This window comes from Ciconia boyciana, chromosome 3 (assembly GCF_034638445.1).
Source record: "Ciconia boyciana chromosome 3, ASM3463844v1, whole genome shotgun sequence".
Lineage (NCBI taxonomy): Eukaryota > Metazoa > Chordata > Aves > Ciconiiformes > Ciconiidae > Ciconia > Ciconia boyciana.
Genome location: NC_132936.1, coordinates 79361016 through 79649373, shown reverse-complemented (window position 1 = coordinate 79649373; position 288358 = coordinate 79361016). Strand labels below are relative to the sequence as shown.

Below are 288358 nucleotides of genomic sequence, written 5' to 3'. Positions count from 1 at the left end.
ATAGAAGTAGCTGACTTTTTCATAGCTTTATTCTAATGTCTTTTTGTCAGAAAGAAGCTGTATAAAGAGAACAGTAAATTGTATATTGTCAGAGGGATTTTCATTCAGTATTATCCACGATCATGGCAATATTCTGGGAAACCTAGAGAGGACCTATGGGTTTCAGAGGGCATGATCAGATTAAGATCCTTGCCAGCTCTGTGGTGCTGTAGAGAGTTTGAATGCATGCTGTGCATAACAACTTGCATTCATGCATCTGCTTTCATCCAGAGGACAAGACGATAACTTTTCAAATAAAGGAAGCAAAGATGCTTATAGGCCAAGTTGTGCTCTTGGAGCTGACAACCTCAGTGCAGGTCGGTATTCTCTGATTGGGCTGTAGTTTGAGCTCACTTGGCCAGGGTAGGAGACTCCACAGACAAGACCAAAGAGCATGTGTCCCTGTTTCTCTTGTGTGGCTGGTCACATGTGGGATGAGTGGAGGGTCATCCGATAGCCTCAGGCAGGACTGGGGTTTTGCTTTACCAAATCCTATAGTCATTCAAGAAAGAACACTGTCCTCTCCCTAAGCTTGATGACCTGAAACAAATGTCTGACAACTTAATGTGGACTAAAAAAGCCAAAGCAGGTTTCCAAAAAAAAAAAGCAAGCTGCTTTTACCTTCCTCCGCCCTTACTTACTACTACCTTACTTCCTCCTCCTCCTCCTTGAGTCCTCCAGGTCAGAGAAGCTGCCCCAGAAATGGAGTATATTAAAACTTTCCAACCTGCTTGGAACTAATTGGTTCTCAGCTGCTGCTCCTCCTGCAACTATGGAATCTAATAATCTTGGATGATATTGACTTCCTATGGGACAAATAAGACTTTGAATAGAAATGGTCAAAAAGTGTGAGGAATTTGAGTGGCATTAACAGGGGGAAGCCTGGTGCCAGGTGGGGTAGGGATGCAGATTCTCCTGTAGAACTGAATGCTGGGGAACTGCTACAGTATCCTAGTGTAGTTTCACTTACTATTATATCATTTTGGCATGAAAGTCTTGAATGCTGTATTTCTTAGCAGGAAAGCAGCACTTTTCAGTGTGTTGGATAAACAATTTTTTTTTATTTCTTGTTTCCTTATTTATAGTGGTTATGTCAAGAATCAGTCATCTTATACCAAGAATCAGTGATAGTTTCCCCTTGGCAATATTTCGCTTCATACTCTTAATATCTTTGTATGCTCTGCTACTCAACATCATGTGCTTTCACTAAGAGTGGGACTGCCTTATCCAGGAACACTTTGTACTATCCAGAAGAGTTACAGCTGAAATGCTTAAAAACAAATGGAAATTGTTGTTTTCTTTTTTTAAAACATAAAACAACTATGAAGTGTTGGGGGGAAAGGGTTTGCCCTTCCCTTCTATATTGTGTTATGTAGAAGGCTTAAATATAGCTTGTAAATTAATTTTAAAAAAGGTTTCCTTTCACTATATTTGAACAGTACATTAAATAAGGTCCTGGTTACAATGGGAACTTAAGTCTTTGTTACGGATGTCACTATCCAGCTTTCAGAGAGAGTTGACATAACTTCCAAACCAAATGTCAGTGATCATTTCTTTTTGTGTTGTCTTAGAAGTACAGAGAAGTTTGGATATTATACTGCTGATAGCACTGTAGAAAAACAGAGAAGTGGAACAGAATAAAACATGATTAATAAAAAAAATCCCTGTTTGCAGATAATCTTTGGTTATTTGTGTTTTCTAAGTTAAATTTCCTACTTAAAAGCCAGTTTAGCTCAATATTTTCCCTAGTGAGTTTTTTCTCAGACTTTTCAAATCATAACTGAGTCAGAACTATCAAAAAGTTATGACAAATACCCACTACAATAATTTTGTAATAGCTGATGTACCTGACAAGCTAAAGACTGTCTATGGTAACTGTTGAGGATAATGAGGCATTTCTTCTCTTGTTCTTCAAAAGTTTTGGTATGGTTATTTTGGTGCAATACATGTTTCTCATTTGCTATCAGTTTTTGTTTGAAATTTATGAAATGCAAATCTCATTGTGTTGAACTTCTAGATCCATTTTCTCATTGGTGGTGATAAGTGTTTTTAAACTGAGTGGCAGTAGTGATACACACCTATGATAGTAAATGGTCTTTTTTATTAATGTGAGGTTTTCAAAGGTAGAGATGCAGCAACTGCCAAACAGCTACTAAAGTTCATGACATGGTTGACAGCTCTCAAGTACTGCTGTATCTGGTATCACTGGTGCTTTTTACAGCCTCCCTCTTCACAGGCCTCTTACTTTTGATAGCAGCATGCACACCTGGTGTTGAAAGATTCCAGGTTTCATGAACTTCTCCGCTGAGAGCTGTGTATATGTTTTGTGACACGGCATGTTCTGAAAGACCCTAAAATGAATGTACCCAAGTACACCTATAAGAACACTTAGCAGCACCCTTGGTAAACTAGTGTATGCCAAAGCTACTGCTGGTTTGGGCAATCAATTAACCACTTGTTATTAGAAGCTGGGAAGTTCTGCAGAGGCTGGGGGGAGAACGGCAGAAAGAGAGGAGACTCTACATACTTGCCCCGTTTGTTGTGCTGCTTCCCCAAGCATGTTGTACTAGCACCTCTGAGGCAGATGCTGGCCTAGTTGGTCTGACCCAGGATGTCCTCTTGCTCTTGTGCCTCCATTATATTTGATAATCACATGAGGCTCTCCTGACTCACTTGGATAGTTTTAAATACAAGCCTGAGGGAGACATAACTAATGCAGCCTTTTTGAATAGCTTTTCATTAAGGTCACTGCTGTTGCAATTTAAGTTCATTGCTGTTAGGCACAGCTTCTGTTCAATGTGTACTGTAGTGATCTGTTGCTTCAGAGTCGAGACTACCCTGAAGGGCAGAAAAGTTCTTTCTTCCCTATCCCCCGCCCCCCTCATTTTTCCTCAGCTTGATGTGGCTTTGTTCTGATTCAAAATGGCATAAGACTTCTGCTTCCGTGGCAGAAATGCACCCACAGAAGAGGTCTACATCCCCTATTTTCAAAAGTAACCATTATGCAGACTTTTTTGTTAATCTTTTTGCTGTAACAGCTGTGTTTGAAACCATAGCTATCTGTATCCCACAGTCCTCAAGGATGAGGAGTCTTTATTCTATTAGTTGTAAAATCATATCCATTATGAATTTTGGCTTAGTATTATCTGCTGTGAGATAACTAGAAATTAATCCCTTCTCGCTACTACTGGAATTGTTCTATTTGCTCTGTAATAGCTGCCTTTCAGACTAGTATTGATCTACATATTAAGATTGGCAGCATTTGCAAGTTTTAATTGGAAGTAATTGATATTTGTCATATGTTGTTTGATACTTTATTTCAGGCAAGCTATTTAAAAAAGCATTTCTGCCTGAGGATGCCATAGGAAGAAAGGAAAAGGTCAGCTTTCATCAGCTGTCCTCCTTGGTCATTGTGAATCTGTGGTGTTGTTCAATAGGCTATTCTGTACCAGAATTTTTTCAAATTGTTTTATGTATCACCATCTGAATTGTTTAGGTGAATTCAAGCAATCTATCAACACATGCAAGGAGTTTCCTTCAGAAAATAAAAGCACAAATCTTTCTGCCCTATTACTGTTGCAATGTCATATGATGTTTGACAGTAGAAGTCGCGCTGCTGTTTCATTGTTTTGACTTCAAAATGTAAGTTCAGTTCTGTGTTACATGAAGTCTTTGCTCTGAGAGGCCTCTGGGTTGGGTTCTCGCTGCACCCACCAAGGTGCTTGTGTGACCACTGGCATATTCCAGAACACCACCTGCAAGCCCATCACCCACGCAGGCAGCGTGCCCTCAGCCCATGCTGAGATCACCCGTACGCCCACCTGCCTTGTAGCAATGCCTTGGTCCTCCTGGGAAGCCTCCGACCAATGGTCCATGTCTCTGGGGCACCGGCTGCTGGCTGCCTGAGTGCAGGGCTCCTCCATCTTCAGAGTGGTCCGTAGGGAGGTGGGCCTGCAGCTAGTAGTGTTTTCCCTGGTGAATACCCCATCCAGCGCTGAGGGAGGTGGGTGTGACATACACGGGGACACTGCTTGAGGCTTGCAGGCACTGTAAGTTAATGTAGTTCTGAGATCTGTATGTTTAGGACCTGGGTCAAAGGGACTTTCTTTTGGAAGCAGTTTATCTTGTGTAAACCTACCTTGCAGGTGCCCAAGAACTGTTTATTCTGGATGAAGGTCTTGTGAGGAGTGGGGTGAGATGACCTTAAATTTGCATATCAGCTGTTTATACAATAGGCATCAAAGTTTCTACCTGTATGCTGAACTGTAACTGGTGAACAAGCTATTCAGTCTGTAGGTGTGAAAAACTGGCTTGTGTTTCTTTTAAATCAGCTTAACCTTTCCTCCAGCCTTGTTTTTCATACCTGTTGGTATGAGGGGCAGTGTGGCAGCCTCACACCAGAGCACCTTTGGCCAGATGAAGGAAAATGGATAACAACAAAGCTCCATCATTATTTCCTGTTACACTGAATTCGCCTGTCTCATTCTTCTGTCAGATCATTAAAACTCTATAGTGAAGCATGTCAGTAGTTGCATGATCTGTTTGGGTCCCTGGGAAATAAAAAATGTGAGCTGGTATTTCCAGACTTCCGCAGTATGACGTGCAGCTGACTTGCATTGCGATTCATGTATTGCTGACTGAGTGCTGCTGTGCAGCAGGAGCAGGATCTCTGCAGGGGGAGCAGGTGACAGTGAGGAGTGGGAAGGGATGGGATGGCTGGAAGTTCATAATACAAGTGTCCAAACAGGCAGCTAAGCATCTGGTGTTTATTAAGTGTCTCTTAGGTAAACGTATGCCAATGCTGACTGCTTGCAAAATGGGAAGAGGTACAATTTTAAAAACTCAATAGATTTGAAGGGTGATCAGACAAGAATTTATCATTAAAAAAAACCCAATGAACAACCCACCCTGAAACCAACAGTACTGTGCTGTAAATATTTAAATACACTGATTACAACCTCAGGTGCTAATTCAACACTCAAAGCAATTGAAATAAACAGAGGAGAATGGTTAATAAGTTTTAGGAACAAATGGAAATTAGTGCCTGCCTGCATACCTGAGGCTATAGAGTTTATCTGAGCAATTCTATAGAAGGACCAAAATTTTTTGATTGAACCAGAGCATATTTCTTTAGAAAGAAGGCTTATTTGCCACTTACAGGCTTTAAAGATAAAAGAATGCATGTGTGCAAGAATATGCAACCTTTGGCTTAGCTGGAAAGTGAAGCTGCATATAATATGCACATCCAGTTTGATGTATTGTTTCCCACCTTTTAATCTTTCTCCAGCTTTCTTAGGTCCTTTCTGTAATTCAAGAGACACTGGCTTCCTCAAAAATTATCTTTTATTTCACAAACCTACTGGTCTGCCCCATCAGATTTGTCACTACGAGGTTCAAGTCTTGTTCCTGGTACAACTTGGCACTTACTTGAATCCAGCACAGTTCCTCTGCGTGTCTCCAGAGCAAGCTATCTAGATCTTTGTGACTTGGCCCCACTGGCAACCCAAGTTTTACTTAGAGTAACTTTTCTGCTTCTACTAAGCTGTCGTGCCTACAAGTGACAAACGTGACTGTTGTGTGAAATAGGTGTGCTTACCTGGCACCCATCTGCAGAGTGCTTGGTGCCTTTCAAATACTAATTAAAACACTGACTGTATTTTCTCCGCTATTTTTTCAGTGAAGTAGAAGAAAGCAAACAAAGTTGGTTTAAAATCTTAAAGGGGGAAAAGTCCTGTTTCTCATCCACTTTTCCTGCTTTTCCTTTTACTTTAAATCACATTTTTGCCTGATCACACCACAGCAACAGTAAGAAGAAGAGAAAGATAGTCACAGCTGGAGGGAAGTTTCAATTCCTAACAGGAGGCTGGTTTTGGCCCATTGTTTAAAGGGCTTGAGATGTGGTGACCATTTCAGGATTGGTCTAATATCATCCCTGAGTTCATGAAGCTACTGTGTCATTTGAATGTCAGGCTTTCTTAGGAAGGAGGCTGACTTCCCCTCCCTGTAGTCAGCCTGTTGGGTAGCTGCCAGAGAGGCAGAGGTCGCCTCGTTCCTCACTGCCCTGCCAGGGTGCTCCCATAATCTCTTTAGTTTTGCTATTCTACAGGTTGTGGTACTTGCCAGACCTCTGTGTGGACTTATTCAGGATGCTAAACCAGAAAAACTTTACAAAAGTAAAATTAACAGGTTTTTCCAGTTTATCTCCCTGAAATGATTCTGTGTGGTGCTGGAGCCTGCACACACACACAAACCCCAGCCATATTGAGTAAACTGTTGTATATGCATACAGGCAAACTTACTTAGAAATGTAGCATATGATTTGTCAGTGTTTGTGTTGTATTAACAAACAATTAAAATCCATCTGTTCTTTCTCACTTTACATACCTGCAGAATTAGATCTCTTCAAGATACAGTAGTCAGGAGAATCGGGTCTTGTTTCATTTGGCTATCAGTGCTCTCTTGGGTTCATTTTTTGCAGTCACCAACACTTTGTCTAATGGATGCACTGAAGCCGGTATGATTCTAGATAGGTCATCTGGGTTTCTGAAATCGCTTAACAGAGTTTAAAACAAAACCAAACCACCTTGTGCCTGTTATCTGCCATGTGAATCAGTGTATTTTCTCCCCACATCTTCTTCCCTCTCTCTAGCCTTTTGTTTGTGGCTTTCATATTACAAGCTGTCTAGGGAATGAGTTAGTTATCTTTAATAAAAGGGTGTTCCTGCCAGGTACGTGTTTAACAGTGATGGTGTCAACAACAGGGTGACCTTAAGTGTAGTGATGTTTGCTTATTAGTGCTGGGAATCATTGTTCCGAATCTTACCTTACCCAGGTTTTGCTGGGCAGATGTTCAGAGCTCACAAACTCACTTGTACTGTTCAGCTTCTAAAGACAGTGGAGGAAAAAGATTTACAGTTTTGATTCAGAAACAGAGGAATTTAGCTCTTTACCTTAGTATTTATTGTTCATTGTCATGTTTTCTAGCATTATCTTTAAAACCTCAGCTGCTAGAATTGTGCTAATCCATTAGAAATGTGGCTTTAACTTATCTTTTTAAAGCAAAATGTCTACTTGCCCTTTTAGAAGAAGCCTTGAAAGCGTGAATCGGGTGTGGTATAGTCTGAAAAGCTGGAAGGCAAATAAAAAGAGCTCAACATTAATCGATTCCAGAAGACCTCACTCTTTTTGAGCCAGCCCCGCGCTTTCTGGCAGCCAAGCCAGCCTCCCCTTGTTGAACTCTTGCGTCGAGCAGGCTGGGGGCGGGGGGGGCTGGACGGGGCTTTCCCGTGTCCCTGCGAGGCGCAGGGGCTGTGGCAAGCCGCGGGCCCGTCGCCTCCTCCCCGCCGCCCGGCGCCGCGGGGGCCCGGCCCGGCGCTGCCGCAACGGGCCAGCACGGCTTGCCGCCGCGCCCCGAGCCGCCCGGCCCGGCTGGGCTGGGCTTGGGGCGGCTGCCGGGCGCGGCCCTGCCCCTGCCCCTGCCCCTTCCCCTGCCCGCTGCCGGAGGCTGCGTCCTCTCGCCTGCCTCCTCTGCGGGGGCCCCGGCAGCCGCGGCCGCGTCCCTGCTGCTCAGCCCTCGCAAGCCGGCAAGCGGCGGAGCGCAAGGAAGGAGGTCTAGCGAAATTAAAACATGAAACATCAATCAATCCCCCCCCCGCCCCGATTTTAAAAGAAATGTATTGAGAATATAAATCACAGAATACGGGCGATGAATAACGTCACAGAATATGACTGTTGCTTTAAAGACACGTGTAAGCAGCGTTGCTTTATAAACTTAATAGAGTCTTAATGCTAAAATTCTTACAAGCTGTTGAGAAACCCTAAAAGGTGGCCAGCTCGTTTGTTAGGTTGCAAGGTGGGAATTTTTGTACCTGTACAAGCTGAATGCAAGGAAGAGGTAGTTTCAGGAGAGACCTCTTTCTCCGATTCGGTACCATGAAGCGGTGTTATTGCAGACACGGTAGCTGTCATAATCGTAAAATCTTTGGCACAACAGAACACTGGCCCAGGACTGGCGTTTCCAGGTACTGCTGGCAGCCTATGTTGTTCCAAAGCCGTTGATACTAAATTCTTATTTTGCAATGGTTGAACAAAGGTGTATCTTTACTTGTGGGAGAGGTGGTATTTGCTCTTCTAAAATACTTTTTGCTAACATCAGTGTATTGCTAAACAAAATTTCATGTTAGAAAATAAAATGTTTTCATAGTCCTTTGTTTATGTCCTGTTTACACTTCATAGCTTTCACTGTGCTAAGAGGTATCTGATGCTGTTATGTTTTCAGTTGGGTGGTTTTTGGTTTTGTTTTTTTTTTTTTTTTTTTTAAAAACCATTGAGTTGCAGTATATTGTTTGACCACTGAATGTCTCTGAAAACCATATAAAGTTCCAGGAGCAGCAAGTACGTCACCAATAAAGAGTAGAAAAACCATAGAACCGTATTGAATTCCCCACTTGTCACTGATGACAGTCACTCAGCAAATTATCCCAAATTATATCTCCTGTGATTTGGCATATTCTGAGAATTGGCCCCTTTCTGAAAGTTATTCTGCTTTTTCCTCCTTTACGTATTCACAGAGCGTAAGCCTAGAATGAACTCCTGCACTGTGTAACTTGCTGGCCATCTGGTTATCTCTTGGTTATCCTGCACAGAGCCTGCAATTTGTACTCGCAAGAGAGTATCCAGAATGCAGCCAGGCTTCACTGAAAGACTTCAGGGGACAGATACATTCCTCACATCTTAGCAGTTTGTTCCTATGTCTAGTAACTCGCACTCAAAGTTTTTTGCCTTACTGAAAATATGCAAGTGGTAGGCTCTGGCTTCTGCTGTTGTTTCTCGGTGTATCCTCCTCAGCTCAGGTAAAAGCACATTGGAGGATCTAATATGTCTTATAGTCATGACACCTTCTTGAAGAGCTCATTCTACTGAGATTGTCAAAAAGGGAAAGAATGTCTGCTAGGATGTTCTCTAGCTGTTTTGTACTTTCTGTGACTTCTCTGACTGTTCCACATTCTTCTAAAGATGTGGACATCAGACCTGGACCAGTCCTGCTTGCAGAGGTAAAATTGTCACTGCAGAGCAGTAGCAGGAGCAAGAATATGGGTTTCTGAATTTCCCATGTAAATCATCTGAGTCACACTGTTTCTCTACATGGTGGTGACTCCTCTTCATGTAATCTGTTGTCTGTAGTAGTTTCTACCCACTTAATTTTTTTTGTACCACCTATTCTCTAAATTTCTTCCTAAACTTCTCCACAGAAGATCTAGAGCCTCTTGTTTCTTGCCTGAGATGTATTTGTAGTAACTTGAGTCTATTTTTTTTTTAATCTAGCAATTATTATTTTGCATCAGAAATAGTGTGGCCAGCAGGAGTAGGGAAGTGATTGTCCCCCTGTACTCGGCACTGGTGAGGCCACACCTCGAATACTGTGTTCAGTTTTGGGCCCCTCGCTACAAGAGAGACATTGAGGTGCTGGAGCGTGTCCAGAGAAGGGCAACGAAGCTGGTGAAGGGTCTAGAGCACAAGTCTGATGAGGAGTCGCTGAAGGAACTGGGGTTGTTTAGCCTGGAGAAAAGGAGGCTGAGGGGAGACCTTATTGCTCTCTACAACTGCCTGAAAGGAGGTTGTTGTGAGGTGGGGGTCAGTCTCTTCTCCCAGGTGACAAGGGGTAGGACAAGAGGAAATGGCCTCAAGTTGCACCAGGGGAGGTTTAGATCGGATATTAGCAAAAATTTCTTCACTGAAAGGGTTGTCAAGCGTTGGAAGAGGCTGCCCAGGGAAGTGGTTGAGTCTCCATCCCTGGAGGTATTTAAAAGATGTCTACGTGTGGTGCTCAGGGACATGGTCTAGTGGTGCAGTTGGCAGTGCTAGGTTAAGGGTTGGACTTGATGATCTTGAAGGTCTTTTCCAACCTAAATGATTCTATGATTAAGCACCTTGAAAGGTTTTTCATTAACATTTAATCCTAAACTGATCAGCTCCCAGCTTTTATTTAAATACCTAATCAAATGTAATCTGCTTGTTTCAAGTCTGAAAGCCCTTCATCATGGACAGATGACATTCAGTAGGGCACAGTAGGGAAACAGGGGTCAGGACTTTGGTTTGGAGAGTAATACTGATTTTACATATGGATCTAGGTTGCTTGTTGTCTTAAGGCTTCAGCTTATTTATGAGCACATGCATATCTGTTTCAGAAGGGTATTGAGATGTTTTAGACAATGGTTTTATAGTCTTTGGAATCCTGTGAGAATGTCTCCTATATATGTTTATTTCCGACTAACAAATTAGAAATAATTCTTCTCCATTATTTGAACTTTGGACATTATTGAGCTGTTCTGTGTGGATTATTTCACTGCTTGAAGAACAAACTATGAAGTAATGAATAAAAAAGGCAAAAATTATTCCTAACAAAAAAAAATCTAAATAAAATTGTTAAATGTTGATAAAAGGCATGACTCACTGTGCTTAAAACACAGTTGACACTTATTATTGAGTTTTAGAATAACAATTTCTAGCGGAGTTGAGTTTGTTACCAAATTTCCAACTCTTCATGCTTGTTGGGGGCAGAGAGGGGAGAGTATCTCTGTGTTTCTTGGTTTCAGTGAAAAATGTTGACTCCTCAGAACCAAAACTTTTCACACAAACGTTTTGTCAAAAAGCTTTCCTCAGGTCGAGGTAAGGAAGTGTTTCTGAGGGGGGTGTGGATGACAGAGCAGGTGCATATGGTGACACCCAAACCAGGGCCCTGGCAGAGAGGGAAAGGGTGTATGTGTGCTTACAGCAATTGCCTGTCCCCTTCGATCACGGCTGACCCAGCTGGCATTCGGGAGGCATGGGAAGGAGCTAAGGAGAGATGTGGGAGTATTGTAGGGTGTGGGGCTGGTGTGTGGTGTGGGAACTTGTTTAGTTAAAGCTGTGTTGAATGGGAGTTGCAGGGAAAAGGTTGTAGCAATGTAAGATACGTATCTGTAGAATGGACTTCTTCAGGTCCCTATGCACAGAACAGGCTTGCTAATTGGCCCTGTAGTTTGGCGAAGCACTACATGTGTACATGGTTTTCCAAGTTGTCTAACAAATTTTAGGGGAAAAGTTTGATGGCTAATAATATATCATTTCTGTGCAGACTGTCTTGGGTTGCCACTGATGGATGTTGCTGAGAAGCAGTGTCTGTAGCACGTATGTTTGGAATGGTTTCTAGGCACAGCGGTGTGCCTGACAGTATTTCACAGCAAAGTAACTGCAGTTTATATCCTACCCTATTTTTCTTATGTGTGCAGTCATTTGTATAAGAGGTCTGAATTGTTGGTTTCAACAGTGATGATAAGTGCTAATGCTGCTAGCAAAACATTCATTCTTAAATAAGTGGGGTGGTTTTTATGTAAATCACAACTGAATTTGACCCCAGTCCGTGGGTAGCAGTGGTAGAGTTTCCATGGCCATGTACGTGGAAAATATGTGGAAGTAATCACGTATGTAAGTGCATAGGAGGGTACTTGGGCAGGTACAACTGCTGGGTAAGACTTTCTGTCACTGCAGTGCATTTAAGGCTTGCATTTTTCCAATCCATCTAGGTTGCAAACACTTCAAAATACAGACTTGAGGAGTAACTACCACAACATGATGGTTCTTGATATCTGTTTGCAGTGCTTGATATACATAATTTGGCCTAGGATGCAAGTGTTTTTTTATCATCAAATAAAAGGATACTATTTCTCTAAAAGTTAATTTTTTTGTATTTGCCCTTTACATTAACAGCAAGATGACAACTTTCTTGCTCCCAGTCTCTGCAACAAAATCTACAGTAGGTGTTTCCTGGGGGGCAGAACATATTCCAGGGAAGCAAATGTCACATTGCAATCATTAAAATGAAATAAATCAACCTATCAAAACATTGTTTGTACTGTGGCAATGCCCAGAAGCTTTGGTCAGAGCTATGGAGTTGCTGTGTTAGGCACCAAACAAGTGTGGAGAAAGACTACTGTGGGAAGAAGATTCTTGAGCTGGGGGAGTTAACCAGCAATCTAGCACCTGTGTTAATGACAGTCAAGAGACTTCTTTGAATAGGCTCAAATTGTGTAAGGAACTCGGAGCTCTGGTGGCCTCCAGCAGACAACAGGTTAGGCACCTGGGCTGTGGTCCCACAGAGGTATAACAGAAGTGTCCACTTCATAAGGTGTGGGCTTTGAAGGATGATAATTATTTTATACCACACTGAAGGGATTTACAAAGTATGCTTATTCCGTACTGAGAGATGGGGTAATCTACTAGAGAGAAACAGGAAGGTGGTATTTACAGTTAAAGATCTGCAGGAATTGGAGGTTGAATGAGAAATAAAACTCTTACCTTGCTCTGGGTTAAGTTTTCCAAATGGTATAATTCCCACACACAAATCTAGTGAGGGAAAAGGATAGAGAACTATTGCTGCCCTAGGGCAGTTTTTTATTTTGTCTTGAGTATTTGGGGATTTTTATTTTGAGTTTTTGTTTGTGGTTGTGGTTTTTTTCCTTCTTGAGAAAAAAAAGCAGCCTGATCTCATTTGTCCCAAGACTGGACCAGAATTTGTGAGCTCAAGTACTATATAGCCCTTTTGAAGTTGTCACTGGCAAACACAGCTTGGTGTTTTCTTGATAAATTGTTTCTGTGCACCCACTGTTGGTAAAGAGCATCTGTTTTTGAAAATCTGTCCCTGGAAATAACATGCTCTCCCACGGCAGGGCATCGCAGCCTTTAGAAAACACTCCTTCATTGAGTCTGGAAGAGGCAATGTTTCTAGCCAGAGAATGAAAAGAAAATGATAAAGCAAAGAATGAAGGAATGAATTTGAATTTCTACACTTTTTTTAAATGAGCCTTTTAAAAGAAAGAAAAAAGCTAACCAGCTGCTAAGGTCTGTGTGGTTCTCACTGGCATCTCGGAGAACTTGTGAAGGTGTATGTGCAGGGGGCACTTCCCTGCTTGCCCCGCTTCAGCAAATCCTACATGCAGAGAGGCTGCCTGTGCTACCTGTTGCTGCTGAGCTGGCAGAAGTTTTGGCAGTTAGGTAATTTCTTTCAATTTCTTTCTTTTGGATGATTTGTACAACAGCTGCTATTTATCTACCCCACTCATTACGCAGGAGACTCTGGATAGAATATGCTGTTTAAAACCATTACCAAAATAAGAATTGTACAGAGTATTTAGTACTTGGTGTTGCATGAGTAATAGCACTGAACTAGACATGTGTAGAGCAATGCTCTCTGTAGCTCTTCTGATCCATTACAAATTATTTACAATTCTCTAAGACATATTTGCATGTATTTTTAATTTGGTAATTTATGGAGCAAGTCATAACTCTGACACAAGTTAAGATTGTAATGAGCTTAATTTTGATGCCTCCTCTTTCACAGTCCTTGCAATAAGCAGCTCACTGATGAAAATCATGTACCTGAGCCAAGAGATACATTTTTGTAGTTTTGAGGAAGGCACTTTAGATGCGATCTTGAGGTGGAAAAGGAAGACACTTTATTCACTATAAAGTTTCTAGCTTTACCTGTGATATGTTTCAAATTTGTAAATTCGTGAAGGCTTAAGGGAATAGCTTCAGCTAAAATTAAACATTTTGACTGTCATGTTGAAGTATTTTGCTCTTCCCCTCCAAACATTTCAAAAAATATTTTTATTTAGAAAGTACAGAAAATTACTTCATAAAATGATTTCTTTGGCTGTGATAATCACGGAATTAGGCTATACAGGTTTATATTATTTTAGATGTTCCCATTCCCCATTAATCAGGCAATTCTACACCCTTCTGAGATAAGGATGGGATGTTACCCTAGTTTTACAGACCAGTAAGGCACAGGCAAATGGTGGTTTCTCAGTGTTGCACAGGGAGCTGGTGACTGGGAGGGAATTGAATCCAGGCTTCAAGAAGCCTGGATTCAAATGCCTTTCTTCCTGCTGTGGTAGGGAGAGAGAGTCCTCAGCAAATTTAATATATCCTGCCAGGACTGGAGAGACAGGGTAGAGTTGTTCTATTTATATAAACTTCAGAGGGCTAGAGAACATCAGGGTTCAGTCCTTCTCTAGTGCTGGGCAGTTTATAAAAATCTTTCAGAGTCCTGGCTCTTGGTGGCTTTTCTGTTGCTGAGCAGAGCTGGATCTTTTCCAGGCATACTGGGGGCAGTTGGGCTGTATTTGTGTAGCCTCTTTTCCTTCATTTTTTCCTTTATATGAGAATATTTGAGATAAATCTACTGTTGCAGAACAAAGAGTGAGGATTTGGAAGAGTTTGGAGCCCGTCAACATGTAGAATTCCTGTTGCTTTTACTTCAGGGGTGATTTTTTTCTAAGCAGCACAAAAAGTTTTGCAGATACTAGTTATAAACACATGAAAAAAAATCAGAAATTTGGGACTCTGCACCAGTGCAGAGATCCATATTGGTTCAGAGATCTTAATCTTTGTCTTACCAAAATGTTAGATTTTGCTTTCATTCACTCTAGTGTCAATCATAACCTCACTGAAAGCCATTGATTTATTCCAGACTTATGCTTGCGTGACTGAGAGCAGAACTTGCTTCATTAGTTTTGTCCAAGAGCAAAGGCTTAGAGTACCCAGGTAACTGAGCGGTTGTACTTAGTGATTTATCTCCTGTATCATATTCTTCTTCTAACAAAAAATTTTGTAGGAGGTTTGGTTTTTGGCAGATTGTTTTTGGTTTTGGTGGGGTTTTTTTTGGAGGGGGTGTGTGTGTTGTTTGGTGGTTTTTTTAAGATTTGTAAGGCTTTGTAGTCAGCCTTGCCTGCCTGTAGCCAGCCTCTCTGTGTGAGCTGTGTGCCATTGCCTGTGGCTTGTACTGTGGAACTGATGCCCAAGTGGGTGATTCAGATGTCTAGACTTTGGCCCAGTTCCCTTTTTGTTCTGGTTGTCACTCTCTCCCTTATGCCAAGATTATCCTCTGCGTTGGGTATTGCCTCTTGTGTCTCTAGGAAGGGTCACCCTGAGGCACCTCCTTGCAAGCTGGTACCACGCGTGGCACATGCCAAGTACTGGAACAAGCCACAGAGAGGTTTGGGCACGAGGAATGAAGCAAGCCTGCGGCTGTTCTGCCCCTTCCTAGAGGTCTGATCACTTACAAGTTCGTAAGACCAGAGCCTGACTTTTTATGTGCACTGAGTTTGGATTTATCCCTGTGTATATAAATAAAGGCAGTTATTTACTGAGGGAAGTGAATTCTTGCAGTATGTTCCTATTACCTTTTTATAATAGCTGCTCTTGGCACTTTCCTGGCTCTCGTCACCCAAGAATTTTTGAATGGTTTATGTGTATAAATGTATTTAAACATCAGCGTGCTCCTGTGGTACTTGGAGCCAGAGTGAGAAATGCAGTTACACTGCATTACTACCTGTCTGTCTGTCTAGGTTTGGAAAATTACCTCTTGTTTTCACCTTCCAAAAGACAGCATAGCTAGGAGAGTGTAGGTAGCTTGACCGATATCATATGCTGAATCACAGGAAAAGAACAAGGATATCTGTGTCACTGGCTTTTCTTTTCTTTTCTTTAGTAATGACTGGATGAGTAGGAGCATTCCTTCCCCTGTTTAGGACTGAACTGAGTGGGTTAGGTGTGGGGGGAGGCAGTCAGCATTTCAGAGCTAGCTGTGTCACTAAGGTCCTTTTGCTGATCCAGTCCTCAAGAAGTAAACAGTAGTGTTCTCCTTGAGCAGAGAACTGTGCTTGCTGAGAAAAGGAGGTGCTTTGCAGGCTGGAGATACCTGTCTGTAACCAGTTAGAAATAATTCAGGAGGAAGATGCAGAGAATATCTCCCTTTTGCCCTACTTGTAAGGTACAAAGTTTTTTAACGTTATGGGGTTTTAAATGTGCTAGTCAAAGACATATCAAAAGATCTCACTATATTGTGGTTAAATTGTGTATATGAAGTGGAACAGTTTTACTGTTGGATGAAATTTGGGTGTATAGCCAGCTGTGCAATGCAGACAGGAACAAATCTAACAATCTCTTTCCAGGAACTCTGGGATGTTTCTATTTAGATGGATTTAGTTAGCTTATCAGCATGACTTGAAGTGCTTCTAGTGTATCTGTTACAATAGTATATTGTGCTAATTCCTACAAAAACTTTGTCTTAAAAGTTCAAAACACTTTGAAGAATCACAGGCAAACTACTTGTGCTAGAAAACTTCCAGGGTGATCAGTTCTGTGTTCATGATCACACGTACATCTCAGGAACAGATGAGTGTCCTCTATTCAGACTTACTGTAAATTTATGAGGACTAGAGGGACATAAAACACCTACACACAAAATCCTTGTCTTCACTATTTTCTATTTTACCAGTGAAACCTCTTCACCAAGCAAGTCATAAGCTTTCTTTCATTGATTATGCCCACTAAATATACTGTAGTCTGAGAGATACTGAAATTAGTAGAAAAATAATCCACTCTGAATACCATTTCAGTTTTCCTACCTGCTCCCAACATTAGCTATGGTGTGATGTCTCAACTTACTTATAAATCTATTCATGATATGTTAACCTTTCAGTGCTACAAATGAAGTTATTCAATGCTTTATTATAAATAAAAGTATTGATGCATTAACCATATGTGTTTATAGGCAGTATTCTAGGCAGCGGTTTTCCTCCTAGTTCTAGAACAATCTGTTTGGGTGGTTTGTTTTTTTTTTTCAAGCTTTTATTAGTTCTTGGTTAAAACCCCTTAAATTAACTCCCTTAACTAATTATAGAGGTAGTGTTTGTGTGTCTTAAAATGTGAGGCATCCATCAGGCTCCTTTCTAGCATGTGGGAAGGATAGGAGGCACAGCCCAGGTTTTCCGATGAAGGCAAATGAAATTAAGCTAAGAAAATTTGAAAATAAACATCAATGGTTGTGTAACAGTGGTGCCTATAAACTTATACAATTATGTCCCAAGAAAAGTGCTATAGGTCATGCTATTTGTTTCTTTTCAAAACAAGCAACAGGGAAGACAGATCTTCACTCTAGGAAACAAACTGCAGTTTAACGATGTGGTTTCTTCCATTCATCATTTTCTTTTAAGTCCTGACAGTGTACCTGGTGCTGTGTATGGTACAGCATGAATCTGATGGCAGAAAGAGAAGGCAGGCTTTAGAAAGACTATTTTTTTCCAGCCCCTAAAGATTTTTATTTCCTTTGGGGGAATAACTTGTTTCCTTCAGTATACTTCTATTTATATCTCTGACACTTCTCTTCCTCTTGCCTTTGAGGTGCTTTTACAAGATATATAATAATTGCTGAGTGTGAGGGCTAGGTGCTGCAACCAGCTGGATGTGGATGGTGGCAAGGAAAAGTAGTCTGGATGAATAACTGCTGTCTTGTTCTTTAGCCTTCTGTGCACATGTCGTGGAGTGCTAATGGGAAAGGAGATCTCCCTGCCCGATAAATCCTTACCTACGATTCTGCTGGGATGGAGGAGTTAGTGTTATGTCTCTCACTTTCCACAATAAGAAGTTTATTAAAATTGTAGCTTAAACCAGAAATCACTGAATGAACATATTTGGCTGGGGGAGGGTATCCTGAACAATTCCTATTTACCAGGGCAAGCAGGGGGACTTTATTTTCAAGTAAAAGAGGGAGTGCTTGTGAAATATTTTCATTTCTGAGAGTTCAGGCTCTTTTCCATCTGTGTGCTCTTCTAAGGGCTGATAAAGGAGCCCTTACCTGACAAGACTGAGCAAATGTATTTGCGTCGCCTTTCTGGTATGCAGGAGAGAAAATGACGTAGCTGCAGTCAGCTGAAAAATCAGTGCTGAGGAGTGTACAAGTCAGTTCTGATTGCCATGAGTAAGAATTAGGTATCTGACTGAAGTGCTTTTCAGGAAAAATGCTCAAAATACAATGCTTTTCCCTATAAAGAAGAGAAGGAATATAGCTGTCTTTAAAGATTTATTAATCTTACATCTCCTATTGTATCTTGGAGGAATTCAGTCACAGATTATCTTAACATATGTAGCTGTCATATTGAAAAGATATCTATGGGAAAATATGGGGATTTTTAATTTTATACTGTTTTTCTGATTACAGCCATTTACCAATATACTGTACTGTAAGTGAATAATTGAAAAGTATGGAAACAGGTATATCTTGTGGGTTTAAGTGAGGACTCTTACAACATTCTAACTATGATTTAATTGATGTGATTGTACAAATTGAAGTGTAACTCGTTGCATCTTATATTGAGAAAACATACTCAACTGTTTCTCAGCTTGGATAGCTTGAAGGAAGTTAAGTTTTTCCAAGTCCTGAATAAACAGCTGTCCTGAGTGTGCAAGTATTTGATGAAGCAAAGCCATATAAGATGGAGATAACAATGCCTTATTAGCTATTGTTTCAGTTTGTGATTCTCATTGCAGTCTGTTTCAGTTCACAAATTAGCATGCCACAGTAGCCTTTTACCACATTGATTTTAACTTTTTCAGGGAGCAACAGCTGACTGAGTGGGGGGTCTCAGACCAGATGGCAAGAAACTTGAAGATCTTGCTTACATGAGGAGAAAGAAGAAATAGTGGTTTTTACATCAGTGAAACTTAATGTAGAATAAAATTATTTCAGGGGGATCGGAATGAAACCCATAGTGTTTTCCCCACTCCCCAGAAAGTCTTACACAGTAAGACTTTCAAATGTATTCAATTTGAATTACATTCAAACTTATTTTAAATTTCTGAGCAATCTCAACCTTTGAATGCTTCAATTAATGTTCTTAGCCAAATCTGTCCTTGGTGCAGTTCCATTGAAGTTGGTAGACTTACACTCAGAAATAGTTGAATTTGTGTTAATTTTTCTGGAACAATATAAAACAAATTCCCACAGAACTGATATGTCACATGTATTTATATTTTCTTTTAAAGTGAACCTGAGTTGTAATGTAATATAATCTGGATTTTAAGTGTATTGGTTTTGTCTTGTCTTCTGCTTTTTGTTCTATTCCTTTGTATAGAGGTATTTGTCCTAGTGATAGTTACACTTTATGTGATTTCTCTGAAGGCACAGAGAGCTTCAAAAGCCATAATTAAGCTATGCAGCATCCTTATGAATCAGGCAAGTGTCATCACAACCTTTTGAGTGATCAGCATATCTGGTGAAAACAAAGATGGATTTTTTCATTGTTTTTAAGATCTGGGAACTTTAATCATTATCTCAGTGGTAGCTGGTGTTTCAGATATGAATTAAGAGGCTCCTCAAAGATATGCAGTAAAAATACTTTCTATGGATTATTTTTGCAACATCTGAGTATATTTTGTTCCTTTTAAGTGTGGAAATTGGTGAGAGATTAGCTGGTTAATTGTGTTTCCAGCATCTTGAGGGTGATTGCTGTGAAGTGTACAACAGCTATGGTGAGGGAAGCTCATATAATGTCTCAGTGTTGTTTCAGGTGCCCAACTGTAGAGACAGACAGAACTTGTGTACCCCACCTGAGTTACAGCCAGGGCAGTGCCTCTGGATAATGGCAATTTTTTGTGAATGCTCAATAAATCCCTCATGTTGGGGAGAAAGCTGTTGTCTGGTTGTTGAGAAGAGTACAGGGGGAGAAAAAAGGCAGATGAGAATTTTCATCCTACTGAGTAGCTTCCCCACTGAACAATTCCCTTGAAGGGCTTCTGTTGACCTGAACTTACCCTGTATATTTTTTTCTTTTTCATTTTACTTTTAGTAGGTAAGACAACAGTCTGGCCAGTAAGCTTCCTGTTTAAGAGTGACTTGGAAGATCATGGAGATGTTGTATTGTCACTGAGTCAGCAGTTGTCTTGCTGTACACGTGTCAGAATGACTGAGGCGCTGGCAGACAACCAAAAGCCAGTTGTAGCATATTTCTTCACAGAACTCTGCTGTAGCAAGGAAGAATTGATATTTAGTTGCCAGACTCCCAGTTTGTGAAACAAGTCTTCAGTATCTTTTAATTTTGGCCTTTCGTAGTAATTTTTGTTCAGCTTCGTCTACAAAATTCAATTATCGGTGATTTAATTAAATGATAAAGGGATAAAGCAACACTGAGAGACTTAGAACAAGGCTGATGAAGCCTTGAGTGGGTCTGCTCTGAGCAGATATAATTTGCAGTGTGTAAAGAGAGCTTGTATGTGCCATAGCCACGTGTATGTTAGGGCACCTGGCAGTATTCTTGGAGTGCAGGCAGAGCAGTTTTGCAGTGGGTCTTACCAGAAAACAAGTATTCTGCTCGTGCACATAGGCAGATTTTAACATTTTGGTTTGACCTACACTGGAAAGAGACAGAGATGTGCAGAAATGTTCACCAAAAGCACTCGGATGGAGAAGCCCTTGATGCAGAGCAAGCACCAAGCAAGAACCTTGCCCCTCCCACGGTCCAGGTAAGCGTCATGGCCTTCTACCTATTCTGGAAGAATTCACTTTATAAAAATGGTAGTTAGGAAAATTGCCCCCAAAATGAAATGGTCCTGGCAAATTGTGCTTAGAAGACTGAAGATATTCTGCCCCTGCTTTCAAACTGCAGAATTAGATTAACTTCAAATGAACTCAGAAATAATAAAACACAACTTAAGATGTTGTCGAATTCCATTTGAATTACAAAAAAACACCAGAAGGAAGTAATTTTATTGTTCTAAGCCAAAACATTCAAAAGGTTAGGGTTAAAAAGACAAACTTGTGATTTTTTGAATACTTTTGACTATGGTCTGATGCTATATTTAATTACATAGTCACATAAACACTTTTTTGGAAGTGCTTCATTTATTGAACAGAATTAAGAGTGTTCAATTAATTAGTGTATGTTGACTTTTCTTTCATCCTCTTTCAACACATGGCTGAAGGGTTGAACTTACTACGTGTTACTGTTACCTTTTCTGAAGACCACGTTCATTTCCTTCAGGTACTTTTATCTACTGTACATTGTTAGAATCTGGGGTGCTTTAGCAAAAACACTGTTATGAGATAAATGGGGCTGTTTTGCAGCTTGAAGATGGGGAAGCTATGGCATAGATATGAAAATGTAAGTATTCTGGAAAAAAAAATTAATAAATTAACTGAAGTGTTTTAATTGAAACTTCCCTACAAAAGTCCTGTGGCAGGAAGGTGACTGGAGGGAAACTTACCATGGCAGTGTTTGCTAAAGTTAAAAGTGGCTGAAAATAAGGTCGTGTAAATGAAGCATCATTCTTAATATTAAACAGTGCTGTAGCCCTGCCTTGTAACAGCAGCAGACCTGCTTGTTGATACTTTTAATGTACACCATATTTCATTCACCATTTTCTTCCCTAACAATTTATCTGTATATTTTGTCTGAGAAAAGTTAAAGTAACACAGGAATTGTATCTAAAGAAAAAAAAAAAACTTTTTAACAATGCCAGGGGTATGGCAGAGAACTCATGAGTCATATATGTCCACTTATGTAATACACAGCAAAGAGGAGACACTTTCAGGCCCCCTTCAATAATGTATCTTTACAATATGAGTCTGGTGAGTGATCAGTGTTGTATGCTGTACTAAGCTTTTAACATGAAGATGAGACATAAGTTGATTGCATGGTTATGCTATGCTGTTTGCAATATCTGTTGTATTTTGTCTCAAATCACATCAGACCTGTTGCTGTCATGCTTTTTAGGCTTTCAGCTTTGAAGAGCAGGGATACCAAAAATCTGTTGATTCTGTTGGCTGAATTAAAAATGTAATATGCACAAAAGTCAAACTAGTCCTAGCAACTACATCAAAACCTTTAATGTTCCTAGTCTTTTATGCTGGTGACATGAACATGGTAATGGGTCTAAGCAGATACCACTTGGTCTGTGATCTCATCACTTAAATTCTGATAAATCCCTCCCAAGAAATGCAGGAGGGGTGGTACTGAATAAGATATCTTAGTGTTGTTCCATGTCCCAGAATACTTCTGGATATTGCTGGAGGTGTTACTGTCAACGGTGTTTGCACAGCAGGGCTGAAGAATAAATGCTTCTATTCTCCCCACAGGAATAGGGGCTGTTTACAGTGGTGCCACAGCCGAGCCCTCATTGGCTGAATCATTAGGACTGCAGATAATTTTCTCCTGATTTACAAAGACTTGCAGTGGTTTGTTTTGTTAGGGTCTGTGGGGAGAAGGGTGTAAGCTGTTGGAATTAGCCCACATGGGCCCAAGTGACTTCCTTGATGGTTTACAAGGGAGCCTGTGGCACAGCAGCGAGTTGAACCTGGGCTTTCTGGGAAATAGGCTAGAGTCCTGTTCATAGAAACATCCTGGTTTTCCTCAGGCTAATCTGTAGAGCTGGAGGAGACTTCCTTCTAGGTATTTATTTTTGACTGCCAGTAGAAGAGAAATGCTAAAAATTAGAGCACGCCCCCCTAACAGGATCTCTTCAAGCATTCAGTGGCTCTATGGCATGTGCCGCTTCTGACTCACCAGCATCATTAGGAAAAAGCATTATCAGAAAGTATTCGAGCCTCTTTCCTGAGCAGCTGAATAAACTGCTTTCTTGAGACAAATATTGTTGTACTGTAGATGGAAATCTTTATCACAGCTTAGTCTGGGGCTAAAAGATATTTCTTGCCTTCCTTTCCTCTTCCCCCCCCCCCCCCCCCAATCTGCTGCTATTCAGCCTCTTGCTAAAAGGCTTCAGTATAACAAAAGACATGAGATAAGTTGTCCTTGGAAGCCAGAGTGTGCATGAGAGCAAAGGCAAATTTTTGCTGTTGGTCAGCATGCAGTAGACCACATTTGCAAATCATTGATGAAAGGGCAAGGTGTTTCGGACCCCTTGAAAATCTGGTTCCTATCCATAATCTATTTTTCCTCTGTTTAAAGAAGGTACTAGTTAATGGTAATTCTTCCTTTTTGGCACAATTATTTATTAATTGTTTCTTCGTGCAGCCTTTCTGTGGATTTGATGAGAGAGTAGAAAGGAATATGGGAGAGCATCGTTTAGCAGCTGTTAGTACAAGAGGATACAGGATAGCCAGAAAGGCTGGGGAAATATTAAGCAGCAGGATCAACTAACTTTGGCAGTCCTTCACACTCAGTGTGTTCTGAATATACCATCTAGCCTGTCTCTAGCCAGTTTATCTGTCTCAACCTCTTACCCTGACAACCCAAGCCTCCTTGAGTACACATCATGGCTCTGTAGAAGTGGACAGGGCGAGCAGCCTACTAGATTTGGTGCTGTCTTTTGCTCACAGTGAACTTGAATTTCACCAGTTCTGCTGCCCTGAGGTTGAAGATGAGCCTGGGTCTTCAGAGTTGGAAATGAATATCAACTCACTTTCCTGGAACAGTTGGAACTTCATTCAATAGGATGTCTCTTATTTCTCCAGAGACCCATATGCCTGAGAGCTCCATCTTCTCAATTAAACCACAGCCCTTCTCTTTTTTCAATTTCCTGCGACTGCTGAAAGGTGATTTTTCTTGTACTTGTTACCATTTCTTTAGGGTTTTTTCTTTCTTCCTTTCTCTGTCATTATCTGTATCCCTAGTGGAATTTAACTGCGTTAACAACTTGTTTGCAGGTATCTGGATAAGGATTTTCCAGGGCTGGAAGGGTGGTTGTTTTTAAATCAGTGCAAATTACCTGTGTTCCAGTTTATTCAATGATTGAGGTAGCAATGGAGAGGAAAGAAGAGGGAAAAACCAGAATGCAATAGCATGGAAGGTGGGGAAGATTCCCACACCTGCTGTCTTAGTTAGCACCAGAGTTACCCCTGCGATCTCCTGGATTTCCTCTACTCAGAAAAGGGGGAGTACAAAATTGTCAGCAAAAGAGGCTCCAGGCCAGGAACTGTGCTTAGGCAAAATCCCTTCTGCAAGGAAGATATTTGTCTCTCCTGTTCTGGTATCACATCTCAGCAGTCTTCAATAGCACAGTGTGAGTTTCTGTTATTTTCACTGTTCCTGTTAGGCTTTTCCTATTCTACAGAAAATACTGATTTATTGCTCATATTTTGGTCTTGTCTTACCAATTGATCTTTAATCTAGCAAATTTTTACTAGATTAGATTGCTTTATTTGAGCCTGTTATAATTCTTTAGCAAAAAAAACGGACGTAGTGTGGAGTCTCTGTTTATCACCCACCCCAATCCAAGCTCTTCAAGGTAGGTAGTGTCTGCTCATTTTGTTCAAAAGTCAGTCTTGCAGCCCTCCTCTCCACTCACCCACTTGTCTACGTCGGTGTGCCGGGGAGTAGATGTTTTAATTGGCAGACTGTATTTGAGAGTTTTCCTTGCAGAGGTCTTCACAACTCCATCCCCTGAGGAGTCTTTTGCAAAGGTTCTGCTGATGCTCAAGTAAAGCCGTTTGCCTTGTGGTCCTTCACAGGGATGTAGGAGTGAGTGCTGAGGAGCTGAGCAGGACTAGTTTGATTGCAAATGACAGCAAATCTGTGACAACAGAGGAGCAGAGGCAGGAATGGGAATTACCCTGTGACTGCTGAGAGGACTTGGGAGGAAAGAGGGAACTCATAAAAGTCTGAGAACTGCTTACCACAGTCTCAATGTTGCAGGAACCAAAATCATGTTGGCTGTTTCTTTTTCTTGTTCTGGGATAAATATGGACAGATATAGCTCCAGCTGTAGAATGAGGAACTACTCAGACAAATAAGAAATGCATGGCAGATAAAAGCAATTCAAAACGGTTATCTTCCCTTCGGAGGAATTGTGTAATGTGAGTCTTACTTGTTCAGGATTACTTGCCACTAAATAAGGCACAGGTAATGCAGGATAGCAAAACTTGATGAAGTTGCTTGCGTGATGTGTTATTAGAAAAGGGAGAACCAGACACTAAATTAGAATGGACATATAGTATTTGAAAAAATGATAGAGGAGCAGGCAAAGCCTTGAGCGGTTGAAAGGATCAGACAAGTAGTTTCTGAATGACTATTACAGCTATCAGGATCCAGCGAAGTCATGACCACACCAGATAACTCGTAAAACTTAATGGACTCTAAGTCAGGGAAACATTCTTTATTATTATGTTTACAGAGCTTCAGTAAAGATAAGTTGTTGACAATCTCTAAATATCAAATCCATGTTATTTGAGTCCTATTACTTTCATGTCTTTATTTTGTTAAGAGGCAGGACACAAATATTAATTTTATTGAGAAGGAGATAAGTGAAAGTGAAAACAGGTTCCAGCCAGGTAGATCAGTCTTGGGGTGGGAACATGCTGTGCTGAATTGCCCACACAGTCCTGCCAACGTATATGAGTCATGAGAACCAATGCCACTTCCATTTATAGATTCCTTAGGAACAGAAGCAGCTATATATGCCATTGAGTGGCATTTTTTTAAGAAGGTTTGGGCTGAAAATGTTGAGTTCCATAGAACCGATTAAACCAACACAAGGTGTCCAGAGTAATTCCCTTTGAGAAATTACTGAAGTGGTTGCCAAATGCAACTCCTGTCTTCTGGGGAAGTTCCAAAGCTTCAATAATTGCTTTTGTGCCCAGAACATTCAAGCCATCAGACATGTTCATATAAGACATTAAAAATGATATATTCTGCTTTAGAAGAATATCAATATTTTGAAGTACAAACTCCTTGAAAGAAAATGTTTGATTCTTATTTTCCTAAGGGAAAATTCAAAAATGTTAAGAGCAAATTGAATCAGATTCACATTCTGAAAATTTCCAGGCTAAAATGTTGCTCGGTTCCAGTTATTTCATCTATAAGGCATAAGCTGGTCATAGATGGAAAGTCTAGGGTACCTTGAACTATCTGTATATACTATATATGGAGTGAGCCATATAAGCTGTGAATAACCATATAGGGTAACAGACTTTAACAGGTTGAGAACACCATATATAGTGTGCATATATTAATTTAATACTCATGCACATACTTTGTATACGTATGCGCATATATACTAGGTAAATTAATTTACGTCTCCACACACCAAGTATTTATTGAGAAACCAATTGGGCACTCTATTGGGATATTTGTTGTTTCTATTGTTTCCATTTAAAAGAATATTTTTCTTCTATGCTATAAAAGAATTTACGGAATGTTACTGTTCATACATACATACACACGTGTGCATATTTATATGTATATTTTTATAGTTATAGCTACATCTAGGACAGTCTCTCAACATCAAAATTTATCACTTCTCAACAGAGGAAGTTTCTGGCGTCCAGATGGGAGCACCTACCCTGGCAGAGCACACACACAGTGTCACATATTTAAGTTCTATGAATGTAGTTCAGGTTGAAATTCACTTGTGTCCTATATGAATGCCTTAACCTTGAGGCAATTTTTGGGGTGTTACGATTTCAGTCTCTCTTGTGAAAACAGTTCTGCTTTATGTAAGTAATTAAAATACTAATTGAATCTGGATCTTTCACAACTTGAGATGAGTCCCATAACCAGTGGGCTTAGAAAAACAGCCTTGTTAGCCCTGTGAATGTGTAATTAGTTAGACAAGATGAGGTTACTCCAGTAGAATAATTGAGAGCAGCTCACCTGAGAATAGCAGAGGGGCTGGTAATTAGCACACTCACCTAGGCTGTAGGAGATCCACTCATTCCTGGTATGACTTAGCCTGAGCTGGGATTTGAATTACGGCATCTCAGATCTCCAGTGAGGCTGACTGGTTAGGTTGTGGATTGTTTCAGAGAAAGCTTGTCTAGATTTTCATAAGAACTTTTAGGTGGTTTGGGGTTTCTCTGGATGAACAAGAGAGGAATCCTTAAAATTTTTTGTAGCAGAAGTTTCCTCTTGCATAGCTCTATTAAGGATAACTGCACAAGAAATTCAGGAACTTAGGGGAAAAAAAAAAGGAAAATGTATTTACCAGTAATAAATGACTCCTGAAATCATTAATTTGTTAATATTATGATTTATGATAATACATAATAAAAGTCACTCCTGTTGCTGATAGGAAAAGTAGACAATGGGAAACATGATGTTTGCATTGGCCTGTATTTGTGTCTTGATTTCTCCAAGTGTTTACACGTTTTTCTTTCTCCTGACATCAGAGTTATGGAAAAGCCTTAGCACTGTGTTTATAATAGATTCTGCATACTTAACAGTAGTTCCTTTGGGAAAACAAAACTTGAATATCTAGGAAATGTTGCAACCTATCTGCCTTTCATAGGATATGACAAGCTTCCTCCTTGCACAGTACGTGGTGTCTGCCTGCGTGCCTGCTGGCACTCTCCGCAGACAGGTCCCAGACACTCCTGATAGGGGCTGTTCCCTTCCAGATGTTTTCTACCCACCAGGACGGATCAGTGAAGAATATTGGCGAGACAGTGGAATAGCTTGCGCTGCCCAAATTCTTGACTGTATTTGTTCCTTGGAATGAATGGAGAACTCCTCTCCAAAATAGGCTGGGACTATGCACAGCACACCCAGTAACAACCTGAGCTCCAAAATATATTAACCCCTTACAGTACTTTGAGCAGAACACAGCTTCACAGAAAAGCTTTTTGCCCTCTTTAAAGGCACAGTATTTGCACATGACCAAATAATCTGTGTCATGCCTTAGAAAAATAAGAGGGTAAGCTCTCTTGCAGTAATTGCGGGCTTTGGCATTTAGTAGATTATATAACCCTACTCACGCAAAATTGTGCTTTAGCAGTCCAGTACTTACTTTAAATTGCTGAATCTGTCTATAAAGTTGATTTGTTCCGTTACCTGCTTTGGTTGTCTGTGAGGAGTTTTGCTCCATAATTTGTATGAGGGAACAGGCACACTGAGGCTGAGTTAAGTTTCTGTCATAATGTGTTGCATATTGATTCTGCAAATCAAAATGGTTGCTGTCCTTAACTGCAAACTCTTGGCTTCTGTTTTTTTAATGAAAATTCCATCGTGTTGCCTGGTGTCAGTGAATCATCCTAAAATGCGCTCTGTTTCTCTCACCTAAGCAAGCCTGTGATGCTGAGCCAGACTTGACCGGAGCAGCGCTCTGACTACAATAGAGAAATAGTAGATGGCTCCTTCTGCAGCAGCCCCTTTTTATTCTTTTGGGTAGAGACAGATGTTACTGAAGAAGCCTCGTTTGGCTTAACTGCTCTATCTGATGTTTAGTAATTGGAAGCACTAAAGTGAAGCCTAGATATCCACTGCCATGGGTAGATTGATGTTCAGTGGTAAGGTAAATTATTCTCTTATTTTTATTTTAACTCTGAGTTGTCTGGTGCCCTGTGCGTCAACATCGTCATTTGAGATGTTTTGAAGTTTTGGATGGGAGCTGTTTCTACTCGTGCACCTTTGGGCCAGTCAGGGGACTGACTGGAGTTCTGTGACTCTGTTCTGGGCAAGGAGAACAGACCTAATAACACAACTGAAATTTGTATTTAATATAAATCTTGATTCATGCTTCTTTTTTATTCCCCTCCCTAAACTTCTACAGGTTTATAAAAGCCACTTCCTGCCTTGGTTTTCATTGCTTGAATTGTAGGAGAGTTTAATCATTATCATATATTCTACTTTCCTAAAAAGGTAAAATGATACAAATTTATTGATATTCCTCTGTCTGCTGTGGGGTTGGTTTGGAATAATTAATAGCCATGGCTTTTGTCTTCCCTGTCAATAAAGTGACCAATATGTCTTGCTGTGTCTGCTAATAACTGGTCTGTTTCTGCCACTTGGGAAGTGAAATGAAAATCATACAAATGTAACATTTGTCCCTGAAATTTCTCAGTTGCTCACTGCAGCTAATTTTGTTGCACCCCAGTCATGACCAGTATTAACAGGAGTATTATACATTCTGGTCTTATTCTAGTTATGATTACTAACAACTGGACTTTCTGACAGCGCAATTGCTATCAAAAACTTTTTGGAAATCTCTAATATTTTTCATGAATGGTGCTTGTCACTTCACATTAGTTCTATAAAATGAGAACAGCCACTTGACCCTGATGGTTTAAAATCTGCTTGGTGCTTTCTGGTCTGGAAACCTACTTGCTTCTTGACAGGTTGCAAAAGGAAATTGCTTTTGATTTTTATTTTCCCCCTCCCTAGTGTTGAGAATAATACAGGTCTTTGCTAGACGTTGAGGCTGACAATGCTACCAGCATCTGAAATGCCTGCTCTGAGTCTTTCTTCAATTGCGTTGGTGTCTTTTGTACTTTCCGTATTCTTTTCAAAAGCATGAGAGATGACTAACGGAGTATTTGTCACTTGTTTAACACGCGCTCTCTAACCATTTTCCCTTTTTGTATTTACTCACTTTTGTCATTTCTGACACTTTGAGGCTTTTTAAATCAATGTCAGACTGTCTGAAGGTCTTTATCACCAAATCTGGTTTATCTTTTAGGTTTGATCTGTTTAAGACAACGTAGGCATGTCTTGAACTTTGCTTTTTCTTTGTACTTGTTTTTTACTGAGAATCTTTCTGCTTGCATGTTGGACAAGACTGTTGATACGGCTTTACAAAACATCCATTGGTTGTTTAGTTGCCTTATACAAATAGGAAGACTGTCTCTCTTACCACTAGTTTTACTTCCAGATGTTTTGTGTCAAAGTGTATCCTCTGATCTCTTTTGGACTCATTTCGGCCTTTCAGTCTATCTCTAGACTTTTTCTCATTTGTTTTTCTCCTAGCTTCTTAGCATCTAGTCTTTTGCTTTCTTTTTCTTGCTGCTACCGAAGTAGCATCAAAAATCTATTCTTTCCTTTTTTTATTTAATTCTGTTTGGAAAAGTCTTTCTACTTTTCTAGCTGTACTTTCTCTGTCTTTCCTATGGAATAATTGAAGTTATCATAAGATAGCTAAGTCTTCAAGTTGAAAAATACTTTTTTACCTTTTGGGCTTTCAGTTAGGAACTAATAACTTGAAGCCATCTTTTGAGATTCTCATCTTTGATTTTGACTTTATCCATGTAAAAGTTATTGTTGTATCCTATATTTTCTCTTTTATATGTGTAAATATTTGCTGAAGAATTGCAAAAATTTATTTTAAATGAAGTAACTTATCTAGAAAGTTTTACATAAATTACAATATTACTTGCTGTTTTCCTGCAAGAAAATAGGGATAAACTTGTGGATTTTCCTTGTGGAAACCATATAGTTTTCTGTGAGAAAAATATTCTGATAACCAAATTAAAGACAGCTTGAACTTTAGAATACCTGTACCAACTCAGAGGTATCAGCTCTGTTGTCATGAGGTGAATAGACTTCATGTTTTGGCGATGGTTAAATGCATTTCAAGTATTTTATAAAGTTAATTCTTAAATATTCCACTGATAAGCATTTGGAAACAAAATCTGTTTCTTCAGTGGTGTGCTGGAAAGATTTTGTTCATGCTGTGTAACTGAATGTTAGTTTAAATTGTTGTGCCAGGGTGTGTGTTCATACTGCCGTTCTCATGTCATTAAAAAATTCAGTTCTTTGCTTTTCCTGGCAACATTACCAGTGAGTTAAGATGCTTAATATCACATTAAAGCAGCTGATTTCTGTGCTTCCCTGATACCCAGTATCCAATTTCTCTGGAAGGGATTTGCAAGGATAGACATTCCCGTTTTGGCTACAAGGCAAGGTCAGAGCATTCTTATGCTCCAGCACCCATTGAAGTCAATGCAAGGATGCTTAGTTATTTGAGACACCCCTGTTTGGGAAATCAATTAACTGCTGTCACCTCAGCTCACCAACCTACCAATGCTCCCCCTAGTTCACTGCCTGAGAGAAAAATAGTAAAAATTAACACTGTTTCTCTACTGGAAAACGTAGTAGTTTGTTCCTTTCGTATGTGCCTCTCTACTAGGCCTGAGCCTTGCCCGCATTACAATTTTTTTAATACAAAAGGTGTTCCACTGATACTAGCTGTTCACCTGCAGCGATGGTGGGATGCTGAGCATGCACAGCCCTCAAGTTTCTGCGGCCGCTCGCATTGATAGATCAGCTTAAGCCAGCTCAGGGCAATTCACTGGTTTTGGAAAACAGCTGCCAGAGCTAACAAGCCTCAACTGCTGCTCCTGACAGTCTGGATGCGTATAGTGCCGAGCTGCTGTTAGCTGCAGTGAGGATGCCTTTCTATAGATAAGGCTGTATGTGGGTCAGTTTTGAATAGTCAAAATCCATTTAAGACTGAGGGCTTTAAATTTGCCCTTCAGCTACCTTGAGGGCAAAATAATCTCATTTTTGCAAAGAAAACTGTCATTACAAATGTTTGTCCTGGCATTTTCTGCAAAAGAGGTTTTTCAGTACAGAAGCAAACTACATTCCTCTGTCCTGCTCACAAGCAAAAATCCATGTCAGTGCAACACTGGTGTTTGCATACTGTTTCTAGAAAACACACTTAGTGGCATTGTGAACAATTTAAAAAACAACAACAAACAAACAAACGCAAAAAAAAAAAAAAAACCACAAAAAAACCAAAAACACTCCACCAAAATTTGATGTTAAATATTTTGGTATGGATTTTGTCTATCCAGATTGCTCAGGTGGTCACAACACAGATTTAGTACACATACAGCAGGAAGCCAATTGAAAAACATGCATTTTCACTGTCTTACTGTATGTTTTATTACATGTCACCCCTAGTCCATTTAACTTTATTTTTCCATTACCTACGTGTCCACAGTGTGGAGAATGTAAATGCTTAGCAAATGGCCTTAGTAATACAGTGTACTCTGTCATTAATGTCCCTTTTGGCCTTTTGAAGGGCTGATACTGTTGGTTCTCATGCTACAAGAATTTCTCCATCAGAGACAAACTGGAGCAGCCAAGCAACATGAAAGCTTTCCCTTTATCTGTGGGTGAATATTGTTATAATCCATCAAGCTTAAGATTCAGTTTGCTCACATAAAAAGACACTTAAGGATTTCTCTGGCTTGCTGCTATTAATTGTTCATAACTGCATTCAGAAACCTGGTTTATCTAAAAGCCCATTATAGAAGGGGGAGTTAGATTTCAGTTTTGACTTTGTCCAAAAAAACTGCCTAACAAGTGTCCTGTGTGCCAGCTGCCATGGCCAATTGAAATGTGCTGGTTTTGAGTTCAATAAAGGGTATGACGGCTTTGGTATCTGCAGCATTTCCCACACTTCATGTTAGGTGAATGGCAAACATTACAGTAACATGGCTGGGTTCTCCAAGCCAAAGTGCTCACTGTATTGACTATGAGAGTTTATTTCCAGAGAGGCAGTGTTTCTTAGATGGCTTGTCTCTCTGATGCCTCTCCCCCATGCACAATGTCATCTTACAGTTTCACCAGTCGAGCATGTGTGCTGTTGATATTGCTCCAATTTCACACATTCAGGTCCCAGCAGTGTGAAGATTGGGGAGAGCCTCATCCTGAACAGGAGAGGAACTCTTCTTGACCTAGTTTAGATCAGCAAAGCTGGTTCTCTTGTCTGCTGTAGAGCACAGCACAGTAAAATCTTGATCCATGGTTAGGAATCCCAGGTGCTATGTAATACAAACAGTTAAGAATATTCTGGTTTCAGGCAGGTTTAAATCCCAATGGTACAGCTAACCGCTTTCCTTTCCATGCTGGAAGTTAATGCTAATCCAGTTCAACTGGTTATCAGTTGATGGCTAAAATGAGGAAAAACCTCTGATGAAACAAAATATTGGTAACAACTGAGAAATTGTATGGAACGCTGATTCTAAGATCCATTTGTTCTTTTTATTTTTCTTCTGCAGTTAGCAGAATTACTTTTTCCCCCACTTTAATAGCATGACCTTAAGATATGAAGCTAATGCAATTACCCCTTCAGGGTTAAATGATGTGAAAATCTTGCAAATCACTCTTAATGCTTCAGACACAGTATGACTAGAGGTTGTCCCTTGAGAGGGTAATGGTTTAAAATTGTGTTTGAAAGTTCTGCAGTGGGAGAATCTTATTTGGGTTAATGTATGGATAAGAGAAGAGCCACAGACAGTTTTTACGACTTAGGAATTGATTGTTATAGCCTGAAATCTGGGGCCACCTATGTTATATGTCTGTCAGAGGCTCCTAAGAAAGCTCACTAGCCATAGTAGCAATATGAGGATCCTCTCATTGAGGAAGAAACATCTGGAAAATGAGGAAAAGCAGCAAATTAAATGGTAAGCTTTTTCAGTATAAGGAAGTTACTAGTGGGACCTGTCCTATTTATAAAAAATCTGGAAAGGGAGAGACAAGGGAAGCAATGAGTTTAGTGGTACTGTGTCACTCAGCGTAGTTAAAGAGAAGGCTAATTATGAGAAAGTGCAGGACCATGCAACACTGCATGTGCAATAAAATCACAGATGGCATTCAGTACAGATAAATGTAAACTGATGTATGTGGGGAAAAATAATCCCAGCTTTATATACACAACAATTGGCTTGACTATTGCCGCTCAGTAAAAAAAAAAAGATGCTGGGGTTATTACCATTCCATTGAGATGTCAGCACAGTGCTTAGTAGCTATATAAAATACAACAGACTGCTACGAATTATTAAAGAAAAGCAGAGGACAAACTGAGTGGCATTATACCATTGTAGAATTGTATGGTGCACCCATGTCTTGAATACTGTGTGCATCTCTGGTCCTCCTGCATTTCAGAAAAGGATGGTACAGAAATGAGAACAGTACAAAGAGGAGCAATTAGGGTAATCAAAGATGTGGAAAAGCTTCTGTACGATGAACAACTAAATAATTAAGACCTCTTCAGCGTGAAAGGGAGACAGCTGAAGGAACTGTGGTAGAAAACCTACGGAATTGTGGTACTTGGAGAAGGTGAGCAGAGGCTGTCCAAATTTCCCTCCTAATGCAAGAGTGTGGGGCTACCAAATGAAACTAGTGAGGGCCATCTGTAAAGCAACGCAATGAGCTACTGCTTTATGGTCTGTGTAATTAAGCTGTGGAACTCCTTGCTACCAGGTGCTAATAGCATATATTGGTTCAAATGGGACTGGACAAACTAATGGCATAAGAAAACTGTAAGTGGCTACTGAGTGTAAAGACTACTTTTGGCTCAGGAATTTCCTGACTCACAGCCCAGCCAGGAGGATATTCAGGAAAAATCAGTATGTTCATGCCAAGTCCTTGTCTGTCTTTTTGGGCAACTGCTACAGGCTGCTGTTGGAGAGAAAGTACTGGTCCCCACGGGCCTTTGGTCTGAGCCAGTGTGCTTTGTTCCAAGGCTTGGTAAATTCTTTATTTCCATCTTCAGTGTCCCTTCCTTCAGATGTAGAAGACCTCTCCAAGACTCCTGATCGATTTCTAGATCTATACATTTACCAGGGAGACTTAATACCTGGCGTCATAGGACAGATTACCAAGGGTTCCTGGTTTTGGCTGCATTAAAAGCTTAACAAACCTAAGATGTTTCTGAGAAAATATTAGGAGGCAACAAATGGATGTTTTCTGACAAAACTTCAGTTCATCAGGAAATGTTTAGCCAGCTTCTAGTCTCCAGGAGTTTGGGATGCTCAGCAATGTGCATCCTAATGAAGGGTAGAAAAGTAAACCGGGTAGTAGTAAGGCTGCCACCTGTGCCTCTAGCTGAAGTAGAGCAGCAGTGCCATGTAGCTAGCAGTTCTGTTCTCTGCCCTGTTTGGTGAACACCTGCATCAGTGCTTCATCACATGAGTGGATGTTATCACATTTTAGGCAGTTTATCTTCATAACAATGCCCTCTAGTACAGCTGTAGAAAATCTCTGAAGTAGTAAATCAGCCTGTTCTGTACTGTTCAGAGTTACTCTATGGTAACTATTTCACCTAGTGTTTCTTTTCATTGTGAAAATCTGAGCATAATATTTGAAGCATAGACGAGGTGGAAGTCTAGTCAAAAGAGAAAAACAACAGGGTTTACAGGTCAAGGAGGGAAAGAGAACATTTTTCTAGTTCGCTAATTCTGGCCCATCAGTTTTCCACAGTTTTGCAATATGTAGTCAAGTTATTAGCACATGGTGTACCTGCAGCTGAAAGCCCTGACTGGGAGTACCTGATCTGTTGCACAGCCGTCCAGGTGGTTCTCTCTAGACGGATGGCATATTCCTTGTGACAGGTAATACCTGAAGCAACTGTCTGCATCCGGTTAATGTTACCACTAAAAATCTGTTGGTATCGATTAAAGCAGTGGATTTGGTATTTTGCAGCATTTCTCTGAAAACAGCTGTTATCTTACAGCATGTAAGAGCTGTAAAAATGTAATTGATAGCAGGTAATCACCTTTTGTGCATTCACGATCATTCATGTCAGCTCACAACAGACCTTCTTGAACAAGTTTTGCAAGGTTGTCTTTGGTGGAGCTACTTTTGATTTGCAGGAAGTGGAAACAGAATCATGCCCAAAATATTTACTTCTGTTTATGTGGAAATGACACAGAGCTTTTCTCTGGAAAACCTTTCCCCATTTTACTCATCTACAATCAATCTCAACTGTAGACACTTTACAACTTCTCCTCTATGGTGTAATACTCTTGCTTTGTTTTTTCCTTCCTTTTTGTAGCGCTGTCAGTTTTGTTCAGGGTATTTCTAAGCCTGATCAGGCAGAGTACAGTTGGGGTGGAAAATTACTTAAAATAATGTGCTGGTCTTTTATTCTTTCCCCAATCTGTGCTTAACCAGTGACCCATTGCATTGCTGCTGAATCCTCTATTTTTTGCATGCAAATATTAACTTGGTGTCTGACCCATTTGTTTCTGCAAAAGTAAAGCTGTGTTGACTCAGTATCCTGGCCACCTTTCAGCCTGGGTAATTACATGCTTGTCTACATAAGTTTCCCTCTGACTTTCATTTCAATAGATGACTGTATTCTGCCTGTTGCATTTCAGATCCTTCCACCTTCTATTTTGTTGTTCAGTTGTCCTGTGTTGCCTGAAAGTGCCTTCATTTTGAATTGTGTGGCAATCCATTGAAATATTTTCTCTTTTGACACACAGTGCATATTGAAACCTTCAGGGAGGTAATATACTTCTAGGTCTCACTGTATTATTAGCTCAATTACTATTATGTAAGAGAAAATGTGGGCATATTTTCAAGTTAAAATCAAGGTGAAGCAGCAGAGGACAAACATTAAGCAGAACAAAATGTTTTAACAAAAAAATGCAAGATTATAAGTTAACCATTGAAGTTTAAATCTTTTCAGAATGTCTTATACACAAAAGAGTAAAATAATTGCAGTAACAGCTTATTAAACAAAAAATTTACTTTGTATTCATTTTTTTGCTTTTTTTGACACTATTCCACTCTCATCCTTGTACTCCTGGCCCTGAGGAGAAGAATAGGTCCACAGAGAATTTTGCTAATTGCCAGTTAGTTAATTTCCTATTTGTCAGAAAGTCGTATATCTGCTTTAGCTTGTGCAATTACAAGAATGGGAAAGAGTATTTGCTTCCAAAACCCTTGTCATTAAACTTGTAATTTGTCTGCTTCCAAAGTGGATCCACTTCCTATCAGGTGATGGTCGTCATGGCAAGTCTGCACTCTGCTGTATTCAAGAGCCATTATCTCTTGGGTGGAATTAATGACTCTTACCTCTGACAATTTTTTTACAGTTGCAACATTATTAGCAGACTTTTTTTATCTCCATAGCAAAATGCCTTCCTACATTAGTGTGTGTGTGTATATATATCAATACATAAGTATAAAGATTAGTAAGTGATAATGTGATATCAGGTTTTCATTTTTACTTTGTCTTTAATCATCAGCTCAAAGTGAACTAAGACATTAAGCTGTAGGTCCATTTTGTACAAAGCTACTGTATCTTTCTACTGTATCCAAAGCTCCTCTATTTTTCTATTTCCTCTGCTGTTGATGCATATGGCACTTCCCTAATTCTGCAATTTGTTCTGGTCTTATGTTGATTCATTCATGCACCTTATGTCACTCATTCATGCTGATGGACTGGACCTCTTTTTTCATGGTGTATGTAAGGGATAACCTTTTATTCCAAGTACTAGCAGCTGATATGAATCTCTCTTTGGGGCAACCTGAGTTCTACTCTTCCGCAAAGAGCTTTGAGTTACTTGCCTCCCCGCATCTGGAGCTTTTTAGATACGGACAGTTACTTCATCTCTCGAGAGATGCCCTTTGAAGCCTAAGAAAGATGGGTCAACATTCACTTGTGAATATTTCACATTCCCTTAAAATACTATGCAGTGGTAGTAACAAGGCCTTTATTGCTACAAAATACGATACTGAGAAGGAAATATTGGCATCAGAGTCCTTGTAGTCTGCAGAGGCAGATTTCATGATTTAGAGCAACAAGCATAGAAGGTGCATGGGGAACATCTAGTGCCTGACAGGAGAAGAGAATAAATGAGATTCCTTTGTGCCATGCAGCATTTGTGATAACCTATGTATTTCTCCACTGATGAGCTCCCTTAAACGAGTCGCTCTGGTAATACGACCTCCAAGCTTTAACATCTTGTGCTGGTGTTCTTCAGGCTGTTCTCTACAAGCCTGAGTGTATCAATGCTGACCCTTAACTATAGCTTTTGCTGAATGTAGTACTAGGACTGCTCAGTCTGCCACCAAGCAAGTTTGGTTAGCTTTGTATGGTTCCCCTTAGGAACTGTTGACTATATAGAACAAAAGAGTAAGGCAATCATTCACATTCCTTTTGGCAGGTTAATTTATACGAAATGAATGTTGGATGGTACCTTGTGGGCACATTTTACGCAACTTGCTGGTAGTTCACATTCACTGCCTTGAGGCACTCATCATGACCTAGTATAAGCAAAGATGTATGACTCAAGGAATGTGGTGGCTGCTATCTGTCCTGGCTGGTGCACTCTTTCAGTTGTGTCCCTGAGGCTAAGCAAAAGAAAAAAGCAGCTGGGAAGATTTTGCCCAGTTTTAAAACACTTTCCTTTTGTTTAGGTATGACTTAATCTTTTAACCATTAATTTATTACGCAAAAACTATCAAACATCTGTGGTTAAAGTTCAGGGGAATTCATACATTGTCTATAAACTTGTTTGAAGTAGAAAAACACCTTAGTCCCAAGTTATAGTTCTTGGCAATTTTCTGTGAAGAAGAAATTGCCCAAGCTAATTCATTTAAAGTTGCGTGAGTCTTAGGACATCCATACAATTTTATCACTAGGGTCTTGAAACAAACCATCTGTTAGCACAGTTTTACAGCTACAGCTTCTCCTCGGGACTGGCCATATAGCAAGAGAACAATGCCGTTACTTCAGTGAGCTTTGTACTGTGTTCCAGTGTTTTACAATAGCTCACAGAAAATTTATCATATGTAACTGTGCCTGTTGTTTACCGGAACACTTTTCATAGTTCCCAGTGATTTCCACTGCCTTTCTTCCCTCTTGCTTACCTGTGATACCATATATTCAGCCTGTAGAGAATTTGACAGCCAAAAAAAGTCATGTATATACTGGATCGAGTGTAAGCTGAGCTCCTCAGCTTTCACAGAGACACGTAGTTATCTTACAGTTGTTTGTCAGCTTCAACACTTATGCACCAGTGACAGTTACAGTCTGAGGTACCAAATTATTTCCAGTTTCTTAAAATGGGAGCAAGTGTACAAATCTCTACGATACCACTTTGTGAATGCTGACATTTTATGGCAATTACTGTCTTCTCTGCAAAACTGATTTGGGCTGGTTCTTTTCTTTTTCTCTGAGAGCAAAATATTCATTTCCCTCCATTGTAGTTATTAATCCACAGCTGAGGCATCGCCATTTGGTTCTAACAAGACTAGTTAAGCACAAAATCATTTTGGGTCACTGCACTCACATATTTTTTTTTTCCCCCCCCCTCATAGATAATTTACTCTGTTTCTGAGGGGGAAAAAACGAGCCTGTTTGAGGATTTGTAAAAAGGGACTTCATGAGCCTTAGGTTACTGTAGCCTTGAATTCTATTTGTTCCTTGGCCCTCCCATTTCTCCTTTTCTGCTAATTAGTACTCTGTACAGAGAATAATCCACATTTCAGTAGAACTGGGTGTGGTTAAAGATGCTACCCATCTTTATATTTAGGGTGATGCTATCTATCCTTAAAAATTATGTAGCTGTCAGGGCTTTCGGGTGCTTAAGTGGAGTTCTGAGCTGTCTTCAGGGTCTTTGTTAAAATAGCTCTCTGTTGCCCTTGTTAGAACAGACATCCGGACATCAGTGAGGACTGCTGCTGTTTCAGTGCTCTTCCTCAGGTGGCTTTTTCTCACCAATAAGTATCTTTTTTTTTTAATTTTCTTTTTCCCCATGTAGTAGGTGTTTTATTTGCTTCTACGTGTTATGTACTGCAGGCTCTAAGGCAGTGCAGGAAAAATGTTTTGCAAGAGAAAAATTGAACTGTTACTTGTTTTGAGCTGTAACTTAATGATGAATGTATTCATGAGGGTTAAGCATTCTAAAATGTATTTCTAGGTTTTGCAAAAAGTCTTCAACTTTCATCCAGATTTATACAAATGGTTTGTCTTCCCCACCATCTATTTTTTTTAATTCTGGTTTAAGTTTTCCCATTCCTAAATACTGGAGGTAGTGGAATGACAGAATTAACTACAGGAAGAGCCATGAACAAATACTGCGATCTATGAATATTGCATTGACTCTGACATGCAAATTTAAAGAATCCCTTAAGATATTATTTTGGAAACAGTGTTAGTGTAAAGCAGGTGGTTTAGGAGCTAACTGCTGTTGCTTAATGGCTTTCCAGCAATGTTAAGTGCTGCTCCACCCAGAAAAACAAATGCATAACAACTGGAAATGAAACATGCCTCTTATTTCCATAATTTGTGTCTTAATCAAAGCAGGATTTTCCTAAATGTTTAAATGATCTAAGCAGGTATAATTTGATCTAAAATATTCCAAACCCATGCTATTAACATAATTTTTAAAGGTTTTGCCAGTCTTATTGTTGAAAAGTTTGTTCTGATATGCAGTCTAAATATTCCCTGATAATTTTATCATATTGCCTGTAGTTCTGATACATATGATCCTCCTTAATATTCCCTTGTTACCATCCCAATTAGTTTCTCCTTGATTTTGTACATTTTAATTATTTTCTTAGCTATTTCTTAGTTCTCTATAAATAAATAGAAAAGCAAAGGAAATTTCTTTCATCTCATTTGATTGTATGCTACCCTTTGCTCTTGGAATAGCAGGTGAGCATTGCCCTGGCTCGGAGGGAAGATGTGTGCATGGTCTTGCTGCCCTATGCATTTCTGTGGGGCTCCTTGGCAGCAGCAAGGCTGGGGAGAGGACAGCTGCGCTGCCTTGAATGCTGGGGCAGTTTTGGTGGGTAACAACAGTCAGAGGATGGTCAGAAATGAGAATGTTTTATAGTACCTCCCTGAGAATTTAACCCGGAGCAGCAGCAGCTTGTGCTGTAGTTGGAGATGCTTTTTCAAGGACTTGGGAAAGGGTGGCACATGCTCTTCTCCTCAGATGTTGCCTAGCGGCTGCTCAGCCGTGCTTCCACTAACACTTTGAGCTGCTCTCCAAGAGGTGGTGACCCAGCCCTCCTTAGATTGCATGATCTTATTATGTTGCTATGTATCATAACAATGGTGCAGAAAACGTACTGAATAAATAGTACTGTTTATTGAGGCTTGGATTTTTCAAACAATTTAATTAGCATAAGCATAGAATAATAATTGCAGTTGAAAAAAAAAAGCAGTCTAGACATCCCATGCTGAACCCATGTCACAGACTCTGCTAGCTGTGTCTATGGCTCCATCCCTGTGTGTAAAACTTCATTAGTCATTTTGCTTTTGAGGAAGCAATGATCAGGAGATACTATGTAAAGAACCAGCTATCTGTGATACAATTCTAACTGCAGAAACCTCCCTTATTAAAAAAAAAGTATTTAAAAATGCATATTAGCTAGCTATCTGGTAAATATGCATATGTGTGTCTAGGTACCTAGCATTTCTTTTAAAGAACACAGCAGTGCCAGAATGATTTTTGTCTTGTTAACAGCTGGAATTCCTTCTGCAGCTTGCGTGATAGCTGTGACTTTGCACACCAAAAGAAGCAATCTGCTGCTTCTGCTAATCCTCTCAGCCCCTCCTGAGTATTTCTGGGGCTATGTAGCCTGAGTTCATCAACGTTAACATGGAATCAAATAAATATTTTTCAGAGAGTATTAAAAATGTTGTTTATAATAAAAGTCCTGTAATTCCTATCTTAGTCTGTTTTGAACATGCTAGCAGATGGAAGGCTCTCCGTGCAGGCTGCACTGGGAGAACACCATCTGCTTAGCTGGGCCACCATCTCTGTGCCTCTCTTGCCAAGCTGGTTCTGAAGTGTGGCCTGAAATCACTTAGCTTTTGTCTCCCTTTTGTGGATGCTCTTCAGACTGCTATGTTTGGGTCTTTTCCTCTTACACCTCTGTGATTCAGCTTCTGCTGCTGCATGTCTACAGATCACAGCTCTCTGTGCTCCTGCTATGAATGACTTCCTCGTCTTTTTAGACGTTGTATGTCTTTTTAGCATATAACGACTTCCCCAGCAGGGATAGCAGCCTTGACACCCCAGTAGTTTTCAGGATATCCTTTTCCCAGGACACAGGGTAGTCCTTGGGTAGAGCAATGCAGTTTTGAGACTTTTCAAGCTAGTGTAGTCTATATAAATTTGAAAAATTATTACATTCCTAGTCAGGCTATTTGCTTTTCCAACCTGAGAAATTGAAGGAAGCAAAGAGTTGATAGCAGCAAAAGCTGAAGTATAAGTGCAAACAATTTGGTATTTTATTTCTAAAATTTAAAAATATAAACTGAACTAGCATGTTATCTTATCCCACTGGTGGCATAAGAAAACATGATAATGGATATTGCTTGGAAGAATGCTATGTTTTAAAAGCATTGTGCCATGTCCTAAGAAAATCTTTAGAGATACATTAGGTTTCTGTCTTAATCTACCAAATGGGATCTGAACATCAGTTTAATTTTCCAAGTAGTCCATTAAACAGCATAAATATTCAAAAGTATCAGGAAATTGAGTCATCCAGTTACACTCTTAGCATTGCATGTTTTCGCTTCCCTGCTCCAGAGCAAAGCAGGGCAGCAGTAAAACTGCAACAAGCTGCTGAGATTCAGTTTCTGGCAAATGACCTTGTGGGGATGCATATTCATTAATCTGCCAAGACTGTGACCCAGATCCCTGTTTCTCCTGTGTTGATTGGGTTCACCTAATTACATCAGCTGTCACCTGATTCCTGGTGATATCACAGGTTCACCTGACCTGAGCCCTGCGCTTGAAGCAGGTAATTAAGACGAGCAGCAACTTGGAAAGACAAACTGGAGGAGACTGTTCAGCTTCTGTCTTCTTTCAGGAATGTAGTTTCAGAATTATTATGGAGGGGAGACAACTCAACAAATTGCATTCTCTGTTTTTTGCTTGGGCTTTTTTGCAGACTAGTCATAAAGAAAAGTTGTCTTAATGATTTTAGAAAGCCAACAAGAAAACAATATCCACCTTCTCCTATTCAAATGGTCTTGTACATACACGGGCATCCACTACCTCCTTCCTAGGGCACCTGTCTAGCTTCCCTCAGTACCACCAGACATGGTGTATATGAGTTTGGTGGTGGTCTCTGCTGTAGCTAGCTGGTCTAGAGATTGCATCCTGATGTCCTGGAGACTTCCATCATGTGTATTCTTGTTGTTTTCCCCAGGTGTGAGGAAGGTTGCACAGGGTCTGCTGGGGGAGGCTGCAGCCTCAGGAAATGAGAAAGCCCCTACTTTCTCAGATGTTGCACTCAACAGATGTGTGCTTGGGTTAGATTAGAAGATTCTCATTTTAGTTATGTGAAAAGCCAGCTTGCATCTTCAGAAGTAGTCAAGGGAGTTGTAATTTTGACCTAAATTCAAAGTGTATCGTTCTCTTTTGCACGGTGTAGATAAGCTCCCAGAAAAGTTTCTTCCTTTCCGTGAAAAGTATGGAAAATGCTTCAAGCTTTCTACTCCATTTCAGCCAGTCCTGATCCTTTTCCTGCTTATCTCTGCTGGAGAAGAATAACAACAGCCACCATGAGCTGTGCTCTACCTTGCACTGACCCAGCCTGTAAGAAGCACATGCCAGAGAGTAAGTGCACACCTGGAGAGCTCTCTTTCCTTCTGTGTCAGTTTAATAGCAGGACAGTCCAAGTTGGTATTTGCAGTGTGTGAATTTCCATTTGCCATTCTCAGAGGTTTCCTTCCTTGCTCAGAAACAAACAACAATTTATAAATGAAGCTTAAACATTCCTATTAGAATAAAGCTTGTAACCACAAATGCACATTTACTCAAGCAAAGTTCTACCCGAAATAAATGACGGCTTGTCCATAATTTTAAAGTACTGCATTGATCTAGGAGATTGATTGGTTTTCAGTTCCATAACTTTCTAGCTGACATATTTTGTACTTAAATGCATAGTAGAAGCTTTAATTATTGGGATTGCTAGAGTTATCTATTCAAATTATTTTTTTAGTGGAAAGATGCATAACTGAATAGCAAATATTCCAGTAGGGAGAATATATGTTTTGATGGGGTAGGGGGACTGCAAGTAACCAAAGGTTTGCTGGTTTGGGGTGGGATTTTTTGTGTTATCTTTGCCTCTTTTGAAGAAAACTATTTTTGCCTGAAAATTGTCAAAATTCCCCTCCCAACTTTGTAAACCTTAGTCAACTGGAGCATGGGAGCTTGACTGTCTTTGCAAACTGCCTTTTCTTTATGAATGTCTTAGTGTTTAGTTCTGAAAATTATGACTCTTGTTCTCATATGTCAATTTAGAGTATAAATTCTTGAAAATCAGTTTTCCAGATAAACCCAGGAAGAACTATTTAACATGTTGTATTTAATCTGCACAGTGGATTTATAAATTGATTTCATGTACGTATGTCAGGGTTAGAGGGACAATAGCAAAACGTATGCATGTTTCAGCCCAGTGTACATCTAGATTACCAACTATGCAAGATCCATTTTGCAGTTTAAAACTGTAAAGCAAGTTTCAGAAAATATTTCATATCTTTTTCAGTCTGAGAAAACAATCATCGTTCAGTGGCAAAAATTATAAAAGTGCTCTTGTCAAAGTCACTTTTTGGCTTTCTAGAGCCACACTTTTAAAGGTAAGTCTTAATTCTGCTCTAAATGCTACTACTTTCATAAATAATGCATATCTAGTAGTGTGTTTACTGTATTAGTGCCTGTCTTCATTTACAGTTTCATGAATGAAGTAGCTGGTAGAGGGGCAGACACCACTTTTTCTTTTGTATTAAGTATCAAGCCACAACACTCTGTATTTACTTCTAAGCTCCATAAATTGTTCTGGGACTCTGCCAGTCAATTGCCATGCATTGGACCAGTCAGCTCTTGTTACTCTCAGCTGGGTCGGCCACTTCCATTAGCACTTGTTCTAATGCACACTGTGCACTCATCCGCGGGTCGCTATGGATAGGGCGATTGCTGTGAACCATGACATGACCCAGATAGAAAATTATTCTTCCCACTTCCCAAGCAGTAAATCTTCATTTTGACTGCAATGCACAATGTTGTTCACAACCTGAGCCCTCTAGACTGACTTTTTATATTTTTTAATTTGACTCTGTGTCAGAGGAGTCATGGAGAATATATGAAGAAATCACTTCATGCCATAATGCACAATGTGGAAGTCACTTGAAACTCTCCAGACAGGTGATTTTAAAATGCTTTTTCAGTATGTATTTAATAGGACTTAAGAGTTATTTCCTTCATTGCTTGATTTCTTTGAAGAAGAGATCAGAGTCCTTGAGGCAAATTTTGGTTTAAGCTATTATCTTCATCGTATTAGAAACGATGAGTGGACAAGCCTAAAATTGTCAAATTGTAGCTTGTCCTCGAATTTCCTCTCGCTGTGGAGAGGAGCTGGTTTGATTATGCCTCAGACTGAAATTTAAAGATGTCAGATGCTGTCTGCTAGCCTCATACTTTTTTCCATTTTGACCAGCTAAGAAGATGTTGTTATAGGTCCTGGCTGCGTATTACATTCTAGTATAGTATGTACTACATTTTAGTATAGGTCCTGGTTACATGTTATACAGTCTACTCTTGCTTTGTAGTCTTTGGCCCTTGAACTGCTCCATACAGATCGAAAATATTTCTAACAACAGTGTAAGGTCAGCTGGCCAGCACTGGGGCTGTGCTGGGTTTGCTGAGCAAGCTGAATCCATACAGTGGGAAGAAATGTCCCAAAATAAGTAATGTCAAAAGCTCCGATTTCCCTGGGACCCGTTACACTCTGTAGCTAGCCTTATCTCGAGTGAGGTTGTGGAGTCCCGAAGAGCCCAGCATCTCTGTCCTGTAAAATATTCCTGGAGCTCTGCCAGGCATGTAGTAGGTGCTGTCTGGACTTTGGCTGTCTGAAAATTTCTTGTACAAGTTATTAGGTCATATATATTGCCTGACCCAGCCAAGTTCTGGAATAACAGGTTTTTTCAGTAGAAACTTTTATGTTTTAAAGTTAGGAGGTCATTATTCTCTTTAAGTTGCATTGAAGAGGAAAGGCGACAGTGAGCAAACTGAAGCAGTTGCTGCAGTTTCAGGTCCTACCTCCTGGTTTGCGGAGAGGGTCATTGCTGTCATCCTCATGAGGTCATGAGTGTTTCCAACCAGTGCTGGTATTTGGGCAAACTTATTTTCACCTCTAAACATAGTTACTGTGTGGGGCAGCACAATCTCCCTCCTCCTCCTCATGTGGCTCTGCATTGCTGCCACTGCCACTTTAATTCACTGCCTCATTTCTTTCGCTGTCAAAATATCCAAACCGCTGTACTTTTCATTAGCTGACTAGTACTAAAGGAGCATGACTGAGTTGGGGTACAAATGAGAAATTTGAAGTTAGCATATTGTATACCACATATTGATGGATGTTAATGAGCTCCCTGTTCTCCCAGCCATGTCACCTCTGATTCAGTCATTAAATGACAAGGCTCCAAATAATAAAATATATCTGGAGTATCAGCAGTTTATTTCCTGCTATCAGAGAAGATTAATCTGTATCTATCTTTGGGAGAAAATAAACTCAGATTAAATGTTCCTTTGGCCTTATATGGTACCAAATGACAGCACATGGTGGTATTTTCAGCCTAAGGAGGGACAGATCCTCCTGCCTGGAGCTGATGGCTGGGAACAGAGCTCATGTGGGACCCAGTGTTCTGCAGAGGGACTGTGGCCATTGTGGTACTTTCCCCTCGCCCTGTGTATTTGCTGCTCCTTGCCTTTGTAGCCCTTGAGAAGGGGGGACTAGGCTGTGCGGCATGCTCTTTGAGGTCAAGCCAATGCATATATGTCCTGGTAATGGCAAAAGTGTGATCTGAGCCTTTTTTCTCCGTTTCATGTACGCTGGGGCTGTCTCTGCTTCGACACAATTTGCTGGAGTTCAGTGCCACTGAAAATGGGACCTGGAAGCAGAGGCTGGGGGGTCTGTCAGGAGCCTGGGCAGCTGTGAGCAGGGTTTAAAAACAGAGAAGCAGCTTCAGTGTCCTGGTACCCCTGCTGGGGTCTTCACACCTCATCATCTGCAGCTTGACAAGACAGGTGAGCATGAGCAGAGTCAAATGCAGACATCGTTCCACTAAACTCTTCTTTTTCCAGTTGCTGTTGACCTTGTGCCAAAGGCTTTGCCTTAGCCTGAAATGCAGTGTTTCTGGAAAGTCTGACCTCAGTCTAATTGTCACACAGCTGGTTAAAGTATTCTTTTTCTCTCTTTGGTTTGGTTTTGCCTGTGAGCCTTTTTGAATACGAAGTGTGTTAACAGCTCATACTAACACCATTTGTGACTGTATTACATTATTTCCTTGTTTTAAGAGTTTTCATTACTGTGAAACAATAATGATGCCATACTACTATAAATAAAACCTAGTAATATGCAAAATAAATTATACTAATTTTGTATCACTTTAACTTGGATAGATACTGGGCAGAATGTAGACCATAGCCCAAAGTGACAAATCTCATTCAGTGGTGGGAATTTCATTTCACATAATTTTTTCAAGATCACAATATCTCTGTCATCTGGGGTTTAAAAAAAAGGGTGAGGGTCAGCTAATAAAATAATAATGAATTCCTATATACAGGTTTTTAAATATACGGTGGATTAACATCTGAAGCCATTATGTTTTAGAGATGCTATCAGTCTTTAGCAGTATTCATCATCTGAATAGAGGATCTCTCCAAACTCTTGTGTTCAAAATCAAAATGCAGCCTTTATGGTGTGCCTGCTTTAGATTTGAATCTATTGATCCATAGCACCCACACATCTTTCTACTCTTTTAAAAAAGTCTGCAATTCATCAATAACTTAGGTTTTGGCTCTGTTGCATTTTTTTATACCTCTCCTTTCTTTGATATGATGAAATTTTTGAGACACACATTATGTAGCCTCTTGCACTCCTCAGAGAGGATCCTCCCTTAGATTTCTGAATAATTAGGGAAGATATTAAAATTAAGAAATTTTTCAAAGACTCTCTTGAAATTGTAACCCCTTGCTGTTGGTATTAACCAGTTGCTGCATTTTAAAACAGTATGTGCTCATATGAATACATACAAAAGTATCTGTGATAAAGACACTGTGTGGCATTTTCACAGGCACAGATGGCAGCTAAGCAGTTCAATCTTTTTTGGCCCAACACAGGACTAAATGTTCTGTCACAGCTGTGGGTATTAATAATGTAGCAGGAAAACTGACCAAATGTTATAAATGGGTAATTTTTCACTTCCAGGAGTCAAGTAGAGAAGAGAAATGTCTTTGTCCATGTGAGTGCTGGGACTACACCTATTTGCATTGTGGCCCCTTTCCTTCCTTCTGGTGATACGGAGGAGGAGGTACAAATTGATGCAAACTACAGTTTTACCCACTTTTAGGTCTCTTTCTGCTGACAGGGCAGGTCAAGGGAGGTTGTAGTTAAATGATGATGATTCTGTTAATTGTAACGTTCTGCCTTATGCTATTTTAATGAGGAAAGACTTCAGATGGGAGTGTGCATTTGCTCAGCTGTAGGTGATGTCATCTATTAGCCTTCCTTGAAGAATAACCATGGCTTATATCCGTAAAGCAGCTCTAATTAGGGAAGGGGCTAAACTTGGGAGGTGCTAAAAAGAGCTGTGATGGGTGTGGCAAGTGAGTTTTATGAAGGCACTTACAGACCAACTTCCCTGAACATCACACAGCTCATTGCCTTTGCATGTGAATTTCTTCTGCATTAAAATTGAGGTGCAAGGGGAATAAGTGCAATTCAGAACCATCTCCTAAATCTGCAAGCAGGGAAGCACATAAATCTGAGATCTGATGATAGGAGACTACTAACCCTGTTTTGATTCTGAATGTCTCTATGATAGCATCAGCTGTCATTTTGGATGACGTGTGTATAATTCTATGTCATCTGCTTACAGTTTTAGGGAATTAGAAATAAATTACAGCATTACAGGACTCAGCCCTACAAAGATTTATGTGGAACATTCTGTTCTCTTTCATAAGTGTTATGAGGTCATGTGTGTCATTCTGTAGGAACAAAATTTACATTTGTTTTCCTTACTAGGAAATTATTGCAGGAACAATAGTAAAGAGTATGATAAGAAAAATACTTAGTAACCAGTTCTCAGGGGGTTTTTTGTGTTTTTTTTGTTTTTGTTTTCAAAAAAAGACAGGATAAAGTATTATATTCTGACATTCTATGTAAACATGTTCGTACTCTTTGTTCTTTTTTTAATTTCTGTTTTAATCTTTTTAAAAATTAAAATGAAAATGTGCAGTTTCATTCTGGAGTAGAAATCAGTGGCACAAATTTTAATAATCCTGAAGTTACACGCCTGTCCAGTTAATTCTTCCTCTTTCTGTAATCCTTCCTACTCTTAGCTGTTCTCCTGTTCCCTCCCCAAGATGCCTGAAGCAAAACAGGACAATAAAATCAATAATGAAAATAAAAAACTACAATGCTTCATTAGTGGCTAATACAAAATCTGCTCTCCTGAATGCTTCTCTAACAGAAAGTCCAAGTGACTGAGCTGCTGGGTAGCTCCTGAAAGCTGTGGCATTGAGAAGAAATCAGTTTGACCTACTGAGTGGGTGCTAATCCTCGTTGGGATTAGTAATCTAACAAAATGAGACTGATAAATATTTGAGGATGGCTGAATTGTTTATAACTACCCTGTTGATGAGAAGTACCTAAATCATGGAGGAAAAACTTATGCTATTTGCTTTTTGTGATCTGTTTGGATTATTTGTTTTCATGGAAATACTTAAAACTGCAAGGAAGCTAGAGCCTTTGCACAGAGACTTGCTGGCTGCATTGGCTTCCAGGAGGACTCTTCGGAACACAAGCATAATTTACCCTGCACCTCTTCAGTCCCTGTAGCTTATGCCCTGTTTTATGAGCTGGGAATATGTTAATGCCTTCCTTCATGGTCATTTGTCAGGGTTAAGTCCAGTGATTAACATATGTCAAACTTCTCTGGTTTATAGGGGAGAGGGAAAAATGCTCCAAATACAAATTGTCATTCCAGTGGAGGGAATTTTCAGAGGAGGCTGTCGTTAGCACAGAATTAGAGCATTGCTTTAACTGAAAGTCTGATTTAATTTGAGAACAATGAAAACCTGAAACAGAAGTCACATTGCTTTAAGTCAAATTCTGGACGCAGCAGACCTTTTGTGATTGCAGGAGACAGAGGTGTATTGTGCGTCGCTTTCACGTAGCGACGATAACATTAACCTAAATGCGTTGATCATTCAGAAACAAAATGAGTAATGTTACTGCTCCCCTGCTCCCCTTACTGGTGTGCTGATTCATGTTCAGTGAATGGCCCTCCGCTGCACTAGCCGATTTTGACTTCAAGCAGACTGTTGACGACGTTATCTACTTAGCGTAACTGCGCGACTGGCAGTGTACTCAAAGTGCAGAATACAGAGCTAATTCTGCTCATGCATGCTTTTGATTCATTCAACCTCATAGATTTCAGTAGCCTTCTGATTTCTTTATAGCACCCATTAGTGTTAGTGAAAAATGAAAGCAGCAGCACTTAGGAATTTATCTTTGAAAAATGGTTCACGTTATGCTAATGCTTAACGGTATCACCCAAATAGCAAGTGTGGCAGCTGTACGCTGGTCTAATTAAGTTTTTCAGACCAGGTGTGTAAAAACAAAAACAAAACACCAAAAATGCACACATTTTAATGACTGTAACTTCCTTTAATTATGTGCTTACCAGTCATCTGGGCTGAAATTAAGAAGTAACCTTTCTTTATTCTGGATTCTGTTTGATTCCCTCCTTGTTTAATTTGGACATGTCTATTTTACACATTCAGCTGTTGCTGTTGGACCATATGTGGCTGCACATACTCAGTGTCTGCCATATCTATATCACTGGGCAGAAATTCCTGCTAAAGGAGGAGTCTTTAATATCAGGGATCCTTTACAACAACACAGAGACAATAGCAGTAAGGTCCTTCATATGATAGAGAATGAAGGCCCCACTGAAATCCAGCTTTCCCTTTAGAAAAGCACGATTATGCATGGGGAAAGGAGGGTGCTGATGGGTTGTGAAAATTTGTGCTTAGAAGCACAGAAAGTAATGAGTTGTTGATGTGTTTCATATTGTATGTTCTTTTACGATTGCTGTGGGAAGACCCATCACAAAGTATGTGAGCAGCATCCTACCTAGACCTGGGAAAGATTATGGAACAGGTAATATGGATAAAAGTAGGATAGGGTTTCTCAAAAAGGAATTTTAAACAAAATGCTAATCAAAATAAGCTTTCAAATTAAGTGTTACCATTCCATCTCATTTTCCAGATGTGAGAGATACTATGTAAAACTTAAAAAAGCAAGACAAAAGCCTTTGACCTTTTTCAAACCTAAACCCTTCTGAGTGCGCTATCTTTAGGGCCTGGATAAGAAAGTTCCCTAGGAACTGTCACAAGCTGTACGCTGGGATGGCATGAGGCTGGCATGTAAGCTAGAGTGATGCTGCATCTTCTCACATAAGACGGAGGTCACATGCGTGTGTATGGTATATGAGGAAGTCGTTACATGCTAGAAAGACAAGAAAAAAGTCCTGCAAAAAATAATTATTTCGGGAATTTATATTAGAGTCTCTTTGTCAGCTCACAGGTTTGTCAGGGCATGCTGAAGTAGTGACATAGGAAATACTAAGTACCATATCAAACAATAGAAGTATTTATGCATAATGAGCCTCTTATGCTAGAGTTACTCTTCTTCTTTCTTTTTTTGTCACATGAAGAGATTCGGGGAGAAAAAGTAACATTTTGGAATTTCATCTCTACTTTACTCAAGATTTTTATAGACTTACAATGTGAAGGTACTTATTGCTACTTATTTTCTAACATGCAAGCTTATTGCATCTGAAACAAACTGAGTGCTTTTGGAGGAAGGTTTGTAATGAAGCTGAATTGTCAGTTGCATTTTATATTAAAAACTTCTTTGTGGAAGCATTTATTGGAAAAAATGCTTTTTAAAGGCCAGTGCATAGAGATACAGTTGATTTGTGGGGTTTGGGGTTTTTTTTGGCACCTGAACTTTTCCCTGAAAAAGGAAAGTCTTCAGTTGAAAGTATAACACAAAGTTTCCTTGATAAATAAAAAATACAGTAATGATTTTGCTGTTTATTGAGCATCAGGTGTGCTTGAAAGCTGAATACAGCTTACATTCAAACAAGCTTGCTTTCTTTATCTTAGACTTCCCTGAATTATAATCAGTTGGCTGTAAACTTATGTTAAAGAGAGATTTTCTTTAATTTGATCTGGTAAAACTCAGATCAGTGAATAAGACAAAAAAGCATTTGAAAGCATAATCAACAGCTATTCTGGTGAGTGAAAAAAGGATAAGTTCATGCTGTTATATTTAACATCTTATTATTAGATATACAATGAAGTCAGCTATATGAAATGCAAATTGTTGGAGCATGTAGTTATTTAATAATCTGTTACTGTTTTCTTATATTTGAAATAATTAAGGGTTCTGATTTCTTTATCTGTGCTTTTCTGCATTGTCTTTGATTAGCTGTTTCATGTTTTACAAAATGTTTTAGTTCCTCAAATTAAGATGCAGTAATTATTGACTTTTGCACTGTTATTTTTGTATTAGTGAAGCACCTAATGTGCTTGATACTTATATAGTGAATATGCGTCCTCTCTGAAGAGCTGACTGTAAAAAAGGCCTTGATCCTGAGAACACTGAATGATGCAGGTAGCTTTTTGCAGATGAGTAATCCCTTCCTGACCAAAATACTGCTTGCGTATATTTCCCGCTATTGAATTAAATGGAAACATGCTTGTATATACTTGCCATGAGTCTTAAATGAGAAGTAAAAAGGCTAAATATGTGCATTTGTGTTATATGTACTCTTTTCTTTCTGCTTAATTTAATTTGAGACTTAAATCTGCAAGTGATTTTTTTTTTTTCTTTCTTTCCATACTCTATCTACTAGATGTAGAGACTGAGAGGGATTTGGTTTGGGGGTTTCTTTGTTTGGGTCTTTTATCAATTACAGTATTACTGTTTCCCTAATAATTCACAGTATTGAATCTTGCAAATCTGTTTAATGGCAAGAAGTCTTAGGGAATTTTATGGTGAACTTTCAGAAGGTATAATGCCATTGTTGGATGCAGGTTGTCCTTCTTCGTTCTCCCTTTTCAAAAAGAGGGGAAGAGGCACTGTATTGTTGCCTGTATCAATTAGTAAATTAATAGCATCTCATCAAGTGTTTTGAATGCAGTAATTAATGTCATTTTATGTCATGTTTCAAAGCTTGGCAACCCTGGAGTTCAGAGATGTTTTGAAGCTTCCCAGGCTCATGGGTAAAAATACACGGTGACAGAATGGATAAAAGAGCTTGCTGTTGGTCCTAGTCTGTATGTGTGTGTGCTCAAGCCTTGCTCTGGACCTCTACCCTGCGTAAGCACAGCACACCCACAGCAAATTGTACAAGTGATTTGAGCTCCGGTATGCACATGCTTGTACATAGGCACATGTATGTATTTACCATGGGGAATCCCAAACAGAAGTGTGGTAGCTGCAGCCTTCCTGCTCTAAGTCCGCCGTGGGATCATGAGGGCCGTGGAGCCACCAACAGCTAATGGCATTAGCCGCGTGGCTCCCCTGTATGCTGCTGGCTGCACAAGCTGGCTTGTCTTGCGCATAGAAAGCTCGGGATAGACCTTTGACAGCTCTAAAACAAAACACTATGTCCTCATCGGTGATCAGAGCAATTATTCTCAATTCAGTTTAAAGAGGGGATCTGGCTACAAGTAAAATATATTCTAAAAAAACCATGAAGGACATAAAGCTAAAGGTAGCTCAAGGTATGGAGGCTCTGTGCCAGGTAAGGTCAACTTACTGTACTAGGTAAGGTCCCGTTTGGCATTGCAGCTAAGCCCATCTCACGGCCAGCTGTCCTGAAAGGGCACAGATCTGCCTTTCTGCTCCTACATGCTCCCATCATTTCCCTTTGCCTAGCTACTGAAGCTTATGCAACCCCGAGGGGGCTGGTTCAGGAGCTAAACCAGCAGAAAATGTTTGTGTAGGGTACCTCCTCAGCTCCTTGCATCAATCCACTGCAGGCTCCCCAGCAAAAGGCAAGAGAAAGTGTTAAGGGAAAGGAAGAGAGAAGGTGACGGAGTATGGGAACCCCTCTGAGTAGCAATGGGGTGTTACAATGTCAAACTGTGCCGCTGTAATGATCACAAACTAAAGCAGTGGATGCCCATCAAGTGAAGCATATGGTGTTACGTGATGAGGCATGGAGTTATAAGGGGATGACCCTGTATTTAAGATGGACCCAGTTCTGTTCTTAACTCTATCACAGACTTGCTGAGAGTCCTTGAGCAAACAGTTTCCCACCTCATTGCCTGTTTCTCCATTTAAAGTGGCAATAATATCGTATTCTCATCGACAGTTGCTATTCAGGTGCTTAGATGTCCTCTGGTAAGGAACGTTATGAAAGCAAAACCATAAAGTCCAGAACTCTAAATATGGAAAATTAGTAAAAGACATGCTAATTTTCTGTACTTCAGTGTTGCTTGGACCTACAGGCTTAAAAAACGGAGCTTCCTTTTAATTAAAGTTAAAGCTTCATTACTCCTGAGTAGATAACAGCTCAATATGAAAATATCATTGCTATTCAGAACTACCAGAATCTATTGCAAGTCATCTGTGAATCATCTCTAATTAACAAGGTGCTCTATTACAGGGCTGTCTGAACAATGACAGGCTATTCTTTGCAACCCTCTAAGCTAAAGTCTAGTAGCTTTTCATTATCTCAGTTATTTTTAATATTCTGGAAAAGCTGTTTGTGGGTTTTGCCTGCCAAAGAACTCCAAAAAGCAAAGTTGCCATTGGAAAATAAGGGTATGGAGTTTGCCTCCAAAATCCCCAAGAAAGATATGCAGATTCCCTGAAATATCTGGAAATCGGAGCTGACACGGAGTTTCTGTGCAATCTGCTTGTATGAGCTTTAGACCCACTGTTCATTTTCAGCCAAGATAACATCAGAAAATGTGCTAGGTTTGAGAGGCAAGTAAAAGCAATGAAGAAGGCCAAATCTTCTATGTTTAAGTTGAGAGCAAAGATTTGCAACATGCCAGCGATTAGAAGACATTCAATGTGGCTTCGTGATCTCCCTAAAAGACAAGTTACTGAGTCTGATAATAAGCGAGGGAGAAAAGAAAAATAAATATGTATTTTCCACACCTAGAAATTGTAAATAGTAAATTTGAGCTGCTAATAGCAAGTTGTCTACATAGCCAGTGCACATTAGCTTCAGCAGCCAACTATCTCAGGGCATCTGATGAATTCAAACCCAGCTGGATATGAATTCAACAGTCAGCATTTAATATATATGAAAATAATGTATCGCATGCCTGCTGATTTAGAGATAATATAGTGGAAAGGATACTTATGGAAGTGTTTGTGAGAAATGTGTTTCCCACTAAGCATAAAGGGTCTGACCTGGTTAGGCAGTGACCCTTTGGTCATTGAAGACTTAGGGCAGCTGCATACCCAGTGTGACCCATTTGGTAGCTGCCAGCATCAGATATGTGTACATATGTTGCTCTTGTATTTTCCAACCTGTATTTGCTAAATCTCCATGCTACAGTTCACAAGTGTTTCTTCCTCTTTCCGGGGACATGTGAATTTTTCAGATACCTTTTCTTCCTTTTCCCTTCTTGTGTCTCTTAAAGGGGTTATTGTTTTCTGGTACCTTCCCATGCCTACAGAAGATAAGTCAGGCTGTTTTCACTGGAAAGGGGGGGCAGTGTGATTAGCAGCAGAAATTATTAGCATTACTTCACTGAGATTTGAGACACTAAGTGCCAGTAGTTTAGAAAATGTATTTTGGGTGATCAAGGTAATTAGAACAATGCTAATGTAGTACCGTAATTCAAAACAAAACAGAAGGATGTTTACAAAAAGGAAAACTGAAATAGGAGCATTCCATAAATTTCATATTCTCCTGTTAACTGGTTTGATATGTCATTTTGCTGAGGGGGAGGTCTGGTAAGTGCTTGAGAATAGGAACAGAGAAACTATGAGTGACACAGTGGCTGTATGTGCTCTGTGCACACCAACAGTTGAAAAGGTAGAGTGTTTGGGAAGGGGTTGCAGAAGGATGAAGAAATCACACAGTAATGCCCCTGTAGTATGAGAAGCCTAATATCTCATGTACATTATCTGAAAACATCATCACAGAGGAAATAAGAGAGTAAAGCAAATGTCTAGAGACATGCTAAGATTTAGTTAAAAGATGGGCATTATCCAACTTGAACAATAGTGTCTTCAAAATCACAACACAGAAAAAAAACTATCTTACCATATCATTCACATAACTGTAGGAAAATTCTCATTAAAGGACACTAAATTCAGATCTAATCCAAGGAAACACAGTGAGCTTGCTGTCAGAAGAGGTTAGCAGCAAGCGCCCATTGTGTTGAGAAATTACTGAGGGAAGGACAATTTATTTCAAAACTGTTTTCAAGTTGTACAGCCAAAACAAAGGTAATCCTATATTATCTGTCAGGATATACATGAATGCACACAAGTTTCACGAATCCTTGCTATCCCATCCAGTGGCTATTATGTAAGTGGCTAGGTCAATTGTGTCTTGTTGTCTTTTTTTTTTAAACATTAATTATTGGTCAATGAAAGATACTTCTTACTGAGTTGTAAGGAACTTTTATATGATCAGTACAAGAAATCCCATGTACCCTTGAAGACTACTTTAAATAATGCAGGTAGCATTTCCACAATTTATTGCTTATCATGAATGCATAAAGGTTAGCAACAATAATTTCTGGTTCAGGGGCAATTGCTTTTTTTTTCCCCTGTTTTGATACAGCAAAGTTGCATGGAGAAAGCAATGCTGCTATTGGTAGTAGTCATAGTTGTACGTTTCAGTTCTGATGCTGAGGTACTTGGAGATAAGAAAGATTTGGGCTTCTTCGCTTCTACAAGAATCAAGCAATCTGGTGAAAACCATATATTCAAATGAAAGTAATAGATACAACTAGTTAAATGCATTTGTAAAATAAATGGGCTTATTTACTTTTAAATGAGAAATGCTGAAGTAATTTAAATCTGAACTTTACTTCAATTTTGATGACAGTTCTTGCAGAGAAAAAAGTGCAATGACTTCACTTTGAAATTTTGAATTTAAATATGATTTAAACTTTTGAGGTTTGCATGTATTAAAGCAATTATCATTAAAATATATTTAATGGCATTTTGTTATTTCATGATACTGGTTACAACACATGCATCCCTGCTATTGATAAGTGTGTGAAAATATATATATTTCTAATTTAAGAATAACTGTGTGTTACGGTTGCTTCTTACTAATAAATGTATCTTATCTTATACTATCCATTCTGCGAAGACCTAAGTCAAGAGCGTTGTTGAAAAACTGGAAAGGGCTACTAAGATGGCCAGGTCCTACAGCACATTATTTATAAGGAGAAGTTGAGGGAGCTCGGTTTTGCATGCTTTACTAAAGATGATGCTAAGGGGTGATGTAAGAGCAATCTGCATCTACGTGAAAGATGGTCAGAAGATGAAGGTGCCAAACTGTTGTGGTTTAAGCCCAGCCAGCAACTAATCACCACACAGCCGCTTACTCACCCCCCACCCCCCCCCAGAAAAGGTCAGAATACTCCACTGGTGTGGTAATACAACTAACTACTTCAGTGCAGGATTATAAACTGGGTTTCTGTCCTGAGGGAGCCATGAAGGAAGGAAAGGGAGATGGCTTATCTGCTGTAATGCTTGCTTTCTGAATTTGAGAGAGTCCATCCTTCCTTCCTCCCTGTCCCTTGAAATCCTTCCCTTTCTAACCCACTCTCTGGAGGATCCACAGCTAGATAAAATTGGTTAAATGCTGTATGGTTAGAGTGATTCCGCAGCTCCACAGAACAAGAACTAGCGTTATCAAGCAACCTCATTTTTCTTAATGTGCATTCCAAATTGGCAGTATAACAAACTTTGCTTTGCTTTCCACTACTTCTTGTGTCCCATGTGTCTGAGAATGTAGGTTATTATTTGGAACTCTCTGATAAAGGGAATTGAGAGAGAGAGAGAGAAGTGTGTGAAAGGTCTATAGACAAAAAGGTTGACACATGCCTGATTTGCTTTTATTCTGTCAATACTTTTTCCAAAAGTTGGTCTCATCCTCCTATCTCTTATTTTCTAACTACTGCTTGACATTTTTGCCCATTGAACGAGCATTTCAAAAAGCAGATGTGCGTTCACACTGTGTACTTAAAGTAGCCTGAGAAATAAACATTCTTGGTCCCAAGTCAGGTCAGCGTATGAAGTAATTTATAGCAAGAAATGTTGCTTTAGAGTTGTAAAAAGCTTTCATAGGTCCAGTAGAATACCTCCCAGCCTGCATGAAGGAAAGGAAGGAGCCTTAGGTCCAGTTACAAGCTAGATGTATGCCATTAAAGTAGCAAATAATTAACAACACTGGTTATAGTGGTATTTGTAGCTCCAAATGCATTGAAGATTTTGTCAAAATCCAAAAATCTTAAGACTGTCTTCTAAAATGATACTATTAAAAAAAGAAAGTTACATTTTCGATGAGCTTAAGTACTTTTCAGCCTTTATGGTGTATGCCATGCAATCTTCAGCCTTTGCTGTCCCCCCACCTGAAAGAATACAAATCTTGTGAAATGAAAGGGCAGACAACATAGAGTACCCAGAGGAATGTCTTCAGCACCAGAAAGGCATTGCTGTGAGAGGTCCCAAAGGAGTCATCTTGAGACTGTTCTGGTTTAATAATTTTATAAATAGCATCAAAACCAAAGCTAAGAAAAAGAAGGTGAAATTTGCTGATAGCATAAAATTAGGAAATGCCAACAATACAGAAAACTGCATCGTTGCACAGGAAAAGTGGTTGATGCTCTTTTCTGTAGTATTAAAAATAGAATGAAGTCAGTAAATCACTGGGCCAACTCAGGTACTAAAGGAAGGAGTTTGTCTCACTCTAGCTGCCTAAAGTTAGGCATCTAATAAAAAATAATTGTCTAGGCTCCTTTTGCAGTCAATGTAAAGGCATTCTAGAAGATAAATAATCCCTCTTACCCTGTGCACTTCAGAGGATCTAAAGAGGGGATCTGAGAGCTTTCTGTCTCTCTCCATTGAGTACATAACAGGTGTAGAAATCCCAGTTAGAGTACACCACTGAGGAAGACTGGCTTTGTCTCCTGCTCAGTTACAGGGCAACAGTGAACCACAAATCTGAAATAGTCATGGAAAAATGGAGGAAAACCCTGAAATACTTCTTGTGATGAACAACTTCTAATTAATGCTAATACTGAGGCTCTGATAAAACCTCTTCTGTTCCTGGCATCTATAAGGAAGGTGAATATAGATATTAACAAGTCTAGGACAGGGCTGTCTATTGGGACACAAGCATGGAGAGATAGTTGAGCGAGGAGAGGCTAAAAGAGCCCACTCATTTATCACAGCCAAATCAAGACTAGGGGGAGACACGATTACCCTTTAAAAAAACAAAATCTGCTTATAGGTAGGGAAAAGAAATACTTTAACTAAAGAAAGGTGCTGGCTTATGGGCAAAGGATTTTAAATTGGCTATGGTGCATCTAGGCTAGGCAGTAGAGTGAATAGGAAGGTGAGTTTCTAGACAGCCTCCCAAGGGGACCAGCAAGTACTGGAAACTGTATGATGACTTTGTGATGGCATTAAACCAAGTTTATAAGAGTTCAAGCAATTTGTATGTGGATTGGCTGCCTGCAGTTACATCCATGTTGCATTTGATAGTGGTTCTCAAATTCACTGAGCAATGTGCATCGAACACACCCAAACTGTAGAGCTCAGGTCATGCCATTTGCATTCACACTGATGTCTGAGACCTGTAGCACCTAACCTGTACTCAAGTTCTGCATGTAGTAGTATAAATCCTGGTTACGTACAGAGATTTGTAAGAGGTGCATGTTTGCGCGTGTAGTTATATATATGTAACAGAATGTGGAATAGCCTGATAGGGAAAGTATTAGCAGCCACAGAAGATTAGATCAAACAAATGCCAGAAAATATTATTCAGAAAATCAATTAGTGTGGTGCCAGTTAACACTCCTGTAACTTGCAGTCTTAATTCTGCACTAGACTGCCAGTAGTTGAGCTTTGACACTAAAGGGGAGCCCAGTCAATTCCAGTAGCGTTCTTGGCTTTCCCAGTGGGTGGACTTGGCACCTCTGAGTCAAACAGCAGTGTAGTCTCCTGAATTTCTGCAACACAGCTATAGGTTACCCCCTCTCATCCTTTGGGATCTTTGTCCTTTTAAACAAGCTGAGAACCTTTTATAGATTCAATCTTTTGGAAAGCATATAATGGCAATGCACGATTCCAGTTTTTGTATGTTTTTAGCCAATTCACTTCTGCTAGTTTTACAATAGGGAAAAATACTTTAGGACGTTCTAAAATGCTCTTTCTATACCAGAGCTATTATCTTAACCTTCGCTGTGATCTAAAGGATATTTTGACGTGGCCTACTCAGTGATTCCAGTTCTGCTGGGCCAGGCAGCAGCAGCGTGACACTTTCGTATCTGGGAAGTGGGCAGTTTATGTTGGCATAACCCATCCCTGCCAATGGAGGAGGCAGAGCCACCTTGCAAGCACATCTTCCTGGCCCCACCGCAGGAAAAAATATGGAGTAGGCACAAATATTTGTATAGTGAATCAGATTAGGGAACTGAACTTGTTTAAAATTAACATTCTGGGATGTTTTTTTGCCCAGTTTTAACTCAGAACAGTTCTCCAGTTTGGTTCATCCTGTGGCTGTGTGAATACTTGTGCCAATAGAGAGGAAGAAGGAAATGGCGGCCTGGAGATGGCAGAGTGAGGCCACAAGTGATGGCTTATGCCAGGACTAATGATATCCCTTTTACGAGGCAAGATCTTTTTGTCTAAAATGCAACAAAACTCCACACAGCCTCCAAACCCACCACGAGCCGTGTGAGAAGCAGGTGGCATTAGCTCCACTCCTTCCCATGAAGAACTTGTTTCAGTTTTCTAGCATCTCTTACAGCTGCAGCCATCTTGCAGCATGTTAACTGGGCCAGGGGAACCAGTTGTATTTTCTTCTTCAGTGAAATCTGATGTTTCTCATGTATTGCCATGACTCCAGAAGCTAAGAGATTTTAAAGTCAGGTGTGCTAAGAGATGCCCAATAAAACTGCAAAAATCAGTCATGCTGCTAAAAGGATTTCTCTCCATCTTTCTTTTACCAGCCTAAGTACAGATAGATGACAGGTATATCCCCCTGAATGTCCTATTCTGATTCCTTCTCTCTTGTATTCCTTCTTGTGTGTTTTTGGACTTTCTGAATTCTAGACATGTGCTATAAAATAGTCCTTAAAAATCCAGTATCAGAAAGCAGTCCTCCTTCCTTCAAGCTAAAGTTTTGGGTGTTTTTATTATTATTTCAGCTTTCTTGATTTAAGACAAGAGCGATGAAGGTAAGCAACGAGTCACACATTTGAAGAGAAGATCTGAGGAATAGGAAGTGAGAGAGGAGATGAGGAGAGAATGAGGGAGCGAAGGAAGAGAGAAAAGAAGATATTGTAGATGTTAAGAATGTAGTAAAATCACAGCGATAAATAAAGCAGTTTTGAGTTCCTAAGATGTACAGCTGCAAGGCTCTGCTGTGCCTTTTGAAATGCTCCTTTGATGCCTTTGCTTGTGTCCTTTTTCTAGGGAGCTCAACCAGAGCAAGCTGGCCTTGAAAACCTCTTTGGAAGATGTAAAAAGTCTCTGTTGTCTGTAATGGAAGGAGAGGGAACCTTGTTACAAGTTTGTGTACTAATTGCATTATTTGTTCCTCATATCTGAGGTATATATCTGTTTTCTCCTTTGGGAGTTGAAGCAAAAGAGCAATCCCAGTCTTTGTTGGTCTCCTAACGGGTAGATGTTCTGTCCCACATAACTTTGCGGGGTAAGATTGCATATCAGACATCAAAGGAGGTATCCAAATACACAACCAGATCCTAGTAATGTATTAGGACAAAGGTGTTGCATTTCAGTGAACATATAATGTGTGAATCGCTATACGCAGCATGCTTTGTGAATTTGAGATGGCTGTTTTGTGATGTTAACATAAGTTTACTGTTCAGAGATAGGTGGTTTCTGTAGGAGTTTCCATTGGTTCAAAAAATGTTAAACATCAGATTGCTAGTGAAGTAACAAATTTAAGATTTGTGTTTTGCGTTAAAGCATGTTTCAATTTGTTTAAATACCAGTCACTGTATTTAGGTAGACAGTTTCACTTGGAAAGAGTTTTATGACATCTTGGCCACGAGTGTGCATTGTGCCACATAGCGTACTAAGGAGGACAGCAGAAGTTCTGTAGGATTTTAATCAATGTATCAAAGGGTGTGAATAAGTATTTGAACTTATATTAAATGGCATGGTTTACTTTATGATAAAATTAATTGTACATTTTAATCTCTAGTTGATGAAAAACAGACAAAGCAAACTGCCAATTTGGCATTGCGCAAACGTGAAATAGATTCTTGTTTCATGTGTGTATGTGTTATACGTAGTCAGTGTTGCTTATTTCTGTCTATACCTCATGCTGAATTATAGGGTTATTTCAGGATTTGAAAGGATATACTAAATTTACTGAAAGATGTCAAAGGCTTTAATTGACTTAATATGAAGAGTTGGCATTTCTTTGTCTGCTAGGTTGTCATTAGGTTAATCAAATATTTGGATGTTGTATATTCTGTAAGTGCTCTTTATAACTAATTTCACACACTTGTTGGATGAGTAGGAAGACATATACAAGATGTTGAAATTTCTTCCAGATATTTGTTGAAGCATCAGTCAAGAAGACGCATCTCCAGTGTGGGCAGGAACAGTTATGCAGAAAGAGCCTCACGTACTTCCTGCTGCCTGGTGGCTTAGGTGAGAGAAGTGGCACAACAATTAAGAGAAGGTGACACTTTATGTAGCTGAATTCAAATAAGGAAAAGATCATCTAACATACTGAAAATATCCAAATTATAGTGGGCTCTAGCCTTGTAACAGCAATCAGTCCTAAACCAGAGGAGGAGACGTTTTGTATGGCTTGTCTTTCTTGACTTTACCTAAGATGCTTTCACTGAACCGCAACACCTGCCTCTGGACCTACATAGTCCTTGTGGTAAGTGGAGCTCTGTTGTTCATCCCTGTGTCTTTGGATGGCTATTGGACAGAGGCCACTTTGCTTTGATCCCAAGTGAGCTACCTACGCATACATTTCTACAGTCAAGTACTGCTGTGAGGTTACACTCGTGGAGCCCAGGGCATGTGGATGTTTTCAAAGTAGCTCTAAAAACTCAGGTTTTATTGCTTCATAACGTCATCAAATCTTAGAGTGGATGCTAGCATAGTAATTTTGCTCGTACTATTCCCACATCCTTCTCAGTTTCTGGTGTTATGAAATCCTGATGCAAATTTCTTTAGCTTTACTATAGAAAATGGATGGAAGCCGAGTTTAATACTGGTTTCAATTTGTTAGCGGTAAAATGGGACATTGGGCTATATTGTTCTAGGTGAATTAAGAAATCATTACGTGGTTTGATAAATATCAGATGGAACCTAACTAACTTTTTTGAAGGTTAAAATGATTTTGCATGACTTTTTTCAGTTTCACACTTCCTATGTAGCTGTACTAGAGACAGAAAGAGGGGGTGTATCACAACACTCCAGACCTTTTTTTTTTTCTCTCTGCCTGTTTCTTCAGCTTCTATTTCAAAAATAGGCAGGGAGAGCTCTGCCTGTAATATGGAGTTGAGTACTGTTATTACAGTAATTTAAAACAGTCCTTCAAAACTTGTTGAAAAAGAAATAAAACAAGTCCAACAAAGGAGGAAGCTAATGCTCAAGATGTCAAGAGTGACTACTGATTTTTTATTTATGAATCTCACTTTTGTGGTGTCTAACACGGGGTAGGTGTTCATACAACCTTAAGCCTGATTTTCAGTGAGTGTTAGGTGTGTAATATATTTTGAAACTATCCTATATGTCATTTTCCCTGCTAGATGGAATGCCTACTAAAGTAAATTTGCATGTCTCATCGGTTTATTCTTTTTTGACATTACTCATGGTTAATCTGTTTCTGTAAACAAAACTAGCGAATATGTGCCAGGCTTAAACTGAAATTTTGGCTATGAGCACATGATAACGATCATTGTGTTTACTCTGAAAGAGCTCTCGTGCAGTGCCGGAGTGCTCCAGCCCCATTTTGTAAAAGGAGATTTGAAACAGGGATGTGACTAAAATGCAGTGCAGGTGCAAACCTTTAGGGTCCTGAGTTTACACAACCACTTGTCAAAATCAGGAACCTCACTGGAGTGCGCTCTGGCTCCTTTCTGGCTAAAAATACCTGGATTTTCTTCAGTGGGGACATGAGGTGCCAGTAGGAAAGAATAAGAGATAAATGGTGCAATCTGTGCCCCCATTCTAATAGGGGATCGGATGTGGCTGGGTTTTGTACATGCCCTGGAGCTAGGCATAGCCAGAGAGTTTAAGGTTCTTTAATGTCATACAACATAGTCTCAGATATAGAAGAAGGATATTAATTCAGGTCACTCAGCTCAACTAAATATGATGCTTTTTGTCTACCTAGTTTGCTTTTGTACCTTGGTGTGTAGTTTTGTTAGCTAATAGAAGGGCAAAATTTTACCTAAAAATATGTTCCTGAATAAAAGTTCTCAAGCCCCGTTCTACACTTGTCTCTCGGGATTTCAAGGGCAAACAGTGCTCTGGCTTTTCTGCTTAGTGCAGTGTCAGTTTGGTCTGTTGAATATTATGAAAATTAAAAAAGAGGGTTTCAGGAAACGTTCCATGCATTATTCCTCCTGTTAGATGTATGATATCCTTCAGAGCCTATCGAGGTAAATTTGCCTATTAGCAGATTTCTAGTGAATGCATTCCTTTTTAGTATTGTTTATGGCTGGTCTGAATAAGCGGTAAACATATGCTGTGCATAACAAAATTCTTCCATCCAATTTTGTATTGTATAATGTTCACTCAATGTGGATATTCATAAATATTCATGTGATGAGACTGTTCATACTTCAGTTACCAAGTAGCAGCATCCTTCTTTCTAGAAAACTTCTAGTCCATTATAGAACAGTATGATTTTCTGCTTATTATCCAAAGGCAAGAAAGCAGAATTGTATCTTCAGCAAACTCCTTCAACCGTGTTGGAGTGGAAGCTTACATAATATAAAGGAGATTGGGTTTTTGGGTTCTTTGCCTTATACTTCTGTCTAAACCACCAAAATCCAGCAAGACCAGTATACAGTATCAGCCAAGAAATCAAAACTCTTAGTGACAGCAATAAAAAGAAAAAAAGAAAATTGAAGCTGACGCTTCCTGGCCTGTTTTCAATGCAGATTGCTAGACGACCTGATCTCCATCCTAGAAGTAGTCCACAGCCAACTGACATGTATGTGGCCAGTGATGCTGTTGCACGTTCGTGTAAGTCTATAAGTAGCAAAGCACATATGGGAGCAGTCAATACAGCAGTTGTGACTCTTGCCAATCTGATGCTTAAGCACTAACACAAGATACTTTTGTGAGAGTTAAAACGTCTGTCATCTGCTGAAAACTCAATCAAATCTTGTTATCTTGTCCTGGAGCTATTATTTCTGCAGCAGTCCCAGTTCTCCCTGCACAAATAAGAACAAGCCATATGTCTTCATAGTGCTCCCCATTTGATATCTCTGGAAGTAACACTACTCTATCATCATGTGACTAGTGGGTGTTTAGGAGGGCTTGAGGAAGGAGACTTTCAAGGAAGGAGACTGCAGGAAGGAGACCTCTTCTGTACCAGCATGACACATACAGAGATGGTTCGCCCTCTCAGTGCCACTAATTTTTTTTAAATCTCATTTGCTATTAGAGAGAAAAGTACAGAAGACTTTCCATCTAAGCTACTTGCTTAGATGCAAAATACTGGTTTCAAATCTACCAGGAACTTATTTTGATGCCCAGTTTTAAGAGCATTTGAAGCTGTTGAATGGAATCCACTAATCAGAATGTCACCATATTGAGCAAAACTGGTCTTTTCAAAGCAAGTAATTTTCTCCTGTGATTGCTGCACTTGTATATATGCTTGTTACCTTTCGTATAATTGCCAATGTGTTGGACAACGCTTTTAGCAATTATGGAATTAAAGACATGTGGGTATAAGAGATCCTCTGTCTTTGCCCAGACTCCCAAGGCCTTGAGACTACAAGTACAAGACCAAACAGGTACTACAGGTCTGTTACATTGCTCCTTGCACCAGAGAATACTGTGGCCGAGGAGTCTGCGTCTTGCCAGTTCATTGGACACAGACAAGATGTATGATTTTGCTTTCTTCTTCCTTCTGAGCAGTGATTTTAATTCTCAAAATGGCTGAAGGGGCCTGCACCTCCATTGCAAACTTCTCATAGCTCATATATGGAAAAGGCTGAAAATTACTGAAGTTCATGATGCATCGATAGGAGCAAGAGGAGGTGAGAGGAGGGAGAATAAACACTTTCTTTCCCACCTATTCCCTTACATCCCTATCCAGCCAACATTGCTGATCACTTATCACTGCTGGTGAGAAACATGTTTGAGATGGCAAGCTGCTGCATGTATTCCACAATGCTGGCAGGACAGTATATCCTTTTTTGAGAGAGAGAAAACTCCAGTCAAGTAAGTGGCATGCTAAACTGCACGAGGCATTTAACTAGGTACGGCAGCTGGAAAGGCTGGGACCCACATTGGTACACTGATCTAATGAGATCAAAGCCCAGGCATTTCTTTGAGCAAAGCCCATCATGTTTTTTTAAAGAAACATCAACAAGAAAAATAATCACTTTACTTGTTCACTGAGGAAGCAAAAGCCATATGGAAATTTGTCCAGCATTCAAGATCAGGAAACAGCAATCACTGAAAGAGTCATATACCATCTAATCACCTGGGGGAAAGTGTTGGTTTTTATTCTGCTCATTGGTGTCTCTTAGAAACATCTGCTCTTGCTCCTGATTTTCTTTAATGAGAGCATAAATGGTACTGTGTAATTCACCTTTTCTGTAGCACTGCCTCTTGGGCCTCTATTGTGGGAGTCTCATTTTCCCTTTCTCTGCATGCCATGTTCTGCTAATCTTATTTGTTCTGTCTATGGTTTTTCTGCCTCTGATGTTTTCTTACTTCTCTCTGGATTTTTCATCTGTTTTTCTGATGAACTTACTGAGGAAGGATAGGTAATACTGATTGCATTTGCAAGGAAGATACTATTAACTCGTCTGTTTTACAGTGATCTCTAAATTTGCTCAAGTAGCAGAGTCATTCTGGTTTTGCTCATAAATTGTTGATTCACATATAAAAGTTAGAAGGTCCATTTTGAAAATAGGTCCGGACGTGCTGTGTGATATAGTAATACAAAATATCTTTCAGTAATTTTATCATCCAGCCCGTGGTTTGTGGTAGATGTTCTTGGACTTGTGCTTTCTTTCATGCAAACAATTAGCTCAAGTTATTTTGTTTCTTTAGAAATCGATGATTCATCCGGCATCGGCCACTGGCGTCGTTCTCACTTGGGTTCTGTGCAGGCTGCTTCACTGCCCCACGTGAATTTCCTAAGTCTGGGTCCTTCAGTCTGTTGCTACTCTTGGTATGGTCCATCTGTACAAGTGAGGAAAGGACCTTTGGCTTTCTTTGGATATTAATTGGGAATTCTCCATTTATCTTTTAAAACTGGAACCTGGGCTGTGTAATATCTAATTTCAAGTGGTTTCTGTTGGAGAGTGTCTTGAATCCTGGTTTGGGGCTTTTTTTTGTTTGCTTGTTTTTTTAAGCCCTTTTCCAGTTGAAGTAAACTTTATTTTGCTATTAACTTGACTGGGAGGAGGACCAGCCATGGTCTTGTATTTATTTATTTTGTGTTACAGCAAATACGATTCTAGTTCTAAAAAGTATAATTCAGAATACAGAGTATTTCTGGTAGATGCTAATGCATCATATGCCCCCTCCACCAGTTTTGTTGTTTATTCTTGTCTTAGAGACATTTTGTGGATTCCTTTTTCCATCAAGTTCCGCAGCAGTTAAAATTGCTCAGAGGGGTGCTAATAAATAATTTACAGCCATGAATTTCTAGGTGCAATGAATTTTTCACATTGTAGGTTGATCTGACAGTGGTATGTTATATAAATAAAACTATGAATGTTCCAATTTAATCTGATGTATTTTTTTGCTTGCACCTTTTTATTAGGGTCATTGGGAAAACTGGATGTTGTCTGAGTAGCTGAAAGTTTGAGTTAATATTTTTGAAGCTTCTTCTCCTTTGTTTTTCTGAAGCAAAGTTAAATTACATGTCTTGAAGCATACCACGTGAAAGCAACTGTAGTAGAATTTGCTCTTCAGGTATCTATCCCTATGCTTCAGTTTTACAGGTTTTCTGTATTGTTTTATGTCTGTATCTGTACTCTTTTTAATGTACGTTTTTGTAACTCAGTTGCTTTTGCTTTTTATAGTTGGGAGATACGCTCTGCAATATCTCTATTGCTCTGCTGCCCAATAGTTGAAGAGCTATGTCCTGGCACTGGTGGTTGGTTGTCCTTCTGTATTCAATCCACCTGGTTGAAAGGGGAGTAAGAAAGCAAGGACATCGTGCCTATTTCCATGCCTGTGTCTTGGCAGGGATGTAAGAAGAGACTTACCTCCTAGCCTGGGCATGCTCTTTGTGTTACAGTCTAACCTTTAACATCAAAGGCTAGCTTTTGCTCTGATGTTTACAATAAATTGCCAATGCATTGTAACTGATTTTTTTTTTCTTTTGTAGTAAAGAACAAAATTGTGAATGTAATAAGTGTACCTGATAATTAGATATTGAGTCATAGCCTGTGTAATCTTCTTGGAAGTTCATTCCAGAGCAGGTACATTTAATGGTGACTGGGTGTCCGTGTATGTTAAAATACTACGTGCATAATGGGATGGAAGGCTGTGATAAATCTACTCGTGTAAGTAGTAACAGTCTGTTATATACTGCTTATTACATAGAGCGGAATAGTGCCCTGTGTATTCAAAGCTGGGGAATTACCATCTCCTCCGCATAAAGAAAGATGTCAGTGTCCAGGTGGGACTTCGTTGTATTTGTGATGGGAAGGGTTCAGGGAGTTACCTTGATCTTGTCTGATTGCTATTTAAAGCTCAAGTGGCTTACAAAGGTAAGAATGTGTGTAGCTGCCAAAAGCCTTTGTCAGCATGAAGCCTAGCCTAACTCGTGTCAGGACACCTCTTTGCCAGACAGAGGGCAGGGCACAGGAAGAAGCAGTTTGACAGTTATACCAACCAAGCTGCTTTTTACCTGTTTATTGTTTTGCTTGTGAAATGGATTTTGGTGTACCTATAGATAACTCAGTTTTTGCTGGGACAGTTGCCTCCCCTCCAGGATCTTTTGCCAGGAACCGGCACAACTGTTGTGGCAAAGGGCTCCTAGGCTTGCCACGGCTTACACTGGGCAGCACCTTGAAAGCAACGCTAGAAGATACGCTTTTGTTGCAAACCAAGAGAATTAGAGAAACGATCAGAAGGAGGTGCTGCGAAAAGAAAGGGATGAAGCAAACTGCCACTGTGCTACAGTTATCTTAGGCAGGGGGAGACAGCAGTGGTCCAGGCACAGAAGAGTCAGAGGCTGTAGGAGATTATAGAGCCCCACACTGAAGGTAGCCACTCCAATCTCACCTCCTTCTTAATGAAACCATAAATGCCAAAATAGTCTTTTTTCTTTTTCCTCTTTTTTTTTTCTTTTCCAGGTACATATAGACTGTGGTGAGCTTTAGACAGAAGAGAGGGACAGAGAACCTGCAAACAAAGCAGGTAGTGACAGGCATGACCAGCCAACATAGTTCACGGCAGAGTCCAGACATGCAATTAGAGCAAAATGCATCTCTCTCTTTTAGAGCAGATTGACTGGAGTGGTATTGTCATTTAACCTCCGAGAGTCTTCTCAGGCTGTAGCGGTGTCCGCTCTCTCTGTGCTTATTTATCTGAGTCATTAATAAGTCATATCAGAGTCATTCACTTCCCATATGAGGTTACGGGAGAAAGGCATGTCTGGGTGCTCCTTGGTAGTCAGAAAGGAAAGGCTGCCAAGGACAAGGAGCCCGAGCTGTGTGCGGCAGGCGGAGAAAGCTCTTCGGTCTCTGGATCACACTGAGATTCATTAGTTTTTGAAGAAAAGCTGAAAAATGTGATTATGTTGGGGAGGTGGGGCTGCAGCTGTAAGTCTGCGTGCTTGCAGTATAGTGAGCAGCTCAAAATTACAGCCTGTAAATAGATGTACATATTTAACCTCTTAGAAGGGCTGTAGCTCCCTGCTGTAGTACATGAAGAATAGTAATACTTACCATTTAGATTGTGCTTTCTATTTTCAGAGCTGTGCCAGCATTAGGTATTTTAATGTAAAGAGGGCGGGTAATCTGTGAACAGGATTTTAAGCTTTTCGATTCAGGGGGGAGCAGGGCGGGGGGTGTCAATGTTATTTTGCACACTCCCCAGAATAAAAGGAGGTTCAGACCCTTCTGCTCTGGCAGTGGGGTCATGGCGTCTGTCAGCCTTCTCCCAGGAGAGACTCTCCTGCGGGAGCTGATTTCTTCTCGGATCTGACCACCATAGCCCTCAGTAATTATAGCAGCGTTGAAATTCCGAGCTAAAAACAGAAGTGCAGCATGTGCCTATGCCCCATGTGATTCAGAAGCCAGGAAATTGAAAGAGCCTGACTGAGGGGAGAGGGAGTGCCAGGCAATAGACACATCTAATATTTATCTCGAACCTGCTACGCCTGGGACGCAGGAGCTGTCATCCGCTGGGCTGATTATGCACGCAGCCACAGCACAGCCTGATTGGACGTAGTAGGACCTCAGGCGAGGGGGAGAGGGAGCGGAGAGCGAGTTCGGCTCGCCGCACCGAAATGTAAACACTGGGGAGCGAGAGGGAGCCTGACGCCTTTACGCTCCGAGCTGCCAGCAGCAGGCTCCCATGGCTCCGGCAACGCACCTCCCGCAGGTCCGGCTGTGCCCGGCCTGACGAGCAGAAGCAGCAGCGGAGCCTTCGCAGGCTCGCCCGCCCGCCCGCGGGCGTGAGGCGGGGGCGATGGGGCCGCGCTAGCTCTCTCCGGCGGCGCCGCGGCTCCTCCGTGCTCCGCGCCGCGGCTGGGACGGGGCGATGGACATGAACATGAAGAAGTTCACAGTGCGTCGGTTCTTCTCGGTCTATCTCCGCAAAAAATCCCGGTCAAAGAGCTCGAGCCTAAGCAGATTTGAGGTAAAATTCGCCTTGACTTTGTTACATGTAGCAAATCCCGTTAGGTGCTGGTAACAGAGATGCCAGAGAATGCCGGTGCTTCCTGACGGGATACGTAGTTAGAGGGGCTCTTTCCCTGGAGGTGGTCATGTTCGCACCTGAGGTTCTTTGTTTCAGTGTAATTCAGTGATTTTTCGCGGTAGTGTTCAATACATTGCATAATGTATTTAGTGTGTTGCTAAGGCTCCTGCTATCAGCCTGGCAGGGGAGGAGGAAGCTGGTTCAGGACATCGTGAAGTTGTAGGAAATAATTACAGACCCACTTAAATTACCACAAATGGCACTATACTTTGCAGTAGCCTCATATTTTAGTCTTCCTCCCCTGTGCACATACCGTTCTTTCTCAGTGCCAGATTTCCAAATAATTAATCAATTCGCTAGTGCCTTTTATATACATATCTGTTAGACAGGGATTTTCTTGCTTGTTTGTCTGTAGGTTCTCATGCTTGCACAGATTTGTGCATTTATCTTCTCTCCCATGCATCCTGGTATATTTATTTATTTATTTATTTATTTATTTTGTTGTAAGGAGAAGTTGTTCTTCAGGAGCAGGGGGACAATGTCAAGTTAAGCCTACAGCAATTTAGCAGTGTGGGAAGCCGAAGGCAGTTCAAGTCAGAGGTATTAGCAGATAGGAATGTGTGAATGGGGTAGAACCAGGATTTCTGCCTCCCTTCCTTGAGCCATTGTTCTTCAGCCCTATATTTGGAGCTGTGAATAGTCGGCAGGATGTGAGATCAATTGAATAGATGTCAGCTATATTTATGTTGTTCACTTTATCATTGCAGATGATCTGCAACCTCCGCATTAAAATAGAGGTAGATGGGGCCTGATTCCCCTCTGCCTCACATGTTTTTTATGCTGGTGTACTTCAATTGACCTCCGAGGAGTTACTCTGATTTGCACCGGTATTCCCAGGAGGAGGATTAGTCTCATGCTGTGTGAATACATTTTAATACGTTATTCCCTTAGTGTCCTATTTAAAGCACCAGGTAATTGTTCGAACATAAAGTTCTTCATGTGTCATTGCTTAACAGGACATCCAGAAAAGCAGAGGTTTTGGGCGGTATTTTTTGTTGGGTTTTTTTCTTTCTTAATGCTTTAAAATCAGCTTTCTTGAAAAATGATCATGTAAGGTACCTAATTTTATTTCACTCACTGAATAGTCATGCCATGCATTTAAAAAAACTAATAAATGAAAGTTGTTGAAGCTCCCTCCTTGCATCAGCCCTGTCCCTCTAGGACTGCGGGGAGAGGGGGGCAACCCTTCCTTTCCCTGTTGTGAACCCAGAATTGCAAAGGCTAATCTGAAATAGATGTTCTTTGTAACACACTGTAAATTCACGAAGCTCGTGTTCCACCAGAGCCAGCAGAAAGTAGCCCTGGAGTCACTGAGTTACACGAAGGAGTTCTGACACAGATGAGAGTCTTTGCAGGCTGCCAGTGTCAGGGTGCGATGTTAGGAGGGGAGGTGATGTTGAGACATCAGGGCTCCACCAGACCTCGTAACTATTCATTTGATAGTGCCATAGTTTGGGAGAAATAGATTCCACCACACTAATTATTTAATTTACTGGGTAATCTAGCGTGAATGACCAGTACGACTCAGCATTTGTAACAGGCCAGACCCTCGCTTCATTTAAATTAAAAAAAAAAAAGAAAGTTTTTACAGTCCCTTTGATCATCAGTATTACATTAGATTTACTGGACTTTTTCGATATCTATGAAATAGTTTTCCCTTATGTGAGTTGTCTTGTAATGATTTTTTTTTTTCTGATTTTAAATAATTTGCTTCAAGAAGCAGCCTGATACGTATCCTATCACACACGTACGTTCAGAGCATTTTGTCCCCTTCCCTCCTCTCTCCCTTGACTTGGCAGTAATGACCAACTTTATGTAAAGTGACTCAGTGTTATAATGCAACAGGGAATAGGGGTTGTTCCAACCAGGAAGAAAAAATGATTCATAAAATCTGTTCTGCTATTTAAGTGTGAAAATCATCAGAGATGTTCCTCTGTAGAGGGGAAAAACCCAACGTATGAACATCAAGCCCCCTCTGTGATTTCCATCCCTGAGTACTTCTGTGTATAAATTTGTAATTGTAGGCTAATGAGCGCTTGTCAGCCAAACAGAAAGTGCAAGGAAGCCTCTTGGTAGTTGAATTTTTAGAAGTCAGAATATTCTTCATCCCAATAAATAGGTATTTTTAAAGAGGCAGTAAAAAGGCACAGGTTATTACATCATTGAATAAGTAAAAGTAAAATAAAGAGAAGAAATTTGGAGAACACGCATGCGGCATTGCTTTGCTTAGTGTGCGTTAGCTAATGTACCTGGCAGAAGTTATGTGTTGCTAGATGACATCTGAAATTTGGAAGGGGATTGTTGTTCCTAGGTCGTGTGGGATTTTTGTTGCGGTGTTCTTTTGGCCAGACGGGAAAGAGGGTTGAAGGGTTTAAGACAGATACTCCTGGATTCAAGCCTTTGATATCTTTAAAACACCACTGTTAGAATAGATTCAAAATAATATAATATTAGTTATTAATGACTTAATTACTGAGTAATATGATTAATTACTTTTTCTGCTGTGGTATTCTGCTATGCTTTAAATTCACTTGCAGTGAGCTTCATAACTTACAGAGCAGGGATATAGATGCAGAAAATGACTTAGCAAATCACAGCTTGTAACTTGACCTTTACTTAATTGTTTCATATGCCAATATCATTGCTATATCTGAGACAACAAGATCATTGCCTTAGGTAGACAGGTAGGTTTCACACTTTGTCCTACTAAAGGAGGCAGAGCACACTTTGTAAATGAGATATTACAGGGGTTTTGTTTCATCTTGCCTAAAATGTGTGCCCTTTTTATTATTCTGGGAAAACCTGGCTGAAATTTGAACTTATTTGGCTACACTTTTGGGTTTTCAGTTTATATTATTTTTCAGTATGGCCTGCGTTGCCCTTCATTTATAAGGTATCTAGTGATGTAATTTCATTAAATGTGCAGAGCCAAGCTTTGCCCTTCTGCATGCACACTGAGTTCTTATTGAAGTCAGCTGAAAATCCAGCGAAGTCAATGGGAACTGCATGTGTGCATCCGAGAGAAGGGTTTTGTTTATGGTTCTTGCTGAGTGTTGATGAACATGAATGTGAAACCATGAGGAGAAAGTACGCACAGCGTGGATCTGCTAAAGACTTTGAGCCCCAGTGGAATGCATCTTACAGCAGTGAGCAATATCCCTTGATTTATAAATCAAAAGTTAAATATGCCGTTTGAATAAGTTAGGAAAGACCTAAGCATGCAAAGAATTTGATAATATTTATTCCAGTGACACAGAAGCCTTTCTTGGGTTTTTTTGAGAAAATGACCAGTTAAAACATTGCCATTGATTCTATTGGGAGATGCTTCTGACTTTTGCATTCCTGACGTATTTTTAATTCATTATTCTTATTCTTTAATTCTTTTAATTCTTGTTTTGTCTTACTGGTAGTGGTGAATCCAAATTCTGTTTAGTCTAGGTATGGGCCTTAGAGCCTACCAGAGTTCTTGAAAACTACTTCAAAATTAATTTGGAGCCCGCTGTGTCTCCGCATAATCAGTTGTGAGAGGCAGGACCTCCTGTGGGTGATTCAAGTCGGGGTCCTCCTTGGGTTCCAGCACTGGCATGTAGGAAATGGAAGCAAGCCTATGCAGTCTGGTAAGGAATAGTGCAGAAGGACTGGCACGGGCTTTATAATACTTTGTTATGAGAGATTTTTGGTTCTAATCTTCAGCTCTGATTCTGATTTTCTACAGGCTTAAGTTACAGCAACATTAGGAAAGCGGCCAGCAAATGCTGAGCTAGACTGCTCCTTTTGCACAGTGGAGTGGGGCAATGCTTCACTTGCAAACACCTGTGAACTCTTCTGCACTTGTATAAGGAACAATTCTGTTCTTTATCAGTAGCGTGTCCTTTATTCTGTCTTGGCTTTTTTATATTTATAGATAATTTTGTAGAAGAACGTATTCTTTCTGTCAAAAGTTAGACAGAAAGAGGCAAGTTAAAGAATGGAGATGGGGATTAGCAGCCCAAGATCAGCACTGCAAGGTGCAAGTCCTGAGGCAGCTTTAGGTTTTTTTTTTCCCTTGGTAATGAACATCTTTGCGATGTGTGTTCTTGTTACAGCAGAAGTTACCGACACTATTGTAGTCTGACTTCCCCCAGCTGCAGGCAAGACTTTTATGAGGAAATGCTGCAATTCTTGTAGTCTTGCATGGCTTGCTGGGGGGAAGGGAGGCAGGGCAAGGGAGGGAGAACAGGAGGAGCGTGTAGTCTATCAGATAGGTCACTTGAGGAGCCAGGAAATCCAATTTTCAGGTTCATTTTTATAACTTGCTGTGTCATTACAGATGGTTCAGACCTCTGTGCCCTGCATTCCCCATTTGTAAAATTAAAATGATGATGATTTTTCAAGTCCTTTGATACAATTCTACCTATTTACATTGGTTTTGGTGGTAAGAGAGCTTACTCACATGTGTACACATTCATAATAAAGAAATTGCTCCTCAACTCCCCAAATAGTTCTGACTTTATCCCAAATAAACAGTCTCTTGCGCCTCAGGCCTGCTATGTGCTCTTTCCCACAAGCCTCAAATTAACTGCTGAGCTACAGAAAGGGAAAATTAAGCAGGTAGATGTAGGGATAACTTGTCCACAGAAAAATCATAGAAAAATAGGGGTTGGAGGGGTCTAAAAAACTTTAATCTGGACTCTCCCTCCTCCTCCTCCTCCTCCTCCTCAGGCAGCATCAGCTGTATTGAAACTATTCCACCAAACAAAGATGTTGTTCTAACCTGTTCTTAAAGACCTCCAATGGTAAATGCCCATAACCTCCCTAGGAGGTATATTCTATAACATTATCCTTACTGACTGAGAGCTTTTCTAATGTCTAACACAAGTTTTTCTTATGGCAATTTAAGCCAGTGTTGTCTTGTCCTGCCCATTGTAACTCTGAAAAACAAATTGTTTCCTTTTCTTTGCTGTGGGATTTTTATGCATTTGAAAGCTTTTCAGGTCCTCTTTCTCAGTCTTTGCTGGGCGGGAAAAAAGGTTTTCCTCCTTCCTGAAAGTTAGGGACTCAGGAGCATGACCCTGTGCCAGTCACAGCAACATTGTCAGGGAGAAGCTCTTCCTATCTTTGGATGCTAATGGTCTGTTTGAAATAAAAGTGATTTTTACAAGGACCCTGCCTCGTCAGAGACCGGTCCAAATTGTCTTTGTATGCTCCATTTCCACCATCTAAATGCCTGCATGATGCCTTGATCCGATGGTATTTGGCATCCAGTCCAGAGCTGACAGACCCTATCTATCGGCTCTGATGCCAGATCAATTCTGACACACATCACACGATTAAACACAGACTCTGGTCACATAGCCAGGGTACATGCAGGGCATAGAGCAGGGGTCTGATATCCTCATACAACAGAAGAGGTCTTCATTTGGTTGTGGGATGCGTCCTGTCTGATCAGCTTGATAGGATGTGGGCATGCATACCTTATGTGACTGGTGGTGATACGGGGGTATGGTGAATACGTGTTCGGTCATGATCACAACCAAATGATGAAAGGAATGAAACTGAGAGGTGTCTGTGGGCCAAGTCATGGCCTGGTTCCCTGAGCCTCGGAGTACCCTGGGGGGGGGAGCTGAACCTGGTGGACTGGTTGGAACCTGTGGGCAGCTGAGCCCCTGCCTATTAGTAATTTGGAGTAACTTGGTTTATGAAGTGGAAAATGTGTAATTTTATTCTAGCTTTTAGCTCATAATGTTAGAACCTGTCTGACCCTGTGGCACAAAATGTCTGTTTTCAGAGAGCTGAGCTCTCCTGCACCTATTTTTATTATCAGCAGCATTCAATTCATCCATTTTTCTGCTAGTCTCAGGAGAGGACTTCTTTTGTGTGTGCTTTTTGCATTTCTGTCCTCACAGGTAGCGGGAAACATTTCTAACAGACAGAAATCAGAACAAAAATACTCCTTATGTTTACTTGCCAGTTACTCAAGTAGAAATACTTTTCATCTAAATATTTGCTAGTCAGTTTCCCTTTGGTCACTGAACAAGACTGACAGTCCTAGTTCTGCAATGATTCTGTCAGAGTATTTGCTGTTAAGAAAGACTCAAAGTACTGCAGGGAAGCAGCGGTTAGTTCTGCACTCAGGACGCGCTCGCTCTGTGTGTGTGTGTGTGTTTGTGTGTGATGCCACCAGCTCTTACAGGGTACAGTTTCGCTTCCTGGAGAACAAAGTCTCAGGAAATGGAAAAGAATGAGTGGACCACTGAATCTGCCTTGAAAATAGCTTCCTGGCTGAGGATGTGTAAGGAAGCAAGCAATACATCTATTCAAGGTCCTCGCAGCACAGCTACCATTCACACCCAGGGAAGTGCCTTCCAGGCAAAAAGTTTGGGATGCAGGTTCCCTGAGTGGGTGCATGCATGGTGACAGGGTGGTCGCAGCATGGCTTTGGAAGACTTTGAAGGGAGCAGCCACCCTTTAGCTGTGAGATCTCCCTCACTACTTTGAAATGTACTGCTGGTATCAGTATTTCAGCAGAGCTGCTTTTACTGTGGCATGTGGGAGAGCCTAGAGCTCTTTTCTAGCTGAGCACCAGGAGTTCAAGGATACTGGAAGTGCAAACCATTGAGAGTGCGGAAGACAAAACTGTAATGTTTCCAATGAGGAAAACCTTTTTCTCAGCTAATGGTGATATTATTAGGCATTGTGTAGCAGCGCACAGGCAAGAAGGGGAGACACAGGCTGCTAGTGTGCTTTCAGATGATAAGTAATGACAGTAATCGGCTAAATACCAGATATCTTATGAAACCTAAACAAATGAGCTCATATAAACTCCAGGTGTAATTAAAGGATGTCATGCCTCTTTCCTGCAGGGCCAAATTTGGACCTATGCATGACTGGTGTTGTGGTTTAATCCCAGCTGGCAAATGAGCAGCACCCAGCCACTTGCTCACTCCCCCCTTGGTGGGATGGGGCAGCGAATCAGAACAGTAAAAGTGAAAAAAACCTTCACGGGTTGAGATAAGAACAGTTTAGTAATTGAAATAAAATAAAATAGTAATAATAATGATAAAAGAATATACAAAGCAAGTGATGCACGATGCAACTGCTCACCACCTGCCAACCAATGCCCAGCCAGTCCCCGAGCAGCAATCACTGCTCCCCAGCCAACTCCCCCCAGTTTCTATACTGAGCATGGCGTCATATGGTATGGAATAGCCCTTTGGCCAGTTGGGGTCAGCTGTCCTGGCTGTGCCCCCTCCCAGCTTCTTGTGCACCTCCTCAATGGCCGAGTATGGGAAGCTGAAAAGTCCTTGACTTAGTGTAAGCACTGCTTAGCAACAACTAAAACATCAGTGTGTTGTCAACATTATTCTCATGCTAAATCCAAAACACAGCACTGTACCAGCTACTAGGAAGAAAATTAACTCTATCCCAGCCAAAACCAGGACACTGGCAGAAGGCAGTAAATGGTTCTCTTCAAGAGTTGTTATGAATAAACTGAAGGCTTTAAGAGGGGAGAAAATGGGTGTGTGGTTTTATCTATAAAAGTCACCTTTACTTGATGTTAAACAACAGAGGCTACCCAGTCCTGCTTGTTTGCAGAAGTACCATCCCCCAGACAAGTTTGTGGTACCCTCTTGTGATGCCCAACAGGACAATGTCAGCTCAGTGCTGCAACATGGGGCTTCTTTAGGGATATCTGAGGGCTGGGTAGTGTCAGTTCCTGCTATATGTTATAAGTAAAAAGTAGTGGTGAGCTGAGAGTGATGGTAAGCAGGAAAAGAGATTTTTTTTCTCATTTAGTGTAAACATGTGGAATATGTTTTATGTACATGTATATATGTTCAGGGTCTGGGATTTTATGTTGTGCTTTTTTTTTTTTGAAGTTCTGTAGAACTCAACAAGGAAAAAATGGGTATGATTAGATATTATTTAAAGTTTATATGGAAATTTAGTTTAAAAACTACAGAATTTAGTAGAGGCTGCTGTTTTTACTACAAATAATGAAATAATATGTAACACACAATAAAGAATGACATTGCTGTTCCAGAGGAATATTAGAGGTTGGCCTTAAAAACTACAAAGAAAACTTAACTCTGTGCTGAATTTGTGAGTCTTTTCTATCATTATTAACAAGACTGAGCCTTAGACATCTCCATATACAAATTAACGCAAAGATGTATTCCAGACTCAAAGCTTTACCATGTCCCTAGGAGAGAAGGAATCCAGTAATTCCTTCAGCTAGCAATATGGCATGGGCTGCTCTATGCCATAGAGAGTGAATGAACTAGGTGATGGTGACAACTGTTGTAAAACGCTCAAAAAAGTTTGACAAAGTTCAAACCTATTGATTTGAAAGATCTGAGTATTGTAGAACGTGCTTTGGGATTGAGCCTTTTTTGGGGTGGTAATGCTCTGGAGAAATAGGGTGTGTTCTTGGCATTTGTCAAGCCTGACCATCCTACAGGCCCATACTTTGGTCCCGGGTTCTGATGGAGGACTAGCTGTGCTATGTAATTTATATGCAAAGTGGCAAGCATTGATAAAAGGTACAAAAGAAAACCTCTATAATATATGCTTATACAAGCAATTTTCCTGACAAATAAGTAAAAAGGCTTGGGCAGATATTTGGTTTTTTGGTCAGGGGAGAGAGTTTTTTCTTTTAGTGGAAATTTCTGTTGTTTTGCTAGTGAGTAACAAAGAAAATCCTGCAGCAGTGCAACTTTGTCTTCTCCATTTCCATGTTGAGGGCAACTAGTGGACAGGTCCTGTGACTCTGGCAGATATTGTTGCTTTTAACTTCTGCATCTGCACATCTCCACACCAGTCTTTCCTGTATGAGACAATCTCCATCTGTGACTAGAAAATGCCTGGGACAGCATTTAAATGTTGTAATTGCATGCATTTTAAAGTCATCTGTCTAAATATCTTAAACCCTTCTGGATCTGCTATTAGTCTGCACAGTATCTACTTTATTCTTGTATGATTATGCATTGCAATTTTTACTAAACTGTAATGTGAAAGCAAGGCTTTATATTAGATTATTTCCATGGCAGTTCAAGACCATTTCATATCACTGAATTTGAATTTTTGATTACTAAATGTGTACAGAGGTTAAATACTACATACTTCAAAAGTTTTTTAATAACATTTCACTATGTTGAAAAGACTAGAAGCTTTTTCCTGGCAAGTAAAATGACTAATTTTTCTTCCGAAATGAACTCCTCAACATTTCATTAAATCAGTACTATCAAGATAGGTAAACCAAGACATTTTCAAAATGTGAATGGTTTTCATGTAACGGCAATACAAAGGAATTTTAAAGTGTTGGCATTTTATGGCTGACTTCAAACACATTGCAGAGACTTAATTTGAAAGAATATATGCCTCTCTGGAGAAGATGTTGTATCTGTCCTTGTTTTGCAGATATTCATACCCTTGGGAGTTACCTTCTCCTTTGTATGTGGCAACCAGTGAAATAGGCACAAAAGGAGGAAAGGAAAGTGTGGTAGTTAATCTTAGTTCTTCCTTCTGCATTCTGTCAACTTCTCTTCATCTCCTTCCAGAGGAGGACCACGTGTTTAGGCTCACTCAAGAAGTGCGTGGAAGTGTGTTATGTGAATCCACACAGAAAAAGCGCTGTGTGGTGTAAAGGCAGGAAAGCCCCCACTGAAGCAGACATCAGCTAATCCCTCTCAGTCTCTCCAGCGTTGCAAAGCTGTCTGGGTTTATGATGCCTGGCGCTCTGAGGTAACAAAACTGTTTCATTGTCGTTATTGAAGCCTCCTTTGTCCATGGAGAAGTTTTAGCAATTGTTAAGCAGAAAATACATAAAGCCACTAAAGCAGAAGTTGGGTCAAACTAAGCTGGGGGAGAGTGGGAAGAGACTTTGCTTCCTCCTTTAAAAACTTTTAATGTACATTATCCTTAGTTTGGTGGCTAACTCCAGCCTTTATGTCATAAGGATAAGCACTTGTGGGGCATTAGCTTAGGTCTAGAAAAAAAGACAGTTGCACGTACCATGTTAACTGCAAACTGATACAAGAAAAAAAAAATCACTGGTGTTAGCAGAGCTGGAGAGAAACCTCAGTTTCCCATGATGTGTAACTGAGAAATTTTTTTCACTGTGATTTCAATTTTTTTTGTATTTGCAGAATTGAAGAATCCTTACTAAAAGCATACTTCAAACACACCTGCATTTTTTCTTCCACATTTTTGTGAAAAAGTTAATGTCACATCATAATATATTGAGCGGCAATGCTGGTAAGGATGGTGGGCAGCAGAACTTACTATGCCTGCAGAGTAAGTGTAGACAATATTTACTTACCTACTTCCGTCTGTTCCACCAATGCAAATACGGCAACATCCAGATGTTCTCTTTTCCCTTCCTACAGCTGTTAATGCCATTGAGGCTCTAGCATCCCTTCTTGCACAGCAGAGAAATTCAATATGTATTTACTTTTTTCTGAAAGGCCATGTGCTGAAAAAAAAAAAGTCTAATGGCATCTTTTGCCTGATGGTATGAAATGAATTTCTAAAAGCCTCCTCAAAAATAGGGATTTTGTAATCTAGCAAAAAATTTCTCTTTTTTTCCCAGATGGGAAATCCTATATGGGGCATAAGAAGGAATACCATTAACGGTTCTGAGGACTGTCACTTCCAAAGCATACACTACCTATAGTGATCAGCTGCTGAAAGATACTAATTTTACCCTAATTGTCTTTTTGAAAATATTCTCTCCAAACATCAGGATGAAGTTTACATGCTAATTTACTTTTGAAAATTGGTATTGCTCTATTAAAGGGTGTAAGTTACCTATAATCTTATTGTTTGCTTAGGAAAAGATAATGTTGCCAACTACCTGTTCTTCCCTTGCTTGCTTTAAAAGTGTGTTCTCCTTCTGTAACAGGCTTATAAAAGAAGCCATAAAATTCATTTAAGTGGTGTTTGTATTGAAAGAAATGCTATAGCAGGCAGACATTTGTGATATTATGGGAGTTGTTCTAGGTCATCTTTCTCTGTATGGAAGGTTTTCCCTGGAGTTGTACGGAAAGTCTTAAGTTTTTGATGTAATGTTTCCATCTTTCTCATAATGCATGTCAACTGAGTGGATTAAAAATGTCATCTTTTCTAATGCAGACGATCTGGGTCATTTCAAAAACAGAGGTTTTTGAAGAGCCTTATTTATGAAAAATGGGTCAGTCCTTTGCTTCCCCTCTTGACCACTTGTTCTTTTCTTGATCAGTTTAGGTTTTTTTCTCTGCCTCTTCTTTTGTGCTCATCTGTTCCTCCCTGTTGTTTTCCACATGCACAACCATGGCAATTATAACCCATCCGCAGGGAAGTGGGGACTTACAAAATGTTTAACATACTGTACACACCACAGCCAAAAGAACGTTTGCCCTTTTTCTCTTGCTTTTTAAATCTTTTTGCTGGTGTGACCTTCATGGGACTGAGCCAGAAATAAGAATAGAGCTCTCTCCATGGAGTACCACTATGGTCTGCAAGCACTCATTTATCTTTCTGGTGATCAGAGAGCTGTCACTGTCTGGGATTTTGTATCATCTCTTCAGGGAGACACATCAACTCCCCATTTTCCAGTTACTGAGGAGAAGAAATTAAGTTGTTCTGCCCTTCTGGGATATGATTCTTTACACTTGTCTTCAGGCTTTTCTTCCCTCTCGTAAATAAAGGTTGAGGATTTGAACGCGCTGTGCGCTGGCATGTAGACTCCCACGGCTGGACCACGGAAATGCTGAGCTCTGCGCAGATGGAAACAGTGCCCCTGAGACCAGGCTCTTGGCTCCTGGTGTCTACCAAAACTCTCACTTTGCCTTCTCAGATGTTTCCCTTGTAAGGTAACAGTTCTGCTTTTTCCTTCTCCCTTGCCCTATCGTTCATCTGAATCAGCTTTTTTAATTCATGCTTTAGACTCAGACAATGGGAATCACATGTTTTTGCTTTTCTTGTACTGCCTCTGTTTTGGTACTTTCCACCCTCAGTTTACTGAGGTAACTCGAGAGTCATCAGTAAAAACAAAGCTCTGTTTGAGGAAGTGCTGATTCAGAGGAGACGCTCAGCCCGAGGCTGGGCAATGGCCAAATAGCTCCAAAGCATATCCCAGATACAGAGCTTACTACATAACTTAGAAATGTCCCCCCCTCATATACCATAGTCCTTACCTATTTCTCTTCAAATGGCTCTGCATCCTGGCTTTCCATAGTTCAAATGTCTTGTGATAGCTTCTCTTTCAGGGAGAGCGGAAACAAAACCTCCTGGAGTCCCCTTGCATCACAGGCTCCCAAATGTATTGTTGAGGGTTTCATACCTATGACTCAACTCTGCTTCCAACTGAGCGTGAACGTCTGTCTGGGATTTTAGCTCTATATAGTACCATTTTCATAGCACTGTACTCTGTTTTTAAAGCATGGTTACTATGGCATCTACAATATCTTGGAAAATAGTAAAATGTTACCATTTTGCTTTGCATGACAATTTTTGGTCCTGTTTTGCCTGTGTGTTTTCACTCTCTGGGTTTTCTTTTGAACTTTGAACAAAAAATCTCGAAGTGAAAATCAGCTGCCAAATTTGGTCTGTTGTCATTTCAGATATGTGAAGACCCACAAAACCTGATGGCTTTGCAGGGTTTCTGCTTGGTCATCATCCATTTCAATTTGCTGAAAGGAGTAAACTTGTGTAGTTGTTCATCTTGGGATTTTCATGACAAATTTCAAACTAGTCTGCATTAATTTAGGCATTTATGATAAAAAGATCTTCCATTCAAAGCACCTTACCCTGGCAGTTAAGGGCTACTTCTCCTTTTAAGTTTACGACGCTATAAAGCCTAAACCAGTGCAAACCTACGCAATTCAAAGCAAAAGGAAAAGCAAATCCAATTGCTCTTTTTTTCCTCCTGGAATTGTAATCAGATCTGAATCAGAAGAAAACTTGTATTGCTTTTGTTGTGACACTTAACACATTACCAGACTGGCATTGTTGTTGTTGATATAGCAGTATTCCTTCCTCCCTGCCAAAACGCAAGATGTAACAGAATGCATTAACAACCTACTTGAGGTAAACCTCCGTGGCTTCTGTCTGTCTCCTGGCTGGTGGCCTCAAGTTACCAACAAGGACTACACCAAACAAATGTTGCCTTCTATTTAAGTGCATCTTAAATTATTACCAACTTCTGGGCTAGCACAAAGCTGGTGTCCTCATAACTGGACACGTAAAGGAGAGCTATCCCCTGGCCAAGCCTGTGAACCTGGCAGGCTAAGTTTGCTTAAGCTGCAGGTTGAAGTGTAGGATGGCAATGCATCTGGATCTGAAATCACAATATTCTAGATATTTGGGCCTCTATAATTATATTGAGATTGTTAAATCTGGAATCTCCTTTTTTCTCAGTGTAATTCTAACTGTTGCCTAACTGGATCTTAGATAGTGTCTTGTTCTTTCCTCCTAAATTGAAAAATCTTCAAGGCATAGGAGAAAGAAACAGTCAAGTTGTAGGTGGCAGGCACTTTGATATGTGTGTGTGCACCAAGAGTGTTGTATTCATGGAAAATTTTTCTCTATCTATCTATCTATCTATCTATCTATCTATTTTCATTAAATAAAACCAAAGTAAGCGAATTTTGAGCTGCTGACGTTCCCAGCCAGCAGTGGATGGATGAGGTGTTCTGTTACTCCAGCAGAGGCCGGTTTCCTTGTACGCAAACCAAAAATGTCAGGTTCTTACATTGTTTCTCATTTACTTTTCTGAAACGGTGATCTGTCAGAGCGCTGTGTGCCTTTAGCGCAGTGATCTGACGGGGATTGTCTGTGTATGAACACAGGAAATCACTGACAAACTGAATTGTTGTTGATTTGGATTCATTTTTAGCCTAGTTTCCTAAAGAAATGAAGCTTTATACATCCACCCCCCCCTCCCCTTTCTGGCCATTTGCTTTGAAACCATTGTCAACTTCAACAGAGACAGACAGAAGAATAGCCTTCTTAAAGACGTAGTGTACATGTAAGACTCATTAAAATATGGGGCTAGACAAAGAGACCCCACTAGTACCACAGAATGAAGGAACAGGGGGAGCAAGAGTGGAAGCATACTCCTTAGCCACTAAAGAAGCCAAGCAGAGGGAGATGGCAGGAGCGAAGGGACAACTTGATAAGAAATGGATTCATCACTGTGCTGTTTACAGAACGGTTTCTATACTTGAACACCAGGAAGCAAGCTAGGATTTTTTTGTGAGGAGTATATTTAGATTTGCTGCAGAAACAAGTGGATCAGTCTATTTACCTGTATAAATATTTGGGCTTTGAAATACTGTAGTCCCCAATAATGAGATTATTTATCATAATAGTGCAATCTTTTACTAATATTTTTCCCATACTATGAAATAAGCTAGCTCTTTTGTTTTAGCAATTCCTGCTTCTAATCTAATGGATGAGGCAGAAGAAGTAACTAGTAGCAGTATTTTGTCAAGGTAACTGAGATGCTTTTGATACAAGGGAGAGGCAACATAGCGTGATGCTGGCTGTTTTTCTCTTTGGAATCCAGTGATCATCTTTGTGTTGAAATATATTAAAGATATCTGTTTGGAGCTACTTATGATATGGTGTACTGAGGGGGAAAAAGAGCTATTGTACTATAATTTATGGAGAAAAACTCAAAGAACTTAACATCAAATGACTGATTTATCAGTAGAGTTTTTTTAACAATCCTATAGATGTTAATGGAAAGTGTAGGCTGCCAAAGTAAGAATTCATCAGAAAAATTATCATAGTACAATAACTCACAAGGCTTTAGAATGCTTGTTACAGAATTATAATTAGAGCATCAGTGTTTGCTTGAAACATCCTGTCTTGCTAGCTGATATTGGCTTTGCTGACATGAATAATTAATTCCTCTGGATAAAAGTGGATATTTAGAATGCCTAGTGAGAGAGGCTTTGGAGTGTGCAGTGAGGAGTCCTCAGGCAGGAATCTTGGGAGCAAGCAAGTCTAGGAAGAATATTGTTTTTTACTTGTGCTCTCCTTGAAATAATGCATTATAATTACTACAAAATTCCATTGGATATGACCATCTTTATACACTATCAAATTACTTAAATAGTTTGATGTCTCTTTTTTGCATGCTGAATAGTCAAGTGGGTCAATATAGAACATTTTGACATTTTCTGATGATTGCAGGATGTATAAATAGCAAAGCAAGATTTCTGCATGGTGACACTGTGGACCTGCTAAATTTCTTAGCCAAGCTCTGCCTATATACCTGTGCCCCACAACCTGGAATTAAAACTGACCTGGTTTGTACAGCCTCCTTACCCTTTGCCTCTGAATTACAAATGAGACTTTAATGCATACAAGGGGAGTGAGGGACTTATGTGATCACATATAACAAATGTTTTACCCTAACCAGATTATACACATCTTTTTGTCAGATGGTTTGTTCTGTTGTTCGCAATAAAGGGAACATAAGCAAATAATGCCAAGTGGTATTTTTGCTCCATTTTAGGACAGTTTCTGAACTGGATTCAGAATATACAATATATAAGGAATATGTTGTAATTACAGCCACACTTTGTGTGTATGTATGTAACAATTATATGAATAATGCAGGTAGCAGTGAATACGTATAGTATGGCAGTTTTTCCATGGAAAATGCTACTAAGAGGATTAGAGTTTGATCTCATAATACCATATGCAACCTCTCATTGACTCAGAGTGGAGGTTTGTTTAGTTCTGCTGGACACCAGACAGATTAGCAGCTCAGGTTTTTGCTGCTGACATTCCTTCTGGACTAAAAATTACTACAAAGTGCACCTTTTTTTTAATTCATGGAACTCTCTCCTCAAAAATGGTACTGTGTAGCTTATTTCAAAAATTGTTTCTCCCTTTCAGGATCTTCACTCCTGTTAAAGTGATTTTCAGGGCATGACCAAACAATTTCTGACTGTGTTCCTTCCCTTTTGTTCTCATGATTGAGCCATTTTTCTAGATCATCTCCTGTCCCCACAGGTGTAGGCTTTTCCCTTTTGGTCCTTAAGAGGCTCTTCCTGCCCCTGAAAAGTGCTGCTAATGAAATAATCTTTTTCCCAGTTGCTTCAGATGCATCTTCTGTTCCACTGCACCTTGTATGAATAAAGGCCAGCTGAAGCCCATCCTGTAGACCAAGCCACTTCCCTCCCCTTGTTTAAATATCTTATAAACACCTATTCTTGCCACTAACTGAAGCAAACAAGCTCAATAGAGCATGTCATGCTGCAAGAGTCCTTTCCTTGAAACTCCTGTGATCCTCCTGTTGCCTTCATTTCCACGCTGTAGCGTTTCCCTTTGTCTTCCCTTCTGGTGTTGTAGCAAAGGCTGTGGACCCACTTTGGTCAGGAAATGTCTGCTAGTCATTGAGGGCAGATCCATGCTCATATTTAAGTCCTAAGTACTGAGAGGTGTTCTTACCATCACACAGGAGTTTTTCTAATCCACACTGTGCACCATCTGCTAGTGACACGCAGGTTTTCACCCAGCAAAATTAAATATGAAATCGCTAGTTGCATACCTGTTGTGGTTTAACCCCAGCCAGCTCGCTAAGCCCCACACAGCCACTTGCTCACTCCCCCCCTCCCCAGTGGGATGGGGGAGAGAATCAGAAGAGTAAAAGTGAGAAAACTCGTGGGTTGAGATAAAGACAGTTTAATAAGTAAAGCAAAAGCCGTGCACACAAGCAAAGCGAAACAAGGAATTTATTCACTACTACCCATGGGCAGGCAGGTGTTCAGCCATCCCCAGGAAAGAGCAGGGCTCCATCACGCATAACAGTTACTTGGGAAGACAAACGCCATCACTCTGAATGTCCCCCCTTCCTTCTTCTTCCCCCAGCTTTCTATGCTGAGCATGATGCCATATGGTATGGAATATCCCTTTGGTCAGTTGGGGTCAGCTGTCCCAGCTGTGTCCCCTCCCAGCTTCCTGTGCACCCCCAGCCTCCTCGCTGGTGGGGTGGGGTGAGAAGCAGAAAAGGCCTTGACTCTGTGTAAGCACTGCTCAGCAATGATGAAAACATCCCTGTATTATCAACACTGTTTCCAGGACAAATCCAAAACATAGCCCTATACTAGCTACTATGGAAAAAATTAACTCTATCACAGTCAAAACCAGCACAATACCTTTTTGGAGTTTTTCAAATATCTGTGATGTTTTACCAAGTCCTCCAGCTTTTGCTTTCATAGTTAGTGATACCAGGGAAACCAATGACTTGCACCCAATCATCCCTCTTAGCTTGTGCTGCCAATGCGTTTACTAGCATAATGTTAAAGACTATCAGAGTTATTGATTCTGTTTGCATGTTTATAATGGTAAAATGCCAAAGCAGAATTTCAGACATTTCTTTTGATCCAAATCATAGATTTCTGTGTTCCCCACTGAAGGGCTCCATTTCACGATGATAAAGAGCTCTTACTTATGGAGAATACCCGCGCTACCAAGCTTCCCCAGTATTAGTGTGTATGTGTTGTATTTCACAACCAATGCCTACCTCTACCCCCATTCACAAGCTACTTATTATTGGAAGAAGCTTGAAGATGGGAAATGCTCTGTTTATTTGCTGTGCAAGCGTCCCTCAGACCAGACAGACGCTCCCTGTGGCGTGGACACTGGATTGCTGTTCTTTACTGTCCCAGGATGGTGGGCCCATGCATTCTCATCTGTCCTGATTTCACTTGTGCTGCAGCCAACTTTTTGAGAACCAGCTTTGTGCTTACTACTCCTCTGCTGAAGACACTTTAAGTGTCCCTGGACCAACCAGTACTTAACTCCCCAGTAGTCTTCAAGTACACTTTTCCCAGAGTTTTTATCACGTATGCACTCTGGATTCACATTGAGGGGCTCCTGGTAGTTTGAGCAAAGGGAACACGGATATTGTAAGGTTTCCAAACCTAAATTGTTTTATCTTACTTACGAAAAAACAAAAAAACACAGTGTCAAAAAAAGAAAAAAGTTTGCATGCGTTTCCTTGCCTTTGTTTCTTCCCCTGTTTAGGTGTTCTTTGGCTTTGATCAGGCTACTCTAAGGGGTTTTATGGATTTATATTCAGATCTCTGTTTCTGATTAATCTTAGGAAAAAGTTTTATATCCTCCACAATCCTCTATGGCTTCTCATCCCAATTACTGTTCTGAAAGGATTTGTGCTCTAACCGCATTGTTTCTCTTCCTGACTGGTCACATTCAACAATACCCCTCTCTGGAGGGGTGTATAAACAGGAAAACAACTAAATATAGATCACAGACAGAGAAGGAATAGAATGCAACAGTGTGCATAAAAAGGAGTGCTTGGACAGATGGTGTAGGGCCTAGAGGAAACCTGGAAGGAGAGAGAAAGAGGCTTGAGAATGAACAACAGAGATGAAAAAAGAAGAGAGATTTACCCGTGGTGTTAATGGTATATGGGAGAAAGGAGGCGGACAGAACATCCCTCTATTCCCTAAAGCAGCCTGTGATGAACTGGGTTAGCGTGACCAGAGAACAGGGGCCAAACCAGACTTGAAACCCTGTTTACTTTGCAAGTATCTGCTGCCTTGATCACAGGCTGGTCAGCAGAACAGTCCTGGGTACCACAGTCACCTCTTCCTGCTTTGGCGGAGCAGAGGGCAGGGGAGGTTAGTCTTTGTATTAAACAGCACATAAGCATTATTTAATGGGATGCCAAACTATGAGAAATTCAGTGAGGTGCTATTTCAGACATCTTCCTGCCTTGGTCTCTGACTGGTTTTAGTTTTATTCTCTTCTGTATTAACACAAGTTGCTGACCCAGAGCAGTCAAACGGCCTCCAGTCAACAGTCTGGCTTAGAGGAGAAAGAGGGGCCTCACATCTCTCCTTCTCCTCACTGCAGCCCTTACCCAGCTCTTGCCCTTCCTGCCCGGGCCAGGTAGGATGTGACCGTGGCACATTACTGTGTGCTTACGCGCACGCACCAGGACCTGGCTGTGTTCCCAATTACCGCTCACCGCAACTCCTAGCAGGCGTGTGTTGCTACAAGTGCCTCCGTAAACTGGGAAGATGATGTGCTCCCGTGGTGGGTTACCTGCCTTGCAGCAACGGCAGCAGGAGGGAATGGGTAGCCGTGCTTCGGCAGCCTGCAGACAACTGCTTGGTGTGCTAGCTCAAATCGTGGAGGGAGCAGGGCTGGCACTAACGTACTGGGCCCCGAACTAGGGCAGCGATGGGCAGGTGCACTATCTGTTCTGCTGCCTCCAACGCAGGGGCAGTAAACTCCAAGGGAGATGGAGCAAATGGTGGGAAGCAAAACCATCTTTGATTGCTATTGCAAAATCTGCCAGACCCTGATGGTTGGAGCCTCAGGTCATTTATGGAAGGATACTCGGGGATCTGGGTAAATTAGGGCTGGATTCAAAACTTGCTGCTGCTTCTTTCTGTGCTCAAGTGTCTTCTCTACAAGAGCATGCTGTCTGTCGTTCTCTTCCCCAGCATCCTTCCAACAAATCTGCACAGGCTAGACTCTTAGTTGCTGATGACCTCTTTTTGGAACTGTGATGATTACCTGGGGCTTTTTATATTGCCAAGCAATTTTATACTGTTTTGCTTTCTCTTCTATGTTTAACTCTGAAATTGCTCATATTTCTTGTTTAGAAACACATTTGGAAAAAAAAATAGTGACAGAAAATAGCCATCCTGTGGCCCATTTAATGTTTAGAAACATTCTTCATCCTATCTTTTATTCTTGAAGTGAGACATATTCTTGAGGGAATTTTTTCTCGTTTGAGCAAGCATGAGAAAAAATAAGATCGTTATAGAAAAGCTTTAAGAGGTATAGTTTTCTGGAAATTACACAAGTAGCACAGGTAATAACATTTTAAAATGAGAAACAGTTTACATTATCTGTTCGAAAATGAGGAATAATTCAGTTGTTATTATTTTGGGTTTTTTAAAAGAATTTCACCAACTTGTTTAGAAGAATGTTGTTTTACAGTTAATGTATTTTTTATAAACCAAACATATCTGTATGAGTATTGTTGGATTTAAAGCACTGGAGAGCTAAGTCTGATATTCAGCTGATTATGGAAAGGTATGTCATCTTTGATGAGACTAGGTTATATGCACAAGTCTTCGCAGGATTGAAGCAAGGGTCTGTACTTTTTAACTGTTTCACCCAAGTACCTCAAGCTTCAGTTTCTCAGGAAGTGATCATAAGGATCTTATTAGTTTTGATATTTTGTGAGTTTTCAGTCTTAGAATATTTTAACATTGCCACAATCCATACAGGAGGACACAGAAGTTGGTAAAATTAAGTTCTCTGATGGCAGAAACATTTGTAAAGATCGTTATTAATATAGCCTGAAGTCTAAAACATTCTCCTGTGCTTGTAATTACTTGGGCTTTAAAATCAGATATGCATTGTCAGATATTTTGGATTGAGTTTAATTTTTTTTGATCTGACTGTCCTGAAATACTTTTTAATATTGAGGAAGAACCAGAAATTGCATTTATATTACAGCAGAAAATTACGAGGAGTAAAGGCAATGTACACCGTTTGTTCAATAGCCTTCAAAATACTGCAGACTGGCTCCTCTCCATATTCTCCTCAGTGGTAAAAGCTATGGGCATACCTGCAAGGTTTTGGTTTTATTTCTTTTTCCTGATTTCAGACTGTCAGAGCAGGTACTTTCCTGTTTGAAAAGATAAGACTGTTTAGAGCACAGTAATAAAAGACCACAAATCTTACCCCTTCTGTCCCCAGTAACACCGAGGTGCTCCTGGCAGGAGCACCAGTGCAGGGAAGGCTGCAGAGTGCTGTAGCCATCCAGTGTCAAATAGAAATATGCTGCTGATCCTTTAGAGCTGGGGGCCTGCTGCAGACTCCAAATTCTTCCATGACTCTTTTTTTTAATTAAGGAGGTTATCTAAGATAGAATTTGGGTTATTTTCGAACATGGTGTTAATTGGCATTATTTCTGATGTTGAAAGTCTTTAATGGCAGTGCTTGTTACTTATGTCTAGTCTGTTAGGTAAGTAACCACGAGTTAAGAAGGTAAATGGTCAAGAATCTGGTTTCTGTATGCCAAATAAAGCTTATTGCCATGTATTGCTAACGGAGCTCTGTATTTTTGGAGCTCTACACAGTAGCTCTTACTGTAAAAGTATATAATATCTTATGCAACTCTAAGTGTTATATATCTATGTGAGATTGTAATTCAAAGGGACAATGGGGTACTGATGAGTTTAAGCCTTCAGTTTCTTTACCCAACATACACACGTAACAGCACTGCAGATTTTCCATGGCCCCTGCTGCTTTCCCCAGTTCTGGCTCCTGACGCCATCACCAGTCTTGCTGCAGTCCCTGGATGCGCACCGGCGTGTGCACACAAATTCATGCACACAGGCATACACGCATCTGCCTCTCTTGCCTTGTCCATGCTCCAGACAGCTCATTTCACAGGCTTCCAAGCCTGTCCCCACCTGGGGACCAGCAGCCAGCACAGCCTGACTTCTTTGGTCCACACGCTGAGCCTTGGGCATGCCTGAGAAGAGGCTGGGATGTGAGGGAGGAATGAGGGATTACAAATACTTTTCTTTTTAAGACATTTTGCCACACCAGAGATGTAAGAGGAGCGGTGAGCTTTCAATTCAGTTGAGGAGCCATTACTATGACTACGGGTATTTTGTGTTGGTACCCACTAGCTAAGAACAGGACATGGCTGTGCTCAGTGCTTTGAGTGGGAAGACAGAAGAGCCCTAAGGACTTTGTCAGTAACGGATGTGATGGCGGGGCTGGAAGTGAGGGGCTATAGCAGAGAGAGGAAGTTCAACAGAACTCGGGCTGATGAAGATGCAGTGCTTCTGGAAGGGAGGAAGGCTCACTTAGAACTAAATCTAAAACGAGAGAAGAAGGGAGGAGAGAGGAACATGGCAGAGAGGAGGAAAGAGGAGGCGCAGTAAAAGGCAGAGAAACAAGGGTGTGGGGAGGGTTGGAGTGAACAAGCAGTCGACACAAGGCTGAGAAACTCTCATCAGAAGCATACAGAGTGCTGGATGTCTGGAAAAAAACCCCTGGTTTGACTGTTTCAGCAGCTGTTCCTGCCAGCTGGTTTTGTACTCTGCAAACCTTGCCCCCCCGCCCTCCCCGAGGTGCACTGTGGTGAATCACAACTGGCAATTCCTCCTGCTGTAGATGCAGAGTTTGAGCTGAGGAAAGCTAATATCCTCTGGTGTTTCCAGTTTTTGGCTGGAAATCCTGCGAGTGATAGATAATCCACAGGCTCCCACTTTTTCTAGCATAACAAAGTCCAGCAAAGAACATGGAGCTTGCACCCACAGCATTACAAGGGAATGCAATAAAACATATCCCTGAGAGATGGAAGCAAACCCAGCACAAGGACTGTGGCTGGTCAAAGTTACATCTGTGTACCAGGCAACAATTCTTTTTCATGTTCACAAATAACAAAGCTAGGCCAGCAAAAGCTTGATGTTGTAGATCAAACCTAAAACACTAGTGACATAAGCCCAGCAAACTTCATTTCCCATTTTCAATAACATCTTGTCCAAGTTAGATTTTGCTGTTTTGTAGCGCATTCAGTAGAGCATCACTGGCAATCTGCCATTTAAGATTTTGTTTAAGTGCTTTATTAAAAGAAGAATCTGCCCTTTACAACATCCACTGCCTGTGCATGGGGCTACAGTCATGATCTGGAAAATAGCACCAGCATGATATTACTAGGTTATTATCTATATGTATTTTCTAGATCATGTTTTTATTATTCTGTAATACAAAACTGCTAATAATTCTTAAAATTTCACTTGCAGTTTACTTTTTACATGGTTTATGTACTTTGCATTTCCCTAAGCTTGGACAATGAATCTAAGCCAACAGATTTGGGGTTTTTTTGTCTTTACAGTCAGAGTCCACTGTGTTAATTTTATTGGGAAAAAAATGGGCCCAAAGACTTAAATGTTCATTTGTCAAGGTCACTAGCTATTGAGAAAAAAATGGTCCATGCCAGTTTTTAAAAAAATGCTGTGTTAATTTCTGTAGAGTATATGGGACTAGAGAGAAAAACATTTGTGTGGCTCTATCACTATGAACATTTAGACATGTACAAAAAAAAGTCCCTTATTTAACTCTCCAATAATTATTTCATTTACTAAAATTACCACCATAACTCTGAAAAGTAATGCTATTCCTTTCAAAAACAGTTCTATTGACTTTAAAAATATATTTTAATATCACTTCATTTGATGATATGTTTAAGCAAGGCCTTCAACGTAAAATTTAGGTCCTGAATTTAAAATTATAACATACATTTTCAGGACCTAAGCCAAAGTTACTTGCTGAGATAAGGCTTCATTTAACATAGAATATAAAAGTAATACTTTAGAGTACAATGAAAGCTTAAGTCTTAGCTATAATAAATTCGCTCTGAGGCCTTGACTGAGGCTTGGACCAATGTGATGGCCTCTTCGATCAAGTTTTCATCTGAAGGGAACTTTTTCCTTGCTGTTGTGTCTGTGTAGTACTGCAAACTGTATAAAACAGCAATAGGAACCTACAAATGCATGTTCCCAGTCCTGCATTTATAATGAGTGTGCATTTCCAGTTGGATGCAAGTCAATAAGCATCTGATAGTAAACTGGACCGTGGTGCTGAGTAACATTTCCAACTACAAGTCAGAAGAATGAGTGATTTTCTGTGAGTACGAGGTGTACACAGACAATCAATTTTCTGTTGTGATTATATGTAACGGTGCAGTTGTTCAGTGGGTTGCCCAGGCAAGTGATTCAGGGCTGCTGGCGTGTGAGCTCGCTGCTGTAAGTAGCATGGGCTGGATTTTTCTAAACCTTCCCCAGTACATTTAGCAAACTGTGATTCTCTTCCTTTGAGCTCAAAGTCTGTAAGATCGTGGGATCTATAGTGTCATGTGAACTAAGCATTAATGTGGAAAAACAAATCAGTAATACACAGCACACTTGTGTCAGCAAGTGAATGTCCAGCTCTTAGGCTATCTTGGGCACTAGTTTTACCACCAGTTAATGTAAAAGCCTAACGCATCCTCTTCCTGGCAGTTTTGTCCCCTTACTGTTGACAGGATGTCGTAAAAATAATTTCCAGCCTATAGATATCTAAACAATGAAACTACTGACAACGTGGGGGGGGGGGGGGGGGGCTGCCCCCGAACTATTTATTAACACTAAGCAGCAGCAGGAGGCAAAACTAGTTTCAGTAGATTTAACTTAGTAAAAATCTCTCCTGAGGTTAGAATATAATTTCTTCCTCATTTTGTTTTCAGAGAATAGTTGAGATAGGGTAGAAATATACTTTCCCCTTGAGGAGCAGAGCAGTTTGTTTTAAATTTCCATGGTAATCTGTACACAGCTCAGAAATTTATCTAGCAAACCTGAAGGATAACTGAGCTCCAGCATGCAGAAATTAATGGAATTTCATGTTATGCTTGGGACAAATATGGCCGTTTCCAGTTATGGTGCCTGATTAAAAGGCTGTAAGTCTTAATGGGTATGAATAAGCTTATCTTAGAAATAGGTGAGTTGGTCCTGGTTCATCTTCTAAAATGGAGTGAGGTAGAGATGAATATCTGTACTCACCTTAAGGCAGAGTGAGATTCTGCCGCCTTAAATATGTTTCCTGTACCAGTCTCTGTTGAAGCAATTTATGCTCATTCCACTTGTATTTTTATTCCTTGCACTGAGCATAGTTAAGGCTTGCAACCTCTGTGCTAATGTCCCTAACAAGGGCTACAACTGGGGTCTTTGGCCTCTTCCCACCACTGCGGGTCCACAGGTATGTTGTGATAGGACATTATTAAGGAGCATTCAAGGGAAACTGTTTGCTCTGGGGGCACACGGGCGCCGAAGCTCAGTTCCCCCTAGACCTGCTGGAAGGATTTGAGGAGTCCAGGCAGGGCAGCGAAGGTATGGGTCCATGGCCATGGGCCAAATGCAACTCATATTGAGCAGTTTATGAGAAAGATAAACCCATTTCTTTCCCCATCATATTATAAAATTTGATATAACCTATGTTGGAACGTATAATCTGAACTGTATTTATGCTTTTTGGTAGGTGGGTGAGAGATAGGAAATATATTTTACTATAAAAAGCAATGTGTGACCTTGTAGTGCTATTTACATGCTTATTCTTAATGGTATAGCCTATTGCATACTAGGAAAAGAATGCAGATGTTACATCGCTGTATTTGTCATACAAATCATAATCACTAGGCAAGTCTGCTAAAATGCTTATGAATAATACAGCACTATGTGTTTTGGTTGTGACTGGCTCTTTGCAAAAATTTTTACTATTTCAGGAAAGTAAATGAGTTTCCTCTTAAATAACGCTTGCTGGCTCTCAGAAGGAAAAAGATTGTTGGTCTGCACATCCTGCAGCTCTTACTTCTCACCACCACCCACTACTTTGTCCCAGGGTTTTTTTTGTTAACCACAGGCTGTCTTCTCTGTTTTGTCTCCTTCCTCTGTTACCTTCTGCATGGTCCCCTGTGCATTCACCGCTGTTGATTTCTCTATTTCTAGTAGGTCAAAAACATTGTCCCTCTTGTATGGAGGCACACAGTGTTAAGTCAGGGAGGCTGCCTATGTGGCATGCAAGCTTCTTATCATCAATACCCGTGACTGCCAGGAAGGTCAGGCAAGGATGGATGAAAGCCATTTGAGAAGTTGTTGTAAGGACACAAGCAGATGCAAGCCAGCAGCCTCCCCTCACTAGTTCTACTCCCAAATCCTTTTATGTCACGAGGCTAAAGAGATACAGTGCGCTATGTGTCTCCCTCTGCCCCAAAGCCTATCTCTAGCCATGACTATGCACGGCTTCATGTCATGTCATGCAACTGTGGGAATACAGATGACAGGAAATTTCAGGAACTCTCCTTGATCAATGCATCCCAGGTTCCAGTAGGCATACGGGCTGTCCTTAAACCTCCTGAGATTTCTTTTCAGGGAAGATAGTAGAAAACTAGAGCAGAAGAGGTTTTTTTGGCAATAAAACAGTAATCTGAATGTAAAAGAGATTGAATTTTGGAAGCAGCTATAAAAAGGGAGATTGACAGAAGGGATTTACATGTCGATGTCGGATCCCAGTGTTCTTTCCCTCCTCCTTCTCTAGTTGTTCAAGGGGTTTCGTGCAGCATGTGTCAAAAGTGTGCCTCTAAGCACTTGATTGGTGAATTACGCCTTCATGATGAAGTGTGCCTGGAGCCTTCCCCTCTTCTGCTATCCTTAGATAGAGAGGCATTTCTGGGGAGCAGGTACAAATTGTGATGAAAAAAACTGCCTAAGAGAGTCTTATAGTGTGCCTTAGAGATGGTCTCATTCCACTTGACCTCATCCCCTCCAGCAATGCCTTTTGCAGCTCAGGCTTTTCATCCAGGAATACTTTACCTCCGGTTCTCATGTGCATTGTGTGGTCTCTGCGTTGACATGCAATGGTGGAGTTCCACTAGGTGATCACGAGGAATGAATACAAGTCATGAGCTACTTTATGCCTTCCAACCTAAGGAAAAGTAATCAATTCCTACATCAAGTGGCAAAAATTGCAATGAAAACAATGACTAATTCCTATTGACAGGTTCCTTTGGCAGATAAAATGATTCTCCACTTACCTTAAAGATGTATGTGTGACTGCAGGTATTAAAAATGAGATGAACTAACTTTAAAAATATGTTTGGGAACATCTGAGTTCTGAAATGGTCAGATACTACCTGCAAGCCTCTACTTTTTTCCCTGTCTTACTAGAAACAGATCTTTCCTCAGTAATAATTGTCATGAATCATTGAATACAGCTATTTGCTTGGCAAATATGCATTTATATTCTTTTCATCAATAATAAGGCCCATTGTTTTCTGCTGTGTGTTTTTTTCTCTTTTCCTCTTGTCCTTTTTTGAAGAACTGCAAGCAAAAAGAAACATTTTTTAATTGAATTTTCTGAGTGACATGTCACATCTGACTGCCTCCCAGCATGTTGGTTCCAACAGACATATGAGTAGTAGCACAATCCAAAACTGCCATGACAGAATGACATATTTTAATATATCGCTTGGGAAATGTGAAAAGGGCAGCGGTCAATCAAAGAACTTTGGTTTTCAAAGAAAGAATAACCTTTAGGCAACCATGCCTATTGTTCTTTGAAGGAGCGGGGTGCGAATGTAGCTATTAGAATTTGTTGGAAAGTGCAGGAGATTCCTACTCTTGCAATTTCCTTTCCGTTCTTCTTCTCTTTCTTGGTGTATTCTCTCAATCCCATCTTTGTAATGCCTTTTACAGCTGGAGTTGCCATCTGCCTGTTTAAAAAAAAAAAAGGCAAACCAACAAAAAAAACCCAAAAACCAAAAAAACACAAAAAACCCAGTGACCTCAGCATCTTCAGTAAATCCAGAACATAGGAGACCTAGCACAAACGTGTAAACTGACTTGCATGTGCCTGGGTTAGCAGGCTGAATCTTGTATGCTAACCGAAAACCAGTATGGCCAAGTGAAAAATGGAGAGGAGGCAGCCTATGTCTTGCCTATTAAAGTTTGCACAAGTCAATGGATTACTTGCACAGGAGCTGTTCTAATACACAGGTGTACGTGCAGTTTAGAAAACAAGCTTTTTTTGTGCTGGGGGCTTTTTCTCTGCCTTGCAAAATGTCTGGCATGTGAAGGGCATGGAAGAACTCTGCCAGCTACAGCAGAGATGGAAATGCCACTTGAGCTGTCCCAAATTTCTGGAAGTTGATGGGTGAATGTCAGGATGTTTTGAATTGACCTGAGCGTCCAGCACAGGAGAAGGAGGATGTTCAACTGCTGCAAGTTGCCTTAGCTCACATCAGCTGTTCCCAGAGGTTTACCAAAGCCTTATCAACAGTTACTATTTCCTTCAATTCTTGTAGGAACTTAGTGTGGGGAGGAAAACTGATGGGGTCACAGCTTTGGAAACCAGGTCTTTTTGTTTATGAACAGGAGAATCAAGCATCCCTTTGCTACTTTACCAATGCACTTCAGATCAAATAGAAACAAGACAAGATAGTAATTCAGCTTTTATACCCAGTCGTATTCCTGCCAATCATATGGCATGTGGTAGTAGTGTTTAAAAAACACATTTACGAGGAAGTAATTGCAGAGCATAAAAGTCATTTACACAACTTAGTTTGCTTCTGATAACTGCAGCCTGGCAGCATTTTAGTGAATGATAAAATTAATATCTCACCAGTCAATTTTGTAGCCTTCAGTTTTCAGTCTTGCTTTTCCCCCTAAATGCCCCCATTTCTGTATTCAGAAAGGTGGGTTTTGTTTTGAGTCTCACAAATAATCTGCAGCTGCAGCAGAAAAAAATCTCTTGCAAGCATTAGAACTGTTTTAGAGTTGTTTTCTGAATTTCTCATTTTCTTCTATTTCCCTTCTTGCCTGTTGTTACTGTCCCTCCTCACCATGGTCTGGTGAAAAAACAGCTGCTTATGGTAAGCTGTGTGAAAACTGCAAACAGAACACTTCACACCTTGAGGCAGCTGCCCATAAACATCTGCAAGTTTTCTTTTTTCTTTTTCTTCCTTTTTTTTACCCTTCCTGAGAGCTCGAAGGTATTGCAATTTTATTTCAGAGGGTCCAGGACAGATAGCAGCTCATTAACAGTCCTCTTTTGAAGGCATGTCATATGCTGATGGTGACCTCTGTCACAACACTTTTGTTCTTTGTGACTGCTGTCTGGGCTTGCAAATTAAATAAGGCCTTTGAAGGTTTATACTGCATTGCTAGCAGTGCATCTAAGGTGGCAGCAATTGCTCACAATCACAGACCAACAGTAGCCAGAATCAAAATCTGGACTTGTTTTTCATCCTTTGTTAGTGGCTCTTTAATGAAATGGTCAAGAGAGATTCCAGACAATGAATAAGATTGTTATCTTCAGCATCAGGAGCCAAATTAGACCAAAAAAAAAAAAAAAAAAAGTGGAAATACAGATCTTTCATGTGGGCGAGAGCAGTAAGATGAAACAACAAAAGCCAACTGTGAGCCATTGGACAAGCGTATTCATAAAACTGGAGAGAGAGGTGCCTTCAGTTTCCTCTTGCGTCACTGGAATTCTTTATCGGCTTCATGGCAATAAAAAATAGTAAAAGGTCAGGGAAGAAAAGTATCTCAGCTCTCTGCTGGTCTGTTCCATAGATGAGAAGGGCGAATGGGAGGTACCCCCTCGGAACTGATGACAGAATTTGACTCACTGTATTTACTTAATTTTTTAAAAAGTTGGTTTTAGTAATGATTTTTAGTAGTCTACTTAGAGCGTGCAGGGACTAGGGATATTCTTTGTCAGAATTGCTAAGCTATGCCTCGCCCACTCGGCCCTCATGAGATTTTGGTGTGCTGAACATTTCTGGTTCTCAAATATACCAAATTAGGTAGAATTGTGGAACTGTTTCTCTACTACATTTTCTTTCCATTTATCAAATTCATATTTTAAAATCTTGCTTCAAGACTGTAGCTACCATTTCCTTTTATAGGACAATATACTATCATACTCTTTTCCACCATTTGATTTGCAATTGATTGCTTTCTTCAGTGAGGCTGGAAAATTAATTTAGATACATATGAAAGTAACATTTAAAAGATAACACATTTTTGCTACGGTGGAAAAGAAAAAAGGCTTTCAGTGAAATAACATAGGGTACCTCTGAACATATCTTTTACTAAAGCCAAGGGCTTTGTTTTGTTGCAACAAGGATGCAAGTTTTACAATTTTTTGATCTCTTGTTAAGGCTGTGGATGAGGAATTGGGAGTTAGGCATTTTCTTGCAAGACTGTAATAAATATTTTCAGGCATGTATAGAAGAAAGCACAGTGTGTTGCCATGTTCTTATACTAGCTAGAGTCTCAAGAACACTATAAATCATCAGCACAGGGCTGCACAATCCTCTATAGAGACAGGATTAATGATTCTGGAAAAGTGTTTGCAATAATGTGGTTCATGCTTTTCAGGTCCCAAGCTGGAGTCTCTGTGTAGCTCCATGTTATGTGAGGTACTTATGTCCCTAATTGTCGTATAATTGTTCATAGAGTGATTTGGAAGTGTGGTGTGCTGTGAGTGACTGGAGTTATTATTTTTGTTCCAAAGTATGGATTGGAAATATGAGTGAATTGAAAGGAAACTGGGAATTAGGCCCATATCCTGCAGACACTTATGCAGATGTAGCAGATGAATAGGCATGCTTATATTTAATCATATGCATAAATGTTTACATGAATAGTGCTTCAGTTTCTATTTTTAAAGGGAGGAGGAACTTTTAAATTGTTGCCTTTTGTCAGTTCATTTCACATATTACAAATTTTTAATACCTTTTCTTTATAGCTTCTTGAAAAATCTGCTTGTAGAGCAAAAAGTCTGTTCAGATTTGTCACAGTAGCCAGGGAACTAGAATAGAGCAATGAACACTGTAGAGTTCTAAATAAGTAGTGCAGATACTAGAATTATCCATAATTTTGGTCAAATCAAAGTCAGAATTCAGATGCATTTCAAGAAAGAACTGTATAGAGCATATACTTTCTGACTTTTAAAATGGAAGCCCTCAGTGCTTGCAAATACTTCAGACACACAAGAAACTTTATGCAGATGAGTTGTCCCCTTGAACTTCAAATTATTGCAAATGGCTTCAAAATATTCAATTTGGAACATTTCAAATATGTGAATGTGGTGGGTTGACCCCGGCTGGAGTCCAGGTGCCCACCAAAGCCGCTCTCTCGCTCCCCCTCCTCAACTGGACAGGGGAGAGAAAATATATTGAAAAAAACTTGTGGGTCAAGATAAAGGCAGTTTAATAAGAGCAAAAGCCATGCGTGGAAGCAAAGGAAAACAAAAGGTTTATTCTCTACTTCCCGTCAGTAGGTCATGTCCATTCACTTCCAGGGAAGCAGGGCTTCAGTATGCGTAGCAGTTGCTCCGGAAGATAAAAGTTGTAATAACGAATGCCCCCCCTCCTATCCTCCTTTCTCTTAGCTTTTATTGCTGAGCAGACGTTACATGGTATGGAATATCCCTTTGGTCGGTTTGGGTCAGCTGTCCTGGCTATGTCCCCTCCCAAGATCTCACCTACCTCCAGCCTACTGGTTGGGGGAATGTTGGCGAGACAGCCTTGATGCTGTGCCAGCACTGCTCAGCAGTAGCCAAAACACTGGTGTGTTATCAACACCTTTCTAGCTACCTATACAAAGCGCAGCACTAGGAGGGCTGCAATGGGGAAAATTAACTCTGTCTCAGCCAGAACCTATACAGTGAAATTCCTGCTCTGCTCATGTTGGAGCTAAAGCACAGTGCAAGTAGGTATTAACACTTTCTTACCAAACTGCTCAGCCAGGGACATACGAGGACTCAGTCTACCAAAGACCCGATCTCCAGTGTGCAAATGCTTAGTCAACTGTAATGCAAGACAGACTGACTTTATTGTCCCTTCCCCAGGCAAGTAAATTGCAGCTATTCCTTCAGAATGCATAGGGTTAACCCCTCTAATTAACTGAAGCAAACACCACCTTACTGCAAAGAAGCAAATTTTTGTTGAAACATGATATGAAGTTAGGAATGCTAAAATTTCAGTTCATTTTTAGTGAGCGAGCAAAATTTGGCTGGAGGTTTGGGGGTTTGGCTGAGGGTTTGTGTCAGCTTTCAGTTGGCCTTAACTTTTCATAATATCTCAAAATGCAAATTGGAAATGTAGTTGTGCCCAGTGCTATGGCAGTGGAGCCACACCATGAAGATTTCAAGTGTGTGCTCAGTGAAGGCTTGGTAAAATCTTGCTGGGACTGGTTTAACACTTACTATTCATTTAGGGTAAAGGCAAGCAAAGAAGGTCCTTCACAGAGCTCATAGGTAAAATAGTAAGGACTACTAACATAACTACAGGCTACATGCAAAGCAAAGCAGTCTGAGATGATTTGCCTAAACTCAGGGGAATGAATAAAGCTTCATGAAACTGTGTGTGAGAAGAGGCGAACAACAAGGCGGCCCACAGAGGAGACACCTCAGAAGCTGGATTGCACTTTCTGCAGGGCCTCAGGAGAACATCTTGCTAGAGAGTACTTGCTGGCCAGGGTCTTGCGCCTGGGATCAAAGGCACAGTTTCTCCTCTTCTATGGCTGCCCTTGCTTTGTAGATAGAATTGCATAAAGTAAGCAGCTAATTCCATCAACTCCCTTCTTCCAGTAAAAGTGGTCATAAATATTAGCTATTCCTTGGATGAAAGAGGTCAACAGGTATTTTATTAAATAAACCTTCCAGTTTTTCATCATAGTGCGTTAAATTGAGGAAATTAGTGTAGTTTAAGCCTTTGCATCGAAGCGATTATGGGGATTCACTTACTCTGGTGGTTTGAATCAAATACGTATGTGTAAAATACTCTCTAAATTTCATTTGTGGGTTGATGGGCAGGCAAATATTTGTAAAATATATTTGGTTTTAGTTATTAGATTCTCAATAAATGAAGTTGATAGCATGGTTTATTTTGCTCCAAAGCATTTTTCAAAGATATGAAAGATAATGGAAACCAGCAGATTTGAAGCAGTAAAACCATGAGTTACAATAAGTAGAGACGTTGCTTGGAATTTACAGAGGACCCACAGGAATCGGCTAACTCTACTGAAAATCCTGGCCATTGTATTTATATAAGCTATTGTACTCTATATCTGATTTTTTTTTTTTCCAATGTGTCTTCTGTGACTCATCTTTCTTAAAATAGTTCATCTGGTAATTCAGCAAAGACAATACATCACATACACTTTTTCCTACAGGACTACAGGGTGATAATGAGAGTGTGGGGTTGGGTTGGGGGAAAGATGTAAATAAACAGATCTGTCTACAGAAGAGAGCAGAGCTGAGGCTGGCCGCAGGGAACAGTAAAAGTTCTGTCTCCTGGATGAAACACACAGAGAAAAAAATGTCTGTTTCAGTATTTAAAAAAAGAAAATTAAAGTATTTAACCAATAGGAGAGTGGCAGGCAAATGAATCAATATTTACTTCTGGTATCAGTCCATCTAAAAGAAGAATATAAGGCCAGAAAAAAGAAAGAGGACTTGGGCTGGTTTCTGGTTTGCATTTATCAAAATACTGCTGAAGAACATGCCCAAATTCCACTGTACTCTTAATGAACTTTGGAAGACAGCAGAAGCAGCAGGAGACAGAAAGAGAAAGCCAACAAGGGCAGAGAAGTTAGTTACAGGAATGAAAACTATTTTCAGTACCAGTCCAGTATCAACGGGAAAACTGTTTCCAGAATCAGATATCCAGTGAATGAGTTCTACTCATCCAGGGGATGGAAAAACAAAAGGATAAAGCCCCTTTTTTTGTTGTTGTTTTTTTGTCCTTTTGTGGTTTTTTTTTTTGTCCTATTACATGTTAGCAACTTAAATATTCTTCACAGTATCATCTTAAAACTACTATTTACCATTCACCCTTTCCTCCTCTTTGATAGGAATAAATATTTTCAATAATTCTCAGAATAGATGATGCAGGATTTTTTTGTTTGTTTGTTTTCCTTTTTTGATAGACTGTTTGTGAGGACTGTAGCAGAACATAGGCCAGTAAAACTAGCCTTGTAGTAAAACAGCTAAAATGGTCCAGCCTTCCTGAGGAGGGTTACAGCTACAGAGACTGCTTTGTGGGTGTCATTGCCAGGACACCTGTCCTTATGTTGTTGGAGGGGAGCTCAGCCATGAGGGACACTGAGCATGTAGCATACTGTGCAGTCAGAAGGAGCCATGAAGGAATATGCAGAATGTAAAAATTAACAAAAATTGCATGCAGATCCATGCCTCTTCCCTACATCTTCCAAGAGCTTTTCAGATTATTAGTTTTCAAAAAAATATTTTGTCCTACTCCTCCTGTCCCACCTCATTTTCTGATCTCTTTCTGTGTTTTTTTAAAAAGCTCTTGGGAGCACAACCTTTTAACAAAAAAATGTCAGTTTTGATTCTAACCTACCTATGACTCTTCTCTAAGGGCTTCAAGTTCTTCAGGTGATCAATCACCTGTACATATATCACCATATATTCATATCATATATTCACCAGGTTCATATATCTTTCCAGTGTTACACTTCAGGATGAGACACATATATGCATAAGCTGCTCGTTGATTTGTATTCCTGCTGTTAAGATGAAACAACAGCTCGGTTTCAGGAAGGCTGTCTCTCCACTCCTTTCCGTACTGATCACAGCCTCTTAAAGGAAAGAGCTGATGACCCAGGTGGACCTGCTGCTACAACCCACAGGTGCAGAACAGCACACAGTCCAGGAGGCAGCCAAGGAGGTGAAGAATCAGATTTGTCCCTCTGGAGGCCAAAGCCAGAGGGAATGTGATCGGAGAGAGCAGAATTATCCTTGCAACCAAAGTACTGTCTCTCCAAAATCCATCCACCTTACATGCCATGCACTCACCCCTTTGGCTGATGCAGTTAGTGCTCAGTTGTTCAAATCGGAATGGAGGAAAATTATCATCCTTCAGCTGGGGCTGGGACAGGGGAGGCATGGGTAAAATTCACTGTAGGCTCTAATTCTATTCAAATCTTGGAGGTTTTAAAGCATGCAATGTAACACATATGTCTGTCAGTGTGTGTAATTTTTACATTTTATTTTGGTGTTCTGACTTTACTTGGAAGTACTTTCAGGAATTTTTTTAAATGAAATCTCTATGGAGAAGGAAAACCCAGATTAGAAATTAGCGTCAGCTAAATGGGGGGGGTTAAGCAGATGGCCAGCTGCTACATGAAGCTTAGAGAAAACTAACTAGTGTGCAAGCTTGGAGTTGGGGGGTTGGCCTTTTGTTTGTCTTCAAGTTTAAAAGCTCAAGTGGAGTTTAATAAAAGTTACTTACTGTTACTTAAAATAGTTCTGTTCCTGCTGTGAAACTACTTTCAAAGGCTGTCTTTCCAACATTGAATTAAAATGGCCACAGTCTTTAAGACCAAAAGTCTTAAAATATATCAAATCCCATAACTGAAATTATTTTCCCCCTTTCCCTAAGCTATAGAATCTGTCAAAAAATCTCTGCTTTGAACTCAAATGCATGGCTATATTTAAAGTACGTGCTGTAGTTTTCTATGTTTTTTTAAACAGTATTATTTCTGCTGGATTAAAGTATGTACAGCCTTGTGAAAATTTTCAGTACAGCAGAAATCTAGGTATTAGTCAGTCAGTTTCAACATCACCTCTGAAGCCACAGTTCTGAAACCTTCTTTTTTTTTTTTTTTTTCTTTTTTTTTTCCCTTTTTCCCTTCACCTTTGCAGCTGCAGATTTCCACCTGGCCACATTTTGAGATACAATGAGTAATTTCAACATAACAGAAGGCACATGTTATTTAAAAACAGTTGAACTGTGGAAGTAATGAAATTTAAGGCTTAAACTGTGCCCTAGTCTACACGGTCTGTCGGACCTGTTGAAAAAGACTATGAGAATGTGTTTGTGTATCATCCATACTGTGAGGCTTTGCTGTGATTTGCATTTCTCCTGAGAACAATGCTGGTGCAGTGAGCAGATACATGTTAAGGACCAGTTTATAGTGGAGTATTGTAATTCGGTGAAATGTTCCTGCTTCTATTTCTTGTGTATTGAGCTTGAGTGCTCCTAGCAAGTAATAATAGAGTCCTATGGCCTTCAGCGAGCATTTGAAACAGACTCTAAATCCCTTATTTAGGTGCATGTTTAAAGATAGATTTGACAGTAGCAGCAGTATCTCTATGTAGTTAGTTGTCAAATGTATTTTACATTTGCTTGGCTACGAGTACTGCATTGCGCAACATATTGCTTCCTCTTTCCCCACCTCCCCACACTCACGAAAAGTGGTGAGCAAAGTTATCTATAAGCCTGTGAACATGTATGACATTTCTGTGAAAAGATTTTGCTTAGAGGATGAAGCTGCTACTTCACAAAATGAAGTATTTGAGGTCTTTGTCATCAAAACACTGGGTCATTTCATGGATTGACTTGCCAAATGCACTTGCAAGTATGTGTACCTCTCGTTAGTAACTCAAACTAGCTTGCTGACGTTACCCTACTCACCTGTGCTTCCAAGTGCACGGGGCAGGAAATATATACATATCCCTGCCAAGGAACTACTAGGTCTGGATAATGTTGTTGTCTTTTCTTTGTGTAGAAATGTTTCTGCGGGTACTATACACTTGTGTGGTTTATTCACTCTACATTAGTATCATATTTGCAGCTACAGTGTGCAAGCAAAAGTTGCCTGACAGCACTGTATGTGGCGTAAATTCCCAGTCCAAGGTGGAGGCCTGGAACCAAGTCAGTGTTAACTGTTGGAGCTCCCAAATTCAGGAGCTCTGTATGACCCCCTGATACAGATGAGGTTTTGTTTGTATACTGTGGGATTGCTTCACAACAGAGGACTCAGGTAGAATTTAACAGGTCTGCAGTATGTGTCTTCCATGGAAGCTGAAGGGAGCACACGTTGGAGACTTCCAATGTCTTCAAGGTTGTGAGGGTTTTGTTGCCTACTATGAGATGTAGTGCTTTACTTGGTGCTAGTTCTTAAATGTCATAGGGCTTGTTTGGCTTTTAGATCTAAATACAATATTGGTACCTTTTTATATATGCAAAATGGTTTGTGTATTAACTTCTTTATCATCATTTGGGAGTGAAAATAAGACTAATGTTCCAGCAAGTGATTGTACTTGCTCCTGGATTACCTTGGAGAAATGTGAAGCACTGATGTGTAAGTATATTTATCTGCGATTGTGGAGGAGGATCTAGAAGCTAACAGATGCATTATGCAATGTCAAAAGTTTTGGAGTGTTTTGCATGTGGTATTTGAATTGCTTAGATGGATTCCAGGAGTACCTAGTGAAGTACCTTGGTTAAGCTGTATGGCCAAAGCAGACAAAATTGCCAAATATGGTCTACCTTTCCTAATGTCTTTCAGGTGAAGATCAGCTCAACAGAAAGAACAGCAGAAGATTAAGGACTATTCTAAGTTAATCCAGTGATTTTGTTAATCACTGGAAAATTTTAGTTTGTAGTGTTTTAGCCTCTGAAAACTACTTTCACCTTTAAAGTATAGCTAGAGGAGAAAAATCCCATTAAAGGGAATGCAGGATGTCACTGTTTTTCTATTCTGATATTGAGGGTTTGTCCCATTAAGTCAGAACTAAAAGTAATGCTTGGATCTTGATTTAAGTCTGTATGTGGGATTGGGAGAAAGCAAGAAACAACAATAAAATGATATTTAGGTAATGTAAAGTTTGATGAAGACCATTTGGGTTTGGGACCATGAGGTTTTTATTTGGGGAAGGGGATGTGTAGGGTTGCGGGAGGAGGAAGAAATGGTAGTTGACCCAGCAATGACCGAAAATAAGCTTGATGGTGTCGGGTTAACTAAGTATATTAGGAACAGCTGCTTTTCATGTGTACCAAACAGCATCCCTGACTATCAGCTATTGACTTTTCTAACAGGCATCTGGAGTTCTGAATGTGATACGCAGCAGCCCATTACTATTTTGAACAAGACCTCATATTTCTTCTTCTGAAGATATATGAGAAACTGCAATTCTGGTGACCTCTAGCAGACCTGTATGACTTAAGCACCCAGGATCTCATTTCTTCCTTGATAATTGTTTTTCTGCTCCATATCTCCCTTGAAAATTGAAGGTATTAGCTTGTTTCAATCATGTGTGACAACAGTACTCTCTACGCTCTGCATTAGAAATCAGTAATGTGGAGCCAGCCTGGCCTGTCATACAGGAGGAGGTTCTGGAGGATGGAAAGTGAAGGGGTCCTTGCTCTAAGTCCCTCCCTGATAATCCCAATCTGTAATGAGGAACTTGCTGAAATGGAATTTGTGTATAAATTAGCTAAATTTTTTGGCATAGAGCATGTACCTCAGAGTAATACCAGAATACTTTTTAAAAAAGTAATTTACAGCAGCTACTTGTATAAATACCTTTCCTGTTCTGTGCTATGCTAATGAGTGAGGATGAAGGAGTCCCACCGAACAGGGAGACGTGAGTAGCTTTCTGGTGGTTGTCCCTCCTGAGGCAAGCTTCTTGGGCGCAGAACCCTACTCAGAAAAAAAAAAATTATGTTGACTTTCACACAGACGTGTGCCTGTAGCTCTGGGAATAACTTGTCCCTGACTGAGTGGCATAGAGGATTTGCATTCAATTTTTATGAACCCTCATAAGGCCATTGTTCTCCAATTTCTGATTGATTGTCTTTACGTAATGAGGACAACTAATATAGACTTGTCAGAGTGACTGAGGAAGGTCAGCTGTGACTGCTTCAGTTTAACACAAGCTGCTAAGGTTGCAGGATGAATTATGTTTTGTTGCATGCAGCAAAAAGCGCACATTATTTAAGTGGATTTTTTTTTAACTGATGCCTGAGGAATGTGCATTCTCCCTCTAAATCTTATTCTATCATACAATAGTCCTAATCGCAATTTAGCTCAGGTTGATTGATATCCTCTGGCCACAGTCCCTCTGTCAGTTTTGGGAGGTTGATATGGAGTAAATGTTTTCAAAAGTCCCTGATCTTGAGGAGGGGTGTCAATTTTTAGAGCAGGTAATCAGTCACAATTCAGACTGAACAGGATCCATAAGTATTCAGCATCTCAGAAAGTCAAGCCCAGGTGTTTTGGTGCGGGCGCCTGCTATTATTCATTACTTGTGCTGCCTTAGAGTAGGGGTAGGAAGGTGAGAGACTGCAGACTTTACAGTAAGATCTTCTTAAGGCCTGCAACTTAACTTTGTACAATCCCCAGCTCAGCTACAGTATATTCATTACAGGGTAATGCTGAAGGGTGTGTTGATGTGAGCGTGACAGTGGTGTCTGAATCACCTGTCTGGACTTCTGCAGTAAGAAATTCCTCACTTCTGCCAGACAGCCTCAGTCACAGACCCAGAGCCCTTTGCATCAGCCCTCCACAACACCAAAACACAAAGAGGTCAGTTCCGCTGAGAAGTAGGGTAGTCCTGTGTGCACACTTGCCTTCAAGCTGGAGTAGAAGAAGGAGGTACTGGCTGCAGTAAAGCTCAGATGAGATTCCCAAATGTCTTTTCCTGGAGTCCTTTCTGTCCCTCCCCCCACACAGCCCCCATACACAGTTTAGACAGAGGTCCCCACACCAGCCCCAGAGCCTCCCAACACTTCCACCCGTTCTGGAGTTCGCCATTGATCCTAGCACAAATCTATTCATAGTTCTTACTCTGCCCCAAATACCCTTCCATTTGAGCCACACACACCGCCAACCTCAACTGTCGTAGATCCCTCCCAGGTATTTCTACTCCCTATTTTCTCTCTGTCCTGGTTTCAGCTGGGATAGAGTTAATTTTCTTCCTAGTAGCTGGTACAGTGCTGTGTTTTGGGTTTAGCACGAGAATAATGTGACAACACACTGATGTTTTAGCTGCTGCTAAGCAGTGCTTACACTAAGTCAAGGACTTTTCAGCTTCCCATACTTGGCGAGCGAGAAGGTGCACAAGAAGCTGGGAGGGGGCACAGCCAGGACAGCTGACCCCAACTGGCCAAAGGGCTATTCCATACCATAAGATGCCATGCTCAGTATAGAAACTGGGGGAGTTGGCCGGGGGAGAGCGATCACTGCTCGGGGACTGGCTGGGCATTGGTCAGCTGGTGGTGAGCGGTTGCATCACTTGTTTTTTCCTAGGTTTTGTTTCTCTTTCTCTCTTTCTCTCTTTCTCTCTTTCTCTCTTTCTCTCTTTCTCTCTCTCGTTGTTTTCCTTTTCATTACAATTTATAATTATTATTAGATTTTATTTCAATTATTAAACTGTTCTTATCTCAAGCCACAACTTTTCTTACTTTTACTCTTCAGATTCTCTCCCCCATCCCACAGGGGAGGAGGGTGAGCAAGGGGCTGTGTGGTGCTTAGTTGCCGGCCGTGGTTAAACCAACACTCTCCCAGTCCCAAATCTCTGCCCACCTGCACCATCTTCCCAATGCCAAGCTTCCTCTTGGCATTCCTCTCCAATCTCACCTCTAGGTCCCTAGGGTCCTACACCCATCTCACCCCTCTGCTTTGCTGCTGCTACTGTCTTTTTGGTCGCTGCTGCTGCTGCCCTGTATGTCAGACCTGACCCCACTATGAACTCTCTGGAGGCCACCTCCATTCTGGGCTCCCCTTTCAGAAGAAAACTCTTGTCTCCTGTAAAAAGCCCAAGTACCAACTGCACCCACCAAAATCATACAAGACAGAAGGCAGAAGACTCGGAGGTTTGTTTCTCTTTCTGTTTGCTCTGCTCCCTGTTCATTGTCCATCTCAGAGAAGCTTGTGTGGTGGGCCAGTTGTCACCCTGGAACAGGTGGTTCAATTTTTGAGGCTCTACAGCCATCCCAGGTTTAGTTTGTCTCTATTTTGCTGCTGGATACTGGGACCCTGCACCTAAGCTGCCGGTCCTCATGACACAATGTCTCATCCTAGTCCACTAGTTATGTTGGTTGCTCAACATTGTCTCTCGTAGGGCTCTCCACTTTGTGGGTGTTCTTTATAGCCTAAGCTCCTCTACTTCAGTCTCAGTCTGCCTGTCCACTGGGCAAAACCACCCCTGGGACAGGATAAGAGCCACACAGTCCTCTTGTCTTAAAGGGAAGGGAGTCTTCTTAACTGAAGGGCATTTTCTTTCCCTTGAGAAAAGGGCTCTTGGAGCCAACTTTGCCTAGCAGTTCTTCACACCAATAGTGAAAAGAGCAGTTGTTCGACACTGGAGCACAGACACAGAAGGATTTGCCTTTTCTGAGTATGACTATAAATGTCATAGTTTTCTGGGCTTTACCACTCAGCTGGTTTTAGCAGAAAATGCCCCCAGATGTGGCAAAAAATACTGTCCCATTGCAAGCAGTTTTTGTTCTCCAACAGCGGCCAAATAAATTTGCTTCTCCCAGTGCATAGGAATGGATTGCATTGCCTTCTCTGGTGTCAGGCTGCTAGGCTCACAAAAATCATAATAGCTCTGTCTGTGCATATTTATATATATATAGTTCTGAGGGTATTTTTGGTGACCTGACTGACTTTCCAGCCCTCGAGGCAGAGAAACTGGAAAACCATTCATGGAAGTCTTGTCAGGGAAAGAGGGTTTCCTAAGTGGATGAAGAGAGAGTTCTTAATGAGAGATGTGTTATTGCCTCATTTTTGTAGCTGAACAGATTTTAATTCCGTTGTAGTGTGAATTACTATTATAACCTGAGAAGCATCTAACTTAGCATATTTGCAAGTACATTAGTACTGGTTGTATATTTTCTATATGCTATGCTATTAAAATAAATGGCCATTGTATGAAGCTGGATCAAACATTTTCCTGGTTATAAATTCTGATGCCTAGGTTGTGCTGTAAAAGCCTTGCTACCAATCTCCACAAATATGCTGAAAATATTGTCTGTGACTGAGGCTTTTACATCCAGACAGTGGCACTTTAACGTGGCGAGATTCACTAATTACAGCTCTTTGGTCAGACTTTTGTGTGCTGCATGGCTGGGGTCATGCTCTCAAAAGGGGGCAGAGCTTCAGTAAAGGTTCAGAAGGTTTCCCCAACATGTTGTTTGTGGGATAGGTGGGTGATAAGGTGGATATTTTGGAGGAAGGCAGTACTCAAACTGGCTTTGTCTTTTGGTCTGTTGCCAGAAGGATTTAGCTTTATTGCTGTGTTGGGTAGTAACCGGTGCCCCAGGGTTTGGTGGAAAGAGGTTCTGGGGACCTTTTTGGACTCTGCTTGTACAGCATGGCTACATCTTCTTGTGACACCTGGAGACCACGGCATTTCCATCTGGACTATTTCTCTGTCGCTATAGAAAGTTTTGGTGGCAGACCTTTTCACGTAGGTGAAATAAAAATATAAAGTTTAACTGTATAAAAATGAATCATGAAATAAGTATTGACTGTGAATTAAACTTCTATTAAAATAAGGGCATTGATAAATCCATGGATCGCTGCTTGCAAGCACAGCTCTGAAAAAAATCTGCCGGGATTTAAGTACTGTTGCATAATCCATGGGAGCGTTGTGTTAATTTTAGAATGAGAAGTGATGTTTTTTATGCTGTGCTCCTATACCCTGTAAATAATGTACAAAATTGTGAAGATAGATGTTAAGAACAAAACGCTCTTACCAATAGGTATGAGGTTATTGTATGGAAATTGGTGTAGTTTAGACAGTGGGTCTTGACTGCTGTGTTTGTTGCTGTTACAGTTTGAAGGGACCCATACTGAGAATATAAGTAATATATTCCTGCTACAAGGGCTTTTTACATTTCCAGAGTGACATGAAGGAAACAGTGGAATAGTAGTAACTGTGAACTAGAAACATCCTAGTAGATATTGGTTTTCATTTATACTCATATCCCCAAGAAAAAAAAAACAAAGTACCATCAAAAATGGCATTGAATGTAGTAGAGGAGTTGAGAAGCTGACACTGGGAAAGGGAGAGCAGAATTTATGAAAAAAGTCCCCTTGCCTACATCACTGCCCTCAACATCGTCTCCGTTCCAGTCTGCCACCCTGTCTGGCCTCAGAGCTGGCTTCAGTGGAAACACTGTATTTTCAGCAATATTCCACCACAGGCAGCTTTTTGTTTTGTCTTATTTTATATTTCTTCTGCCTAACAGCAAATTTAGCCATAAATCTGTATGAGAAATTTATTTTTAAGTTGTCTTTAAAAATGAATGTTCCTATTTGGTATTGTTGCGTTCCTCCATTCTGCCATCTGTAGCTTTTCTGTGCTGGCAGAGTAGAAGCTAGCTAGAAAATCTGATTTAGGATTAGGGTCAGTCTCTAGCTAAATTTGACCTGGATGGCACTGAACACTTAAGGATTCATTGGTTAGTAAATAATTTTATTAGTCATCTTCACAGAATCAGGATGAACATCGTCCATTAAAGGATTAATTTATTATTTTAGCTAAAGAATTTTGTGATACAAACTTTGAAACAAAAATTAAAGTATGTTTTATGCATTGTATATTTTTACAGAAATTTAAGAATTTTGCTGATAAAAATAGTAATAATATCATTCACAAAGAAAAAAGATTAATTATTGACAAGTTGATACGAAGTGTGATTATTTTTATAGCTTTGCATACCTACCTATAAAGATATTTATAAAGCTATGACTAATGTAATAGATTTAGTAAATGAATAAGAACTTTTTGTTGAAAAAAGGTGCATATAATTTATTTGGGCATTCTATACATCCCTGAATTTGTTGAATTTCTTGACTTGTCAACGCTACTGTTAAAGGTATATTAATGTAATGTTATTCAGGTTTGCATCTAATTTTTAATAATAGTTACCTGATTTCTTTCAATGTATTTAATCTTTGAATTCCCAGTAATTCCTGTAATAATCTGAATTTATATTTAAATTTCTTTTTAGAAGTCAAATTTGATAGAATTAAATCCGTGTTTCCTGCAAAAGTTTTGCAGGTGGTTTTCTCTGTCTTCTCTTAAAGGTCAGGCATTTCATTCCTCTAGTTTCTGTGTTGGAAAGCCAGAAATTCCAGTCCCTATGAAACACTTGAGACTTGTCCGTCACAGAGTCGGGTGCCTCAGTCTCAGCAGACGGGTGGGATGTAGGAAGCAATGGTGAGCATTGCATGTGTGCTCGAGGGCAGCGACGGGTCTGCAGTCTTCCCTGATACGTCTCTGAGGCTGAAATCCGGTATCCGTAACACGTGGCTACGTCGGGGGACAAGTTATTAGAGAAGTGGTTTGTGGCAAGTGAGTGCCCTGAGCTGCTGCCATACCAGGTGCTCACTGCAAAAAAGCAATTACTTACACCTAGTGTTACAGGTGCATCCCTTGAATGTGGAGATGTTTCACACTCAGCTGTTTAGAAACCCTTTGAACGCAAGGCACAGCAAGTACCCTGTCTAATGTTGTCTTCTCTCATCAAATAAAATCCAGGCATTTCAGAAAAGTGTTTTGCCATTTGATGTGACTGTTTGCTTTGCAGCAAGAAATGCAGTTTCTGCAGCGTAGGGTCTCTTCTGCATGCATGACTGTGTTGTGTTTGTAGGTGTACGTGCTGTTCACAGTCTTACCTCTAATAGAGTTAAGTGCCTTTGAAGCACAAGAGGAGTTTTTTAATGAGACTTAATCTCATTACATGCTTTTATCTGATCCTATCATTGCTTGTTGCCTACATCATAGGAAAAGAAAAGCTCCCTGAAATCTTGTTCTGAAGTGTGGAATTGGTGTGAAATCTTTCTTTCTTTTTAACAGGAGGCTGGTGGGGAGGGAACGGGGTGGATCACAGATCAGAAGCATGGTGCACCAGTCATAGAATCATAGAATTGCTTAGGTTGGAAAAGACCTTTAAGATCATCAAGTCCAACCCTTAACCTAGCACTGCCAAGTCCACCACTACACCATGTCCCTAAGCACCACATCTACACGTCTTTTAAATACCTCCAGGGATGGTGACTCAACCACTTCCCTGGGCAGCCTCTTCCAATGCTTTACAACCCTTTTGGTGAAGAAATTGTTGCTAATATCCAGTCTAAACCTCCCCTGGCACAACTTGAGGCCATTTCTTCTTGTCCTATGGCTTGTTACTTGGGAGAAGAGACCGACACCCACCTCGCTACATCCTCCTTTCAGGTGGTTGTAGAGAGCCATAAGGTCTCCCCTCAGCCTTCTTTTCTCCATAAAGTGGTTTAGACAACATTTGGCTTTGGTTTGGGGTTTATTTGTGTGCTTTTCCCAGAGCTGCATGGTTAGAGGTTTTCAGTGAGTTCTGTCCTTAGCTTTGTTATAATTCTCATTAATTACATTGCTAATCTCTGCACTGTAAATTAAAGCTCTGGTTCCTTTGAAGTTGTGACCCTCTTTTTGATTTATCCATAGTGCTTGTTAAGCATCTAACTATAGTGGGTTTTGTGTGTTATTACTTTCTGTAGTTGTGCTCAAGCCCACAGTGGAACCAGAGGTATTGCTCAGCAAATGTCTGTGGCAACAGTGGGTTGTAATTGCTAATTAGGCAAATGTATAGTAATTTAGCAAGTGAGATATTTTAGCCATCCTTGATTTAATTATGTGCTGTATGGGTTTGAATAGCACATGAAGAACTAGAGAGGGAAAATGCATCACAAATTGGTCAGATTGCTTCATTAAAGAGAGTTTGAATTTTCCTTGGGATACAGCTTTAATAAGCCAGTTTAAGTAGACTATGTCCTTTAGGAATTCAGGCATAAGTCACTGCCTGGAAAAATGTCATTAATTATTCACAGCAGGTCTCAGCCATTGCTGCACTTTGGTCCCTGCTTCACAGGGGAAGGTTAACTCCTGTCCAAGTGTTTGTATTGCTAAAATTCCTGCAGTTTTTCTATAGGCATGGAGCACTGCAGATTTGCTGAAATGATATATTATTTCCTCCTTACATGCATAATCTGTGAAATACTTAGAATCTGCTCAAGTAGTGGGTGTATTCTTTTCTTCCAAAATATATTCATGGTGTGTGGGGGGACAGGAGGAGGAAGGAGTGGAGAGAAGTGGCATGATCCATTTTCAATTTACCAGCATTTTTAAATATAGTGGGCTGGGATACTCCATTCCAGCAAGTTTATTTGCTTGATACAACATGGTATGTAGTGAATGTAGAAGACAAGTGGAAACACTCATGGAAAACTCTTCCTTATTAGGGTCATTTCCGTCTTCATAGTGGTCTCTTCTACAGAATATCCCCTTCTTTCCCTCTCCTGGAATAGAAGAGATGAGGCAGAACATGTGGTGGAAGGGGAGGATATTGCTCCTCTGCTGATGCTGCTCTCATTTTTGCCAAAAATGGTGCTTACAGCTCAGGAAGCCACAAGCAAACCTTTCTGCTTCTGAGTCTGCTGCTTGCTGTGTCAGAGTACAGATTGGGCAAAGGAGAACTGAGTGCGTTGTTACCTACGAGATATTTTAAAAGGCTCGAATGTTTTCCTAGCTGTAAGGCGGCATGCAGAGATGATGCAGCTGCACCTGCCAACACAGCTGCATTAGGGCAACTCACATCACAGTGATGTCCTCCTACTCTCCCAGCAGCATAGTACTGCTACCTGGATCCAGTGTATGAAACAGATGACGTTCTTATCTTCGCCACTTTTCTGAGCAAGAGGGAAGTCAAAGCAGAACTGAGACGGAGCCATGCCTCTTTCTCAGCACGATGCCCCACACTTCAGATGTCCTTTAGGGAGGTACCAAGAGCTGGGTTATGCATGGAGTGTGATCTCCGGGCAGGACAGAGGGAATTGAGAACAGCTTTTTGATCTTAAGTTGCCATAAGGTAACAATACTTTATGCTACTACTTTTATGTTCCATAAAATGTATGTTATAAATTTAATTTGTTATAAATTATTTATTGCAGAAATCAGTTATTCCAGAGTTATATTCCCTTCCCCTTTCAGAGAGTATCTACCCTTCTCTGCCTGACATTTCATCCTTATTTATGAGCAGCATTAATGAAGCAGGTGTATAATGTGATTCTATTTGCATAAGAAATATCTGACTATAGTATCCATAGTTCATTCCAGTGAAGGAAGAGACATTGAGGTAGACTGCTGAAAATGAAACCTGTTCTCTCTGCTTCTGGAGGCTGTAGATATGTTCAAATATTAAACAGAAGAACCTAACTTCTTCAGGTTGTAGCAGTAAATAGTGGCAGCAATCAACCCTGAGAAGCAATTAATTTACACGATAATTAACAGTTAGTTGTCTTTATATGGAAATCAAAGGTTGACAGCCTTTCTCAGGCACGGAATGATCTGAAACTTGGTTCCAAAGCCAACTGTGTCTTCCATGTCCCAGCTTCAGTCAGGTAAAATTTGCTGTAGTGGGTTTGCTGCCAGACGCTGAGGTTGAGCGACAGATCTTTAGTAGCACCAGGGCTGCAGATCTGCATCTTCTCTTTCACAGTGATTTCAATTGTACTTGTATTTATGCTTCAACTTTCTGCAGTCTGTTTATTACTGCCTGACAGCATTTGTTTGTCTTTCTGGTAGGTCACAGGTAGATGGCTGGGGTTAGTTCAGCGCATATACCAGGCCACTTGAGCGATACAACTTTAGGATTTTGAAAGGTGTTTCGGTACTTGGAGAATGGGAGCTGCACTTTTTCAAATATCAATGCACACATGTGAAATAAGCCACATTGAAATTGTGTTTAATGATTCATAATTGCCAGGAGGCTGAGATATTTAATATGTAGACAGTTATATATTGTTTAAACGTGTAATTTGGGGGGGGAAGCTAGGTGCCTAGTAACAAGGCTTCGTCCAACCTGTTCTGGATAAATTCAGGTCATATTTATTTTAGATTGACTTCCAGAATGATGTCTCTTGGAGTGTTTCCAAAAGATAATCAATATGTATGGTGTGATAAACAGACTATTTTTAAAATGTACATGACCATTTTCCAGTTTTAGATCGGTCATGATAGGCAGATTATCAGCTCCCAGTGAACTCCTAAGCAAGTTAAATCATTGAGCACAATGATGGGGTCAAATTCCTATGATCGGGGGCCTGGCAAAGCACCAACGGGTTGTCCAGGACGTTTGGTAGCAATAAGCAAGAAGTTCTCCAACCTCCCAGTTTCCTCGTAGGGACCTTCTCCCTTCCCGCTCCCCTCAGCTGCACTCTGACGGGTAGCACTGTGGAGTTTGGGCAGGGTTTTGCCTAGGGACAGAAGACAAATATAAACACAGAAGACTAATAGTCACTAGTTACATCAAATGCGAGTGGAATTTTCCAGCATTGTTATTGCTTATTGTACGTATCGCTGAAACAAACAGCATCCCTGGCCAGGAGCCATGGTCCTCCGCTCTGGTGCTCCACAGGGGACAGAAGATGACCCTGCCCAGGGATCTTGCCAGGCACATGCAAGATGGTGGAAAACAAGACAAGACAGACAGACGCAATGGCAGACAGGGGAGTACAAGGAAACAATGAGATAAAACTGAGCAAACTAAAAAGCAACGTGCTCAGCAGTCAGTAACCCTGATGATGGACAGTTTTGTTTTCCTTTTTTTCCATAAAGGAGGTGTTTGATATAGTCCTTATTTTTTACTAGTGAAATGTTAATCCTGTCAGTAATTCATTCTCTATGTCAGTTCCTACTAAGTAAATCCTGACACTTTTCCAGAACACAATGCACATGACACAAAAATGAAAATATTAGACCAGATGTGGGGAAAACTTGCATACTTGACCTTAAGAGAATGAATAAGAAGATGAAAACCTCAGTACAAAAGGACATCTGGCATGTTTGGGTAGTTTTCACAGGAAAGGGTAGGTGGTCAAGAATAGGGAAACAAATATTTTCATTTGCACCCTCCGCATCCTAACCCTGTTCTCATCAGTGGCTTGCTTGAACATTGCTCGACATGTTAAGGCTGTGTGTGATGCTATTGAGGGCTGACACAGTTGCAGAAGAGCTTGAGGACTGTTCTGCTTTGCAAGTGATGTTCTTTCAGTGTTGGCAACTTTTGAAAGTCACCCAGCATTTATGACAGCACGTAAGGAACGTCGGTAGTAAATATTAAGAACAAATTTTGGGGATATTTGAGGAATTTCCTCTGGGAAGGGTAGCTGCCTGCTGTGGAATGTTTTATGCCAATATTTGTGGGTGAAAAATTAGGCCAAGGATTGTAAATGGTTAAGAGGCATCATACAGGTCTAAAAAACAGAGTGTTCCCTTCTTCTTAATTTTATCCATGATGAAAATAAGATTCATATGTTAACATTTTTATTCTTATGCTGTGAGGAATCTAATAGATCTTTGAATTTCTTTAATATATTTCTGGAACATGCAGTAGAAATTTTCAGCAGTGAATTTCATTTCATGTTAGAAATGATAGTGACCCATATGAATGATCCCCAAATATAACACTGTGGATTTTGTATGTCAGATTCCATTTTGGAAATTTCAGTTGCAATTAGAAATTCTTATTCAATTTATATTTGAGATTGGATGTAATTTTAAATAAAAATATACTTTACAAGATCCTAAGAGCACTTGATATTGATCTAATAGATACTGTTAGGAAAATCATAGCCCCAGTTCTAAAGTCTGAGGGAGCGATCCAATAAGGTTATCGTCTTCTAAAAATGAGAAATAAAACTTGCTCATAGCTTTCAGCTTCTAACACTGATGGGTACTTAATGTGTAGGTGTGATTAGCGGCATAATAAAAGTCCATTTTCTCTTTAAGAGGAAAAAGAAAGTTACTTTGCCCTTGATGATAACGCTGCTAGACATAGTAATCTTTAGGGCTTTACTGAATTTAGGAGCAATCATCTGAAGTAACTGCATAGAGCTTTTAAAATTCAGTAGCAGTTTTTTAATTAGCCTTTTTTTTTTCTTTTGGTCTTAAAATCAATTCCCTATAGAGAAAACTAGTATGAAATTGGTATTGTGTGTTATTTAAATGTTACTTTAGTGAAAAGTTACCAAAATCTTTAATTCTGCTAGGAGTAAAGATGGATCAGTTTGCTAGTGATTGATTACAACAGATAAAACCACAGTATTACAGCATTGTGAACTTAATTTAACTATACTTGTAGCAAAATGTAGAAAATAATATTCTTCAGATGTGTGTTATGCCTTGCTATCTGCTTATATATTATTTTCTGCACGTTATATTACTCATAGGAAAAATAAAAAGCTCAATTAATACTTCAGGAGCTCTACTGCCTAGAAACCGGTGTTCTGCCAGATTCCTTCCTATAACAAAGTTTCCTAACTTTCCCCTTTTCTTAGAGGTTCTGAACCGCAGGTTGACTGACTGAGAGTTGAAGACTTCCACTGGGGAATGTACCATAGGTACGCTTGGTGCTGGCCTTGGCATCGGTTTTGGAAGATGGAGTTTTGCCTGGGAAAGCCATTGTGGGTGCTTCTGAAAATGGCAGTATTCCCACAGCTCTGCTGATTGACAGGTTAATTACCTGTAACTGGAGTTATCCTCAGTTGAGGGAGTGGGGGAATGACAGCGCTTTGGGAGTTGAAAGCTCTTCTTCATGGCAAACTGGAACAGGAGAGGTTTGGTTGCTGATGTGGAAGGTGCCGTAGCACCAAGGCACCAGCACCTGCTAAACTAGGCTGGACCACACGCTCCCCAGCACAGACTGCCGTAACAGTAACAGAGGCTGCACGTGGCCAACCAACTTACTTGAAGGGGAAAATTAAACAAGAATAGGCAAAAAAGATGAAAGAAGTATCTTCAAAAGTAATTTGTTTCAGTGGGTTTCAAGAGTTGGTGAATTCTGTGCATTACTTTTTGCATAAACCTTTGTTTCAAAGCACCTCCATGGCTGTGAGCTTCTTTGGTACTTTCCTCCATGACCGGATGCCCGCAGCACAGAACCCTCGGGACAGTAAGTGGCACTGTTACTAAGGCTGAGCAGCTCTACGTTGCAAAGTCAACAGGATAACTGTGGTCGCTGTATTTTGCGGTGAGCATAAGCAGCAGAACGTCTGCTTGCCATTTCCTCAATCTTCAGGATTGTTTGGAAAACACTGGGTGTGTGAAATGAATGAATGTGTTCATCTTTGGTTTCTGTAGTCCTTAAAAGTCGGGAACAGTGCAGGTTTACCTCCAGCTGAGGAACCAGAAGATGATGGTGGTGGTGGTGACCAGAGACACAGAGGTTTTAACCCCTGCAGAGAGTGCTACAATGGTCTGACTGAAAATGCATTGAAGTCATTGATTGACTTCAGCTGGCTTTAGTTCAGGCCTTAATTCCCTGGCAGTGCTGGGCTTTTCTTGTTGTGGTGAGCCTATGCTGTAAGGTGGACCGTGGAGGACCTGCCTCTCGAGGCCTGGCTAGAGGGGACAGGGGGTGGGAGGTCTGTGTGTGTCCCAGCACGCCTGCGCCTCATGGGGCTCCTGCGGCCGAGGTAGCCCCTGCGCATCTCCCACCCATCCCAGTTCACCATGACAATGGCGAGGAGCTCAGGGGTTTTACCCAGCAGTACAAGCTTTGTTTGGTTCACGTTGCTGTCAAAATGCAAGTCCTGACTTCATTTATTTTGGGCCTAATACAAGGCATTGCGTAACCTTAATTTTGTTCTTGTCACAGTGCTCAGCCAGAGGCACCTCAGGCTGGGAGAGATGGTGTCCTTAGCTGCCTTTATAACAGGGGTTTCATGGCACTGGTTTATATAAGCCACTTAACGCTTTTTTTTCCTTATATTGTTGCCAGATGGCACCCCTTGTATGTATTTGCCCTTTACAGCTCACTTAGCTTTTCTTGATTGGCGCTCTGCCTCTCTGCTGTGCTAGCAGGACTTGTCCCTGCCCAAGAGGGAGCAAACAGCTCAGAAAGGGATGTTCTGCTTGACCAAGGACAAGGGAGCACAGCATGGTCCCGCCATCCCCGGCAGTCATTCCACAGCTCCGACCGGCGCGTTCAGCTCCGAAGGAGGCTCCGAATCTGCTCCGCGCTCTCACGTTCGGTCCTGGGGAGAAAGGAGAGCGCCTGTACTTTCTGCAATGGCTATCGACCCCACATCAGTTCTGTGGGAAAACCCCTGTATATGAATTTATGAGCACAGCAGCTTTTGAAAGAAGTGTGTCGCATTGTGGTCGGTATATTTCATTTATTTTAAATTGGCGCATTGGCATTTCTAGGCTGCTGTCACAAAATTTTCCAAGAATTTGAAATTTACTGAGGTCTCTAAGATTTCCCCTTTTAAAGTCCATACAAGGTACCTGTCTCCCTGACTGTAGGGCTTTCGTCAGCTGGTAGGTGGCTGCATACAGGGTTGCACAGTGAACTCCTGCTTTCCCAGGACAAGCGTTCACTCACCAGCACGATCCAGATGACACTGTGAGACCTCAAGTGTCTCCAGCAGCATGACCAGTCTGGTCTCTGGCAGGGCAAGTGGTTTGGTCCAGGCTTATTTTTCTAATTTAGGAATGAATTGGTCTGTCCTGTGCTGTTCCCCATGTAGAGAGAGGTGCTATGAAATTACGTCATTTGAGGTAACAACAGGTCTGGAAGATTTTGTGTGCATGTGTGCCTTCCATCTCAGCCTTACCTTTGTCTTCTCCTGTTACTCTGGTATGTTTACTGCTACTATACCTAATTTAAATTACAGCTACCTACCCAATATGATTTTCCATGCAGACCTTTTTTATTTACCTAGGGGTTTTTCTTTTAAGTCACCAAGTCATAATGTTTATAACAGTTTTCAAAAGTTGCTTTAATTTTATAAACCCTTCCCCAGAATTCATGCTTGAAAACTGTATCATGCTTTTTGTATATAATTCTTCAATTTTTGTCTTGAGATTTTCTTGAAAAGCAACATGTTAATTTTTTTAAACTTACCTTCAAACTAAGATGAAAATAGAATTTTAAAAAAATGAGGGAAAACACGTTTTTGCAGCATCTTTGAAAGATCTATAATAAAACCCCAGCTCAAAAACTGTTCTCAAAACACGCTCAGTTAAAAAAAAAAATCTAATTCTAGTTTTATATATATAGATCAAGTGAACTTTGTAACAAAAACCAAGATAGTTAAATAAAATTTCCAACAGATTCTAAGTTAAGTACAATATTCTTTCCAATAAGTAGATTCTTCAAATTAAAAACAAAACAAGAGGTTAAAAAAGTGTTCTTACATTACAGTTGAGCTGAAGTTCTTTAAGAAAGCATGTCTTTATTTTAGCGTTATCCAAGTAACCGGGATAACTGGATGCCTCTGGCTCCGATATTAAACACATGTATGCTATTGTACGTGCAAGTAGTCCCAGAAGTTCATGCAGAGGTGATTGTCAGTGGGAGCTGAAGCTGTTACTGGCTAAATGTTTCTGGTTTTCTTTCCCTCATGTTAAGTAGTCCCTTATTCTAGAATTGGTTAATCACTAGAAGCATGACACAATCTACATTTAGTGTCACTGCAAGCACCAATTCCACTGTTTATTTCCTGAAATACTGCCGTTTACATTTCTGGAAATAGAAAAACCTATTTCACTGTGGGTTCTACTTATAAGAGTAAAATACTCTTTCTATGCAAATACTGTCTACCTCTAGGAATACTGCAATTGATGATTCTGTCTGTTGGATTTGTGGAGATGGCTGTTTTCAGAATGTCTGCAGGTAATGACTGACTTGTTAATCTCTGACTTGTTAATCTCTTCTCTTCTAATTATAAGAGCAGATGTGGCTTAACCCATGAAATGGCTAGGACCAGTAAGATCTGAAAGACCAATAAAGCATGCAAGTCAATTGAGGAAGGGACAGTCAGTTAGCAAGAGACATGAAGGCACAATGAAGACAGCGAAGCTAAAAATAAATTTTGAAATTGTATTTTGCGTGTGCAAAACTTTCTGGAATGGCAGACTTCGGTTTTGGGTGCATACTGGTGGTAGTTTCGGGACACAGAGAGGATTGTCCACCTGTATGGTGGTCTGAAGCATGCGTGCTTCTCCATGCTTCTTCTGCCACCTGTGCAAACGATGAATTTCCAAAGGTTGAGTACCTGCAGCTTGTCTTGGCTCTCCACATTTAGGGGCTCTCGGGACCTCTGAAAAAAGAGAATCTGGGGTTGCTCCAGAGAGACGTGTTCGGCACACGCTTGTATCAGCAGAAATGGGACTGGGGAACAGGCAGTTGAATGCTGTAACGGCTCCTCTAATGAGCTGCTGCTCAATCTTTTGGAAACCAGAATATCCTTTGAGTGTAGGGTAGGGAACCCCCCACCGACACACATTTGGTACTTATCCCACCTAGTGAACATACGCTGAAGATCTATAAAATCTAATGGGACTGACCTCTCATTGTGGCATTTCAAGGGAGCTGGGCCTGCAAGGGCAGGGTCAAGGTTACGCCTGCCTTACGTAAAGAGGAGCTGTATGGAAACGTCCCAGGCAGCCCTGTGCAAGCCGATCCGAGCTCTGCATTGCCAGCTCTGATGACATGAGTAATCAAACCCGAGAGCTAACTTTTCCATACAGTTCTGTAAGCATTAGCATGCTCTAAGCAGCACGGTGTTTTGAGATGGGCCATTTCATTTCCATTGAACTAAAACCAGCTTTTAGTGTACTTCGTACTTTTGAACCTGAAGTAAAACATTAATACCTGCTGTTACAAACTCTGGAGATTTAGAAATATGGAATTGTACAGACCATTAAATTAAAACTTAGCAATTACATCAGTGTTGTCTTGTGAATAGGGCTGGGGAATCGGGGAATTTGGGCTTTGTTCCTGGTCCTGTCAAATTCACTGTGTGACCATAGGCAAGCAGCATAATCTCACAGCATCCGAGGTTAATACTTACCCAACTTGCAGGGTTTTCTGAGACTAGATTAACGTTTCTGTCGTTACTTTGACATCCTGCAATGGATGATGTTCACAGTGCATATGCTGTTGATAATAACAATACAGAAAAATGAAATGTAGATTACTCTCTTTTATTTGTTATAGATGAAGAAATGCAGACGTTACAGCCTGTGTGTTTTAATGTTTTGAAGAATGCTGCATAATATTTGATGGAAATAGTTACAGATAATCAAGCAAGTAAATTTATGTAACAATTAATTTTTTGTTTGTTTTTAGACATGTGATTAATCCTAGGGTTTTCATGACCCAAAGTAGGTCAGCATTGCAGTGACTTCAGCAATGCAGGAATACAGAAATTCTCCAATGGAAAATTATAGCAATGGATTCCCCGAGGAAAGAAATGTACAAAGCAGTCCTTTCTATGGCAGTCAAAAGGAAATCATCAATTTTTCATTGCTTTATAGATGCAGCTACAAATTGCAAAACTCATCTTCTTTCAGAGTAAGTGGTTTTGGGGCCTTTGGCATTAGTGGTCAGTGGAGTAAATCCTGTATTTGGATTGTTGAGATTTTTTTCAATGGCAGCAGAAACTCTGAAGAGAATTTAATTTCCCCCTAACAGAGAGGGAAAGCAAATATGAAGGGACATTGCAGTACTAATGCAATGCTGGGCTGTTCCTCAGGCAGTTACCTTATGCGTTTATAAGCAAAGGTTGTGTATTCACCTTCTGTAGTCAAGTAGTTTTGTTTAGCAAATCATTTTAGCTGGATTACTGAAGGTTCCGAGTCTTTTGTAAACCAGGTGAACCATGCAGCTTCTGATTTGGCTTTCAGTTTAATTAGTTTTTAATTATTGGATTTGATAAAACTATGTTATAGAAAGATTTTTGTAAAGGCTGCAAAGTCTACTGGCATCCTGTGCAAGGAGCTTTCAAATCTGGATGAAAACCTGGATTTTCACAGACATTTTCTATATATCTGGGGGTTTTTTTTGTTTAATTGACCATGTGTTCAGACCTGTATCACTTTAGGAAAACTTTCTTTAAATATCTAGGACACTTTCAGGGATCATTTTTAATCCAGTTTGTTTATGGTTGCTCTTTGTGTAGCATTATACTCTGGAACTGAGCTCTTTCACACTGAGGAGTGCAAAAACATAAATGGGTACGGTGCTGGAGCTCTTCTGGCTGGGACGGTGTATCAGGAGCACTGGGAATTCCCCCCGCAGACGTTCACATCAGGAGTACATGGTCCAGGTGCTATCTTCTAAATACAAAAAGAGTCAGTGGCACTTATCTTTTTCAGAGAAGACTTGCATTCTGAAGGGAGATAAGCTGGTGGAATTCTGGGTTTTCCTTCTACTCCCTTTTACAACAAGAGGTGAAATAACACAACATTATCTGGTTGTTGTCTAGACTGATGCAGCCAAGCAGCAAGTAAAATAAAGGCCTTTATGCTTTCATCAATATGGTGTAGTCCTACTGTTGGAAATCCACAATCAGGATCTAGTAATTTATTCTTTTCTCAAATAACTTTTAAAAACCCAAGTGATGAATCTGCTCTTCATCCTTGACTTTCCTTTATGGAGTGATGTTATTTATGTATTTTGATCCTGATCTAAAGTCTGCAGAAAGTCCTTTGATGGTCTTTGAATTGAGCCAGTAATTTGTTAACAGGATGTTTCCATCTTCTTTTACTGCTTCAAACTTATCAAAAACAAATTTAGAAACTCTCCCTGTTTACAAAAGATATGACAGTGCTAGTTGATTAAAAGGGGCATAATTTGTTGCCCCACTTATCTCATTTTGTTGATTAGCTGCAACAGACGGTGATGCCCAATTCACTTTTTAAACGGGTAAATTTGGCACATATGCATGACAGTTCCTCCTCTTCTTGTACCGTCATCAGCAGGCTCTAACTAACTGGCATTCTGCCACCGTGGAAAGCGAGAGTTGTTTTCACTCAGTGTGCATCTTATGTTCACCATCTGTATCCTCCGTTTTTAGGGCCTGATCCTGCAAAACCATTACAAGAGCAGTTTCTTCTCAAACATCTACTACATTGCTGGTAATGGAGCTAAAAGCATAAATCAGAATTATGCCTATTAATAAAGTGAGGGGTTTTTTTAGACCTGGGCCCTGTATTCGTAAGGTGGATCCTGAATATCTGCTATAAATCTTGTAATAGCCACCATTTGTTAATAGTATTTATTGTATTTACAGCCATGTGCACACACTGTAGGCACTTGAAAAACACAAAAGAAGAGTGTAATATCAGATAGGGTAAGACAAAAAAGAGGCAGTTGAAGGGACATAGGATACAAGCTAGTGACACGTTAAGTGGCATCTGTTCTGGAGTTTCTCTGCCCTTGCCAGGGAAGGATTTTCCTGAATATTACCTGAGTATTTCATGCTGTGATTAGGTTTATTGCTCCTGACTTTATCCATAATATAATTTAGGTTTGGTGCATGTCTCTAGTCTCGCATAATCAGCTAATTAGTGTAGGTAGACATTATAACGGGCTTGGTTTAGGGCTTGCAGTTTCCATGAGCAGATTAGAAGGTGGGGAATGGCCCCCGTTTAGACCAGCAGTGTTACTGGTTTTCTCCAAGTCCCAGAGCGGGCTGGGATGTGGTTGTGAGACCAAGTCTGAGAGCTCCCCTGGTACCTGTCTGCAGTGTTCACATGGGTTACAAACCTGTTTGTTGCCTTTGCTCAGGATTTCTGTGGCATTTATAATAGCCAAGGGATCACCCTGCAGTGTTAAACAGTTGTGCGGCTGCAGCGGGCTGGGAGATTATGTCAACTTCATTTAGTGTGACTCTTCACAACCCAAACCCTTCCATCACCTCTTTGAGGCCACGCTACTGGAACGTGCCCCATGAGTTCTGCCTTACGTCTCCCCCAGAGCTGACCGCGATTACAACACGTCCTGGCTCCTTTCATTAATGCCGCTTCTCCGGGGTGGTATATGTTATGTGAGCTGCAACCTCACTCACCTGCGACTCAGTGTCAAGTCAGGATTTAAGAGACTGGTTACAACTTCCCTAGCGCAGAGCAGCTGCAGACTTATTTGAGGCGATGCCTCTCCGGGGTCGGGGAGCTGCCGAGGGGCAGCTGCTCCGCTCATCTCCCCATCACACCCTTCATGATGCTGGCATGGCTCCCAGGGACCTGCAGCTGCATCCCACCCCAGCTCCCGCCCAGCCCAGACCTGCTGTTCCTCTTCGCACTCTCCCAGGCTCAGCTTATGACCCAAATTTTTGAGATGGGATGACTGGAAGGAGGGCAGGAGGTTTTCAGGTAGGGTGGGGAGGAACCTGGTTTGCTTGTTTGTTGGTGAAGAAAATACTGCAAGGGATTATGTGCCTTTCATTGGTGACTGCTGAGGGAGAGGTGTTCAGTAGCTGACTTGGCTGATAGGCACTGTTTAGTATATGATGGACTCTTTAGGTCTTCAGAGGAACTTTTATAAAAAATAAAAATAATTTTCTTCTCATTTTGCTCCAGATAAAACCCAGTATATGCATGTATACATACATGACGTATTTTTTTTCTTGTTAATAATATATATTGGATTTAATAACATATTGGAAATAATGCTGTGCGTTTCCTATAATACTTATGTGTTTGGTGTACGTCGCCCTGGGTCAGCTTGCAGCCTGTGTACCAAAGGCTGGCTCTATTTTCGGTACACTTAACTGTGAGACAAATAGCTTAGATTGCTCTTCTGCTCTCTGCAGTTCCAGGAATCTTCGTTATAAATGCACCTAATCAGCCTTCAGTATCCTTAAAATTTACAGTTACAGCTTGTTGGCATAAAAGTGGTTACAGAAATGAGAAGCTGATGTGAATTTTTACTTCTCTTTACTCTTACGGCCAAATAAAGACTATTTACACAGTGGTGTTATATGTCACCCAGCTTTACTTACTACTTCATATAACTGGAAGTTCAGATATTGCAACTGTGCAAGGCTGTAATTCTTATGTTACTTTACTTTTCAGATGGATCCAGTAACATAGCTTAATGCAAACTCACTGATGACATCCATGTGTATCTTCACAAGCATGAGGAGTTTTATGAGGACTAAAGATTTTGATATTGCCCTGTACAAAAAGTTTCAGTTATAAGGTCTGGATAAAGTTCGAGGATAGCAGATGTCAATTTACTCAGCCTTTGTGGGTAAAGAAACATTTCAAACATTGAAAACCAATCAGAAAAAACACAGTCCAAAAATAATGTTTTTGAGAAAACTGAGCATTTAACAAAGCAAACTGGAGCTCTGCTTTGGCACAGCGGGACCCTGCTGTGTAGTCAGCAATGAAAAACAACAGTTTTAAATGTAAATAACTTTAAGACTACAAACAATGCAAAATTTGTGGCAAATTTGTAATCAGCTTTTCACTGTGTTTTACATTAAAGATTTTTTTTTTTTTTTCCCCTTACAGTATTGGCTTAAATTACAGAAACTTGACCTCCCATGGCTTCTTGGAAAAACTGTGGCATTGCTCATTGTTTATGACAGGGCAAATGGGGAAAACAAATGAGCACTGGACTTGTGTGTTTGATTAAACACTTCTTTGAAGTAAAACTTTTGTGTGGTTTAAGCTTTCCTCTTTGGCTTTCACTTGTCATCTTCTGATAGTATTGTCTAGTTTTCCTTTGTCCATAAAATTAATTTTAGCTTCCTGTTGTTACTGATTGATTGAATTAATTCACTTACCATTCAGTTGTCTTTATGCTATTATTTATAAAACATTAATATAGTTAACAAGTGGTGCAGATATGGTTAGTTGGCTAGGGTTATAAAATAAGACTCAGTCTAAAGGCTATAATCCACTGAAGACATAATTGCCTACGATTCACTGAGGAGTTCAATAAATGCCTTATCTGTAAAGGAACAGGAGTAGCTGTTGCTTGGTGTCCTGTTTTCGTTCAGGATTACTGAGTTCAAGTGGGCTTCCGATTTTTATGTGGCTGTCGTGGTTTAACCCCAGATGGCAACTAAGCCCCACACAGCTGCTCACTCACCCTCCCCTCTTGGTGGGATGGGGGAGAGAATCTGAAAGCAAAGGTAAGAAAAGTCGTGGCTTGAGGTAAGAACAGTTTAATAATTGAAATAAAATAAAATAGTAATAATAATAGAATATACAAAGCAAGTGATGCATGATGCAGTTGCTCACCACCCTCCAACCGATGCCCAGCCAGTCCCCAGGCAGCCACCCCCCAGCCAGCTTTCCCCCAGTTTCTATACTGAGCATGGCGCCATATGGTATGGAATAGCCCTTTGGCCAGTTGGGGTCAGCTGTCCTGGCTGTGCCCCCTCCCAGCTTCTTGTGCATCACCAACCTTCTCAGTCGGTAGAGCATGGGAAGCTGAAAAGTCCTTGATTTAGTGTAAGCACCACTTAGCAACAGCTAAAACATCAGTGTGTTGTCAACATTATTCTCATGCTAAATCCAAAACACAGCACTATACCAGCTACTAGGAAGAAAATTAACGCTATCCCAGCTGAAACCAGGATAGTGGCAAAAAAACCTCAGGGATTATACTGTTGCATCAGTTTCTTCTTCAGAATTTTGTCTCCCAGCTGCATTAAGGATTTCACTGGCATCACAGCCCAGTGGAGCCAGCTGGTGATTTTGACTATCTGTGTGATAGCATCCACCATATAGAGTATCAAAAAGCATTTTTCTTTTATTAGCTTGATATTAAAAAATCGGATTATGCATGTGTGAAGTGTACCATTGTATTTTGCTGTTCATTTGCCTTTGTTCAGGTTACTAACTGAAGCTATATTTGAAATGAACTTTAAAAGTAGAATAGGAAGAACTCCTTTAGTCTGTGCCCATTCAGTTTTCTCTGAATGGAAAGTTAGCCTCTTCCAGGAGTCCCAAACAGCTTTGTGACTGCTCTGAGCATAGGAACAATCTTGCATAGTTTATTGTACAGCAGCCCTTAACTGCTGCAGCTCGTTGGGGATACACTTGTGGGAGAGGTCATGAAGTTGCACTATGCACCTTTCTGTTGATGGCTCAAAGATGATAAAGATTTTTATCTGTGCTCTGGTCTTTCTGTAGGTGTAATCACACCTTTCTGTAATCACTTATGAGCAAATCTGTCTGTTCAGTGGGATGGTAGATACGGGTTGGTCTTCTCTCCCCACGTTGTCCATTTACAGTGTGCAGCAAAGGGGACTGCAGAGTCCCCTTATCCTTTGGGACTGGATTGCCGCAGTGGGCCAGAAGGAGACTGTCCCACACATCTGCCGAGACTGGCAGGCCTGAACAGATCAGGGCTCTGGGTTTGCTGCTTCCAACACAGAACCATTGAGTTTCACAGTAAATCTCTTTGTGTCATGATTTCACCCTGAAGATGTGCCGTATGTTGTCAGGAAAATGTTTATGAGTCTAGGCCGATCATGACTTTTGGTAAAGCCATTTGGATCATCTTTTACTTTTTAAAAAACTGTCTATCTATTAAGATGCCACGTGGATTTGTTATAACAGTTTTCAGCCAGAACAGGAAAATGTTGAAATAGCCACAGGTCCATTAAAAATACCTGGCAGGAACTTGGTAATCTCAGTTTGACCTTTTGCATGTTTGCAGGTATGTTAAAAAAAAAACAACTTGTAAAATGGAGGGTGGAGCAGTGAGTTTGCTCTAGAACTGGTATCCTCAATACTTTAAAACCCTGGAGGCTTCTGCACAGAAATGGATTAAACCGAAAGAGCTCGTTTCCACTGCCTTCCTTCGTCATCAGGTAGCTTTGCTTTCAATAGGGCTTTTGTGAATAAAGTGGCTGAAGATGAGAACCAAAAGCACTTGATGTAAATGTCCCTTTACATAGCTGTGACAGTAAAAAAGCTGCAGGGCAGCTGAAAGCCACATCTCGCAGCCTGCAGGCACGTGGTGGTGAACACTGCGTTTTAAGTTGTCTTGGCAGTCTTCTAACTGATGTCAGGGGATCTAATGGGCCAAATACTGCAAGGATTGCACTAAAGAGTAAAGTGTATTTTGAATTAAGAGACTGAAGAAACTGGTGTTTTCTCATATTTGTTGAAGCTTCCCCCAGTGTGAAAGTTTGGCATGATGTCTGACACAGAGTTGTGGTTTTGCTTCCAGCTTCATGTCCAAGAAGAGCCTTGATTTCTCTGATTCATGGTGGCAAATCATGGCAGTAGCCAGGCAGGGTAAGAATGTCCCTGCAGAAGGATGTTGCAATAGTTGGTACAGGTAGACATCGGGCTAGAAAGATGAAACGATGAGAGCATCTCACATTGTCTGTTGGAGACTGTAGAAAATCCATAGTGAAAAAGGTGGGTCGATCAAAGGCTGGCCTGGAAATATCCAGTATAATGCAGCGTACATCTTTTGAAAAGCACATATGCTCCATCCAATGCTGAAGGAGTCACTGAGGGACGTGGGAAGGGAGAATTAATCTGTATCTGAACTCATCAGCGTAGCCTTCCTTTACAGTCAGCAGAGAGAAAGGGGCACATTTACTAAGTCCTGTTTCAGAGGCCTGCTTTTGTCTGATACAAATCAAAGCCTAAAAGCACCCATTTCTCTGTCAGCTGTACGGAAGTTTAGACAGCTACCTCAGATAGAGACATAAGTTTGGATGAATCCTACTCTGGAAATCCTTCCAGGCTTCATTAGATTGTGGATCAGCTTTGGCTGAACTGTCGTTGATCCATTTCTGTATTTGAGCATATTCATTTAATGGCTCTTTTCCACACTTATATATATCATTGTTTTATAAATAATAATTAAAATTTAAAAAAATTGTCTGGTGGTATTTAGGAATTTGGCATTACAATGTTTTATGCAAAGCTTTTGATTTTTGCACCTGTGAAGCTGTAATGATAAGCTCATCAAGATCCTAATCAGCTGAGAACCATCAAACTTACCACACACGCACTTTTGTTATACAAAAGCACATTATATGCTGGAAATCTCTGCAAAAAGGCAAGACTGGTACAGCAGTTTGACCTCTTTGAAATGAGGGAGTCTTTCCAACAGTGTTGCAAAGGTGTTTCTTTGCATCCAGATGGATTTTCTGCATTTTGTTTATTCTCATTCTTAAAATACACATCTTTTCAGTGCGGCGTAATAATAATAACTAAACATAATATATGCTTCTGTTTAGTACTACATAACATTGTAATTGTAAACAGTTTTTACCTTCACAGAAAAGAGGATGTGTGATAATCAGTTAGCAGCTCGTTCCTTGGAGATCCACCGTGTGAATCTTTGAGGGACATGAACTAAACTAGAGGCTTCTTAGTAGTTCACAAAACCACAAAATGTAATGGGCCTTTTCCTGGGTCAGATTTCCAGTAGACTGCTGAAAATCTGTTTAGACAAGTACTTGTGCGTGGTAACAGTCCTTAGGCACTAAAATACGTGCTTCTGCAAATAATGACCTGGGTCTTAGCCATGGACGTAATAAAAGTACACAGCTGAAGAGATAAATATGCAGTTCTAGTATCCCTTGTTAAATATTTGTCTGTGAAACTGGAGCCCAACATGAGATGAGGTATTGTCAGGTACTTTGTGTAACTTTTTTTTATTTTATCTGTGCAGTTTTTGTATAAGTTAAAGAATTAAAGCAGAGCCTGGATCCACAGCATCCATTTGTGTTTTGGTAGCCCAGTTGAGTTACTGGGTAAGGCTGGGCGCCCAGGGCGTTTAGCTAGCTGTGCAGCAAAGCCTGATCCCTGTCGTGCTCTCACCCTTTCTTCTGGGAGCAGTTCTGGGCGTACCAGGGCTGCTTACCAGCTTCCCCCTTGGATCGCTCCAGTATGTACATGCATGCCTGCACTCTCTCTCCTCAGCCCAGGTAGATGACTAGGTATTTAAATGGGATTAAGCTGCTGCATAAAAGGGATAGAAGTTGCATTTCAAGTTGTGTAATATTACAGTTATGGTAGTTTGCAAAGTCAAAACAATTTTCTCCTAGTCTTCTCTCAATTTACTTCTCTATTGGCATAGGCACAAACCACAGTTGCTCTTGTCCTGTAAGTCCGGTGTCCTTTTTGATACTGCCTTTTCTCTCTGCCCTCCACGTCTTATTCCTCTGTCCATGTTGTTGCTAAATCTTGTCACATTTTCTCTGTAGAATTTCCCTTTTGCCATCTTCTCTCTGCCTGATTCAGCTCCATCACCCTCTCTCCTTCAGTGCCTTCACTGACGCTCCAAGCTGTGAACAGTAGCATTAAAACTAATTTGTATTTGCCTTGATTCCATAAGGACCTCACATTAGTCCATTTCCCTATTAATACTCTGCCTGTAAAATGCCACTGAGATAATGAACCCCATTACAACACGTTTTTTCATAACATAATAGCAACAGCATTCCAGTTTGTGAAGTACAAGCTGGTTGAACCCTTAGCTGATGCTGCATTTAATTAATGGGAGGACACAAAATGTGCTAGCAGGCTAGTATTCCTCTCCAAGAGAAAATGATAATTACCAAACCCTACAAGCGATTTGTAAACAGCAGACTGGTATTTTTCCTAAACTGACTAATCCAACACTTCGGTAATGTGATTATCTCTTATTACAGCCTTTTGTCCACTCTGCCTCACATTTCGAAATGAAACCTGGTATTTTTGCTTTAATATGCATATTAAAGATGATTCAGTTCTTTAAAATCAACATGCAAATGCACCAGGGCTTTGTTACAGTATTTTCTACTTACTGTGCTGTGGTGCCTTTTACACTGCTATGGTGAGCAGTGTTTTATTTGGATCACTTGAGAAACAGTGAGGAAATGGTTGCAAATATGTTTTGCTTATGCAGTTCATCTTCCTAGTGCAGCTGGAGTTTTTATTTCACACTCAAATGTACTAGTAAAACATCAGGCACTTTTTTTTCTAGTCTGTGAAGCAGCTGAGTACAGCAATAAGGGAACTGGAGCCCTTTAGTAAGTATTTATATTTCTTGAATAGTATCCTGAACAGATACATCTTTTTGTCTGCCTGCCTTCTTCTCTGAGCCTAATATCATAGTATCTGAGCATTTCATAGTCTTTCCAGTGCCCTTGTACTCCAGCAACCCCATGAAAAAGGAAGACAGCCTCACTTGCACTTTACAGATGGAAAGCTGGGACACAGAGGCATATGGGGGCTATCTGTACCCTGTAACAGAAGTGCCTGAGTGATGGGTTGCCATCACATTAGGACTGTCATCAGGGCTTCCCCGTGAGGGCTGGCACACTGCAGCAGCTGCCAGGCAGCTCTGGTGAGCAGGCTGCAGTGGTGGGAGGTGGTGACACCCCTGGGAGGGTCTCCAGTGGGAGCCACCCAAGCCCCTCACAGAGAGTTTACGAGTGGTTCAGACCAGATGACCTGGGAGCAGGACTTGAGCTGTAGCAGAGGGTAAAAAATGAAAGCCTTCTCTATAAAGTGAATATTTTTCTTTTTTTTTAAATGTGGTGATGTATACTGTCCCCTATTGTTGCACGTAGTTTTCATAACCCTGTTTAGTGGTTGGCATAGCATCATCCTAAGGAAACAAGAATGCTTGTCCTTATAGGAGTAACAACAGTTTCTTCTAGGCACTGGATCCAGACTTACTTGCAGTTAGTTCCTTGCTGAATGAGCAGCAAGTGTTCTTCTTTTGCCTGTTCACCAGCAGGAACAATCAGTAGTGGACCTTACAACTCTTCTGAGATGCAAAGACCAAAGGCACACCTGTAAATCATGCCAAGTAGGATGTTGATGAAAATGTTCCTGCTCTTATTTATTGTAGCTTAGAGCTATATAGCTGAGTTCTTTGTCCTTTAATGGTGTGACTCATTTTGAGACTGTTTCTGTTAAAGTTCACAAATGTATTTGAGTATTTGTAGAGCGCTGCTGTATGAGTAAGGCTGGCCAACTGTTTGTATTTTTTGTGACCAGATGGTTCTGCTTTTGTTCTGCTTTTTTTAACCCCTTGCTTCAGTAGGGTTTTTTATGAGCTCTTTCTACTCACCACTGCACATAAACCTTTGCAGTTTGCACCAGAATTAACACAAAAATTAGAATTACCCTGGCTAATGGTTTGAGTCCAGAGTTAGAAATTAGATCAAGAAATAGTGTCTCCCCCTACTTCATGTATATCTGCACTCTGAATAGGAAGATGGTTCTCCTCATGCATCTTCACAGCCATTGTGTTGTATATATTTGTCCTAGTCAGGAACTGAGTCTGTAAAGATGCTATAGTCATCAGATAAAGAGCACCAACCTTCAAGACCAGGATGTCTCAATCTGAGCTAAAGGAGAATCTGATTCTAGCCCATCTGAATTATGTATTGCTAGATACGTTTCAGATGGTTTGTCTATCCATTACTGCAGTATGAGATAATTTCACATTTTGTTCTGTGTTAATTATCACAGTACTCCCACAAGATAATAAAAAGCAACTATTCCTATTTTTCAGGTTGGGGAGGAAGTAGAAATAATGCCTAATTTACCAGAGCTGCAAAATCCTAATACCTAGATTACTCCAAACACCTTAGAGTATTTTTTAAGTGCCTGGATGTTTCAAGTATCTAAGTTCTTTTGAAAAATATTTAATTTCAGTAGAAGTTCTGTTAAAATTCCCAGGGCATGTATCTGCATCTGATTAAAAATCTGGCCACAATGCTACTTTATTTAAGTATTTTTCAAAATTTTACAGTAAACGTATTCATCTCATGCAATTGCAGAAGCCCCCATCCCAGCAAGTTGTCTTAGGCTTTATTCAGAGTCAGGAGAGAAAAACGTGCACTTTTAGGATGTGACTTTATCTGATCTCTTTTAATTACGAAGTGCCTGCTTCTCTCTATTGACTGCAAAGTAAGGCTAGACGATTAGATCAAAACATTGTCTCCTGTACTATAAACTTATTTAGCTGAGTCCAACCCTAAGTGATTTATCAAAGATACAGAGGAAATCTGGTAGCACAAAAGACTGAACCCAAATCTCCCAAATACTCAAACCTCCAACTCACAGACTTCACCAATTTATCCAGTAGATTGTATCCGCTGCTTTTGCTCTCTGTGATTCCTTTCTCCACATTTAGTTTGTTTGATTTCAGCTGAACCTCAACTGTAGAGACATGCATTAGGGAGAAGAAAGAAAAAAATGTAGTATAAAAAGTTAGAGCTGGAGAGGGGTGCTAAAGAGAGTGTAATAGGTTTTCTCTTTGGAAAAAGGTCTGCTGGATTTAACAGGGACTGATGGTGTTGCACTCCACAGAAATTGCTCTTAAGGTTTTTGTTTTCCACTAGGTTTTGACCTGCTTGGTGGAATTCCATATGCAAGATAACACTTTCTGTTCACATTTGTGAAAGGTCCGGGAAAGAAATCCCAACCTCTCCAAAAATTATTGTGTATTATTTAACTCTATATGACCTTTTGAGGTGGTAGGTGACCTTATGCTTAAAGGCCAAATATGGACCTGGCACAATGTGCAGTGAATTCACTGTGAGTTCCACGTACTTCTCTAAGGGCTCAATAAGTCCAATCCATTGTTGCTAAAGCAAATGTTAATTTGACAGTAGAGGACAAAACAACCAGACCCAGTTACGGTATTATTGCTCAGTTTACATCTATCCAGACCACAACAGAAGCCAGAACTTGGATTACAAACCATTTAAAATGAAAGATTTCTTTTTCAAATTTTACTCCAGCTGCTGGAGACTGGCTTGGGAAGAGGCTAATGAAAATGCTCCTATATGTTTTTTTTTTAATGTGGATACTTGTTCTCAAAGAACTGAACACAGGCCAGCAATTCATTTCCTGCACTAGGCAGCATTTGAATAGCCTATTATGTCTTGACAAAAATTACTCTCCTATGGGTTGAACCAGATTAGAACCTGTGAAAGAGAGGTGGAAACCTGGCCTCATCTCTATCAGATATATCCTGTCCTAACTATTCCCACATTAGAGTTTTAAACATGCTTTCCTAATGAACAGTATTATTTTGGAATGTTGTGTTGCTTGTGATACTTTGAAAGTTAAATAGTTGTGATTTGGGTTTATATTAGGTGGTAACCTGCCAAATGGCAAGACTGGTAACAAAATAAAGTCTGTATTTTGAGCATATGCTATAGATCAATAACGATTCTCTCAAACCGTAGAGTCTCTTTAGAGTTGCAATTATTTCTTATTTCCTCTTGCCACATTTTCATTTATTTCTTCGTTGACCTCAATCCCTAAAGCATGAAAGCCCAACGTGTCTGAAGACTGGAGAACTTGCACATCAAAACTGCACATATTTTTACTGGAACATGAAGCTTACCCTTCCTTAAGGCCATACCTGCACGGCAGTCTTGATCCTGTGCTAGTGGGGATATAGCCAGGCAAGGAATAAAAATAAGAATCCTGTCTCACTGATTTTGCAAAACAATAGTCACCTTACATTAGCACCATAACTTTTTCCCATGTGATATGGTTGCATAAAATTGTCTGTTGCTAAAAGTAGTTGATTCTGGAATGACCCCCCTCTCCAGATGTTTCAGACCATTTCAGCAAGTCTTGGTGAGGAAAGGTTTGCATGTGGTTGAAATACATTGGGCATAATTAAGGTGGTCTCTGGATTTGAGGATGACCTTAGCTCTGCTCCTTCAGAAACCTCTTGGGGAACAGCCAGACAAGGCTCCAAAAGGGGTTAAACCTCTCAGTTTTCTAGGAAGCATTCCTTCCACAATGTTTGCTGAGAAGCTGTGGAGCGGAAGAGAAAAGAGCTACTCTCCGGGAAGGCCTGCCCTTTTGCATGACTTCTTGTACCCCATTCCTAGGTCTATACCTCTATGCTTCCCAATCCTACTCAGCCACATGAGAGTGAGTCAGGAAGTATTGTTGCAGTTGGAAGAGTTGTCTGTGGTTGCTCTCTGGCAGCCACCGAGCATTAGTGCATCTCTTTCTCCAAAATCTGCATGAGGAAATCTTGGAAGTGAGCTGAGATCAGTACTACAGGGAGCAGCTGCCTCTGGGAAGCACCAAAACAGATGTGTCTGTGCCATCCACAGTCACAGGGCAAGAACAGAGGCTGCGTTCTCCTATGTTCCAAAGGAAAGGAGAGGAAAATGGCCTTTCCATTCAAATACTGGGTTACTTCTGTGTCCACAACTTCTGCCAACTTGGGGGGCTTGCAGGAAAGCCTTTAAGTGAATAATGCAATATAGAACCAGGCCCTGAACAGGTCTTTCTTTTATTAGCACAGAGAAGCACTCTCTATTCTTCTTTCATCATGTATTCCAGTTCATTGCCCTCCCTCCCTTTGCCTGTGCTGCTCGAGTATGTGGTTTCTTCAAGCTGCCAAGAACATGCATCTCACTTTTGTCACAGGATGATGCTTTTTGTGCAAACATAAATATTTAGAGAAGTTTACAAAAGATGAGGCTTCATCAAGTCAAGCATTCCTGCTAATGCAGTGTCGGGACAAGTCAGCAGGGAGCAAGAGCCTGGGCTGCTGTGCACAGCTGTTGCAAGACCAAACTATGGAACATTCATTTTTGACTCCACCAACTTCACTGATCAAAACCATTTTGGAAGTTGGCTCATGGTTTTTTCCAGAGTGAAATCCTCTCCATCAAAACAGCTTCTTCAGTGTGCAGGCTTCATCTCTGTTGTGAATCTCTTGCCTCAGTTTTATTGTTGTTATACAAATTTCTAATGCAGATATGCTGCACTTGCTGGACCAGTGAAAAAAAATCCATGTTAGAGAAGTCCCTAAGATGCAACTCAGAGCAAAAATAGTTGGGAGATCTGCCCACAATGCTTGCACCCTGATAGTTTGGGTTTCACTCTGATCTTCAGTACCTAAGAAAAATTATGCCACATTCCATATTAGTTTAATATAGGGAGACTTCAACAGACATAAATGATAGGGGAAAATCCCAAGTAAGTAAGAATATTAAAAGGGAACTGTAAAACTGTTGGGTTGTTTGGTTGTTTTTTTCTAGTAACGTAAAGCAAACAAACAGAAGTAATTCCAGAATTCATGCAGCAAAATAAGTAATAAGAGTATAGAAATACATGCAAGGGAAATGACTGCATGTGTGCAAACACGTCAGCATATATTTCCTTTAAGGGGCTGCGTCCATCTTCAGTCTCAAGTACTGACAATTTGGCTTTTTGCTCCAGTGGGAATTGGATTTGTCATACCAGCTAAAATACTATCTACGTCTTGGACAGCTCACAAGTAACACCACTGTAGTGATGATCAGTGGAAAAAAAAGCTGTCTGGCATGCTTTTCTTCAGTCCTGCTTTGCTGCCCAGTTCTAGTGAGGAGACGACAGGAAATCCACAGGAAATCCTACCTTCCTAGAAAAATATCCTGCTTCCTCCTAAGGACCTGTGGAGCAGGCAGCTCGGCATGGCTGGGGGCATTTCTGAGCTAGGCAAATCGGAAGAGAATAATCTTTCGTAGGAAGTGGCTCAAGCTTCATTGTTTGAGACACTGAGAACCACAGTGGACAAAAAACAGCTGGCCTGATCAAGTGTTGATGATATTTTGGGCAGGAGTGTTGGGTTAGATGACCCCCAGAAGCCCCTTCTAACCAATGTTTTTATATTTCTATGAAGTTATATAATCTAAACAGGTTTTTTTTTTTTTTTTCTATCTTTAAGATCTGTGCTTCTCTGATAAACACTCCTAGGTCCTATTCTTTTTAAATAATCTTTTTTCTGAGATTTTAATTAAAGATGCAGGTAATTAAAGTGTTGTTTTTATTGCAACTTATGAATTAATTATGCTGTTCTCTGGGAATGCTAGAATTTTTTAAGCATTCTTCCAGCAAGCTGAATTATCATCACTTTAATACTTCCAATATATTCCTGTAACTGAACACATTTCATGAACCTAAAGAGGTTATATTAAATTTAATAACACAATAAGAAATATGCTTGAGGTTGTAGGCCTGTGACTTTGATGACTAATATGAATGGATAAATTGAAACTCACGCATCATCTAAACTTGCGAATATAGCTGAAATGACTCCATGGTTCAGGCTGAAATACAATCTAACTGAATTAAAAAGGGTTTTGCTGTTCCCTTAAGGTGGTAGATCTCATCCACAGTTTTCGAGATCGAGGTGTCAGCTCAAAGGGGAAGTAAATCTGAGGAAGATATCTGCTGTACATAAAATTGGGGTTAGTTTCTTTTTTCAGAGCTTTGTCTCCCGAATATATTGCAAAATTTGGATCTACCTCCTGCTTCACCTGGTTCTAATGGATGGTCCTTGCTGTGCTGTGCTTCTGTGCAAAACGGAGATGGGCAAAATTGTGAAATGGTGACTGGGTGCCCTCAAGCTGCACTGACTTGAGAAAACATCGTGCAATATTTTCATCATACGGTAGTTGTCAGGGGGGCATCCACACGCAGAGACTGGCTTGCAGAAGCCAATCCTCCCAAACTCTGCCTGTGCTCAATGGAGAGCAAAGTGCCAAGGACACGAGGTCTGGTGTAGAGAGTAAGGGGTGATTCAGGGCAGGGGGCTGACTCCAAGGAGAGTCATTTTTAGTCTTAGTAATTAACTGCTGAGCAGGATGAGTTGTGAGCCCTGCAGTCCACATACTTCACCTAAGCTGTAGTGTGGCAGGGTGGGCTAAGCTCGAAATAATGTTCTGACCAGTGTGCAAGTCTCTCAGCTGCAGGCAGTTTACATAAAGATGCATGTCCCTCAGTATGAAAGCTCATCACTTCAGAACTTGGTGGAGCCTTTGATAACAGCACATGGGTTATTCCTGGTTTCCTTAGGAAACAGCTAATGCAGTGTATCGAATTTGTATCAGTCACGTTGTTTCTGTCACGAAGAAAAAATTGAAAAAATGAATGTTTTTAATATCAAAAAGATACTCTGTCTCCCACAGCAATTAAAGCCAGAAAAACAAGAGGAGAGATCCTGGCAGTTATGTGCTTAGAAAACCCTTAAATCTCTCTGTGAAAACTGGTCATTGGTTTCAAGCATTGCCTTTCAGGCAAACATTAAACTAGAGGAATTAGGATCAGAAAAATGAGTTGCTGTCAGATGATGATCATTTTCCGTGACTCTGGTAGCACGCACAAAGTAGAGGAAGCTTTCCAAACGAAGAGGATATAGTCCCTGTTCTAAAGTACATGAGTGTAAAGAGGCAGGGTAGGGAAGAGGAGGGAGGGAGGGAGCTACAGATAGAGAGCAGTATGGGTAATGCTAGCCATGCATCGGATGAATTACAGATGGTAGAAAGTGATAGCAATTTTTCTGGAGGAGAAGGGAATCAGATTTATTCTTGGTTAGTAAATGAATGTGGTTTGGCCAAATGTTTTTGTGAATGCATTTTCATTTTAGGACATTATTCCTATTCTCCTCACATGCATTTTTAAGAATGGGAAACAAATATTATACTTCTAGGTTTTATCAAGATCTTTTCTTGGGGAAAAAAGATAATTGCAGCAAAATTCCATTTAAAAATAATGCTTATGAGATTCCAATTATTTCTGTTGGGTGCAAAAATATTCAAACCTATTCTTCAGTAAGCAATTCCATTAGTCCTGGGTATGAAACAAAAAGGTTTTGTACTCAAAATCCACATTTTAGTTGTAGAGAAGTTAGAACAAGTAGTTTTAATAGAAAAAAAGCTAAAATTCAGGTGTACAAAACACTACAGAAATAAAAAGGCGTGCAAATATTATATTCCCTCATCCCTATGTCCTTGAAGAGCAGGTCCTTTCTTCCAGGTTTCTTTTCAGCCTAATGACTTTCTGGGTTGCTGCAAACTCTACGTAGTCCCTCTGGGTCTCACATGACCCAGTCGCTCTCTTTGTAGAGGAACATGCCATAATAACATAAAACAAACAACTGAACCAAATGCCATATGTCACTGCTTGTGAGATAAAAGTCCTAGTTCAACTGGTGTCTTTGAACAATGTGCAATAGAAATATTTTAACAAAAGAACCTGGAAAATACAAAGTGTTTAAAGCTAATTCGTGCAAGCAATGAAGTGTGTGTCATTCTTCCTTCCACCACCACCCCATTTTCACATCTAAATCATTAATTTGTTTTCTATTTAGAAGGTTACTGGTAGCAACTTTCCATTGTTCAAGGTAAACAGGGAGAGCCACTTTTAGCAATGCCTTTTGCTTATTTTCTAGTGATAAGAAGAATTGCTGCTTAAGATTAAGGGAGCTCTTTAAGATGAATTTAAATGATGCTTTGAGGGAGAATGAGAAAGTATGTGGAGGGAAGTGTGCTGGAGCCCCTATAGTACAGATTTGAGTATATGCCACTCTGCCAGCAAGGTCTGTGATGGGCACGCCAAGTTCTGCTGTGTATTTCTGTGTTTCAGCTTGCATATTCTATCTTTAACTAGTCATATCTTGAGGCTCAATAAACAGAAGCAGCAGGCCTGGATGTCCTGACACTACCCTCCCCAGCCAGTAACCGGCACATGGAATATTTGGACAAACATTTGTTTCTATTTTCAAAATTTCATACATGATTGTAGCATCTCAGAAGATGAGATTTTAATAAACAATATGTTTCCTTAGGATAACAGCTCTGATTTGGGCATTTTGTTTTTTATTGTTTCCTTTGCAGGAAGAAGGTATTGTGAAGGAAATAGACATCAGTCATCATGTGAAGGAAGGTTTTGAAAAAGCAGATCCTTCTCAGTTTGAGCTGCTGAAAGTATTAGGACAAGGTTCATATGGAAAGGTAATTTTTAATGCCATCTAATCACCTAGAGCAACATTGAAAATGCCATGTCCTTTCTCTGAGTTCATGTACACTGATACCATTGCCCCTATATAAATTATATCATAAAGGTAGGTAAGCAAGCCCAAACCCCTTCTATCTTAATTTTAAGAACGCTTTTGTCTTTTAGCTGGATTCCCGTATATAAAACAATTTAGGAAACAGTGCTTATGGCTCTGGACCTGGACTAATGAGCACAAGTGAGCCTTAGTAAGCATCACTGTTTATAAAATTAGACCCCTCCTCCCTCTTTCTGACCTACCCACCAGGGAGGTGAATATGCCACTGCTGCTTAGTTGGAGGATGTAAATAGGAACAAAGGCCTAAAGAAGTTAGCTGCCCAATTCCCACTGAGAGCAAATGGGATCTCAAGCACATTTCAAAGTCCCAGACTGCTCTTTAGCTCACACTCAGAGGCCCATACGCTTTGCTGAGAGGATCCTGGAGTTAAACCCCAGGATTGATGAAGAGAGCAATCATTGTGGTGAGAGTATGGGGGAAAAAAACCTACCTGTATGACCACACAAGCTAATTTGTGGGGAAACATTTTTATCTTAAATCCAAGGCTTTTCTTAATACCAGAGACAATCCTTCTTCAGCAGGATGTGTCAGCTGGAAATGAGAACAGGAAGGAAAGATGGAGAGGAAAGAGGGAGGAGTCAATTCAGTCTTAAACTCTTTCCATGGTTTAAATAAATAAGACTTTGAAACCTGTGGAACAGCGAGCCTAATTTAAAGCAGGCATGGAAGTCCTTAATATTTTAAGTATAATATTTTGTGGAGTTTTAAAAAAATATTTCCCATCCTTCAGTTCAATGGTGGATCATTCTGGATAACTTGAAGAACTGACTTATACCTAAAAGTCGCTGAGGTACCTAGTACAAAGCTGAGCACCCTGACGATGAATCAGAGCCTTTAGTTTTATTCCTGAAATAATATTGACAGTATTTATCAACTTCCTGACTATCCCAGAATTATATTGATAAGCAAGACTGTTAGAAGCTCCCTGAGATGAGAGATACCAGGAAACTTAGCGTTCACTACCAAGTTTTGATCTAGACAATTTCTTGAGAGCACAGTAATGATATTTGAGTTTTAAATATTAAAGAAATGTGAAAAGTCAAACAACTCAAAATTAGATTTACTGTATGACTCAAGACAAGAAGAAGAACAAGAGAAGCAAATCTCTTTTGCAATAGTAACAGAGGCAGAATAGCCAGTTTTCAAATTCAGGCAGTAAAGACTTTAGAAATGGTTTACTGGCTATCTTAGATTGTACTGATGTATTTCATTATTAACTGTCCAAGTTGGCCTTCTAGCTCTAGGCATTTTATAAGCAAAATGCCTAGTCCCTGCTACCGCTTCCCAAAAGGAGATCTGATTTCTGGGACATACTCCACCCAATTCACTGGGGGATCACAGTGTGAGTGTGGACATCATACCTATTTGGAGCTGTGTGTGTTACAAATCGGTTTCTGTATCTTATGTGAAACAGGTCAGTAAACTCCTCAGAGCAGCAAAGACACAGGGGAGCGAAGTCTGCTCTGTGTTTCTTATGCAGTCCCCAACCACCTAAATTTTCATCACCTTGGTATTTGGCTAATGGTTCAAATCCATAAGTCTCTGGGGATGCAAACTGGTTGGTTTTCAAGTTGTTCACCTGAGGCCTAAATAATTTCTTTCAGGATTAGAGAAGGTGCCTTTGGTGTCAGAGGGAGTGCTCTCACCACTCTGGAAGGTCACAGCATTTGCTTAGCTTTCTAGGTTGGGATTTGGGTGATATACCCATTGCTCCAGCTAAGGGAGTTTTGCTAGTTCAGGTATTAATAACCTGTGGGATTTGTATGCATATCAAACTAGAAAATTGAAAGTCATGCTCAGCCACTTGCTTGTGCTATTCCAGCAAACTAGTATGGTATAGCTAATAGAACCAGTCAAGTCAGCACTCCAGGGCCACTTGGTGGTTTCAGGAACAATGTGACTTTAAGAACAATCAGAAGGACGACATCATTTTGCAATACAATGCATGTTCATTTGTTCTGTTTCCTTTTTGGTTTGACGATTATTTTGATGTCCTCTGAAATAGCACACAGTGTTCTTGACTCATCTGTTTTGGATGGAATGCAGGCAAGTGCCCTATCCTGTGCTACAGGGAACAGCTGTCTCGTGACTAGTAACATAAATTGATAATTTGCTTATTACAGCAATATGGGTATTACAAGCTTTGCAAGATTACGTGGTAGATAAGATATTTCTAGAACTGTAGCCTAATATTTCTGCAGATGCAGCATGCTGTGCTGTTTTTCGTGCAGTACAGCTTAAAATCATTATCTTAAGGGTTTGGGATTTTGTTTTCTGGATAAAGATTCCATAACCATTTTTACAGAATAATAATACAGCTGAAAATCTACTGTTTGGGCAAACGTCTACTCTTTAGACTTTCTTCTCCCTTTCAGTATAATGCAGAAATTAAATCTTTTGCTTGGGCCGAATAGAAAAATATCCCAACATTTCTCTGTCTATCTGAACTTCTAAGTGAATTGACTTCCTGTTAATGCTGGAACAGCTGAGCTTAATTTATCCTGAATGTTAATGAAAAACACTTCAGAAAGTCTTATGTGTTCCTGTTGCATCCAGATTTCATCATTTGTTCCTACAGTTGTGAGCACCGGAGGTATTTGTATGTTCATTGAGCTAGGAAACAGGAGATAGGAACAAGCAACATATGCCCAAGCTCAGCTAGTTAGGGCAGCTCAGCTGAGGAACTGTGCATATCTCATATGCACAGGAAACATCTTGAGAAGGAAAGTCTCACCAAAACCTTATCAGATTGTATTGTAGAAGTGTTGTAGCTGTGATGCTGTACAGATGTAAGAGCCCTGGTTAAGGTGTTCAGAGAGAATTTAGCCTTTTTTTTTCCCAGCTTCTCTAGCTGGTTGTTAAAAGTTGTTCTCTCTCCCCACAAAACTTTCCGCAAAGGGTGTTTCAGAAAATCATAATCTGTTTACAGATATTATTTTTTGCAGGAGGAAGAGTCTTTCAACTTGCAAATAATGTGCTAGAAACAGACTTCCTCCGTTCTTTTTTTGGCTTTTTATGTTTTGGGTGGAGGCTGTTAAGAAAGCTGCATGGTTCCTGAACAGGCAAGGAATAAAATAATTGCCACAGATTTTTGTAACCCAACTGGACATTCATTAGTTATGTAATTTCACCTAGCCTTTGATAATTTCTATCATTACAAGTATATGCTATGTATGTGACTTTATATTTCTTTTTGTACTTGGCGTTACTTCCTGCTTCTGTCCAGTAACAGAAGTGCTGAAATAAAAGACAGAGACTGTTGTCTGGTATTTCTGACCTCAGCAGACAGAGTGAGTCCTAGGAATCCAGCTAAAAGATTTCTTTATTTTATTTCCAATTATTAAAACACTGAAAGTCTTACAAAGACCAAACTAAATTACTGATTTTTTTGGTTCATTACTCCTTCAGTGTTCAGATGCACTCAGGGACAGGTAAGAAATAGTTGCATGGAGGAAAACAAAAAAGGTCAGAATTTTAGCTACAATTTTATTTTATTTCAATGGCAAATTTACACTTTCAGAAGATGTAACATAGGTAACTATAACAGGGGAAACTGTCTTTATTATAATAAGCTATTTGTTAATCAAAATAGTCCTACTTTTTGTTAAGTATGCACAACCAGATTTTCAGCTCTATGAACTTTTTGCTTCAGTTACAGCTTAGCCTAGTCACCATCCATGGCTTACAGCATAAAGCAAACCAAATTGTTTTTTCTCCTTAATTTAATTGATGGCAATAATTTTAAGACACTGCACGTTCCTAAGCATAAATGAGACAGAACTTTTTCTCATGTAAAACTGGTCAGAATATGAAGAGATGTGCACATACTGATTGTAACTATTCACCCATCTTTAATTGAATGCGTAAGTTAATCAATAATGTTCAATGTATTTTCTTTGTGAGGGAGTAAAGGCTTAAGAATGAAGTTTTCCAGAGCTAGCTCAACCAATTGCAGGTGAAATAGACAGGAAGTACTTTCAGCTAATAGTTTCATTTTTCACTTTCATTATTATTACTGAATGTATTCCTCTATCAAATGCAGCAAGCCTTGTAACTGGAAGTTCAGTACTCACCTACATAAGACGTCTGCTTTTTACAGGTATTTCTAGTGAGGAAGATCAAAGGATCTGATGCAGGTCAGCTTTATGCCATGAAGGTACTTAAGAAAGCAACTCTGAAAGGTAAGGATTGGGACAGTAGCTGCAGTTTCTATTTCTGTGCTACTTTGTCATTTACTTACCTTGTCATCTTTCGCACTGCTGCTGTCTTACAGTATATAAGAGTACACAAATATGTTTCTGCCACCCTCCAAAATTCTGCCTCACTGTAGTGAATGTTCTAAAAAAGCGTACACAAAAAATGTTACCTATATACAGTGTGGGAGCAGGAAAACAGGGCTTCAGAGTTTTCTAGCTCCATGCTTTCTTCACTTTCTTGGTGTTATTTACAGGACTTCTGTTGGGTATATATTAATTTGTATCACAGTGGTAGTATCTGTCTGTTGCTGAAATAAACTGAAATATTTTTAAATAAGGATATTGCTGAAGTAAAACATGACTCCTACTGGGCAGAAAGGCCTTCCGGCTGGTGCTTCTCACTATATGCCTGAAAATTCATGGGAGCGTGAATTTTCAAGTGTGACGAGTCATTCTGAGGTTGTTGAGATCATGCTGCTTCCTAGCTCAGGACCAGTCAGCACGTGGTCTCCAGTAAGCTGGCGCCAAATGACTGATATTTGAAGCTGGTCATCCTCTTCTGGGGCCATTGACTGTTACAGCCTCACTCAGACCAAAAAGAGATTTCTAGTAAAGCACAGGACTGAAAAGCAAAGTAAGTTCGGTCTCAGCTGAAGTCCTTGCTGTTTGTTCCTCCGCAGAGTTAGGAAGATCCAGTCGTTTTCTGGTTTCCCTGACATAGCACCGTTCTCTGTTTTTTCCCCTCAAAAGCCTGATGCTTTTTGCAGATAAGGTGGACAGCGTTCATTTTGCCCAGAGCAGCTCTTTCGCTCTTTCTTGGGCAATGTGGTCTTTCACAATGCAGTATAGTGCATAAGTTTCTATCCTAATGTGAAGAGAGATCATTCTGAGATAGTTCTGATGACTTAAAAATCCAAATTGCTTTAGCATGCCTCAATGTGGGGAACCAAAAGAAGAATGAGGCTCTGGGTAATTGCAAGGTAGTTACAGCAGGTAGTGGCAGGCAGACAAAGCACCTCTTCTGACTACTAGTCAAAATGGGGAAGTGGCAAACCAGGTATTTACACAGCCCTTTTCCCTAAGAAAGCCTTTTCAAAGAAACGCCAGTTTGAAGCGATGCTGGCGTGCTGATCTTTTTGTTTGGAATGTAGATGGGAAAGTTTATTCTGGCAGGACAGCATGGTGTAAATAACCACTTAAATAGTACTGGGCATAATACGTAAAAAGTAAAAGGTCAGGCCTGTGTACGCAATATGTATAATAGAGTGATTCTCTGACTTCTCAACCAAGAGCAGGACCGTGAAGTGCCCAAACTGAGCTGAACTCAACTCTCAGAGCCTTCCCCACTGGGGAAAGCCATCTCCTCCTGGGCACGGCATCTGAGGAAGGACTGTGTGACCTCTCTGATGTCAACACGTACCGGAGACTTATTTCTGTTTCTTTTGACAACCCAGAACTTTTCACCCAAGGTGAAAATTGGGTATTCCCTCTTTTTCTATATAACTCTGAGGTGTGCTGAGCAGAAAGAGCTTTGAAGAGGGGGAGGGTTTATTCTGCATCCCCAAACACGATTGTTACTTAATATTTGATAGCTAAATCTGTAATGTTAGATTCTACTGAGAGAAAAAAATCTGTATTACGGCAGTGTTTTAGGAAATCTCAAAATTCACATGGTGATTTTAAACTTGCTAAAGTGTTCCATCAAATTTCTGTTCTGTCAAGAACAGGCACCTCTGTGTTTACAGTTCCTCAGTTTGTTATTCCACAGAACTACTGCTTCTCTCCTCCCTTGGCGGTTGCAACAGTCTATTTATTTTTTTCTCAAGCATGGGTCACAAGATCCAAAAGTTGAGGCTGCTTTGTGGTTTTGCTGGATTGCATTTCTCTCCCATTCAGACTACGTACCCCTCTGACTGGTATCTCTGGATTTCCCATTAATCTCAAGATAACTAGCACATTGGTAGGAACTAATTTGTCCACGCTAGTTTCTACAAATAAGTTAAGCTCGACGGCTATTTAACTCGAAGTACAAAAATGAAGGCAAAACCCCATTGGCACGGGGCAAGACTGAAGAGCAACAATGAGGATTGCTGTCAGTGAGCTTCCATGTAACTTTTGGCACAGAGATCATATTTCTGACAGCTTAATTTCACCTTTTAAGTGAGAGTGCTGAATTGTTGCTGCCTACCTACACTTATAAAGGCTGGAAGTCACTCCAGTGTGAAGTATTTATTACCATGTCAAGTAACGGGAGCAAAGCTGTAAGTACTTGTTAGCACGGCATTCAGTATTTACTGGCAAAAGGCATGCTACGAGACAAATTTCTGAATGATTTTGCTTCCTAACCTGTACTGCACAGTACAGCATGGAGCAGGAAAGTCAAAGCTCTTGGTGCCAGTGCTATTGACATGGCCACACGGTCCTAAATATCATAGAAGTAATTTTCTTTAGCAAAACAAATTTGCAAAACACATAAAATGGAGAAATGAGAAAGAAAAGAGGAGGGGGTAGCAAAATTGTTTTTTTCTTTTCTGGATCAGTCTGAAGAATTAAAACCCGGATAAATAAAAATGTGAGGAAGTTAAATGCCTTCAGGAGCGATGGGTTAAAACTAGCTTTGTACCTTGCTCCAAAGAACAACCATAGTGGGTCCTGCCGAAGGGTTTCCTATCCCAGGAGCCTGACCCTGGCCATGGCTGGCTGGTGATATTTGGGAAGAAGCAGAAGTACAAAACGGTGCTTCCGCCAGCAAGTCTGCTGCCTCCTGCCTCTTTCCAGGGTAGTTGTCCCTTGTTAGCATGATCCCAACTTCACCAACAGCAAAGGCTAGCATAAGAAGAGTGCAGCAACCAGCAGCAGCACTCTTCAAGCATTTACAGCTCAAAAAAGTTGTTTGGTACAAAAGAGGCTTTGTAGATCAATTACATTTGTAGATTTAAGCTTGAAAAAGATCTGCTAAACAGCAGAATCACCCCTGCTGTGAAGGGAGAATTAGACTCCAAAATATTCTGGTTTAGATTGTAAAAGTTTGCAGAGGCTCATGCTGTACACACAAACATTTGTGAAAATGAAATTAATCTTTACCTCGTGAAGTTTTGTATTAAATGTAGAGTATATCTGAATAAGCACCTACAACAGCATGGATCATTGAAACCGAGAAAGCCACTGCTGCTCTTGGTTGTAAATGAGAGGATCACACACAAGTGTCTTTCTTTCATGCCTCCTTTCCTTTTGCAGGAGCTTGTGGGTATCTGGTTTTTAAAGCAGAGAATTTCCTGAAGAAACTAGATAAGCGTTTCATTCTAATTATTAATTTTAGGAAAACCTTGTCCAATGTTTGAAAATGTATGTCTGTTAGGTGCCAGACTGCAAATACATCAGATTCAAGGCTGTTCATGTATGTATAACTCTAAGTCATCTGACTTTGAAACACTATTTATTAAATTACAATACCCTAATAGCTACCTTTGCAAATATAAACCCTTTTTGAGGGGTCCAGGTGCTCAGAAACATTTAGGCACTTAAATACGTTCCAAGAGTGAGATTTTTGCCTTTCAGAATGTCATTAGATAACACTATTAAATACCATCTTAAAATGTTGCTTTCGTGTCTTCATTGCACTCTACTTTTTTTTCCTTGAAAATCAGATTTTTAGATAAAAAATTGCAAGAGAATAAAGTTCATCTATGTATTTAAAAACTTACAGATATATATATCAGTGATTCTTGAGTGCCCAGCCTGAATGTACTATGAGACTGAGGAAACAGAAAGAAAACAGGGACTGTTTATTCTGTGTATATGTGTGCCTTGTATTCACTAGCAAAGATGGGACAGAAGGAAAGGGCAGGCTGATTATTTTATTCACTCAGTATTTCTCTCAAGGTGTCTCGGGCTCCATCAACTTTACTGGATGTGCTTCAGGATTCCGTGAACAAGAGCTGTTTAGATTGCTTACAGTGTAAGCCTCATTAAACACCAGTGAAGTTCCCATAAATCCCCAACAGGTTGCTGTGCTGGAATGTAAGGGTTACCTCTGGAGCCTGAAAATCAAAGACCCATCCCTCCAGGAGACATGCAATCTTAGAGAAAGTGGCATGAAGCCATAATTCACTGATACAATGCTTATAAACTTTGTAAATATTACAGTGATGACCTAGCGAAGGTTATGTGATGGGTCACGAGGAAGTAGTTTGCATCTGCCCATCTTGATGGTAATGGGCTGTGTAAATCTCGGCACGGGAAGCTATTTGACCCTGAGAACTGCGAGAGTCTACCTGTTTCTGCTTATGGGGTTTAGAAATGATAATCTGTTTTGTCAAAAGCTCTGAAGTGCTTTGCAGTTTATGATCGCCTCAGTCTAAGCCAGTAGGCTTATGGGTTTACAGTTGTGCTGAGTGCATGTGATGGTTATAGATGCAGTAAGTGGTGAGAGCAGCTTTACTGACTCACAGAGAGCTTGTGGTGTTCTTGGGGATGGTAGATTGATGATATTCATTATAATTAATTATAAACTGAACAACTACCTTAGATGTCACCAGCTGGACAGTGATTTCTATCTAAACCATTGATAAAATTGTAGTAGTGGCTTTCCAGTTTGAACACCAACTGAAGCAGCTTCTTCAGTTTTCCCCTGTATGCGATTCAGTTTCCCTGCGATGACTGTGGTACTTAGATCTAAGACATTGAACTCCAGTGGTTTCCCTCAGGTCTGAAGGGAACAGAAATCCAACAAAACAAAAATCTAAGGACAATTTAACCTTATAAGGCAGGACTTGGAAAGACCCTTCACCTCAGATAAACATAGTTCTTTGGTGCCCAGGTTTTCAAGGTGTCTTGTTCTATTCCTTTTGGCCCCTGTGCTTGGTGAGCGGCCCTGTTATTCACCCAGGTTCAGCCCTTAGTTTTTGGTTTGTTACCTTTTCTTGAAGTGTTCTTCAATCTTTTTAATATCCTCCTGGGCCTCTTATTACCCTCTTCTAAACAATTCACCAGGGAAATCCTGACAACACATCCAGTTTCCTCAGAGTCCAGACCCTGCAGCAGAAGTCCCCTTGCCCTGCTGTTCACAGGAAAGGCTACATGCTTGTCCTGGTTTCGGCTGGGATAGAGTTAATTTTCTTCCTAGTAGCTGATGTAGTGCTGTGTTTTGGATTTAGCATGAGAATAATGTTGATAACACGCTGATGTTTTAGTTGTTGCTAAGCGGTGTTTACACTAGCCAAAGACTTTTCAGCTTCCCATGCTCTGCCGGGTGCACAAGAAGCTGGGAGGGGGCACAGCCAGGACAGCTGACCCCAACTGGCCAAAGGGCTATTCCATACCATATGGCGTCATGCTTGGTATAGAAACTGGGGGGGAGTTGGCTGGGGGGCAGCGATCACTGCTCGGGGACAAGCTGGGCATCGGTCAGCGGGTGGTGAGCGGTTGCATCACTTCCCCCACCTGCCCCGGGTTTTGTTCCTCTTTCTCTCGTTGTTCTCCTTTTCATTACATTATTATTATTATTGTTGTTGTTGTTGTTGTTTCAATTAATAAATTGTTCTTATCTCAGCCCATGAGTTTTCTTACTTATGCTTTTCCAATTCTCTCCCGCATCCTGCGGGGAGGGGGGAAGGTGAGCGAGTGGCTGTGTGGTGCTTAGTTGCCGACTGGGGCTAAACCACGACAATGCTCTGCGTCCTCGGGAACTGCTGCCTTCATATGGCTTCTTTACGCTAAGAATTGTAACTGTCCAAACGTCATGGCTCTGAGCTCCCTTCATATGGCTTCTTTACGCTAAGAATTGTAACTGTCCAAACGTCACGGCTCTGAGCTCAAAAAAAACATTGCTGGACCTGGAAGTGCCCTTAAAGATCTAGCTGAGACATAGACTCATCCCTCTCCACAAATAGCCATACACTAAATTTTCAATGAGGAGAGGAAAATCTGGGAAGGAAATAGTAACTTCTGTGTGCACAAACACAACGACGTTTGATTCCTCTGTATATTTCATAAGTGGCTCTAAAATGTAAAGATCAGCCTAGTCGGTATGAGCTCAGCCACACAGCAATGCTCTTGGGTCACCATCTGGACCTTGCCCATTCGCATGCAAGCTCTGTGGGCCAGGAGTCAAGGAGAAGATCTCCAGCTTTGTGCTGAGCTGCAAACATGCCAACCTTGCCCATCACAATTTAGGAGCAAGCTGGAATTAGTAGCCGTCATCCAAGGAAGAACTTTCTTTCATCCCATGGGAGTTTTGAAAATGAAACCTGGAAGATCTTCAACTCTCAGTGCTTAGAGGTCACTATCAGGCTGTGGCTTTACTGTGCCTTTGCAAGGCTTCTTGCATCAGACCACCTCTTTCTTCCTCCACTAAAAAGCTTATCTAGGGCTTGCTTTCTGAAGGAGGAAAGGGTACAGTACATCTGAGAGAGCTTACTTAGGTTCAGTGGAGGATAATGTGTTCATACATTACAAGGAAAATGAACCGTGGTTAGGAAACTAGCTCATTGTACGTCAGCAAATATTATAGAGCATCGCAGCCTGAATATACAGCAAACTGGACAGGTCAAAAATGGCAAAGAGCATTGCTGGAAGTTTACTTTCATAACGTTTGCTACAGAGCATTGACTTGTGTTCATCGAGATTGTAGCTTCTGGGTTAGATACTTAATATTCTTTAGTGATTCTGTGCAGTGTTTGAATTCATGTTTGGATGAGAAGGGAAAACTTTTGCCTATAAATATAAACTGAGCATGCATCACTTAAAGATTTTATTATCTGTTTCTATTCAAGACATGTGGGACTTCTCATTGTATGAAGTCCTGATCAAATTATAGCCTCTTCACAATGCCAAGTGCATCATGAAGATCCTGTTATCAAGCAAAAATTCCCACCGTTAAGACATTTAAGAAATGAACTCTGGATATTAAAAACGCTCTCTGCTTTGTAGCAAGGGACCATTTTGGCTAGTTTGTTTTTACACAAAAACCTGTTGTTCCTCATGGAGCTTTTCCTAAGTGCCAAAAAAAATTCAGCTTTCTCGTCATGAAAATTTCGACTATTGAGTTCTGTATAGGGTCACCTGGTTAAAAGCATTGTTCAGGTTGCTAGATGGCAAGTTCTTCCTATTTTCCTAAGGAGGACAGAATTATTAAGTCTTTGCCTAAATACTGGTAAAAATTGTAATCAGTCTCCCTATCTTTCTCCCTGTCATTCAGCCAGACTGATTTGCATAGGAGCACATACTTCTGCACTTGTCATACACACTGTGGATAAATGCAGCGATATTGCCCAGTCCTTTCCTGTCCACACGTTTGTTTCCAGTACAGCTCTGCTATTACAGTAATATCAAAATATAGCTCACTGCATTGTTGTATGTTCATTTGGAACACAACTTCTGTAGTATGTTGCTGTCTGAAATAGCATTGTTTTATTCTCCCCAAAGAGAGCACAGGACAGGACTCACAAGCAAACCCCACCTTTCTCCATGAGAAGTTCAGTGGTGTAGCAGAAACTGTGATGGGAGTCCTAGCATCCAACAGCATTGGTGCTTTGGCTCAAAATGGGCTTTTGAAGCAATTATTTGAGTCGTCCCTATTTGCTGTGCCTTGGTTTGCCAGGCATAGCAGTTTCAGAGCACACAACCTGGGTTCCCTCCTGATGACACTAAACCAGGAGCACACTCAATGACTTCCAGCCTCTCGTGGGCATTCAGGCCATGGGACCAAAGGGTGACATCAACCCCCCAGAATGCGTATAGTGCGGGGGGCACCTCAGGTCCCAGCACCCACTGTTATTTTCCATAGGCTGCTGGCTGCACCACACTGCTTGCTAGTGTAGTCATAGGTTTAAGCTAAAGTTTCAGATGTTGCTATGAAGACATTAAGTGCACCAGTGTTTCCATTTTTCACTAGGTATTGCACAAAGCTGTCTTAATTTTTTCCGTCTTTTTGCTAAATTAACATGCCCACGCCCTTAGCTTCTAATCCTTGAGTAGTTCCATGGGCCCCATTAGCAGCAGCTGAAAGTGTTGCGTTCTTCAGGTATTCATATGATGATTCCCTAGAGAGCACAAAGGAGATTCGAATCTGAAGTTAGAAGAAGAGAGCACTGAAAAGTCTGCTGATTTCTTTGGCAGAAAGGATATGTTCTTCACCTGTGATCAAATTATACAAGTTTGTTCTAAACGTTTGTTGAGTCACACTCTTCTGTCAGTGAAATATGGAAAGAATGACTTATTTAAAGTTTCTAAAAAAGCAGCAGCTCTGGCAGGTTGCATTTGAATGTGTCCCCCAGCTATACCAGCCAGTCAAGGAATGGTGGCTGTTTTTTTTTCAAGAATGAGTAGTCCATCATACCCATTTCATTTTTTATAGTAAAAAGCAATTTTCCAAATCCCCTTGTAATTTTCAGTCAATTTGCTATCTACCTCTTTAAAGTTTCAATTGATCCTGCTGTGCTTGACACAGTGAATAAGTAGCAACGGACACACTTGAAACTGCAGCTCCTGTAGAGGCCATCAGTAAAAGGCTTTCAGACCCAAACTCATTCTTCAAAGTCCCCATAGTAGACTTGATAAAGGGCTTTCACTACTGCTTGCTTTCCCCTGGATTATTCTTTTTGTCATATTCATTGCACTGTCTATGTAATGACAGCTATTTGCAGTTATTCCCAAATTGGTTTTCGCTTTAAGGAAAAGACCACTTTTGATATTTTTTATTGTCAAGTAGCAGATTGCTGTTAGTTACTTTTGGTGTAGTTTCAGGAATTGAGAGACTACACAGACAGTTGTCCTGAAGCCACGAGTGAAATGTTTATCTGGTTTGACAAATGTGGTGCAACTTCATTTTATCTGTAGAAAACCCACTTTTACCAGGAAAGGACTGGGAGGTGCAATGGCCTTTTGTCAGCCCTCACACCGCTCACCAGCAATAGCTGGAAAGCACAGAGAGAGGAGAGAAAAGCACAGCTTAGTTTAATTGGAACAGGTCTATGAAGAGTGATGTGAAGCTCCAGCTGAATGACCGAGTCTGGAGTGAGACAGGCACCGCTGGCTGTGCGCAGTGCTCTGCCTGGGCCAAGTACCTGGGAGCGAGGACTGGCCGATGTCTGGGACAACCGCAGGGGCTCAGTGGTTCTGCTTTGGGAGCCTAAGTCATGTCCCTGCCCAGGTCTGAGCCAAGTAAACCCACCGGTGTTGGGCTCTGGGAGAGCACCCCCTGCCTTGCACTGCTACTAAAGCATCAGCTGGAAAGCCCCTGAAGAAGTCCCACAGCCCACCTCTGACCTAGGGTGGCACAGCTATGCCTTTGTCATTCCTGACAGATGTTTGCCTAACTCGTACTTAGACTGTCTCTATTCCTACTATTACAAAGTGCTTCCTAACATCTGTCCCATATCTGCCTTGCCACAGCTGAGGCCATTAGTTCACATCCTCTCCACCAAGAACAGTTTCCTCTCTGCAGTTTTCTTCCACATCTTGTAGACTGTTACCGTGTTTAGTCTCCATCGTCTGTAGGCTGAGAATCCTTCATCTTCCCTTCCTTCCTCCCTCAGGGCTCATTTATTCTAGATGTCTGGGTTAGAAGAAGATTTAGTTTTGCTTGTGCTAGGTAAGTCGGAGGTGACTGTTAAACAAAGTGTGATCTGCTCTGGCTGTATGCTCCAGACCTCAGGTGCCCTGTGAATGCTGTGTTACTACAGTAGTAGCAATGCCCCTGCCCTGCCAAGTAGATTGTTGAAAATTCAGGTTTTTTTAATTAAACAGATAAAAATGTCCTGCTGCAAAGACAGCAGAGTGGTCATATCGTTGAGGTATTAAATATTTGTTCCTTTGGGGAGTCCCATTCAGAGCAAGTTCCTAGGAAAAGCCAGCCCTCAGGTAGAAGGATTTGTAATACGGCTTTTCTTTGCATTGCTGCTTGAGACAGCAGCATTTCTGGAGGGTGTTTTGAGTTTGTCATGGTTGCCCACAGCTGTCAACCTCCATTTCCCTTCTCTCATGTGTTTAGCTTCAGAATTAAGCAGAACGTCAGTGGGCAGGATGTACCCAGGCCAATCTGGCCTTACCAGTGTTAACGTAACACTGGTCACTGTTTTATCTTGCCTGCTGCCCTTCTCCTTTTGCCTCTCTGGCTGGTGTCCTGTAGGCCAAACGGGAATCTTCATGTGAAAGTCTGTTTTTGTGGTTTTCTTTTGGCTTGGTCTTGGGGCTCGGATTTCATGTCTTGTTTATCTTGCACTGTCTTTAAGGAGCTTTTTAAGCTTTCTGTTTGCTTGTAATGCTTCTGATTTTAAGAAACTTACTGCTGAAAAAGCAGTAAAAAAACTTACTGCTGGCAACCCATTGAGTCAGCTGCACAGCACGTGAATGAACCACTGGGAGCCTTTTAGTCCTGCCCAACGTCCAAGAGCTTGCTGTTGGTACCACGAGGCTGCATGAATTACAGGAAGAGAAGAATTACTCTTTTGGCAAATACAGGCTCAAATGCTTTTAGTCTTCATCTCCTTTGAATTTATGTCATGTAGTCTGATCTTTCATGGCAGGCTGTGTTTGGTATAGGAGCTGGTACCTCAGTTTAGGAGTTACAAGACTTTGGCTCTGCTCGCATCTCTGCCGCCAGCCTGCTGCATGAACGTAAACCAGCTGCTATTACTGCTGCTCCTCTTCTCAATCTCCATGTCTGTAACGTTAACCTAATTATGCCAGCCTCCTCTTCACAGTGCTCAATGTCCTTATGAAAAGTAATAGTCAGATATTAATGGAGATGTTATTAATGCTCCTCCCCACTTCAGTGCAATCTGCTGCATTATGGAATTTAATGGCTAAAGAATCCAAAAAAAGAAATTGTTAGGAAATGTCTCTTCTGTATAATGCGTTGACTATTTGAAATAATCAGAGCTATGAATCAACTGTACTTTTGCATAAATTTGTAGCTGTGGTGGAAAGCTAAACTGGAAACACAATAGCTAAATATCACTGGGATTTTTAGCCTCCCTGATGGACTCTGCGAGTCTTTGGCTGTGGTACAAATCCATTATCTATATGAAAAGCATTTGTTTGTTCTGTTCACTGAATAAGTTGCACCAGTTGGAGCATCCAACATAATTGCCATTTAACCAATTTCAGCTGCCTGCAACTGCAGTGCATTTATAGTTGGTTGGAAACCAAATTTGTAAGTATCCCCTGGGAGTTGCATCTCACTGCTTTTTTACTGGTTCCTGTAATACAACAGAAAAATGTTATTTCCTTTCAAGCACGAGGACAGATTAACAGAGAGGTCAACACTGCCTCTTGATGCCATTTTAAGTCAGAGTGACGGCGGAGGGTAGCGGGTCAGTTGCACTGGCGACGGTTTGCCTGACAGCATTGCAGTTGGATCGCTTGTAGACCTTCACCAAACAGCTGGCTAGGTGTTCGGTTCCCAACTGCTGCTGGAGGTGTGCTAGCACTCAGCTGGCTCTCCATAAAAGTTAGATGGCACAGTGTGGGAGACTATCATCTGGGATTTGTTTCAACGGAAATAAAATTATTCTCTGTGTTTTTATACTCTTCATGTGGGTTACACATGTCAGTTATGGCTTCCTCATGACTGTGGCATTTGCTCCAAGTTGGAGGTTTTGATGATGTTCAAAGAGAGACCAGCAGTCAGCGTCGACGACAGCCTTTCCTTTCTATTTTGTCCACAGTGTTTTCTATCTGAATGGGACTGTAATTGACACACTCGAGAGGTTTCCGTGGTGCAGTAATTTAACTGACATTTTCTCAGCAGCGGTAGGTTATTTTTGTAAATTTGGGCAGAGCCTGAATTGCTCAGATAATTGCGCTGTGTCTCTGGTCATCTTTCAGACCTCGTTTGTGCTATGACATAGTTGCCATTTCCTGGGCAATTGTCATCATCAACACTGTTAAGTCAGAGCTGCCTTTCATGTTCAAAGGGAGTTTCAGGTTTATGGGATTTTACTGCTATATAGCTTTTGTCAATGCTGATCGATTCAATTTTGTTTTCATTATGGATACAGTAAGCTATACAATGTAAAATGTTAATGTCATACATCTAGGTAGGATGTAAACAGAGGCAGGTGCTAACTTGACCCTTGCATGTTATCATAAGAAATATTTTCAAATGTACATTTAGAAAGACTATTTTATGTTTTTGGTTTTATATGGTGTTCCCCACGTTTGGGTCGCCTTTACCACCTACCTCTGTCTCCTAGAATACTTCCCCGTAAAGGGGAAAGGATGGGCCTCTAGCTTGTGCCCCCTCTCTCTTGCTTTGTTAGGAAAATAGCCAGCGGCTTTGCTCTGCAGCTCCAGCGAGCCCCCAGGGGCAGCCTTTTACGCAGAAGACAGCTTCTTAAACAGCGCGCTTTGACCTCAGTGCCAAGAAAACCAAGAGGCTCTTCCTAGACAGTCACACTAAATGCACAGCTTTCATTAGCTGACTTTCCAACCTACTGAAATCTGGATACCCTCATTTTCCAGAAGCCCCTCAGCTGTCCCCTGGTGGGCTGGTGCCCTCCAGATTCCCGAAGGCAGCTTTCTGGGGCAGTGGAAAGCTACCACCCCCCGAGCCAAGCATCAGGGGTAGCGGTGGGCTTGGAAACGTGATCTGGTGTGTGGAGCTGAGAGAAAGGCAATAGGAAGGGCAAAACTGCAAGTGGAGAAGTGGAGGGCTAGGAAGAGAGAGGGTCGTGGATCGTGGGCAGCGCTTGCTCCAGGTGTCATTTCAAGGGGAAGACTGAGCTTGCTCCAGGTGTCTTTTCAAGGTGAAGGCTGAGCTTTGTGGCGGGAGTGAGACAGGGCCAGAGCTAGTCTTCTCTGCAACTTCGGGAAGGAGGCAATAGCTGACTGCCAGCTTCTCCAGAGCATCCCCCCTCCTCCTGCCCCTTTCTGCTTTGGACCTGAGAGGGGGCTACGAGGGAAGAGGGCTGCTCAGCTCCAGCACTGGCAGAGCAGGTGCTTGGTGGCTTGCCTTGGAAGAAATGGGAAATGGCAGGAGCAAGGCTGTTCAGCCCTGCTGCCAGGGTGGGGATGGAAGGGATTTGAAGCGTGGTTTACAGCTAAGACTGATGGAGCAAAAAGGAGATGCTCATGAGGTATAAGAGCTGACTTTGCTGCATGAGATTGGCCAGTGTCAGAGGACTCCTTCATGCATCTTCATTAGAAATATGCAGAAATCCTGCCATGCTGTTATGACACGCTTGTTTTTTAGTTTGCTTTAGAGAGTTTATCACGTGAGAGGGTTTGAGAGCACTTTTTCACAAGCAGAACAAAGCAAGCAACTTCCAAAGCAAAGCTTTGAGGAAGCCTGAAAGTTTGCAGTCTGCGTGGGAGGAGTATGATTTGCTGAGCAGTCACTGGCAGGGCTGCCATAGGGCTGGTGGCCGCTGTGCTGGGTGGCCCCGGAGGAGGTGCATTACCCCTCTCACCTCCAGCTATCACCTACAGGGTAAGAGCTGTAGTGATCCGAGGCTCTTGGTAAGGCTGTTTGAGATCTCAGAATTAAAAGCAGTGTGTGGAAGCTAAACTGCGTATGGTTATTCTTCACAGGGTTTTAAAGTCCCTTCCCAACACAAATTTTTAGTTTCTGATGTTCTTTTTCACTTTGCTGGAATATTCTAACGTAATGTTACAAGCATTAATCCTGGTACAAATGACTGCTCTGTTTCAGTCAGTCTCCCAAACACTTGTGCATAGCAGTGAAATCTAGATGTTTTTTTAAAAAGTGTGCTTTATTGAGGTGGAGTTACTGCAGCACAGTAGCACATAGTGAAAGATGCAGTCTCATTCCCCTGCAGCCAGGGCAGGCTGGTTTCTTACTAAATCATTATTTAACTTTTCCTGTTCAGTTTTGTTTTAAAATGTGTCAAGTAATGAGGCTCCAATCCCAACCCTTCACTCTGCTCCATAGGGGTTCGGTGTGCCTGACACAGCCTACATTTCCTCTTTTTCTGTTTCACTTACCTCCCCCTATTTATATTCCTTTCTTTCCTTTTATTTTGATAAATAATTCTTCCCTGTCCTTCATGTTTATATCCTTTAAATATTTATCTGCTCTCCTCCTGTCTCCCTTTAGTCATTGCTTAGTACAGTTTATGTTTAGCTCTTGGCAGTTACCCAGTGACATAGGAAAAAGGAAGATTTCCTCTTCAGTTAGGTATTCTTTTAGAGTTCAAGCAGCTATGTATATTTTCAGAACTGTATACAGGGACCAAGATGTAGATGGTGAGATCCTATTAATGTCAACAGCGGTTTTACTACTGACTGCTTTAGGGCCATGATTTCACCCAGAGACTCTCTGAACTTAGTCATATCTTCCATGAGGCTCCCTATATGGTAGTGGAGTCCAGGCTGAAAAATAATTTGCAATTGTTTGAGCACTGTGTTTCTCTCCTCGCAGGAGAAAATGCTAGGTCAGCCTTTTTTTCTTGTTTGTGTGGCCAAGGCTTGCTGGTTGCAAAGCTTTAGTCAGTGTGTCGGTAACGACACGAGACCAGGCTTTCCCTTATGCGCTAATTTAGGAAATAACCTTGCCTTGACTTCACACCCTACTTGCTGATGGGACTGGAGGCTTCTTCAGTGACAGACAGCCGTCTCGCAGATGCTCATTTATTTTTATGAGGCACACATATCAACGGAGCTATATTAAGCATGCTTGCGTAGCATGTCAGGGCCTGGGCAAAGCAAAGGTTTGGTTTGCCTGAATGTTCATATTAAATGCCGCAATTGTCTTGTAAATTTGAGTTGTAAATTCCAGTCTATTTTACGTGCAAGTAGCTCAGAGGGCTGGGTTGCAGGCAACCTGATAAACCATGCAGGACGAGGTTTACAAATAGAAGCTGTCTCAGGGCTTAATATCTCCTAAAACTGCGTGTCCTTGGTTTTGGATGATAAGCCACTATCCCAGCTTCCTCAGTGATGCCTTAAATATACTAGTTACTCATTATACAAACCAAAATATTTGGAATTTAGTAACTAAAATGGTCACCCAAAACAATTTGTTAGAGCAAGTCAGATTGGATTTGCTCTGTGTTTACCACATCCAAGCAGCCTAATGGAAGAAGTGTTTAGAGTGAGAAGTCAGCCTAGTGCAGTCGTGTCCAGGTCTCCTGCGTAGCTCGGGGTGAATGTTAACATTTGCCTCATGCTCCATGATCGATCCATGCAAACCCTCCCTTCTCAGAAATGCACCTCTCACTGTCCAGCCACAGCCTTGCGTTACCCAATAATTAAGGTGTCAAACCGCTCTCCAATTAGGCCAATCACAAAAACATTACTTCATAGTTTTGTATGATTCCCCTACGTTGGGAAGATATGGGGTTGGGCTTTTTGTTTTAAAATTCCTGGTGGGCTCAGTGAACATATTTTTCCTGAAGCACCCATAAATCCTCTTTTTTATTATTCCATCTTCTTCTGAATGTGCATTATGATTGATAAAGAAAAGATTCAGCGTACCTTTTCTGGTAGAGTGTCTATCCACGTGTTCCTGTGGACTGTTGAGTGAAATTTCACTTGAAAAAACATTGATAGTAAGCATTTCAGCAGAATACTTTGGTTTGATTGTATATATTTTTAAAATTTATTTTATAGTTGTACATTACAATTAGTGTTTAAGAAATAATAGATCAAAAATAAATTAAAGCCCTTAACAAAACAGTACTTTGATGCACCCAAAACAATTTTTTGCAATTTAATTTTGACAAAACTTGCTGAATTTAGGCTTTTTGTTCCAATTCAGAACAAAAGCCACAGCAAAAGCATCTTTGAAAATGTCCAAAATTACAAGTTTCAAGCAGCTCTACAGAAAATATTTACCAGGATTAGTTCCGCTTATGAGCAAAACTGCCCTGGTGGCAAATGACAGCATCCCAGTACATACATTCTCCACAGAGGGATAATACCACATTTCCACTCCTTCCAGGAATTCTCACTTAATATTATATAAAAGATTGTTGGTCTTGTCCATAAACATCCCAACTGGGCCAGGCAGAACATTCCATACCGTGCCATTAGACAAAATACTAGGGGCTCATATAACAAAATAGAAGGGACTTGGGTGGACTTTAAATTACTCTCATGCAGGGGCACTTTGCCCTGAATTAGTGTCCCAAGGAGCTCCCTGGGGAGCTCCAGCACCATCCTCACCCCCTTCCAGCTCTGCCAGGCTTTGCAAGTGAATTAGTAGTTGCTCAAAGATCCTGAAGGAGAAGAAACTTCCCTTTCAGTACAACTGGCTTTTTAGGCCCAGAGAGATTAAATAAAGGGGGCAATATTTTTTCTGTAGAAGACTGGCACAAGAGGGAATGTCTTTGCATTTTCACCGCTGAGCCAGTGGTCACTCCCAATACTTTTCAGTTATAAAAGCCGTATTTTTGCCTTTGATGATACACTGCAGAACATATTTGTGGTGAATACCAAGGCACAGACAGTTTTCACACTTCCAGAGTAAAGTAATTGTGTTGATAATACAGAGATGTTTTAGTTGTTGCTGCACTAGTCAAGGACTTTTCAGCTTCCCGTTCTCTGCCAGGTGCAGAAGAAGCTGGGAGGGGACACAGCCAGGAGAGTTGATCCAAACTGACCAAAGGGCTATTCCATACCATGTGATGTCATGCTCAGTATATAAAGCTGGGGAAGAAGAAGGAAAGGGGGGACATTAGGAGTGATGGCGTTTGTCTTCCCAAGTAACCGTTACGCGTGATGGAGCCCTGCTTTCCTGGAGATGGCTGAACACCTGCCTGCCCATGGGAAGGAGTGAATGAATTCCTTGCTTTGCTTTGTTTGCGTGCGCGGCTTTTGCTTTACCTATTAAACTGTCTTTATCTCAACCCACGAGTTTTCTTACTTTTGCTCTTCCGATTCTCTCCCCCATCCCACCAGGAGGGAGTGAGCGAGCGGCTGTGTGGGGCTTAGTTGCCAGCTGGGGCTAAACCACGACAGTAATCCACAAACTTTATTCAGCCCTGCCTCTAAAACCCACAAAGCAGGTGTGTCTTAAGAGCAAAGAGCAACAACAGTTGATTAAACCACGCTGGGCTTCAAGCTTAAAAGGCAAGCAGTAGAACCTGTTGCCCTGAGAGACCCAGCAGTTCCTGGATGTCTGGATCCTTGCCATCTCAAGAAGGACAAGAGAAAAGCAATTTCTTCTCTGTGCCTGTTGACTCGGTAACATCGCAATAGCAAACACAAGGCGAATGCTCATTTAATATTGAAATGCCCCACGGGTAGGAAACATGAGGCTTGGTGCTGCTTCTCCTGTGCAGCTGCATGCAGGTTTGCCAGCGCCGCAGCAGGGCAATGGCTACGAGGGAATTAGAGTCTGACAGGAGATACCAGAGAAGTTTGATGGAGAAAATTCAACCCTCTTTGGACTGTATTTAACAGTAGCATTGAGGACTATATGTGCCTATATATCTTCTCTCTGTTGGATTCTTGTAGGTTGGAACTAAATTTTAAATATCTATTTTGTGAGGGGGAAAAAAAGCCAACTCTGTCATAACTGGTTTAAGCAACTTTTCTTTATTGCAAAACTATATGAAACAGCCACCAGTTTCTCCCTTCAAAGAGAAGGGAGCTACCAGTTTCTCCCTTCAGAAAGAGGAAAGCATAATTTCCAGAGCTACTGATGGATGGTGTTTACTGGAACCTGTGAATTCTAAGGCCAGTCCTCTTATTTGTGTGTCATTTTGAAATTATGCCTATTCCTAGAGCATAGGTAATTCTTGCCTGTCAGTAAGAGTTAATATTGAAATTGTTGCTATTGCCTACAATAGTAATAATGATAATAATAATAATAATTATACATCTGTTTAACTGAAGCAAATATAATAAAAAATAGCAGTATGTTACAGTAGAATTCAAGAAACAAATATATCACTTCATGGATCATTTGACAGGATATCGCATCCACTAAGATAAATAAATTTAAATAAAAGATCTGCTTTACATTAAAAAAAAAAGATGGCCCAGGTGCAGCTATGCATAGGTGTTGAAGGCTTTCAGTTTTGCACAAGTCGTGGACAGATGTATTTCCAGATGCAGGTTTTGGCTTTTTAGAGGAAGTTCCATGCTAGCAAATGGCAGCTTTCTCCGCTCTTCATCAAGCTGTTTATTCAGTTTGTTTTTAATTATGTTAGTTAGAACTGATTTATGCGATTGTAAGGGGTGTAATTCTGATTTTGTTGGTGTCGTACATCACCACAGCATTTGGCTTATTGGATATCATTGCACGTCTGCAGCTCACAGACCTTGGGGGGGAAATGGATTCACCTGGGAGCTATGCACAAGAACATCTGTGTATATTCAGTTGGTCCGGTTCTGTTTAAAAACACACAAAAATTGAAATTTCACGTCTGCATAAGGACATGAGGTTTATATGATCATCCGACTGGCCTGTCGGTCAGTACTTCTCTAATGATGGGGTTGAAGCCACTGGCTAATTTGAGCCAAAAATCTGAAACACACTTAAGCTCCTGCAGCATCTGTGGGATTTTTTGACGAGGGAGAGAGATCCAAGTTGGTGTCCCAGTGGGGAAAAAGCGGGAGGTTGCAGCCGCCAGAGGCTCTACCGGGCCAGAGGGAGCCCACTGAGCAGCACCCGCAGAGCTCAGACCTGCTGCAGCCTCTGCAGGCTGCTCCTCGCCCAGCAAGGCTGTCAGGAAAACATGGGGGATTCATTTCCAGCAGAGTTAGTACGTCCTAGAAACCTGTGCTTGCTCCTGGCAACTCCCATGTGATTTTTTTTTTTTTTGGTAGCATTAGGCTTCACCAATCTGGCCTTTCATTCTCCTTGCTGGAAAATTGAGCAGAGGTACTTCAGAAGGATATTGTGAGATTTAATTAACTTTTCCAAACATTTTGAGAGAATAATGAATAGGTGATAAATAATATAAATGGAAGCTCGATATTAAAAGTTTAGGATCAATTGAGAGACATCTGTCATTCCAGATCTCAACATTGAAGCATCCAAGCTACTTTAAAAAAGAAAAAGCAAACCAAAGGAAAGTCTTTGATTTCTTTAAAGCCAAATGTGTTGTTTCATGTAAAAGGGGAAAAAAAAGGAGGGGAGAGGGAGATAAAATGACCTCCTCCAGACTCTGGGCTCCTAAAAACCAGTCTGTGTTCGTATTGATTTTTCAGAGTGCCCTTCTACAAAGGAGTGTCTCCTGCTCTGTAAATCTGTTTTTTCTGTTGCCGCAGCAGCGCCAGGGCTGAGTGGTAAAGCTATGTTTTTAATGGCTCTTTCCCCATCTCTAAAAGGTTCCATATTTGGGGGCACAGAGGATCTTTCTTCCAGAAAAATAACCTTCATGAAATTACATGCATTTCAAAACAAACGCGCATAAAATCCCTACATGACATTATTGGTATACTTCTATATTCAGGTGTCAACAGGACACTTTTCTGTTTTTCTTTGTGTTGTAATAATGCTCCGCTGATAAGGTGCAACATGAAAGGCTGCTCTTTAGAAGATTTGAGTATAATACTGTGTGGAGCAGAAACACAGAAATGCAAGTAGTATTTCCAAGCAGAGCTATTGAAGCTAGATTATGATCTTTTTTGGAAAGCCTGTATTTCTCCATATCTCGGGTAATTAGTAACCACACGTACTTTGTCTTCCAGACATACGCAGTGTGGATTTGAAATTAGAATCTAGCTCTCTGTTTTTGTCTACAATAGCCAGCATTAAAAACAGATGAAAATAACAGAAATAGAATTGAAAAGGATGTTACACATAGTTTTATGTATATATTCCATTTTCTATATCACTCGTATGTTCCAGTGCTATGTGAAGAATTTGAAATTGAGTTGTGTGTTCCTGAGTCCGAGTTATATTTTGCTTTTGTTCCACATGAGGCACGGTGCTGAGTTTTAGGGAAGTGAGGAGTATAATGGATGAAATTTAAATCCATCCTTCTATTCACTGATTTATTTCTCCAGCTACCAATATTTTTTGATGGTGATTTAATTAAGTTAACTTAGTTTCTAACTCCCTCTGTTCTTGCTTTGTTGATTAATTAGTGCTCCGCTCCTGGCTGAGCAGGGATATTTCTTACTGAAAGGTCATTTTGAAAGGTAGGGACAGGCAAATCATTTATAATCAATAATGCTTTTTGCCAAACATCTCTGCGCAGATTGTGAAACCATTCACGTTATTCGTGTATTTTCTGTGTGTATCTTCCTGCAAGAACAGCTTTCTGTAAGGGGCAGTTGCTGGTGTCAGACACGCAGGGGGGTTTCTCTCCCTGGTGTTGCAAGTCCAAGGGATTAAGCAGCACTTCAGGTAAAATTGTCAAAAAGGACAAAAGGCCATAAGGACAAGTCACTGAGGCACCAAACCCATTGTCTGACAATGCATTCCTATTTAAAAAAATAAAAAATAAGCTTTCAAATGCCAGTTTCAGCCTGGTGACACCGAGAAGGTTGCCTCCAAAATCAGTGGAGAGAGACTGGCCCACTCAGAGAGGCAACCAGAGCACCAGGTCCTGCCTTGAGCCACCTCTAGAGGACTCTGGGGAGGAACCAGGCTCCTATGCCTCAAGGCAGCCAGCAGGTATTCACACTGGGACTAGAGTTATAAAAGGATCTATGCACCTAATACCAACTTACAAAAAATAAGTTATCACTCTAGTGCCTTTGAAGAGTGGTAGAACCGTCTTCAGCTTTAGATGCTTTGCAGAGCTCACAAAATCTATCTCCATCCCCCTTTTAAAACAGGATTTAGGCTAGAAGTCATTTAATTATTTCTAGAAGTGTATTGGAGCATCCGTTCACAACACATGAACATGCAAATGACTGTGGTCATGAGCAAAGCAGAATTGTGCTGGACCTCAGCTAACGTGTACAGAAAACATTTCACCCATGAGACTCTGGATCCCTGTGCTGTTGACCGACACAGGTGAGAGCAACACCCAAGTTCAGCAGCTGTGGAGGAAGTCGGAATTTATCTATCTCATACATCTCCACACCACCTGCAGGGGCAGCCAAAGCCCGGCTCCCTGCACTGTTGCTGATCCCCAGAACAGGCAAGGTAGAGGCAGGCGCACTCCCTTGCTCCACACTGGTCTTCCTCGTAGACATACGTATCGGTTCCTGTCTCTTAGCCCTGATGCACCACGCCATGGTTCTTCCCGTGGGTGAACCCAGGACAGGTTTCACTGCATTGAGGATTTTGCTGTTTATCAAGTCTGACTTGCAGCTCAGTGCCCTCAGCTAAGGCAGTCCATTAAGATGTCTGTAATACACCCTCCCTTGCTGGATTTTGCTTTACAAAAACCTTTTAAAGAGGAAAGCCCTAAGTGGAAAATGGTATCAGTCACGGGAGCACTAACTTAAAGTGTCCGTGCCCTGCCAGGATCCATCTGGCACCAAGGGAAGCGTGGTGTGGGACGCATGCGGGGCACCAGGGGGGTTTCAGCCCAGGGAGGAGGGCAGAAGGAAAAGCTATTTCATTTTTATTTGACACGTGAAAATTTAATTAATACCAATTTAAATTTGATGCATGTGTTAGCTTGCACAAGGCTGTAGGTAAAACCGTCATGCCTTGTAACACCAAATCTATATGCAAAAACAAAAACTGCACTGCAAGTTAAATTGAAAATTACTTCTCTTGAAGTAAAAACATCAAATTTTACTCCAGGTAAGTCTGAAGACAGAGAAAACACCAGCAAAGTATTACACACAAATTTAGAAGATAGCTTACACAAATTTAGAAGATAGCTTCAGGATAATTTTCTTCTAGTAGAACTAAAAATTACTTTGGGCAGCAGTGAGAAGGGTAGTATTAAATAAAAATGGTTGGAAGTTATTCTTTGGCTAAAGACATGCCAGAAGCAATACTCGGGCTCCACTGAAACCAGTGGCTGAACGGTGTTTAACTTCACAGAGCTGTGACTTCAGCTCAGCTATCCAGTCACTAGATATACAACAAGTTATTTTCCCCTTATGGTGAATTAGCTATAAATTTTAATCAGTATTACATTGAATAAATTAGTGTCTCTTTTACAAACTTCCCCATTACAGCTCCTGTAGGCCATGGTTTCACTAATTAAAGTTCTCATTGCGTTGTCTCAACATCCTGCTGAACCAATACGATGTCATTGCATGTACATCAAGGGATGTCCCTAGATCATCATTACTTGACAGTGTACATAAATTACAGATGCACTGACTCTTAGTTTTTAAGTGTGATATATGGACAAGAAGTTCATTGGCTGAAATTTAATTTATATTTCTATATTTAAATCTCAACCAAAGTTGATATCATGAGAGCTTCAGAGAGGGAAGCAGGATTACGGTTTTATTTTCTTATTCAGAAACAGCTAGTCCGTTATTGAGAAGGAACTTTTTTTCCTCTCCTTGGAAGATGCTCTGAATACTTCTCCCTTTTTCCCTTTCCCTTCTGTAATTCATGGTTATTAAAATTAAAACAACCCAAGAAGTAAAATTCGTACCTTAAATAAAACCCTCTCCTTAAGCATTCCGTGTTAAATAAAGTAAGCAGTAACATCCTTCTCTTTGATGTTCAGAGCTAGACAGACAGAAGTGGATAAGCTCTATTTATTTGCATGTATCCTCAGATGCCTCCACTTCTCTTTCATACCACATTAATACCTGGAAATGGGAACTGGTTTTATTTCAGGGTAGCAGGTGCTTCCTCTGCTGTTACAGGCTCCACCAGCCTGGTCCCTTCTGTCTCGTGACACCAGGGATTATTTCAGGGATAGCTAATTTGTCCAAGATCATGCAAACAATCTTCATGACTTTGTGCTCATTGCTCCAGGTTATGTTCTCTGCCTCCGACTGACGTATAATTTAAAGATAAGTGGCAAACCCTACCTTTCAAACCAAATTCAATGCTGGGTAGAAGGGGCAAGAGTTTAGCAGATGAGCACTATTTCCAGTGAGCATTTTAATGACAGAGGTAAATCTGCGGTAAGCATTACCTGCCCAAGCCGCCTGCGCTCCCTGCTCTGTGTGCTGCACTGAGACCCCTGCAAGTGGTCAGAATGAGTGAGGATGGGGAGCTGAGTTATTTGCACTTTTCTCCGTGCCTTTGGTGTACACCCCTTGTCATTACCAAGGGATGGGCAGAAGGAGAGGCTGTTCTGCAGCACCAGGCAGGTACCTGTGTGGAGAGAGCCCAGCCCTGTGCTGAGCAGTGCTGAACTGAGCTGCTCAGTCGTCTTCCCTGAGGCTACTGAGCTCCAGTGCTGGTTTTGCAGCTCTTTGATAAGACCATCAGAGAAAAGGGATTCACTCAGAAAGGAAACCATAGAAACAGGACCTTGTCAGAGATCCAGTCATTTTGGACAGGAGCGGAGGAATTCATGGTGGTACATGTTCCCTGATCCCCAAATGAGACTAAGCAAAGACACACATGTTTGCTTGGTCACCTGCGTAGAAGAAAATATCTTTAATGTTCAGTCCTCATCCTCCCTGGCACTGCAGCAGCTATTCAGACTCCGTCCATCTCTCCCCGTACTGCTGGAGGAGTCCCTCGGTAGCCAGGATCTAGCAGGCTGGATAAGCAGCCAGGACTAATTCAGGTCATGCTTGAGCAAATTAATCTAATTATCTGACTGCCAGGATATAAGAACTAGAAGGGAGACTCCCTCAGCAGAGCAGACTGGGACCACTGAATACTGGAAAAAATTTCCAAAGTGCAGAAGAAAGGCACTTTCCAACTCACCGTACCCAGAAGATGACAGAGGAGTCAGACTGAGCCAGAGCCTCATGCTGTTGAAATGTTATGTCAAACTGCCGTCTCTTCTTAAGCTACTTCCTTATGCATATCAAACCCATGTTGCCCCAGTCCCAAAAATACAAGAAGGTGGAAGAGCAGGGGAATTCCTAGGTGTAACTGGGATAAGAGAAAATAAATCTTCCCTCCTGCTATAACAGAATTGATAATAAACCACAAAGGAGAAGGGATTTAACCTTGCATTAAATATTATGACAGTGGATGTGCAGCATATGGTACAGTAACTAACTCTGACAGTGCCCTGTGGTACGTAAGCTGGTGCAAGCAGGTAGATGTCTCTAGGATGCTACTTTGGAGGTTAAAATCAGGCATGGCCCAGGCGTACGGAAGTAATAGCGTAAGAAAAATAAAGTGGGAGAAAGCAAGTGGATTTGCCTTTCTAGAGAATATTATTAATAGGTTCTTTGGTAGTAGGACTGCATAAAAATCTGGGCCTATGTACCTCCTACCCTCAGAGCGTTTAAATCAGGCAGTAATTTGGTGCTGGAAGATAGGCAGGGCAGGTCACCAACTCATGTGCAAGGCTGTAATCCCGATTACAGGTTCCAGTTATCTTTTTTGGCAGCCACTGTGAAGGCGGTGATTAGAGCAGCTTTGGAGGAGACTAGGTTCGGAGCGGTTACGGGGCCACGGCTCCAGAGAATGAGGTGTTTTCTGTGATGGACATAGCCTTTTCTTTAATGTCCCTGTGTCTCCAGGCATGCTGTATACGTGTGGGGAGGAAGGTGACGTGGCAGCCTGACAGGTCCACAGCCTGTAAGCACCGCAGCAGTGCCACCACGGCAGCGAGCAGGGCACAGCGCAGGGGGCTTCGGCAAAGCGCCTGGCCGCACAGCCGTGTCTTTACCTGTTCAGAGGTTGAAACGATGGGGACAGGAGGGTGCACTGCCGTTCTGCCAGCCTGTTCTCATGCCTGTGCAGCGTGAGTGCAGAGAGACACTTTATTAGGCTATCTAACCAAGCTTAATGAGAAATTAATGGGAAATACCCCACGTAGAGTGTTCAGCAATGCCTACCTGTCCAACAAGAACTCCTGCCTGGGAGCATCACTGATCTACAGCATGAGAAATACTCTGCCTTCACGTAGGCTAAACATTTTGTGTGTGTATGGTGTGTGATTTTTACTCATGCGATAAGATTAAGATTCTGAGATTCCCTTTGTTTTGATTTTTAGCTGCAAGGTAGCTTAGGTTGAGTGAGCTACTGAAGCTTACATTGTTATTGACCTAAGTAAAGCATAAAAATCGCAAGAAATCTAAGTGTTCCTCCACTCCTATTTAAGGTTTTCAGATCAGCCATTTTGGACCTGGTTCTGTGCATCAATTTCTGAAGTACAGCAACAGAACACTTGGTTTCATTATGGCATGTTCATTACTTGGGTGCTGAGAATACTCAGCTTCTCAGCAGATCCACGACACATGCAGGTGATGACAGAATCTCACTGAGATCTCGGGCTTTACCACCTAAAATAGTCTCATAACATTCCCTGTAGATGCTTTCAGCTGAAAAGCATATTAGCATTGTGTTACACAGAGAAAGAAGAAAATTTCAATGATTTCATTATGGAATTAGTAAAACTGTGATTGACTGAAAAATGAATCTGTAAGATCAAGAACTGATAATGTGGGGACTTGAATCCTCCTCAATGTCTGAACATTCTGCTAAATGTTTTTGCTATGAAATCTTCAACGTCAGTTTTGATTAGTTTGAACCCAGTTCACCTCTGTAACTATTTTTTCTCTTACTCTCTATTCATCTCAACCACAAAAAGTATTTTTCTCACTGCTATCACACAATAATTTATCTCTACACATAAAAATAGTTTTTTACTATTTTTAATCAGCCTTTTTTCTTTATTACCGATTGTTTGGGTGGTTTATTGGAAGCTAAAAATATTTTATATAAATCACTTTCAGAGAGTACTATTCAGTGATGTCTCATAAACGCTGCTAGCATCAGCACAATACAAAAAGTTAATTTGCACAAGGTTAACCCGACAAGCTCTGGGGCTGGTACATTCCGTTTAATCTTAAATGAGACAGAGCTATTAATTTTATATAGTTTTAATTTTCACATTAGCATTCTCTTTTGCAAAGCATAATCAAATTCCTGTTGTTTGTAATACTGTAGTCCTTTTAGTTAGGGCAGTTCTCTACAGAGGAAGACAGGGTGCCTTCCTGAAGAGCTTACTCTTTGCATAGCCAAGACGGGCAGAAAAAGGGGACACCAGAGAGTGGCGTGATTTGCCAAAGGTCACACCACAAGCCATCAGCAGAGTGAGAAACAGAATCCAAATTGCCTGAACCTCATTCCAGTACTGTATCCAGTGACCATGCTGCCTCTTAATATGTCGCTGTTCTTATTGTTCTTTCTTTATAGTTCGGGATCGGGTGCGATCAAAAATGGAGAGAGATATTTTGGCAGAAGTGAATCATCCTTTCATAGTCAAGCTTCATTATGGTAACTATAATAAAATATAATTCATGTTTGTCCTTAAATTGGTTGGGGAATTGTAACTAGATGTGTTATAATTTCGTACAGATACCCCCTGCCTACTTACGATTCTGTCTGTAACAAAATCGTAGAGGCTACCTGTGTGAAATTCTTCATTTATGCTAAAGGAGAATATCCTTATAAGTAGGTTTTAGTCATTTCTCTATCAAAATACATTTGTCATAAAGTCTAATGTGATAGATTTTGCTGGTGGGGTAGCTGGTGAGTATACATCTGCCAACCCCCTCACCTGCTGTCAGGTATCATTTAGAAAACCAGAGAATCTAAATAAAAACTATTTTTAATAGTCAGAACCAGTCCAAATTTGTGTATGTATGTATATGAATGTGGTGTCTTGCTGGAGCTGCCTTCTTCTGCCTCACCAGCTCCCTGAGGAGCCCCATTATTACTGTAAAGGGTCTTCTGAGGACATTTGGGATAGTGCAGGCTCTTCCTTCACACAAACCTGGGGGCTTCTCTCTATGCCTAGCCCTCAGTGACTCCTGGTGTCTTGTGCAATGGAAAGCAATATTAATTCATAGGTGCTTAGCATGGAAAAGAATATATTAGTAATGCATCGTTGTCTCTCAGCTGATACCATTTTTTCACATATTCTAAGCTTGATTGCTTAGTTCTATAGAGAAATTAAATTTTTCTGTTCTCAAAGTGCTGAAATGACAGGGAAGCTAATGGCATGAATGATACACTGCTAGTCAACAAGATAAATTATTCGGAGACTTTACCTTGATTCAGACTTCCAACATCTCCATCCTTTTCCAATGCAGCATTTCAAACAGAGGGAAAGTTGTATCTAATACTAGATTTCCTGCGGGGAGGGGACCTTTTCACAAGACTCTCCAAAGAGGTAAGCTGATAGATTTTAACTTTAGAAATGAAAGACTGTCCCAATTTCCAGAACTCAGATGAAGTTGGTGGGAATGAAAAATGGCATTGGGAATAGTCCTGCTATATATATGTAATAGAGCTGTATCATCTTGCATCTTTAAGTGTGTTCTTAATAATTATATTTGAATTATGCCATAGGTACTGCAACCAATAGCACGTAAGCATCACTGTTGGAGAAAACTGCACCACTGCTAAGCTATTCCCATAGCAAAATAGCCCCAGACTCGTTGCTCACAAAATACATCTTGGATGTGATGAGAAGCAATCTGAGAAATAAACCCTCAATACATTTTGCCCAGGACATGGGCAGAGAACTGCTGGAAAATCACAACCTCTGCCAGCAGACAGAAGAGATGGCCGTAGGTCAGGGGCCGACCCCTGCAGCAAGCGTGCAGGCAGAGGGGCATCAGCCGGCGAGCGGGGAAAGAGCCGTCTGCTGGGAGCAGGTTGGAGGCCACGTGCCGCCCCAGGGCTGGGAGGCTGGCTGTCACCCCCCTCACTGGCTCTCCTCCTGCCTGCCTGGGGACACCTGCTGCTTCCATCACCTCCCTGGGCTCCCATCCCTCCACAGCTTCTGCCCTGGGCAGGTGCTGCTGCTGGATAAAAAGGCAGCCAGGAAACGGTCCAAACTTGAGTCTCGCTAATGGCCGTAGAGAGCAGCAGCGGCAGGTTTTCTAGGTTCATTTAGCACTTGCCTGCATCTCCAAATGCCTCTTCAAGCCAGCCGTCTGCATTGCTTGAAGCAGTGTATCCTGCATTTAGCCTCAGAGAGCCCTGCAGGCAGTATGGGAGGCTCCAGCGAGGCAGCCCTGCCACCCACGGGGGCTTGTCTGTGCCCCGGCGTTCTCTGCCACCAACAAGATGTCCCCAGCCCCTGGTCTCTTTCCAGGCTGTGGGGACAAGGGTGTCAGCAATCACCTAACACACGACCTTTAAAGATAAAATAGGGACCTTTCAAATGCCATCTAGAGAGGAAGCCGTGTTCGCTCTTCTTGATTTGGGGAGTTACTGGTGGACTAAAAAAGCTGTGAAAACAGTACTTTCATTCAAAAGTTCTCTAGCTTTTTTTTTCCTGATTCCTGGTTCAGTGACATGCTGCAGGCTGCCGTGTGCGCCACAGCTTGGGAGCCCAGGTATTTGCTCTCAAGGCTTGTTTGCTAATGGGAGAAGACATTAGCAACAGGTTAATTACACTGTCGAGTAATGATACTTGTAGAAGTACTTAGTACATGGCAGCAGTTATTTTTTACGTGAGGAAAAAGATTAAAGAAAATAAAAATATCCTTCTGCTGTTCATCGTGAAATCAGGCTTTGTCAGTGACACAGCACGCTGTCTTAGCAAGGGCCTCTCCAGTTTCATGGGAGAAGAGAGAAAAAGTGATTCTTGCCTACAGAGGGCAGCTATAGGTTCTGCAGTTAGGGAACTCGAAAGTGAAAGAGAACAGCTCCGATTTTGTACTCCTTTAAAACTTCACATTTTCCCCAAAGCTTTTCCAATGCAATCTGTTGATTTCTCTGCTTTATACTATCAAGAATGAGTCCTCTTAACTTGACAGTCCTTTTATGCGTACTTCTTTTTTCAGTGTTTGCAGCTCATCTTGTCTACTTATACTTTGCAGCTGTTTAGTAGTGGTAAGGTGTCGCAAGGGAAGACCTTATGGGAAAGCTTGTACTGCTTGCAATTTGTTAATTACGGACTTGGTCCAACGGTATTGATGTCAGTGGACTTTCAATCAGACCCTGTATACTACAGCATGTGTGCATGCAAAGCTTGTCTCTCTCTTGCTCTTTCTGAGATGTCTGACTTTAGCTGAGTGTATCTCTATAGATTAGATTTTCTCTGATTCTAATGATCTCATCTCTTGCCTACATTATTTATTTTAAACCTTATAAATAATTTAAATTTATTTTGATAATTAATGCAATTTTTATGTTCAGACCAATTAAATTTTTAGTCAGAGTTTTTGCTTGTGTATCCTTTTTCTTTCTAGCCTTTGCAGTGGTATTCTTAATTAAATTATGTGACATCTGTTCTGTGAATCCTCTATTTTTGCTCTCAGCCTTCTGCAGCTTCTCAGAGCACTCAAGAATTGTGGCTGCCTCTTTCCAAGAGCAGAGGCTTAATTTTAAAAATAAGCTCAGCAACTTCTATTGTAGATATTTACATTTACATATGACTTGTAAATTTTTATTGAGCTGACTCATTTTACTTCTGTCATACATAGTATTCACAATTGTGTATGCAATATATCAGCCTCTCTTTCTGCATTATTATTGCTGTACATATTGAAATTTAATTAAAGAGAAGTTAATATCATCTGGGATATAATGAAAGTTGAACCACAGAGGTTTCTTGCCATTCTAGCTCAATTTTTGTGAGCTTAATGTTTTTTCAGTTGCAGGAGTTTCTTTTCCCACCTAAAACAGAGCTTTCAGTTTGAGTAGTAGCCGTATCAGCTATAGAAAGGAAACTGCCCTCAGTTTAGACTTCATCAGGCCCCAGATCTCAGACACCATACCATTGCTTAGGGCATCTGCACTGAGATTCCTTGAACCCTCAATGCACGGGGCTTTAAATCCATCTCTGAGTCTCTTCGTGCTGTGTATTCTGCTCATGTTTGGGAACTACATGTGTTATGGTTTCTAAAATAAGAAGCATTTCACTTCCCCAAAGAGGTTTCCCCATGTTATTTTGTGGGAATTTGGTAACCAAATGCCAAAATGTTAGCAAATTAAGAGATATGAAAGCAATAAGGGCTGTACTGAACACATTGAATTTTGCCATTCATTTCCAAAGGCTAAGGAGTTAGAACCTTATTCCTATTATTGCAACATGCTGTCATCTAAACAGATCAAACAGACAAATGACAGCAGCATGTTTTAAGGAACAGAAGTACTCGAGAGATCAAGTTTTGTTTTATGAGGAGAATCTGGTAAGAATTGTTACTGTGAGCTCAGACAAATTATGGAAAATTGAACCTGATATGATGGTCCTTCCAGCATTCCCAAGTTAGGCACTTCCTTCCCCATGTCTGTTTAATGCAAGCCAGCCCACCACTGTCCAGTAAATAGATATGTTCTTCTCTTCCTTCTCTCTAGGTGATGTTTACAGAAGAGGATGTCAAGTTCTACTTAGCTGAGCTGGCCTTGGCATTAGACCACCTCCATGGTCTTGGAATTATTTACAGGGACCTAAAACCAGAAAAGTAAGTTAATGAGAAAGAGCAAACCGAAACACAAATACGTGAGCTTTTAGGTTGTTTCTGCTCCTTGTCAGGCTAGTAAGTCAAAGGTGACGGAGGCTCTGCCTTCTTTCTTGCATGTGAGACTCCATACATGAGACCCTCACCATCAGGAGTAGGGTCTTCCTATTATATCATTTTAGCATGAGGCCAAATACTTTGACTCTGTTCCAGTATGATGTGGCCTCTGTGTGCCTGGCCTTCAGTTTAGTGAATGATCTCAGTGCGGGATTCAGATCTCTGTGCCTTTGACTTCAGTAGCACTGTTCTCCATTTGCAGCATTTAATCTGGCCTTCCCCTTGGTGTGGTATAAACTGCTGAAAGCAACTCCACTTCCAGCTCATATGAAATATGTCATGGCACCGTTCAGTTTTATTGTAGCTATTGTTCAAAGTAAATGAGCATCTCTGAAAGCTAGTGTGCATGTTAGCTCATGAGAGGCATGATAATCAGGATTTTAAAAACAATTTTATTGATGATCCAAAATATTTTCCCAAGAATTATTCCCGCCTATATTTGCAGCTATTTTCTATTCCTAATGTGATGCTATGGAGGTTTTTCCTTTCTCTTTTTTCTTTGCAGTACATCAATAGACTAAATTACACCCTCAGTGTTATCACTGGGAGTGATGTGATACTGTTTTTATTTCGTGCCCCTCGCCTGGTGCTTTGCCTGCATCCTCTGTGCTGGCTCCAATAAAACAGGCTGCAACGTTTCAAAGTTACCAGCCTTTTTAATGTAATGGTCACCATCATTTAAAAAAGATGACCGCTGCGAGCAGTCTGTTTGGCTGTTGTTTACAGTCCCAAAGTATAACAGCAGAGCAGCCTTTTCCTTCTGTGACGTGAAGTTCAAAAATATGCAGCTCTTTCTTCAAAATGGAGTGCTATTGCATTCACACTCATGGACAAAATAAGAGACCAAGAGTAATGGAAGGTGAATTTTGTGCGTAAGAAGTTGAAGGGGAGGAGACTATCATCTACAACATAGTACTATGTGATTTAAACTTTAAATTCAATTTTATGTTTTGGTTACAACAGTAATAGTAGTAGTGCTATATGAATTCATACAGATGTATGTAACCAGAGCTCTCAGTTCTTTGGGCTAGAGACCCCTTCACAGGTGACCAAAATTTCCAGTCTTGCCTGTTTATGCAACCAAAACTGAAAACCAGAATCTTTGGCAAATACAGGAAGCCATCCTCCAAATCAAAGCACTGGAGGGATAAAGGTACCAGTTTGTCACACAAAATGAAATGCAGGTAGGCGGTGGTCACACCATAGCTGCCACTGCCACATGCTGCTGCATCGTCTGCCAGCAGCTCTTGGGTTTCAACTTCATTCTGAATTGCTGTTTTATTCATTCAGCATCAACAAACATGTACTTAATAGAATAACTCCAATTACAGGTTTTCAGTTTTAAACTTTGTTTCTAGCGAGCATTAGTATGAATCACACGCTACTTTTCTTTCTGGTGTTAGATGAAGCTGTTTTTCAAGCTAATACATGATATGTGAAACTGTTATTAGAAGGTATCCAAATATGAGCCTGTATATTCAAATACAAATCATGGTGCTGTTACATTTGTAGGCACATGCCGTAATTTTTTGCTTTAGGAGAAGTTAGAAACCGAGAGGAAAATTAAGTGCATGTCAAAACTATTCACTGTATTTGAGATACTGAGAGCCTGATTTTTCAGAGTTCTCAGCATTATGTGTCACTTTGCGTTTCAAAGCACATCTCTCACTGACTTCAGTTGCAAGTGAGAGCACTTAAAATTTCTGCAGACCAAACTGCAGTGTCTCAAATCAGGGATCAGTGAACTGAGAAATCAGAGCTCACCTAAGAAAGGAAGGTGTCACTAATTTGTCATTGTCACATAGAAACACGTCAAAAAGACTAAGAGGGAACCCAGTTCTCTGTGCATTTTCAGCTGAGCTGAGACCAGCCAGCCGTCCCCTTCACTGTACCACTCTGCTAAAATCCCTGAGTATATTATCTGTTCTGCTGAGGCAAGAGCTCTCTGGAAGAAAACAAAAAGTATCATCATGTAATTAGAGACCTTTATACAGTGAGATCACTGGGTAAAGTTAAGGTGGCAGCCCTCGTTCTGGTATTTCCTAACTTTTGAATGTATGGTTTATGGTCTTTGATGTATAGTTAAATAGATACCAGGGGTACAGTTGAATCTGGATACAACTGTCGTAGTATAAAATTACTTTCTCTGAATGTAACTATTGTTGTACAGTGTCGTGGTTTAACCCCAGCTGGCAACTAAGCCCCACACAGCCGCTCGCTTACTCCCACCCCGGTGGGATGGGGGAGAGAATCAGAAGAGTAAAAGGGAGAAAACTTGTGGGTTGAGATAAAGACAGTTCAATAGGGAAAGCAAAAGCTGCACATGCAAGCAAAGCGAAACAAGGAATTTATTCACTCCTTCCCATGGGCAGGCAGGTGTTCAGCCATCTCCAGGAAAGCAGGGCTCCATCACACGGAATGGTTACTTGGGAAGACAAACGCCATCACTCCGAATGTCCCTTCCCTTCCTTCTTCTTCTATATTTTTCTTCTCCTTCCTTCTTCTTCCTTCTATATTTTTAAGTTACACCTGGGAAAGGATAGCTCTCTAAATAAGATGATAAAATAAATTTAGGGCCATCCCAGGATGTTCTCATCCTCCTGTTGCCTCTGAGAAGGGTCAAATATATCAAGGTCATTATAGATGTGTTGCTAATCTATTCTTAAAATAGCTGGTGGAGACTCCATGGGCTCCATAGGAGGCCTCTTGGCAGTGCTCCACCAGTTGTACATCTAGAAAGTTGCTCCTAATAGCTAATTTGAAATTTCTTTCCTGCAGTTGCAGGCCATTGCTCCTTGGCCTGTCCTCCTAGACTCCCCAGCCAGCTCATTCTGCTCTCAGCATCAGCCTCAGGGGATTGCAAGCACGTCTGTGTCCTCAGACCTCTCTTCTGTACCCTAAACAGTCCAGCTACCCAACTCTTCTTCACCAGTCAGTCTTTATGGGTGTTCAGTCATTCTCATTCCCCCCCTTTAGTTTCTTTTGATCCATATCTCCTTTGAAGTGCAATGTGCAGAATTACATCCACGTCTTCAGGAGAAGAATTACCAGTCTGATTAGAGCACAAGGTTTACCCTATCAGATTTGCAGAATTGGAGATAAATGTAATTTCCCAATTCTCTCTCCCCTGCTTTGTTAAAAGATAGGCACTGCATTTGACCTTCTTTCATTGTTCAGTGCTTTTGCTGTCCTCCAGAAGCTCCCAAAAGTAACTGTTAATTGAAGCAATTGAGATTGCTTCAGTCAGGTCTGTAAGTATCCTAAAAGGAAGTTCATTGGAATTGTTTATGTCAAAGAAGACTAGTTAGAAAATAGCACTGTTCAGACCACTTGAAAGAACCCTCAATACGTTAAAATTTAAGGTTCAGCATTTTTTTAAGATTCCCTGAGCAAAAATCCATATTAACAATTCAAAGCTATGAATTCATTTTAAGTTCAAGCAGAATATATACTCTGGGAGTTGCTATAAAGTTATCTGTACTTACTTCAAGAAAGCAAGCAATTGAGTTTTCCAGTTAAAGTCTTGTTTAGAACAAGCACATGCTTCTTCCCTTAAATTGTTGCAGCCAGATTCTTCTCCTTGAGTTGTCTTGGTGGCTTCAGTGGCATCCCTTGTGGAACAAGGTACCGTTCAGTCACATTGAAACCAGCGGAGTTACTTACACGGTGAGGCATGTTTCTGTTTAGGAACTGCAGGATCAAGCTATTAAATATGGCTATGCTGAACTAGAAAAATGGGAACTTATTATAAAGTAGTATATGACACATATGTTGTTTCTTATGCTGTGGTTTTAGGGTATGAGTGACTTAGAAGTAACTCTCCCTTCTAAGAATGCACAGATTTTTATATTTATTTTTGCCTTTTCTAACTCCAGGTACCCAGATGCACCTTGATACAGTTCTGTCGTAGGGGCTTTGATTAACAAGGAGTGGTTTACGTTGTAATGCCCTCAGCTGTCTGTACAAGGGACAGCTCATACAACTGCTCATATAACAACTCCGGAATTGTTGAACTATATTAAGAAAAAACAAACCACCGCTGCTTAATGCAGCATGTTGTAAACCGTGGCAATTCATTCATGAACATAGCTGCTCTGTGTAGAGAGGGGAGATCTGAGAATCAGTAAAGGACAAAGACTTTGGGTGGAAAATCACCATCATCTTCCATTGAAGTAAGCAGTCAATGAAGGTACAGCAGCGATGAGTTTGGCGTAAGACTATTCAGCATAGTGAGATAGTATGGGGTCCTGCAAACACTGAAATGTCACAAAAGGTGGACAGTTTGTGAGAATCTTCATCTCTTTGGGAGATATTCGAATACTTCACTCTATTTGGTACTTTCATAACAAAGCCTGCAATCAAATTAAACACTTTTTATGAAGTTTCAGGTTTTCTTTCCAACCTGAAATTTTGGCTACAATTTCTGAAAAACATAAGGTGTGGATTGAATTTTCAGCACAACTGAGCTGACCTGGAAAGAAACTTAAATCGTCAAAAAAAACCCCCAGAGTTCTAGCTTTAATAGATTTGGCAGAATTTCACGATGATTTGGGTGTATTGGAGTTCAAAATGAAGCCTAAAAGACATGACTCAAAACTAAAAATAGAGAGAGAAATGGGAGAGAATTGTTATGGCCTTGATTTAAGAGTCACTATAAAATAATGTCAACAACTACTAACAAAGGCTTTTTATTCCTCTGCTAAAGTTGCATCAAAAAAACTACGAAGGAGTTTGCAGTCCTAGCTCTACTATGAGCTTCTCCTGTAACTTGGAGTATGTCATTCCCCTGCTACTAGTTCAGTTTCCCAGCCTCTAAAGTGGAGACTTTCAGACTTTATTTTCTCAAGGCATACTTTTAAACTGAGGTCAATGAAAGCAGTTTGAATGTTTGTGGGATGATCCTGAGGCTAAAATGTTGTTATTGTTTTGAAATAACGAACAGGTTGACAATGACAGTATCCTGTAAACACACTCAAACCTTAAACTGAACAAATAAAATGGAAAAATCTCATAGTGAAAGGTTATCACTCAATGGGATTATAGCCTACTTTAGCATTTAAAAGTAGTCTACTTCTTGTGTTTTTTATCATTTCAAAACAGTGATTTAGAGGAAAGATTTTTCTCAATCCTGAATCACATTAACAACTTCTTGTTCTTTTTTCCCTTCCACAAAATGATACTAGCTTATTTCAGATTAGCTGATCCTGCAAACCATAGTTAAAGTACTTTTGATTGTCACAATAGAATTTCTACTACGGACAGTGTGGGATAAAAAGGAACTGTAAAGCAATAAAGATAAAAAGAGAAGACAGAAAGTACGATCAGGTAGTCAGGTTGCTTCTACAGTCAAAGGACAAGTATTTGTTGTGATTCAGATGTTTAGAAGCAGGTACATTGTTCTTTGCTTCTTAATGTCACTCTAAGCTAATTCAGTGCAACAGTTATCTTTTTTTCTTACTGATAGCATATTATTTTCTTTTTACATCAACTGTAATTTCCAGTTCATAACCGTAGCGTTATATGTGTTGGCAGATGGCAAATGTGGAAACACCCAGCTGTCCAAAGGGTGCTGCCAGGGGCCATGGGGGAAGCTGCAGGCAGCTGAGGGCACTGTGTGAGGGTGATTAGGGAACACGAGACAGAGGAGGGAACTGTAGATCAAGTTTTAGGGGATATATGATGCACATCCATAGGAAACCAGGATCCGTTCATTTCGCTGCTCATGCAACCATTCGGTGTGAGAAAGTCTGTTGTACGCTTCTGGCTCACTTACTTAACCTAAGACAGTATTGTCAGTCTGATAGCTGCGTTGGTATTGCCTCCGTCCCTTTAATGAGGATGAGGTATGAACCCTCTAATGAGGGCAAAGGTATGAAAAACATATATTGTATACATAGAAACGCAGCATAGATTTTCAATAGGGAATCTATGAAATATAAAATCGATGTTTCTGGGGAAAATCCCACAACCTTTGAATTGCATGGTTATTCACAGGGGCTTCCTGGGTGTGGGGCAAAATTTTGGGTGATTTCTGTGAGCTGCACTCCCCCTTGCCGTTTTTCCAGAGCCAGGGCTGTGGCATTCATAGGTTCACACTCACTTCTACACTGGCAGGTGTTTTATTCTGTTCTCTTCTGAAGCACAAACCTCTCGTTTAGGGATTGCAGTCACAAAAATACATTTTAACATGCCTGTTAGAGGCTAGTTCTTAAAAATTATGCCTCTTCAAGAAATCTGGGGAGAAGGAATAGAGGTAAAGATGCTTTTATTGAGCAGAAAAAGCTTTAATTATTGAACACATAGTAGTGACTCAGCTGCTGGCCTTTGTTTGATGAATTACACAATAACAGTCTGTTGTAAACATACAAACGAATGACAGAAGATCATCTCTTTTCTATTACGTTTCAGTACAGAGACAACCTTTCACAAAAGTATAGCCCAATGTGGTTGTTTCACTGCTCTTATTTTCTTCCTGAATAATTGGATTAAAGTGACTGTCTAAGAGAAGGGGAATATAAAAATAGCTGACACCTTGCTAGATCATTTTGAAAAGAGAAATATACTAAATCTAGCTAAAACTGAAGAAACACCACCCTCATTACTGTGTCAGTATTTATAGGCAGAAAAGTTACCAAAAATAATTATTTTTCAGTTTCAGTGTTCCTTTTTGTTGCCATAAAAACTATCAATGCTTTTTGTGAACTACGGTCATTTTTCTCACAGTAATGTTGGAGTGCCTTTGTGAGAATAAAATATGTTGGCAGGTGGCAAACATGAGAACACTTGAACTTGGCTTCCAGGCTGAATTTTCATTTATGCTTCTGGACAGAATAAATTAGCAGGGGCTGAGATCTATGCAGTTAGGCTGTGACTAGTCATTATGCTCTACGATCACTTCTATTACTTCAGCATGAACATATCTACCTTTGGAGTTAATTTTAGGTCCAGTGAGTCCAAGCCCTGATTATTTGTGTGCTTGCCTTTATTATTATGAGAAGAGCAGAAAACGTGTAGTTCCTTCTCCTGCTGGAAGCAGATATTCTGCAGTTGTTGGCTTTGAACACCCTGTTCTTTCTGAGCTCAGTTTGCATGCCCACCCTGAGCACGCTATGGGGTAAGGAGGAGGCTCCCCATGCAACTGCCGCAGGCCATGTGTGCTTCAGACATGAGATTAGACAGACCTTTGAGGATCGTTTTTCTTTCTGGAGGCATATAATCCACTGGGGGATTGTTTATACATGTATTTGAGTCTTGCATATCTCCTTACCTGGCTTAAACATGTTTTATTCATGTTTGTTAATAGCACTAAGTGCCTGCCTAATGAATGAATGTTTCCTTTTTGCTTTACAGCATTCTTCTTGATGAAGAGGGCCACATTAAGATAACAGGTATGTGAGGAATGGAAAACTTAATGTCTACAAGCTGTTTTTTTTTCTGCAGTATGTTCCATGCATCTTGATCTTTGCGTGGAAAGAGTTTGCTTACAAAAACTCAGAAGCCAGAAGAGTTTGAGTGTTGGGGCTCTCTTCTCTGGCAATTCACCAAGCACCCATGCTGCACAGCAGATGGAGAACATAGAGTTTTCTTGGTAAAATTGTACTCCTGACTGATGTGAAGCATGCAGGCTTGGCTGCCTACCACCATGGATGGAAGAGTGCTTCCAGTATGACTGCTTACTCCAGATTAAATTCTCTGAATTATCACTGTGCAGAGGACACCCGGAAAGACATCCCTTTGCCACCCTGGAGGTGCTGTCTGGCCATCCTTTTCACTGTTGTCCATCTGGCATTATTATTCCTAATGCTTTGGTTATCTGAGCAAGAATCCTTACCAGCATTGTCTTGACCAAACCTGAACTATGTATTTCTGTCTATTTAAACTCTCTCTTCTGCTTTGGGCCAGAACCTCAGTCTGAACAGCGAAAATGATACACCTACTTTCAGGATATATTAACAAATGCCAGCCAGACACTCCATGTAGGCAGGGCTTCAGCGCATGCATGCCTGTAGCCTTTCTGCATGCAGACAGAAGGGTGCTTCATTGGCTGGTGGGTGTGTTTTGTTTGAACAGTTTCAGTGATCAAAAATGTAAATAAGATCTGACAAGTCTTTTTTGTTTCAATTTATTTAGATTTTGGTCTGAGTAAAGAAGCCATCGACCATGACAAGAGAGCATATTCGTTCTGTGGGACAATAGAGTATATGGCCCCAGAGGTGGTCAACCGCCGGGGACACACGCAGAGTGCCGACTGGTGGTCTTTCGGTGTACTCATGGTAATGGAAAAGTTGTGTGTGTTTGTTGGAGGGGTGGCTATAGGAGTGATCAGACCCCTCAGATAAAAAATACCGCTTTCAGCAATTAAGGATGGATAGGAAAGTAGATGTGTAATGATTGCTTGATTGTTTTCATTGCATCAGCGGTAGGGAACCAGCTGCTCCTGGCAGTATATGAGGCAGCATTTGGCTCCAGATTCTCTCTCTTCCTTCTCACAGTCCTTTGCTGTCTCGGTTACTGTGAACCATGAATATTTCTGTTCCACAGAAACAGGGCAGGGCAAGCTCAGAACAGCTCAAGCGTTTCAGAAGAAACATCTGCCTAGCTGCTAACATGGTTCCTGTTAGGAAACAATTCCCAAGGCAGCAATTTTTAGAGGTTAGGGATATCCTCTTAGAGAAACTCAGAAGTTTACTCTTTCTTTCTGCAAAATGTAGATTAAAAACGACATATTTTAGAGGGCACTCTGAATGGTTTCACAGGACCTCAGTGGTTCTTTTACCATCCATCTATCTCCTTCACATCAATATCGCTGACCTTTGTTCCACTAATGAGAATTAGGTAGTTTTGGACTATCTGGCAGTGGATTTCAGGTCAGTCTTATTAGCTGGTGGGAGACTGTCACTCAAGAACCTCTCTTTTCTCCTGGTGGGAAAAGAAAACAAATACATATGGGAACCATGTCATCCTCCTTTCTTCTTCTGTACCATTTTGCTGTGTCTTGATTATGACTAGTTTGGGATGTTTGCTTTGTCCTGAGTGTATGCTGAAGCTGGTTTTAAACTGACATATGTGAAACAGTTTTAAAATTACTTATCTTTACAGGGAGAAAATCACCAGAAACAGACACAAATCTAACAATTGGCACAAATCTAACAATTGGCACAGAGGAATAGTTAGCAATTCATCTTTTTCTTACATGTCTTTGCATTGGATCAGCTATTGAAGGGGAAATTCTAATTGTAAATGCTCAGCAGTGGTAATTTGTGACCAAGGAATATCTGGCACAGAGGGCAAGAAGTCCCGATCCTCAACACTATACAAAAGTAGCAATTTTTCCTCACCGTTTCTTAACTTTTAAGAGTCCTGCAAGCTATTCTGGAGGTAGTTTAAACAGAATCAATATTTGAAACTGTGCTAATTCATTTTTTATACATGGAAATCAATGGAAAGTTAGTGAAAACACAACATGAATTTACCAAAAATCAGTCACGCTAGATTAATCTGATATTTTACTTGATGAGATAGCCATCTTTTTCTAAACAAAGTAAATGAACTGGATCTCATGTGCCTGCATTATAATAAAGTATTTGATACAGTGTTGCGGGGGAAATTCATTAATTGAAGATGCTTATTAGTCCAATAATGGTCCAAAGATGGTATAGGACCTATACCATATATGAATACATCACAGGGAAAAACACCACAGAGAGAAAAGAGCTATTTCAGCTAAAGAGTAATGCTTCCCCAAGAGCAGATAAGAATAAACTCATTGTGAAATATAGTTAGCCTGGAAAGTAGAAGAAAGCTCCTCACTGCTTAAGAAGTGAGGCCCTGGAAAACACTTTCCAAGAAGAGCGCTGAGAGCGCTATCTAATAATTACAGTGGATCTGCTTGGCTTATGAGAAGGACGCAGTAACATCCTTCTGAGTGCTGCAGTATTTGGCACTGGGATGCAGTGTCAGGAAGGTTTTTCAGAGAGGTATTGAACCCTCCACACGCCAGCCATCTAAAATTAGGTCTTCGGGCGCTAACCTGCTCCCTCCTGCACCCGTCCAGCCTCTTCAATCTGTGGTGCCATTGCTGCTGAGGAGGTTGAAAGGAAGATCAAGAAGAAGTTGTTTTGTGACGCTGTGATTTTTTAAAAGTTATGTGAACGCTGTAGGTTTTTTGAAGCAGTTATTCCTAGCGTCGTTTTATCAAGCACAGTGCTGTCCCTCGAGCACTTATTACTCTCATAGGGATATGTTCAGATAACAAAGGTGATGCTGCTCTCTCCTGAAGTGTGCAGGCGGCAGGTCTACCCAAGCGCTCAGTGCACGGCCACTAACAGGCAGCGCAACGCAGCACAGTGCTGCAGCCGTGGCTCACGTTGCACCTCACTGTGGTTATCATGGCTCGCCTGCAGAACCAGGGCAGAAGCATAAATTAACATAGCAACCTGCTCTTCTAATACAGCTCCATTTCCTGTGGTGTGGAAGCTATTTTAAGTAGCTATATATTACACTACAGCCCACAAACTATAGAGTGTGTTTAAATGTTTTTTACCCTAAGCAGACAACTGGTGTCACCAAAGGAAGTAAGGATAGGAAGCAATGTGAAAACTAGTGAAAATTTGGTGTGGGGAGGGCCTACAGCACTGAACTAGCTGGTTGACAGCAGTTAATCTAAGTAAATAATGTAATTTATAACCTGAATTTGAGTGGAACATCCTTATCTTTATGGCCACAAATCCATTTGTGGATGCTCAGCACTTCTGAACCACATATGTTTATGCAGGAAAATCAATAGGTTATGTCTCATATAATAAATATATCCCAACCCTTTAAATTTTTTTTATTATATGTTTAGTTTTGGAGGATAGCTATGCCTTCTCACTGTCTGTCTCCAGTTAAAAAGACATGATGGTGTATTTGGTGCATAGATTGCTTTTCTTTCACCTGCTAATGAACTTGGCTCCTTCCCGCCTGTTTTTTGCTAGGCTGTCATTTTTTTTCCCCTCCATCTCTCTTTTCATCCCCTCCCCCAGGGATTCAATGTATTAGAATTAGAAAAGATAAGAATCCATATAAAAGAAGAGGAGTTAAAGAGAGTAAAATAATTTTAAATGTAAACTAATGCTTTAAGCCTTTGAGTGCTACCAGACATCTTGGAGAAAAATAGCTTTAATCAGTTCAATCTTTTTTCCTTTTTAACGATTAACAGGTTGAGGCAGAAAAAGGGTATTTCCATACACTAAAAGTGCAGGAGGATTTTCTGGTGCTGTCTTTCTCTCTGCTCATCTCTTCTTGTTTTCCTTGGTCTGTCACTTGTGTGTTCTCTTAGGGAAGCTGTTCTTCTGCCAGTCTGAAAAACTGAAGAGAATGAAACAGCATCCAAATGATTTATTAGCATTTCTCTCTAAGTAATTTGCAGTATGATGCAAATATACAAAGAAAATATACCAGTTGGTGGCATATCCACAGGCTGAAAGGAAGTGAATGTGATAGTGTAATTTTCATACCTAAAATTTTGACCAATAGAGAGAACATATGAAGCAGATAGTGATACAGTGGCCTGTAACCTAGCCAGAAGAGCAACCAAACATCCTCTTGTCTGTTTCATTCTGTGAAGAGGGATTAATGCTACAGTTTGAAGAGTCAGGTTGTGCTACAGCTCCTTGCCAACCTGCATTGACCAGGGCACAGGCTAGAATCAAACTGAATGATCCCTGAAGGCAACATTAAATGTGGCATGTTGTGATTATTAATATCAAAACAAACTTATCTGAAGAAGACTAAATTCTGGTCTTGTCTTACTAATTAATTATTAATTATGTTAATTATTAATTATGTTATTAATTATTACACAGTAGAAGTTTTACTATCAACAACAGTAGAACTTCATTTACCACCCGCTAAGTCTTTGACACAGGCCACGAAACCAAAACCATTATCCGCTCTGTTTGTGTGCTGTTCAGTTTGTTTGAATTGTTTTATGGTAGCTTATGGTACCTGTCAACAGGTACAGTTATACAAATCTTGAAATTCAGCCTTTCCAAGCATTCCAGAGGACAGTACCTGCCTCTCAGTTAGTATGTGATGATGATGACTGCTGGGACCCAATTAAAAGTTTGTGCTGGTGAATTTATGTGGTTTATCAGTACCGGACAGATTTTGTTTTCTGCCTTCCTGCATCTTACTCATTGCATTGGAGATTTTGGATAGGACATATTCTACAAAAGCTTTGCATCAAGAGATCTACATTAACAAGCGACTGACTTAAAAGGTTAAAAAGTCGTGTATCTGACTAACACCTTTTCAGCTGCCTTGCAAGAGCCTAGATGCCCACACTGCCATCTCTGAAGCCCAGATAAACTGATCCGCACGATATAACATGCACAAATCTCTTGGAAGACCTCTCAAAGCAGTGGTTTTGTAGTTCATTGTACCAGCTGATTTACAAGGCCATAGACCTCATGGAAGTTGTATCTGTTTCAGTTCAGGAAAAAAACACTGCACACCTTTGAGAGTCATGTGAGCAGAGAGGGGAATATAATTAGGGAAAGAAGGGGTGTGACGACTCAGTAGGCAGTCCCAAATAAAAAGAAATGTGTTTATATTTGTCATCAATGTAGTGAATGTGTAACTAGTGAAGTCTTCACAAGAAAAGAAAATATCCTTTTGGTATCCAGACAAAGTAGTCAGCTCTGCAGTAATTTTGTAGTAACTGTACAGTGGCATTGGAAAAATCAGTACGAGACATCAAAGCAATACGATCTTTTTTTACAAAATCTCATCATAACATTTGTTTTATTCCCAGTGAAGGGATGGTCTTCATGAACAGTGTTTTGAATGTTTATGCTAGCTGCTATATGAACGTATTCAAACCCTTTGCAAACACTAACTCATTATGCTTCATACCTGGCTAATAATGAAAAAACAATAATGCATTTTACAAATGGTAAAACTGAGTGGCTGACCGGCTCCCAGCTACCTGGAAAATGACTGGAAGTGTTGAGAGGGGAACCCGGCTGTCCTGACAAGAGTGTCTCTCTCTGCTCTCCCTAACTGAGTGGTATCAAGTTTCTTTGTAACCCTGAATTTTATCCTAGGCTCACAATACTTTAGCAGACTTGAGCTGAAGTAATTTGCACAATCTGCTCTCCTTCCATCTGCTAGGAAGATTCATCTGGCAATTACCCTAGGCTGTGGATTTTTTCTCATTCATTATCTTCCTCAACGACCTACCACGGTCGCTTCTTGAATCCATTCCCTCAGGAAATGTGTCCCTCTTTTCCCAAGGTCTTCCCACATATGTATCTTTTGGGGTCTCCAGTGCTGGTGTTTTGCCTACTGAAATTGGCAATTGCCCTGAAAACTAGAGAAAGGGAGCACTGCAGAGTACATCAAGACCTAAGCAGGGGCTGCATTAGGTGACTCCAGAAGCCCCTTCCCATCAAGCTTTAATTTTGTGGTTCTCTTAATAGGCAGCTGAACTCAAACAGGGCATATTTGCCTTTCTTGCTGAATATTGGTACAGAAAGGAGGCTGAAGGGAGGCAAAGCCTTCTGAAGTACTGGCTAACAGAAAGTGACCCTCCAGAATACCCAAGAAGCAAATCATTGGGAGGCAAGGAGCAAACAGATGGTTTATACAGATGGGAAGTGGGGAGAGTGAAAACTGAGTCTCCTGGGAAAACTATAGGGTCTGCTTTAATAGCCAAAAATACTACAGAGTTTCTTCACGCCTAGGCTCAGCTCCTTGTCAACCTGCTGTGACCCATACAACCCTGTATTTACGTGGAAGGATGTTAGCAGCAAGTGCTCACTTCTGTTTGCATGTTTAGGTTTAGCAAGATTCTTGATTTTTTGAAAAAATAAGCAGGAAAACAGGTTGTTGTGCGGTAAAGCAGTAGCTTTAACTAATGAGATGAACTGTTTCTTTTTTTTTTTTTTTCAGTCTTGTTATTTCATTTTTAACCTTCAACAGATGTAATCAGGACTGCAATTGAGAAACCAGTGCTTTCTTCCAGCTGCTGCTTACTTGAGTTCATTGAAGTAAAAAGCTCTGGTACATTTAACTCATTGTTAAATTGTAGCTACCTTTCACTTTAAATATTGATGTTAAGTGCATTTCTTATGAATCTGAATTAATCATAACATTAGACCTGCGTAATTGGAGACATGTGGTAACAAAGCACTAGCCATTAGTGCAGTGCAGTAAATATTCCCTGCAGCCTCCAGGACAGTCATTTCCCCTGCTCCCTCCTGCAACTTAAATTTCTTTTTTCTTTCCTTCCTCCCCTCTTGGACACTGCATCTGAATTTCTTGACTTCAGGTTTCTTGTCCCCTTGCACCCACGGTGCATTTGCAGATCTTTCTGTGATATCATGGTGGCTGGGAGCTACAGTCGTCTTCTTCCCACCTAGTCACTCACCAAGCAGTTGCTTATGTCTGTATCATCTGCATCAGCAGTGTCAAGCCCATTTCTGCCAAAATAAAGGAGCTGTAGCAGTCATGGCTAGCACTGTTAAATTAGATTTATTACAACCACAAAGTAACATGAGCAAGTGTAAGTGAACATTAGGTGCTTACCCTGAATGTAAACTCTTTCAAAATCGTGAGGAGGGTTTGGTACAGTATGTGCCACTTCTGCTGCTGCCCTGGGAAGCAATGTTCTCTGCCCTTCATCCCCAGTATATCTGAACACTTTCATGAGGACTAAGGCTCTAACAGGTCAGAATTACTTTGAAAATGGTACTTGACGTCCAGTGTCATTTAGGCAGTTTTAAAAATTCTCCCCCATCATGTTTCTCTCTAGAAGGCAAGCTCCTTTCCTCCAGCGCTACCAGGCAGCTCTTCCCTTGACTCTCCTAGACCAAGCAGGAGTTAACACATTTATGTTTTCCAAATCTCGTTTATATGTCAGCCATAGACCCTTTTTAAAAGTGTTTTTTTCTTGTTTCTACTATGTGTTTTATTGCCTAGAGGTAATTTGTTACTAATGCAGATTAATCCTTCAATTAATTTTAGTCAATTAGTTATCTGGCTTCTAAACCTCTCCTCTGCCCTCCTCCCAAAACTAGCATAACAGTTTCATAGTTACAGTTTTCTTATGTTTTCTTATATTTTTCTTATTGTATAGCTATATTTAATCTGGGAAAAGGGAAGGGTCAGGCTGTGGGGCAGTCTGACACAGGTTTTGGTAATGAAAGGATCCTTTTTTGCACAAATGTGTTTCCTAAGAGCAGTGAAGCTGCTAGTGTGATAAGGTACAAAAACTACATAAGGGTTGCAGAGTCTGTCCTGCCTTAACAGGTATTTAATTATAGCAATGAATATTAATTAGTAGGTAGTTATTATAGTAGAAGAGACCCAAAGCCTGAGTCACAGACATAAGCAAGTAACAGTTCTCCTTACCCTCAGTGGACGTTGTCCTCCTTTGTGCCCGGGCTGAATTATGTTCTTGGTGTCTTTGTGTTTGGTGATGCATAACCTTCATCATGCCTTAGTCAGAGGAACCAGCTGCCACTCATACCTCCGTGAAACACTGCAGTGAGAGCTGCGTGAAAGACCTGGTATTGAATCCATATTAGGCGAGCTTCTTTGGCTGATGGTTTGGTTTTTTTTTTTTACAAATGTGAAATTCCTGTCAAATTTACTGAAAGCACTAATCTGTTTCAAAGGAACTATAACTGATTGATGTTTTCATGTGTGAGTCAGGCAAATAATTGATGATGATTGCTGAGTTTTGCTTTGAGATTTGGGTTCAGTTAAATGTGACACTTGCAAAATTCATCACTGAATACAGCCAAGGGAACCAAAGCAGGAGGAAAAGAGCACACTCAAATGCCTTGAGAATGTGGGGTTTGTGCATGTTTGTCCTGTGAAGTATAGCAGTGGCATCTCTAAGTGGTGCAAATATACAATCGAAAAGGTGGTTCAACTCAAGCTAAAAAGATGGGAAAGGCATGTTGAACCCCTTCTCCTTGCACCACAGTCCATGCCAAACACCGAAGAACAGCCATACCCATTCAGACTAAGGGTCCCTCCAGCCAAATACCTCATCTCCAGCACTGGCCATCAAATGGGTCCTGGAGGAAACAGCATATATGATACTTCTTCCCAAACATACCAAAACTTGACCCCAAGTATCAGTGTAAACAGTTTGTAACAAGACTCTTGAACAAAACAGTCATGTTGGTCCTTCATGTTCTGCATAATCCAGGCTTGCTGTGTCATTTTTTCCTGAAGTAGAGTTTGTTGGACCATTTTTTTTCCTCAAGTTTTCAGTTGTGTTGGAAATAGAAGGTGGGTGGGGTGTCTATCGGCTATGCAGACTATCTCAATGCTCATTTGAGTTATCATTTGGTTGTTACTCCACAGTTTGAGATGCTGACAGGATCATTACCCTTCCAGGGAAAAGACAGAAAGGAGACAATGGCACTCATTCTCAAGTGAGTACCGAAACTGCTTTCGTTCCTCTAACTATGAGTTAACTGTACCCTATGGGCAGCCTGTAGGTCCTAAGTATATGAAGGGTAGAGAATAATAATGTGCATAATGCATTTTTCAAAGCTATGTAAGGCATGAATTTGGTAAGGCATGCACAGCTGGTGCCTGCATGTGGCTCTAAAATTGCCTTCAAAATAAATAGTAGGAAGTGAATTACTGAGGGGGCCTTACAAAAGAAATGTATCTTACTTTCTGTAATTACTTTCTGTAATAAAGAATGTCATTATCCACACTAAAGTAGGAACAGTCAGATTTCTGCAGAACAGCTTATGTTTTGTTGTTGCCAAGTTTCAAATCTTTTCCTTTGCAAATTTCCTATTCATTTAATGTCAAGTGCAGACATGAGTATTTGAAGCTTATCTTTGCTCAATATTAAATTTTTTTCTCTGTAGCAGTGAATAGCCAAGGGAAAGGTTTTATTCTCTTTAATCAATATATGGTTTAGTATAATTAGTTTCATGAAGTTTTGTTTGTTTGTTTAAATTCCTCTTGATTCCCAAATTTATTCTAGCAAGCTAAAAAAGTGAAAAAAATTCTGTATGAAAATGACCCAGTTAGTTAGGTTGCAAAAGTTGTTATGAGATTCATTAGATCTACTCTACCTCTAACAAAGCCATTGGTAAAACCTTCTTTAACTTCAACAGAACAAGATCAGGTCCCGACTCTGTATTGCATTAAGCTTGGTAGCCTTTGGTCAACCAATTCATGTGTCTGCCCATCCTGACTACTACAATTCCACTTTTTAAACCACAGTGTGATGGAGAAAAGTTTTGAAAAATCTATTTTCTTTTCAAGTGTTGTGTTCTTTCAGAGCCAAGCTGGGAATGCCGCAGTTCTTGAGCATAGAAGCCCAGAGCCTGCTGCGAGCCCTCTTCAAAAGAAACCCTTCCAACAGATTAGGTATGTGCGTGCATTTGATCGGGCCATTTGTTACGTGCACTCTGCCTTGTCAGGCGGTGATGCTTTCTCTCGGTGCATCTTCCCTGATAGTTATCCTCTTCATTATGTGGCATTTTGCATTCCTTCCCAGAGCATAGTGAACCTTGAGCGTTACTAGAGAAATTTGCAAAGAGTACAGGCAAACCGCTGGAATCTCAAACATGATATTAGCTTGTATTTTATTTTTTCAATGAAAAGGGAGAGTAAACCGCCAGCATTTATGGAGGGTTTAAGATACCTGCTGCATATGATAATATAGGGAACTGAGAAACAGGTATCTTTTTAATTCTGTATAATTTAGCTGCAAATCTGAGGTGGGGAGCAAAAGGGAGTAGAATTTGTCTCTTCCATTCTCAAATACATTTTGATGCTGTCTCATTCTGTTTGCTGGGAACATTTTCACAGTAGGATTTCTTCTTTATTACCCTAAAAGTATCATCTCCTTTCTTATGAATGTCTTTTCACCCTTTGTCAGTTATCCTATTCAAATAGTGATAAACTAGAAGGATGTATTGGATCATGTATCTTATGTCATCTGTACCTTTGTTTGGGAGTTCTATTAAGAAATTCATTGCATTTGGCAAGGTCATGGACAATGCCTGGTGTGCATTATTTTCATTGCAAATTTGGTCCTTGGTTTTTACGTGGAAAAATAAGAATAGTCATATCAAGTGAATGATATGAAGAGAACAGCACTGTATTGTTTTTAATTTAAAAATCATATCTAGTTCTGTGAAAAATTTTGAAGGTTTCTTTTTTCCTCACAGCTCTCATATTCTGCATTGCAGGTGAACAAGGGAAGAACTTGCTTCTAAAGGAAAGGGACAAACCTTTCCTTCATACCTCTGTTGGGTCTTTTTGTGACCTTAGAAGCAGGAATTGACCTTAGGAGCAGGAATTTAATCCTTCAGTTCTGTAAACTGTAGCACAAGAAGAGAGCTGATGGGTCATATTTAAATATGTGGTTGACTGTCATTGCCATCCATGGGAGTTTTGACAGCTAATAAATGACTTGTCTTTTAGAGAATGGCATAGACTGGTTAAATATTGACAATTGTGAAAAGCAATTTGCTGTTCTCTTTTCCAACTGTTTACGCTCGTAAGATTATTTCAGATTGGAGACATAAAGTTAGAAGCAAAATCCAAATTACTAAATGGCTCATTCTGAGATGTGGAAAGAGCAAGAGGTGCAAGTGAGTTCCTCTCTTTCCTTCTTGCAGTACCCACACTCACTTCTCAAATGCTGGAGGTGGTGCTGCGGAAGGTCTGCTGCGTAGTGCTTTTGGTCCTCTGCACAGCAGTCACAGCATTAGCGGCCAGACAGGCGGCAGAGCGCCAACGCTTGACCCCCACTTCCATTACCATCTGCCCTAGCGATGGCTCCTGCAGTTTCTAATAGGCACACGTGGGTGTGCACGCACGCATGTGGAAGATGGACGCTCTGCTCTGTGCCTTTGAGCTTCTGCTTGACCTTTTCATGCTGTGGTAGCTCTGTCCCTTGCTTCAGGTGGGGCAGTATGAGGGTTACTCCAGCCCCCTGTTTTATACTGAGCACCATCAGACTGTCATGTTTTAGGCGAATGGATGTTTTCTGCCTGGCTGCAGCAACTTAGCCGGAGCCCCCGCCTCATGCAGAGGTCAAACACGGTGGCTCAGCTGTTTTCCGAGACAGCCTGGCTCCTGCGGACAAGGGGACTATGGAGCAGGCTGCCTCTCGCTGTGACCGCTGGGGAGAGCAGGAGCCGAGAGCCCTTGCTCCACACAGGGACCAGGGGACAACCCGACCTCCCACAGGGCTGGGCATGAATGGGGAGCCAGTCCCTCAGCATGCTGCTGTGGCCCCTCTCCTCCTGGGGGGATGCCCGCACAGCCCACGGAGGAAATGCCCTCCCATAGGTTTTACCTCTTGACCTAAATGGTAGCTCTTGCAGCCTGATATGCTGTAGAGATGATAGTGCAAAAACACATTTTCTCAGCAGGTTTCAATTGCTCTCAAGCAATTTGCTTGACATTAGAGAAAATTAGAGTCTTGGGATTTCTAGGTTTAATCTACGTTCAGAAAAATAAGATGCTGCAGGAAATATAAACTTTTCCCCACTCCACCCCTCTGTTCCTTTCTGCTGTTTCCTCCCTGTCTCCGTTTCTTGGTTTTGTTCTGCTCTGCTTGTTTTGTGGCTTCCCACAAGCTGCTATCCATCCAAAATGGGGCTCCAGTGAAGTCAGTGGGAGTTTCTGGATACTGATCCTTAAATAAAAAGCTACTCACTAAAATAAGCAATGTTGCTTAGTTTTAGTCATGACAGTTCTAGCCCCCATATCGTCTCCCTTTTAATAATGGGGAATTGCTAAGGGTCAAGGTTTTAAACCTGAGGTTTATTGAAATACTGGGAAGGCTGGGAGAAAGGAAGAGATTATTTATAACACAAACATCCAAGGAAATAAAATCTAAAAGAGTAAGAGAAAAATAGATCTTAACACTTCAGGGGTAGTGGTGGAAAGCTTCTGAAGGCTCTTTCTGTTTTAACTGATTGAGAATCAGCACAAAGGACGATGAAAACAGACTTGTTGGTAATGAAAGAAGGAATACTTAAATGGTTGGCCTAAATACTGAACAGAAGTCAGTAGATAAAAGGACTGCTTCAACTTTGTGGATTTTAGCTTTTTCTGGGAAAGGAATAACAGTCTGAAGTTAAAAGAAAAGTAGGCTTAGACATCCTGTTTGGCAAATTAATGAAGCGTGCTAAAATAAATGAACCATATTATGGATCAAACACTTGTTTTCATCCATTGTTTCAGAAGTTCACAAATCTGGAAAGTGTTTGTATTTAGTTCCAAAGTGTTTTTAACATTGGCTTTGAAAATGATTTTATTCTGACTGCCATCTTGCTTTTGCTATTTGGTTTTGATACCTTAACAAATAAGAAGTAAAGCTTGATGATGTATTCTAAAATTTTGCTTTGAAGTGAGATACTCAGACAAGGCAGAGGAGGAATTTAGTAATCCAGTCTGGTGCCTGTATGGCAGGCAAACAAGGAGTAAACATCTCGGAAAGGAAATTGTACGATGAAGGTGTTAGTTCATTACATTGCCAGGAACTTAGGCTAGGGGCTAATTCTTACTTGCTCTAAGGCCTGGATCTACTCAGGTAGGTAAATGAATGTCAAGAGCATTTCAGGAACTCCCTACACTGCTGAGCAGTATAAAGGTTCCAGAGTCCTTATAATTGAGAAGCTTGGCCAAGTAAGTATAGAGTAAAAGCATGTGCCAGTAGATTCAGAGTAAAAGCCAAAGAAATAGTTATTATATCCTTAATCTCATGTTCTCAGAGAAGATACATTCTGCTTTGGCACATAGAAAACTTTGGTTTTCAATTTTATAAGATGAATTTTAAAAAACAAGTTTCACCTTTGTCAGAGTGACTGTACATCTGAAGCTGTGGAGACACTACAATTTTATTATCTGAGACTAAAAATCCAGAAACTCTTTCTGCTCATTTTGAATATCCAAAAATCAACTTTCAAATTTCATATGTCTCCCTTTTTCCCCTTAATAAGTTTCCAGGCTCACATTGTCCATAATGATTCAACAATCAAAACCAATTACAAATAAAACATTCTACTGTTACTGCTTGCAGACACTTTTATTACAGGCATAAAACAATCTTAGATAATCAAGTTCTCGCTTATTAACATGAGGCTGCTTTTATATAAATCCTTGCACTCTATAATGTGTTTAAACTGGCAATTTGATCTGAAAGCATTATTTATCTTCTTGGACCCTCATGGGACTGGATGGCACATAGGAATATTTGCAGGCAGTAGGTTTGATTGTGCTGATTATTCTTTACAGATCGGTTTGATTACTAAACTGAAGTTAAAGTGAAGTTAAAAAAACAACCAGAAACCTAGAGGAAGGTGAAAGGTTTGCGGTCATGTGGTGTGCCATCGTGTGCTGCACTTCAGCAGCCTGCTAAATACCCACCTCTATGCCAAGAAATGTCCACGCCCATGAAACAGGACTTTCCAGTTACTCCTGCGCTTCTCTTTTCTCAATGAAAGCACATGTCTTTCCAGTACCACTATAGATTTGCAGATGGTAGATGAATGGATGAAACATGCTGAGCAAATCCAGAGAGACTCCACAAGCACCGGTGTCTGGCCCCCCGCAGCAGGGTCACAGTTGGCCCCCCAGGCTCCCAGAGCTGTCCCCAGTTGAGGAGGGGACCAGGCCACATGCCACTGTCTGCGGCCACAGCACACAGCCTGAGAGGGAGCCGTGGGCTACACCAGCAGGTCTCATGGCAGGGAAGACCAGGAAATAAAAACTGCAGGAAGCGCTGAATCTTCTCCATGGTGTAAAATCAGCTGCGGGGAACTGGAAGTCCTTCACTCTTTGCAAAATTAGGCTGTTACTGTCCTAAATCTCTGTACGACACTAAACTAACCAGAGATGGAGTCAAGCCCTGGCACTCCTAACAATGTATGCTCTCTGTGCCAGAGCTCTGAGGTGGCCCCAAGTGGGAAATGCTAATTTTTCAAATGCCTGTGTCAACTGCCTGCTGCATTCCTTAATGCACACTGCAGTCCTCCACTGATAGAAGTAGCTACGGGTGGGCTTTTTCCTTGGTTCTGATTTCTGTGTTTTGAGGAAAAAAGAACACCAACAGTAGCAAAAAGTGTGGCTTTCAAATGGATCATCTGAAAAAGGTGGGTCATTCCCATCATACAATGATTTATCCATAAGCCTACAAAAGAGGGAAAAGGGAAACAGTGGGGAAGGGACAGAGCAGAGAAGATTGAATGCATCAGCAGTTATCCTTGGTCTAGGGAATGCTACCAGGAGCTTACAATGTCTGCATAGCATTTATCCCAGTCCTTCAAAATCAGTTTGGTACTTGGGTTTCATCCTTATGTAGTAAAGAGCAACTACTGCACATTACAAAGTTTCCAGTCACCACCACTGAACGCAAGACATTTTTCATAGATATTTCTTCTCTGAAGAGTTGCTTAATGTAATTCTCTTCAGAGTAACTGTGTTGGTTTCATGTTTCTGTTGGCATTGCTAAAATCAGAATGAGTCTGCCAAGGGTATCTAGTGCAGACTTTAAACTGTGCATTGAAAAAACATGCTGAGGAAGACATAGAACAAGTCTTATTACTATCTAAGTCTTAGTATTTTCTTGTTCAGTACCCAGGGGCCATAAACAACTGCCCAGGGAAGAGTAAAAATAGGGTAAGCATATGTGATACTTCACCCAAATTCTCTCCCAGTCTACACCTGCTTTAAGCTCAAGTAAGGAGTTTCCTGGAGTAATCTTCAACAGATTTCATCTCAACATACTTTTCTGGTCTCCCCCTGAACCCATGTAAATATTTTGCATCCACATCATCTTTTCCAAGGAATTCCATGTCATGCAACTATCTTTCGCTTGAGGAAACTTCTCCAGATTGTTCTGAACCTGATTCCTGCTAGTGTCATTTAATGACCAGTGACTGGTACTTTCTTGTACTGGAAAAGATGTGGAAGAGTGAATCCCTATCCCCCTGTTCCAAATAATCATGACTTTTGAGTTCTCAATCGTATACCCCCTCAGTCATCTGTTTCCAGGTTGAAAAGTCAGTCATTCCATACCATTCCTTGTTGCTCTTCTTTGATTTTTCCTACCTCTAATAAACATACCCTTTTATAGGTGAGGGTGCCAACTACATTCCATACTCAAGCTGTAGGTGTACAACAGACTTATACAGTGACAGTATAATGATCATGTCATTTATAATTGACATATAATTTATAAATTTATTGACATTTATAAAATGACATATAATTTATGTCATTTTGTCCTCTTTTCTCTTTCTAAGATTTGATTTCATGTTGTGTTTCCCTAGAACTATCCATCACAACCCAAAGACCTCACTCCTGAGGGGGGATGATCACCTCCAAGCACATAATTTTGTATGGTGGGCTAGGATTCTTTACCCTCATGTGCATCACTTACCTTTGTCTATACTGTAAGATTACCAGGATGGGGGAAGTAATCAGAACATTCCTCTTGCGTTATTATCCAGCATGCCTGACAGACAATCCTGCATGTTACGTTCACAAAGTGTTTGCTTTTTGTATCCATTCATCAGTGAATGTTAATCAGGCTGTAGGAAGCTGTTCCTGATCAGTGCATTTCAGCAAACATTGGTAATGTCTTGTACACAGGGAGACCAGATGTCACATTTTACAAAAGCTTGAGTTATCAAGACCTTTCTAAAGCTGCTTGTAATGTTGATCCTCAGAAAGTACAAATACTGCATATAAAAAGCTGAGTCCTCTGAGGTGCTGAGTGCCTTTTGCAAGGTGCTTATGAATCCCAAGTCCTTTTTGGAGTCAAGGATTCTCAGCATCCTTGTGAAGAAGTGCTGGGTACCTTTCAGGAACTGATTCCAAAATTATAATGCAAAGCCTTTGCTTCCAGATGTTATTTCTCCTACTGGAAAATGAAAGGTGCTATTAATAAAGTCAAATCAACCCCAAAAATGGTATGCTAACTCATCTCTGACAGTGTTTAATTATTACTGAGCACCTGTTGGTTTTTGTGGTGGCACTGAAGCAAATAAATTCAACTAAAGGAATAAAAAAGACAATCTTCAGTGAAGACAAAAGGCAAAAGTAATTAAAGAATTAGATTAATTACCAGATCTTAGAAGAGTTTTCCTAAATTTCCTATGGAGTACTGTAACACAAAATTTAACAATATTATCAGTGAAGGAAACACACCACAGAGAGTGATGATTTTGGTACTCATGCAAATTTGAAGATGGTATTTGAAAAGGGGGAACCTAAAACCCTGGCTTACCTCAAATCATTTGGAGCATTTTGGTATTTTGAGTATGAACTTACTTGTAGTGCAGCTTTCCCCATCTGTGGAGAATGGGTAACTAGACAAGATTTGAAAGTCAGTGTGGGTAGAAGAACTGCTGCTGGCAGCAGGGAGCAGCAGGAGCCTTGCCGTAGTACTAGGACATCTTGCTGGTGCGTGCGCTCCGCTGCGGCTGAAATCCCAGGTCTCGTCTGAAGCCTGAAGAGAGCACCTATTCAGCCTTGGCACCAGCCTCAACTAGAGAAAAGTAAAAAACCCTCAGCCATCAGATGTTCGTTAATGAAGTGACATTGTATTTATGGTTGTTTGTACTGTTACGGCAAATGTACTGTTCAGGGTTTCTTGACTAGAAGAAATGTTTAGATGGTGACTCTGGCTTTGTCAGGAGAAAAGAGGGGACAGGGAGGAAGGCTGGAGAAGAGATGTCATGCAGCACTCTTCTAAGCGTGACTTCATCTGATTCTTTCGTTCTCTTGTCAGGTGCTGGATTCGATGGAGTGGAAGAAATTAAACGTCACCCTTTCTTTGTTACTATAGACTGGAACGTAAGTGGAGCAGCTTTTTTTTTTTTTCCTTAGCTAAATTTTTGAAGACAAACTGCCATGCTTAGAAAAAAGATGAAGTGAACTCTAACATAACCCAGGAGACAGAGCCTTTTAAGTGAGTGCCTATGTCTCTTGCATACATATATACATTTGTTCACATACCCACAAATGAAAGAAATAGAAAGCTGCTTTTGGCATTGCCAGTTTTTTCTAACTGCTTGTCTCTGTTTTGTCTGATGGTCTGGCATACTACCTGAGGTTATTTGTATGTTCTGCAGAATAATTTCCACATTCATCTCTAATAAACATGATGCATTGATTGTGGGAGCTGGACTGGAGTGAAAATGAGCAGCTTTAAATGAAGGAATTCCTGTAATATTTCAATCGCCAAGGAAACCAGAGCCAAAGGACTGGGCTTGAAAGAGATACTCCAGAGGAAAGTGATCTGATGTTCTAGGTCCCTCCATCTTTCTGCTTTTATGTTGCATTTTGAAATACTTGTCTCTTCTCACTGGGTCAGGCAAGATGAACTAAATGCTAGTTTTATTCTTTCTGATATCAGGGACCTGCAGGAAACCTTTTCTCTCTAGCAATTATTCGGAGCAGCCCCAGGTCTGCTCTTACATATATCTGCCGACTGTAGCTCCAAGGGGCTCCCAGACCTCCAGATGCACCCTTTTCCCAAACACCGTGTGGTGCTACTGGGACTGGCTGGGTCTTGGTAGAGCTGGTACAGCAGGCTGTACAGCAGGTTGTGCTACTTTATGCTGGGGGAATCATAAATCTTCCAACAGGATAGCTTTGTTGACCCCTCCTTGTCACTTTTGGCCTAAGTGATCATAGGACAGGATCTGGCCATTCCACTATACTGCAATGTGGGCTACAGAAAAGCACAATATAGGTGGATTTTCAGAAGAGTGATTTTACATCGCTAAGTATACAAGTCAACAAGCCAGAACAGGAAACAGCAACTCCTCTTACAAGTGGTTGATGTTTTATTGAGGTGAGTCATTAATTTAACATCAGCACGCAAAATTGGAACAGCAAACATTTGATCAAATGTAACATGGTTCAAATAAGACATGTCAGACATGATTCACAGAATGGTAAACAAGGATTTATTTTTATTGCTATCAGCTACAGCTCATAAAGCTGGCGGTAGAGATTAGCTAAGTATTCAATTTAGACTTGCAACAGGTTAAACCTTCTCACATTTTCAGCGTCATATTTGTTCAAATACACTTATTTTTAGACAAACCTGAAGGCAAACACTTTTCATTCATGATCTGGACATCTGCCAGTGCATCAGAGCTCCTGTTTGCCACATCCTCTAGAATTTTCTAGTTTAATTTTATCTGACCTGTGTTACGGTACTGTTATGTCTCTTTAATATTCGATCTGAATTTGCTCATGAATGCTAGTGTAACAGGTCACATTGATGCAGTTCTCACTATAAATTCTGGTAAAACCGCATGAATGTATGTGACAGAGCCATTCTCAAACTGCTGCCCAGGGCTTTACAGTAAAGCTAATTCCTCTGTGAAAGCACATTTTGTGGTGCTCAGGTGGCCTTTGAAAGGCCCACAGAATCATTTATTTTGGAAAAACTCATGAATCTAATTTGAATTGCATGTTGAAGAGTTGGCATGACTCATAAGCATGTTAAGAGATGATCAATGAAAGTGGAGTTTGAGATTTTCCTTTATGGTCCAGCTGACCTTTAGTCCCATTACATATGTTCTGGAGTCTAGATTCTCTTTCTTCTTCTGTTTCTTACTAATCATGAGATTCTGTATAAAGACTCTACATTTATGAAAACATAAGTGAAAAGAAAAAATAGAGAATCCTGAAGAGTTGGGTTCTTTATTATTATTATTTTCTATATTCCTCTGATATCTCCACAGTCCTCAGCTGTGTAATCAAAATATAGGTCAGGGGCACATGTCTTAACATAATAAGGAGCACTGGAGCAGCGAGAGCGTGCCTCTTTCTTCTGTGTTTGCTAGTGGAGCAGCCCAGTAACTCATCACAGAGAAATGAGGCTCTGCATCTTGGAAAGGTTTTCTGCAAAGTCAGGTCTGGACTGTGAGACTCCTCAAGAGCACCTTCTCTCATGATGATTGGTGATTGTTTCAAGCTCAGCTCTTTAGGGAACGATTTCATGCCTGTCCTAAGGAAATTGTACAGTCCTCCATCATTTGAAAAAGTTCTTATGGATGGGTTAGGGAAATATCTGCCATGAAAAGGCTAGGTATGCTTGAACACGACTTGGAGCTAGAGAGGAAGGTGGATTTAATTGCCCTTTGATGCCTTATCTAGCCCTCAAACTTTGCGCTAAAATGTAGCTGTAAAGACCCATTTGAATCCAACATAATTAGTGCTTATTGTACTCTCTTGGAGACAGATGGATCATTATTACACAGATCAGCTATCAACTTTGTAATATATTTTCGCATTTAATCCTAATTTTACTATAATTTATGGAGATCTTGGGAGGCTTATCTAGTTACAGCAGCAGTATAGTATGCATTTCAGAGCGGTGTGAACCAGCCTGGCCCTAAGCTGAAGCCAGGACTTTGCCTTATGATGATCATCCAACTGTTACATGTTCTCCATGGACAGAAACAGAGAAGGGTCAGACAACAGAAATGGACCAGGCATAGATGTTTAGTGCTGATCTCTGTACTGTTGCAGGAAAAAGAGTCCCTGATGCCCTCATTTTGTTCTTCCATCACATATACAGAATCTCTTGCATTGATTTGCAGGTAGTCAGCAAACAACATTGTAGAGGCGGGACATGAGTGCTGATGTATTTTATACCTTCGTAATATAAAGACCTCAGAGAGCAAGAGGCAAGCTCTCTTGGAGAGCTTCTGAACTACCTTGGCAGCTATGATAGACAGAACCGCTGCAACGGACAGCACAGAAACTTTCAGTGACTGTAGGAAAATGATCCTCCATCAAGAGGCCCCTTATCATGAAGGGTCAGAATGGGTTAGTGTCTTCTAGAAACCCAGTGCGAAACAGGTCTTTTTTAAGCAATATTTTTCCTACAAGAGTGACATGATAACCAAGAACAAACCGCTAAGTTGCTTCATCTCATTTTAAAAGAGATTCAAAGCAGAAATGAGTTAGCTGCTTCCTTCCAAGCTGTGTGTCAAGTCTAGATATTGCAGTGATGAAGTCATTGGAATCGCAGACAGAAATGTATAAATTGCATCTTCACGTCAGAGTACTGTCAGAGCTGTTCCCTTGGGGTTTGGATTGGGGCTTGGTTATTGTCTCTACCACTGAAGTGTTTATCTGTTGGAGCAGTCATTTCCCACTTGTTTCCCATCTTTCACTATCTTCACACAGACACAACCAGACAGTGTCTGGTTTGGATGAAAGGCAGCAAACACAGTGGAAGCAACATACGCAGTGTAAAAAAGCCCCCTGTTATGATGCTGCAGATGCTCATGCCAAGCACAGCAGTGCTGGTAGGGTGTGACCATTGCAATAGCTGCAGTCCTGGAAAACACGAGTGTGGCCAGAGAATGACCGTCCTCCTCCTGTCCTTTCCCACAGCTGCTTTATGTCATTCCCATGTTCCAGGGTGCCATTCTTCAGTACAAATCTCCAGCCACCCTAAGTTTATCTTCTGGTGTATAAGTAGCACTAAATGAACAATCTGACACAGAGTTTTTATGCCCAAACTTAAATTGTGGCATGAGCTAATCTCTGTAAGAGCCTCGTTTTTACAGCTATTGTCACCCAGTAACAAAACCCTAAATTCCCACTTCCCAGGGTGAAAAATAGATGGTTTCTGCAAATATCAGTCTTACTGCTCTAAGGCATTTAGTAGGCACTGTGACAAATTTAGTAGGCAAATTCAATAGATCCTTTGTTAAATGATCAAGGCTGGGATTCACAGGAAGGAGATTTGATGTCGAGCTCCCTCTGAGTTTTACCTGCTTACTACCCTTGCACCCCTTTTTCTCCTAAGACAAGCAGACCCAAACCGAGTTGACCTCAGATAATTTCAGTCATTGGCTCTGAGAAAGCACAGTCTGGTTCCTGATTTTTTTATTACTGTTTCTTCTTTCCAGGTCATGCATAAAGAATTTCTGGCTTTTCACTGAAAATGAAAAATGAAATCTCTTTTTGCAGACTGCAGTCGGAGGAGTGGGCTATAAACAGTAGTTTTCATTTAGATGACAGACTAAATTGGAACTAGAGCAAATGACATGCTAGAAAATGAACTGTCAAATACAGCTGAGGGAAGGAATAGGAAGAAAGTGGACTCAAGTTCTATTTCCTCTGTTTCCTTCAATATTAAGCAGAGATCAAACTAAACTGAAAATGTGAATTATTTAATTGCAGATTTTACCAACAGCAAAAATTGATCCCAAGGTCTGAATTCTGCTAGCTTTTCTATCATTTGCAAACAATAACATTGAGCCATTAATCTAGGAGAGGACGAACATTTTAGAAGGTAGTTCATCCTTTTGTCTGCTTATTAGATTTTCCATGACAGGTATATGTATCAAGGGAGCTTATTCTCACACTATAAGTGCGTCACTGTGGAGGGTTGCATCTTTCTATTTCTAGAAGGTGTCTAAGGAATAATTCAATTCTTCATCAAAGAAACTCAGTTGAGGAAATAACTAAATATTATTTAATTAAATTAAACCATTTTATTTTTCTTGGTATTTGCCAGGCACATGTACAGGGCATTTACATCTCTGGGGGTTTTTTTTAGGAGTACATTTTTTTAAAGATGATGAAAAATGAACTGCTTATAAATAACAAGAGACAAACCATGTCACAGCATTTTGTTTCTAGTGTCCCTGGTGCATTACTTGAGTCCCAGCTGAGGAGGTGTTCAGATGAAGCTCATATCAGGGATCTGGCAACATACATTAAGAAAAGGTCATTGGGACCTCGGGGAAAATTAGTTATTTCAAAAAAAAGGGGTTTGTCCCCAATCAGAAAGGAAATTGATAGAAGCTCATAGTTTCTCAAACTGTTACAGAACTGTGTTCTAGTTAATTCATAGGTACTTATTAATCTGAAGGTACTGATTATCAAAGTCTCAGAAGGATGTGAGGGGTTGATAAGCAGATAGAAGCACAGATATGTATCCAGCTGTGAATATCTAAATCAGTACTTTCACACCTTGAAGTTCATCGCCCTCATTCTGTGGATTATGCACTCCCTCCGCACAGCCTCTGGATCCGACAGTCGTGCGTGATGCACAGTGATTCCTGATACCTGTCAGGCACATTTTTCTGTGATAAGTCAACGCTGTGGCCAGTTTAAAAAAATAGGGGTGGGATGTGGGGGATTATTATTTACTGGGAAAGAGAGAGAAATTACATTCTCAATAAAACAGTAAGGGCTAAGGAATAAATTTCTCCTTTATGGATGTGGAAGCAATATGGAAGAAAAAAAAAATCTTCAGCTTCTTATACCTGTGCAAAATAATACACATATAATTATCTCAAGCACCCAACCTGAAATTTAAATGCTCCAGTTAACACTAACATATCCAAAGTCTCTTTTGAAAGCCTAATAAGATGCCCCAAAATAATAATTTGGATATGAAAACTGGGATTTAAACTGGGACAACTGGGACCCTGTTCCCATTAAAACAGGTGGTGGAACTCCCAGTGACTTCTGCATAAAGAGCCAGGATTACCATGACGTGGGATGTAGATAACTGTTTAAACTTTACCAGAAGTTTATGTGACAGCCTGATAGAAATGGTCAAACACAAGATTTGAAACTTAACTTGCCATGTCATTTGCCACTCTGGTTGGTTTCTGTTGGAAGAGATCAAGGTGATCCATCAGCCCCAAATAATTTTGGGACCATGGTAAGACATAACAGGTTAATACGTTTCACCTAAAATTAGAAATATTCTTGGAAAATCCAGAAGGATCTCAAATCCTCCAAGAGATTTGTTCTCTGTGTGTATAGAAAACAACGGCTGTGATTCTTACTGTTTTCTTAGATCAGCTTGTGTCATGTTGTGTTTTGCAGTCTACAGGATGCGGGTTTTTAAAGGAAGAAGTGTTCTGCCAGCAGCAAGCCTTCATGTTTAACTGTGTTGGGCTGCCCTGTGGTTTAGTTTGCTTCAATGAATTGGCTTTGGTTGTAGTGGCTCACTCGGAGAACTGGAGCCAGTGTGGGATGGGAAAGCCTGCAGATGCCACTGCTCTGCTTGTTCTTGTTCCTCAAAGATTTCATGTAGTTACCCGATTCAAGAGCTTGGGGGAAAAAAAAAGTTTTACGCAGTTTACCTTTTGCTGTTCCTAGTTGTCTAGTCAGAAACACTAGAAATAATTTTTATCACAAGTGGAAAAGGAAATGGAAAAGGGAGTCATCCGCATTGCGCTCAGAGGAGGTGTCTTTCACTCACACAAGCAACTTCTTTGTTTCCATCCCCTCCCAGCAAGCGAATTTGTGATTACACATCTTTAGGTGGCGTGTGACTCACGATGAATCTTAAATCCCTCCCTAGTAGTGGAGGATGTGGGTTAGGGATTCAAAAGACAAATGTAGCTCCAACAGCACTTAAGAAACTGCAGATGGGGGGAGGAATTAAGAGGCCAGGGAGAATATGGTTACGATAATCAAAAGAGAGTGCAGTTCCCAAATGATGTACGACTCTAAAACGTGTTCCAATTTTTGGACCTCACAGGATGAGGGGTGCATTTAATTCAAGGAGGAAGCATGTGTGTGTGACCATATTGCTTTCTGCACTAGAAGGACTGCACTTGTGAATTAAGACAAATAAAGGGAAGCTGGAAGCAAATAGCTTTCTCAAGGTGAAATCCTAGCAACAGAAAAACCTTCAGTAGGTGCTGAGTTCTCTTTTAAAGTTCTGTGCAGACAGAAAAAGATATATGTTAATTACTAGGTTGGTACTTTTCAGTTGATGAGTGACATTTCCTGCTTAAGATTGCAATTGGCTTTTAATTATTTGGAAGACTGGCTTTCCATTGTGGCTCACAGCAATTATTCATCTCTTTTTCTCTCAGAAGATATGGAGCAGTTTTACGCAAGCAGGAACTTTTTATGGTGAAATGGCCATTAATTATTGCAGAGTCATTTCCAGCTTCACCATTCCACTTTTCCAAGGAATCATAATTCAACCACAAACATATGCTTTATGCTAATGCTAATACTATGCTACAGAATGTCCTGCCTCAAGAACCTTTATTTATCTATGCAAAATCAAGTTCAAATTATGTTGCTGTGTATATATATCTTAGGTTTGACCACATGCTTTATATTACAGAAGTTAATTCACCACAAAACCCACAGTTAAAAAGAATCTTCCTGCATGCAAAGAGCTGGACAAGCATGTATTAATCTCCATTAAATACTTTGAAAAATCAGCTCATTATGAAGTTGTTTTAAGAGCTAACCTGAAAATACATATTACAGTCATAAAATTGAACTCTCCAGCTCTTATCATGACTTGAAAGTTTGAATGAAATGTTATATTTATGCTCAGGCATGTTAATTATTGGGCGCTGTCTGTGGCAACTAATTCAGCCCTTTGAAACCTGAGAACCAAAGCATCGCTAGAAAGGGAACGCAGTCTAGGGACTGAAACATGGGGCACGAGTCAAACTGGACCTCTGTGCCGCCGTCAGTATGATGTTTGGTTTTGGCCAGTGCAAGCAGAGATGATGCAAAGATCGCTGAAAGCAATAGGACTCTTTACATTAACCTCTGTAAGCTTTGGATCAGATCCAGACATGCTGCACCTCAGTTTGTTCATCTCCCAGAGTGTGCGTGCGTGTGTGTGTATGACTGCTTGCAAAGGAGCACAGTGAAGCAATTTCTTAAAGATCGCTAAGCATGAGTAAAGCAGCCACGAAGTCCCTGGTAATCAAGGCAGTGTATTAGCATGCATTTATGGTGACTGTTACTTATGTGATCCCCTACATGCCCCCTCACTCGCCAACACAGACTCACACACCTAGCAGTGCTTACCTGTTATATACCTTCCTCTCTTCCTTATGTTTTTCCTTGGTTTTGCTCCTCTGCTCAAGCCACATTTAGGCCTTCAACAGGATTCCCCACCCATCCGCCATGCTTTCTTCCTAACATCTTTTGATGGGAATTTCATCTAATCCTCAGCTGTCAGCCCCTTCCCTTTTACCAGATATGCCAAAAGAACAAGTCTCCTGTTTAGGTTGTGAGCAACAGGCAGCCAGGCCTGTTGCTCAGCTCAGTCTGGCAGAGTGACAAACATATTGCTAGTCCTTGACAAATAATAAATGCTAAAACAGCCACCGCTTCCTAGCGGTTCTTTGTGCTCATTGCCATTGCTGTGCTGCTGAAATCACCCATGCATAGTTTCCTGGAGTTGCCATTGCATGTTCCAGTCCTGCCCTTAAGACCAGTGAATTTCCAGATGCCTCAGCTGGAATATTGTGCCAGCCCACGGGCTAAATTTTTACCAGAAACATCTGTGTTTATATTCTGGATTCCAGTAACTAAAAAGTGCAGGAACCATCCAGGGCACAGGTTTTAAGCCAACCAGTCAAGCAGGAGCCAGAGCTATGGATATGTCACCTTTTTGTGTCAGTCCTGCAAGGATGGCACGGAGCTGAAAGAGGACACCCTAAACAAAGCAGGGGAGCCTGGCTGCAGGTGCTGAAGGTGTACAGATTGTTGTTGATTGTGATCTGTTCTTTTCCTTGTAGAAGCTATACAGGAAAGAAATCAAGCCACCTTTCAAGCCCGCAGTGGGACGGCCAGAAGACACCTTTCATTTTGATCCAGAGTTCACATCTCGGACCCCCACAGGTTAGTAAGGTGGCACATGGGTAATGCATCTTTTCAGTGAGTAAATTCATTCTTCCTTCCCCTCCCCATTCCAACAGGGTCTAAAAGTCTGATCACCTGTGGGATTACTGGGCTTTGCAATATCCAGTAGGAAGCAAAGACTGTTTTGCATTTCCAAGAAAAGAAGCTCCTAAGCATTTCACCAACTTCACATTAATTTGTCTTCAGGAAGGACAGATTTCACATTTTTAATAGGAAAAATAAGTATTGATTTGCTATTTATTACTCTTATTGTTGCTTACCTTAGCTGGATTTAACTATTTTAAATTACCTCAGCTTCAAAGAACTTTGCATCTCTGCAAATTAGTATATAATTATATATTCCATAGAAGTTTACTTTAATTATGAAATCCCATAGACTATGGACTGTTGGAAGTTAATACATCATTGACAGTAATGAAGAATCATCAAGTTCTCAGATCAGTGAAGTTATGCCAACAGGAAATTAGGCCCACAATATTTAGAAAATCCTTGCAGTGAGAATGTTGTTCCTATAATTTCTGTTTCTTAACAGGAATATCACACTTTGTGGACTATATATATGAAGGTGATTGTTGCACAAAACACCATCTTTCCACTCTTTTAGTTGAAAGCAAGAATATCAGTAACCTCAGAGTTGTAATGCCCGTTATAACGCTGCCTGTTGCTAGACATGGATAAGCTACATTTCTGCCTGTGATATTCCTGTGTAAAGAAGTACCTATTTATATGTTCTAAAATGTAAAAATTTAATTAGCTGCTGTTTGTAAAACACTTTGAAGATCGTAAGCACTGTAAATATCACATAGTATTGTTCTAATAACCAAGTATAAGGTCTCAAGCTGCAACCCTCAAATTGCCCCAGAACTGTTGCAGTGAGAATACAAGATCTGAGCTTTCATTACAAAAACGCCTGCATTATAGCACATGAATCAGAGCTGAGATTTCCTGTAGTTTTCATTCAGGCTCATCATGACTTTCAGCCTTTTCTTAAAACTAGTCCAAACCTCTATTCAAAGCCTGGCTCAAACCTCCTTTCATGGGGTACAAAATAGTGGTATCCACTCAAAATCTTTTATCAGTCTTGATTCCTAGTTTTTTTGGCAAGGATGTGCCGACTTTCACAAGCTATAAAAATATTACACTCTGGTTATTTGGGTCCTACTGGAACATCCACCTGTCTCCAGTATATGTTAGTCATGTTGTGATATTCCTATCCCACTGCATGGAAGCAAATGATCTTTGGATACCAGACATTTCAAACCTTTGATTTTAGCTTTAATTGAGATTTCAGAGGAACTCATTTCTCTGAAATATTGGAGACTGCAAGTTAGTCTGATCTTGAGACAAGTGCAGGCTGGCGCTGCCCTGGAAAAGTGTCAGAGAAGCACTGAGAGTTTGGATTGCTTTGGAAGTTCACACTTCATTGGTTGTACTGGCATGAAAACCCTCGTACTTCATGCATGTGCTGATACTCAGGATTATATTTTACACTCTACATGTTACTACTGTTGCCTAATTCAATTTGATATCTCATGCAGGACACCGACTTGGAAGGTTTTTCTTGGGGTGGTGGCTGGGGTGGGGAGATGGCCTGCCTCAATTCTGCTTCATGCTATTATGGAAAGTGGCCTGAGAATCAAACCCTGTCATTTCAAAATAGGTGTAATTGGAAGTGTGAATCCCTTTACAGTTCCAGAGTGATATAAAAGCCCTTGCAGAGTAGCAGCATATTTTGCAGCCCCTGACTGTTGACTGGTTGAGTCAACCAGAAGGGGAGAGCATCACAAGTGTTTAATACTGGTTCATACTGCCAGTGGAAGCAAACAAGAATCTTTTTTATTTTGTGTTTTTTCTGTCATGACATAGGCCTCATACAAACTTACCCTGTTACTGAGAATGTACCCCGACAGAAAGCACTCTAATAATTCCTGTTTCATGATGATAATGCAGTCGTGTTTTAATGAAGCTGTCAGCAAGGTATTACCAAGGGGAGGGCACAGGTACATACAGTCATTTTGTACTCTTTCCTTATGAAGGAGTTCTCTTGCATGGAAACAGGTTTACGTCAAAGTTTTGGATCCAGTAACTTGCCAGTCCAGTAATTTGCTGTATCTCAGAAAGTTTATTTAGCCTGGAGGTTGAAACAGCTTTCTATGGATTCCTAACCTCAGCTCTGAGTGTGCAAAAGATGTGGTTTCTGACATTGACAGTTCATCTCTATGGGTATAGTTTCACATCACTTTTTCTCAGGGATTCACCTGAGTTGGAGTCGCTTTTTCTGGCCACTTGTTTCCTAAGTCCACCACTGTGGACCCACATCTCATTTGTGCTGACTCAGCTCCTCAGAGGGAGCAGGAGACTGAAGCACTCCAGGTTATAAATGGTGATTTGAACAAGGACCAAACCAAGATCATCCTGGTCATCCAACTTAGATTTCAGTCCACAAATGTTTGTACTGTTTTAAGTGATGGGGCAGCATGCTGTAACCAGCAGGGATGCCTTAGGCTGGCTTTACTGCTGAGAAAAAGTATGTAAAATTGCACCTGAAGCATCTAAATTTCCTCCTCTGCAAGTAAGATAATAATGTTTGCTAACCCCAGTGAAGCATACTGAAGTAAATTACTTAAGATTTATGAAGCCTTTGAAAATCCTGTGAAGATGTTCTAGTGGGACAAAGCATTATGAATTTCACAGGGAGAAAGATAGCCATTATACAAGACTGGTGTTTGCAGGTGGGTCTAATTCAGACATATGAAATTATTCCGGATTTATCAAGACTAGGAAAATGATTTAGCTTTCATAGCTATCAGTTAATTAACATGATTTAAACATAATTTTGCACTTAACACAGGTGTTTTAACATATAATTCATATGATGGGCATATCGGTTGGTGGTGATGAATATTTAATATTGAACACCAAATAATCAGTAGTTCTTCTATAGTGTTTGATAAAGAGATTGGCAGTGAATTATGAAGGAACAGTTATTTTTAAATAGAGATGACCTAGTACTTATGTTTTAGAGCCAGATCACAGCTTTTCTGAAGTTCAGGAGTGTTCAGATTTGAGTTATTGTCATTCCTTTTTTAAAACAACCATTCTTTCCTCTTAATTAATCCCTTAATTAATCCCCTTAATTAATCCTCTTAATAATCAGTGTTGTATATATGCCACTGTAAGAAGTATCCAGTGATGCAAGAGGTCGGTGTGATTCATCCAAGTATTTGCAAGGAGAGTGCCCATCAATACACTGAGATAAACAAATAGCCCATATCATTTTACCAAAAGACGAGCTTCTCCATGTACTTTGCAGTGAGGTCTGACTTGCTGTGCTTATTTCTGACTCCTGTCAAAGCTGAGGCGGCTTTGTAACGAGATACAGAATTAGCTGCAGTCTCAGTTTTGTTTGTTTCTGAGCAGATAATTTGTTTTCACCATATTCTGACTTCAGATCCTCTGTTCAGTTGACCAGTAGATTTATACAGGGAATGTGCCCACAAGGAAATACATTCTCACATATTTTCAGGACCTCAAGCAGTACTCAGTCTTCCACACCATTGCCCTTCACACTAATGGGTGGTGCTGATAGTGTAGGTAGGTGAGTCAGATATAAGGTCCAGTGGGGATGCATTTTCTTTACTCTAGTGAAACTGGGTATTGACACACTCGTCCAAGGAGATAGCTTTCTAAAGGAAGTTTAGCTTTGTAACCTTGCCATGGTAAATCACATGTTGCACTGCAAGAAAGGTGAGGGGGGAGGGGACAATAAAAAAGAAGAAATAAAAGGTGAGCAAATTTGAGTACTATAGGTTCTATAATACCCAGCCAGCTACCCAGGAATGGTTTGCAATGTGACTCTGACTTGCTTATGAAAATACCTGGGACAAAACATAACTGGGGAGAAAGATCTCTTTCAAGCTTGTCAGAATTTTAAGTGAAGTGCAACTCTTCTCAGTTTGTCAGGCTGTTTCTCTCACTCAGCGGTGGCGTAAGTACCAGGAACTGCTCTCTAGTTATTTCATTCCAAAGGTAGAATAATTCCGGGCTCTTTTATCTCTAGCCGTTCCTCCCCTGGATTTGCCCTGTCAGGGGAAGGAGTGGGGAGAAAATCTCCACGAATGTTAGTTAAAACACTCCTAGCCATTTTGTTCACCTGAGGACAAGTCAACCAGCATCTTCCCTGGAATAGGTCCCAGCTCCTAAAGCTGCTGCAGAAAGATCCTCATGAGGCTGCAAACCACCACTACTGGAGCATCATGCTTTTACACCTGCTTCAGGTCCTGTCTCCTCTACATTATCCTGACTCACACAACATACCACATTACCCAGAAAGCACTTTAGCCTTTGTAATTTCTGGAGTCAAGGTGTGCTGCAAAGGACAGATATAGCATCTTGCAGCTTTTTTCCAATCCCTAGAGAACCGCTGCTAAGCCAAAGGGGTGCCCTGCCTTGAGCCATCCGTCTTTCTCCTAGCCTCGCCATCCTGTGCCTTCTCTCTCTATGCGGACTCCTGGCACAGGCAGTGCTTTGCTTAAGAATGAACACGCACTGTGAAAAAAAAAAACCTCTGTATCCAAGAGGAGAGATCCTTGCAAAAAATACCCCTGCACTGTTCAGATCCAGAGTAAAGGGATGGAGAAGGCACACCAAAGCCTTGATATGGAGGTGGATTATATTCATGTGTGTCTGCCAGTTTAGCAGGATCTGCTGTTGACTGGCAGGAGTGACTTAGTCTGTTGTGGGTGCTGTGCTATTACTTTCTGATCTTTTGTGCAGCTCATGATGCCATTTTCTTCTTTCTCCTACAGATTCCCCAGGTGTTCCTCCAAGTGCCAATGCTCATCATCTTTTCAGAGGGTTCAGCTTCGTTGCCTCTAACTTGGTGCAGGAGCCTGCACAGCAAGATGTGCACAAAATCACTGTCCATCCAATCGTGCAGGTACTGATGCTGATGTTACAATTCACATTTCATGGGCAGATAAATATGTGCATAGTGTATTTAAACTGCCTCAGCATTCTCACTGGTATTTCACAACTTCCCAGTGTAGGTAGGAGGTGTTTACATGCAGCATGTAGAAGGTGGAAAATGAGAATTTTTTCCCAAAGGCTTTCATCTTTAAGTTCACATTCTCTACAACCTTTACAAAGGAAATAGGAATCACACCTTATCACAACTGAAATGAAAAGTACTTCTGAATACCTGAAACACTATTCCAGTTGTGCATACAGGGCAGGTGACAAAGTGTTGTTTCTTCAGTGAATGCATGTCATTCTCAACAGTTTTGTCTTGGGTTATATGATACAGTCTATGTTGGCAAGGCGGCTCAATGAACTACTGATGTAGGCTCCCACAGACACGGAGCCCAAGGTCCTGGGTGTAAGAGGCCACTGTGTTCCTGTTGCTATTGCACAAGAGCCTGGGTGTACTCACATAGCCCAGAGCGGCTTGACGGGGAAGGACACTTGCCAGACACTTGGTTCTTTGCTGCCATTCCCCTACAACATGCTCTCCAGTTATTGTAATTTAAACCAGAAATAAATTGCTACAAATAGCTCAATACGTCAGAGGAACAGTGTATCAGGAGAAAGAACTGGGCTGCTCAAAGATGCAGCAAATTTTCCCACAAGGAAAAAGTTCTCCTACGCAGAGCCAGAGGTATACATGCCTCAAGGGGAGAGCCCCTGCCTGTGGTTTTCATAGGTTTTCATAGTTTTCATCCCTATTTTAATAATTTACAGTGGAATATGTCATATTCTTGAAGATTCTCTTATACAACAGTAAGTGAAATGTTACCAAGCAATTACATCCCAGAAATGTTATATATATTCCTGTGGTTTGCTTTGTAAAAAACTACTGAATGTTAACACATGCACATCTTATAATTTAGAAGGTTCTGTGTGGACTTTGCTAGTGAGGTTACATTTTTAGACAGAGGATCCTAGAGGATTTTTAGAGCTGCTGGTCATTTCTTGAGTCCTGGGATGGAATTTGCAGCAAGGCCTCAGATTTGGGTTTCACCATCTAACCAATCCACCTGCCCAGATATTTTCCAAAGGGCATATGAACTAATGATGCTATAGTTCATTCTATACCCTTCAATAAATAACATTAGAAATTTTAAAATATTTTCCTACTATTTTCACTAGTAATATATTTTCTTAAATTAGGTTGTCTTAAAATAGTAACTTTTCTCTCACACAGAAATCATAATTAAACGAATCCTGGACAAGACCTCCAGTGGTCCAGAGGCACAACCCATATGTGGGGTATCTCTTTTGAAGACTGTGAGGCTATTAGTAGTTTATAAGTTATCTGGCCCGTCAGTAATTAGAAATAAGTTTATATTGTCAAGATATGTGGGTTTGTCAGGGGATTTGGGCCCACAGTTTCCTGTGAATTTCTAATAGGAGGTGATTGTCTGCATTCCATAAATAGTTTAGAAAACCACTGCTTTTTTGCCATTACTTCTACATGGAGAACTCCATCTTACAGACTGGAAAAAGGTAAAAAGGGAGGGGACACACTTGTTCAAGTAAAGAGCTTCAGATTTTTTTAACTGGACTTAGAAAAAGGACACGAGAGCTCTGTGAAGGAGATGAGATCAAGCACTTCCTTTATTAAGACAAGGCTAGTCCGTGCTTTTACATACCCATGTCCTGATTACCTTGTTTCTTTTGTCTTTCCCTATAGCAGTTACATGGGAACAACATTCACTTTACAGATGGATACGAGATCAAGGAAGACATAGGAATTGGCTCCTATTCAGTGTGCAAGAGATGTGTTCATAAAGCTACAGAAACAGAGTTTGCAGTGAAGGTAAGAAAACCTTCTGGTAGATGCCAGAAATGTGGTTGAGACCGCCCTGCCAGCCTGGGCAGCAGTGCTGTCAGTGGATATTTTGTTGGCTTATTTCTTGTTAGCAGGTGTTGCTTGGTTTTGGTTTTTTTTCTTTTGGAAGATGACAGGTTTCATGATAAGCCTTATATTATTTCTCACACCTTAATCTCATCACATACAATTCCTGGATGGAAAAAACCTTTACAGTCTTGCATGGAAATCCTGCTAAACATTTCAGCCATGCTCCTTGCAAACTAGATAAGATTTTTGACAGATCCTACATTGAATCATCATAAATAAACAAAATAACATATTAAATGATTGCAAAGTTGAAATAGCATTTTATTCTTCTTTCTCAAGTTATTTAGTTCTGACATTTTTTATTGTAATTAGACAGATTTGTCAGTGAAAACCATGATCGCTTTCAAAAACTCAGATTTCCTTTTGTCTCCTTGACATACAACACCAACATGCTACACAAAAGAGCAAAACACAATCTTCGGCAGAGATTTAAAATATTAATTCAGTGGAATTTAGTTGGATATTAAAGACAAGTCAGTGAACTTCAGACTTGGTCAAGCAACACTACATAAAACAGAGTCACTGCAGCTGCAGAGGCCAGGAAGCTGCTAGGACGTAGGTATGGGGGAACCTTTTCTGATAGGGAAGAACTTCAGCAGAACTGCTTTGGAAGGTCATGCTCATAGGACTAAGTCACAATCTCCATTAAATACTATTGAATAAACAGTATGCAGCTATTACAGAGGGCAGAATGGACCAATGTATGTGCCAAGTGGTTGTGAGGTTACGGCTCAGAGGAAAAGTTCCAAACATTCAATTTTCTTTAAGAAAAAGGTATAGCAATTAAAACACTCATATGATAGAAAAGTATTTCATATTTTTGTTCTTGTACCAAAAAGATACAAGATTGGATTAAATGAGGAATTAGTATAATGAATTTGAAAAGACATGGACAGTTAAGTCAGATCCTTTCATTCTGTATGATCTCATGGGAACAGATTGCTTAAATGAGCCTGACAAAAAGTAGCTCCTTTAAATCAGTACATAGAGAAATGTATTTACCAGACTTGCAGTAAATGAGGGATTCTAGCCAATTGCCGCTCTACTTTTCTTATTTTAAAATTTTAGAAAAGATATGTAAACTTAGCTTATGTATGAGATTGTGTCTTTGCTATTAAATGAGATGAGGAGAGCTTAAAAAAGTGATCCAAACTGCAGTCCATGAGATAAATGAGCTGCAGATAGTCAGTAGAATAATATTAAACCTTTTATTCAGTCTCATTTTCCATTACAAGACTGATGATAATGCAGTATCCATGAAAGTCCATGAAAGTTTTGGTGTCTCCCCGTGGTGGCCACAAAAATCTGGAAACCACTAATAACTGACAATCTGTTGATGTCACTGTTCAAATGACGGTTGATTTTTCTAGGCTACACCATAATTAGGAGCATGGACCTACCAGCAGGTCCGTGGGCTTGCACATGAGCGTGCTAGGATTTTCATTTCTAATGAATGTAAAAATTAGATTTTTCCAGTGTCCAGGTCATTTGTCAACAGATGGCATTATGTTATAGTAGGTATGGGTTCTGTGTAATTAAATTACATCTGTGATGAACAAAATGTATGTTAAAGTAATAACTTTAATATTTTATTTATATCAAGTATTGCTGACAGTTTTATCAGTGTAATACAGCCAGCGTGAAACCAATATAGAAAGATCTTGGGTCCTCAAAGATGTCTGAGTGCCTGAATCCAAGAGAGTCCAGCACCTACTCAGCAGCTGGGGGTTTGGAGTACCTCAGAGGATCCAAAGCAAACTCAACACGTGGAGACACTCAAAACTCCAGAAGAGTTTAACACTTTGATTGCTAGGTTTATGCTCTTTCCCATTTTAATTAATCTTTCCTCTTTTTATTCCTTTCTTCCTCCACTTCTTATGACTCTTTTCTTGTCATGCCAGTATGTCTTGATTTTGACTACCAGTTTAGGCAACATGCACAGCATCTCAGTTTCTGACACAGTGTGAGTCAAATGTGTAGCACAGATCTGGGGCTGGAGGCGGTTGGTGGGTTTCTGGTTGTACTGTCTTTCCAGCACGTTGAGTGCTGCCTCTTTGATTATTATTCCTACCAATATATTCATTTTGCTTTCCTTTCGGTTTTATTTTTATTTCATATTAAGATCATATCATTTTGTTATCAAAGTAGCTCACTTCCATAAAGATTGCACAATGCCACCCATTTCAAGTAATTAGATAGCACAGGAGTTGCAACTGATATTATCATAATTATATATGAGTCCCTTTTGACATGCATCCTTTAACTCTCTCTATAAAAATCACTGTAATTAGACTCTTTTGATTTCTTTCAGTAAGTATAATTTTCTCAGTGCTCCCTAATACATAACATTCACAGGAAAAAATATCTGCAGTGATAGTTTGTATGATAGGCAGCAGCCCCATTTGCCTGGCACCACCTCATTAAAAGCTCCCTGTTCAAGATGAACTGCCAACACGTCAGAGAGCATCATCCCGTCTCCCCAGGGGAAGCTGGTGATAGTGAAGGAGTTAAGGAAATGACGTGGTGGCATCACCGCAGGAAGAAACACATCATGTCACCGGGTAAATAGTCCCTCCATGGAGACTGCCACTCACCAGGCCTTATTTACTATTGCTGTGTAGTGCCATACTGAGACAGAGAGTACCAAGCCAGAGTAACTTGAGTCAGAGCTACAGCCGGAAAATCCACTCAGAAAAACAAAATCTTTCCTAGCCCAGAAGCAGAATATATTTATTAAAATGCAAAACATTTCATCCCTTTTCATTTTGCTGGCCATCTGCAACTAATTGGGGGCCATTTTATAGAGATAATTAGATGTCTAGCAGTGCAAACACGTTCTTTGCTGGTGTTGTAAAAGCACTTGAACAGATCTGGAATTTCACTCTTTTCAAAGTTCAGTGAGACCAGGAACGTCACTCACTGAGGTGCTTTTGGAAGTCCCCCTAGACACCTCTCTGCACCTGTAGGCATCTAACTGCCTTTGTAAATCCGATCACTGAACCTGCAGAAGAAGAGAATTTTCTTGCAACCCTCTTCGCTCTTCTTCCACGTCATCTGTAAAAATGAAATGCTAATAATAAACTCTCAATCTATTTTAGACATGCCCTCAGGCTCCTAAATGCAGTATTTAAGAATTCAGACTTACATCTCCACTTCTGAGAGCATTTCAATACCATGCAACAGAAAACCTTGTAGACAGCCAGATTTCCTGCAAACTGAGTCTACCCTGAAACTAGTAGCCACCTATCTGGGTCAGTGCAGATAGATGTTGGTTTAGCAAGTCTTTGTATCATATTCTACTGCATGTACATACTCAGAGGTACTTTTAAAATTTTCCTCTTAGACTTTCTTTCCAAGTTATGAAATACAAGTGAGTATATTGTTCTTTCTTCCGAATACTTTATAAGACTCTGGTAGAAAGAAGAGAGATGGGAAAAAAAGAGTTTCTCCTCTGATGGACATCTAACATGTTTCAGATTCTTCTGCTAGAATATTGATCATCTTGACTACAGCAGGCATAATGATTTTTAATAGCAAAGAGAACTAGCATTATCAATCAGTTACAAGCTTCACGTGGGTATAAATGTAACAGTGAGGTCAGAAGCAAAGGAAAATCAGATCAAACTATTTCAGTCACATCAGTATCTAGAGAAAATAAGTCAATTAAGTAAAAGAATGATGCTAGAGCAGATGGGAGGGATTTCTGTGGATGGAAGAAAGTCTGCAATGGAAGCCTAAACAGATTAAGAGCTCTCCTTTGGAAAACAAAGGAAATGCTACAGTTCAGAGTTCTTGGTGAATCAGATTTTTCAAAACCTGCCAGAGATTTGATGCAATTAGTGTATTCCAAAAGTTTTTCTTTACTTCAAACCATTGTGCTGGTTTCAAGCGTGGATCCCTACTTGTAGTAAAGCTTTCAAGCTGGATTTTCAGCTGTGCTTCTTACTGATGCCAGATTAAGTAAATTTGCAAAGGACCTGATTGCATCCCCCTTTTTCTAAAGATTTCTCTATTTAGATTGACTCCTTACCTCCAGGAGAGATTACTGGTGGATAATAGCCAAGTAGAAACTGCTGCTGCTATGGCCTATTCTATCCCCAATATGGTAACTGCCCCAAACGTTGCAGAGGTGGGTGGCATAGGTGCCAGTTTCAACAGCTTGATGCCAACTGTTTTCTTCTCCAGGTCAAAAGAATATCTAACCGGTTATGGATTTTTAGTCCTTCCATGCTGTTAGAGCCAGGGTGAACAACTGGGTAAAAGGACGGGGTACACATTTCTCCCTCTGTTGAAGAAGAAAAACACACAGTAGAGATAGTCCCAAATGACAGGTCCAATTTTGCAGATGCCAATATTACAGTGGAATTTGGATCTCGAAACACATGTGAATTTCATTACTTTTTCCTATCTCTGTAATGTTCTAACCAACTGTTTGGCTCCAAATGTTCCACAGCTGTGAGCAAAGCCAAATTTTGCAGTCTATGTCTGCCTCTGGGATACAGGTTAGTTTATGCTAGAGTCCTAGTAATTCCTACAGTTCATGTATAATTCTGGTAATTACGAAGCACTGAACGTACATCTATCTCAGCATGTTTTGGTATGTGCAGACTCGGGAGAAGGTGCATTTTAATTAGCTATAAAAATGCAATACCAGCAGAGAAGTGATGTCAACATGATATCAATAAATACAAGTCAGTAACTCGTGGGAGCTGTTTTTAGCAGGCCTGTGTAATCAGACTTGCTATATACCTCTATTTATTTGCTAATAACAGTGAGTGACATAGTCACCAAAAGCTGTATGAATTCCGGAGTTGTTTCATAATTTCTTTAAACTTCATTTTCCTCTTCCATTGATGTTCACGGTTTTGGCTTGGTTGTTTTTAGATGGTTGGTGTAAGTAGATACAATATCATGCTAATCTGAAGGCAGGAGGTTACACAGTGGTATTTAGCTGGCTCTACAACATTTTCTCCATAACCTATATTATGGTTATGTCAGGAGTTTAGTGCTGAATGCAGAAAGCGTGAATAATTTAAAAAAGATAGTCTTCTAAGATTGACTGCAGCGTGGTGCACTCTTTTGCAATTCTTTTAAAGAAAATAGGAATTCCAAATACATGTAGCTTTATTTATTGAAACAGGAAAAGGAAAAAAAAGAAGAAAAAAAATCAGTCCAAAGATCATTAAATCTCCTTGACAGTTAAGGTGTCTGTAGATCTAGGGAGATTTGCTTAGATTTGTTTCTCCTTAACCATAGAAAATCACTAAAGTGACTTTCCTCTAAAGTGAAACAGACTGTGGAATTTTCAGGGGATGGTTTGTGTCTATTTTTGTCTGTCTGGGAGGTACCTAGTGTCTGGTGGAACGTGGATAAATATATCAGTATTTTAATAGGCAAGTCAATGGAAAGTTTGCTGGATAACCTCAGATTTCTTGGCCCGACGCCTGACAGCTTGTCAACACCAGCGGGTACCCGTCCACTGCTCGTCTGACCTTTCCTCCCTCTGCCTGCACCAGAACATGGTTCAGGGGTCAGGCCCCAGGGTATGTGTAGAGATCTCCAGGTCAGAGCCACTGGTAAATGTATCCCCTTTAAATTTAGCTTTGAAATTTAGCAGAAGTTACCTGCTGCTGGAGCAGAGCGGTAACAGGACTCTGCAAGGGAGAGGATGGGCTGAATGGGTATGGATCAGACAGATGCTGAGGTTCTGTCTCGGTTCTCATTTGATCCCTAGTCAGGCAAACTCCTCTTGACTTTGCTGGGTGGCTGTCACAGTAAGGTTTGTCTGGATGAGAGTATGGCTCTATCGCACCTCACACTCAGGGGGAAAAAAGGCATCAGGAAGAATATAATGTGATGTAAAAAGACCCCATTAAAAAACTTGTTACCCAACTGAAGGGAAGTGGGAGTGATAACTGTGCTTCCATAAGCCTCTAACTGTCCTTGCTCTTCCCCAAGATGGCTTATCAAATTATCTATGAAGAACATATCTCTTGCCTCTGCAAGATCATACAGATTATTCTGAAAGATACTTTCCAATATTTTATTGAGAAAATATCTCTGACTGCAGTGTCCCAAAAAATTTTCAGTCCTATTTGCTTTCATTCCCTGAATGATATGTACCGAAGCTGTTCAATATATTCAACTAATTCATAGGATGGAAATACGAAGATTTGAATACCAGCATCAGACAGGCGTTGCATAAATGTGTTGCTCTAGTGAAGTTAAAGTTTTATTAATAAAATTGAAAACCAAATCTATAGATTTCTGTCTTACTCAGATGCTTTCATATAAGTAAGTGAGTTTTGCCTGTAGTACCTGGGTAGGACTACTAAACCCTGTGGGACCATGTGCTATTTTGGTATCCATGGTTTAAGATAGAATATAAACAAATTAGAGAAAATCTATAGCAGAAAATATGCAAGAATTTCAAGGCAAGCTCTATCAAGAGAGCTACAAATATGTATGATGTAAGACAGACAAGAGTCCAGTGGGATGCAATCAAAATCTATAAATATTTCTAAGGTGATATAAATGATGGATGACAACCATTTGGCTGCTAAAGACAGCAAGACAAGACAGAAAGTCTTGAAGCTAAAAAAGGGAGTTTCAGAAAAAAAAGTCTGATGGTGAGAGCAGTTGGTAAAACAGACTCTTCAAGGAGATGACCGAGATGTCCTCCCCCTCACACGCAAAGAAGTTGGATCTGTCACACTAGTGGAAATGTAGCCTTACAAAATGCAGGGTCAGAGGTATAAGACCCCTTCTTACCTTGTTAAACTACAGAGAACACTTACCATGTTCCCCCATGAAATTTGGTTTATAAAGCTGGGATTCAGGAAATCCTGTTGTCCAGACACTTCAGTAAAAGATGTTTTTCACTGTCTGAAGGATACTTCAGCTGGTAGTGTGGCGCCAGATTCAGTAGGCTATAGGATGCCATGTAGGAGATACAGGCTTCAGAGCAGATTTAGGCACAGATCTCTGTGCTGCTTTGGATCTGCATAGGGAGGGCTGTTTTCCAGAGTGCTCTGCAAAGAAACCAGCATGAAAAGCCCAAGACTACAACTGGGATCCATGGTGGATACGGTAAGAGTGATTACAAACAGCATGGATGGGTGTCCTCTAGATATGATGGAAAGAGAAAATTATTTACAGTAAAATGGATGAAGTAGCAAAGGAGTGGTAGAGAAAGTTGTCTATGAGGATCTGGTCTCTGAGAGTATTTTTGAAGGCTTTCTTGGTTTTCCCATTTTGAAGAACTTTATCAAAGGGCCTGACTTCCATGCTGGACCAGAGCCACTGTGTACAATTTCACTTGCCACAGCAGGAGGCAACATAGCATATTTTATATGCTGTCCTCATTTTTTAAGGTTTGGGTTTAGTCAAATACCTGCAAAACTTCAATGAAGTCTCACTTTTCTATTGTTTTTATTGAGTGAGTTCAGGTTTCTGCCAGATTACTCTCCCCATAGAAATAAGTCAGTTTTCCAACGAGGCAGTGCTGAAATAGGCAGGACCCTGCAGCTACAGCTTCAGAAAGGATGGGGCAGTACAGAGTGCTGGGCTCTGCTTGAAGGACTTGGGAGAAGAATGTAGGGCAGAGAGCCAGGAGTGCCTTGAGCACTTCTACAAGCAGCAAGCTTGTTTGTAGCAGTGAGAGCCATTGCTGGCTGGTGACTTTTTGGGTAAATGGGATGAAGGCGTTGCTTAAGTCTTAACAAAATAAACAGAGGAGGCAGACAGACATACAGAAATGTGTGCAGACCACCTCTTAAACTCAGCTGCAGAGCAAATCTTAGATGTGCAGTGGTTGTACATCCCCTCTGGTGTAAGGATTCCTGCAGCCTCCTTCCCATTTGGTCACGAAGCTCACAGTGCCTCTCTCCTTGGCCTAGCTGAGCCTCTGAAGAATGTGAGATGATGGTATTTCTCACTGCTAACTAGATCTTTTCTGAGACCTAGGATCAGGCAGCAGTTTTCCTACAGCTTAGTAATATCATGTTTCTGTTCTCTAGCTTGCCTGCCAAATACCTAAGTATTTTGGACAGAATTTGGTCCTTTGTGACTCTGTTTCTCTTTTGGGGCCGTTTAAACCTTGTTTCTTGTATTTGTCTTCCATATTGATGTAATAATTTTCCCTGTTTATAAGATCTGAATATGATATACTGGTTTCCATCCCTGAAGCTTTTTGTAAAAGAAGGTGGGAGTAGCACTGCAGTCACTTTACGGACTGAAAACTCATCAGTCTGATCCAAGGATGTGTGCTAGGGCTGAGCAGAGCAGACTAAAACACAGTGCAGAGCCTTTCCCACCAAGCAATTCTGCCTCCAAAACTGCAGACTTCTCTCTAAAATGAGCTTTTCTGTTTCACAGGTGCTATTGGAACAAATTTGTTAATGTTTCTGTGTTGCTTAGAAAATGTGTGCTACTGTATAAATGCTAATTAATAAGTACCACAGTTCCAGTTGACAGCTTCAGAGTGCTAAGTCAGCAAACAGTGGCAGTGAGTGGGCATGCTCTGTGTGCAGGAAGTTTAATGTCTCACCCACACAGCTTGATCTGACGGCCAGTGCTTATTTCAGAAAAGTATTTCTAATTAGGCCTGTTTCTCTTAATATTCATTTCACTATTTTTCGGAAAGATTTAAGCTTGGTTGGGGGAATGAATTTCTGGAGCTAATAAAAGCTAATAGCACAGCAAATAGTCCCTCAGAAACTATTAGGCTTGGAATAGTTCTCCTTGGAGACATCTTAAATGTAAAATTATACCATGTCCTTTTAAATAATGTTAGCCTTTCTGCAGTGATTTTCATCCAACTTGAGTAATTTGACATCAAAAAAGGAACCAAATTAAAACAGATGCTTGGCATGAATAGGTCTTATTTTTGGAAGAAAATATTGCTGAATTGGAAACCTGTACATTTTCCAGCAGCACAGAACTGCAGAACTCTATCTCTGTGATACTTTCATTGGATTAATATTGTAGATGAAACTGTCAGGTTAACATCTCTGCATGTGTTGTTGCACGTCCTTCCTTCATGAGAGATGCAAATCCCACCTATAGTCGGTTCCACCAGTGGTGCTCTGAATTTTCAAATACATCACAGATATGGTGTAGACATAACGTGCAAAGGGACATAAAATTAATTCTCCCTTTGCTCATCCCTCCCCTCCCAGAAAAGGAAAAGATTTCTACAGGGAGTATTGCATCACGCTGTATTATATGAACCTCTTCTTAAATTTCATTAACCCATGCTTACACTCCAAATTCATTTTAGAAAAACTTCAAAGTATGCAATAGACAATAAAGCAGCTTTAAAAAGTGTATAAAGCTCCCTTACTCCTCCATGCTTTTTCCACAAAGCCATCATAAGTTCTCTGGTGCTGGTCAAAAGGAGCTTTACATAGCCCTGCTGCCTAAACACACTGGCAGCCCCAGCTGTGGCTGTTTAAGGTATTGCAATGCCCAGGTGTCTGACCTTCTGCTGGACTTTCTGTTGCTGTAGCCAGAGCAGCAGATTAGGACTGTACCAGTGGCTCAGCTGCCCCAGTTCACACTCTTGTTTCTCAGTTTCAGCTGCCAGGAACGGTCACTTGGGGCAGTTGAAGACGAGCCAGACACTGGTCCCATTTGGGACTGGGCCAAAAAGAGCTATGCTTTATGCCCCAGCAGCATGACCCACTACAGCTCCTCAGTCAAAGCCCCACAACCTACTTTTTTTCCACGCCCATGCTGCCGGGTGTACTTTTAATGCTTCCCAATATTTGTGGGTTTGTTGTGGAATAAATCCACCAAAATAAAACAGAGAATTTCTGCTGCAGTCCATGGTAGTGGCACACACCACAGCGTTAAAGGTTAAACCACAGTGCCAGTAGTAGGTACCTTTAGCTTTCCCAAGAAGCTAATGGCTTTTTTCTTCTTTTCCCAAGAAGAAATGGCTACCGTTGCCCATTTCAATTGATGTGATTAGACAGAGCTTTTGCATCCCATATCGCTTAAGGGGAAAATCAAGTCAGAGCCAAGCAAATGTTTTAATGCAGTCTTGTTTGTTCATTAAAGACGCACAAAGTCCTTTCTCCCCAGCACAGGAAGACCCAACAACAGACAGCAGTTTCCTCGCTGCTAGCTCCAGCTTAGCCAGCCAGAGCCCCATCCTTTCTCCTCAGGCCCGTATCACTGCTCTTCCCATCAGTGCATCTGATGTTTCTTTTCTGTCTTCTTTCTCACTCAGTTGCTTTTCTCTCACCCTTTCTTTTAGGCTGTTCATTTTCCAGACAGCAAAGGCAGTTAAATTGTCACCTCCTACCTCTTGCCTCTTTCCAATCTCACAACTGTAGTGATGGAGAACTCCATGTGAGAAACAGAGCCATCCTCCTCACACAAGGTCACCCAGGTTAATTTGAGCTGTTTGAAAAGGCAATTTGTATTAGCAGGGCTAATTCTGCCCAAACTAGATTAGGGAGTGCTCACACATACCATTTCTTTGGCAAGGTTGTGAAGACTGTAAGTCCCAGCTGGTGGGTGGTATCAAACAGCTGAGGACTGTAACATCTGCTAATGACATAACTAGATCCAGAAGAAGACATTTATCTACACAGTTGGAGGCATGCAAATACCTTCACAAAACTGCAACAAGCAAATATAAATATATACTGTCTATATAGTTGCTGAACCAATTTCAGCAAGGCTTTACCCACACAGAACTGCATTGATCCTCTCTTTTATACTCATCAGTCCACTCTGGCAAGGCTGAAGACATTGAAAACCCATTAGCAAGGGAGAATCGGGTGACTTTTTTCCATGCAAAAGACTTGTAGAAGGACTTGTAAAAACTGGCCAGACGTGTTAATTAGGATTTTGAAAATGTTCTTTCCTGATCCTTGCTTCCTAGATAGAGAAAGAGTTTAGTATTGTCCTTTGATGGTGCTTGACTCATTTTAAAATATCATGAGGTTCTTACCCTAAATTCCACTGAAGAAAATGCACCTTTTCTTTCAGCTAGTCAGTGAAATACACAAAGGATGTGGTAGTCAAAGAACAAACAAGTCCCCTATTAGAACAAAGGACACTATTGCATGTGCTGAGCCCATTTTTCTCTGGAATTGTTTCAGCCACTGTTTAATACAGATGAGTTTCTAAGCAATCCCTGGGTGTCCACTACATAGAGAAAAGTCTACTTGTTGTATGGCTCAGTTTCGTATTTTTGTGAAGGACAATAGAAAACCCCTGTGCTTCATAGCTCTTCTCTGCCGAAGTACAATAGAGCTCTTGTTACATTTTCAGTTAAGTTATTTATACATTATGATGGCTTTCTGAGTTGGTGTTCTTCACCACACATCTACAGAGAGAAATAGAAAAGTAGCATCATTACATATTACTCAAAACCTCAGGACTAGTAGCAGAGAAAATCTTCCCTAAATTCTGTTACAGAGGGTGTTTATGTATACATTTTAGTTGAGTTCAAATCAGAATTAATTTCCTAGAGAAAAGACATCGTTCCTGCACAGGAAGAGCTGCAGGAGGTTCATGGGCTGTCACAGAGGGGAACAGAGAAGAGTCTGTCTTCATGCAAAACACAATGTTTCAGAGGAGACAGAGTGACCAGGGTGCCAAGCGCTCTTCGTTACCACAAGAAATATTTAGAAGTTACATAGTTTACTTAGAAGTTACATAGTTTTGACCAGCTTTTAATCAGGGTTTAAGAGTGTCATTGCCTATGTAAAATTCAGACAGACATATTTAGCTTGCCAGCATCCAACAGTAGAGCTTGAAAGCTACTAGATAGCAAAAAAAAATAACTGGTTAATAATAATATTAATTCTGAACAAGAGCAGACACAGTGTCACACGCTGTGGCCATGTGTGGGCTCATGTAAGAAGTCTGATGAGAGTACGGCTGTTCCTGTACCCATATCTGTAACATTAAATGCTTTTCTTTCTAGCATTGCAGCTTGCAGTACCTAGGCAGGAAACAATCCAGAGCCTTTGGTCCTCATTAGAGCAGGGTTGCCAACAACGGGCTATCCTTGTGGGGTCTCTGGGCAGCCCGAAAGCACAGCTCTGAGAGATGTTGCGTTAAAATTAGTTTGAGGACCATACCTAACTGCTACATTGGTTGGGTGTGAAATGCCACATACGCTGTTGTCTGGTCTACACAATCTGTACTAGTTGAATTCAGTGGACAAAGCTAAAACCTCTCCATGCACAGAGGTGGACTGACAATAGAGCTGATCTTTAAAAATTGGACATAATTAAACTCCAGAGCAGGAGCAGGAGGAAGAAACAGTAACACAGAAATGGAAAGCCAAGTGCCTGGTATGGGTGTCTGCTCTGGTAGTGGTTCACCACTGATCAAAGCCCACGGGAAAGAACATCCATGTCCCCGCCCTGGGAGAGCCCAGGGGGACACCAGAGCTCAGCGCAGTGGGACCACAGTCCCAGGGAAACAGCAGATGCTCTCCAGGTCCCCCCTGGAAAGGACTAGCAAGAAGAGCGCCTTGGTTTGTTTCCAGGAGGCAGAGTACAACCACGGTTAGACTTTGTAATGCCTCCCTCACCTTCTCTGGCAATCACTAAGTCTGACTTAGTGAACACTTTTCAAATTACCATCGAGGCTGCTTCATATATCTTGGCATTGACCCACTCCAGGAAGGGGGATGTGTGTGCAGATAGGCAGGTAGGATTGTGGATGAGGTGTTCACAGTGATTTTGGACTCTTTGCCCAGCAGCCCAGGTGTTGCTGTCTGGAGAAGAAAGTGGTTACTGTACAAGTACAGCAGAAGCCACGTGCTTTTGGCAGAAGGCCAAGCAGCCCTGTGGCCGGCTGGCGAGCATGGGGAGAGCGCGCAGAGGGGCTGTGCTGAGGCTGCCTCCGTCCTGCCTCTCTCCTGCTGCATCTGCACAAGGTGCCTGGAGCATGCTTTTCCTCCATGTTATACGCAGCAACACCCGTAGTGAAAATCAGAAAATACAGCTGCACAAAAAGTGCTTGTTTTACACCTGTCTAGTGAGACCATTGCCTTTTCATTTAATCTGATACTTTTTGAGAATTTCAGAATGTCCAAAAATCCAAAACATAGCCCCATACCAGCCACTCCAAAGAAAATTAACTCAATCTCAGCTGAAACCAGGACACAGAACTACTTATGAATATCACCAGAAGCCCACAACACATCTGCCTTAGCCCCTGTCTTCGATAAGGAGCACTAGGCCTGCATTTTACTGCAGCTCATTTGGGCACTAAGTTGGGGCAAGATTTGCAGATGTTCTGGGGAGGCAGCACCTCATGTTGTGATGCAGACACCTCTGGGTGCAAAAGGAGGCAGCAACCACTGGCCGAACCATCCTGACGTGGCAGCTTCCCTCTTTGGAAAGTCTGGCGTGGGTTTAACAACACACTGAAACACTTTCTGAAGAGGAAGACCAGGAGAATCGGGTATCACAGTGGAGCTATGGGGCATAGTTAAGGAGCTGCTGTGGCCATTGCAGCACAGGAGTAAAGAAACTGTGCATACTGCAGCCAGTCTGAACTGAAGAGAGGTTTCTGCTAAAGTTGCAGCAGCCACCTCCTTTGCTGCTTTATCAGCTGTGGGCCAAGTGTAAGTCACAGGCACGCTGAATAGAGGCACCGTCAGGGTGACAATCTCTTGCTGTGGAGGAAAAAAATTGTTCTGGTCTGTCCAACCAGACTGCCCAGAGACTGAGAGGAATTTGGCAGGTCCCTTCACAGCTCTGACAATGATTTGTCGTGTGGTTTGGGGCAGCCTGTCCTTTTAATCACTGTATCGCAGCTTGTGCACACGTTAAAGCAAAAAGCATGCATACTTAGTGGGACTGTCTTGCGATTTATATTTATATAGCATATTGTGAATTAGAAGCATTACATATCATCTATTGCTGTTGTTACTAAATCAGTAGCAGACTGCTTCAGGTTATGTTATTTCGAGTTTTGTGTCAGTAGCTGAGTCTGGTTTTGGTTTGAACTTTTTTTAGGCCATATATATACATTTATAGTCCTGCATTATTAATAGTTGCTTAAAATTTTCCACAGCTCTGGATATTTCCTTTCACAGGAAAATACAACAGAAAAGGAATCTGGAATATACTGCTTGCTACAGTACCATAGTGATAGTAGTACTGCACACAGTGGCAGTAATACTTGCTGCAATAAATTCTGCTGGTTTGTACAAGGCAGGCAGATCCTAACAGGTGCACGTGTGTAACTCCATTAACTTGACAAGAGCTATATTAGTTTAGCCAAGGAAGCAGCCCTGAGGATCTTTTTATATGTTAGAGTTATTGGTTGAGGGGGACACATTCAGTCACTGTGGTTGTATTTATGAGGAGTCATTCAATCAGGGTTTCCTTGGCTTTTTGAGAATGTCTCAACTAAACTGGGAGAACAACATTATTCTAAGGAGAAATAGCTAGTAGAATTTTTTCCATTCACCTGTTTTTGAGGTTTTTCCTTCTTTTATTCAAATGTGGACAACAGCCATCTACCTGCATCAGCTCTCTGTTGCACTGCTATTAATTCAGAAACCTCTGATATATATTGAAGTATGCACTATCATAACTGATGCATAAAATTCTAGACATGTACTTAAATGTGTTTCACCATAATTAAGCCATAAAAAATGCATGCAAAAGCAGCCAGGTATTTATCCTCATTAACAAAAGAGGTTTTTAAAAAGTTGTTTCCCTGCAAACACTATTGTTTTAAATCTGTGCTCTGTGCCTAGTTCTTAGAGAGAACTAACCACATTTAAAGTTGGAAGCCTTGAAATCCAAGCCAATAATGGAATTATGATTTTTCTGAAAACACCACCCATTCCTCTTCAGTGAACCTGTTATTCAAAAGTACTGCTGCTGTTTTCTAGCAATAAGAAATCGTGCCAAAATACTGTACTCCTAATGAGTTTCTAGTAGAATGAGTCTTTAGCCATTCCCTGTGCAGTTGCATTTGAGATTCCAAAATACAGAGATCTCCCTTGGATTATTTTATACCTATTTTTTGTTTCATATTTATCATTTAAATCTGCAAAGTGAGAAACATTAATCAGTGCTCTCAACTGGGCCAACGATCGAAGCTCTTTGATTGATATCCCAAAGGCAAAAGATGCTGAATACAGAAAAGTGATATATTGAGCAGATTTCTTTCTAGCTTAGGAATGGGCAGAATTTGGTTACATGGCCAAATGCAATCTCTGGCCACTCTCTTGTTCATTACAACAGCATGGCCTGAAGAGCCAAGTGATTACCACTAGCTTCAACTCAGATCTCCCTGACAGTAAATGTCTACACATTTTCATTTCTGACAAACCCATCTGATAAGTAATTTCTATTAATTTATCAGCAGATATACAAGCATATGCCAATATTATGAACATATCCATTTTTTGTGTCAAAGAGGTCATTTAAAAACTATTATTATTTTAAAACTCTCTAGGTGGTTTGATTTCTAAATGACACATCTTGTAAGTGCTATTATTTATGGGCAAACAAAGCTATAGGCATCAAAAAGAGAGCCTACGCCTTCAGAATCTAAACTAATTATTGTTCCATCTGGCTTTGGCATATAGTCAGCATGGCTCTCATTTGCACAGGGTTTGAGCTGTCCTCTCCTAGAATAATGATTAATAGAAGAATTTTAAATATTAATTTGTTTAAACTGTAGAAATCGCTTGTTTTGTGCTTAGTGCTGCTAGCCAGCTTACTACGCTGTTCTTCATTTATTCCAGATAATTGATAAGAGCAAGAGAGACCCCTCTGAAGAAATTGAGATCCTCTTGCGATATGGACAGCATCCAAACATCATTACTCTTAAAGATGTGAGTAGTCTTTGAGCACTTCAGCCTTAAATGATTTTCACCTTATGGTCAGGCTCACCTACTAGTCCATGTCTAGAAAATTCTTCCGTTGAAGGTCAGAGCTAAAACCAGACCATTGAAATCAAGGAAAAAAAAGTGACTTAACAAATTACTGGATAGCAGTTGGAAAGACTGGTCAGGTTACACATTCTCCAATTACTGTCTAACCAACTGTAAATAAAACCAAAGGGGCACAGTGCTGGAGAACAACAAAATGTGTTTGGTTTTGCAGCACTTTTCAGAAGTGAGATCTCCCTAGTTGGGTGTTTCGGAGCAAGTTGCTGAGCTAACACAGTGGTGCTGCTGGGCAGGGGATGCTCTTTCATGAGCAGCAGCCACTCCCATGCAGCCTGTGGTATCTGCTTTGTTGGGAAGAGGAGAGCTCACACAGTCGCTAGGGTTTCCCCCGATAGTGTTTTAATGCCAGGGAGTATTTACCTTCTACTCAAGCAACCTGAGAAGACACGAAGGTATCTTTCTTCAGCATTCCATGTGAAGAATAGCCTTCGCTATGCTTACAGGCAGTCATAACCTTTAGTCAGAGATGTTTTACTTACGCTGCCTGCAGTCTCACCTAGGATTGTCCACACCGTGTCAGATTCAGAGCTTACAGAACAAAAAATCCTGCTGGTGTCAGTGGCCAGTACATTATGGTTCAGACCTTAGAGAATAACATAAAAAATTTCTAATCACCTGCCCTCAGGAAACTCTCACCTGATTCCTAAGTGTTAAAGAGTATCTTAATATCTGTGCAAAAAAGGTTTTATATTCCTTTCCAAAAACATTTAGCATTGATGACTATAACTCCGCCTATTACTGCAGTCCAGATAAAGGATGATGACATGAAAATGGCTGTCTTCCAATTTAGACAAAAAATGTCTTTTGCCCCTTGCAATTGATGTTGAAGGTAAATACGTCTTGTGGCTGATGTCAACAATGTATTCACCAGAACTGCAAATATAAACTATATAATATCATTGGAAGCAGGTCTTGTCCAACAGTATAATACAGTTCGTTTAGCTGATCATGAGTCAAAGGGAAATATTGATATTTGAAATGGCAAATGTTACCCTTTAGAAGTGGAAAGAGAGAACACTACTGAGAAGGAGGCTTGGGTGAGAGCCAGCAGACATTTCAGGCTGTGTGAAGTGGTGCTGCTTTTAGCAGCTTGGTCTACTCCGCTGATGTGACAGCAGATCGGGAAAGCTACGCTTCTGTGTGGACAAATCTGCAAGTTGCTACAGACGCGAGAAAAAAGTGATGATTAAGTAATTTTATAAAGTTGCCTTTTCTGTTATTAGGCGTAATAAGCACATTTCCCACACATTAGCTGACATTTTCTTCTTGCAACATCTCACAGAAGCAGGCCAACACTGTGATTAAAGGACCAACCTTCACCAACCTAATGGGTCCAAAACACATATTTATTCTATTACTCTTCCAGGTCTATGATGATGGGAAATATGTGTACCTGGTGATGGAGCTGATGCGGGGAGGTGAGCTCCTGGACCGCATTCTTCAGCAGAAGTGTTTCTCAGAGCGGGAAGCCAGCGCTGTGCTGTGCACCATCACCAGAACTGTGGACTACCTGCACTCTCAGGGTGTAAGCATTGCTTTTTTGGCTATCCACATCAACCTTCTTAAAAATCTGAGTTTTAGAAAAAGCAAATAGCTGTGATTTTGCTTCTCTGAAATGTAAATACGTTTTTTTTCCCCAAAAAAAAAATTTCTCCATATTTATAATTACATTTGGTTTGTGAAATAGGGTCATAGGCTTTTTAGCCATTTCCCAACTGAACTGCAGTATGTTAAGTGGTATTTTCATCTCCAAATTACACTGATTTTCAAGTTCATGTACCTCGTTGAGATACTAGTTGTTTACTTTTTATCGCAGTCCTTATTGCAGTACCTGATCTTTTAACAGAATTTCAAGTAGGGTAGCTGAATCAGCAGATAGGTAGAAAACCAAATGCTCAGCTTTCCAAATGAAGTGGCAGTTTGAGCAGCTGATGGGAAAGGTTTCTGACATGCTGTTAAAGAGCTGGCTTTTAAACTCTAAGCTCTCTATATTCGGCAGTTTGAAAATCTCTCCTTTTCCGCTTTTCAGGGACAAGCAGTTTGGCTGACTAGTCAAATATTTGCTGCTTTTTCTGTTTTGTGGTTAAAACAAGTGCATTTTGTGCTTGGGCTTTTATGTTTTCATGATAGTTTTTCAGTCTTGCTATAACAAATAAAGGCTGTTTTCCCACCACTGAAATGCAGCATGTCTGGTAAAACACGCAGCCACTTAAAGTTGCGTGCCTACAGAAAGGATTTTTGTGAATACATTTTGAAATAAGGAAAAAAAAAATCCCCCCCTGCAGGTGTGAGCCACTCACATGGACAGTTGCAAGAAGACCCTTACACACATTTCTCCTGTGACGGGATTTATTCTTCGCCTTTCAGCTGAATATTTAGGGCCATCAGGTTCCAGGAGACTCTGACACCAAGGTGTTTGTACAGCAACCCCCCTCTGACTGCCCTCAGGAAAGGTGTCCCACCTTAGAGCAGGAGCCTCCGTCTTAATACATATCCAGCAGAGGCTGTCAAACATGTTCTTCCTGATTTTAACAGACTTTTACCTTTTTTTTCCCTTCATTTGCCCAAGGCTTTTAAGCAACTTCTCTCCAAAACGTAAATATTTTAGGCATGAGCTCTTGACCTACCTCAGGCAGCAGACCAGAAATGGCAGCCAAGCCTGGATGCTCCCTGAACTCCTCTCCTCACTTGTTACTCACTGCTTTCTTGTTAAGGTGGTGCACCGAGATCTGAAGCCAAGTAATATCCTCTACATGGATGAGTCAGGAAACCCAGACTCCATCAGGATCTGTGACTTCGGGTTTGCCAAGCAGCTGAGAGCGGAGAACGGGCTGCTCATGACTCCCTGCTACACGGCCAACTTTGTGGCCCCTGAGGTAGGATTGCATTTCAAAGCCGTGAGTAATGAGCGTGTCCTAGGAAGCAGTCCATCCTCGCTGCCTTTTCCTCGCTGCCTTTACAAGAGGAGCAAGGCAGAAACCAGGCTACCGGCACCTGGACAGCCTCTGTTACCATAACTTTCCTATTCCTGGTCTTGTCAGGCCGGTTGTTTTTCTCCCGACAGAAGCCGGTGTCTGTCTCAGACGGACGTACGCAATGATTTGGCTCATTACTAGGATAAATACCTCTTTTTCTGTAGCTGCTTCTGCTCAGACTGCTTCCCCTCTAGTGCACTATGTCAAAACAGGATAAGGCTTAAAAAGGAAATCTTGGTATCAGGAATAAGACTCAAAAGAAAAATCCATGCGTGAAATCCGTACCACAATGAAGTCAGTGGGAGCTTTATCATTGACTTCATTGAGCTAAAGAAACATCTCTCCTCTTGCGCTTTCCTAGCACCAGTCCCCCTGTTATGGGGGATGTAGGAAAGGGCTGCTTTCCTGTTTTTACAGACAGGCAGATGGAGGCAGACCAAACAGCCTGCCCCAAGCACGGGGAGAGGTAGCTCTGCATCGCTGGCGAGTGCTGTTCTTTTCATGCAGCCCCATGGGAGTGGGTTTGGGTCCCACAGCTGTTTGAACAGCTTGGGCTGTTTGCTGTGTTTGACCCTTGAGACATTCATAGCTGTTTCCTTCCGATGGAGGAGCAAGAGGTTAATTTCCTGGGTAATTGTCCATTTCTTGGAGTAATGCTTATCAGCAATTTTAATATTTGCAATACACAACTTCAGGTGTGTGTCTGCCTCTGCTTGTTATGGTTCTTATAAGAAAAATACAAAACTCTTGCCTTTCAATACTTCATCTGTCCTCTACTGGCAAATACCACGTTCTCTTGGTTGGTATCATTCAGCAATCTTTTCTTCCCCATAACTCTCCTCCATCCAATGTTCATCTGCATGGTACATAACTGGGAAGTGAAAAATGGGATGATCTTTCTGTATATGGTCCTTTCGTGATATCAGAAGATACAGGAATCACAGCTTTCCAGCATCAGAAGGAAAATTTGTTAAATTGAGACCATTGCCAGGGCAGTATAAATTTGAAGCAGATTTTTTTCAGCAAAAAATCTTCCATTGCCAAGACAGATCTGTTTGTTATCTTATTGCTGTTTGGTTGGGTTTTCATTTTAGAAACTGGAATGAGCTGTTTAAAATCTATCAAAATAAGTAAAAAAAGTTCTGTGGCACCACAGCAGTTCAATTTCTAAACCAAAAAATAATCACGTTTGCAAGATTTAAAGCACTGAGATTTTCTCCAAGATACAATGCGCTTAAAATAGGTGTAGCTATTTTTCATGATGGGCTATTTTGTATAGTGTCTGTAATCACAAACGTTGCCAGCCCAATGCAGTTTCAGATCCGACTCTTCTGATTTGAACTGAAAGCAGAAATCACGCTCCCAGACGTTTGTGATGAGTAAGACAGGTCCTGCTAATGCAGGAAACGTTGGAGGTTAATTGAAACATTACCAGAACCGGCAGAGAGCTTACATAAAGCCTTAAGTGCTTTTACATTTCACCTGTGGTATAACGCTGCCCTCCAGCCTAGACTCGACTTGCACGTTCCCTGTCTGAGCCCTGCTGCGACGTCTGCCATATGCCCATGAAACTAAACAAGGCAGCAGAAAGCCAGCTGAGCTGATGACACAAGAGGAGAGTGGCAGAGGAAGGATGACATGTTTGCCCGCTTGAATCTTCCTTTATTTTGGAAACATTTAATCTGGGGTTTAGAGGAGAACATGAGCAAAGACGAAGGCTATCCACGAGAAAGACGCACGCTGCCACCTAGTGCGAGGCATGCTGTGTGCGGGAGTGACGAGCCAGGCTGGGTCAGGAGGGAAAACAGCCAAAAGGGTCCTCTTGGATAAAGTAAAAGATTTTATTCTGCAGTCTTCCTCCAAAATCCGTGAAGAACTATTGTTTTGGCACTTGAAATGATGAGATTGTTTATTAGCTTTCATACAAGCACACGTCCCTGCTTGTGTCACAACTGAGAAAAGCCTATATTTGTAACATTGTCAATCCAATAAATCAAAGCCTATAGAAATGAAAGGGGTTTGGATAAATATCTGAGCCATTATCAGAACTGGATGAACCCAGAGGAATGGGTTCATCCAGTTCACCCAGAGGATGAACCCAGAGGAATCACCACAATGCCCTGACATGTGCGGCGCCAAGAACCAGCTCATGCGTGTATTTCAGATCCCACCAAATTCTCTTTTAGGGTGACCTGGACGCCTTCATGGGTTGTAAATTCTTCAGCATCCATTAGAGTAGGACACCAGTGCATCTTTTGCAGAGCTCTTTCCCTGACTGACTTGTTTCTAAGGCAGATGCCTGTTCCTGTTTGATAGTATCTGCCCCCTAGATCAAACACTAGTCTTTGGGGCCAAATTTTCCAACAGCTGCTCCTGCCAGCTCAGTGTTCTCACGTTAACCACAGTTGCACAGACCCATTGGAGACATTTTGAAGTAGCAGTGACACTAACTGATAACTCTCCCTAGATCCTGTTGTTATCCGTGGGGTAAAGTTGCTGTCGATAAAAAGTAATTCCTAGCAAAGCTTTCTCTAGACACTGGCACAGAGTCAATGCCCCTGTTATCTAGCAGCGTTCTTGCAAACTGAATGACAGCACACAGTGACACCTGCCCATCATTTTGGGGTTGTGTAACCATTTGCTTAATACCCTGCTCCACTAAACATCATCACTGCCCCATTTTTATGTCCTTTGCCTTGGACTAGATTGTCCTTGGTTATTGGAGTAAGACAGCGATGGCAATGAAAATATAACTGTTCAAGAAGCAACGAGAATGGCCACACCAAAAGAAAAATGTTGGGTATTCAGTCTCACAAGTGAAGCAAGAAGCAATTGCGTTTGTCAAATAGCAAATAAGTTTTTCCCGTAAAAACTAACATTAACAGAGGGGGAATTAATGCAGGAACTAAAGAAATAGAAACAATTGAAACAGCCAGAGAGCGTATATATGATGTGCAGGAGAGAGAGGCAGAAGCAGGATTTTACCAGCTTTGTCAACAGGAGGAAATGCGGCTTTTTCTCCATTTTTTTTTCCAGGTAGCAAATGTTCGCTCAGCAGCATACCTGGCAGATGGCTGCTTTACCACTCATCATTTGTAAAATCTGTCGAGGCAACATTTTCTGGAACTGTTTTTCCTAGCAGTGCTTGCTCTTTTCTGTGATAGACTTCAGATAGCTGAAATCACTCCTGGGTAATAAGGATGCAGGTCAGAGAAAGACTTGCTGAATTTGTACATTCCTTTTCCGTGTGCTTTGCAAAAAATTAATGTATCTACTGATCCATCAGAAGGGGACAAAACTCTCCTTGTGTGTCAGAACTGAATAAACAGAAGGGTGGTTTCCTTTTACGAGCAAGTGGGAGATCTGGAGGTGGTCCTTGAGCTTTCTGAGCCAAACAAAAATATAGTTCTTCCCCTAATCTCAGCAATGCTGCCTCAGTTGGTGACTTCACTTTCACTTGGACCTGCACTTACTCAAATAGGCATTTCTTCTGGCATGCATTATCATAAGTGAAATCCAAATTTTACCCTTACTGTTATAACTCGCTGTCGTGTACCAACATTGAACCTACTGGTCAGATCTCTGCTGAGTACCATGGGTCTTGTTTTCCCCATAGGGAAAAGGGATCAAGTTTTGGCCTATTATCTGTTAAGTCCAGCCTAAATGTGGCCACTTTTCTTAATACAGAATAAGCTTTTTACCTTTCTTTGCAGTTGTCATGCTTCTTCACTCGTCTGACATTAGATACGCGTTACTGTGCATCCATTTGTTGTATCAAATCCAAACTGAGCTCAGACATGCTTATCACTGTCACTCAGCCCTACGCTTGTTGTGTCCACAGTGTTCTTGGTAACCTTTATGAGGATACATGTTGAAGTATTAACGGGCTTTTTCTAAGAAATATTTTAAAACACTGAAATGTTGTTCTGCTTTGCTGTGTGTTAGATGGTCAGAGAGGCTCGCAGAGCCTGCAACAAACTGCACTCGTCTCTGTCACTGTGGAGGTGACAGCTGTCCTGGGCCTGAACACTAACCAGCTCACTCCAGCCCGGGCTCCACACCACTACTGAACCTTCTGCTCCTGAGGCAGCCCCTGTTCAAGCCAGATACACAGTTAAGCCCTGGAAATGTCAGCAGATACAGCCACTAATCGATGCTTTTTGAAGACCAGAACTAAAAATTCAGGAATGCAGATCAACCTATTTTTGTCTCTCTCTTTCCTTCACATAGGTCCTTAAACGCCAAGGTTACGATGCAGCCTGTGACATCTGGAGCTTGGGGATCCTACTGTATACCATGTTGGCAGGGTGAGTGAAGAAGTTTTCCTAGAGCAGCAGTCTCCACTGGGCTCAGCACTTCAGCACTGATTAAGCCAGAAAGGAGTCGCAGACAGAGACAGCAAACTATCTGGCCTCTTTGAGAAATGTGCTCAGCTCTATGAGGCAAGAAAATAGATGCCAAGACCTAGAATTAGAATAAGATTTTCCAGAACGCATAAAGATCTTTGACACTTTACAAGTTGTTTAGGTTTTTAACAGCCTGTGCCCATAAGTGTTCACTGAGACCTAGACTCCTATAATGCTCACTCACCACTTCAGCAGTGTGAAAGTTTTACACTAGGAGAGGAGTGTAGGAGTATGAAGAGCCATATCATGTTCACCTTATCCATAAGAGGATGTTCATTCCTTTCTAGTAACACATGTACTCTCTTCAGCTACATTCATCTTCTACTGTTGTTATCGAGGTATCTGAGTGCCTTTAAAGGCTAAAAAAAAAAACAAAAAAAACCCCAAACATTGTTTTCAGATGCTATTTGAAAAATACGCTGCGGAAAGGACAGAAAGTAAATGAACAGACCAGCAAGAACAGCAAGAGGCAGCAGGAACTTTTTGGGGGTACTTGGCAAAAAAACCCCTACCAATGTGTTGGCTGAAGTTAAATATTGACACAAGAAAACCCAGAGAGACAGACTGAAATAAGCAGTGAAGGATGGGAATAAGATGCATTAGGGTGAATGGGAAACACAGTGCACAAACCCAATCTGGAGTTATCAGGCTCCTGAATTTCCTTTCTCTTGCTGGCTGCAGGGTATGGTATGTGCACATTTATCGTCCCTAAGGGCAGCTCAAAACTTTTCAGTGATGTCTCACAACTCTCTAATCTGCTTCATGATCATTCAGCTGTGGCAAGAAGCTTGGATTCACTCCTAGATTTATACAGAAAACAAAGAGTTGGACCCTACCTTTCTGTTATTCATGTCCCTTGCCTCGTGGATTATAGAAAAGGTGCCAGGAGTTTCTATCCCATCTATTTTGTTCCTGAGCACAAATGTGTTCACCATTAGCTGAAAGATATTGTGACTTTCTGGGGCAGTCTCCCAGTCTGCTGGGATCTCCAAAAACCTGTTTCTATTTGCCTAATGCCATAGATTTGCAGTGATACACAACCAGAACCAGTAAACTAAAATCAATACATTACCCACAGTCACATTTGTTTACCTGATTATATTAAAAATGCTTCTTTTTAACATGTGAAAAAAAAAATCTAAATATATTTGAATCTGAAATACACAAGTTAGTGGATATTAAATTTGCCAACAGGTGCTAGTAACTTGTATCTCACTTTCTTCTGCACTTACAAGAGCAAATAAGAGTAATGCAAAGAGTTGAGAGTGCTGACTTCTCAGGTGCCACTGCTGCACCTGAGATGGTCTTGTTCTTCCATCCTTAGGGATGGTCTTGTTCTTCCTCACCAGAGGAGAGGTAGTAGGAACTGACTATCATTTGCAGCTAGGATTTTATTCTCCTCCCATCACTATGAGCAGAGAGGGCTCAGACAGCCAGGACGAGCACAGGCCTGGGGTCCTGTTAATGCAGGTAGTGACAGAATTTGGAGTTTTAGCCAGTCTCTTAGTGCCTCCCTCTTGATAGTTACAGACTGCAATAATATTATGTATCTCTTTGGGCTGAACTTCTGTGGAATCTGACATGTTTTTGAAAATTAGAAAATACAGCACGAGGGATTGAATGTGCTACTAGAAACCAGGTGGGAGAGGAAGCAGTGGCCCAACCAACTATTTAACAATCTAAAAACCAAACTGGCAAGTTTTCAGCAGAGAAAAGACAGATGGAAGGAAAAGTACAAAAATCCCAGATACCCCCTTCTTCTAAACCCACAGCTGTTCAAGACTGCAGAGTAAAATTTGGCCTGGTAGATTTTAGTCAGCTGCAAAAATCTTATCACTTGTCTCTTGATGAAGACAAAAAGTGTGCCCTCTGCGTGTGACGCTAAACCTGGGTGCATATTACTAGTAATTTCTTACTGGCTAGATCAGGAAGATTTAAAATAACCTATTGCAAATCATTTGTTTTGCCCAACAGACTTGCACATTATGGTTTACAAAGCACTGCAAAATAGATTATAAAGGGTTCTTTTTTCTTTTTCTTTTCTCTGTTTCAGATCCTAATTTTTATCCTTTATTATTTTTATCCTTTCTTGCCATTATCAAGGTACTTCTATTGGCAATAAAGCAGAGTTAAAACAATTAAAGAGGTAAAAAACTGTCTATTTTTTAAAAAGAATATTTCATTCCTAAAAAATGAGAACAGAACAAAAATTTAAACAAACAATTGAGGAATCAGTCTTTTCCTCTGCAGAACAACTTAATATGAGGAACCACCAGGCTGTAGAGTTTGAGTGAAAACGAAGCAGCGATGTCTGTGGTCCGTTCTGGAACCAAATTCCTGTTGTAATCAGTGGCAGTCAGCACTAGGTCCTAGAAATCATATACTTGCAAATTACACTGTATTTTTTTCTCTTTTTTAAAATAGGTTCACTCCTTTTGCAAATGGACCAGATGACACCCCAGAGGAGATTCTGGCCAGGATTGGCAGTGGCAAATATGCACTTACAGGAGGAAATTGGGATTCAGTATCTGATACTGCAAAGGTCAGTGAACACTTTCTCAGATTTTTTTCTTCTCTGAAATGGGCTTGCAGTCTGCAATTGCAACAAACTTAAGAGAGAGATAGTCAGAAGGGTTGTTTCTCAGTGCCTCATGAAATAAAAGCTTGCTTCTTTATGTTTCTATCACTCTGCATGAAACAGTGTGTCAGGAATTTTGGTAGTTTATTTCATTAAACCAAAGCATAATATAGCACCATCAATTGTGAATGCTCTTGAGATTTAAATAGCACAGAACTCTTTTTTGGTGCAAATGAACTTTTAACAGAAGTGTAGCGTAGTCAATGCCACAAATTCATGGTCTATAAGTGAATCACCTTTTTGCTCCTCAAAGTTAACCAGGAGCAGGCAGTTCTAGCATTTTTAACTAGCATTTTTAACTAGCATCAAAAACTAGCATTTTTAACTCCTGTACAGTTCACAGTTTAGGCTGCCCATCTATCACAAAGCATGGAAAACCCAGGAGATAAAATTCACCTGGTGCTGAGACTTCTGGGCATGAAGCTGTGCACTGGTCTATGAGACAGGTAGATGGGCAGGAAAGCTGGCAAGCTTCCAGTTGCCTGGCATTAATCAGAAACTTTGACAGCATTTAGAGATTCCTGAAGAGATTTCAGTTTTAGCAACTGGTAGTATCCAACAGAAGAACATTGACATATCCCACCACAAAACTGCAAGCAATCCTAGTAACATATTCATCTTACTACCAACACCTATGACCCTCACAATGGATTTTTAATCAGATGTCCAGTTTTGAAATTAAAACGTTCAGACGTGGTAGAACCGATCTCATTGAATTTCAGCTGCCTGAATGTTAGATTTCTATTCTAAGCTTCTCTTGTAAGCATGTTTTGGAGTCAGTGAGGAGATGCCTCCAGATGGCATTCTCTCTAGTTGGAGTTTGTCACCCCTATGAGGTCACCAGTAGTTAACACTCACTCAGTAAGCTGAATACCCTCCACGTTATCTTTTGACTGGATTATCAACTGAGAGTTGAACATTACGCTTGAAAATTTTGAAGATCAGACTTTACCCTTAAAAAATGTAAAGCGTATCTAAAGTGCATCCCTCTCTCCATTGGACATGCTGGTGATGACACTGCCACCAGGAAGATCTTAGTAAAACCCACACTGCTATTAATTACTGTTTCCCTTTTACTGTTTTCTTCCTCTTAAACCCAGGACATTGTGTCAAAGATGCTTCATGTAGACCCTCATCAGCGCCTCACAGCAGTCCAGGTCCTAAGGCATCCATGGATAGTGAACAGGGAGTATCTGTCTCAAAACCAACTCAGCAGACAGGATGTTCACCTGGTGAAGGTACATCCTACCCCCCTGTCTCTTCCTTCCTTGCAGAATGAGCTGTCATTTGTGTAAATATTCTGGAAACTAATAGAGAAATTGGGAAGATTATTTGCCACAGGGGCCAAATTTAATATGGCACCATATTAACAGTAAAGATTTTTGACCTGTCACCTGCTCAATATTTTTAACTTCAAGCTGCATTGTAATGACCTGGTGGGACTCTGTGCATGTACTGCCACCGCTTTGAATCAGAGAGACCCAAGCTGTCTGCCAGCCTAAATGTTGTTATCATTTCATGGAAATCGTCCATGCACGTCCATTTTTTCAGGAGACTGAATAGGGAGAGGGAGGTGAAAAGCATCAAAGAACTGAATTTCAGCCCAGCATTTTCTCTTTCTCTGTTTTACAGGGTGCAATGGCAGCCACTTACTTTGCTTTAAACCGAGCACCTCAGGCACCGAGGCTGGAGCCTGTATTGTCCTCCAATCTGGCTCAGCGGAGGGGCATGAAAAGACTTACCTCTACCAGGTTGTAGCAGTACCCCCAAAAGGCCTCTTTGAAAACCCACAGTTTATTATTTGAGAGATTCATCTTTACTTGGCTAGCAGAACTTTTTGGACAACCTGCACATGAAATCGCCAGAACTAGCAGAAGCCCAGCATAAGGCAAAGTTCTCCTTTGCTCCATCTTTTCTTTTACATTCCAGCCAGGGTCCCAAGTTTAACAACTTCACAAAGATGTGCCAATTTTGCCAGTAGCTCTGTTTCCTTACTGAGATAAAGCCAAATAAAGTAGGTGTGCTCCACCCTTCCCATCCTAGGAAATACTATTTTTGAGTCCTTAAGATGTTCCATGGGAACACTGTTTTCATTTTGTTTCTCAAGAAAAGCACTTTTTGCTATGAAAAGCGCAGTTTGAATATTTTCAGCTGTTCCAGGATGCATCATGAAGTGGCTCAGCTGGTCACCAGTAGACATCTACTAATCTCCACTCACTCCAGGAAGAGTGAAGGCTGCAGAGACACATGAATAATACCTTACTTGAAATAAGTGCTATACAACATGAAGGAGAGAGAGCTGTCGGTGGTGGAAATACCTTCTGATTTAAAGAAATCTTTTGCACTTTGCTCCTACCCTCTCTGGAATGAAGCCAGCACTGCTCGAGGAGTGCATGCCACCAGCCCTGACTTACTCAGTCTCTGATAGCAGAAAACCTCTGAGAAACTCAGTCCTTTGAGGAAATTATTGGGTCTTATGAGACTGTGGGAAAGCATTCACTTAAAACAGTGTGAGTAGGAGCCTGTGGGTTGGGGAGAAAGAGGTGTCTGGTCTCCGCCAGCAAGCAGGAGGTCTGGGAGGACTAGGTGAGGGGAAATGGAGCAGAGGCAGGGAGTGGCACGGGCGACTTTGAGGACAGTAGGCAAAAAGACCCATGGCAGCGTGGTGGGGAGTACTGCCAAAGGGAACTAGCGTGCACGTGCCTGGGGGCCAAACTGGGACTCCCTTTAAAAGCAAGGCCCCCTTCAGCGGCTGGTACAGAAGAGGGTGTGTGGGCAGCTGGGCTGCCGAGGGGCCGGGTGGGTCAGTGCAGGCGTGCTCCCATGCCGTCACCGAGTCTGCTCACGGAGACCGGCTGTGGCGGGCCGGAGTGCCACCCTGGAGCAAGCGAGGCCATTTCCAGTCATTGCTCCCTGCCCTTCCCTGGCTGCGCACCCGAATCCGCCTCCGTCACCCAACGTTTCATGTTCCTGTCTGGCTGTTCCGCTCTGGCAGAGCTAAACTCCCTGTGCCACGTGTGTGTGCAGAGGGTGCCCACTTCTGAAGAGTCCAGCTAACTCTGTTATAAGCTTTAAGAATAATAAATTATGAGGAGAAACGGGAGGATGCTCTGCTTTTATATTTATATAAATCTGTACATGTGTATTTATATACATATAAAACAAAAGTTCTGTACCCTAATACCTGGATTTTCCAGGTTCAGGAAAAGAAAACTGTGTTGAGACGGTCTCAGCAAAATGGACCTTTTTTCTCATTCCCTGATTTCAAAGAAAGTGAGGAAGGTTTGTGGTGCCGGATGTGAACTATTTTTTTATGCTTTTTCTTACCCATCTTGGCTTATGGTGGTCACAAGCTGACCAGGATTCTTCTTTATACTGCTTTTGTTAATTTTTGTTTTCCAAGTAAATTTTGTCACCTCAGATGCTTTGTGGGAAAAGCTAATGTGCTGTGTTGGCTTTTTTTCTGTTGTGACAGGAAAAAAAGAAAAATGTGAACATGGAGCTTCATATGCTAGAGATGGTAACTTGTCCATGTTGCGTAGTACGTGCATCTCGGTGCTGAACTGGAATTACCAGATCATTGCCTCAGAGTGTCCAAGGGAACAAGGAGTTGCATTTGCTATAGCAATATGCTTCCTAAAACTATCTCTGTTCCAATGTTGACTGAACTTTGTTTGTTTGCATTAGTCTATTTTTAAATTTAAATTTATTCTTAATAATTTAAACCGATATTTAATGTTCAGGTTTATGTGCTGTGCACAGAGGGCTGCTGCAAAGCAGCTCTCCTTGAAGCCCTTCTCTTTTCTAGAATAAACAGTGCTGTGAAACTTCACACAGTGGCTGAATTGGCTTGGACTGATGTGTGCAAACACGTGCAGGTGTGTGACTATGGTTATGTACACAGCAGCCCTCATTCTCTCCTCCAGCTAAGCTGTGCTCAGTATCAGCTTTTTGCTGCCTTTACACTTTTCCTCTTGTTAGAAGTTAAGTCTCACATATTTCTGCTAGCAGCACGCTGTGAGGCGAGTCCACAGGCAGGGGATATCCTGGCTGATGCAGAAATGCTCTGGCCAGGCCTTTTTTCCCTGGAAGTGACTTCTATCCTGAAAGAAGGCAAGATGGGCACAGGGATGCTAAGGGCAACCTGGAGGGACGGCTGGATTTTCTGGGGTCCCAGCTGATTTGTGCTGTTTCAACAAAATGTATTTTTAATGGTCAGTGTAATTGTATTGTATATGGGCAGAAAGAGTGTTGTAAATATTATGTACAGTTTTTGTCTCCCCCCTGAGATTTCCTGGTCATCTTTCATTGCTTCAGTTTGCTTTCTCTTCACAGCCATTGGAAACAGTCTAATCCCCTCTTGATATACTCAGTCTTAATTCTTTGAGCATTTTGAGCATTTTGAACATTTTTTTCATATGAATATTATTGTAGGCCAAGTTTAAAGGATGATGCTCTTCCTGAAGTTTAATGGTTTGAATCTCTTCCTGATTTAGCTCTTTCTAATCCACCAGCTATCACCCTATTAACCACACAAGGTTTAGGCCACATAGAGAATGATACACATTGATGCTCATTAATTACTTTATAAGCCTATAAGTTACATATAATGGGGTTTGCTTATTAAGATTTTGTTGCCAGTGCATCCAGATGTATGTACACGTGTGTATTTATGCAAATACACACACAAAAAACATGCTGTCCCAGCTTGTCCAAATGAGAATAGAAGTGTAGTCAGTACTCGAGGTCATACCCAGAAGAGTTTTGTCTGCGGCGTTCTTGAAAATCTGTCATTGAAAACGGTAGTGGTTACTCTGGGTGTGCATAGGCAGCTGTGCCCATCCATGGAAGAAGCTGCCCTGTCCAGCCTCCCCTCTCTCCCAGCTCTGCATCCCCATGGACCCCCACGGCAGATCAGCCCCCCTCCCCAGGCTTGCCACGGGAGGTGCTCTTCTGAGGGTTTTGTGACCTGTTTCAGTCAAGATGAGCTCAGTTAAACCATTTCCACTGTCAGTCTTGCTGATCCAGCTCACTTAGACTGAAATACAAGAGCCTCCATCAGCAAATCCAAGGGACAGTTGTTCCCGGCAGAGGGGGAGGAAGACGCCATTGGCTCTCGTCATTTCAGACTGATAGTACCCACCGCTTCCCCCAGCCCAGATGGATCCAGGCGAAGATGCATAGCCATGGCTAAATTACTGCTACAGCTGCTTTTATACCAGCATCTCCTTTCCAGACTCCTTGCTACAGTATAGCTCAGCAATAAGCATTTATTCTTTCTAGGACAAAACTTAACTGAAGAATGCTTAGCCTCTCTCTCTCTCTCTCCCCCCCCCCCCCTCCATATTTTTACTAAATGTTACATTCAACTCCTGAAAGTCTAAAAATCACTTTGAATTAGATCATACCATCTTGAAGGTTATTAGGCCGCAAAGTGACCTAGTGCCTTAGGCTATTTCAAATAGTATAGTTACATTTCTGAACCATCAAGGTGTGCAAAGCAATGACAATCCAAGGCACACTAACGTGTATCTGCCACAGACGTAGTCAGCTCATCTGGAGAGTCACTTCAAAAACTGTTGTTCAGCTCAGTAGACAGGAGTCTGCCCAGCAAGGAGGAGGCATCTCCCCACATTTCACAGAGCTGGACCCCACCTCTGCAGCTCCAGCACTTTGAAGAAGCCAAATGGTTCTTATGCAATGGGAAGAGTTGCCCTGGTTCCTACACAGCACCACAGCTTGTGTATATGGCAAATGTGTTGGAGATGCTGCTCAGAGGAAGAGCTGACCCCTGTCCCCTGTAAATTTTTACTTGTTTAAAGTCTGTTTCATTTTTTCAAGCAAGTTTTAACAGCAGATAGCATTTATAAAGCCTGACTTTTTCAGCAAACCACAAGTGACCCTCACAGACACTTTGTAATCAATCTCTACATCTGAAAAAAATGACCACCTGACAACAGATTTTAGATCCTCTTGAGCAGCTCCCTGAGACTGCCCCTGAATAGTGGGGATAACCCAAGCAGAGAGAGCTGAGAGAAGGACAGCTTGTGTGACATGACGTCATGACACAACGTTGCGTGTCCCTCTGCTTCACCTAACCCTGGATGTAATACTGGGACTCTTCTCAGCCAGACTTATGGCTGAAAAGGTTTTGGACTGAGTTTGAAAGGGACAACAAATCTGTTGGCTTGCAGGGTAGATCATACTCTATTAGAAATCAGTATGCAGATCTTTAAGGGACAGGCTGGTTTTGCCTGCATAGTGCAGTGCTCTCTCTAACAACTTGTACTCAGCTCTGGTACAGCTGAATACATTCGGACCTTGGTCAAGTATGGCAATTGCTGTGTGTCTATGATATGAATTATGCCAGGGCTTGGATCATCCCCTAAGCCATGAGTGTCACAAGGGTTTCTTATGCTGCCAGTCCACAGAGCCTATTCCAGTACATGTGAGTGCTGATGCTAAAAAAGGCAGGCAGTCACTTTCTCTTGACCTCAGCTGCTCATCTGTCCTTTCGCACCTCCCTTATCTAGGACACCACAGGGCAAAGCAAATGTTTGTGCATCAGAAGAAGTGGCTGGGGACAGCAGGAAAGCAACAGCATCTTTTTTGCCAGCAGTGCTGTCAACACATTGATGTGGCTACAACGTCAGTGTCACCTCTCTCCCTCTGAGCTCTGCTGAGCTGAGCTCAGGTGTAGCTCAGAGCCAGTGCGATAAATGATGGGATGTTTGTACAGCAGCAGGTTACCGGTGCCCAGCTGTGCGTGCAGAGGGGGAGGACAAGTCCAGGCTTCTGAAAATTGAGCACAAGTTTATATAAACTCCCAGTAACCAGGAGGTGTAGGGCTGGAGATGACATGCCATGGGGAAATAAAGTTGACTGTGTGTATTTTTACCACCATTGATTTTATAAAGAGGATAGAAAAAATCATGGGGTTTGTTTTTAAATCACCATTTTTACAGAGGAAATTCCTGATTTTGTAGAGTGCTACAGCTTTCTAGATCCCTACCTAGTAGGAGTAAGGAAGACAAACATGGAAGGTAAAGCAGATTACTATAGCAGAAAAGGAGATATCTTAGCTTTCACCAGAAGATTATTTTCATTCAGGTGTTTTGAAGCTGTATCTTAAGATATGTGTAGCAAAAATGCCAAAGCAAATACTTAGAAGCAAAGTTCTCTTGTTAAACATCTGCAGACGGTGTCTTTAAACAAGAGCCAAGCAAGATCCATGGTCACATGTCTGAATCCTAAAAGACAGGCAAGCAGCACAACTGGGCCAACCACCTCAGATATTCCTTACATTAAAATAAAAAGGCCTAAAATAATGTTAATAAGATGTTTTAATGTAGTTCATTAAAATAGGGAAATGTGCAAGCCTGTTTTCTTTTTCTCTTTTGAAGTATACATCATAATCCTATAGAAGTGTGTAGTCATACTTCCTAGCTGACCCCACTCCTAAAACTCTGTATTGCCCCAAAACATTGTGGCTAAGCTGCTTCTGGTAGCTCAGTTCCCATGTGAACACAGTCCGACACTCTCCCCTCCATGTCGTTGTGGCTCCATGTCTGCCACAACAGCCACAAGCAACAATTGCGCATCCTCTCGTACTCTGAAAGTTGGCAAAACTTTGAGTGTTGAAACTCAGAAGATAAAGTGAAGTTAAAAGTAAGGTTCTCACTGTGCACAGAACTAAAATTCTCAGTATTTAGGTGAAGGGTGGATAGAAGCCGGTGCAGAACAAGAATGTTGCAGAGCAAATAAAGTCGCAGTAGTTCTTAGAGACAAATTTTAGCCAAAATCTAATCACGTGTTTTGTGAGCCTAGACCTTGCATTTCCATATGCAAGTGAGTGACGACACATGCAATCAGCCAGCTAACCAGGCATCTGATCATGCATGTCAGTACAGGCTTGCACATGGAAATGTTTTGCAGCCCAAAGTTCAGAGTCTAAAATTACGAATTTGGCCCTTTGCATCAGCCTGTGTTGTGTAAACCATGATGTTCAGTGTTGAACTCTACAACCACTACTTCTTGCTTAGGTATACATCGTTACCGATGCAATTTGGGCTCCATCATGTCTCCTAAATGGATATGATGCTGGTCATAGTTTTCAGAGACTCCGTAGCCTGGAAGGCAAATGAGGAAAATGCATGCCCTCTTTGATAAAGGAGAATTTTGAAAGGAGAGGCTGGAAATAAGCATTTTGAAGTGCAGAAAATGAAAAACAGTTGCTAAAAGATTGCTTCTGGTTTGCTACTCAGAGCCAAATCCTGCCTCCCTCACTCTTGTTGTATTAGTCCCTAATCCATATGCACCTTCAGTGAAACGAGGGGGACAGCTCAGAGCAGGCTCCCCTTTCCTGTCGGAGTGGTGGTCTGGCCATTAGGTGATGATGTGTGCAAGGGGTTTACCTGGGTAGTATTCAATGAATTTGACAAAATACGAACCATGATCTAGCACTTTGTTTACAGGCTCCATATTCACGTTTACAAATGATGATTTCTGAGGCTCACGCTTTTTACGTTTCCTGTATGAAAAGGGCACCCGCTGTACAGATATTTATTATGTTTACCAGCGTTTCTGAATAGATTTTTTTTATAGTACATGGTTTTATGAAGTGTAATATTTTTATAGCAGAATGATGATATTTGGACTTTCTATATTGTTACATACAACTGTTTGCAAATAAGCTCTTTGCTCCCTTTTTTCTGTGCACTGTATCCAGTGTTGCTGCTGCTGCTGTTGCTGGCCTCAGCTGCTGCTGCCCCGCCGTGACGTGGGCTGATGGTATTGTGAAACTGTGCAAACTAACTTCAAAGAGCTGTGATTGTGCTGAAGGGCTGGCTGCGTGCTGGGTCCCTCCTGGCAGGAGGGATGGGGAGCTGTACTCTACCAGGGCAAGAGTTTACTGTGGATGGCCCCCGAGGAGAAGCCTCAGTGCTCACCTTTGTCTGTACTCCGCCGTTTTGGCTTGGCGTGCCCATCCTTTCCTTTCTTTATAAAGAAATAAAAAAGAAAAAAAAGGATCCTGCTTGGTTTTGCATAATTCCTTTCCAGTCCCCAAGCACTGGCCATGTTTGAATGCCATGTGTTGGTCACAGTAAAAGCACACAGTTACCTTTTCAAATTATACCTGGAGCTGTTACCTCTATGCAGCCTGAACACTCAAGCCTCTGCTTTGGGAAGCAACAAGCCTTTAACCCCTCATCGGTCAGACAGTTCACCCACCGGACAAATTTGGGATTTCACTGTCAGACAAATGAGCGCTTTCACACAAGCTGCCAGGCACGGATTTCCCTTGCCCCTCAGAGATCTTCCGAGGTACGGTTCTTCTGGAAACTGCTGGTCACTGGCAAGCAGCCTGCATAGCCTTTTCTGCTTGCTGAACTTACTAGTGACCACAAAAGCAAAATCAACCTCTCTTACTTTGAGGGATTGGTTCTGCTTGCCTGGTGCTACCGCATCTGAGCCTGCACACCATTACACTGGCGTTCATGTCTGAAGATTTCCATCAGCCCCAGCAGCATCGCAGAGATGACGAATCCAGCTCAGGATCCCCACAAGAACAGCATGTGGTACCAGATATGGAGAAACTGCATGTGATTCAGGTCCAAGCAAACTTGGACTTCAAATACGTTACTCATAGGATTTCTGCTCTGACCATAGGTAGTCTCATGCCTCTCTTCTCCTGCCAGCTGCTCCTGTCCTCCTCCCACTTCTGTCCTTCCTTTCTTTCCTCTGTCCCTGAAAGAAGCGACTCTTCCTGCTCCTTTAGTCCTCATGGTCCTTCATCACTAGGACACGCATATGTCCCTCCCCATCCTCTTCCTCTGCACCCCAGTGCCTACCATGAATTATTCCTCCTTTCCCTTACCAAGCTTCTGTCCCACAGGTCCATCTTGTGGCTTTTATAGCCTCTCCTGTCAGGCAGGCCAATGACTCCTGTATGCCTGTCTTTATAGGCCCAGTGGTTAAAAAGGGGGGCTTTTCTGGAGAACCTTAATCATATACAAGAACATCCAAATGGGAAAACTGAAGGAAGGGAGGGGGGAAGCTTTCTCTTCTCTCCCCTCTTCTGATTTCTCCTTTAACATGACCATGATCAGGAATGAGCCAAGTTCAGCCAGTGTTTGACATGTGTAGCTTTGCAGAGGACCTGGTTAGGAAACCCTGTGGCATGCCAGGCAGATGTGAGCCTTTCCCTCCAACCCCAGAAAACAAATAAATGAGATGTCTGGAGGCTTCACCTCTCCTGTGGTGTAGTATTCGCTGACACTGATACTACTCCCTAAAGAGGAGGGCTTCCAGAATATGCTCAAGTGCCTGATGCAAGACACAGCCCTTTTAGGAAACGTGCATCAGCAACCATCTTAAATCTCTGCAGTTACTGGTAAGTAGCCATGCTTTTTTTCCCTGGATGGAGAATAATGCATTTGTTAAAAAGAAAAAAAAGTAGCAAAGAATTCCCCTCCCCCTTGTAATCCTGCTCTTTAGTCAACCCTTATTTCCTTCTTATGTCTTCCTCCTGTTTTATCCCATTACAGTTCACCTTTGGCTGCTTCACCCCTTTTTGTGTCCCACTTGTTGTGTACCATGAGAATTGTTCTGAGGCTCAGAAAGTCTTGTTATATGTCTGAATAGCATCTTGTTCAAGGGCAGCATAACTGCTGGCTGAGGGCCCCAGACACTACAGCAAGGCAAGTAACAGGTAGTAACAATAATGGCTTATGTCTGAAGATCACAAGAAGCAGAGATCTTGCATGAAGAAGAGCTGAAGAAAAGGATTTTTTGGCTATGCCCAGCTATTCAGGTTAACCATAGATAACCTTGCAGTGCACTGGCTGCTAAAGATGCCATACTCCCACTGTCTGGATGCAAGATGGAAGGGGATGTCTGTCCATTCATCCAGATGGACTGGAGAGCTATTCGTGGTGCTCTCAGTGTTTTCTAAACAACCAAAGCTGGCCTGAGCTCAATTTCATTCTTTGTTGAGGAAATTAGTTTATAAAAAGGCTGGTGAGTCACGGTCTGTGGTGAGGCTGTGTGTTGTTTTGGCTTGGCACGCTCCTGCCTAATTGATTCTTCCTGTCCTTCAGGTTCTGCAGTCACTGGTAAAAATAGCCACAATCACAAAGCCTCACACTTTTCCTACTGTAGAAAGCAGGCTTCAATTTTAATGACAGTCTCCGTGCTAAGACATGCAAACGAAGAGTCAGTGATTTCCAGTGCATTTATCCAGACTTTCCAATTGCCCCATTATTGTCTGGGCTCTTCTCTCTATTGTAAACTCTGTTATAATCAGCTATTTGCTTCACTTATCCATTCAGGCTAGCTGCTTCTCCAATGGGACAGTCAGTGTGAAGCATGAAGGTGTGTTTTTCCTTAGCATTTGACTTGGACAAGTGGGTGGATTTCAGATATGCATCTCTACTAACTGCTGTATTCCACAGTGACCTCAGCCGTGCTGGACACGGGCGGAGGTCAGCCCCCAATGTCAGTAACCATGTCCCCTCAAAGTCAGAACCAATGTACTGAGAAAAGAACATTATCAGATTAAAGCATATGAGACTTCTCATAGAGGCCTAAACTTATTTCACCTGTTGGTACTAAAACAGTTTAGCTTTTAGGAATGGTAGCTGTTACAATGGAGCCTTAAACATAGAGAACAGAAATAACCCGCATTTCACTTCCAAGAAGTGATGAGAGCGACCCGTCAGCTTTTAAACACCCTCGACAGTGCTGAACTTTTGCTATTTGGACCTCCGGTCTCATTTCAACCACCAGTCTGCTGCCATGTGTTACACTGAGTGGAGCTGCACATCAGCTACAGGGCTGCGGTCTTTCTATTGGGTCTGTGGACTAATACACACGGGTAAAATCTCTGTCCAGGAGTGAACAACATGTTCCTTGATGTGTGCTTAGATGGACAGGAATCATGTGGAATACACAGCTGAGATGTATGCATGCTTTTGGCCTAGCCAAAAAAGTGCACATTCAGCTGAGCAAAGGTGAGGATTATTTATTCTGCAATTCCGGTGCAAATTTGTTACTACTCTCCCAAGCCCAGGAATGACAGCAACCTTCTGTGAAGCTCATGTCAGATATCCAGCACACACATTCACATAACTTGCACAATCCCCAGTTCCAGGAAGTCTCCAAGTGGCCCCATGTTCTTCTACCATTGGATAGTCTGTAAGGAAAAATACAGCGCTGGCATTTGAACCAGGGTGAGTTATATATTAGTATGTCCACCAACACATGCAGAAATCGTTGGTCTTGCACTAACATGACCTTTAAACTTGGTATGTTTTTATACCATTTATAGCAATTCAAGTCAGGAATACCTCCACCATCATGCAGTCAACACCTAAAAACTCAGACTGAAACAGGCTGGGTGGCTCCCTCAGTCACAGAAGCTTTCTTCCAGATTATGCTTCATTTCAAGTGGGATGCCTAACTGGGGAAGATCCATTGCCATTGGCCATATCCTATGCTTAAACACCAGTGCTTCAGTCTTCTCAAAACTTTCAGTCAATATCATCAACAAGCACTTGACGCTCCTAAAAATTGATCTATAAAGACTGCAAGAAAAACCTCACCAATGTAACTGGAAGCTTCATCCCTGGCTTCTAAAGGAAACTGGAAGAAGATATTAGGCAGTATATGTTAAAGGTAAGAAAATGTCATGCAAAACCCATCATTCAGACCTCAAGTGCCATTTTTAAAATGCACCGACTAATATCACTCAATATATTTAAAGGGTTCAGAGTTTGGATGCAGGGAAAAACACGAAATGCCTGCCATGGAGATGATTAAAGACCCTGATCTGTTCAGCTCAGCCTGGAGATGGCTGAGAGGCAATTTGATTATTGCCTACAAGAATCTTCACAGGGAGAAAAATCCCACATTCTGGAAGCACAGAGAGCCAGACCGGTGCACAAAAACAGGCAAATGTCTGGGTGCAAAATCCACACAGCTGCAGAATGGAAATAAAGTAGCCATAGTTTTAAAGTAAGGCTGGTTACTCATTGGAACAAAACCATCAAAAGAGAAAAGGGGTTTACCATTCCTCTCAGTGGCTTTCAGTAGCTACATCTTAGCAGACAAAAAGTTAGTACAGAAGCAAGTGGATTATTTCAATAGTCTGCACTAATCTGAAAACCAATTTAAATATATGATAGTCTCTTTTGGCCTCAAATATGGTATTCATTCATAACGCCCTACCACAAGTAGTCAGCACTGAGTGAACAGCTCAGGTTTTCATAGGATTGATGGATGAACTCCAAAGATTAATTCCAAGATTGTTGGCCACAAACAACTGGAATAATCAACTTTTTCTGTTTAAATCTGTATCTTTACTGTAGTATATGTGGAGAATCTTTGCTGTCTTTGACAATATAGAATATTTCTCTGAGATTTTGTGATGTTTACAACTATCTATAACATTAATTTAGAACACCCTGTTTCACACCATTGATGCAATACGGTTAAAACCTGTAGCAAGACTGGGCAAATGGTGTTCCCCCAAGAAAGTAAAAACTCACTGCCTTAAAACCAAAATAAGTTACAATAGCATTAGTAGTGCACTAATCCTGTGAACTACAGGAAGGCCTAAACAAATAGATGTCAAACATGAGTGAAACTTTCCAGTAATAAGAGATAAAGAAGGCTTTAATCTTGAATAAGTTCTCCAATTAGAATTAAACTGTTTAAAAGGGAGTGAAAATTAAACCACAAAACCTTGAATTCTTAAATTTCCAAGTCCTGGAGCTGAGTGATGACTCGTGAACTGACTGACTTCATGCAGCTTCTGCACATCCACAAGATTTACCCCAAGACAGATAGATAGAGAGGCTGCAAGATCGTAAGCACAGTATCTTGGGTATTAAAGAAAAAAAAAGGAAGGAAGAAGGGAAGTAAATTATCAATAACAAATGCAAATGCTGTTCATAATAATGCATAGTGACAGTGAAAGAAGGTGTTTCTCCAGGCAAAACACTACCCTATTCCCTTCCCGCCTCAGCTTCAAGATTGTAAATGTTAGCAATTCCCATAAGAACTATTTTTGGTAAATCCAAAACACTAAAGATCACATCTAGTGAGAGTTGTTCCACCTCTGTGACAAACACTGCTGGAGCAGCCTCCCTGAGGTATGATGTGGCAGAGATTTGTGCTGAGCAGCCATTCAGTATGCAAGTGCTGCACAGCCACCCCCAGCGGGGTGCCCTGCTGCGGAGTGACAGTCCCTCTTTTTAGCCCAAAGAGCCTTAAATAAGCCTACACAGTTGGAAGCTTGCGTCATGCTCCCGGGAGATGGGATGTGTGGGTCTGACCAACACCAGCCTGAGGAAGGAGCTGATGGGGTTCCCTGTGCTGATCTGCAGCACCACTGGCAAGTACTGGAACCACAGGGTTTTCACACAATGCAGAGATGAAGCTCACGCTGCCTCCTCCTGAGCTTTCCACAGAAAAGAAGGAGCTGCTCTCAGCAAGTTGTAAAAAAGTACTTCTGCACAGCCTTCAGGACGGATATGCTGAGCAGAAAGAAGTACCAGAGTCACAGGGTGGTGTCATGATAAAGGCATTCCTCTACTCCAAATTTCCTCTTGGTTAGGTTTTGTTGAGCTTCCTGCTCAGTGTGAAAGGTTTGGCTTCTGCTCTGGCAGGGCTAACCCTCCCCTCCTCGCCCACACGGTGAAGCTGTGTGGGCAGGGCAGACGCTGCAGTCCCCTCCAGGTGCCAAGGATCAGTAGCTAGGTATTGCACGGCTTTTGGATGTAGGCTCTCGTATTTAGTTTGTAAGGCTCTCAGTGTAAAAAACAAGATAATTCTTGTAAAAAACAAGATAGTCCTTGTGAACTGAAGCTGTAGCATCACCACCTAATATTAATGTTTATTGGAAAGATCAATACCAATACAAAAGATGGCCTCAGACATCTGTGGGACACAATATTTCAACTCTTTCTGATAAGAAAAGGACCCTCACTACAGAGTTTGGAGGTTGTCTACAACCAGGCATCTCACTTTTGCACATGCACATTTGGGTACATGAGTAAAATCCATCTATTTTTTTAAAAGTATACACACTTGAATCAGTACTTTTTCTTCTGTTAGACTTTGTATAAACCTAAATGACTCCCTGTTGAGTCCTGAATAGCCTTGTAGAAGTCCACCAGGACCTATTGTTTATTTCACTTTGATCCCATTAGCTTTGGAAAGGACTTTGGCATGTTTATCTTCAAGTTACTCATCTTGTATGCCCATGGTTTGTTTATCCACTATAGCCTACTGAAATTTTCCCCTTTCTTTCAGTTAAAGAAATAGGCCAAAGGTGATTTCAGGTTCCCTATCTGAATATGCATCACCAATTCAATCAAAAATAACCTTTGGCTTCCTCTGGTAAGTCAGGGGCATCGTAGATACCATCTTGCTCTCACAGTTCTCCAGTGAGTAGGAGAAATCTCAGTCCATCAAGCGAAAAATTGACCCTAACTTAAGTGGATTTAACACCACCAAGGATACTGTAATTAGACCGAAGTGAGCCCTGGTGTAATCATGCCTTTCTGGCTCAAGCATGCTAATCTGCCTTTTTTCCTAAATCACGCCTACCAATATTTATGTTCAAGGTTTTCCAGTGGCAGTAGTTGGGGTACTTGCTCTTTAACAGGGGAAGGGCTGGAAGAGGAGAGAAGCACAGAACTGCACTTTTCCACCAGGCATGATCCCCCTGTCCTGGCCATCCTCCAGCCTCACTTGAGTTATTTAGGCTGGGGAGAGCCAAGGTACGGGGAAATAGCATATTTAAATATGGTAACTGAATTTATTAGTAGTGAAACACACTAGGAGCCTATATTTTTATCATGTTGTACTAAATTTGTATTTATTCAGCTCAATAAAGACCCGAGTCCTGAGGAAAGGATTACATGGCTAAAATGACTGTCATTAATTAACAGTGTGTCTCAACTTTGACCCCTTCACTTTCTGCCATCAGTCAGAACCCTGATTTTAGGCTCCTCCTTACAACCTGTGGGATGTTTTTATTGGATAAAACACTTTAACAAGGACACAGAAAGCTTGGGAGAAAACCCATGACTAGTTCTCCTCATGAAATACAAGTGTTTCAGTACACACTTTGCAAGGCAGTAATGGAAGAAGTAAACCTCCTCACAACCTTACTTGAGATGTTCATGCCACATCATTGATACTCCTTCCTCAGAAAAAGGAAATAGTTTTTTAAAATAGAATAGAAAACTATTTCTACATTTTTTTAATCCACTTGGATTCATTGACAAGGCAGGTTTTCCATAATGAGGAAACCAACTCTGCTTTGCAGCCCAGTTCAACGCCTGCTAGGAGTTGCAGCCTGCCAACCGAGCACTACCAGCCCTCCTGCTCTGCTCTTCTGGAGATGATAATTACAGTGATGAAGTGATTATATGTCATTTAACTGTAAAAGAAGATTTCCCTAACTGAGTGAAGGTGGAGAATTTTGCAAGGCGGTGTTACAAGAAGAGGCTCTCTTACCCCAGCTGACCCAATTTAGCAATATAAAGTACAGGGTGCACCTGACTGAACAAGCAGCCCTCATCCCTTCCTTCCCAGACACAAGATAATCATCAACAATTGCTTCAAGGATCCAGCAATGCAGTGGTGCAATACTAGAAACAGCAGTTCAGTGCTTCTTCTCACATGGATGTGGGGGCATGATTTATTATCATCATTTTACTTAAGAAAAGAGAATTTTATAAGTTAAAAACCAAATACTGTTATAAAGATCCATTTTTAAATAGTAATCACTATACCTTTGTAGCCCAGCACCTCTATCTACATTACCAATGGGAAGTATAAGTAACCTGTGAATAAACCCTTTAATCAGATTTTTTTTCCCCATGTTGCAAAAACTTATGTATTCTAAACAGCCCTAGCAATACAGTTTTATATTTAAAAATAGAATCTAAAATTATCTAATTTGAAGCATTGTTAAATAAGTAAACTGCACAGATGAGTTTCAGCCCAGAAAAAAAATCTTAAAACACTTAAAAACAATTCAACCTTCATGACAGTAAAAACACAGATGGATATAGCCATCACCGCTACACATATTTCAGCATGAAGTTGGCTTAAGGAATTTCAGCTGCGATTTTGGCTGTCTGTTTTATCATGTGTGACTAATTGAGGACTCAGAGCAGCCTCATCACAGAAAAGCCACATCCTCCAGCTGCCCCAATGCTCCGCTGCACCACACACATGAAGTGCTAATTGTGCAGGGTGCATCCTTCATCTACAGCCATTTGGCTTTTAGGAAAAAAATCCACAGGAGAAAACTTGCCCTTAAGAATAGCTGTACTGTAAGCTTAAGTAGGGGAAGACATTGTTTTGGGGTGGGTTGTTTTGTTTTGGGTTGGTTTTGGTCTTTTCCCACCTCTTGAACATGGTCTGAAGCTGGCAGTCACCCCAGCAGCAGGGTGCTGCTCCCACCATTGAGCAGTGGCCTCCAGCTGATCCAGGCTGCTTCCCAGGCACAGAGAAAAAGCACCTGTGCAGCCTCACTGCAAATCCAGCCGCCGCTCTGACAGAGTGTTGTTTGTACTCTGTTTCCCCTTGTCTATACAACTTTGGACATGATATGGTTTTGAGAGCACAGGACCAGCTGTTTTCTACGCACATACAATACAGACTGTCATAGGGACAGAGCTTGCGCAATTCCTACATATATAGTTTAGAATACAGGAATAACTATGCTAATAAAAGCTTCAAGTGTTTGGACCTGCCCAACAGTAATCTAATCATGACAGACAGGTCTTTTTGCATGTAAGGCAGGGAAAAGCAGTGATAATTGCAACAATTGCCTGGAATACTTGTCTTCTACACTGACAAAATACTTTCTTTTTTCTTTGTTATAGGTAGCACCTCTTGCTTCAGTTCCTGCTGCCCAGCTGTTGCTTGGCTTGCCAACGATGATTGTTAATCACAGTAGTTGCTAATTTGCCAATACTTATGTCTCAGCAATCCAAATTCTTTTTCAGATCCATTTTGCAGTATTTTACTCTCCACTTCTTGACCTTGTCCATTATAATTCCTATATCATGGTGTTCCTTTGGCCATTTATAAAGGAAGGTCTATCTTTTTCTTGTGGTTTTATAAATATTACATCATTGCCTTATTTGCAGGTCCTCAGCTGGAAATTCATGCTTTTATTTCGATGCTTGATCCTACTCCAGATCCTACTGAGAGCTGCAGATGATGAAATGCCTCTAGCTCCATAATGGATACTAATTGATCAGGTTTTTACATAAAAACTATTAATTTTGCAAATGATATATGCTGATCTTGTGCGATAGTGTGCTAGCTCCACACTCAGTTTGAGAACTGTTGCCTGCTAGCTGCTATATTTTTCAGCACTGAGAAAAGTATTTCTGCATTTCGGAAAATGTTTTCTAAAATGAGGTATAGCTCCTTCTAGAGTAATTTAGTTGTTATGCATTTATTTCAGTTTCCTTTAGACTAATAGTAAATTCATATTCCTACTAGGATGTCTCTGCAAATGTGTCAAGGCTGACCATGCATTTTACAGAGATTATTCATTATTTATATGAGGCAGCCTCCCAAGTTAGCATTCTGAAGTGTTCAATCTACTTAGTTACTGCTGTATGCTCCACATGGAATAAAACTCCTCAAGCATCATGCCAGCACCTAGGAATAATGTATCTGTAACCAAAGATGCAAAGACAAATGCAAGTGTCACATCAAGCTGTGCTCTTGCTTGGCAATTTGATATTGCAGACTGATTAAACGTCATAGTCAATGGTTCTAGTCAATCTTCCTATCTACCTACCAGATGATTTGTGTCCACCTTAATGAACAGGTATTTCATTACAAGGTCTAAGAAGACTGTCATAGCAATACATCTTTTCTTCATATTTTTCTGCAACTTTGGAGCTACCACAGCAGGGAAATAATAACTACTTCAGTCACAGTTTCTTGAACAGCTTGTTTAATTGTTCTTCCCTTGTCTGTCATGCAACACTCCAAATAATGTTTTTCTGCAATCCATTCCACAGCTGGAAAAGGCACCATCATTTTTCCCCACAGATGTTTGTTAACGGTTATATCAGATACATCCCTTAGGACTGACTTCATGTCTTATGCCAGAAGCTTAACTACTGCATAGCACTAGTAGATTGTTCTGCAATGTCCATAACCCATTTTTCTTCACTGGTTTTATTGCCAGACAGGTAGTACATTCCTCTCTCCCTGACAGGGACGTGCCACCATGCATATGCCTGCAAAGGCATGTCAAAAGGAAGAAAGAAATGCCTTAAAAGGAGAAAAATTGCAGGCCACTTCACTCAGCAGCTGGATCTGCATCTGTTGAGGTCAAGCAGTGCTGGTTCCTGAGCCGCAGTTCTGGGATGAGGAGAACAGGAAGGGCCATACGTCCCCTGCAGCTGGACACAGAAATGGCGAATGTGGAATATAATAATAAGAGTAATAATGGAATATAATAATACAGTAACTGCTGGACAACCCTAGAGTCTACCTGCTAAAAACAAGGAATGGAATTCAAGTGCACCAGCTTGCTAATCTAGTGAGGAACAGTTTAAAGTAAAGACGGCCAGTAACAAAAGTCAGTAAGTGGGTTAAAAAAGTAGTGACTTGGCCAAAGGCTGAGGGAAAACACGGAGAGTAACTGGGCAGCCTAATAAAATTCAGAGGCATCTCCTTGCAGAGGTCAGAAGTACAAGGCTAACGAGAAACAAATGAAAGCAACAGGAATTCCAGGAAGAAATTCCAGGAAAAAGCAGGTAGGGTTTTTGTGAAGATAATCTAAAGGATACAAGATTTCAGGGGATTTGTCTGTTTGAAAACCAAACCAGCTATGGTTACCTGTTCTGACTGGAAGAAACATAGGAGCCATCCTCAGACATAGGTGGCTTGGCTTATTCACAAGCACCTAATGACCTAAAAATCAAAAGGGAACATCCAGTAAATAGACAAAAGGACATATGAATAGATGAAAATAAAGAAATGGTGTCAGCCTGCAGATAACAGAATCAGAAAGGTTAAGGCATGACATCAGTTTCAACTATCATGGGACATAAAAGACAACTAAAGAAGTTTCATAAAAGCATTAGAAATTAAAATAAGACAAAGGAAATTGCAGTCATTAAATAATGCAGAAAGAGCCGATAACAAGTAAAGGCAGAAGTATGATAACTCAAAATAGGTCTAAATTCAGTGTGAAAAATGGATAGAAGCATAGTTCAGACCAGGAAAAGAACAGGTGAAATATATTTTAGAAAAAATGTGTGGCAGGACCTAATGAAACTTGCTCTGAGGTCCACCAGGCCCTAGCAGAAGCAATTTGAGATCATCAGTGATTATCCTCCAGCTCATAGAGAGGACAGGGCAGTCCAGCACTGGAGAAGAGCATGTATCTGAAGAGAAGGGGTTAACAACAACTCAGCAAATTCTAAGTCAATTGGCCTAATTCTGATATCCAAAAAAATTGCTAGAATAATTTACTAAACAATCAGTTAATGTTCAGTCAAGGAACAACGTGCTTAAAAGCACGCCTAACATGGACTTGTCAAGAGCAACTCAGGTGAAATCAAACCTAATTTCTCTATTGAACAGTCTAAGGGGGTAAAAGGGAAGCTGTGAATCGGATAAATTAAGGAGGTCTTTTGTATGGCTTTGATATAAGAAACCTAAAAAATGGTATGCAAATAAAACCACTATAAATACATACAGAACTGCAGCAAAAGCAAACTTCAAATCATTGCTAGCTGCTTTTGTTGTGTAACTGGTAGGGCCTGTCATGTGGGACTGGTTTCTTCTGGGCACTTTTCTAGTTAATGATTTTTCCATTAACTACTTTGAAAACAAAGTGGGATACTTGCAAAATTAGAGAAGGGCACTGCACTGCTGGTAAGGCTTCGACTGAGACATGATGACCCTTGTTGGGGCTATGCCTTAAGAAAGCTGTAAACAACAATGGAGTAAGCAAAAGGTTAAAAGGTTTAAAAGGCACAGCCTGTGAGAAAAGGCTGAAAGAACTTGTTTACTCCAGGAAGAAAGACTAAAAAACAACACCTTCCAATGCAGACAGAAGGGGCTTTTTTTCCTCCATACATAGAGTTAAGAAAAAAATTGATGAATTTTCAGTAAAGGAGAATAAGACTACATTTTTAAGTAAAATTGTAGCTGTAATATTAATGACTGAACCTGGCCATATAGGATATGTGGAATCCCACTACATGAGATTTTGTTTGAACATACAGAACTGATTTCCATAGACCTTCCTTCTGTTGGCGCAAGTCGGATCAACTAGAATAAATGATTCTTTGAGACCTCGTTGAGATTCACATCGCTGCTTTTAAATGAGGAGTCTAAATAGTCCACAGAAATATGTTAGGCTACAGTTTGGCTTTTCATAACGCAGCATACCAAGGGGATTAAAACTCCTTCTCCCACACAGCAAAGCCAGGGCTGGTTGTGGGGTGTCACATCATATGCTGTGGATATAGAAAAAGGAGAGGATGTGTATACACGATGCTTTTCCTCAAACCCGCAGCTCTCTGAGCAAGTAGTCAGGGGCAGAAGTGTGCAAGGCTCTTACTTTTTTTTCTTTTTTTCTTCCCGAAATCTTGCAGGGAAGAGGAGGGAAGCAGAAGGAAATGAAGCAGCTGCAGCCTCCAGGGCTTCTTGCAGAGCATTAGGTATGCCCCAGGCTGCACTCTCAGCCCAGTTCTAGACTGTAAAAACTGAGGCTGCAAGTCTTTGGAAAGCAGAGGAGATAACCATCCATTTTCACTATCTCTAGGGCACTGAGCAAAGATAAAAGAAGTAATTCACATACAGGTATTTGTTTGTATGGCCCAAATTTTATGGAGATGGTATTAGCAGGGTTAGAGTTTATCTTCCCTTCTAAATAAGTAACCTCTGCTCAGGTATGAAATAGAAAGTGCTGGTGAGAAACAGAATCTTAGACCATTCCAGGTACAGAATGAAAGGCTGAACTGTTGCAGTGCTCCGTCATAACCCTGTACTCCCAGCTCCAAAAATTCGAAGTCCATAAACTGGACTCTTAAAACCCCCATAGGACTATCTTTTTCAAAAAAATCACTGAAGCAGTTATGGGCCCCCTTACTTCTACCCTGCTTTATGCGCCATTGCGATACACCAGTTTTGTGGCTTCAGTCATCTCAGCCACCGCGGTGACGGGGAAAACACCGTTTGTTGGAGAGGAAGCAGAGACCCGCCCATTCACCTCCCGAGGGCTCCGGGTGAAGGCAAGCAGCAATCCGGCCACAGCAAGCCTGCCGCCGGGGTGACAGGAGCCGGCAAGGGCGCGTCCCCCCCGCCGGACCCCTCCCGCCCTCCCCTCACGGACGCAACCGCTGCGGTCGGCACTGCTCGGCACCGCCCCTGGGCCGCCGCTGTCCCTGCACGGGGCGGCCCGACCCAGGCCGGGGAGCCAGGTCTGAGCGGACGCACACAGGCACCGCGAGTCAGGGCCTCCGCGCACCGCGACCCCGGGCACCGCGACCCCGCGCTCCTCGCGCCCCCGCGCAGCCCGGCAGCGGCGGCGGCCGCTGCCCGCCCAGCCCCACCGGCGCCCCTGACACGCGCCGCTGAGGGGAGCGGAGGGAGACACCGCGGGGGGCGGGATGCGCCGCTCGGCGGCCAATGGGAAGCCAAGAGCCGCCGCCCTGCAGCCAATAGAGGCTCGGAAAGCCGTCGCGCGGCCCTGCCCTGCGGGCTGCGGAGGAATGCCGGCAGCTCAGCCGACAGAGACCCTCCTCGTCGCGCTTTGCGACAATTCCCCCCCTCCTCCCGCCGCGGTGCTTTACGGCACCCTGCCTTTCCCCCCTCCCCAGGACCCTCACCCCGGTTTCGGAGCCCGGGAGGAGGGAGGCGGGGCCGCCGCGGCCAATAGGCGCCGAGAGCGCCATGGTGACGGAGGGGGCGGTGGCGTGGGCGCTGCCGTAAAGCGGGCGCCGGGCGCCGCGCGGAGGAGTTGTCACCGACGCCGGTGGTGGCAGTGCGCGAGGCGGGCGGGCCGGGCGCTCCCTGCCGCCGAGGGCCGTCATGGCGGGGGCGCTGGGCCGCAAGGCCGTGGACTATGTGCGCAGCAAGGAGTTCAGGGATTACCTGATGAGGTGAGCGTGGGTCGGGGGTCGTCGCCGGCTGCCGCGCCCGCCTCTGCCTCGCGTGGCCGCGCCCGCCGGGCGGGCGGCAGGCAGGCCCCGGCGTCCCTTCGCCGCCCGCCCGTCCGTGCCCCGCAGCCTCGGGGCGCCCGAGACGGCGGCGGCCGGGCGGCGTCGTTTGACCTTTGCCGGGCTCGCCCTCGCCGGCGGTTGGGCGGGGGGAGGAGGGAGGAGCCCGGGAGGCAGCGGGCGACCGTGGGGCGAGGGCGAGGCCGGCCCGGAGGTGCCACGGGGGTGGCGGCGAGGGCGCGGGGCCGCCATGCCGTCGCGGCGCCGATGCGCCCCCGTCGTCGCCTCGCCTCGGCTTGGGGAGGCTGTCGGGGCTGTCCGTCTCCCGCCCGCCCCACCCCGGGGAGACCGGGCTTGACCTTGAAGCGGAGCGACGCGGTTTGAAAGTGCCGCGGCAGCTGCGCCTCCCTGTGACCTTTCTTCTCCCGGCTGTGAACCCCGGCGGCGGCCTCCAGCGCGGAGCGCTGCCCCGCAGCGGGCGGGCGCTCGCTGGGCGGGCGGAGGTGGCAGCAGGCACGGCGGCCGGGGCACGGTCGCTGCGGCGAGGGCAGAAAGAGCTCTGCCCGGTTGTGGGCGGAAGCGGGCTTGGTACCAGATGCAGTCTTAGGACCGCTTGCTTACCCATCCTCAGAGATTTAAATAGGTGCTGTTTTCAGAGGGTTGTTAAAGCCCCGCTTCCATGGGAATGTGGCTTAAGTCGCCTCCCAGACAGCTCAGTCCTCTTGTCGAGCTTCGGTTTGCGGGCTGTGGTAGGGGGTATGGCACCTTGAACTGAAATCACAAGAATGCCTTAAAGATACGATTGCGGCACGCTGGCTTAAATCTGGTTGAACTGCTGTATAGGAACTGTCTCAAGCAGGCAGGCTGAAGTTTTCTTGGCTGACAAGCAGTTCGACAAAACTGAACAAATAAGAATGGGCTCTTCTAATAAAGGTGGTTGAGCAACTTTTCACTATAGCTGTTGCTTGCTGTTCTACCTACATCTATTGCAACTGATGTTTGATGTTGAGCAAGCATGTAGGAGGACATCTGTTTATCTGAGAAACTTAGTCTTGGTTAAAGTAGCAGGAGATGGTGTAAGCCTGCATGGAGGAGGGATTGTTATATAAAAGCTCAGTAAGCAGAAGGGTTTGTTTGGCATTTGCAAAATCAAGTGCCACAGAAACGGTGGGGCAAAAAGATGAGTAAAAGATGAGAAGGAGGAGAACATCCTTGAAGCAAAATGAAGAAAGGTCAGAGCAGGCTTCTATGTGGACTCCTTTTGAAAGTCTTGAAGATATTGTGTAAGCTAGATAGGTGCCTTTTAGTGTTAACATTTACTTAGTTGTACCAGGATTTGTGTGAAGCATGTAAGTGCCAGTAAAACAGCAGTCTGTTTCTTAAATCCGTAAGAGAGAACAGCTGCTTCTGAACACCACCAGTTACTTGCTGGAAGTATCTCTTTCCTTACCAAAGACTGAAAAGGTAGCTGAAATAAGCCTTTTTCAGCTGTATTTCAAGACTAGAATTAGGATGAAATAAGCTATATAAAAAGAGCATTCCACAGGATTCTACCTTTGTGGGATGGGTTCTGCCTTGTTATGTACAAAGATACCTGCTTATTTATACTTCTGTTACTGGGTGTGTCATGAAGGGCTGAAGGCCCTTCATGGGCCTTCATGAAGGGCTGAAGGCTCCATCTGATATGGCCTTTCAGCATTGTTTCTTGCTTAGTAGGAGACGAGTGTCTAAGTTGTTGACTTTATGTTGAGTTTAAAATTTAGATTAACAATCAGCAAAAGACTGTAGTCTGTCTCCTCCGTAGGAGAGATGGAGTGTGTATACTTTAGAGCTGTATCTCTTTACATTCCTTCCTGAAGGCTCTTGCTTCCCCAGACTGCAGGAGTCTATCCTGAAGAAGATTCCCTTCTTGCCTTGCTCACAGAGCAAGAGTTTCTTCAAAGCTTTGAGTCTATGGTGTCTGTTCTAGAAATCAGCATCTAATCACTTCAGTGAAGCAAGGCTTTATAAATGTGAAACTTGTTTGTGGGAAATGATGAATTGAGATACTGTTGGTGATACCAGTGTTGTGTTTTAAATTGCTTGACCTTAAATAGAATAACTGAAGTTACCTAAAGCGGTGGAATTGAATGTTCCATTATTATGGCTTGGGGCAATCAAAACTTGCAGACATCTATTGGAATAAGTAGCTTCGGCTTCAGCTTCATAACTTGAAAACATGAAAGCAAGCATAATGAACACATGCTGCTTTTCTCAGGTGGATATATCTGGCATTAGAATTGCATTACATCATGGGTTAGCTTTTGGATCTTGCACAAAGAAACAAGATAAATTACTTTTAAAACTGTCATTAATAATTAAATGTTCTGTCAGTTTCACATCTGGCTTCTCTCAAGTGGTGATTAATAGGGATCTGAATAACTGTAAATCACGTAAGTATAGATTTACCGTAACCATGTCTTAATGTTTTAAAGTAAGCATGTAAGCTGTAGGTAGATGTCCTGCTTCTCGTAAAATGCAGCAGTAAGGTTAACTTAAAACTAGCTGATTAGCATATGAAAGCTTGGTAGCTGTACACATTGTGAACTTAAAGTTGCATTTTTTTCTGTAGATCCTAAAAATGTCAGCTATCACTGAAGCTGTGTTATCTAAGCCACTAATAGTAGGGAACCGAGCCCTCTTACTTCCTGTCCTAAAGATTTGAAACAGTATCTTCTGAAAAACATCCAGTAAAACAGCTCTTCTCTTCTCTTGAGAGAGAAAACCTATAGGCCACTCCAGACAAGCTCTGGCATCTTCTTGTGATAGAAGCCTAAATTACTGTAGTCACATAATGAATCCCAAGGAGTCCCAAAATCTTCTGGTAATAGGAAAATAAGCATGGAGACTTCTATCTTTCGGGGCACTGTTGAAATGTCTCTTCCTGATGACTCAGCAGTAATGCAAAGGTACTGACGGTTAATGTAGACAGCTTTGAAATAGATAGTTCATTCCTTTTAAAGCTTGAGCACTTATGTTGACATAAGCTGTCTAGGACCTTTCTTTTAAATTAAATGAACTTTAAAAGAGGTAGCATCAGTGGTATAACTAGAAATAGCTGATCTTCAGTTCTCCTCATTAGTAAATCTTTAAACACAGAACTTAAATGTCCTCTACTGGTGTGTGCTAGAAACTGAAGGACACAGTGCCTGCTGTCATTGTCTTGTATGCTGTGAGAACTGAACAATCTTCCTCTTGCAGAAGGGTAATACTCTTTCCACTTAAGGGATGGCAGCGTGGCGGAAACCAGTAGTGACAGTTCATCTGTATTTGCAGACTGGTCTCTGGCCTGTTAATATCCTCATTGCCAGTATGAGGAAAATACATGCAACAATTTTGGAGAAATAAATCTTCCCCAATATAGCCTTTTTGGAATGGATTGTAGTAGAAATACAAGGTATTCATCAGCTGATGGTTCCTCTTGTGATGTCTAGATACTTACACAGAAACTGAGTGAGTAAATCCAACAACTGTTGTCCACAGTTCTGGAAACTTTAGTACAGAGTGTTCCCTTTGTCAAGGGATTGAATGTAGTTCTTGGAAACTACTAATTTGGAATTGTGTCACTTCAGGAATAGAGGCATGCACTTGCTGTGGTATCCTTGCTATTAGATATGGTGCATTTGTTGCAGCTGTATTGGCCACAGAGCTTTGGGGCTAGATGCCTGCTTCTGGAATAGTCTCTGTGACCTTGATCTGCCCTCTTCCAGGAGTATAATAACTGTTCTAGTCTCACGTGGATGTGAGGACAACCTTGCAAGACCTTAGCCAGAGCTGCCTACTCTGTTAAAACAGCAGCAGTTTGATTCTGTTTTAGGCTTTAACTTGCCTGAAAACAACTTCCACTTTAAAAATAAAGGCTGACTTCTGTTGGCACAAAAATGTTGTGCAAAGAGACACATTTGAACTTGCTTAGTTAAGGCTTTATGAAAAAATTGAAGTGTGCTCTTGTCTTGTGAACTTCAATTAACTATTGCTGTAGTTCAGTTAATAAGAAAACAAAAAACAAGTGGTTAGACTAGCCAAGGACACCCTAACAAAGCATCTTGAACCAGCCTGTGGCTTGTAACAAAGGCTTACTGAAATGCACATCTGATGTGATTTGCTAAGTCGACCTGACTGTTCCCATAGCTATTTGTAAAACAGTGCTCCTAGAAGATGGAAATCAGCGTGAGGGAAGTGACTGTTACGAAGCGTTCCATAGCTCGGTGCAGTGATAGATGAGCAACAATTGGTCAGCAGTAAGTTTTCTATTAGTAGCTGGTTTCTTATAAGTCGTAATTCAGAACTGAGTCCTATCAGTATCTTTGTTAGAAAGAGAATGTTTAAAAGTTCTGAAGCATTTTAAAAGGTATAGTAGCAAACAATCTTAACTATATGCTGTAGTCTAGCTTTCATGCATAGATCACTAAGTTATTACATAAATAAATTGGTAGCTATATGATCACTTAAATGAACCCCATACACGACTGGAGTGTAATTGCATGTTAGATCACTGAAAATGTTTGGTACAGCTGTTCGGTCACGATTGGCCTGAGCTTAGTGACAGTAAGATCTCTGGCAGCATTTGGTTTGACCTACTTCTGTGGGTATACAAAGAATTCCAAGTGACTTCTTCAAAGTCTCCACAGAGGAACAGTAGCTGTTTAGCTTTGTCATGGGCAAACCTTGACTGCTTTTGGCATCCCTTTAAACTAGTTGGGGTGGGATCTTGGACCCTTTGAAGTCTACAGGGGATGAATGTCTTCCACAGACCATAATAGGATTTTATCTTGCTAGGAAAAAGGTACTTGAGCAGCAAACCTTGTCACAATGACAGCTCTTGAGGGAAATGGGATTGTTAATACTGTTATATTAATCAAGGTTAATGCTGCAGCGGTTTCCTGACTTCTACCTATCTTCTGTTTGTGGTACACTTCTTTGTTGATTATGAAAGAAACTAACTTTTTTTCTTTTCTTCCATGTGCTTTTTGAATGGAAAACAATGATGGCCCACTCAAACAGTACGGTAAGAAAAGGGAGGGGACTTCTGGTTTCACTTTCTCCCTGACTTCAGTAACTTGCAGTCTTTTTTGCTTCAGCACTGTTATGACCTTGCCTGCATCTGAATAGCATACTGCAAACCTCCAGGAGTGATGCATTAGTAACATTTATTCACAAGTCTGAGGTTAAGGTGACCGAACATTAGCTCCTTCAGAATGTCTCCTAAAGTAATCACTACAAAATTAAAGGGGCTTCATTTTTTCCCCCCATACTCTTTGCTAAGGAGATCAGATCAATCTGGAGCCATTCTTCTGCATAGCAACAATACTGGTACATAACTGAACTACCTGGCTTATTTTTAACTAGCTTTACTTCAGACAATAAATGGTACCATATAACTCACTACAGACTTTTCTCTTCTTCAGCCTTTGTTTACTCCTGAAGCTGGGAGTGGGTATTTTATGCCTGTTATACTGTGAATCATAATGTTATGGAATCATAATGTTATGCTCTTCTATGTAGACCAAAGACAAACTATAGGTGTAGTTTAATTCTTGTGTGCAGAAACTTCAAAGGGCTGCCTGCCTGGAGGCACTTAAAACTGGATAACCATCTCAAATGGGAAAGTTCCAAATCTACCTCCCTGGTCAGCAGAGGAAAGTTACTGCTGTGGTGCTGCTGGGATGTGAACTGATGATTCTTCAGCTTGTGCAGCCTGAGCTTGAAGTGGTCCATAGTCTATAGTGTATTATTTGTTTATGTTCTAATAGCAGCTGAATTAATTAAAAAGGCCAAGTTGACTTGATTTACCTTTCAAAACGGAAGTCACCACCAAGACTCTCAAAGCTGTAATTGTCTCATAGATTCAAAAAATCAACAAGTTTAGAGCCTTAAAGACTTATTTTTCTGAAACTACAATTGTTTAAATTTAAATTGAGACTCCTGAAATGACTGTAAAAACCTCACCAAGTACATGTACTGCCTCACCAGTTAGCTTTTGCAGTCTGCTTTAGTGTGGTCATGCTAACACAAGTTGTCTTGCTGTCTTACTGCGCACATAATCATGGTTATGTGACTAGATGTTTGTTTCTGGTCCTCTTATTGTCCTTTAGAACTATTTAAATAGCTACATTAAAGCCTCTAAAACAATATCCTGTGTGCTGCTGACTTCAGTTTCTGTGAATGTTCTTGTTCTGTTGCAACATACCATGTGTGTAAGTGGTATTATAGGTACATTTCTTTACACTATCTAACCATAGCTGTACAGTGTAAATACCATGCAGCCATGCAACTCTTCTCAGTTATGCCATGTTATCTGTGATGTGCTTGAGAGGCTTTAACTATTACAGATGTCAGTTTCCCTATCAGTAGGAATATAGTAAGCAAATGCATTTATTGCACTCTTCAGAATACTCTTATTAAATTTGAGTTTGGACCAATGCATGTTCTGTAGACACTTGCAGAGATACTACATTGTTTTGCATATTGCACTACAGTTAAACTATCAAAACAGTATGTACAACTTAAACTCACTTTTTTCTATACTTTTTTAAGTTTCTTGTATTGCAACCCAAATCTGCAGGAAGCAAGTGTGGCTTTTGTAGTGTTACACGCTAGTATCCAGACTGGCAAAAGTATCTTGGAATTGAAATTGCAAGAAACTTAATTATCCCCTGCAATTCTAAATCACTGTAATATCTGCAGTGTTACAGTTAGGGGAAGTATCAAAAGAATAGGTGTAGTTGGTATCTGCAAAGCTTTTTCTTGCAAGGTGCATCTCTTGCCATATCTAGCCAAGTTACTTTTGAGCATCTTTAGTTTCCCATGAGGAGAAGCTGATGCAAGTACTGCATGTATCTCCTGTGGAAAGAATTCTACTGAAGCCTTGTTACTTGTAACAGTAGTGGAAATTGGACTCATGACACTACTTTTCTCAGTTTGGAGTCTTTTAGACAATACCCATCAAATTGAGCTCTCATCAGTTTTTCTGACTTGATTCTTTCCACTTCTTGTCTCTATTTTTCTATCTGTGTACAAACCTGTAGCTAACTGCTCTACTCTTATATCTGTCTAATCACTGAGCTTTAGGTCGTAACTAAGTTGTTTCAGCAGTTGCAGATGAAGCTCTAGGTAACAATTTGGTTTGGTTGCATGGCCCTGCTCTTTCAAAGAGATGATGTAAGCACTTGGAAGAAGATACTTGCTGAGCATGTCTTCATTCTCAGCATAACATGAAAACAGTTCCAATTCTTCACTTCAGCAAGTCTTTGTGTTTTCATTACATTTTTGAGGAGCCTTATTTGAAAGAGATGAATGCTAATTCTCTGCACAGAAGTAAGCTGTAAATCTGAGGTTATTATATGACTATACCAATCAGACTGCTTAATGATGGCTGAGATGTAATTACACAAAATTGTATTTCAGTGGCCTTACAGTAGTTCCTCTCCAGTCTGCAAGAAGACTCAGAGTGGGTTCCTCTTTCTTCCCTCCTGAAGACTAGATCCTGCTAAAAGAAGGATTTAGTTTTTCTCCCTTACATCAGAAATAGTCCCTGACTTAATTTGGAATTTTACCCTTAACCCTGTCCTCTGAAGCTTTGTGTGGCTAAGGAAAACTTTAAGAATACTGCAGGAGGTCTGTGTTTCTGTGTAACTTTATTTTCCTTTTCCCCCTTCACAGCACTTTTGGGGGCCAGTTGCCAACTGGGGACTTCCTGTTGCTGCTATTAATGACATGAAGAAATCTCCAGAAATCATTAGTGGCCGAATGACATTTGGTAAGACAAACTTCTTGTCAGTAAACTGACTACAGAGCACAGACTCTGTCCTTCAAGGAGTGATATATTATTAGTTGCTTGCACACTTGTGATCAAAGCAGATACAGATATCAAATATCTTGTTATATAACTTCAGAGGTCACTTAAAAATTGAGGTACTGAAAAGTTGCAGAGCTCTTTCAGAGGGCTTTCCAGTAATTTGGGGGGAGGGAGGCAGATCTTGAGTCTTAGCAGTTTTGATCACCAGACTCACTCCTAAAGCATAATTCTTTTGGTATCTTATGCTACTGCATGCACTGGTTCAGATTGCGTCTCTCTACACAACTTTATTCTTTGTATCAAGAACAATGATGCCTTGTGGTTAGTGTGAGACTTAAATATCAACACTGACAAAGTGCAGAAATGGTAGTGCTTGGTCTGCAGGGTGCAAAAAGCAGCTGAGGGAGGCTAACTCTTTGCAAAGCAGTTGCCTGTGAGAGGCTGGCATGACTCTTAATGGAATAGAGTGAGAACTTTTTAAATGCATAAGCAATATTTTTTCCACCTTTTTTGGAACATGTATAGCTTTTGCCTAGATGTCTGTCTCTGTATTTTATTGTTCAAATGCTTCTCTAGGATCATAAATCTGATAGCTTTAATTTATTAGCTTAATTTTGGCATTATGTCTCTTCGTTAACTCAGTTAATAACTTAATTCTGAGTAATTCTTCTCCCTGAAGCAAAATACCTTTGGGTTAAGGAAATTTATAGCCTCATGCTCACTAGGTTCAGCTTAGAGTAATTCAGTCTCTTAATCAGCTTCCTAGAGATGGAAGACCAGTTTGAATAGTCTCTAGTATGGTGAAGCTGTTTTGCAAATAGTGCTTTGGTGGCAGCTACCCAGCTCAGCAAAGCTAAGGCACTTTTTAAATTTTTGTACGTATGTGTATATATATGTAGTGTGTGTACAAATGTTTTTTTCCCCATCTTCTAGGTTCTGTACTAAAAAAAAAAAGGCTGTTTTCCTGAACAATTCATTTTCTGATATTTTTTCTTTAAGACTGTCAGGAAGCTGAAAATAAACTTCGCAAAACTAGTGACTTTTTGGGTTATAATTTCCTGTATTTACATGCACTTATGGCAGGAGAGTAGACTAAAATTGTTTCTCATCTTCCTGGAAAGCAGGTAACAAAGCTTTATGTTTCTGAATGTAAGAGGTTTCCATCTCCAGGAAATCATGAAAAGTCCATTTTAGAATGTTCCCAGTAGGAACTGTATTTAAGTAATTAGTATTTTTAAAAATACTGTCCTAGAAATTGTCAGAATAATTGTATAGGACAGGCCATGTCTCATTGGGATTAACTCTTACTCTCTGGCTGAGATAGTTCAGGCAAGAAATTACAAAGGCTTCAGTTGCATCACAGGAAAGCATATGAGGAAAATGAGTTTTTGTGGAAAGCTGCAGCTCTGTAGATTTTCTTGTGTAGCAGAAATTAGCAAAAACTGTTCCTTGTTTTCCTGCATTGGATCCTCAAAGTGGACAGATTTGTAGGATTATTGGAAAACTCAAAGGCAGTGAGAAACATTCTACTTGTCATTACATTCCACTAGTGTGAAAATTAAGCCTCAACAAAATGCAGATATTAAAAATAATCTACTAACAATATCTATCATGTTTTGCAGCACTGTGTTGTTACTCCTTGACTTTCATGAGATTTGCCTACAAAGTGCAGCCGAGGAACTGGCTTCTTTTTGCATGCCACTTGACTAATGAAGTTGCACAACTTATTCAAGGAGGACGACTGATCAAATACAGGCAAGTCACTCTTTAAAAAGGGGAAGTCAAACTGATGGCTCTTGGAATACTCTTAGTGGCTTTTATCTGTGGTGCAAACCCCTGCATGGTTTCTGAATTTGTTTAACTTCATTATCTTTTTGCAAACCTATTAACAAGCTTGTTGTCAGTAGGCTGAACTATGACTTCTTGCATTGCATCTCCTTTGAAGCTTCTGAGGGGTGCACACAGAAAAGGCTGAAAACCCTTATAGTCATGGATGTAGACAGGACTTTCAGCAGCTGCTGACTGTTTTGGGGTTTGTCTTGTATTATGTTGATTAGTCCACGTGTCCATCTCGGTAACTAATTCCTGAGATGGAAACACCCATAAAACTGTGAAGGGGTTGTATGTCTGAAAGATAAATCAAGCAAAACCTCTCTAAGCTGACTGTTCTATATATGGGGTAGATCCAACTGAGTGTGACTGGGGAACAGACTGCAAGCAGTCTCATACTCTCATTACGTAGCAAGTAGTGCAGACACTACCCCAAGCAATCCTGATGAGTCAGGATTATGGCTTTTCTCTCCTCCAAGAAATCCATGTGAAGCAGTGAGAGAATGAAGCCTCCTGAACTATAAATTAAAAAATGAGACTGAGCAAAACTGCAAGTGAACCTGCCTTTGCATAAATAACTGGCCAGGTGTGCTTCATTCCTAAAGTTCTACTGTAAGTCCAGATTTTTTAATAGCAATTGCAGTTCAATATTCACTCTTACAAAAGCTGTTCTTCTCTTGGCAGGATGGAGAAAAAGAACTAAATACCTAACTTGAAATAAGCCAGGGAATGTGTTCATCCTGAATTACAACCAAGGAAGACTGCCATCTACAGTTGCTGTGACAATTACAATGGGGATAAAACAGAAACACCTATTGTGACCATGACCCCACCAAGAATCCTTCTACTAATTTTTTTATCTTGCCTTTTAAAAAGTACTATTCAGCAATGTAAACCATTGCTTTTAAAGTCTTGCTGCCTTACAGGTCCTTAATTAACTACCCTTTTAATAAATAGTCATCCAAATAACAAGCAATATTTGAAAACCAACTTTTTTATCTAACAGTCTACAAAAGTGGCCCGTGATGGTTTGACAAAACTTGTTTTCAAATCAACATGAACAGAGGTCAGTACAGAACTGTAGGTGGTATCATTGTTCTATGGATTAACATATTCTTAAAAGCCATTTAACTTGGGTGCATTCATTCCTGTTCTGTGTCTTTTTTTTAACTTAAGCAGTGGCTTGCTAATCTACAAGAACAAATGTGTAGATAGGCAGCCTGGAAGTGACCAGCTTTCCCTCTTCCCTTACTGCATGCCTTGTCTCAGTAAAGAGACTTAATTAACATACATTTTTAAGTCGCACATTATTTAAAGAAAGCTCAGAAAAGCAAAAGCATAGCACTGAATGAAGGAAAGCAATGAAGTCTGATACTGTTCTTGAAGTTCTGAATGGATTTTATTTTCTTTCTACTGTTTGAGTTGTTCTAGATGTATGTAATCCTTATACAGGCAAAAATGCAACTTGTTTGGAATCTGAGATCTGAAGGACACAAGGTGCCTTTCAGTAGTTTTTGACTTCAATGGGAGAGCGGCTTTCCTGCATGACCTGCCTGAAAGTTACATTGATGTAAAGATACAGATGACAAAGAATGTATGTGATGGATGTTATTTCAGTGCAGTGTTTTTGAACAACAAACATTGTTCAAAAATTGTTCAAACATTGTTCAATAAACATGTTCCAAATGGCAATAAATCCCTTCAATATTTTGAAAAGTTTTGTTTATCATATTGTGATACCAGATCCTGAAGTGAAATTTGGAGTGTCACTTTACTGTAACAGCATGAAGCAAAAACAGGCTGTAAAAGTAAATGGTATTATCCTTTGTATTATCCACTGAGTTTAGGCAAGTGTCCTCTGGATCCTAATACCTACCATTTCTTCCCCTCTCCCCTCCCAAGGAAAAGGGGGTGTGGGTACTTGACTGAGTATTCCTGCCATGATAGGCAGGGTTGAATTCAGGGCTTTCACTATGCTGAGTAAATACTACATATTGTCTTCTAGCAATTATAAGATAGTCAGTTACAAGACTTGCTTTAATCCTAGGTTGATATTGTGTTCCCAAGTGCATGATGGCTACATTTTCTAACAGGCATACAAGAAAGGCTTGCAGGGCATGCCCTGCTGGATGGGTAAAACTAGTACTGACTACTACTTGTTGTTTTAGAAAAGTTAGTGCATAAAGCTGCCCCTTCAGTACTGCCATCTTGTCACAAAAGTAGTCATCTCTCTCCCTCCCTATCTCCTAGGATAGAAGAAGCATTAGACTTTTGTATAAATCAGTAGTGAGATACAAGCAGATAAGGATAACTGATTATCGTAGCACCTTACAGTTTGTTATCTTATTTCTGGAGAGAAAATAACTTATAGGTGAGTTTGAGCTTCATAGGTATGAAATATAGTGTTTTGGGCTGCTCTTGGGTAAAGCTTGTAATAGATGGAATACTCTAGCCTCACCTGGTGAGGTGATCACTGTTCATTAGCTGCCAATTGTCTTAACTTCCCTAGGGAATACCATTTACAAGAGTTTATCTTCTCTCATTTTCCTGGTAGCTGCCTGCACCATATTTTCTCATGTGTTTCCTTCTGCCTTTCTCTTTCCTTTCTTCTTCCCATCCATTCACTATGACAAGTGAATGGAAAACTCAGAGGCTCAAGTTCTTTCATACTGGAGTAGTGCAAGAGTGAATTATGGGTGGAAAGTGGGCTGTAACTTGCTTTGATTAGATTTTAAACCAGTGATGCTTCCTACAGTCCATACAGGCTTCTACAAAACAGGGAAGGGGTGGAGCAAAGCATCTTTCATGGGACTTGTAGGGACAGGGCCCAGTCTGGGATGGGGAATTGGGGCTGGGGTGGATGTTCCACAGCCTGTCAATCTGCCTAGTGACAAAAAAGTTTCTATGGGCAGAGTGCCACCAAGTGGCTTCTGTGACCTATGTCCTTCAGAGCATTATTTATCAAGCCATTTCCATAACATTTCTTTGTTTCAATAATGGTGCTTGGGGAAAACACCAAAAAAAACCCCCCACCAACCCCACCCCCCAAAAAAAACCCAAACAAACAAAAAAACACCCCAAACTAAACCAAACAAAAAGCCAAACCTTAAGGAGGAGAAACGAGAAATTATTGCAATAAATAATTGTATAGTTAATCTGCACCCGGTTCCTCTAGCACAAAATACTGAGACAGATTGGCATATGGCCATTTTGGGATAGTGCTGTCTGAAGTAACCCAAAATAGAACATTTTAAATAGACTCTGGAGATTTTTATATTCTTGAGTCTGAATAACTTAATGGAGCTAATAGCTTTTTTTTTTTTTTTGTCTTCTCAGGCAGCATTGGATAAAAGAATGGGGCTATGCCAGCTTAACTGAGTAATAGTAATACAAAGTTAGAGCTTAGTATTTGCATTTGACTTACAAGATTATAGGGCTTGTCTCATGCTGTTATTCAGGAATAGCTATTTGATTTTAATTTCATAGCTTGCTTTAATCCTAATAATTTTTCAACTGTAGGATATGTTCTGCCACTAGAAACTTGTGCTGCTCTGATCCCACGCACTGTCCTGTGTGTACTGCTCCTGTTCCACCACAGTAAAACTGGGGACCGCATGGCCTTTCCTGTCTTGCTGCAGTGCCTGCTGCTGCTGCAGTGTCAGCTGCTGCCTTCTTTCATGTTTTCAGACAGAAAAGAATTTCTCACCTTTCTGAGCAAGTGCTGCTAGTCTGCTGGTAAGGAATGTGACACCCTTGGGAATTCAAGTGGGAGACAGTACCAGCTAAGCTCTCAGATGGGGAATCTGTTGTTCCCAATCTTCCCCCAGTTTGAGCTTGAGCTCTTCTGACCCACTTCTTCAAGAGGAGACTTAGACTATAACTTACTACGGCATTAAAATAGCACACAATCTCTTCTGCTGTTGCAAGATTAAGTGTCCTTGATGTGGAAGCTTGCTGATTTATGATTCAAATGTGGAGGTCATTCGATAGCACAGTAATAAATGGCAAAAAAGCAATAACCATGATGGTGGGGTCAGAACAGAAGAAATTACTTGCAAGGCTCCTTTAACGAGGGTAATAACAGCTACCTCTAGTGAATTTTGTTCAACCTTCCACAACTGTCTCATGCTATATAATAATTTCAGCTAATGCTGCTATATATGGTATATACTTTTTTTCATTTTGCTTCTATGACTTCTGTATGAAGAAGTGAGTTCTCCCTACTCTAAAACCAGCAGAAAACTCCCTTTAGCCAAGGTACTGTAGATACAGCCTGCCAGCTCTCAGAGAAAACATATTCCTAGTAAAACGTAGTTCTCCATAGCATTGTGGGTTATCTTTTGTTCTCCATACAAAGCACAATGGTGCCATCTGAGCAAGGACAGCAGTGCAGAGGACTTGAGGGAGGGAAGGAACAGAAGTCTTAATAAGGTTACAGACTGAGAGAAGACAGAAAGAAAGGGAGAGTTGGCTCCTTGGGGCCAAGACAGGTTATGGCATAGAAGTAAAGAGTTTAGAAAATGCAATCCCAGATTAGGACAGAGCAGTCTTCCAACTACTCCAGTGCCTTCCCTGGGTTCTCTCCACAAATGCAGATACTACCTGCATTATGGTCTAACTAATACGTAGACCATTTACGTGTATTTGCTTCAACTGTGTATGTTTCCAGTGTACATGAACCTATATTATACTGGCACAGGTGCAGACAAATGTTACTGCTTTACATGCCCATTATAAGAAAGGAAAGGAAGTAAAGAAGAGCAGGAATAAGAAGATGAGATAGAGAATAATAATTTAAAAAATCTACTAGTGTGATATATTCATTGGTGAGCTTAGCACAAAGCCCTTTATGAATAAGGCCTGTTTCTTCATGCTAATGTGACAGACTACCAACAATATAAAATGGTAACATATGAAAGATTCACAAGCACAGTTACTAGCTCTCCTAGGTTTTCAGCCTGTGTCTCACAGGATACTTTGATCCTGTCTGCATTTGGGGAAGAACAATGCTAACTTCTAATGTAATATGTCTGCAGTTCTGCTTCTATAGAGCTGGAGTGTTTCTGCTGTCATCTTATGCAGAGGCTAAAAAGTTTATTCTGATTGAATAGGACATTGCTGCAAGTTTTACTGTCCTTGTAAAGTGGAAAAGCAAGCAGTCTGGTGTTCTAAACTGAGACAATTTCTTTATTAAATAAATTGTGGAGAAGTCTGTCTCTCCACACCCATCGCTTTCTGCTTTTGCTGATCTAATAGGTGCCAGTGCATTGCATTTAGTCACTGTGGCAACCACTTATAAATAACCAATGCCCATAGAATCAACCCAATAGCAACCAGAAGGCAGAAATACTGGCTTCCTGAATAACCTGCTCTGAGTGTCATCACTGGGGTCCTGCTCCTTCAAGATCACTGCCTCTCTCTATCACATGGCCTAACTCTGACCATGATATTGCTCTCTCCTTTTCCTGCTTTTTCTCCTCCTCCCTCTCTTCCTTCTCACCTTTTTTAACTGTAGGTTTCAAGTAACTATGGCAACAAGCCTGGGAATTTTCAGCCTATTCATTTAGTCTGAAATCTGGGTCATGTCTTTCTCATTAAGTGAAACTATTGTATGGGGATAACTGGCCCAAACTCAGCCCTTGGTGCAAGAGAAAGCAGTGCCAATTGCGGCAGCACTTGCAAGTACTTATGTGATGGCTGTATTTGGTCCACTATGTAGAAAAGTGTAAAGGTACAAAATAAGCCACTTAGAATTTTGAAAGTATTTAATAATTTTGAACGCATTTATCCTATAACTTACACAGAGGAGAACCGTGCTGTAACTTGCTTTAATTGGTGTTGATTTATAGGATGGTTGCAATAGTCTCATGTCATGCTTGTTGTCCTTGGGTATGTATTAACTGAAGAGATGCCTTCTCAGGGTGGTATTGAGTGATATAAATGAAACTAGTAGCCTCTCTCATTCTTTGAAGAGGACATGCGGTGTTGTGAAATCTTAAAGCTGTCTCCTGGCAGGACAAGATACTAATCTCTAACCTGTCACTCTGCAGTCTGCTGGATCTGAGATCATAGCTTAAATGCAGAAAGCTCTACAGATTTTAACTTGTAGCAATGCCACGGGAATAGCAAGATTGTCTCAAACATTCCTCTCTTACACATTCGGATAGACCATGTCTCCTTGCCCCTGGGATCACTTAAAATCCTAAGACAATTACTGTATTGTTCATGGGGAAGCCATGTGAAGCAACAATTACAAGGTACTTTTGTACACACTTGATGTTACGGGTCACCTGGGAGCAAAGCACAAAGCCAGCAGTGTGATCAGTAACCTTTCTAATACTTTGTTTCTTTTACTGTAAATTGGTAAGCATCAGCTCTCAGCCAGATTATTGTTAGGAACAGGAAAGGGTTCAAAGATTTGGCAAGGTACCCAATAGTGTATCAGTTAACCAAGCCTCTGTGATACCTGGTCTGAGTGTACGATGCCACAGAAAGAGATGAGCTCAAAAGGCTGTTTGTTACTTCCTTGCATTTGTTGCGTTAGCCATGATGAGCCAATAAAGGCCATTACCTTTCCTTCCAAAGCTTTGCAGTAGCTCACAGTGTTACTGTGAACCACAAACACACCTAGCTACTAGGTACCTGCGAAGCACTCCGGGAAACAGCTCTTATGTCTGCAGTTGGGTTTCGTATGCCTCAGCTCCCCACATCAGAGACCTATGAGTGAGATCAGTTTCTGACACTAAAGAAGCGATGACTGGATCTGGAAGGGTTTGAGTCACAGCAGAAACAATTACCATGAAGCTGTATTGAAGCCACCAAGTGTGTGCCTGTGATTCTAGGTGATGTGCAGAAGTGTCAGACAAATTAGAAGCGATGGGTTTCCTGAACTGAGGCATAAGAAAGGGGATGCATTTTCCAGCTTTTGCTTCCTTGCTCCGTGTTTTTGGGTCACTACTACCTGTCACTGTCAGCGATGCAGGCTTGTTGCATTTTCAGGAGCACAGGATCTTTTCAAAAGACACGAGGGGCATTCGTCCGCACTGTTAAGCTCCCTTCCTTTCAGTGGGCTTCAGAAGCTGCTGCTTTGTTTGATGTGAGATGTTTGCACCAAGCAGCAGGATTGGGGTGGGGTCTTATCAGGTAGAATTGGCGAGTCCCCAGAGCAGCTCTACGTTTTCTGTTTTCTACCATGCTCCAAGTAGGTCTCTGTAAGAGATCCTTTACTCAGTTTTACTTAGCATTCCTCGTAACCTCTGGCTTTCACCTTTCAGCAATATTCATTCAAATATCCCATTTCCAAAGGTGAAGAATGCAAAGGTGGGGAGGGATATGGGACATTAGAGCCCTAAAGTGTGACCAGAGCAATCATGGAACTCTTATTTTTACAGAATAAGGGTTTACAGGTTTACAGCTGATAGAGCTACAAGATTGAAGGGTACAGACACTGCTCTATGTATGTTAAAACTATGCCACTGACTGCATCAATTCAGCAAGTTGGCTGAATTCATGCATTTTTCAGGAAGACAACATTACTTAGCAGATTTTCTAGCTAGCTTCAAATTTAGATGTGGATACATGCAACTAGTGAGGTCAAAAATCAATGAAATTTGTAAGCAGACCACACCATATCTTAGGAATAGAGAAATAAACTGGGGCTTGCAAATCCGTTAACACCCTTATCATGAAAACAGAAGTTAGCTCCTAATGTGATATGTTTGTCAGCTACAGGCAAAATGATATTTTGTACCAGCTATTTTGACTTGTGTTCAGAAAAAGAATTTGAGCTTTCTAGAAAAGCAGAACAATTTTTGATCCTACTGCCTTATCAGCCAAAATTCATCAGCACAGAAATACTGAACAACATAGGCCTTCTGAGTTGCCTGTTTTTCATGGCAAGGTAATGACTGTCTCACAGTATTCATGATAGTGCAGAGAATTAAGAATTTCTGTTGAGCAGAGAAACTAGGAAAAATAAGTTTGGGGTGACTATGCCGACCTTCTGCTTAAGAAAATAGCAGGGAAGCAAACAAAACCCTTTGCCTCATTCAGGAGTGAAACAGCTGTGGGTGCCAGCCGGGCAGTGCAGCCCAGGCAGCAGCCAGCTGGAAGGAGGGGGGAGCGGTAGGATGCAAGCCAGCCCCCAGCACTGCCCAGGGCTCAGGCAGCCCAGGTTTGCACTGCTCTTCTCTGCTTTACAGTGGTGAGACCGTGCGCTTGTTCACACAGGAACAAAAACACAGCTTCGGCTTGCTCTCTGCCAGGTGCTTACATGCCTGTATTCCCTGTATGACCAGAAAGCCACCAGTAATCCAAGGCAGAGCCAAACACTCCTGCATAAAGTAATGCAGACCAGAAGGGCAGACCCAGATTTAAATTGTCTGTATCTGTCTGTATCTATCTATAAATTGGGAGGCAAAAAAACCAGAGAGAACTTCTTTTTTCTTGTTTTTTATGTTTTGCTCTCAGATATGCTTTCGAATTAAGATGTGTTTGTAGCACATCATTGGCAATACTTCAGTGCCATCAATTCTGGCGGCTACTTCTGGGCTTTTTGGACCTAATCTCCTATCTTTCCATTGCTTAAAGTAGCAGTCCTATCATGCTCATTCTACATAGATTTTTGTAAAAGTAAATAGAAATTATATATAAAGGCTGGTTCTGACTATATTTAAATTAAAGGAGGTAATGGTGAAGTTCATCACCCTAATTCATCAGACTGAAACTTAGGTGTCTGGTCTGACCTAGTCATCCGTGCTTCCTCCACAGTCACCAGAGAGCAGAAGGCAATCTCTCCCTTACTAAAATAACTGCCTTAGATAAGAAGAACTGCTCCCTGAAAGTGCCACTCTCTCTATGGACTGTAGCAATCCAGAAAATTGCTCTAAATTTTGGGCTTAATTTTTTGGCTGCATCTAGTTAAATTTAATAAAAGAAATTAAAATTAAAGCCTTGAAGAAGGCAGCTGTGATTTTGAAAACCCAACAACTGCTCATTGGAGGTAGCACAGGAGATGTGCCCCTGTTACTAAGGTCTTGAACAGATCATCAGGTGGGATCTAATGCCTGCTTGGACATCTCTTGAGTCCTGGGATTGCCATGAGGGCAAGTCCGGAGGAGAACATGCTCTCTGGCATCACACCAGATCCCCATGCCTGGACCTTGCAGAAGACTTTTGCGAAGGCACAACCAGAGACACCGGTCTGGCCTGCTCCCCACCACAGCCTACCTCAGTAATTCCTGGTATTAGCACTTCAGTGTCCAACTTGAACAGAAAGGTACTGCCTTTCTATAGATGCATGAGGGAGGCAAGCTGGGGAAGAAGAGGTGTGTGAGGCTTGTTGCATTGGTCTTAGAGCTATAGAGAGGTGATGTACGTCACTGGTACTACCACAAAGACTGTTAGGTCTTTAAAAAAACATTCCCTGGGGAACTGTGGTATGTAGCAGCTAGTGAAGGCAGAGAGCGCATACCCAGAGTCTGCCCCATGTGAGGGACTAGGGTCCCAGCTCTTGGTTAACTGCACACCTTATGCACAGCCTCCCACGGCCTCTGCATGGAGCTTCTGCTGCACAGTCCTTTCTCCTCCCCAAACACAGTGGGTTAGGGCTGATGATTCGGCAATGGTGTGGCACATACAAATATTCTGGAAGCCATCAGCAGGTCATGAGGGCATATTGGAAACTGAAGGCAGTGAGCCGCCAATGCAGCGGTCATTCAGGATAACACACTTTTCTGCTCCCTGTCTCCCCTCCACATGCATGAAAAGGCGCATGATGATAGCTCTCCCTCAGCTGCTTCAGTGAGTGGGAGGGGACGGAGATCCTGCTCATGAGGCTTCCCCTGGCCATGCACCATCACCTTGAAGATCAAACATGGCAACTTGAGCAGTCAACTGAACAGTCACTTGAGTTGGGGCTTTGTGGGAAGGCTATGGAGGTACAGAACGGCTTGCACAGTTTTGGTTTTAGTGGGGAGCCCAAAGATTTCAGCTGCCGGCTGTGTGTTGCTTGGGAGGAGGTGTGGAAGAGACTGCCATGCTCTGACACATTTGTTGTCATACCACCATTTTCAGTGGTAGCATGAGCCTACAACATTTCTGTGGAACAGAGGAACTAATAAAAGTAAACTGTGGGTAATTTTTGCCATCCGTCTGCCCAAGCGAATAGCAGTGAAGCAAACAAAACTCTTAGCATCATGCAACCATGATGCACGATGCAAAGTATGCTGGATGCTGGACTTAAAAGGTCTCACTGACCACCTCCAGAGGCGCCTGAAGCATCAGGAGGTTCTCCCTCCATCTCCATTCAGTGCAAAACCAACAAAGCTACTTTCTGCTCCCGCCAGATAATGCCAGCTCTGCTCCTTGCCCCCCATATCCAAATGCCTTGTGCTTCTGGCTATTCTGCTACTGCAGAAGTCAACAGGCCATAGGGAGAGAGAGCTTCCT

General features: G+C 41.1%; 3 protein-coding genes and 1 long non-coding RNA gene across 5 annotated transcripts; 2 read left to right on the top strand and 2 right to left on the bottom strand.

The window, feature by feature from the left end:
- Nucleotides 1-70250: 70250 nt before the first annotated feature.
- On the top strand, nucleotides 70251-254034 carry RPS6KA2 (ribosomal protein S6 kinase A2). Its single transcript, XM_072856239.1, has 21 exons — nucleotides 70251-70649; nucleotides 143561-143677; nucleotides 147897-147978; nucleotides 174119-174199; nucleotides 175018-175097; nucleotides 178238-178344; nucleotides 185809-185846; nucleotides 186589-186731; nucleotides 194821-194891; nucleotides 195761-195849; nucleotides 203237-203301; nucleotides 212007-212109; nucleotides 216939-217069; nucleotides 218822-218947; nucleotides 234792-234881; nucleotides 236365-236523; nucleotides 237713-237874; nucleotides 242204-242280; nucleotides 244804-244921; nucleotides 246118-246255; nucleotides 246650-254034. Exons 1-21 carry the CDS (start codon nucleotides 70551-70553, stop codon nucleotides 246773-246775), a joined length of 2202 nt encoding a protein of 733 aa, XP_072712340.1. The 5' UTR covers nucleotides 70251-70550; the 3' UTR covers nucleotides 246776-254034.
- Nucleotides 207996-211359, bottom strand: LOC140650212 (uncharacterized). The gene is made up of 3 exons (XR_012041889.1): nucleotides 211291-211359; nucleotides 208459-208554; nucleotides 207996-208189 (listed from the first exon to the last, which is right to left on the bottom strand). It is a non-coding gene; the product is annotated as an uncharacterized lncRNA (long non-coding RNA).
- On the bottom strand, nucleotides 221927-268953 carry LOC140649278 (uncharacterized). Of its 2 annotated transcripts, XM_072856240.1 has the most exons (3): nucleotides 268178-268953; nucleotides 229750-230390; nucleotides 221927-222103 (listed from the first exon to the last, which is right to left on the bottom strand). In XM_072856240.1, the coding sequence occupies exons 1-2, from the start codon at nucleotides 268865-268867 to the stop codon at nucleotides 230352-230354; spliced, it is 729 nt and encodes a 242-aa protein (XP_072712341.1). In that variant the 5' UTR covers nucleotides 268868-268953; the 3' UTR covers nucleotides 221927-222103; nucleotides 229750-230351. The 2 variants fall into 2 exon arrangements, 1 of the variants encoding a protein (XP_072712341.1); XR_012041552.1 differs by lacking the exons at nucleotides 221927-222103; nucleotides 229750-230390 and adding an exon at nucleotides 259972-264468.
- Nucleotides 267816-279605, top strand: MPC1 (mitochondrial pyruvate carrier 1). Its single transcript, XM_072856241.1, has 5 exons — nucleotides 267816-268185; nucleotides 273286-273289; nucleotides 275944-276040; nucleotides 277702-277834; nucleotides 278594-279605. The coding sequence occupies exons 1-5, from the start codon at nucleotides 268115-268117 to the stop codon at nucleotides 278610-278612; spliced, it is 324 nt and encodes a 107-aa protein (XP_072712342.1). The 5' UTR covers nucleotides 267816-268114; the 3' UTR covers nucleotides 278613-279605.
- Nucleotides 279606-288358: the final 8753 nt, after the last annotated feature.

Excerpts from the sequence above, each read along its gene's own strand:
- RPS6KA2 (XM_072856239.1), top strand. The coding sequence starts at position 70,551 with ATGGACATGAACATGAAGAAGTTCACAGTGCGTCGGTTCTTCTCGGTC. Across the intron at positions 174,200-175,017 it reads CATAGTCAAGCTTCATTATG|CATTTCAAACAGAGGGAAAG; the intron begins GTAACTATAATA and ends TTTCCAATGCAG. Across the intron at positions 186,732-194,820 it reads GGTCTTTCGGTGTACTCATG|TTTGAGATGCTGACAGGATC; the intron begins GTAATGGAAAAG and ends GTTACTCCACAG.
- MPC1 (XM_072856241.1), top strand. The coding sequence starts at position 268,115 with ATGGCGGGGGCGCTGGGCCGCAAGGCCGTGGACTATGTGCGCAGCAAG. Across the intron at positions 276,041-277,701 it reads TAGTGGCCGAATGACATTTG|CACTGTGTTGTTACTCCTTG; the intron begins GTAAGACAAACT and ends CATGTTTTGCAG.
- LOC140649278 (XM_072856240.1), bottom strand. The coding sequence starts at position 268,867 with ATGGGTAAGCAAGCGGTCCTAAGACTGCATCTGGTACCAAGCCCGCTT. Across the intron at positions 230,391-268,177 it reads ACCCACGCTCACCTCATCAG|ATGTGTGGTGAAGAACACCA; the intron begins GTAATCCCTGAA and ends TTCTCTCTGTAG.